Raw genomic sequence first — 249533 nt, 5'->3', positions numbered from 1 at the left:
AGTCCAGGCTGACCTGGAACTCACTTTGAAGTCTCAGGCTGGTGTCAGACTCACAGAGTGATCCTCCTACCTCTGCCTCCTGAGTGTTAGGATTAAAGGCGTGCACTACCATACCCAGCTAAGAAATTTATTTTTAAAAACTCTAAAGTTTCAGTGTATACAAATGAGCAAAAAGTCAATAAATGAACAAAACACCTTATAAAGTACATATATTCTTGTTTTTTAAAAAAGGGAGGAGCTGGAGAGATGGTTCAGTGGTTATGACACTTGCCTGCAAAGTCTAATGACCTCCAATACCCACATAAAACCAAATGCACAAAGTAGTGCATGCATCTGGAATTTCTTGGCACACCCATTCATTCTCTCTCTCACTCTCTGTCTCCTTGGCAATAAATAAATAAAGTTATCAAACCTAGGTCCTTTGGCTTTGCAGGCAAGCACTTTAACCACTAAGCCATTTCTCCAGCCCCAATAAAAATATTTTTAAAAAATTCAGGGGCTGGCCAGGCATGGTGGCGCATGTCTTTAATCCCAGCACTCAGGAGGCAGAGGTAGGAGGGTTGTGGTAAGTTTGAGGCCACCCTGAGAATTCACAGAATATTTATGGTAGAATTAAAGAATTCCAGATCAGTCTGGGCTAGAGCGAGATCCTACTTAAAAAAACAAACAACAACAACAAAAATCCAAGGGATGGAAAAGGGGCTCTGCAATAAAGGTGCTTGCTTGCAAAGCCTTATAGCCTGGATAAGATTCCCCAGTACCCATGTAAAGCCAGATACACAGAGTGGCACATGCATCTGGAGTTTGTTTGCAAGAGCCAGAGGCCCTCTTGTGCCCAATCTCTCTCTCTTTCTCGCTCTCTCTCTCTCTGTCTCTGTCTCTGTCTCTGTCTCTTGCTGTGAGTATGCAGCCACCTTGAGACTACACAGTGAATTCCAGGTCAGCCTGAACTAGAGTGAAACCCTACCTCGAAAAATCAAAAAATAGATTTCTTGGTTAGCTAAAATGTGGCAGCCTCTCTGACACCATTCTATGTTTTTTTTTTATTTTTTATTTATTTATTTATTTTACTTCAGAGAGAGATATACAGATATAGGCAGGTAGACAGAGAGAATGGGCGCGCCAGGGCTTCCAGCCACTGCAAATGAACTCCAGATGTGTGCGCCCCCTTGTGCATCTGGCTAACGTGGGACCTGGGGAATCAAGCCTCGAACCAGGGTCCTTAGGCTTCACAGGCAAGTGCTTAACCGCTAAGCCATCTCTCCAGCCCCATTCTATGTTTTTGACTACTATAGCAGTCTATAAAGTTTTAGACTTTAACAAATAGTTGTAACCTGCCAAAAGAGCCTTCTGTCACTACTGAGAAAGAATTGAGCATATTAGAACACTTAAGGTGAGATGCAGTAATATGTACAAGCATAGACAGACATACAGTGCAACCTAGTCCTACCTACGTTTCTGAAATCTCAATGAGCAAAAGCTCTCAATGGGTTTCTTCATTTAAATAAAAGGGAATTTCTACTTTTTTTTTTTGTTGTTTCTTTGTTTGTTTGATTTTTCGAGCTAAGGTGTCACTCTAGCTCAGGCTGACCTGAAATTCACTATGTAGTCTCAGGGTGGCCTCGAACTCAGGCAATCCTCCTACCTCTGTCTCCCTAATGCTGGGATTAAAGATATGTGCCACCACTCCTGACTTCGTACATTTTTAAAATTCTACCACAAATATTGTTTACTGCTTTTTCAAGTAAACAGGACTACAGAATTGCCCACTAGTAAAGAAGGATCTCAGATGTCATCCTGGTGTTTGCATCTGACTCACTAATCTTTTCAAATGTTAGGTGAATCATTATTGTTTAAACAAGGGAGCAGCTGTTTGTTTTTCTAGTGTGTTGAAACCTTTAATGACATCTATAAATGGAAAAAGAATCAATGAGCTCTTTCAGCTGTTGTTTTAGCAGCTGACAGTACCATTGACTTCAGTGTGATATAAAAGAAAAGAAAAAAGCCCTTACTCATGGAAAGAAAACTTGAAGTTTGGATATACATGATTTCCTGATGTGGGGGAAAGAGGGGAGTTGTTCAACAGAGGTGTATGGAGCACCCATGAGGCTTAGGGACTAGAGCACTGAACAGCACAGATAGACATACGTAAAAACTAAAGTCCTGTCTTTACGAAGCTTGGGGGCGGGGGGGGGGGTCATTTAAGAGTGCTAACTTGAAATTAGCATTTCTATAACCTTACTGAGTTCAGATTATAATCGTGTAATGAAGCGTTTCATGAAGAAATGTGTGGTACCATCTATATATAAACAGGATCAGTGGAGGGGGTGAGGGGTCTCATGTAGCCCAAGCTGGCCTGAAGCTCACTGCGTATGGAGAGGACCTTGAACTTATGATTCTCCTGCCTTTACCTCCTAGATGCTGAGATTTTAAGTGTCACCATCACACTAGCTAGGGTTGGTTCTTGAAAGTCACAGCTTCTGGCTGGGCACAGTGGTACACATCTTTAATCCCAACACTAAGGAAGCAGAGGTAGAAGGATCACTTTTGGGTTTGAGGCCAGCTTCAGTTACAGAGTGAGTTACAGGTCAGCCTGGGCTAGAGTGAGACCCTTCCATAAAAAAAAAAGTGAAGTCACAGCTTCTGCATTCTATAACAAATATATTGTTCTGTTATAATCAACAATTTACATTATGATTCCATTATACATATTTTTTTTTTTTTTGAGGTAGGATCTTGCTCTAGCCCAGGCTGACCTAGAATTCACTTTGTAGTCTCAGGCTAGCCGCTTAACTCAGAGATCCTCCTACCTCTGCTTTTTTAGTGCTGAGATTAAAGTCATACATGACCACACCCCACTCCTCTGGTCTTTTCTTATAGTATAATTTTTATACATGTACATAACGTATTTTCATTTCCTCTGGTCATGATAATCCCTTTAAATGTTTGCCTTTATTTTACCTTTTTGTATTATTGCTTATCATATCATATTCTTTGCATAGCAAGATACCATGTGAGTAAATTTTATAATTCAATACTAATAAGTTTTCCTACCTAAGAATAAAGAAGCCAGGCATGGTGGCTCATGCCTTTAATCCTAGCACTTAGGAGGCAGAGGTAGGAGGAATGCTGTGAGTTCAAGGCCCACCTTAGCCTACATAGTGAATTCCAGGTCAGCATGGGCTAGAGCAAGATTCTACCTTGGGACAGAGGTGGGGGAGGAATGAGCAAAGATAATTTAGAATGTCTTTGAAAATCAGCAGTTTGTCTGCATTTGTTATTTTGTTGTTTCAGTTAATATGGAAATATCATTAAAAGGTTTTGTTGGGCATGGAGGCACACACCTTTAATCCCAGCACTTGGGAGACAGAGGATTGCTTTGAGTTAAGGCTACTGAGACTACATAGTGAATTCCAGGTCAGCCTGGGCTAGAGAGCAAGACCATACCGGGAAAAAAAAAAAAAAAAAAAAAGTTTTGTAATACATAAGTGAACATCTTTAAGTTTCTATTTCCAAAAAAAATCTATATCCTAGTATTTTAACTATTGAGTCATCTCTCCAGTCTAATATAACCTGATTATTTTTGAGTAAAAATAAAATTTTGTGTTTTAAATTATTGGAAAGGGGATCTTGCTTGTGAGACTTGAATGAACTCACCTCATATTCTTGACCTTTGCATCATAATTAATTAGGGAGCCAAGTAGTCTGATCCTAGACCATTTTTAGGGGAGTGACTCATTTTTATGATTTCATTTTTCCATTAGCTCAGTAAACATTTTCTTGTAGCCTTTATTAACATATCTACTAGTGTTTTCTGCATGTTAAAGCTTTCCACCGGACTCCAACGTCTTGTTTCTTAGCAGTTTCCTTAGTGACCAGAGGGTCCAGTTGTCACTGTCAGTCTACAACAGCTGCGAGAACAACTCTTCTTTCCAAAGGGCTCTCCTAAATTCCCGGCCTTAGAGCTGCTGTCTATATTTAGCCAGTGGGATTAAATTGCAAAGGCTTCAGGCTGGGCAAAGCACACCGATCTGCCTTTTAACAGCTAGACCCGTGTGCTGTGAGGAGCTAAAGCCCTCAGTGTCCCCTTCCTCACCCAGGTCACTCACAAAATGGATTCCCAGCGGGAACTCGCAGAGGAACTGCGGCTGTACCAATCCACCCTTCTGCAGGATGGTCTAAAAGATCTCCTAGATGAGAAAAAATTCATCGATTGCACCCTAAAAGCGGGCGACAAAAGTCTTCCTTGCCACAGACTGATTTTGTCAGCCTGTAGTCCCTACTTCCGTGAGTACTTCTTATCTGAAATTGAGGAGGAGAAAAAAAAGGAGGTAGTTTTAGATAATGTGGATCCTGCCCTACTTGACTTAATCATCAGATACCTGTACTCTGCCAGTATTGATCTCAACGATGGAAACGTGCAAGATATCTTCGCCCTGGCCAGCCGCTTTCAGATCCCCTCCGTGTTCACCGTCTGTGTTTCCTACCTTCAGAAGAGACTGGCCCCTGGCAATTGTCTAGCCATCCTCAGACTGGGACTCCTCCTTGACTGCCCACGACTCGCCATTTCCGCCCGAGAGTTTGTGTCTGATCGCTTCGTGCAGATCTCTAAGGAAGAGGATTTCATGCAACTGTCTCCTCAGGAACTGATCTCGGTCATCTCAAACGATGGTCTCAATGTTGAAAAGGAGGAGGCAGTATTTGAGGCGGTGATGAAATGGGTGCGAACAGACAAGGAAAACAGGGCTAAAAACCTTGGTGAAGTATTTGATTGCATTCGTTTTCGTCTTATGGCAGAAAAATATTTCAAAGACCATGTTGAGAAAGATGACATAATTAAAAGCAACCCAGAACTCCAGAAAAAAATCAAAGTTCTAAAAGATGCTTTTGCAGGCAAACTCCCAGAACCTAGCAAAAATACAGAGAAGACTGGAACGGGGGAGGTGAATGGTGATGTGGGTGATGAAGACTTACTTCCCGGTTACCTGAATGACATTCCCAGACATGGGATGTTTGTTAAAGACCTTATTCTCTTGGTTAATGACACAGCTGCAGTAGCTTATGATCCCACAGAAAATGAATGCTACCTGACTGCCCTGGCAGAACAGATCCCCAGAAATCATTCCAGCATTGTTACCCAACAAAATCAAATATATGTAGTAGGCGGGCTATATGTGGACGAAGAAAATAAGGATCAACCCCTGCAGTCTTACTTTTTCCAGGTAAGGACTATTTTTATATAAGTAGAGGCATAAAAGGAAGGCCATTATGCACCACCAACCAGCCAGTTTGTGAGTTATTCTGACTGCTTGCATGTTATTCTATATGATGTCCCATTGTACCCCCCTGTACTTTTAGAGTTGCATAAACATTTAATTTCAGTGCTTATTAATATAAAGTATGGTGAAGGAGATTCTAATCAATATTTAGCTTAAGAATCAAGATTTTATTTGCACTTTTTGTTTCTATTTATTTGAGAGAGAAAGAAAAAGGCAGAGAGAGAGAAAATGGGTGTGCCAGAGCCTCCACCCACCATAAACAAACTCCAGATGTATGTGCCATCTTATGCATCTGGCTTACTTGAGTCCTAGGGAATTGAACCAGGGTCTTTTGACTTTGCAGGCAAGTCCTTTAACCACTAAGCCCTATATCCAGCCCATATTTGTACTTTCATCCTAAATGTTATCTTTATAGTTGATGGAGATTATAATCCTTCAAAACTAAGTATTTTCTTTTTTGGCGTGGGGGTTGAAGGTAGGGTTTCCCTTTAGCTCAGGTGGACCTGGAAGTCACTATGTAATTTCAGGGTGGCCTCAAACTCATGACAATCCTCCTACCTCTGCCTCCCAAGTGCTGGAATTAAAGGCGTGTGCCACCACACCTGGCCCTAGATTTATAATCTTGAACACTATTATCTAGAAAACAGATTAATACCTTTCCCTAAACCAAATTAGTTCTTTTAACTAATACTTTGCTGCTAAGCATGGTGGCACACGCCTTTAATCCCAGCACTCAGGAGGCTGAGCTAAGAGTATCACTGTGAGTCTAAGGCCAGTCTGGGCTACATGCTGAGTTTTAAATCAGCCTGCTAAAGTGAGACTCTACCTCATAAAAACAAAGAATTAGAGAAATAGCTCAGTGGTTAAAAGCAGTTGCTTTTAAAATCTCTCAGCTTATGATCAATTCCCCAGTACCCAGGGAAAGCCAGATGCACAAAGTGGCACATATGTCTGTAGTTCCTTTGCAGCTGTAGGAGGCCCTGGTGTACCCATACTCTTTGTCTTTCTGTCTGTCTCTCTTTCTCTCTCTCAAAAAAAAAAAAAAAAAGTACAACCTGGGGTTATAGAGTGAGTTCCAGGTCATTCTGAGTTAAGAGTGTGACCCTATCTCAAAAAAAAAGAGAGAGAAAAGGAAAAGGGCCAGGCATGGCAGCACTCACCTCTGATCCCAGCACTTGGAAGCAGAGGTAGGAGGATAACTGTGAGATCAAGTCCAGCCTGGCACTACAGTCAGACTGTGCCTCAAAAAAAAGAAGAAAAAAAAAAAAAAGTGGGGCATGGTGGCACGCCTTTAATCCCAACACTTGAGAGGCAGAGGTAGGAGGATCACCATGAGTTCATGGCCATCTTGAGACTACATACTGAATTCCATGTCAGCCCTAGCTAGAGTGAGACCCTACTTTGAAAAACCAAAAAAAAAAAAAAGGATAATTTACACATTAAAGGAATATGTAGTACTTAGTCCAATTGCTAGTTTTTCCCCAAGTTTTCCTTTTTTTCTTTAAGTTAAAGTTTTTGGAGTTAGCATTTTATTAACTCTTAAATATATTTTATTTATTTATTTATTTGAGAGAAAGAAAGAAACAGAAAGACAGAAAGAATGAGAGCACCAGGGCTTCCAGCCATTGCAAACAAACTCCAGATACATGCACCCCCTTGTGCATCTGGCTTACATGGGTCCTGGAGAATTGAACTGGGATCCTTTGGCTTTGCAGGCAAATGCCTTAACTGCTAAGCCGTCTCTCCTGCCCCTTATTAACTCCTATTTATGTTTACTGTGCAAAATCTTTTGCTAGAAATGAAAGGATTTGTGTATATATTCTATATTCTATATACTTTGGATTCCCTTGTTTAAAAAAAAAAAAAACACTGCCTTCACTAGTGTCACTAGTTTCAGTTAGTTCTATTAAGAATACTTGATAGAGCCGGGCGTGGTGGCGCACGCCTTTAATCCCAGCACTCAGGAGGCAGAGGTAGGAGGATCGCCGTGAGTTTGAGGCCACCCTGAGACTCCATAGTGAATTCCAGGTCAGCCTGGGCTAGAGTGAGACCCTACCTCAAAAAACCAAATAATAATAATAATAATAATAATTGTTGGGCTAGAAAGATGGCTTAGCAGTTTGCCTGCAAAATCAAAGGACCCAGGTCTGATTCCCCAGGACCCACGTAAGCCAGATGCACAAGGTAGCACATGTGTCTGGAGTTTGTTTGCAGCAGTTGGAGGCCCTGGCGTGCCCATTCTCTCTTTTCCCCTCTTTCTCAAATAAATAAATATTTTAAAAAGAATATTTGTTTATGCTGTTACATTTATTTGAACCAGACATTATCATAACTTAATGATCAGTTTGGTATAACCATAAGAATTCCCAGCAAAACAAATCCTCTGATGCTAAGACACATGGCAAGTTCATTTGAAGGGAGTTTGTTTTCTACTCTCAGTGCATTGTAGCTTAGCAGTTTATGAAGCATTCAGTGGTGTAACCTGTACCCTCAGCAATGCCAACATCAGTACTTTAAAGCTTGCAGTTAGCTCAGTAGAGTTTGCTTGGGGCCAAGCTGATCATGGTCTGTGGTTCCAGGCACTGAAGTTGGAAAGGCTAATAACGATAAGCAACGTGTAGAAAGTACTGCAGTCACAGTGGGCTCTCGAAGTGACATGAGCAGTCACAACACACTGCTTTTAATCAACACTTTCTAATCTTGGAAAACAGCCACAATAGTACATATTAGTTGTGTTTCTTAATTTTTTCAGGTACTTAGGGTCTCACTTAAGCCCAGGCTGACCTGGAATTCACTATGTAGCCCCAGAATAACCTCAAACTCACAGAGATCCTCCTGCCTTTGCCTCCCAAGTGCTGGAATTAAAGGCGTGCACCACCATACCCAGCTTGTTTCTTAATTTTTAAAAGTTCCACTGAAAGATGTTGCCATGAATATTTGAATATGGACCAGAAAAATTCCTAAACTGTAATTTGAAATTACAAATTTCAAATTTAGATTACCTTCAGGAAGGGAAAATTCAATAAAAAAAACTGGAAGTAAAAATAACAGAATACAGATAGATAATTAAGATTGGTATAGATAAGTAGATAGACATCTAAGAGATGGTATAGCCATAGAATAACTCCTAGAGGGGTGATTTTTTTTTTCTTTTTCCTGAAGGTAGAGTCTCACTGTAGCCCAGGCTGACCTGGAACTCATTCTCTCACTCTGTAGCCCCAGGCTGGCCTTGAATTCATAGCAATCATTCTACCTCAGCCTCCCAAGTGCTAGGATTAGAAGTGTGCACCACCATGCCCATCTCTCCTAGAGTTTTTATTCCACTTTATATGCAACTCAGTGATCGAGCACTTGCTTAGCATGCACAAGGCCCTGAGGTGATCCCTAGAGCACACGCTCACACACACACACGCACACACATTTAAAAAATGTGTGTGTGTGTGTATGCATGCGCTCGCCTGTGAAGCCTAAGGACCCCAGTTTGAGGCTCGCTTCCCCAGGTCCCACATTAGCCAGATACACAAGGGGGCGCACGTGTCTGGAGTTCGTTTGCAGAGGCTGGAAGCCCTGGCGCGCATTCTCTCTCTCTCCCTCTATCTGTCTTTCTCTCTGTGTCTGTCACTCTCAAATAAATAAATAAATAAAATTATATATATATATATATATGTATATATATATATATGTATATATATATATATGGATTTATGAGTAATCTGAAATTTGTATCCTGCAAATAGATTTTGAGAATTTTTTTTTTTTGCTTGAAGAGGTTTGTTGTCCCTCCCCCATAGAATTAATAGATTTATCAAATTTTTGAACATCATGTTTTTGTTTGTTTGTTTTTTGTTTTTTGAGGTAAGGTATCATTCTAGCTCAGGCTGACCCAGAATTCATCTGTATTCTCAGGGTAGCATTGAGAACATCAGGTTTTTAAAAGATATAACACTTGCTGGGTGTGGTGACACACGCCTTTAATCCCAGCACTTGGGAGGCAGAGGTAGGAGGATTGTAGAGAGTTCCAGACCACCCTGAGACCACATAGTAAATTCCAGGTCAGCCTGAACTAATGTGAGACACTACCTTGGGGAAAAAAAAAAATTATTGGGTGCTTAGTATGTCATTACGAATAAAAACAAATGTGAACACTCCACAGATTTGCTATGTTGGTTAGTGTTCTCTGTATCATTCCAGGTTCCAGTTTTAGTATATGTGCTGCAGAAGTGAGCACATTACATTGGGTTTTGAGGTAGTCTGGGTGTAATCCATAATTTTAATGATGAGGAAGGTAAGATTTAGAAAGGCCAAGAGTTTGGCTGGCAATCTACTGACCCATCTGCTAGGACGTACCCATGGGGAATACAAGAACTTAGGCACTGTAGTACAGTGTGGGAACTGGACCCTCAGCTTCGGGATTATGATAGCAGCTGTTCCTTTTAAAAAAAATAAGCTATAAAGCGGGCATGGTAGTGCATGGTTTTAATCTCAGCACACAGGAGGCAGAGGTAAGAGGATCACTGTGAGTTCAAGGCCATCCTGAGACTACATAGTGAATTCCAGGTCAGCCCAGGCTACAGTGAGACCCTACCTCAAAAAACCAAAAAAATTAAAAATAAAACTAAACTATAGATTTAGATAGTTTGGTTTTTAAAACCTGAAAGCCATGTGAATTTGAAGAAATTATTTCATCTTTCTATACCTCAGTTTCCTTATCTGTAAAATGGAGATGAGAAATAGAAGTCTCTATCCTGGAGGACTGAAACCTCTTTAAGTATTTTGAGCAAAGCCTCTCCTAGAGCCAGACTCCATGGATGTGTGCTATTATTTCTATATTATGTACCATCCCTCCAACTGGTCCTTTTTTTTTTTTAATGCGCGAGAGAGAATTGGCATGCCAAGTCCTCCAGCCAACATAATCGAACTCCAGCAGTGTGTGCCACCTTGTGTGCATGTACAACCTTGAGTGCTTTTATCACCTTGTGCGTCTGGCTTATGTGGGACCTGGAGAGTCGAACATGGGGCCTTAGGCTTTACAGACAAGCACCTTAACTGCTAAGCCAGCTCTCCAGCCCTCCCTCCTCTTTTTAATATTTTATTTATTTGAGAGAGAGAAAGAAGCAGACAAATGTTTTGTTGTTGTTGTTTTAAAGAAAGAGGGCTGGAGAGATATCTTAGCAGTTAAGGCACTTGCCTATGAAGCCTAAGGACCCAGGTTTAATTACCCAGAACCATGTAACCCAGGTGCACATGGTGGCACATGCTTCTGGAGTTCGTTTGCAGTGGCTGGGGGCTCTTATGTGCCCATTCTCCCTCTCTCTCTCTCTCTCTCTCTCTCTCTCTCTCTGTCTCTTTCTCTCTCAAATAAAATTTTTTTTTAAAGAAAGGCCAGGCATGGTGGTGCATGTCTTTAATCCCAGCACTTGGGAGGCAGAGATAGGAGGATCGCTGTGAGTGTGAGGCCACCCTGAGCCGACATAGTGAATTCCAGGTCAGCCTGGACTACAGTGAGACCCTACCTCAAAAAAAAAAAAAAAAAAAAAGGGAAGAAGCAGACAGAGAATGGGCAAGCCAGGGCTTCCTCCTACTGTATCAAGTGAACTCCAGACACTTGGGCTGCTGTGTGCATCTGGTTTTACATGAGTACTGTGGAATTGAACCCAAGCCATTAGGCTTTGCAAGAAAGTACCTTTAATGGCTGAGCCATCTCTCCAGTTCCACCCCTGCCTTTTTGTTTTTCAGTCTTGGGACTCACATCCTAGGCAAGCACTCTACCACTGAGCTATACCTCTATCCTATGCCACCTTCTTGATCAGTTTTTTTTCAAAAAGGGAAACAGGGGTCACAGTCCAGATGTTCAGTGAGTGGTCACAAGGCTGGTAAGGCACACACAGGGAGGCACCTCATTCCTGGCAGCTGTTCCTAGTGCTTTGCTGGAGGACATAACTAGATCAGACACAGAGGCTTTTATAGCAAGACCACAGTCTTTTTCCATTCACAGCTTTGTCGGTATCCAGTGAATCATGGCTATTTAGAATTCTCTTCTGCTACTTGGATGTGACACCAGAGAACAGCAAAGCTGTAGCTGCACTCCCTCAGAAAAAGAGATGTCTTGTGCCTCATTGTCCAAAAAACAAAGTGGAAAAGTCTTCAGATTGTAAATAGTAAGGGTCAAAATGGATGCCAGCTATGCCTGATCACCTACTTCACAGTCTGGCACTCAGGGCCACTGGAGGCCTGCAAAAAATGAAATAGCAAAACCAAGCCAAGTTACCTTTCTTTTTTTTTTTGCTTTTTCGAGGTAGGGTCTCACTCTAGCCCAGGCTGACCTGGAATTCACTCTGTAGCCTCAGGGTGGCCTCGAACTCGTGGCGATCCTCCTACCTCTGCCTCCCGAGTGCTGGAATTAAAGGCATGTGCCACCATGCCCAGCTAAATGAAATATTTTTTTTTAAAAGTAACTTAGCTAAATCAAATATTTTTTAAAAAAGTAACTTAGCTAAATCAAATATTTTTTTAAAAAGTATCTTAGCTAAATGAAATATTTTTAAAAAACAGTAACTTAGGCTGGGCATGGTAGCACATGCCTTTAATCCCAGCAGTCGGGAGGCAGAGGTAGGAGGATCGCCACGAGTTCAAGGCTACAGAGTGAATTCCAGGTCAGCCTGGGCTAGAGTGAGACCCTACCTCGAAAAAGCAAAAAAAAAAAAAAAAATTATGTATATAATTTAGAGAGAGGGAAAGAGAGAAAAAGAATGGGTATGGGGTGTGCCAGGGCCTCTAGGCACTGCAAATGAACTCCAGACACATGTGCCACCTTGTACATGTGGTTTTACGTGGGTACTGGGTAGTCAAACCTGAGTTCTTTGGGTCTGCTGGCAAGTGTCTTAACTGCTAAGCATCTTAAATGCTGTCTCTCTAGCCCCCAAATTACTTCTTAATATAAATCAGAAAAAGAAAAAGGTATTTCAAATGACCTCCCCTAAACTAGAAGAAGATATTAATACCTGTCTCTATCAAAGATAAAAAACAAAACACAGGACCTAAAAATCTTTAAAAGAATGACAAATGATACTGTCTAACCTCCCAATTGTCTGGACTGAGCGACAGGTTCAGCTGTTATGGGTGCTGGCTTTTGGGAGCATGTTAAATATAGCACTGAGGGGTCATTCACATACTGTGACCCTCCCTGTTGTGACACCCTGTCTTTCCCCAGTGTCCTAAAGTATTAGGATTCCTTATTTCAAAACTGAAGGAGGCAACTTCAGAAAGAAAAATTAGCAGCAAGCCTAATTCTAACCATAGTTCTAATTAACTTCTGGTAATTCTGTTTTATTCTTTCTTTCTTCTTTTTTTTTTTTTTTTTGTACTTTATTTTAGCAAGCTAAGTAGGTTTTTTTATCCTCCTTGGCAACTCTGAGATATAATATGCTATTTTGGGAATAAAATTTTTACTTGTAAGTAACATAAAGTATAATATACTTCTAGCTGGGCATGGTGGAGCATGTCTTTCCCAGCACTTGGGAGGCAGAGGTAGGAGGATCACCATGAGTTCGAGGCCACCCTGAGAATACATAGTAAATTCCAGGTCAGCCTGGGCTAGAGTGAGACCCTACTTCAAAATATATATATATATAATTACTTTTTGGTACACCTGTAACTTTTTTTCTACAAAGCTCCACAGTTCCTCATATATTCTTTTTTATTTTTTTCCAGCTTGATAACATAGCATCTGAGTGGGTTGGACTTCCACCTCTCCCTTCAGCCAGGTGTCTCTTTGGTCTGGGAGAGGTAGATGACAAAATCTATGTAGTTGCCGGCAAAGACCTTCAAACAGAGGCTTCGCTGGATTCAGTATTGTGCTATGATCCTGTGTAAGTTGTCATAACATTCCTGATCCCTAAGCATGCCTACAGCAAATTCATACTTTGACAACCTGGAATTTACTGAAAACAAATTTTATCATCATCTAATTTTAGGGCTGCAAAATGGAGTGAAGTAAAAAATCTTCCTATCAAAGTCTACGGCCATAATGTGATTTCACATAATGGGATGATATATTGTCTAGGTGGAAAGACAGATGACAAGTAAGTGCCCTCCAATTTCCTTGTGATTTATAGCCAAATGAATTATTTCAAAGGTTTCTTCCTTTTTTTTCCCTTTGAGTCTATACACTGAAATGGGATTTGGTTCTCACCTACCATTGTTTGGAGATAAAATTTCAAAATTAAATTCTGAAAAGTTACTGGAGCTGTTATACATTATTTCTGAAGGAAAACAATACAATATTAAAACTGCTTTAAAAAATAATAGGAAGATACCTGGCATGGTGGTGCACACCCTTCATCCCAGCACTTGGGCGGCAGAGGTAGGAGTATTGCTGTGAGTTCAAGACCACCCTGAGACTACATAGTGAATCCCAGGTTGGCCTGAGCTAGAGCAAGACCCTACCTCAAAATAATAATAATAATAATAGTAATTAAATAAATAATAGGAAGATACCACAATCACAAGTTTTCTGACACTGAAAGAGAGGCATCTAGGAGCAAGAGCAAGTCTTATTTAGCTGATTTATAATCACATTTTACTGCAGTAAGATCAGGGGAAAAGGAGGGTGGAGGTAGAAGGAGGGGTTATGATCATGGTGGATTGTCTATTATATGCAGAGGTTGTCAATAAAAGTTTTTTTAATTTTTGTTTATTTTTATTTATTTGAGAGAGACAGACAGACAAAGAGAGAAAGAGGCAGATAGAGAGAAAGAATGGGTGTGCCAGGGTCTTTAGCTATTGCAAACAAACTCCAGATGTATGCTCCACCTTGTGCATCTGGCTTACATGGGTCCTGGGGAACCTTGAACCTCGAACTGGGGTCCTTTGGCCTCGCAAGCAAGCGCTTAACCACTAGGGCATCTCTCTAGCCCTGATAAAAGTTTTTAAAAGATGGGTGAGCTTTCTTATTCACTTAGCCACAAAGAGATAAAATATTAAATGAACTCTTTGACATAGTATTTTTTAATATATATATATTTTTAATTTTTTGTTTATTGTTATTTATTTATTTATTTGAGAGCGACAGACAGAGAGAAAGAGGCAGATATATAGAGAGAATGGGCGTGCCAGGGCCTCCAGCCACTGCAAACGAACTCCAGACATGCACCCCCTTGTGCATCTGGCTAACACAGGTCTTAGGGAATTGAGCCTCAAACCAGGGTCCTTAGGCTTCACAGGCAAGTGCTTAACCACTAAGCCATCTCTCCAGCCCTACTTATTTGAGACAGAGAAAAAGGCAAAGAGAGATAGAGAGAGAGAGTGCAAACAGGCACACCAGGATCTCCAGCCACTGCAAATGAACTCCAGATGCATGTGCCCCCCTTGTGCATCTGGCTTGCATGGGTCCTGGAGAATTGAACTGGGATCCTGTGGCTTTGTAGGCAAACACTTTAACCACTAAGCCATCTCTCCAGCCCTAACATAGTATTTTAACATATCCACTAAAACAATAGCACATAGAAAATTCTGTGGATTTTTACTTTGTGCTCATAACAAGGAATTTACATCAGTTTAAAACTGAAAAGCATAGTGATTGAAAAGAGTGCAGTTTTCAGCAACATGTTGTATTCTTATTCCCTGGCAAAAGTGATATTCAAACTATTTAATTGTTCAAAACAGGCATGGATCAACCAGATCACGTACTCCCAGGTCTCCCACTAGTTTCTAGTGTCTTACGGAAAAACTAGGATGAAATTTCATATATAAAACTAGCTTGGGGCTGGAGAGATTGCTTAGTGTTTAAGGCAATTGCCTGCAAAGCCAAAGGACCTAAGTCTGATTCCCCAGGAGCCACGTAAGCCAGATACATAAGGTAACGCATGTGTCCGGAATTTGTTTACAGCAGCTGGAGGCCCTGGAACACCGATTCTGTCTCTCTCTCTCTCTCTCTCAACTTCTATCTCTCAAATAAATAAATGGAAAAAAAGTTTTAAAATATTAAAAAAAAAAAAACTAGCTTGGTTTCTAGACACACCCAAGGAAAAGGTCTTTGGGAAAGAGGTCTTTTGACTCAGAGAGGAGGCACAAGTCCAGAGCGCTTCAGACTTCAGTCAAGCCATAGACCATCTGGTAAAATGAACACTTTCAGTTTACACTGTGAGAACGAGTCTCCTGCCCCAGAAAATTCTGATTTGGTTTATTATCACATGTCCAGGCTGTTTAATTAACACAGATGTTCAGTCTTTGACAGATAAACAAAATGAATAGTTGGGTACAGTGGCATAGGCCTGTAGTTCCAATTACCAAGGAGGTTGAATTGGGAGGATAGCTTGTTCCTAGAAGTTCAAGATCGCCTGGGTGATATAGCAAGACTCATTTCAAACTCACAACAAAAAGAATTATAAGGGTATGGTAGGAAAGAAAGTCAAATGTGGAATTATGTTTAAAGTAAATAACTTGGAATAATAAAAGGGGAGCTGTAAAAAACCAGTAAAGACCTCAGGCTGGAGAGATGGCCCAGTGGTTAAGGTACTTGCCTGCAAAGCCTAATGACCCAGGTTTGGTTTCCCAGTGCTCACATAAATCTAGATGTATAGAGTGGCACATGTATCTGGAGATTGTTTGCAGCTGCTAGAGGCCCTGGCACACTCATTCACTCTTTCTTTCCCACTTTCTCTACTTGCAAACAAATAATTTTTTAAAATATTTTATTTATTTATTTATTTGACAGAGAGAAAGAGGGAGAGAGAGAGAAAATGAGCATGCCAGGGCCTCCAGCCACTGCAGACAAACTCCAGATGCATGTGCTCCCTTGTGCATCTGGCTAATGTGGGTCCTGGGGAATCAAACCTGGGTCCTTTGGCTTTGCAGGCAAGTGCCTTAACTGCTAAACCATCCCTCCAGCCTTTTTTTTTTTCCTTTCGTCGTAGGGTCTCGCTCTAGCCCAGGCTGACCTGGAACTCACTCTGTAGTCTCCGGGTGGCCTCGAACTCATGGTGATCCTTCTACCTCTGCCTCCCAAGTGCTGGGATTAAAGGCATGTGCCGCCATGCCCAGCCCTTTTTTTTTTTTTTTTTTAAATAAAGAACTTGGCAGGCGAGGTGGCACTCACCTTTAATCCCAGCACTTGAGAGGCAAAAGTAGGAGGATCGCCATGAGTTCAAGGCCACCCTGAGACTACATAGTAAATTTCAGGTTAGCCTGGGCTAAAGTGAGACACGACCTCAAAAAAACAAAAATAAATAAATAAAAAATAATAAAGAACTCTAGCTGGGCATGGTGGTACACTCCTTTAGTCCCAGCACTTGGGAGGCAAAAGTAGGAAGATCACTATAAGTTTAAGGCCAGCCTAAGACTAAGTAGTTAATTCCAGATCAGCCTGTGCTAGAGCAAGGATCTACCTTAAAAAAACAAAAAACAAAAAAAGAACTTTATGTTCTAGAGCTAATAGTTTTATTCGATTAAAATGATAAATACAGACATAAAATGTGACCTAAAACACTTGCTTTTATTGATGTGTGTGTGTGTGTATGTGTATATATATATATATATATATATATATATATATATATATAGAGAGAGAGAGAGAGAGAGAGAGAGAGAGAGATTTTCCTTCGTGTACCCAATGTACTTCTATCACACTCACACCTCATTATCCTTTCCTTTTCCTCTCCTACTCCCATTGTTCCCTCTAGTTGCCTTTCTACCTATGTGTCTTATTTATTTATTTTTTTAGTAAACCAATGAATTTCTTTAGGGTTGCCCACAGGATCCTGAATAAGGTATTATTTAAAGGAGCATGAGTTCCTTACAGTGGCTATGCCATTGAAGACATTGAAAGGCCATGATTTATTTTGTTCAAATATTTTAAAAATTTATTTATTGAAGGACTGCTGGATAGATAGCTTAGCTATTAAGGTGCTTGCCTGCAAAACCAAAGGACCTAGGTTCCATTCCCCAGGACCAACGTAAAGCCAAATGCACAAGGTGGTGCATGCATCTGGAGTTTGTTTTCAGTGGCTAGTGGTCCTAACAAGCCCATTTCTCTCTCTCTCTCTCTCTCTCTGCCTCTCCCACGTCTCTCTCAAAGAAATAATTTTTTTTAATTGAGAGCTGCCAGGTGTGGTGGCACACATCTTTACTCCCAGCACTCAGGAAGCAGAGGTAGGAGGATTGCCATGAGTTTGAGGCCACCTTGAGACTCCATAGTGAATTCCAGGTCAGCCTGGGCCAGAGTAAGAACCTACCTTGGAAAACCAAAAAAATTTTTTTAAACTTGAGATCTGAAGAGATGGCTTAGGAGTTAAGGCACATGCCTGTGAAGCCTAGGACCCAGGTTCAATTCTCCAGGTTCCACGTAAGCCAGATGCCCAAGTTGGCACATGTGTCTGGAGTTTGTTTGCAGTGGCTAGAAGCCCTGGAATGCCCATTCTCACTCTCTCCACCCCCTGTCCCTAATAAATAAAAAAATCAATAAAAATACATATTAAGGGCTGGAGAGATGGCTTAGCAGTTAAGTGCTTGCCTGTGAAGCCTAAGGACCCCGGTTCGAGGCTCGGTTCCCCAGGTCCCACGTTAGCCAGATGCACAAGGGGGCACACGCGTCTGGAGTTTGCTTGCAGAGGCTGGAAACCCTGGCGCGCCCATTCTCTCTCTCCCTCTATCTGTCTTTCTCTCTGTGTCTGTCGCTCTCAAATAAATAAATAAATAAATCACTTGAGATTCTGTTCTGGGCTCCACTGAATAAGATGATTAAAAAAAATATATTTAAAAAAATTTTAAGGGGGGTACAGAGAGAATGGGCGCTCCAGAAATTTCAGCCACTGCAAACAAGTTCCAGATACATGTACCACCTTGTGCATCTGGCTTATGTGGGTTTTGGGGAATTGAACCTGGGTCCTTAGGCTTTTCAGACAAGTGACTTAGCCACTAAGCCATGTCTCCAGCCCGAAAGGCCATGATTTTTATCTAATCTATCTATATCTCAAGATAATATATCCTGAAATGTTTATATTTATATTCTTAGTTTTTACTATTTCAATCAAATTAAGATTTAAGGAACATACATTATAAATCTACTCAGTGCCAAATTTTATTTTGGGTATTTTTCTGAGTGAATGGAATGAAAAATATTTTTTAAGTATGTTCTGATTTTAGAAACATTGGAATTCTGCCAAGTGGTTTAAATTGTTTCCTTCAAATAGCATTAGTAACTAGGAAATGGATATGTAAGCATGCAAGTTCTGTCAGTAAGAATATATTAATCTTGAGAATCTGATTACCTAGACAGCCTTGCTTAACAAATGTTGAAGTTAGGAACTCTGAAATGAATTATCTAAAAGGGTTAAGACCGGGGGTACTATGGAGATAGCTTAGTTGTAGAGTGCTTTTCTAGCATGTGGGAGGCCCTGGCTTTGGTCCTTAGCTGGAAAAAGCAATGAAAGGACTGAATTGCACTATTTACCACTAATGAATGTAAAATCAAGAACATAATTTTTGTATCATGTTCACTTTTGGGTTTTTTTTTAATTTATTTTTCTTTTATTTATTTATTTTTTATTTTTTTGGTTTTTCAAGGCAGGGTCTCACTCTAGCTCAGGCTGACCTGGAATTCACTATGTAGTCTCAGGGTGGTCTTGAACTCATGGCAATCCTCCTACCTCTGCCTCCAGAGTGCTGGGATTAAAGGTGCATGCCACCACGCCCAGCTTCTTTTTTAACAATAATTTATTTATCTGAGAGTGAGTATGGGTGTGTTAGAGCCTCCTGTCACTGCAAACAAACTCCAGACACACATGCCACTTTATTGTTGTCATTGTCTGTCTGTCTGTCTATTTGTTTTTGTTTTTCTAGGTCTGTCTCGCTCTAGCTCATGCTGACCTGGAATTCACTATGTAATCTCAGGGAGGCCTTAAACTCACAGGGATCCTCCTACCTCTGCCTCCCAAGTGCTGGGTTTAAAGGCGTGCACCACCAGCCCGGCCCACATGTGCCACTTTGTGCATCAAGCTTTATATAGGTACTGGGGATCAAACTCAGGCCATCAGGCTTTGCAAGCAAGTGCCTTAACCACTGAGCAATCTCTCTAGCCTTTTTTTTTTTTTTTTTTTTGTACTCTAGCCCAAGCTGATCTGTAATCCCAGCACTTGCGAAGCAGAGGTAGGAGGATTGCCAAGAGTTCAAGGCCACCCTGAGACTACATAGTGAAGTCTAGGTCAGCCTGAGCTAGAGTGAGACACTACTTCAAAAATCCAAAAGAAAAAGGGACTAGAGAGATGGCTCAGCTATTAAGGCACTTTGCCTGCAAAGCCTAATGACCCTGGTTCAAGTCCCCAGTACCCAGGTAAAGCCAGATGCACAAAGTGGACATGCATCTGGAGTTTGTTTGCAACAGCTGGAGGCCCTTGTATACCCATTCTCTCCGTCTTCTCTATATAGCTCTCTGCTTTCAAATAAAATATTTAAAAAGAAAAAAAGAAGGGAAGGAGCTGGAGAGATAGCTCAGCAGTTAAAGGCACTTGCTTGCAAAACCTGACAGCCTGGGTTTGATTCCCCAGGACCAACATAAAGTCAGATGCAAAGTGGTGCATTGGGTCTGGAGTTTGTTTGCAGTGGCAGGAGCTCCCGTGGTAGCTACGCTCACTCTCTTTGTGCCGCTTGTTCTCTCTGTCTCTCAAATCAGTAAATAACTTTGTTTTGTTTTTCGAAGTAGAGTCTCACTCTAGCTCAGGCTGACCTGGAATTCTCTAATTAGTCTTAGGGTGGCCTCAGACTCATGGCAATCCTCCTACCTTTCCCTCCCGACTGCTGGGATTAAAGATGTACACCACCTTGCCTGGCTCTAAATAAGTAACTTTAATAAGTATTCTCTCTCCCGTTCTTTCTCTCTTTTTCTCTCCCCTTAAAATAAATAAATAAATAAATAATTTTAAAGTATTCTCACCAAAGGAGTTTTGTTAGTTTTTTGGGGTTTTTTTTGTTGTTGTTGTTGTTGTTGTTGCTGTTTTTGCTTGTTTGTTTGTTTTGGTTTTTCAAGGTAGGGACTCACTCTAGCCCAGGCTGACCTGGAACTCACTATGTAGTCTCAGGGTGGCCTTGAACTCACAGCGATCCTCCTACCTCTGCCTCCAGAGTGCTGGGATTAAAGGCATGCACCACCACGCCTGGCTTGTTTTTTGTTTGTTTGTTTTTCTCAAGGTAGGGTCTTGCTATAGCCCAGGCTGACCTGGAATTTACTATGAAGTCTCAGGGTAGCCTTGAACTCACAGAGATCCTCCTACCTGTCTCATAAGTGTTAGGATTAAAGGAGTGTGCCACCACACCTGGCTTTAATTTTTATTATTATTTTTTTATTTGACCGAAAGAAAGAGAGAAAGAGGCAAATAGATAATGGGTATGTCTGGGCATGCCAGGGCCTTCAGCTGCTGTAAACAAACTCCAGATGCATGTGCCACCTTGTGCATCTGGCTAATGTGGGTCCTGGGGAATCAAACCTAGGTCCTTAACCATTAAGCCATCTCCCCAGCCCTTTGTCAGTTTTTGACATTACCAAATGTATCCAGCTAATAACTAGTTATTTGGGACTTGAACTCCTTTCACTCAGCTATAGGCAACTATAAGGAACATACTGAATTTGAGGAGCCCATGTGCTGCAGCTAGCTCTGAACATATGAAACAGATTATATTACTCATCAGCCCAGATGACTAGTTATCTAATAGATAGCCCCAGTCCCCTTTCCCAGCTTCAGGGGTCCAACTCAAGTCCTCACACATGGCAGGCTAGCTACATCCCCAGCCATACACAGCCCCAAATTTCCTTAAGTACTACATACTTCATATGAGAAGCAAAATCAAATTGTTAAGTGACTTTCACAAAAATAAAGTGCTGAAAAAAATATTTGCCATCTTTTTGTGTTTCTTATAGAAAGTGTACAAACAGGGTGTTTATCTACAATCCAAAAAAAGGAGACTGGAAAGACCTGGCTCCAATGAAAACCCCTCGTTCCATGTTTGGAGTGGCAGTCCATAAAGGCAAAATTGTGATTGCTGGAGGTGTCACTGAAGATGGGCTTTCAGCTTCCGTTGAAGCTTTTGACCTCAAAACCAATAAGTGAGTTGCTCTATAGTATATAAATAATTGTACATTTTAATTGTTGCTTTTTTTTTTTTTACAGAAATAAAGCTTTCTAATAAGATATGGGGAGGGGAAAGCAAAGAGGCACAGATGGAAGAATTATTTCCAACTGTGTCTGTTCTGCAATTACTGGGTGTAAAACTCTGCATGATATGTTTGTTATTCGGAACACCTGGTTTTCAAGTTAATTTTGGCATGCTCAGTTTGACCTTCATATAAGCCTTCTGCATTATAATAATAAATTTTTAAAAATTAAAATAAATACAGAAAAAAAATCAGGAGTAAAAAAATAAAAGCAAAGATAATAAATACCTTTGAATACTGCACACATGTAGGTGGATCTGCATCTCTAATAGAGTGGATTTGGAATGTATACTATAAGGATTAAACATCTGGATGAGTATATACATTTTATATGTCTACTTTAGCAATGAAGGAAAAAATCAGAGTAGTAGTATTTTTTGAGAAACCATATATATGTGATTATAAAATAGACCTTGATGTCTGAATATCACAAAGAATTTTTATAGAACAGGATTTAAATTATCATTAAAAGCAATGTCTTTGCAGCTGGGCATAGTGGTGCACGCGTTTAATCCCAGGACTCTGGAAGCTCAAGTAAGGGCATCACTGTAAGTTCAAGGCTATCCTAGAGCTCCAGAGTGAGTTCAAGGTCAGCCTGGACTATGGTGAGACCCTGCCTCAAAAAATAGTAATGATGATGATGATGATATGTATGTATGTGTGTATATATATATATATATATATATATATATATATATATATATTGTTTGTTTGTTTGTTTTGTTTTTCAAGGTAGGGTTTTACTCCAGCCCAGGCTGACCTGGAATTCACTATGTAGTCTTAGGGTGGCCTTGAACTTATGGCGATCCTCCTACATTTGCCTCCTGAGTGCTGAGATTAAAGGCATGTGCCACCATGCCTGGCTTAATAATAATGGTCTTTTTTCCTCCAAGACAGGGTCTCACTCTAGCCCAGTTTGACCTGGAATTCACTATGTAGTCTCAGGGTGGCCTTGAACTCACAGCAATCCTCCTACCTTTGCCTCCCAAATTGCTAGGATTAAAGGCTTGCACCACCATGCCCAGTTCAATAATAAAATTTTTAAAGACTGTATGACATGAGTAAAAACTCAGGATATAAAAAGTATCACAAAACTGTTAATTCTTAGTTTACATAGATCTATGGACATATGTGTGTGTGTGTGTATGTGTATCCTTTAGAAAAATGACAAAATTATACCAAAATGTTTCATATGGTATCTAATATTTTATGAATTTTTACTGCTTGAATTTTAACTTATAATCTTCCATAATTGTTCAGTAAATACATTTAGCATTGACTACATGCTTGATCAATGTCTAGATGGGAAGTAATGACGGAATTTCCTCAAGAAAGAAGCTCTATCAGTTTGGTTGGCCTGGCTGGGTCCCTGTATGCTGTCGGTGGGTTTGCCATGATTCAGCTGGAGTCTAAAGAATTTGCACCCACTGAAGTCAACGACATATGGAAGTAAGTTGTCTGTAGTCCAATGCTGGGTTTGTTTGTTGATCTCAATTTTAGCCTAGACTTATCTGAGACTCACACAGGACCTCCTACCTCTGCCTCCTGAGGGCTGGGATTAAAAGTGCATCACTCTCAGCAGTCCAACATTTTGAACCAAATATGAAACCAAATCATCGATAAACTACGCTGTCATAAGTAAGCCAGACTTTCCTAGTGTGCAAGCAACTTCTCTGTAGCAGACTGAAAACTTCAAGCCTAATTGAACTTTTGCACAGATACTTTGTTCCAAGTTCTGCTTTTAATTAGCTGGGAGCTTAGAGGCCAGCCCCACTTACAAGGCTGGATATTGTTCCATGACCTGGTACCAGACTCTTTAGAGCCCTGGCTACTCAATGTGTGGTCTGTGGGCCAATAGGTGCATTGGTGTCCCCTAGGAGCTGCTTAAAGATGTACTATCCCAGATTCCACCTCAGATCTAGTAACTCAGAATCTATATTTTAGCAAGAGTCCCAGCTGATGTGCTGACACACTTAAGTTTACACCTGCTCAGTGAAGACAGAGCACTAAACCTGAGCAAAAACTGGGCATTATTTGTTCCACACCTGAAGCAGCTGGTGAAGTGGAAGGCTGAAAGGCTAGTAGCTTAACTAAACTACTCTTTTGTGCTTCAAGCATCATTTCCTGCTGTGGATATAGCTTAGTATCAGAGTGCTTGCATAACAAGCATGAAGCTCAAGGTTCAATTCCCAGTACAAAATAATAATGATGATCATTTCCTTTGCTGTAATAACAATGAATAGTGTAGAGGGCAAGGAAAAAATGTTTACAACTTAGTGGAATGAGGGTGAAAGGGGACATAAGAGTATAACCTGATTGAATATGACCAATACATAATATGTTTACAGTAAAGTTCTCTCTCTATCTCTCTCTATATATACATATATTTTTATTTTATTATTATTATTACTTTGGCATTTCGAGGTATGCTTTCAGTCTAGCACAGGCGACCTGTAATTCACTATGCATCTCAGGGTGGCCTCAAACTCCTGGCGATCCTTCTACCTCTGCCTCCTGAGTGCTGGGATTAAAGGTGTGCCCCACCTCACCTGGCTTTCTTTTTCTTTTTTTTTTTTTTTAAAAAAGGTAGTCAGTTATGATCATTGCCTCTAAAAAAGGAAGGGGGTAAAAGTTAGAAGTTTTCAAAGAGCAAGGAGGCTAGAATTAGCAAGAAAGTGAGATGGGAAAAGACTAGAGCAGCAGAACAAAAAGAGTTAGGGTGAACAAGCAGTGATCCCCAGCCCTGACTCTATAATACAGTTACCTGTGATGTTTTAAAAAATACTATTGACTTATTAGAGAGTGCGAGAGAGAATAGGGCCTCTTGCTACTGCAGATGAACTTTGGATGCATGAGCCACTTTGTGCATCTGGTCTTACATCGGTGCTGGGGGATTGGAACCCATGCTATTAAAGGCAAGCAAGCACCGTTAACCAATGAGCTATTTCCTCAGCCCTAGCCACAATCTCTTAATGCTTACTCCTTATTTTTATTTTTGATTTATTTGAAAGAGTGAGACAGAAGCAGGGAGAGAGAGAGAGAGAGTTGTGCACCAGGGCTTCTAGCCACTGCAAACAAACTCCAGACACACTTGCTACCTTGTGTATCTGGCTTACGTGGGAACTGGGGAATCAAACCTGGGTCCTTAGGCTTTGTAGGCAAGTGCCTTAACCACTAAGCCATCACTCTAGCCCTACTTACTCTTTTCTAAACATCTTTTTTTAAAAATATTTATTATTTAGTTACTTGTTAGAGACAGAGTACGGGAGAGAAAGAGAGAGAGAGAGAGTGAGAGAGTGAGAATGGGCACACCAGAGCTTCTAGCCACTGCAGACAAACTCCAGACGCATGCACCACCATGTGCATCTGACTTATGTGGGTATTGGGGAATCAAACCTGGGTCCTTAGGCTTCACAGGCATGTGCCTTAACCATTAAGCCACTTCTCCAGCCCTACTTACTCTTTATTTCTTAATTTATTGCCCAAATTTTATGTAAACTTCTTTCCTTCTTAGTAGTAAAATATTTTTGTCAAATTTTTCTATGTAAGTTACCCAGTGTAAAATGTTGCTGAGAATTTAGAACACAGATGGAATTCTCCTGGCTCCACCTCCCCTCTTCCTAAACACTAAGATTACAGATGCCTGTGCTACTGAGTCTGGCTTTCATATGGATTACAGGGATCTGAATTCTCGGCATCAGGCTTGCAAGCAAGCACTGGTTAATAAAAACCAACCAGTGAGCCATCTCCCTACCCTGCAAACACACTGTTAAGGAGTGACCATGGCATATCAGATGAATTCTAGGCATTGGTATGTGGGACTACCAGCTATCTTCTTCAGTTCCAAGGTGGTTGCTTAACTGCTTAGCTGTCCTGTAATTGCTCTGGACAGCCTGGTTGCCAGGGAAGACCAAACTGTTAGGCATCTAAATGAAAAGCTGTGGCTATACGCATTTAGTGTCAATTTTGAAAGGAATCAATTGTTATTCTAGCAGACAGGTGTGTTCTCCTCTGGGTAAGAGCCAGATATTTTTTTTTTCTTCTGAAGATTCACAGTTGTATATTGGACACAGGGAAAACTATAGAACTCTCTTTAAAAGTTGCTTATTGTTTTATTTTGTGGTTTTTTTTCCCCATCAGGTATGAAGATGATAAAAAAGAATGGGCTGGGATGTTGAAGGAAATACGTTATGCTTCAGGAGCTAGCTGCCTAGCAACACGTTTAAATCTCTTCAAACTGTCTAAACTATAAACAAGGTGACAAAAACAATAGATTGAGAGGTGGTTTGTTTGGACTATAGGGCTTTAATTTATTGGTATTTTTTAAGCCTGTACAAAGATTCATGTAGAAGTTATTTAATGAGTTTACTAAGAGGTGACGAGTGTATCAAAACCTCAGTCGCTGACTTTTCATAACTGAGTGTAAAACCATTTTCTAAGAAAGTTAATATTCAGTTGAACATAGTTCTTTTGTTAACCTTTCTATCTCAATGAAATATAAAGAAGCTTCCTAAATTTGGGCTGTTTGCTAATCCTTTGTATTGTTAAGGAAACTTTACTCTTGTTTTCTATTACAAAGGAAATACATATATACACATTTTTAAAGAAATGTTTAAAGTACCAGAAACCCTTCAACTCATGTTTCAAGCTATGACAGGAATCTTGTGATTATTTTAAATGTTACCTGCCATAAGATGATTTGGAATGCTATTTAAGAAATGTAATAAATGAGTTTCATTTAAAGGGGAAAGTCTCTAAAAGTACTCAAATCCAAATGGCCTTTCATTTTTCTCCATCCTTTTTGTGACACTGACATTATTATTACCTTTTTCTAACTCAAATGTCTTTTTTTTTTTTTTTTTTTTTTTTTGGTTTTTCGAGGTAGGGTCTCACTCTAACCCAGGATGACCTGGAATTCACTATGTAATCTCAGGGTGGCCTCAAATTCATGGCAATCTTCCTACCTCCTGAGTGCTGGGATTAAAGGCATGCACCACCACTCCTGGCAATTTTTTTTTGTTTTAAAACCAGTAAATCCTGAACTAGGAAGATGGCCCAGAGTTGACTGTAATTGCTTGCAAAGACTGCCACCTGGGGTTCAATTCCCCAGCACTCATGTAAAGCCAGACATAAGATGGTGCATGTATTTGAAGTTGGTTTGCATTGGCAAAAAGTCCTGACATACCTATACTCACTGTCTCTCTTGTGATATATATATGTTTTCTTTTTCGAGGTAGGGTTTCACTCTATCCCAGAACTCACAGCGATCCTCCTATCTTTGCCTCTCCCAAGTGCTGGGATTAAAGGCATGCACCACCACACCTGGCTAAATCACTATTTTAAAAAATAGTAAATCGTAATCTTCATACCACTGACTACAGCATGTGTGACAAGAGGATAGTGGAGCAACAGTTTAGGTTCTTTTTTGGAGGGGTGGGGGAGGTTTGAGGTAGGGTCTCACTCTGGCCCAGGCTGACCTGGAGTCTCAAGGTGGCCTCGAACTCACGGCGATCCTCCTACCTCTGCCTCCCAAGTGCTGGGATTAAAGGCGGGCGTCACCACACCATGCTGTTTCTTCTTTTCTTTTTCATTTTTTTTTTTTTACCTTTTTTGTTCATTTTTATTTGTTTGAGAACGACAGAGAAAGAGGCAGATAGAGAATGAGCGTGCCAGGAACTCCAGCCACTGCAAATGAACTCCAGAGGCGTGGGTCCCCTTGTGCATCTGGCTAACGTGGGTCCTGGAGAATCAAGCCTCGAGCCGGGGGTCCTTGGGCTTCGCAGGCAAGCGCTTAACCGCTAAGCCATCTCTCCAGCCCTTATGTGCCTTTCTTACTGTTCGGAGCAAGTACCTGAGGAAAGGAAGGGCTTACTCAAGCTCACTTTGACTTAGGGTACATCATGGTGGGGCAGGTGGGGCAGCAGGGGCACGAAGCAGCTGGTCCACTCAACATGCAAAGAGCAATGGATGCTGCTACTCAGCTTGCTTTCTGCTCTCTACTCAGTCTGGGACCCCAGCCCAGCGGAATGGTGCTGCCCACGGTTAAAGTGAGTTTCCCCGGCCTCCACTTACCTGACTTATCAACCTAACTGCTCACTTTCTCCCCCTTGAAGCGCTTCTTCCCTGACCTTCAGGAAGTATTACTGCTTCTCTGACTTGTCTTACTTTACTGACCACAGTATCAGCCTTCTTTGCTGGATTCTTAATCAGGAACACTTCAGAACAGGTCTCACATCTCTCCTCTCTCCACACTCTTCTTGAATCACATCTAGTCAGAGAGCGTTAAATGCCAATGACAACTTTCATATTTTTATCTGGAGCCTGGACCTTCTTCTGTGATCTTGTGAGTTGACATCTCCATTTATTTTATTTTTATTTATTTAAAAGAGAGAGAATGGGCCGGCCGTGGTGGCATAGCCGGTCGTGGTGGTGCACGCCTTTAATCCCAGCACTCAGAAGGCAGAAGTAGGAGGATCGCCGAGAGTTCGAGGCCACCCTGAGACTACATAGTTAGTTCCAGGTCAGCCTAGACCAGAGTGAGACCCTACCTCGAAAAACAAAACAAAAAAAAAAAAAAAAGAGAGAGAGAGAATGGGCACACCAGGGCCTCTAGCCACTGCTAATGAACCCCAGATTCATGTGCCACCATGTACATCTGGTTTACATGGGTTCTGGGGAATCAAGCCTGGGTCCTTAGGTTTCTCAGGCAAGCAAGCACCTTAACTGCTAAGTCATCTCTTCAGCCTAACATTTCCATTTAGATGATGAAAACTATCACACACTCAGCATGTCTAAAACAAATTCCTGTTCTTCCTGACTTCTCCCATCTCACTCTTTCTAAACACCTCTACTCCATGAATAGCATGCCAATGACATTTTTTTTTTTTTTTTTTTTTTTAGGTAGGGTTTCTCTCTAGCCCAGGCTGATCTGGAATTCACTCTGTATTCATAGGGTGGCCTCGAACTCACGGCGATCCTCCTACCTCTGTCTCCCGAGTGTTGGGATCAAAGGCGTGCACCACCATGCCTGGCTCAGATATGTTTTTAAAATATTTATTATTTTTATTGACATTGGTATGAATGGGAGGTGGGGGGCGTGTATCAATAAAAGCAAATGTCTAGCCAAAAAAAGCTAATAAAATAGAATAAAATAAAATTTGACCACTTTTTACTATTTCCACTGCTACTACTTCCCAGCCCCCATTCACTTCTTGCTGGGTTACTGAAATGTCCTTGAAGTGGCCATCATCCATCTATCTCCTAGATGCTTCCACCTTCACTCCGCTGCAGTTTCTTTTCATCACAACAGTATATGAGAGTTTTGTTGTTGGTGGTGTTTTTTTAGACAGGGTCTCACATTATGGCCTGGAACCAAAGGCTGGTTTTGAACTCATAGCAATCCTCGTCCCTCAGCTTTCTGAGTGTCAAGACTGCAGGCATGAGTCATGACTCCCTAGCTTGAGATGTGAATGCCCAGCCAGGCATAATGGTGTAAAGCTGCAATCCCAGCACTTGAGAGGCACAGGCAGGAAGATTGGCCAGCCTGGTCTACAAAGCAAGCTTCATGCTAACCAGGGCTATACAGCAAGATTCTGTCCCAAACAAAATAAAAATTAAAGTAAAAAATCAAATAATGTGAGTTATTATTCTTTGTTTGAAACCCTACAAAGGTTTCTCATCTCATTTAAAGTAGCCAGGAGGCTGTTAATTTTGACTATCACTTTTTTTTTTTTTTTCGAGGTAGGGTCTCACTCTAGGCCAGACTGACCTGGAATTCACTCTGTAGTCTCAGGGTAGCCTCAAACTCATGGCAATTCTCTTACCTCTGCCTCCCGAGTGCTGGGATTAAAGGTGTGCATACCGTGCCCGGCCACTTCTTACCTTTTTTTACTCTCACCCTACTTGCTTTGCTCCAGCCACAATGGATGGAGCCCTTGTTATTCTCAAAACAGCAGGCAGGGGCTGGAGAGATGGCTTAGCGGTTAAGCGCTTGCCTGTGAAGCCTAAGGACCCCAGTTCGAGGCTCGGTTCCCCAGGTCCCACGTTAGCCAGATGCACAAGGGGGCGCACACGTCTGGAGTTCGTTTGCAGAGGCTGGAAGCCCTGGCGCACCCATTCTCTCTCTCTCCCTGTATCTGTCTTTCTCTCTGTGTCTGTCACTCTCAAATAAATAAATGAATAAAAATTAAAAAAAAAAAACAGCAGGCAGGCTCCCACATTCTAAGGAATGTCTGCATGTATTATTACTTTTTATTTTTATTTATTTATTCGAGACAGAGCAAGAAAGAGAGCGAATGGGTGCACCAGGGCCTCCAGCCGCTGCAAATGAACTCCAGACCCATGCACCACATTGTGCATCTGGTTTACATGGGTCCTAGGGAATCGAACCTGGGTTCTCAGGCTTCATGGATAAGTGTCTTAAACACTAAGCCATCTATCTCTCCAGCCCACATGTATTATTATTATTTTGAGCAAGGCCACTTAATTAAAACACATACAAATGTGTTGCTCCATAACAGCTCATTTTAAATATTTCATTTTTATTTATTTATTTGACAGAGAAAGTGGAGTGAGATAATGGGAGTGCCAGGGCCTCCAGCCACTGCAAATGAAATCCAGACACATGCACCCCCTTGTGCATCTGGCTAACGTGGGTCCTGGGGAATCGAACATGGGTTCTTTGGCTTTGCAGGCCAACACCCTAACCACTAAGCCATCCCTCCAGCCCAACAGCTCATTTTAAATGAAAACCACAATCATGATTTGCATTCTCCAAATAAATGTTCTCTCAGGTAGTCCATCCGAGCAGCCTTAGTGGACAGTGCCATGGAGTTCCATTCAAACGGAGAGACCTGTAAATAAGTAATGTATTTTGAATAAAAGTTTTAAAGCAGCTATAAATATATATTTTTAATTTTTTGTTGTTACTTTATTTATTTTAGAGACAGACAGAGAAAGAGGCAGAGATAGAGAGAGAGAATGGGCGTGCCAGGGTCTCCAGCCACTGCAAACGAACTCCAGATGCATGTGCCCCTGTGTGCATCTGGCTAATGTGGGTCCTGGGGAATCGAGCCTCGAACCAGGATCCTTAGGCTTCACAGGCAAGCGCTTAACCACTAAGCCATCTCTCCAGCCCCGGCTATAGATATTTTGAATTTCTTTTTTCCCGAGGTAGGGTCTCGCTCTAGCCCAGGCTGACCTGGAATTCACTATGGAGTCTCAGGGTGGCCTCGAACTCCTGACAATCCTCCTACCTCTGCCTCCCAAGTGCTGGGATTAAAGGCGTGTGCCACCATACCCAGCTGGAAATTTTTAACTTCATTTCACCACTATCAATACAAATCTCTATTTTGTTTAGTGACAGGCCGTTTAAGCTTTTTACCAGTGTCTTCAAAATTTATAAAATGAGAGGGATGGGAAGATGGCTGAGTAAAGGCTCTTGCTTGCAAAGTCTGCTGGCCTGGGTTCAATTCCCAAGCCACCCATGATTGCAGGACATAAAATGTAATGCAAGTACCTGCTGTTCATTTACAGTGGCCAGAGACCCTCACATAGCCACACGCATGCACACAACACGCAAATAAATAAAATTAAACACAAGACTGCTAATTTGGCTGCTCTCTAAACTATGTTTAACTTTGAGACTATTTAAGTAAGTGGCAATATGATTTTATCATCTAATATTACGGCCTTAGTTGTTGATTTTTTTTGTTTAAAAAATAGGAAGAATAAAGGGCTGGAGAGATGGCTTAGCGGTTAAGCGCTTGCCTGTGAAGCCTAAGGACCCCGGTTCGAGGCTCGGTTCCCCAGGTCCCACGTTAGCCAGATGCACAAGGGGGCGCACGCGTCTGGAGTTCGTTTGCAGAGGCTGGAAGCCCTGGCGCGCCCATTCTCTCTCTCTCCCTCTATCTATCATTAAAGATGTGCACCACCACACCTGCTTTTTTTTTTTTTTTAACAATATTGAGCTTTATGTACAAAATCATTTGATTTCAGATTAATATATAATCATGTTCTATTAAGCCGAATTATTTAACATCTGCTGTACTATTCAGAAGCTTTATCATCTTTATTACATATATGATTTCTTCAAAACTAGCTGGGCATGGTGGCACATGCCTTTAATCCTAGCACTTGGGAGGCAGAGGTAGGAGGATTGCCGAGAGTTTGAGGACAACTTGAGACTACACAGTGAATTCCATGTCAGCCTGGGCTACAGCAAGACACTACCTCAAAAAATCAAAACCAAAAAAACCCACAAAAATGAAGAGAGAGTGAGAGAGAAAGAAAAGTAGGTACAAAATATCCAAGAAAATTTTATCGTCACTTCATTCCTGAGCAAAGTTGTAGGAACATATGAAATGAGTGACTGAAGCCTAGCCTCTGAACTCTTCAGGCAGCCAAGCGGATCTCTCTTCCCGACATTACCAAGAAGACTTTCTGCCTCAGAGCTTCATTCACACCCCATTCCTACAATACCCACATAGTCTTCTACATTCACACCTTCCTCCTTTTCTTTTTTTATATATAAATACTATTTTTGTTTGTTTTCCAAGGTAGGATCTCACTCTAGCTCAGGGTACCTAGAATTCACTACATAGTCTCAGGATGGCCTCAAACTCATAGCAATCCTCCTACTTCTGCCTCCTGAGTGCTGAGATTAAAGTTGTGTGCCACCACGCCTGACATAAATACCATTTTTCAAACATTTAATTTATTTATTTGAGAGGGAGAGAAAGAGAGACAGAGACAGAGAATGGGCATGCCAGAGCCTCCATCCACAAAAAAAAAAATTCACCTGTAGACACATGCACCACCTTGTGCATCTGGCTTATGCGGGTTCTGAAGAATCGAACCTGTGTCTTTGGCTTTGCAGGCAAGTGTCTCAATTGCTAAACCATCTCTCCAACCCCCTTACCCTTCTTGTACCAAAAACCCATCTAAGTCCAAAATGTCTTACTTGCAGAAAACATACTCAAATCAACAAACAGATCTTCTAAAGATAACTGAATGACTTTTACTCCTTATTATGCCCTCCATCTCAAAAGTGTTCTGTTTCATTGGGCTGGAGAGATGGCTTAGCAGTTAAGCGCTTGCCTGTGAAGCCTAAGGACCCCAGTTCGAGGCTCAATTCTCCAGGACCCACGTTAGCCAAATGCACAAGGGGGCGCACGCGTCTGTAGTTCGTTTGCAGTGGCTGGAGGCCCTGGCGCGCCCATTCTCTGTCTGCTTCTTTCTGTCTGTCACTGTCAAATTAAATAAAAGTGTTCTGTTTCAAGAACTTCAATATAGCTTTTTCTTAAATATAAAAAATGGATAAAAGAAGGTAACTCTGGAACTTCCAGGTTAAAAGGTAACATGCACAGCCAGTGTCTGAACATTTTGTTTGTTTGAGACTGGTCTCACTGTATAGCCAAGACCAGGCTTGAACTTGTTATATAACACAGGCTGAGAGCCTTCTGCCTCAGCATTCTGAGTGCAAGGATGACAGTCCTACTCCACCATGCTTTTTTTAAAACTGTATTTTAAAAAATATTTTATTTTAATTAATTTATTTGAAAGAGGCAGAGAGAGAGAAAAAGAATAGGCATGCCAGGGTCTTCAGTCACTGGAAACGAACTCTAGATGCATGTATCACCTCATGCATCTGGCTTGCATGGGTCCTGAGGAGTTGAAACTGGGTCCTTTGGCTTTGCAGGCAAATACCTTACCTGCTAAGCCATCTCTCCAGCCCTTTTTATTGTTTTTTTTTTTAATATTTTTGTTTATTTATTTTTAAGCAGAGGGAAACAGGGAGAGTGAGAGAATGGGCATACCAGGGCCTCTTGGAGCTCAAACAAACTCCAAATACACACGCCCCGTTGTGCATCTGGCTTTATGTGAGTACCGGGGAATTTGAACCAGGGTTGTTAGGCTTTGCAGGCAAAATGCCTTAACTGCTGAGCCATCTCTCCAGCTTCCCCTTTTTATTTATTTATTTTTTTTTGCTGTCCTGAATTTCACTACATAGTCCCAGGTTGGCATTGAACTCACAGCAATAATCCTACCTCTGCCTCCCAAGTGCTGGGATTAAAGGTGTGTACCACCACACTCGGCTACACCATGTTTTGTTTTGTTTTGTTTTCTTTTTTTTACACCATGCTTGTATAAGATGTTGAATTTATGTATAAGTGTATCATACCTGAATAACACGATAGCCCAAAATTTCCAAATGTCGTTTCTTCATAGCTGATTTTCCTTTTAGGTGAGGGATGTTTGTACAAAAAGCTCTTAAATCCAAAAATTCAAAAGCAATCCTACAGAAAATAAAGCTCAATATTTACTTCCAAAATCAAACCAAGAAATTGAATTATAAGCCTTAAAAAAAGAATGCATTTTTGTTAAATAATAAAAGCTAAATGACTATAAATGGGCATATTGCCAAGCTAAGTGTTTTAGGTTTTGTCTTTTTATTTATTTAGAATATTTACTTGTATGTGTGTGAGCTGCATATGGTCACACCAGGGTCTCATGCCATTGCAGGCACACACCAGATGTTTGTGCCACCTATGCATCTGGCTTTCCATGGGTGGTGGGGAATTGAACCCAAGCTGTCAGGATTTGCAAGCAAGTGCCTTAAAACTTAGCTATCTCCCCAGCAGCCCCTCCCCCTTTATTTTGTTTTCAAGGTAGGGTCTCATTCTAGCCCAGACTGACCTAGAACTCATTCTGTAGTTCCAGATTGGCTTCAAACTCACAGTAATCCTCCTACCTCTGCCTCCCAGGTCTGGGATTAAAGGTGTGCACCACCATGCCCAGATCAGCAGTTTTTTGGTCCAATGTGAACTTACCTTGTGGCTTACTACATAAGGAACTTAAAGAAGCAGCCCTATAGTTTACATTCTAATAGAAAGCATGAGGATGGTAACGATGCGGTATAGGAGGTGACTTCACATTATCACAAAGTAGAGAGGTATGGGAACACCAAAGAAGAAAATACTGTTCTAGACGAGAACAACTGGAGATCACTTTAGTTGCAGATGGTGAGGCTTCGGATGGGTGCAGGCAGGAGGCACAGGAAAGGCAAAAGTAGAGAGAGATTGCACGCGAGGTATAGGAGTAAATGCGACTTCCATCTGTCAACCCCCAATAAAGCAGGTCATAATATAATGCAAATTAGCTCAAACATAAATTACCTTTCAGCTCCTGGGGGAAGCTTTGATTCCAATAATTGAGTATTTGATTCCCAGTACATTCCTGGTGGTTTCCCCAAAGTTATATTATAGCTTCCATAAGGGAGAGGCTTTTTCCTTTTATCCAAGATACACTCAAAATCTTAAGGAAGAATAGGAAACAACAGTATAAATTAGGTAAATTCAAACAGGCAAATGTTTGAGGTATAAAATATACTAACATATATGTCATATATATATATATATATATATATATATATATATATATATATATATACACACACACACACATACATATAAAAGAATGACACATCTCCCTGATTGTCCAACTTATTTTATAAGATCTGATCTAATAGTACCTCTCTTTGAAAATTGATCAATAAAAAAACCAACAAGTGTAATTAAATATTAAATTATTCTTGCTGGGCATTGTGGTGCATTCCTTTAATCCCAGCTGAGTTAGAAGGATCACTATGAGTTTAAGGCCAGTCTAAGACTTAATAGAGAATTCCTGGTAAGCCTGGGCTATAGCAAGACCCTACCTTGAAAAAACAAAAAAAGGCTGGAGAGATGGCTCAGTGGGTAAGGTGCTAAGGACCCAAGTTCAATTCCCTAGTACCTACCTAAGCCAGATGCACAAGGTGGCACATTCATCTGGAGTTCGTTTGCAATGGCTAGAGGCCCTGGTGTGCCCATTGTCTCTATCGGCTTCTTTCACTCTCTCAAATAAAAATTAAAAATGCAAAAAAGAAAAGAAAAAAAATTACTCCTTTTGATTTTCTTTGTCTGTGTACGTGTACGTGGTGTTCATGGGAGTGTGGCTGCACACATGCAGCAGCAAGCATGGGGAGGTCAGGGGACAACTTTGGGTGTTGGCGCTCCCCTTCTACCATGTTTGAGGGCGGCAGGGTCCAGGCTAGCTGGCCTGCAAGCTTCCTGAATTCTCCTGTCTCCTCTCAGCCCACCACACAGGCTACAATTAAACAGCACACTACTGGATTCGGCTTTACATGGGTTCGGAGGATCCAGACTCAGGCCCTCATGCTTGCACAGCAAACACTAGACCTACTGAGCCATCTCCTAAGCCCCCAGTAAGTCACTCTTAGTGGCTGTAGAGATGATGATACTGTCATTATGTTGTCAAAGTTACACTTTGATATACATCCTGAAATTAGACATCATGTAATATTTTCTTAGGAAAAATATCAGGGGAGAGTGAGTGGTGCTGATATTTGTTCACTCTGACTCTAGATGGGAATCATTATAATATCATACTTTCAAATATGTGTGTGTGTTTATTTGAGAAAGACAGAGGGAGAAAGAGGGAAAAAAATAAAAATGCCAGAGCTTCTTTTCACTGCAAATAAACTCCAGATGCACGTGCCATCTGGCATACCTAGTTTTTTACATGGGTACTGGGGAATAGAACCTGGGCCAGTGGGCTTTGCAAGAAAGTGCCATTAACCACTAAACAAACTTTTCAGCTTCCTCTCTTTTTTTTTTTTTTTTTCAATTTGTACTTATTTATTTAGAAGGAGAAAGGGAGCGAAAATAAGAAAATAAGGGTGTGCCAGGACCTTTTGCCACAGCAAACAAACTCATATGCATGGGCCACTTTGTGCATCTGGCTTTATATGGGTACTGGGGAACTAAACCTAGGCCAGCAGGTTCTGTACGCAGTGCCTTTAAGCACTGAGCCGTTTCCCCAGCCCAGCCCTCTTTTGTTTGGAGGTAGGGTTGTGCTATAATGCCACGACTGGCCATGGATCCCTCGGCTCAAGAAATCCCGCTTCAGCCTATGGAGCTGCCCAGTGCCCAGTTTTATTCTTTTGTATGTTTAAAACTCTTGCACAATCAAAATACTCATAGCCAAGACTGGTAATGCAGGAATTATGCTGTTTAATGCCAGCTTGACCTACCCAGACCTTGTCTCAAAAAAATAAGAAGGAAACAGTAAAATCATAATAGTAATGTTCCTGAGCCTCCATTTCCCCATCTGTAAGGTATATGTTCCATGGGACATAACTAAGTTTATCATATGTAACACTTAAAATAATATCTAACACATAATAAGCAACTATTTTTATTCTTTCTTTTTTTTTTTTTTTTTGGTTTTTCAAGTTAGGGTCTCACTCTGGCTCAGGCTGACCTGGAACTCACTATGTAGTCTCAGAGGTAGGCGATCCTCCTACCTCTGCCTCCCGCGTACTGGGATGAAAGGTATGCACCACCACGCCCAGCAAGCAACTATTTTTAAAAAGCCCAATTCTCTGAAGTATTACTATTTTTTATTTATTTATTTATTTTTATTTTTAGGTTTTTCGAGGAAGGGTCTCACTCTAGCCCAGGCTGATCAGGAATTCACTATGTATCCTCAGGGTGGCCTCTGACTCATGGCAATCTTCCTACCTCTACCTCCCAAGTGCTGGGATTAAAGGCGTGTGCCACCACATCCGGCCTGAAGTATTACATTTCTGTTAGCAATATATTTATCGGTTATTGATGTTACAAAACTATAGCACTGTTATATAAAATTGATGCAACTAATCAGCAAAAAACCCTATGAGTTGGGCTAGAGAGATGGCTCAGTGGTTAAAGGTGCTTGCTAGCAAAGCATTATGGCCCAGGTTTAATTCCCTAGTATCTAAGTAAAGGCAGATGTACAAAGTGGCACATGCATCTGGCATTCATTTGGAGTGGCAGGAGGCCCTGGTGCACACATTCTCTCTCTCTCTCTCTCTCTCTCTCTCTCTCTCTCTCTCTCTCTCTCTCTCTGGTGGTAAATAAATAAATAATTTTAAACAACAAACAAACAAAAAAGCCTATGGGTTAATGAAACCATTACATACTACCCATTCAATGAAATAGACACCAATGATGTTAAGTAAGTGCTATCTGTTGGCATGGAAAAAATTTTGCAACATAAAAAAAGTTATAAAATGCTATTATCTGATTGTTTCCTCCAAAATTTACAAGATACTACTTCATCACCATTGTAACAATATTAAGAGGTGGGAATCTTTAGGAGATTGAAGGGGAAACACTATGTCCTTTTCTGCTTCTGTCCTGTCTGTCATGTAAGGACACAAACTTCAGGGTGCCACCTTCAAAGCAAGTCCTTTAACCCCTGAGCTGTATCTCCAGCCTAAGGTGCCATCTGTATTTTATTTTATTTTTATTTTATTTGGGGGGGGGGCAGATAGAATGCACATGCCAGGTCCTCTAGCCATTGCAAATGAACTCCAGACACATTCACCACCTTGTGCATCTGGCCTTAACCACTAAGCAGTCTCTCCAGCCCCCTAAAGTGCCATCTTGAAAGCAAAGACAAGGCCCTCACCACACATAGAACTTGCTGATGTCTTCATCTGGGACTTCCAGCCTCCAGAACTGTTAGAAATAAACTTCTGTTGTTCATAAATTACCCAGTCTCAAATTTTGTCACAGCAGCAAACAGACCAAGATACAAATACTATGAAATAAGCCACATTTGGTTTTAAAAGTCAGTTAGAAAATCCTAAAACAAAAGTAAACTGTGTCTCTAGGAATAAATTTTCTTTCTGGTATATGTCCTTTCTACTTTTGCTATGCTAAGTATGTACCTTGTGATTCATTTATTTGGTATTGTTTGAGACAAATTCTTACTACATAGTCCAGATTGGCCTTGAACTTATTACATAACCCAGACTGACCTCAAACTCACAATACTTCTGCCTCAGTTTCCCAAATACTAGAATTGTTAGCATATGCCAGCAGGCTCAGCTAGAACAGGATTTATTTATGTATTTATACAGAGAAAGAGGCAGAAGAGAGAAAATGGGTACACCTGGACCTCCAACCTCTTCAAATGAACTCCAGACACAAATGCCACCTTGTGCATCGGGCTTACATGGGTATTAGGGTATTGAACCTGGGTCCTTAGACTTTGCAGGCAAATGCCTTAACTGCTAACCCATCTCTCCAGCCCTAGAACAGGATCTTTTGAAGATCTAAAAATGTTCAGTGAAGCCAGGTGTGGTGGCACACACCTTAAATCCCAGCACTCAGGAGGCAGGAGGCAGAACTAGGAGGATCACGGTGAGTTCAAGGCCACCCTGAGACTACATAGTGAATTCCAGGTCGGCCTGGGCTAGCGTGAGCCCCTACCACAAAAAAAAAAAAAAAAAAAACATTCAGTGAACTTGAGTCTGAGTTTTCACTTAGACTTAGTAAAAGACTGCCTATAAGAATTTTTTTTTCCCTGAAAAACTACAAAATGCTGGTAGTTATCAAAGCTGGGCCCTGGGAATAAACTTGAGGGTTCACTGGTTAGTTTAGTTTAGTTTATTTTTTTCCTACTCCTGTTTGGACATTTTCCAAAAGAAACTTGAAAAAAAAATTTAAACAAGTTTTTGGGTTTCTTTTTTTTGAGGTAGGGTCTTACTGTGGCCCAAGCTGACCTGAACTCACTCTATAGTCCTAGGCTTGCAAATCTTCTACCTCTGCCTCCCAAATGCTAGGATTAAAGGCATGGGCCACCATGCCAGGCCATAAACTTTAAATTTTTTTGCTTATGTATGTATACATGACATGTGTACATGCATGTATGTGTTTGTGTGCATCTGGCACATGTGTGTGGATTGTGTACACATGCAGATTCCTCAGTTGCTCTCCTCTTTATTTACTGAGCTAGGGTCTTTCACTTCAGCCCAGAGCTCCCAGACTCAGCTAGTCCAGCTAGCCAGCTTAGCCCGGGGCTCCTTGGCTCCTCCTCCCTCACACAGGAGTCACCTGGGTGCTGAGCATACAAATCCAGTCTTAAAGCTTCCACCATAAGCACTGTACAAACCGAACCATCTCCTCAGATATTTCTTTCAGAAAGTTCCAACTAATTAGATGATTCTATTTAAATTAGTCTGGTTCTCTGAAAGTAGTTCATCATCTACCAGTGACTTACCTACTGTGTGGTAATAGGGCGAAAGAACAGAGGCTTTGACATAGCTGCTTCCTCCCAGTATCTCTGCTAACATTTTATAAATCTGTTGTTGTGCTCCATTCATGATGCCAACCTCTTTAAGAAAATAACAACAGTCTACTTAATTACTGAATGAAAATCACCCCAATTCTACAAACTAAAAATTAAAAAAAATGTAATACCTCAATGCAATACAATATGTAACAACACTAAATTCAATAGCAGACAGATTCTTATTCTCAAAAGGTTTAGTTTCCCAGTTAAGAAATTGCTATAAACTGGGTGTGGTGGCGCACACCTTTAATCCCAGCACTCGGGAGGCAGAGGTAGGAGCACGCCTTTAATCCCAATTTAGTTAGGAGAATTGCTATGAGTTCAAGGCCAGTCTGAGACTACATAGTGAATTCCAGATCAGCCTGGGCTACAGTGACACCCCACCTTGAAAAACCAAAAAAAAAGAAAGAAAGGAAAAAGAAATTGCTACAAAACAAGTTCCACCCATTAAATTAATTATATACTGTATTAAATAGGTTATGACCCTCTTGGAAATTCATGTCATATTAAGGTTTAATGATGACAAATAACAACAATGTATTATCTAATAATCTGCTTTAGAATTAAACTTCACCCTCTTACCAAATGAAAACTCAAACCTTTACTATACTGTTGTTGACAAAAGCGATCATGAAACCATGGAACTTGTAACTCAGGGCACTCCAAGCAAACTGCTCTATTTAACTCCATAAGACGGAGCTGGACCCTTGTTTGTAGAGATGAAGGTAACACTGAAAGTAAAAATAAATCACTAATGGGGTTTGATAATTTAGACATAGCAAAAATAATTCATTTTTCCATAATTGACCACACTGCTGGCTCTCACATGATAAAACATCACTTCATTCATACATAAACACTTTACATCTTGGAATTTCTACATTTGGTAACATGATCAGGATGAACTTCTAAATACAAATGCATATATTCATCTTTGGAAATATATATATTGAACTATCCCCCCACCAGGCTGGAGGGATGGCTTACGGTTAAGGCATTTGCCTACAAAGCCAAAGGACCCAGGTTCAATTCTCCAGGACCCATGCAAGCCAGAGATGCACAAGGTGGCATGTGTCTGGCGTTCATTTACAGTGGCTGAAGGTCCTGGTATACCCATTCTATCTACCTGCTTCCCTCTCTATCACTCTCTCAATAAATAAAATTAATAAATACCTTTTGGTGGCACATGCTTTTGTTATTCATTTATTTATTTGACAGAGAAAGAGAGAAAGAATCGGGTGTGCCAGGGCCTCCAGCCACCACAAACAAACTCCAGACACATGTGCCCCCTTATGCATCTGGCTAACGTGGGTCCCAGGGAATCGAACCTGGGTCCTTTGGCTTTGTAGCCAAATGCCTTAATTGCTAAGCCATCCCTCCAGCCCAATAATAGAAAGAGAGAGAGAAAGAAAGAAAGAAAGAAAGAAAGAAAGAAAGAAAGAAAGAAAGAAAGAAAGAAAGAAAGGGAAAAAAAAGAAAAGAAAAGAAAAGAAATATCCCCCTACCAAGTGCTATGGATACAACTCAGGACCTCAAGAATGCTAGGTAATTATTCTGCCACTAAGATAGATCACAGTCAACCATGAAATGATTTTACTAACAGAAAAACAAATGTCATTAACCTTTAAATGCTTTGTTATAGGTAGAGCTGAAACCTGGATATAAAATGTAAGTAAAAAAAAATAAAATGTAGATACATACTTTCAAGTTGAGAGTCTAATTTGGCTAAGAATTTGATGTTAAATATTTTCTTAAGCAGATCTTCTGGAAAATACTCGAGGGTGGCCAGAGAAAAACCAAGAAACACTAACATAAGAGGATCCAATGTACCTAAAAATAAGTTTAAAAGCATGTAAAACACAGCTGCTTCAAATATACAGACATATCATTCCAGCAAAGCCAAGGGTTTTGTTGTTGTTGTTCATTTATTTGTTTTGAGGTAGGGTCTCACTCTAGCCCAGGCTGACCTGCAATTCACTCTAGTCCCAGGGTGGCCTCGAACTCACAGCAATCCTCCTACCTCTGCCGCCCCCCGCCCCCAGATGCTAGGATTAAAGGTGTGCACTACCACACCCGGCTAAAGTCAGGATTATAAAAATGATACAAACAGCATCCACAAAACTTACAGGTCAACAGCACATGGGAAAGGGGCAAGGCTGAATAAGAAAGGGGGATAAGAGAAAGGTACTGTGGCTATACTGTTTCTTTTTTTTTTTTTAATGTTCAATTACACAGGTGTGTTATGCATGCATGGGTGTACCAGGGTCTCTTATGGCTATAAAGTAACATCCATCTGGCTTTATATGGGCACTGAGAACTGAATCAAGGCCAGCAAGCTGTACAAGCACCTTTAACAACCAGGCCATCTCCCCAGCCCCATGCCACATTTCTTGATTAGAATATTGAGTTCCGAGGTGATCAAACCTGTGTAAATTGTACTGTTTTTGTTGTTTGTTTGTTTTTAAGGTAGGGTCTTACTCTAGCTCAGGTTGACTTGGCACTCACTCTGTAGTTCCAGGTTGGCCTCAAACTCCAGTGCTCCACCTACCTCTGCCTCCTGAGTGCTAGGATTAAAGGTGACCACCACACCTGGCAGGTCTACTGTTTTACTAGTGTTAAAGGAATGTTATTGTTCTTACACCTCAAAAGAAGTGACCCCAGTCTGTTTGGGAATAATATAACAGTTTTGGGGATGTGTTAAGCATTGTTCTAAGCACACTGGACACAATAACTCATCTGAACCTCATTACTATGCACAGGAGGAGCAGCAGGAACTCAGGAGTGTAGGAAGGTGCTGTGAAGTGAACTGACTCACTCAAGGTCTCAGACGTAGTAAATGCAGGGTGGTCTTTAACTCACAAAGCGCAGCTCCAGACCTGCCACATAGCTCTCTGGGGAACCAGCACGTCAGGCTGAGCTTGCGCACTTGAGGCTTAGGTCTCCCCTTCCACCAGCTCCCTGACCGATTCTGGGGAAGTTCTTCATGGAGGAAGAAGCTGGTTCACTTCACATCCATAGCAGAGACAGAATCAACAGCACCAACAAACACAAACAGCCTGAGCTCAAGCTAGCCCTCTACACTCCTGGTAAGACTAGACTCAAGACCCCCCTCATAACACACAACTCCAGCAGGGCTCCCCTGCTGAAGACTAAGTAGGAAGCTGAATTAAAGATCTCTAAGAAGGCCTGGTGTGGTGCATGCTTTTAATCCTGGCACTGAGGAGGCAGAGGTAGGAGGATCGCCATAAATTCAAGGCCACCCTGGGACTACATAGTAAATTCCAGGTCAGCCTGGGCTACAGTGAAACACTACCTCAAAAAAAATAAAAAATGAGCTGGGCGTGGTGGCGCAAACCTTTAATCCCAGCACTTGGGAGGCAGAGGTGGGAGGATCATCGAGAGTTCGAGGCCACCCTGAGACTACATAGTTAATTCCAGGTCAGCCTGGACCAGAGTGAGACCCTCCCTCGAAAAACCAAAAAATAAATAAATAAATAAATAAATAAAAGCCTAAGAGCCCAGCATAGCATGGTGGCACACACCTTTAATCCTTTAATCCCAGCACTCAGGAGGTTGAGGTTGGAGAATCTCTGTGAGTCCCAGGCCAGCCTGAGAGTACATAGTTAATTCCAGGTTAGCCTGGGCTAGAGCTAAAAAAAAAAAAAAAAAAAAAAAAAAACTAAGAAGGGCTGGAGAGATAGTTCAAGTGGTTAGTGCTTAGCAGTACTTGCTTGCAAAATCTGACAGCCTGGGTTCAATTTCCCAGTACCTATGTAAAGCAGATGCACAAAGTGCCCCATGTGTCTAGCTTTTGCAGTGGCAGAAGGCCCTAGGGTGCCCATCTACATACTCTCAAATAAATAAATAAAAATATTGAAAAAAATACCTAAGGGCTGGGGGGCGAGGGGAAAATAATTAAGAAGCCAGGTGTGGTGGCACACTCAGGAGGCAGAGGTAGGACTGTTGTGAGTTCTGGGCTAGAGTGAAATCCAACCTGCCTCTCTCTCTGTCAAACAAATAGATAAAAATAAAATATTTTAAAAAATTAATCAGCTGGAGAGATGGCTTAGTGGTTAAGCGCTTGCCTGTGAAGCCTAAGGACCCCGGTTCAAGGCTCAATTCCCTAGGACCTACGTTAGCGTGTGCACAGGGGGCGCACGTGTCTGGAGTTCGTTTGCAGTAGCTGAAGGCCCTGGCATGCCCATTCTATATCTCTCTCTATATCTGTGTCTTTCTCTGTCTGTAACTCTCAAAAAAAGAAAAAAAATTAAAAATATATGAACATATGAGTTCAAGGCTACCCTGAGACTACGTAGTGAATTCCAGGTCAGCCTGGATTAGGGCAAGACCCTACCTTGAAAAACTAAAAAAAGAAAAAAAACTCTACAACACAAAATAACATAAAAGGGCTGAAGAGATGGCTTAGTGGTTAAGGTGCTTGCATGCGAAGCGTAAGAACCTAGGTTTGATTCCCCATTACCCATGTAAACCAGATGCACAAGGTGGCACATGCATCTGGAGTTCATGTGCAGTGTGACTAGAGACCCTGGCTTGCCCATTCTATCTGCCTCTGTCTCTTTAAAATAAATGAATAGATAAATACAACATAAATGAAGCTAACAGTAATGATTGCTACCAGCAAACTATCATGTCAAAACTAGCCTTTGGCTAGAGAAATTGCTTAGTGGTTAGGGTGCTTGCCTGAGAAGCCTAAGGATCCAGGTTTAATTCCCCAGTACCCACATAAGCCAGATATACAAGGTGATATATGCATCTGGAGTTCGCTTGCAGTGGCTGAAGGCCCTGAAGTGCCCATTCTGTCTCTCTCTATCTGCCTCTCTTTTTCTTTCTCTCTCTCTCAAATAAATTAAATAAATAAATTTTAAACACTAGTCTTCATTTAAGACAAAGAAAATTATTATTCCACTAAGTTCATTAATTTATTTGTAACACTGGGAATTGAACCTAGGGTCTCACACAGACATGTCAAGTTCTACCACTAAACTATACTTACAACATCTTTTATTTAGCCATTCTTTTTTTTCTTTAAGCAATCTCACTAAATTGTTCAGAATTACCTTAAAAACACTCTGTAGTCTTGAGAAACCATGGATGTTCTACTCCCTTGCCTCAGCCTCCAGAATAGGTAGAATTACCAGGCCCAACATCATAGGTTATTTAATTTTTTTTAATTTCTCCTTTTTATTTTTTATTTTATTTATTTATTTGAGAGAGAGAGAAAAAGAATGGGTGCACTAGGGCCTCCAGCCACTGCAAATGAATTCCAGATGTATGCGTCACCTTGTGCATCTATCTAGCTTACGTGGGTCCTGGAGAATCAAACCTGGGACCTTGGGCTTCGCATGCAAGGACCTTTACCACTAAGCCATCTCTCCAGCCCATTATTTTTTGTTTTATGAGTTAAGGTCTCACTCTAGTCCGTGCTGACCTGGAATTTACTATGTAGTGTCAGGGTGGCCTTGAACTCACAGCAATCCTACCTCTGCCTCCCAAGTGCTTCCACACATGACTGGTTATTTTAAATTTTACAGTGTCTATTTTTTTTTTTTTTTACTTATCTATTTGCACATGTGTCTTGCCACTCCAAATGAGTTCCTGTCTGTTTTTGTGTTGTTCTTTGTTTGTTTTGTTTTGTTTGTTTCTTGTTTTTAGAGGTAAGGTTTCACTCTAGTCCAGGATAACCTGAAATTCACTATGTAGTCGCAGGCTGGCCTCGAACTCATGGTGATCCTCTTACCTCTGCCCCCTGAGAACTGGAATTAAAGGTGTGCATCACCATGCCTGGCTGCCTGTCTGGTTTTAAATATTTTCATTTTTACTTATTTATTTGAGAGAGAGAGAGAGAGAGACAGAGGCAGACAGAGGGTGAGGGACAAAGAGAGAAAGAGGAAATGGGCATCCAGCCACTGCAAACAAACTCCAGATGCATGCACTACCGTGTGCATGTGGCTCATGTGGGTCCTGGGTTATTGAACCTGGGTCTTTTGGTCTTGCAGGCAAATACCTTAACCACTAAGCCATCTCTCCAGCCCCCTGTCTGGTTTTATATACGTAGCTGGGGAATTGAACCCAGCCAAAAAGCTTTGCAAACAAGCAAGCAGCAAGCACATTTAAATGTTGAGCCATTTCTTCAGCCCCTACGTACAGTCCTTAAGAATTCCATCTCCAGGCTGGAGAGATGGCTTAGCGGTTAAGCGCTTGCCTGTGAAGCCTAAGGACCCCGGTTCAAGGCTCGGTTCCCCAGGTCCCACGTTAGCCAGATGCACAAGGGGTCGCACACGTCTGGAGTTCGTTTGCAGAGGCTGGAAGCCCTGGCGCGCCCATTCTCTCTCTCTCCCTCTATCTGTCTTTCTCTCTGTGTCTGTCGCTCTCAAATAAATAAATAAATAAATAAATAAATAAATAGAATTCTACCTCCCCAAGGACCATGCTCAGCTTGAGTTTAATAATTCTTAAGGAGCCAAATGTAGTGGCACACACTTTTAATCCCAGTACTCAGGGGGCAGAGGCAGAAGGATCACCACAAGTTCAAAGCCACCCTGAGACTACATAGTGAATTTCAGGTCAGCCAGAGCTATAGTGAGACCCCACCTCGAAAAACCAAAAAAAAAAAAAAAAAAGCCAAACTCATACTTTTCAGTCTTTCTTCTCCCATACTCTTTAATTTTTAGAAGAAATCTAATTTCTATACGTCTACATGAATAATATAGATTCCTAACACAGTGTCTTTTTACTTCTCTTTTAGCAAACACAGTAGCATCAGGCATAATAGCACATTATCTGGCTGATGAATTGCATAAAAATATGGGAAAGTTCATGAGCTTGATGCTGATACAATTAATATAATTACACTGATTTCATACAAGCTTAACCAGAGTCAGTAGATCTTGTCAGCATCCCCTCCCAGTAAGCATCTACTGCTTGACAGACCACTTCCCCATGCACAGCAGAAAGCTCTGAGGAAACTAGCTTCTGGCTCTTTCCAACGTCCATCCTATGAACCTCAGCCTCCCTCCCTCTACTCTTCACACACAGCATCTGCTGTTCTTCTGTTCCTCAAAGAAGCCATATACATCAAGTATCTTCTGATAAGCTCATTCTCTATAGTATCAATTTACCTGAGTAAGAATAAAGGCATTGCATGCACGCTCCAAAAAATTCATCCCTTTGTGGTGGATCATAGTTCAAAATGCTGAATGGAAGAGTAATAGCAAGAACTGAAAAAGGATGGATCTGTATAAACAAAAGAAGTTCGACAGTTTAAGCCTCAGCAAAATATAGTTCAACCTATTTTTTAAAATATTTTTATTTATTTATTTGAGAGAGAAGAGATAAAGAGATAGAGAATGAGCACTCAGGGCCTCCAGCCACTGCAAACAAACTCCAGACACATACGTGACCTTGTGCATCTGGCTTACGTGGGTCCTGGGGAGTTGAACCTGGGTCCTCTGGCTTTGCAGGCAAACACCTTAAATACTAAGCCATCTCTCCAGCCCATCCTATTTTTTAAAATATTTTTTTATCTTTTTTTTTTATTTATTTGATAGAGAGAGAGCGAGAGAAAGAGAGAGAATGGGTGTGCCAGGGCTTCCAGCCACTGCAAACGAACTCCAGACACTTGCACATCCTTGTGCATCTGGCTAATGTGAGTCCTGGGGAATCAAACCTGGGTCCTTTGGCTTTGCAGGCAAGCACCTTAACCGCTAAGCCATCCTTCCAGCCCTCAACCTCTTTTATTTATTTATTTGCAAGCAGACGGAGGTAGAAAGAAGACAAAGAATGGGCATGCCAGGGCCTCCAGTTGCTGCAAACAAAGTCCAGACCCATGCACCACCTTGTGAGTGTGGCCTCAAGTGGGTACTGGGGAATCAATCCCACGTCACTAGGCTTTTCAGGCAGGTGCCTTCACAGCCACACCGTCCTTCTGGGTGAGATAGCCATGCAAATATAAGAACCTGAGCTCCATGCTCAGCACCCATGCAAAATGCTGCACACAGCAGTTGGCATCTGTAATTAGGAACTGGAGGCAAAGAGGGAGCATCAATAGGGCATTATGGCTGCCTAGTCTAGTTGAATTGGTGAGCTCCAGCTTCACTGTGAGAACTGTTTCAAAATATAAGGTGGAGAGCTGGAGAGATGGCTTAGAGGTTAAGGCACTTGCCTGCAAAGCCTAAGGACCCATGTTCGACTCTCCAGATCCCATGTAAGCCAGACACACAGGTGACACACACGCGCATGGACACACATGTGCACAAGGTGGCGCAAATGTCTGGAGCTCGACTACAGTGGCTAGAGACCCTGGCATGCCAATTCTCTCATTAAAAAAATAAACATAATAAGTTGGGTATGGTGGCACACGCCTTTAATTCCAGCACTCAGGAGGCAGAGGTAGGAGGATCACGTGAGTTCAAGGCCACCCTGAAACTACATAGTGAATTCCAGGCCAGCCTGGGCTAGAGCGAGACCCTACCTTGGAGGGAAAAAAAAAAGGGGGGGAGAAAGAACAATTGTGGAACCAGAAGCCACATAAATTTTTAAACATCAAACTCTATTTCAAGTTCTGAAAACATTTAATTTATGACAAAAAGTATTCTTCTAGAAGTTACAAACCATGTAAAACTATTAAGTAACACTTAGATTTCACCTTGTTGGCCTGGAGAGGTGGTTCACAGGTTAAAGGCACTTGTCTGCAAACCCTGACAGCCTGGGTTTGATTCCCCAGTACCTGTAATAAAGCCAGATGCACAAAGTGGTGTATAAATCAGGAATTCATTTGCAATGGGAGGATGCCCTGGCACGTCCATGCTGTCTTTTGGTCCGCTTCACTGTCTGCCAAATAAATAAGTAAAACATATAAATCTCACCTTTTCAATCTGCTGAACAACCACTGAAGCTATTCTGTCAAGCAGTGGAGTACTGAGGTAGTTGGTTCTAGAAAGGAAAGATGCAATCTTGGCAACATTAGCGTAATTAATTTCATCCACAAAACGCTGTAAAGCAGCAATTGTTTCTTCAATAAGTGATTCATAAAACCAGGCTCCTCTCAAAGATTTAAGTTCCTCCCACAGTAGATCCAAATTGCCGTTCTGCTGTAATCGCTGACGGCCACAGCGGTCTAGCGTTTGCAGTAGTTTCAGCTGTTTTCCGGTGGTACTGCCCAAGCACGTGTGATCGTACTGAATCCATCTTAAAACAGCTGCAGCGATGTCATTCAGCTCCTTGAGATTCCACTGAGGTAGAGATGCTTCTATTCGGGTTATCACTGCTTCGCTGAGGTGGGAAGAGATCATGGATATGGCACAGACCAGGATGGAAGTCTTGCTCAGTAAGGCAGTATCTTCTAAGTGACTATAAAGGAAAAAGAAAATGAAAAGAATAAAATTAACACATCAGCAACAAAACCCACAAAAATACACGTATTACCATATGGATATTCAGGCTGGAGAGATGGCTTAGCACTTAAGGCACTTGCCTGCAAAGCCTAAGGACCCAGGTTCGATTCCCCAGGACCCAGGTAAGCCAGATGCACCAGGTGGTGCATGTGTCGGAAGTTTGCAGTGGTTGGAGACTTGGTGCACCCATTCTCTATCTGCCTCTTCATCTCTTTCTCTCAAATAAATAAATAAAATATTTTTTAAAATATGAATATAAACTGGGTGTGGTGGTGCACATCTCAGCAACATGGAACCGTCTACAGCAGACTGTCTCAAAAAATAAAAACATTTTTTAAAAAAGTAGCAACCGTAAGGTGCTGGGAGATGGCTCAGCAGGTAACAGCATTTATCACTTAAGCACGAGGGCCAGAGATGTCTTGAATTTAATTCTCCAGTAACCCCAGTCTTGTGAGAAACAGAGACTGGTCTCGAAATCAAACTGCCTCCTAAATTCTGGGATTAAAGGCGTAAGCAATCACACCCAGCAGAACACTTTTAAGTGACAACGACTCATAAACACTCCCACTGGTCTGATTCCACACTAAATATGGAAAGGGTGAACAATTAGCATATATGTCATCATCTAAGAAGAACCAAATAACTTCAAAAAAAGGAGAACTTTCTTAGAACACCTGTCAAATAATAGTTCTATTATTATTATTATTATTGGGGTTTTTTGGTGTTTTTCAAGGTAGGATCTCACTCTAGCCCAGGCTGACCTGGAATTCACTATGTAGTCTCAGGCTGGCCTCAAACTCACAGCGACCTCCTACTTCTGCCTCCCGAGTGCAGTGCTGGGATTAAAAGCGTGCGCCACCACGCCCACCAAATGTGAGTCCTGATTCCTTAGTTCAAATCCCTCTTGATCATAATGACATAGCAATTTATTGTAATAAGAAATCAATTTCAGCCTGGCATGGTGGCGCACACCTTTAATCCCAGCACTCGGGAGGCAGAGGTAGGAGGATCACTGTGAGTTCAAGGCCACCCTGAGACTACAGAGTTAATTGCCTGGACCAGAGTGACCCTCTACCTCAAAAAAACAAACAAAAAAAAAGAAATCAATAATCAATTTCAACTAAGCTAACTGTTGTAGATACCTTCCAGTTGCTGACAACAGGCACCCAACTAAAAGCAGCGGATGGAGAGAAAGTTGTTTGTTTTACAGTCTCTAGGGGAACCTCTGGTGGCAGGGGAAAGATGGTAGAGAGGAGCTGGACATCTCACCTCTGCCACAGCAGGTGGAAAACTGCAGCAGGAAAGTGAACCAAACTCTAGCAAAGGGGAACTGGCTCTAACACCCCTAAGCCCCACCCCCAACCACACACCTCCTCCAGCCAGGCTCCATCACCCAAACTGCCATCAGCTAGGAACCAAGCATTCAAAAGACATGAGCTTTGGGGAACATTAACTCAAACCACCACACCACCCTCTTGAATACAGCATGAATCCCATGATACCTGCTCTTCTAGAAATTAGAACAATTCAAAGCGGTCACTACAAACGAAAGGAAGAAGTTTATTCTGGCTTGAACCTCATTTCAGCAAGCATATTTAATCACTGATCCATCTTCCCAGCCTTGAACCTTCTTTCCATCATTAACTGTATTTTTTCATCTTTATTTTTATTCATACATCTGTTTGACCCCAGATTTATCTGTTAGGTTTATCTGTTAGACACATAACAAATATTTACTGAAGTCCAAAGAAACTTGTTTTGAAACAATGTCTCACTCTTACGGCATGTGATGGCCTCAAACTCACGGAGTCTCCAGAACACTGGGGTTCAAACCCAAACTTTTGTGGATTCTAAGTAAGTACTTTACCAACTGAGTTACATTGGCAGCCCCTAAATAGCCATTTTAGTAAAGGTAAGACAGGCACAGTGAGGGACGGTGCAGCTGCTACATTGTGGAGGACAACGCCAGACAGTGCTACACTGGGAGACAAACACACACATGTGCAAAGACGTTCAAATCCATATTCCAAAAGTTCTTTAGAAAATCACTTTATCCCAGGATGGAGATATACATCAGTGGTAGAACACCCTAGCATACATGAAGCTCTGGGTTCAATCCATACTATAGTGAACAAAATAAAATTTTTTTAATTAATTAATTTATTTATTTGAGAGCGACAGACACCGAGAGAAAGACAGATAGAGGGAGAGAGAGAGAATGGGCGCGCCAGGGCTTCCAGCCTCTGCAAACGAACTCCAGACGCGTGCGCCCCCTTGTGCATCTGGCTAACGTGGGACCTGGGGAACCGAGCCTCGAACCAGGGTCCTTAGGCTTCACAGGCATGTGCTTAACCGCTAAGCCATCTCTCCAGCCCCAAAATAAAATTTAAAAAATAAATTTTTTTTTTAAGGGCCGGGCTTGGTGGCACACGTCTTTAATCCCAGCACTCTGGAGGCAGATGTAAGAGGATCACCATGAGTTCAAGGCCACCCCGAGACTACATCATGACTTGTAGGTCAGCCTGAGCTAGAGTGAAACCCTACCTCGAAAAACCAAAAAAAGGAATTACCATGGGATTTTTTTTTTATAATCATGGAAAATGCTAATAAAAAAAAATGGGGTGGGGGGAGAGATGGTTTAGCAGTTAAGGCATTACCTGCAAAGCCAAAGGACCCTGGTTCAACTCTCCAGGACCCACATAAGCCAGATGCACAAGGGGGCACATGCATCTGGAGTTTGTTTGCAGTGGCTAGAGGCCCTGGCATGCCCATTCTCTCTCTCTCTCTCTCTCTCTCTCTCTCTGCCTCTTTCTTTCTCTTTCTCTCTCAAATAAATAAATAAAAATAAAGTTAAAAAAAAACACCCAAAGACCAAACCCCCAAAAATATTACAAGCTCTAATTAAGAGACCTCAAATTGGGAAAAGATGATGACAACAAAATAAAAGAGACTGATTGAGAAGGGGAAGGGGTATGATGGAGAGTGGAATTGCAAAGGGGAAAGTGGGGGAGAGAGGGAACTACCATGGGTTATTGTCTACAATTAAGGAAGTTGTCAATAAAAAAAAAAAAATTTAATGCAAGAGGAAAAAAAAAGAAATAAAAAAGCTCAAATTGGGGCTGGAGATATGGCTTAGCAGTTAAGGTGCTTGTCTGAGAAGCCAAAGGACTCAGGTTCAGTTCTCCAGGTCCCACATGAGACAGATGCACATGACGGCACATGCCTTTGGAATTCCTTTGTAGTGGCTAAAGGCCTTGGCACACCCATTCTTTCTCTCTCTCCCATTCTCTGTCTCTAATAGAGAAATACAAATAAAAACTTAAAGAAAAAAAAAAAGGAAGACCTCAAATTGGGCTGAAGAGATGGCTTAGCAGTTAAGGCAAATGCCTATGAAGCCTAAGGACCCAGGTTCAACTCCCCAGAACCACGTAAGCCAGACACACAAGGTGATAAGTGTACGCAGGGGGCACACACATCTGGAGTTCGGTTGCAGTGACTAGAGGCCCTGGTGTACCAATCCTCTCTCTCATAAAAAATTTTTAAAAAGACCTCAAATCAAGCATTAAGTTTCCAGAAGTCTTATTTGGCTCCTTTCGTTAGTGAAGTTTCTTGGAGTTGTATGTTCACAGTGCAGAAGCACAGGAGGACAGTCAGCTTCACCCAAAAGCTTAGTAACTCTTTTTTCTTCTGTGCTTTAGACAAGAACTATCCTTGGTGTCTATTCTAATCTTTTTTAAAAATTTTTTTTGTTTATTTATATTTATTTGAGAGTGACAGAGAGAGAAAGAGGCAGACAGAGAGAATGGGTGCGCCAGAGCCTCCAGCTATTGCAAACTCCAGATGCATGTGTCCCCTTGTGCATCTGGCTTATGTGGGTTCTGGGGAATCAAGCCTTGAACCAGGGTCCATAGGCTTCACAGGCAAGCACTTAACCGCTAAACCATCCCTCCAGCCCTTTATTCTAATCTTTAAAATAAAAAATCCAGGGCTGGAGGGATGGCTTAGTGGTTAAGGCGTTTGACTTCAAAGCCAAAGGACCCAGGTTCGATTCCCCAGGACCCATGTTAGCCAGATGCACAAGGGGGCACATGCATCAGGAGTTCGTTTGCAGTGGCTGGAGGCCCTGATGCGCCCATTCTCTCTCCCCCCACCTACTTCCTGTCAAATTAAAAATTCTTTAAAAGAAGAAATCCAGCCAGGGGTGGTGGTGCACACCTTTACTCCCAGCACTTGGGAGGCAGAGATAGAAGGATCACTGTGAGTTTGAGGCCACCCTGAGACAACATTGTAAATTCCAGGTCAGCCTGGGCTAGAGTGAGACCCTACCTCGAAAAAAAAAAAAAAAAAAAAATCCAGCCAGGCATGGATGGTGGCCCAGGCCTAAAACCCCAGCACTTGGGAGGTCAAGGTAGAAGGGTTGCCAGGAATTAGTGACCAACCTGGGGTAGAGTGAGATCCTGTTACCTCAAAAGAAAAAAAGAAAAAAGAAAAAGAAAAAGCCTGGTAGGCATCTTAGCACATGCCTTTAATCCCAACAGGCCTAGGAGAATCACCATGAATTCAAGGCCACCCTAAGACCACACAGTGAATTCCAGGTCAGCCTGGGCTAGAATGAAACCCTTCCTCCAAAAACCAAAAATAGCTGGATGTGGTGGTGCACGCCTTTAATTCCAGCACTTGGAGGCAGAGGTAGAAGGACTGCCATGAGTTCGAAGTTACCCTGAGACTACATAGTAAATTTCAGGTCAACCTGGGCTACAGTGAGACCCTACCTTAAAAATCATCATAATAACAATAAATAAAATAAAATAAAAAGAGAGAGGGCTAGAAAAATAGCTTGGCAGTTAAGACACTTGCCTGGGAAGCCTAAAGACCCAGGTTCAGACCTCGAGTACCCACATAAGCCAGATGCACAAGGTGGCGCTTCCATGAGGAGCTTGTTTAGATTGCTGGAGGTCCTGGTGCGCCCATTCTCTCTCTACCTGCCTCTTCTCTCTATCTCTCTATCTGTCTGCTTCTTAATCTTTCTCAAATAAATAAATTAAATAAAGTTTTAAAAAAGAGAGAGAAAATAAGATCTTAGTTTAACCTAATCAACAATATGGAAAACTGAGTAACTTTCCCAATTAGAATACCTAGATAAAAAGGTAATTTTAAATTCTAAAGGGAATATTCCTTTTCACCAATATTGTCATTACATATACTTGTTTATTTAGTTATTTAGTGGTACCAGGGAATCAAACCTACAAGACAGCATGCTATGACAGTGTACTACCACTGAGCTATAGCCCAGCCTAAGTTACTTAGTTTGTCTCCAAAAGTTCCACCATTCTGTATATAATTAAACAAAACAAACACGTGAATAGATCATTAAATGAAATACTAAACAAATACTTCCACTTAAATCTTACCGAAGAAGTAATTCTCTGAGTTTTACAAAAAGCTCCTTATTTTGAAAATGTAGAAAAATCAATGCTTGAGTTATTTTCAGTAGCTCTGCTGGTTTATAGTTATCCAAATATTTATTCAGCACTGAAGCAATTCTGAAAGACAAAAACATACCTTCTAACCAGTCCATTCACTTATTTATAAAACATTAATTCCACACACTCTGCTCTAGGCTAGATAAACAGCAATGAATGAGACAAGGTTTTCTGTTCTCACAGAACTGTCTCAAGATGTCAATAAAAATGTCAACAAGAGCAATCAATGTGTGAATGAAATAACATTCAATAATAAATAGTAAAAGGAAGCCGGGTGTGGTGGCGCACGCCTTTAATCCCAGCACTTGGGAGGCAGAGATAGGAGAATCACGGACAGCTTGAGGCCACCCTGAGACTACATAGTGAATTCCAGGTCAGCCTGAGCTAGAACAAAACCCTACCTCGAGAAACCAATAAATAAATAAGTAAAAATAAAAACTAAATAGTAAGAGGAGAGAAAAGCATAGCTTTAGTAACTGCCTAAGTTTAAAAAAGAAAACCTCACCAAGCAGACATCAAATTTGACATTCTCACAAAATTTTCTACCAAGTGTTAGTAACAATCAGCCACACTTGACTTAATTTTCTCCTTAAATCCACTGGCCTAAAATCCATACAAAGTAAAGAAGGAAGGGCAAAGGGAAGGGGAAGGGAAAGAGCAGACAGGGGAGAGGAGAGAGGAATGGGAAAGCAGCAGCAAGGAGCAATAAATTGGAAAAAATAAGACAAAGGAATATCAAAAGATCATAAAATGAAAAGCTAAACATACGTAATTTCAATGTTTTTTTTTTCTTTTCAAATCTCAAGCTAACAATAACAACAACAAAAAGCCAGGCCAGGGAGATGGCTCAGTGGTTAACGGCACTTGCTTGCAAAGCCTGCTGGCCTGGGTTCAATTCCCAGTAACCCACCTAAAGCCAGAAGCACAAGTGCCACATGTGTCTGGAGTTTGTTTACAGTGGCAGGAGGACCTGGCACACCTGCTCTTTTTCTCTTCCCCTGTCTTGCAAATAAACAAAACTTTAAAAAATTTAAAAAATGGAAAAATGTAACCTTTAAAAATGCCAATACAGGGCTGGAGAGACGGCTTAGCAGTTAAGGCACTTACTCGGGAAGCCTAAGGACCCAGGTTGAACTCCCCAGTACCCACATAAGCACAAGGCAGAACATGCATCTGGAGTTCATTTGTAGTGGTTGAAGGCCCTGCCAATTTTCACTCTCTGTGTGTCTTCCCTCTATCTCTCTCTGCTTGCAAACAAATAAATAAATAATATTTTTAAGATGCCAATACATAGAATTATAGTTATGAAACAAGTTCATATGGACACCAAAGACAATGCATCTTGGATGTGCGGGTGATCTGGCTGTGACATCTGTCACCCCACTGACCGCCAGGGTTGATTCGGCTGACCTGGCTGGCTTGGTGGATGGCCCCTTCCTCCCTCCCTCCCTGCTCCATGTTTGACCTTCCCGAAGCTGCACACTCAGAGAGGACAGGTCTTTGGTCAAGGGTATACGAGTAGCTTCATTCCCCTGCTAGAACCTCTATCTAAAGTGCTCAAGAAACTGCATCTTAATATGATGGAGAATGGAATTTCAAAGGGGAAAGTGTGGGGGGGGGGAAGGGAGGGAATTACCATGGAATATTTTTTTATAATCATGGAAAATGCTAATAAAAATTAAAAAAAAAAAAAGAAACTGCATCTTTTGAAAAATACATCCTTGAATCAGGGGTGATAGTGCACGCCTTTAATCCCAGCATCTAAGAGGCTGAGGTAGGAGGACTGCCAGGAGTTCAAGGCCAGCCTAGGGGTACAGAGGGGATTCCAGGTCACCTGGATTACAGTGAGATCCTTTCTCAAAAAAAGAAAAAAAAAAGAAAGAAAGAATACTTGCTGGGCGTGGTGGCGCACGCCTTTAATCCCAGCACTTGGGAGGCAGAGGTAGGAGGATCGCTGAGAATTCGAGGCCACCCTGAGACTACACAGTGAATTCCAGGTCAGCCTGAGCCAAAGCGAGACTCTACCTTGAAAAACCAAAAAAAAAAAAAAAAAAAAAAAGAATACTTGCTCTGTTAATCGCTTTCATGAACTATGATGGTCTGCTTGAGTATACCAATAGCAATAAAAGAAATGGAAAATGCTGTAAACAATTTTATCTCCGTTTTGAAATAATAAACTCAAGCTGGGCATGGTGGTGCACGCCTTTAATCCCAGCACTCGGGAGGCAGAGGTGGGAGGATTGCCATGAGTTCGGAGCCACCCTGAGACTCCATAGTGAATTCCAAGTCTCCCTGGGCTACAGTGAGACCCTACCTCGAAAAACCAAAAAAGAAAAAAAAAAAAAAAGAAAGAAGGAAAGAAAAGAAATAATAAACTCAAATATAAACAATGCCTTCAATGTTAATTCCTTATCTTCAAGAAAACAATTAAGACAAAAGGTGTTTTTTTTTTCACTCAGAAAAAAAGAGATACTTCTGAGCCAGGCGTGATAGCACACACCTTTAATCCCAGCACTCAGGAGGCAGAGGTAGGAGGATCACTGTGAGTTCAAGGCCACCCTGATACTGCATAGTGAATTCCAGGTCAACCTGGACTAGAGTGAGACCCTACCTCGAAAAACAAAGAAAAAAAAAAGAGAGAGATACTTCTGAATGACAAACAAATTCAACATTATGAACTTAGGCAAAGACTACTTGTTAATCAAACAGGAGTTTCGGCTTTCCATAGCTGCCATCGCCTCTACCACCACTAGAGTTTGCTGGCTGGTCAGCTCCTCTGACAGCAGTAACATAGTTGATTCAAGTCTAGAAACAAACAAATAAAAACCTTTCTTAATGTTTCAAATTGAAACTTGACTTTCCAGGCTTTTTTTTTAATAATAGTTCTTAGATTAAAAAACAAACATTATAGACAAACTTTACATTCCAATTCCATAATACAATTCCAATTTTCTCCTCACATATTTGGAGATGAATTTTTTTTCCTAAAGTGTTTCTGTTTGTTTTGTTTTGTTTTTTTGAGGTAGGGTCTCACTCTAGTCCAGTTGACCTGGAATTTACTCTGTAGTCTCAGGGTGGCCTTGAACTCAAGGCAATCCTTCTACCTCTGCCTCTGCCTCCTGAGTGCTGCTGGGATTAAAGGTGCACCACCACACCCAGCTTAAAGTTTTGGGGTTTTTTAATTGGTGTTTGAAGGTATGGTTGACCTTGAACTCATGGTGATCCTCCTGCCTCCCTCACATGCAACCATGCCCAGCTAATGTGTTTTGTTTTCTTTTTCTTTCTTTTTTTTTTTTTTTTTGGAAATAGGGTCTTGCTAAAATAGCTTAAGGTGGTCTTGACTTAGAGTGCTTCCTGGCTCAGACTCCCACATATTAGGATTGTGAGCTATCACACCCAACTGAGATATTATTATATTTAAAAAATATTTTCTTCTGCCAGGCACGGTGGTGTATGCCTTTAATCCCAGTACTTGGGAAGCAGAGGAAGGAGGATTGCAGTAAATTCAAAGCCACCCTGAGAGTACCAGGTCAGCCTAGGCTAGAGCAAGACCCTACCTTGAAAAACAAACAGACAAAACAAATTCTTCCAAGCAAATAAAATAAGGCCTTCAAATAATCTAACTTTTTTGTTTTTTTTTTTAAGGAGAAAAAGGTTACACCAGGTATGGTGGTACTCATCTTTAATCCCAGCACTTGAGCCCAGGCTGTGCTCCACCTCTTGCCAATCGTCCCACCTTAGTGTCCCAAGGGCTGCCATTGGAGGAGTGAGCCAACAAGCCCTGCTTTCCTTTGGAATAATACAGATCAGTGTAGAAGATGATAATTAGGACACTTATTATTCACACCGGGTAGTTCCATGCCATCCTTTCACCAAACTTAAGATTAGGGCTAGGGAGATCACTCTGTTGGTCAAATGCTTGCCTTACAAGCATGAGGACCACGTCTAAAATCCCTGTAAACATGCCAGGCATGGCAGCACTCACTTCCAATCCCAGCACTGGGGCGGTGAAGACAGGAGGAGCCTTAGGCTCACTGGCTAGTCAACAGAACCTAATCGGTGAGCTCCAGGCCAACGAGAGACCTTGCCTCAAAAAAGGAGGTAGATTGTGTTCCTGAGAAAGGTTGACTTCTGGCCTACACACACACACACACACACACACACACACACACACACACACACAACTAAACTGCTGAGTCATCTCCCTAGTCCCACAAAAAACAAAACTTTATAACCCAATGTTCTCTCTTCTCAGAGAACTATTTCAGTCTACATGTTTGTTTGTTTGTTTGAAAGAGAGAGGCACAGACAGATAGAGAGAAAGAGAATGGGCATGCCAAGGCTTCCAGCCACTGTAAACAAACTCCAGACACATCCGCCACACGTGCATCTGGCTTATATGGGTACTAGGGAATCAAACCTGTGTCCTTTGGCTCCGCAGGCAAGTGCCTTAATTGCTAAGCCATCTTTCCAGCCTCAGTCTACATTTTTCTTTCTGGTCTGCTCTACTCATAGCACTATAAGATTAATTTTTATATAAAGTCATAAAGAACTTAGTTAAATTAAACTTTTGTAAAACCATAATTTTTTTTTTTTTTGCCTTTTGGTTTTTTATTTTGTTGTGTTTTGACAAAACACACACAATTTACAAGGGAATCACAATACATGCAATTGTAAAGTGCTTGATGTCAAGATTCCAATATAACTTTTATAATGGGCTAGGAAGATCCTCAGTGGGTAAAGACACTTGCTAGTAAAGTCTGCCAGCTCAGGTACAATTCCCCAGTACCCACATACAGCCAGATGCACAGTGATGCATACATCTGGGGTTTGTTTGCACTGTCAAGGGCCCCTGGCGCATATTCTCTCTTCTCTCTCTCAAATAAAAATATTTGTAATATATTTAAATAAAAATATTTCTACTACTTTATTTATTTGCAAGCAGAGAGAGAGAGAATGGACATTCCAGGGCCTCCAGCTGCTGCAAATGAACTCCAGATTCATGCACCATTGTACATTTGGCTTTACATGGGTAACAGGAACAGGTCATTAGACATTGCAGGCAGGTACCTTAAGTGCTGAGTCATCTCTCTAGCTCCAGTAAAAATATTCTTAAAAAGAACTTTTATAATGACCCAACTTCTATTAATATGTACCCTTAAATTTTTTCATATAATTTAAAGACTCCTTTATCTTGAGGCTGGGCATGGTGGCACATACCTTTAATCCCAGCACTTGGGAGGCTGAGGTAGGAGGATTGTGGTGAGTTTAAGGTCAGCCTGAGCCTACATAGTGAATTCCATGTCAACCTGGGCTAGCGCGAGACACTACCTTGAAACCCATCCCCCCCAAAAAAAACTTTCTCAATAAAGTTTTTCCTAAGAGTAATGATACAGTCTCTATTATGCAGCTCCTGATATCCCTGACTGAACTGAATTTACCGATCATACTTGTCTATAAGATACTATGTTTCTTTTTTTGTTTTGTTTTGTTTTGTTTTTCGAGGTAGGGTCTCACTCTGGTCCAGGCTGACCTGGAATTAACTCTGTAGTCTCAGGGTGGCCTTGAACTCATGGCGATCCTCCTACCTCTGCCTCCCGAGTGCTGGGATTAAAGGCGTGCGTGCGCCACCACGCCCGGCAAGATACTATGTTTCTAAGTATTCCATATGCTTATGCTGGGTGAGAAAATTTTATATCTTGTGTAAAACCAGTCACATAGCCTAGGGAGAGAGAATCTTACATAATAATCATGCTTATATATTAATTTAATATTGGTTCATCTTCTAACAAGATCACAGTGTTTTAAAATCAAATAACATCTAATAAAAAAGCTGGGCGTGCACCTGATATTCGATAAAAATGCCAAAAATACTCATTGGAGAAGAGACAGCCTCTTCAGCAAATGGTGTTTTGAAAACTGGATATATATCTGCAGAAGGATGAAAATAGATCCTTCTCTCTCACCATGCACAAGAATTAAGTCCAAATGGATTAAAGACCTTAACATCAGACCGGAAACTCTGAAACTGCTAGAGGAAAAAGTAGGGGAAACCCTTCAACATATTGGTATTGGCAAAGACTTTCTGAATAAAACCCAAATTGCTCAGGCAATAAAACCACAGATAAACCACTGGGACCTAATGAAATTACAAAGATTTTGCACCGCAAAGGACACAGTGAAAAAAGCAAAGAGGCAACCTACAGAATGGGAAAAAAATCTTCGCCAGCTATGTATCTGATAAAGGATTAATATCTAGGATATACAAAGAACTCAAAAAGTTAAATAATAAGGAATCAAACAAGCCAATCAAAAAATGGGCTATGGAGCTAAATAGAGAGTTCTCAAAGGAAGAAATACGAATGGCATATAAACATCTAAAAAAATGTTCTACATCACTAGTCATCAAGGAAATGCAGATTAAAACTACATTGAGATTCCATCTCACTCCTGTCAGATTGGCCACTATCATGAAAACAAATGATCATAAATGTTGGCGGGGATGTGGAAAAAAAGGAATGCTTCTGCACTGCTGGTGGGAATGCAATCTGGTCCAGCCATTGTGGAAATCAGTGTGGAGGTTCCTAAAACAGCTAGAGATTGATCTACCATATGACCCAGCTATAGCACTCCTAGGCATATATCCAAAGGACTCATCTCATTTCCTTAGAAGTATGTGCTCAACCATGTTTATTGCTGCTCACTTTATAATAGCTGGGAAATGGAACCAGCCTAGATGTCCCTCAACTGATGAGTGGATAATGAAGATGTGGCACATTTATACAATGGAGTTCTACTCAGTGGTAAAGAAAAATGAAGTTATGAAATTTACAGAAAAATGGATGGACCTGGAAAGTATTATACTAAGTCAGGTAACCCAGACCCAGAAAGCCAAGCGCCACATGTTCTCTCTCATATGTGGATCCTAGCTACAGATGACTGGGCTTCTGCGTGAGAATGAAAATACTTAGTAGCAGAGGCCAGTAAGTTAAAAAGGAGACATAAAGGGTAGAGAAAGGAAGGGAGGAGGATACTTAATAGGTTGATATTGTATATATATATGTAATTACAATGATTGTAATGGGGAGGTAATATGATGGAGAATGGAATTTCAAATGGGAAAGTGTGGGGGTGGGGAGGGAGGGAATTACCATGGGATATATTTTATAATCATGGAAAATGTTAAAAAAAATTAAAAAAAAAAAGTCACACACACACAAAAAAAAAAAAAAAAAAAAAAAGCTGGGCGTGTTGGTGCACGCCGAGGTAGGAGGATCACTGTGAGTTCAAGGCCACCCTGAGACTACACAGTGAATTCTGGGACAGCCTGGCCTAGAGTGAGACCCTACCTCAAAAACAAACAAACAAGACAAAAAAAGATGTAATAAAGATGCCCAAATATATCTTTACACATTAATGTCTATCTAAATGCTGGGCCTAGTAGTCCAGACTTGTTTTCCTAAACTACAAAAGAGGCTGAGACAGGAAGATAACAAGTTCAAGGCCTGCCTAGGAAATTTAGTGAGACCCTATCTCAAAATAAACAGTAAAAAGAGGGCTGGTGAGATGGCGTAGTGGTTAAGGCACATGCCTGCGAAGCCTAAGGATCCAGGTTCAATTCTCCAGGTACCACATAAGCCAGATGCACATGGTGGCACCTGCATCTGGAGTTTGTTTGCAGTGCTTGAGGCCCTGGCGTGCCCATTCTCTGTCTTTCTCCCTCTCTTTGTTCTCCCTCTCTCTGTCTCTAATAAATAAATAAACAAAAATAAATCTTTAAAAAAAAAAAGTAAAAAGAGGACTGTGGATATAGCTCAGAGGTAGGGTGGTGGTTGCCTAGCATGCAGAAAGCCCTGGGTTAAACTCCCAATACTGGGGGGGGGGGGGGGAGAGAGAGAAGAAAAACAGACCAAAGCTGAACCCGGTGGCACACACCTTTAATCCCAGCACTTGGGAAGCAGAGGTAGGAGGATTGCCATGAGTATAATGACACCTAAGACTACATAGTGAATTCCAGGTAAGCCTTGACTAGAGTGAGACCCTACCTAGAAACACCCCCCAAAAAAAGAAAGAAAAACAGACCAAATATTCATATCCATATCAATATACTATGAAAATGGGAATTCTGCCGGGCGTGGTGGCGCACGCCTTTAATCCCAGCACTCAGGAGGCAGAGGTAGGAGGATTGCCATAAGTTCGAGGCCACCCTGAAACTCCATAGTGAATTCCAGGTCAGCCTGGGCTAGAGTGAGACCCTACCTCAAAAAAAACAAACAAAAAAAAAAATGGGAATTCTAAGAAGAGACTGGTAATTTGAATGTAATGTCTGCCATAGTCTCATGTGTTTGTGATTAAGCCTCATGCCTGATCCCCAGCTGATGGATACTCTGGGGGGGGGGGGTGTCACTGGGGGTGGGCTTTACAATTCTATAATTGCTGCAAGCCAGGCTAGCTCCCTCACTGTTTCTTCCTGTTGATATGGGATGACATCAGCCAGCTATGCATCCCTGCCGTGGTGAAACTCCTCCTCAAAACTGTAGGCTGAAATAAATCCTTTCCTTCCATGAGTTGCTTCTGGGCAGGTGTTTTGTCCCAGCAACAAGAAGCTAACTGATACAGAGATGAACCAGACCAAATTCACTGTAAGTGCTTTTATAAAATATTTGATTTATTTATTTAAGGGGGGGATCAGATAGAGAATGGATGTGCCAGGGCTTATATGGGTACTGGGGAATCAAACCTGGGTCCTTAGGCTTCGCAAGCAGGTGCCTTAGCCACTATGTCATCTCTCCAGCCCCCTTTTTTTTGTTTGTTTTCTTGCTTGAGGTAAGGTCAGGCTTTGCAGCTCAGGTTGGCCCTGGAACTCCTTATGTAACTCAAGCTGTTCTGTAAAATCTTCTACCTCCACTTCCTAAATGCGGGGGTCATAGCTGTGCATTACCACAACTAGCAAAGAAAGTGCTTTTGACTGTGATGAACACGGCAAGGCTAAAATGATCCACTGTTTAGACTACTATAACCTAAATATTCTACACACTTATGGCAGCTGGAAGTCTTACACCTTTCAGGAGGGAATAATAAATGTCCTTAAATGGTGTTGCCCCTTCATCTTCTGTCTTGGTCCAGCCCCAGGGACTCACTGGCTACTTGTTAGAACATGCTAACAGGGAAAGAGCAAAGTACAGCAAATCATTTCCCCTCTCACTGTTCATTGGAGTGGTTTTTATGAGCTCTGCAACTGCAAAGGGACCTAAACTGCTTGAAGAATCCAAAGAATCTCAAGGAGAAAAGTAAAGCATTTTAAGGTGAACTTACTTTTCCTTTTCTTCCGGTCTTGCCATTGGTCCCAGGGTGGCAAACAATTTGACAAAGTTTGAAGGGTGACCACACAGAGGGATCATCTCAGTTAGCCTCTGTTTAGCCACTTTAGTAAATTCAAAACTGTGAAACTGTAGAGTCTGATATAGACTGAGTATTTTAGTAATGGAATCCAAGTCCAGAAGGTTCACGTCTCTTACAAACACACGGTCACACCTCTCTACTAGTGGGTAATAAGTGTATTTGACATTTCTAAGAAATTGTACTATCCTTCTTGCCGTGTTGATGTTGGAAGAACTCAGGGTGTCAAAAAGTTGTTCTGTTTTACTCACTAATCGCTCTTGAAAACCTTGTGATATTAAAGAAGCTATGTTCACCATCAAGACAGACAAGCACCTGAAGAAAAACAGAAAATTTTCACATTATTAAAGAAACACAACCAATTTTAAACTATTGTCTAGATACAGAAAAATTGGTAAGCATATTTATTATGCCATAGCCATTTCTTTTAAATACTAGTAGAACTTGAAACTCAAAATTCCCAGTAATCAAAACAACAATATTTTGCCAGATTTAGTGCCACAAAGCTATAATTCCAGCACATGAGAGTTAAGGCAGGAGGATCTTGGGTTTGATGCCAGCCTGCACTATACAGTGAGAAATTGCCTTAAAAAAAAAAAGGAGGAGGTGATGGAGAATGGAATTTCAAAGGGGAAAGTGTCAGGGGGGAGGGAGGGAATTACCATGGGATTTTTTTTTTATAATCATGGAAAATGTTAATAAAAATTTATAAATTAAAAAAAAAGGAGGAGAAGCAGGAGGAGAAGAAAGAAAGAAAGAAAAGAAAAGAAAAGATGGGGGCTGGAGAGATGGCTCAGCAGTTAAAGCCTAAGGACCCAAGTTCAATCCCCCAGTACCCACAAAAAACGAGATGCACAAGGCGGCATATGTGTTGGAAGTTTGTTTACAGTGGCTAAAGGCAATAACATACCCATTCTCTCTCTATCTGCCTCTGTCTCACTCTCTCTCAGATGAATAAATAAATACTAAAAAAAAAAAAAAAAAAAAAAGAAGAGCGTGAGAATGAAAATACTTAGTAGCAGAGGCCAGTAAGTTAAAAAGGAGATATAAAGAGAAGAGAAAGGAAGGGAGGAGGGTACTTAATAGGTTGATATTGTATATATGTAAGTACAATGCTTGAGATGGGGAAGTAATATGATGGAGAATGGAATTTCAAAGGGGAAAGTGTCAGTGGGGAGGGAGGGAATTACCATGGGATTTTTTTTTATAATCATGGAAAATGTTAATAAAAATTTAAAAATTAAAAAAAAGAAGAAGAAGAAAAAATGGGACTGGAGAGATGGCTTAGCAGTTAAAGGCACTTACTTGATTGCAAAGACTGATGGCCCATGTTCAATTTCCCAGTACCCACATACAGCCAGATAGAGGCACAAAGTGGGACACACCTCCAGAGTTGTTTTGCAGAAGCCTTGGCACACCCACACTCATTCTCTCTATATGTCTCTTTGTCTGTCTCTCTCTCTCTCTCAAATAACTGACTGACTAACTAAATGAATGAATGAATAAATAAAATGTTTAAAAAGTAAAAATAAAAAAGATAGCTGGACATGGTGGTGCACACCTTTAATTCCAGCTTTAATCCACACCTTTAATCAGGATGCAGAGGTAGGAGAATCACCATGAGTTTAGGCCACCCTGAGACTAAATAGTGAATTCTAGTTCAGCCTGGGCTAGAGAGAGACCCTACCTTGAAAAGAAAGAAAAAAGAAAAAAAAAGAAAGAGAAAAGAAAATTGGGAAAGTACTGAGAAGAAGAGACAGTGGAGTGTTCAGCACTGAGATATTTCTATCAAACCCTCCAAGGTTCAGTGACCACTGTGGAACAGGTGGCAGAAAGAATTTAACAGCCACAGGAAGGAGAGGAGTGTTTTGGAATACTGTCTTCCAGACACAAAGTGGCCTGGATATTCATGACTTCATAGTGGCTAACACTACCTACACAAGACCTGCATAACAGGGAAGGAAAAACATGATGACAACAAAATAGAGAGACTAGTTGAAAAGAAGAGATTTAGAGAATAGGGGATAGTGGGCAGGGGGAAAAGGAGAGTAGTGGAAGGGGGTGATGATCAAGGTATATTACCCATATGTAAGGAGGTTGTCAATGAAAAGTTTAAAATGTGGCACGTGCCTTTAATCCCAGCACTTGGGAGGCAGAGGCAGGAAGATCACCATAAGCTCAAGGCTACTCTGAGACTACATAGTAAATTCCAGGTCAGCCTGGGCTAGAGTGAAACGCTACCTCAAAAAAAAAAAAAAAAAAAAAATGGAGAGGTGGCTTAACTGTTAAGGCATTTGCCTATGAAGCCTAAGGACCCAGGTGTGCCCAATCTCTATCTGCCTCTTTCTCTCACTCTCTCAAATAAATAAATTAAATATTTTCAAAAATAGGTGCTAGTACTCCGTGTGCTATTGCTGTTTTGAGAAACAGTCTTCTATGCCTGATTTGGAGTCTCATGTCTTCTGCTTGGCTCATATGAAAATGTGGCAGGTGGGTTGGAGATGTGGCAAACAAACTTAAGAGAAAACTTTCAAGACCTTTAGAGATGGCAACAAGACAAAGTAGATACTACTATCCCTGTTTTTTAGATAAGAATTAAGCCTGGTGTGGTGGCGCACACCTTTAATCCCAGCACTTAGAAGGCAGAGGTAGGAGGATCGCCAAGAGTTCAAGGCCACCCTGAGACTACATAGTGAATTCCAGGTCAGTTTGGGCTACAGCAAGATCCTACCTTGAAAAAAACAAACAAAAGAAGCAATGACTGGTAAGTATATATATATATGCATCAAAACCCAGGAACTTTACAGCCCACAAAAGCCCCTCTATAAATTTACCTTAAGTCCTGAATGCTTTCCAATTTCCTATTCACAGCATCAGCTATCTTTCCCATTAATGGGCTAGAACACAAGTGCTGGTCAGCGAGGCAAGTGGAGAATACTGACAGCACATTAATATCAAGCCTGTTAAAAATGTAAATGAAATGAGTACTAATTAAAGCACACAGTAGCTACAAAGTGAAAAGCAAGAAGAATGGTAACAATGTTGCTCATACGTGATGCAATTTTTCTCTCCACCCTAGGCCTTAGACACACTTGACAAGCACTCTGCAACTGAGTTACGTCCCTAGTCCGTAGACTTTAACCTTTTTTGAGCTTACTTGAAGCCTAAGGAAGTTCATTGCTGCATAACAGCAAAAACTGCAAATAATCCAAGCGTTCCTAGAGTACAATGGATAAAGTGCACATGCCCACAAAGTAACATACTACACAGCAATAAAGAAACTGTGCACCCAGCACTGGGGAGGCAGAGGTAGGAGGATCACTGTGAGTTTGAGGCCAGCCTGAGACTACATAGTGAATTCCAGGTCAGCCTGGGCTAGAGCGAGACTCTATCTCAAAAAGAAAGAAAGTTGAGGGGAGGAGATGGAGGAGAGGAAGGGGCTGGAGGGTTAGTGTAAATTAAAGATGTTATGAATAAACCATATGGAAATCTAGTTTTTCTCAAGGTAATAAAATATTGGTACTGGAGAGATAGGTTTGTGATTAAGGTGCTTGCTTGCAAGCCTGACAGCCCAGGTTCAAATTCCCAGTATCTACATAAGGCCAGATGCACAAAGTAGTACATATATCTGGAGTTTGTTTGTACTGGTGCACCCATTCTCCCTCTCTCTCTCCCTGCTTGAATATAATAAATTCATATATGTTTAAAAAAAAGATTTAAAAAGAGAGAGTTTGGCTGCAGAGATGGCTTAGTGGTTAAGGTGTTTGCCTGCAAAGCCAAAGGATCCTGGTGCGACTATCCAGGACCCACGTAAGCCAGATGCACAAGGGGGTGCAAGCATCTGAAGTTCGTCTGCAGTGGCCAGAGGCCCTGGTATGCCCATTCGCTCCCTCTCTCTGCCTCTTTCTCTCTCTCTCAAATAGACTATAGCAACAGGAGAGTGTGCCAAACACTGGCAAGGAGATATAACACCCATAAGCCTGCCCTCAACAAAACACTCCCAAATCTACATCAGCTGGGAACCTAGCATTCAGAACATCTAAGTTTACGGGGAACACCTGAATCAAACCACCACAATTATATATCACAAACCCATAGGGCTCCCCAGTATATGTCTACAATAGTAAGAATCAGGTTAAGCTTTGAGAAGCAGTACACTACAAAACAAAGAACACACGGGCATGATAGCTCAGGTCTGTAATCCCAGCACTGAGGACAACGGTGAGCCCTAGGCCAACCTGGGCTACCTGTCTCAAGAAGAGAAAGAGGGGCTGGAGAGATGGCTTCACAGTTAAGGTACTTAGCTGAAAAGCCAAAGGGCTCAGGTTTGATTCCTCAGTACCCAAATAAAGCCAGATGTATAAGGTGGCACATGCATCTGGAATTCATTTGCAGTGGTAGGAGGCTCCATCACACCCATACTCACACACTCACTCTGCTTCTTTCAGTTTCTCTCTCTCTCTCTCTCTCTCTCTCAAATAAATAAATAAATAAGTAGTAACATATTGGGAAAAAACCCTGAAACATTCATATCTCTTCCCTACAATGAGCTTAACTTTCTTCACTACTATTTGTCTTATTCCACCAATAATAGCCTTTGACCATCAAAAACCCCCAGTTAAAAACTTCCCCCCAACCCCCAGGCAGGTTCTCACTCTAGCTCAGGATGACCTAGAATTCACTATGTAGTCCTAGAGTGGCCTCGAACTCATGGAGATGCTCCTACCTCTGCCTCCCAAGTGCCGGGATTAAAGTCATGCACCACCACGCCCAGCTCCCAGTTAAAAACTGTGACAATGGGCTGGAGAGATGGCTCAGTGGTTAAGGTGCTTTCCTACAGAGCCAAAGGATCCCAGTTTGATTCCCCAGTACCCACATAAAGCCAGATGCACAAGATGGTGCATTCATTTGGAGCTTGTTAGCAGTGGCTAGAGGCTCTGGCATGCCCATTTTCTCTTTCTCTATGTCTGTCTTTCTGTTTCTTTCTGTTTCTCTCTCTCTCAAATAAGTAAATAAATTAATAAATAACTTGTCTATTTAAAAAAAAAAACCTGATGTTTTCCATAGCATTCTTTTTTGTTTTGTTTTTCAAGGTAAGGTCTCACTCTAGCCTAGGCTGACCTAAAATTCACTTTGTAGTCTCAGGCTGGCATTGAACTCACAGTGATCCTCCTACTTCTGCCTCCCAGAATATTGGGATTAAAGGCATGTACCACCATGCCTGGCTTCAGAAGCAATCTTAAAAGTAGCTCTAGTGCTAGGCCTGGTGGCACACACCTTTAATCTCATGCTTGGGAGGCAGAAGCAGGAGGATCGCCATGAGTTTGAGGCTACCTTGAGACTACATAGTGAATTCCAGGTCAGCCTGAGCTAGAGTGAGACCTTACCTCAGAAAAACAAAACACACACACACACAGAGTACTGTTATTATCTCAGCTCTTTTATTATTATTACTTATTTGATAGAGTAAGAAAGAGGCACAGAGAGAGAGAGAGAGAGAGAGAGATTGAGAGAGAGAGAATGGATGTGCCTGGGCCTCCAGTTACTACAAACGAATTCCAAAGCATGTACCATCTTGTGCATATGGTTTACATGGGTCCTGGGGAATCAAACCTGGGTCCTAGGTTTCATAGGTAAGTGTCTTAACCACTAAGCCATTTCTCCAGCCCTTATCTCAGCTCTTTTACATATGGATGGTTTTCCACATATTTGTAGAAAAGACTTTTCTATATTCACAATTATAACCTAAACAGGGCTAGAGAGATGGCTTAGTGGTTAAGGCACTTGCCTGTGAAGCCTAAGGACCTAGGTTCCCAATTTCTGAGTACCCACGTAAGCCAGATGCACAAGGTAGTGCATGCATCTAGAGTTCATTTGCAGTAGCTGAAGGCCCTGGCACACCCATTCTCTTTATCTCTCTCCCTCTCCCTGCCTCTTTCTCTCTCATACACATAAGTTAATTAATTAATTAATTTAAAAAAGAATAACCTGGGCTGGAGAGATGGCTTAGCGGTTAAGCGCTTGCCTGTGAAGCCTAACGACCCCGGTTCGAGGCTCGATTCCCCAGGACCCATGTTAGCCAGATGAACAAGGGGGTGCACACATCCGGAGTTCACTTTCAGTGGCTGGAAGCCCTGGCACCCCTATTATTTCTCTCTCTTTCTCTCCCCACCCTCCCTCTTTCTCTCTCTGTCTGTTGCTCTCAAAACAATAAATAAAAATTAAAAAGGACACCTATTTAAAAAAGAATAACCTAATCATATTTTTTTTCTTGATGATTACCCATTCTGGTGACATGCTAAAATACAGGTGTGTATAGTAGAGAAAGTACATTATTTGAATCAATAGTGCCCATAGCAGTGGACCTAAAGCTGAAGTATCCTACAAGTTCTGGTCACTACCTGTGCACAGAAATACGGTGACAGTGGTTTATACATGCTCCAAAACATGTTACACAGCCTTCAGTACCACTAAACCAGTGTCTTCTTTTTTCATCTCTTGTGACTTTCACACATTTAGGTTTAAATTGCCAGGCAGTCAGAAATTTAACTGACAACCAGTCTTTAGTTTCTGAAGCAGAACTCTTACAGTTAACTCAAACCAACCAGTCCACAAATAGTTGTGACTCTATTTATATTTTAAATATATACATATATGTGTATACACACACACACACACACGTATAGATGTTTATGGTAAAACACACCGTTCCCTGCTCTGAACTAAAGAGGGAGCACTTGAAATACTTTCCCTTCTCTCATAAAGAATGAATAGAGAAAAGAGGTTCTAGAAGGAACGGGACAAAGTAGAACATGTGATATGAAAGTAGAAAGGGGAATATTGAGGGTTAAGCTAGGACTGTATGGCAATGAGAGGCAGAGCCAAGAGAACCCCAAAGCTCATGGGTCCAGGTAGACTGACTTCACAATGACAAAAACAAGGGAGACCCTGTCTCAAAACAAGGTGGAAGGAGAGAACCAACACCCAAAGGTTATCCTCTGACCTCTACAGAGGTATGGTGGCATGTGTGCACCCATTGCCCCAATCCCCACACAAACATCATATACACAGAACAACATAAAAATGTAAAAGAATACACCTTATATAATCAAAGTCCCTCAAACTAAATTGAGTTAAATACATGTTTAATGGACAGGCAGCAGCTTTCCATTCTTTTCCTATAAGATTTCCTACTGACAACCATGAAAAGAATAAGCCTCTTTTACGGTATTATTTCAGAGTACTTGCCTTTCCAGTCTTTTCCATGCTTCTATAACTAGTGCTTCAGCTAGGGGGTCATGGGCCACAACAGCAAACCTCAGTAAAAACAAGAGAAAATAATTTTCCACACATAAACTTTTAAAAAAAATCATTAAACACACACACACAGAGCTTGGCATGTGACCCATACATGTAATTCCAGCTATTTGTGAGCCTGAAGCAGGAGGATCCTGAGTTCCAGGCCTGCCTAGGCTACACCTTGTCTCAAAAACAAAAAGTAGGGTTGAACAGATGGCTTAGTGGTTAAGGCATTTGCCAGCAAAGCCAAAGGACCTAGGTTTGATTCTCCAGTACCCATGTAAAGCCAGATGCACAAAGTGGTGCATGCATCTGGAGTTTGCAGTGGCTGGAGGCCCTGGCGCAGCCATTCTGTCTGTGTCTCTTCTCTCTGTCTTTTCTCTGCATACAAATCAACTAATTATATTTAAATAATTATTAATAATCACCTTAATCATTAAGTATTCCCTCTATGTACCTCACAGGAAAAAAAAAACTGTAACATGAGAAAGAACACTAAAAGAAATCATGAGTTTTCAAAGGGATTAATAATTTTTTTGCTTGTGCTTTCCCTTGTACACCTGAGGAATTTATTTGAGGATCTCAGTCCTGACTGGATTTCTCTGAAACCAATGTAAAATATCCTCTTTTCCTTTTGTAGTGCTAGAAATCAAATCCAGGGTCTCATACATGCTAGACAAGTATTCTACTAAAAATCCATTTTTGTTTTGTTTTGTTCTGAGACAGGGTTTTGCTACACAAATAGCCCAGACTGGCCTTAAGCTCATGATCTCAAGCGGCTGGGATAACAGCATGCATCACCATACCCATCTTTAATCTCTGAATTTCATTTGACATCCAGAAAGCCCTTTGTGTAGGAAGTACCTCTCAACAAGCCATGTGAAACACTGTTACCAACTCTAGTATACAAAATCATGTTATTTCTAATTCTCCTTCTTTTTCATTTTAAGTTACTACTGGGAAATGAACTATTATTCCAATAATCTCTAGAAATATGTGCCATCAACTGAATTACAGAAGCCCAGAGACTGCACACAGACCAACAAAGATGCAATTTACTCACTGATTTGTTATCATACATTAACCTAAAGTCTATTATATTCTCATTATCATTCACCAACCTCATTTCTACAAAATTCTACAATAATCCACTGCCATAGACCCAAAATTAATTGATTGTATTTTCATGATTAATTATATTGTAGTTTTAAGTATATTTTGTTTATTTATTTAATTGAAGAGAGAGGGAGAGAATGGGCATGCCAGGGCCTCCAGCCACTGCAAATGAACTCCAGATGCATGGGCCCCCTGGTGCATCTGGCTAACAATGGGTCGTGGAAAATCAAACTGGGATCCTTTGGCTTTGCAGGCAAGGGCTTTAACCACTAAGCAATCTTTAATTTTTAAAACTGCACTACTGGAGACCAGCTGACAAAGCTGGAAGATGCCATTCTGCATGCAGTTCAATGGAAGAAAGAGAAAACACCAGTGAAGATACTCAACACTGGACAGTGCAAGCCTTATATTTGGCCAGCCAGGCCAAATGAACCAACGAGTGCAATAATGGCATATCTGTCATGGTGGAAACCAACAGCCCTCTAATAGGGCTGGAGGCCCGCTCCATGGGAGGGAATATATCCCTGATACTGAAAACTTAAAACAGGTATAGTCATGAGACCTGGGGTGTAACGTCTGCTGCTGTCTGGCTAAATGTATATACTATGCTCATCAAACTGCCCAGTAAGCACTTCTCTTAATGTTCATACCCTTATATTAATGCTACTCTCACTTTTGGCAGAGAATCTTCTCTTTTCAGATGGCAGTGCCCTTGGATGACTCAGGAGGCATCATGGTACTAGAAAGAAGTGACAGGAGTTGCTCAGCACTGCAGTATCTCTATCACACCTTCCAAGGCTCAGGGTCCATTGTGGAAGAGGTGGTGGAAAGAATGTAAGAGCCAAAGGAAGGGTAGGACCCCTTACAATGTGCTCCCACCTGATATAAAATGGCCTGGATATCCACGACCTCACAGTGCCTGACATTACTTACACAAAACCATCATAATAGGAGGAAAAGATCATGACATCAAAATAAAAGAGAGACTGATTGAGAGGGGGAGATTGGAGTTTCAAAGGGGAAAGTAGGGGGAGGGAGGGTATTACCATGGAATATTTTTTTATAATCATGGACATTGTTAATTAAAAAAGAAAAACTGCACTGCTGGGCAGGAGAGATGGCTTAGCAGTTAAGGCGCTTGCCTGAGAAGCCTAAAAACCCATGTTCCACTCTCTAGGTCCCACATAAGGCAGATACACAAGGTGACAAAAGCACAAGGTCACATGTGCACCACCATCTGGAGTTCAGTTTGCAGTGGTAGAAGGCCCTGGCAGTCCAATTATCTCTCTCTCTCTAATTAAAAAAATAATAATAACTAAATAAATAAATAAATAAAGTTGTACTACTAACTCACGATAAAGAACATCTTTTACAGGGGCAGAAGAGATGGCTAAGTGGTTAAGGTACTTGTCTGCAAAGCCTAATGGTCTGGGGTTCAATTCCCCAGTACCCATGTAAAGCTAGATACACAAAGTGGGGCATGCTTCTGGAGTTTGTTTGCAGCAGCTAGAGGCCCTATGTACCCATATTCTTCCTCTGTCTTTCTCTCTCTTGCAAATTAATTTTTTTTTTTAAATTTTTGAAGAAATAGGCTGGAGAAATGGCTTAGTGGTTAAGGTGTTTGCAAAGCCAAAGGACCTAGGTTCAATTCCCCAGGACCCATGTAAGGCAGATGAAGAATGTGGCACATATGTCTGGGGTTCAGATTGCAGTGGCTGGAGGCCCTGACACGCTCTTTTTTTTCTCTCTCTCTCTGCTTCTTTCTCTCTCAAATAAATAAATAAAAATTCTTATAAAATTATAAATGTTCTTATAAAATTTAAATTATAACCATTTCCATAAAATCTAAAAGTAACTTACTGTTTTGTGATGTACAACACATTCACCAGGGTGTCATCATTCATTGACTGGATGTGATTTGAAGCTAAATTGCAAAGAGTAACGAATTGGGGGTGGTCTCTAACACGTGTGACATTTCTTAACAAGGCAGTCTTCTGCTTCTGAAGCTGCCAAAGCATATTAAATGCACAGCCCACGTGGTTTTCTGAAAGACTAGCTTTGTTTCTTTCAATAACATTGAATATTTGCTCTTCATCTGTACAGTTATTCATCTGAGTAATTAATGATTCACAACTGAGGGGTCGACACTGAAGCATTCTCCAAGAGGACAGAGAAATACCTCTTAGTCTTAGACAAAACATGGCTCTATGTTTCAATGGGTCTACACACACACACACACACACACACACGAGCTTCTTTTCTTCTATATCACAGATTTTCTTAGGTAAATGAAGCCATCTGCAGCTCATGCTGGCCTTCCTTCATGTGTTTGCTTTCCATTTTGAAGGTTCTAAATCCACTCCAAAGAAGTCTGCAAAAGAATTTCGGTGGCATGGTTAATCTCATCTCACTGATAGCAAATGAATTCCAAAACGCAAATTTCAAGCAACAAAGTTTTTCTACATTCAGTAGACTTTGTTATTAGTCTCAACCACATGGCAGAGTCTAGTCTAAGAGGAAATGCCCAGAAAAAAAGGGTTCTTCCTGTAACCCATTTTAAACTTGCTAGTTTTTAAATCTGGTCATAAAAGCAGAAGAAAGGAAACCAAAAAGAACAAAATTAGATCTTTTCAGGTGTTTGCCTGTAGAAACAAGGTGTCACTGCAATAGTCCAAGTATCCTCCTGCCTCAGCCACCTAAGTGGCTAGGATCACAGTGAGCCGGACCCCTCTAAGGCTATGTCAGGCTATTCACAAGTAAAGTTTAAAAATAAAATAAATAACCTAAGCGACTTTACTTTGTGGCAATCAATACAACATCCGGGCCCAAGCCCCACACCAAGCAAAGGAATCCTCAGCATGCTAACCACCCGCAACTGAAGTGGAGGTGATCACAACAAACGTGTCGTTCATTGGTTAAGACCCACTGGAGGCTGTGAGCGGGGGGCTACGGTACTCAGGGGCCCCCGGCTGAGTGACCTTGGGGAAGCCACCAGTGTGACTCAGGGACTGTGCACGGTCCACACTGGCAAGGTTGGCGGGTGACAGGTGCCCGCCACGAGCCAGGTGAGGAAGTGTAAGCCGGCCCGGGTGTCCCCGCCCTGACTTGCCGGCTAGCTCTTCCCCGCGCGCCGCTAACTTTCCTGGGAGATCCGGGGAAGGCTGGTGACGGCGGCTCAGCAGTCACGGGCTGGCCCTAGTCCCCAGGGGGAATCGGCCCTCTAGCTCACCGGTCATGTTCCAGACTGCAGCCTTTCCTGGAGAGACACTGCAGTCGCTCCCCAGGGCGGGAACAAATGCCGGACCCGCAGCCAGCACCGGGAAAGGCTTGAACTACAAATCCCAGAGGGCGCCGCGCGAGGCGGCCACGTGTATGCGTTTGAGGGAATTCTGGGTTTGGTAGTTTCTTCTTTATCGAAGGAGATGATCAAGAAAAAAATCTTGGTCTTTTATGTCAGGGACCAGCTACACTGGAGGGTGTTGCCCAGTTTTTAGAGCGCTGACATATTTGTAATACACTACAAAATAATGTTTTTAAAACTTTTATTTTCTCTATATATTTGAGACACACACACACACAGACACACACAGAGAGAGAGAAGGAGAGAGAGAGAGAATGGGCGCTCCAGGGCCTCCAGCTACTGCAGATGAACTCCATATGCATGCGCCACCTTATGCATCCGGCTCTGCGGGTCCTGGGGAATCGAACCGGGGGCCCTTGGGCTTTGCAGGCAAGCGCCCTAACTGGTAAGCCATCTCTCCAGCCCCCGAATAACTTTTTTTCCCGGTGCTGAGGAACAAACCCAGGGCCTTGCGGCGCTCATCCACTGAGCTAAATTCCCAACCCGCCCCTCACCCCATCCCCCCTGCCCCCCTCCCCGGTCAATAATATTTTTAAAATGACAGTAGAGGGCCAGGCTTGGTAGCACAGGCCTTTAATCTCAGCACTTGGGAGGCAGAGGTAAGAGGATCGCTGTGAGTTTGAGGTCAACCTGAGACGCTAGAGTAATACCCTACCTCAAACAAAAAAGATACTAAAAAATGGGGCTGGAGAGATGGCTTAGCGGTTAAACGCTTGCCTATGAAGCCTAAGGACCCCGGTTCGAGGCTTGGTTCCCCAGGTCCCACGTTAGCCAGATGCACAAGGGGGCACACGCGTCTGGAGTTCGTTTGCAGTGGCTGGAAGCCCTGGCGCGCCCATTCTCTCTCTCTCTCCCTCTATCTGTCTTTCTCTCTATGTCTGTCGCTCTCAAATAAATAAATAAAAAATGAACAAAAAAAAAAATTAAAAAAAAAAAGATACTAAAAAATGTAAACATGGGGCTGGGGAGATGGTTCATCGGTAAAAGCACTTGCTTACAAAGCCTGTGACCCAAGGTTCAATTCCCGGTGCTCACTTAAAGCCAGATACACAAAGTGGTGCATCCATTTGGAGTTTGCAGAGGAAAGAGGCCCTGGCCTACTCATTCTGATTCTCTCTCTCTCTCTCTCAAATAGATAAATAAAAATATTTAAATATATTTAATATTTAAATATATATGTATATGGCTGGAGAGATGGCTTAGTAGTTAAGACAAAAAGAATTCCAAAGGCATGCACCATTTTGTGTATTTGGCTTTATGCGGGTACTAGGGAATCACTGCTGAGCCATCTCTCCAGCCTCAGTTCTTTTTTAAAAAATATTTTTAATTTATTTATTTGTAAGCAGAGAAAGGCAAAAGAGAGAGAGACAGAGAACAGGCACACCAAGGCCTCTAAACCACTGCAAATGAACTCCAGACATATGTGCCACTTTGTACATCTGGCTTTACATGGGTACTAGAGAATCAAACTCCGGTCATTATGTTTGCAGGCAAGTACCTTAACCCCTGAGCCACCTCTCCAGCCCCACCTCAGCTCGCTCTTTCCATCTTTCTTTCTTTCTTTCTTTCTTTCTTTCTTTCTTTCTTTCTTTCTTTTTTTCTTTTTTTTTTTTTTTTTGGCTTGTGAAGGGTTTTGTTTAATACATCTGAAAAGAATGCATATACAAAGAAATGAGACATGAGAAAGCACTGGTTCAACACTAAAGAATCTACAAGAATTAGGATTTGGGGAAGGTAGAGATTACCTAAACATTTTTAAAAATTGGAAACTGCAAACAAAATAATCTGATAAAATCCCTATTAACATTTATAAAGAGTCATAAGACTCTTGCCATGATTTTTATTAAACTAGAGAGCTTCAGCCAGTTGCTCAAGGGTTCCTCATATGCATGACAGAAAAAAAGGGATACCCTGACTGGTCCCCATACTGGTAAGTATCCCCCATTCCCCGCATGCCCATAGCTTCTTAGTGAAGCAGGCCTGTGTTCTCATAACCTGAAAGAGGATAGTCACCATCCCATAGGCATCTGCCTTCTAGCACCGCCCCTTACAGGAATTCTAGGTGCCAGGTTTGCAGCTGGGTTCTAAGAACACCGCACACTGTTGCAAATCTATGCTAAGCATATAAGAAAATGACTGATGGTGGGGGCGTATTTTTTCTTAATCAGGACTTCAACCCATTTGGTATATTTCAAAAGGTGCAATACTTTTTTTCATTTATCAATGAAAGAAGTTAGAAATTACCCCCCCCACACACACACACACACAATCAGCAAATGGCTAACAAATCTCCTTGGAAGTCACAGTCACATACACAGTGCATCCTAGAAAAGAGGAGGCGAGACAGCTTCCACCCACTTACATGAGCTTCAAAGACTGGATCTACTCAAGGGTGGAGAAAAGGCAACTTTCAAAAAGGAGTATGTTATTAAATGAGGCATTTACTATACTCCTTCCTAAGAGCACCAGGTGAGGAACACAGTTTCTAACCTAGATCTAGGAAGTGGAATGTGGAATTAACCAGTCCTCCTCCCCTAAGGGCTGTCCACTGATTAATGAATTACAAAAAAAAAAAAAAAACCCACATACACTTCCCCCCACAAAAGGAGAGAAGGTGGAAGAACACTTCTAAAATGCCCCGGATTACTCTACCATATAGCCAGGGAGCAGTTTCTACCGTTCGTATTAGTCATCACAGCACGCCTGCTTTTAAACAAAATGAAACCCCCAAAAACTTTGTTTTTGAAACAGGAAAACAAAAACTAGTACTCATCACTTTTCTGACAATACACAATTATTCAAAATTAACTGGAAGGGCTAAGGGGCCATACCAATGGGCCTTGTCTCACACAAGTGCATGTGGGTAGGGGCAGGGCGTTTGTCATTATTGCAGAAACGAATTTTAATTTTTAACCTTTAGTTTGATGTAAACATTGCTGTTAGTATGATGGTAACACCAGCTGTGCAGAAAAGGCTCTGGAGAGATGTTCACAGCAGCACACACCTGCGGCTCTTCTTCGGTTCCGAAGGCTCCAGGGCAGCCAATATTGCTTCATCAAACACATTCTTTAGGCCTTTCTGTGTAAGAGCAGAACACTCCACATACTTGACAGCCTTCAGATCACCGGCCAATTTTTCAGCAGTCTCTGGAGTGATAGGCTTCTCTTTGTTCTTGACAAGTTTCTCAATAGTGGAGGGATCATCTCTGAGATCAATCTGGGTCCCAACAAGCAAAAAAAGGAGTCTTTGGACAGTGGTGAGTTATCTCAGGAACCCACTTTTCTTTCACATTTTCAAATGATGACGGAGAGACCACTGAAAAGCAGACTAGAAATACATCTGTTTGTGGATAACTTAGCGGTCGTAGTCTGTCATAATCCTCTTGCCCTGCAGTATAAAAAAAGTCCAAGAGCGTATGGCTCTCCACCAATCATAACTGTAACTGCATAGTTGTCAAAAACAGTTGGTACATATTCGAATGGAAATTTGTTTGTTGTGTAGGATATCAGGAGACATGTTTTACCAACAGCACCATCACCCACAACAACACACTTAATTGTCTGCATGGCGGAAATAGTTCTGTATACACTTTAAATATTTCCAAGCTGATGTTGACCTCGGCTTCTCCACCGGGGGCATTGGCAGAACTGCGCAGGGCCTCCTCTGCTGCCCAGCTCTTTCATTTTAAGGCACCACATTTCTCCTCAATACATCAGTAAGGTCAAGCCATTGATAAGGACTGAAGATCATCTTCTAGAACTGTTTCAGAACCTAGTAGCTATCTGGAGGTCCTGGCAGGCATTGTTGGCCTACCATAAGGTCTCTGGGCCTAAGAGCATGAAACTGTTGGGGAAAGGGATATTGCAAGAAGGACTAGAGAATGAAGTTGACAGGCAAGATCTTAACATGGGACACCATTTAGAGTTCAGGGTATTGAAGCTTAGAAGAAATTAAGTCTATTAGCCACTGAGGAGGCAGGCTATGAACAAGTACTATGATAGGTTACCATGGGGTCCGGAGGGGTAAGAGCTAGATAAAATTAGGTCTGGCTGACTTTATAACTGACCAGATGATGTTAATGCCTCAGCTATATCAGTGTAACCAGGAAGCCTGCTCATAAATCTTTTGGATATTGACTTCAACTTTGCCTCAGTTGTTTAAATAAGTGTAGTAAGTTGTATTACTGGCTGCACAGACTCCTCCGTGATTGGCTGGGAGGTAATCTAGAGTCAGGAAGTTGTCTAGAACAACATTTGCTAGTGATTCCATCCCTCTCAGAGATTCTGGAGGGCCTCATCAGGGTTAGTAACTAACTAGATCCTCTATGGCTTAGGTTAAATTTCTTGAGGTGGCTTAACAATAAGCAAATCCAATCCAAGAGGCTGATAACCCAGTAGCTGCTCTAATCCCAGCCAAGTTAACTTGCCCCTACTTCTTTGGGACCAAGCTTCTCTAAAGTACATTGTCCAGGGCTGGAGAGATGGCTTAGCGGTTAAGCCCTTGCCTGTGAAGCCTAAGGACCCCGGTTCGAGGCTTGGTTCCCCAGGTCCCACGTTAGCCAGATGGACAAGGGGGTGCACGCGTCTGGAGTTTGTTTGCAGAGGCTGGAAGCCCTGGCATGCCCATTCTCTCTCTCTCCCTCTATCTGTCTTTCTCTCTGTGTCTGTCACTCTCAAATAAATAAATAAAAAATAAAATACATTGTCCTTTGAATTGATTGTTATCTGTTTAGCATATAATGTGTCTTGAGGCCACAGAAGAACAGGTGTCCCTTAAAGCACAAGCTTTACACGCTGAAGTGGAGTTAGACCACAATATTAACCAGGAGCCCCATAGAGGTACAGATATGGGATTACACTGGGCCACTCTGATAATATGGGCTGCTTGGGAATTGAAAGTTGCTAGCCATTCCAAAAGCCTTGGGAGCCTAATAAACTATTTGTCAGGTAACATTAGTCTTTCTTCCCCCATAAGTACACCTGTTTGAAGGGGATTCTACCTTAGCGCCATCAGAATGGGAACAGGGGCACCAAGAAGTGAGATGAGGAACACATATCTGGAACTATCAAACACAGGGATTGTAGTGGATTTGTTGGTCACAGTGGAGTTTGGCTGGCAGTAAGACAAGTATCACTGAAACAGGGTGTTAGGGGTTCAGGAAAGTCCTTGAACCCCAAACCCTAGGTTTGTGTCTACTTTTAACCAAAGAATTGAATAAAATAAGAATGAGAAGGATAATTATTATACTTATTTAGGGAAGAACAGAACCAAGGGAAGGAAAATGAATACACCCTTGTGGCCTGACAGCTCACATGGTGGGCCTGGAAAAAACATAGAGAGGACAGAAAAGAACATACAAAGAGTTCTTGCCATGCGGTGACAGGAGAGGTGAAGAGCCCATGTGGGAAGTAGGAGTTAGGGGGTTGTCATGGTTGAGCTAAGGAGGATGGGAAACTCACCAGAAGCTGGAGGTTCATGAGTGGTCAGGCTGCCCGGGAGAGCTTGCTGTCTCCTTGCAAATGTATTTATAACTTTATACCTCCATGCTCAGGTGAGCCAGAGAGACAGATGATTAGTCTGGGCAAGAGGCTGTCTCAGGAGAGGCTAGCCATATGCCAAGTTTTGGGGGCTGAACTTGACCAGCCACGATGTTAGGACTAAATCCTAGGAAAGAAGACCTCCCTCCCAGGATGGGCCTAGGTTGTTTGTGGAAACAGACCCAGGAAAGAGATAAGAAGTCAGATCATAATTTGATCTCTAGGAAGTTGGAGACTGCAAGGATACTTTTAGGGGCCCAGTCACCCTAACTGCCTAACAAAGCTACTCAACTCCCTGTTAACCACCTTGTTGAGGTTGAAGGCAAGATTATGTGATTGGAAATACAGGAGGGGGAAGATTTCATATTTGTTGGTTGGGTTGAGGTGTGAGATCTAAACAAGGGAACAGGGAGCCCAATGAGAGAGAGGCAAGTAAGAGCTCAGGCTTTGTTGAGCCCTCAGTTAAGAAGAGAGTAAAATTATAGGCAAGAACAGGAAAAACTCGTCATTCTATCCAATTCATTGTAGAAAGAGGTGACAAACCCAACAATTAGGATATTTCCTGTGGTGTGGCAGTGGCTATCTGTGGCTGCAGTAAAACATCAGACCCTAAGCAGCTGATCAGAGGAAAGAGCTTATTTCAGCTTACAGTCTCAAGGAGTAGGCTCATCATGGCAGGAAAAGCATGACAAGCCTGAGCAGGAAGTATGAGTCGCATGCCCACATCACAAGAAGAACATAGTCTCAGTATTCAGCTTGGAGGTGGGTTCTATTATGCCAAAGCCCACCCCCAGTGACACACCTCTTCCAGCAAGGCTCCATATCCCAAAGGTTCTATGACCTTCCCAATTTGCCACCAGCTGGAGACCAAGTATTCAAAAGACATGAGCCTATGGAGGTTTTATTCAAACCACCACAGTGGTGAATTGGGAAAAACTAGCTAAAGAGTTAATGTTCCATTGACCATGGCCAGCATGCAAGGACATAAAGGTGACATAGTATCACAAGGTCTCTAGTTCAGAGATGGCACCACAGAGTGAGCTGTGAGAAGGACAATGAAATCAACAATGAGAACAAATGCACATCACACTTCCAATATAGGAGCCCACTGAGGAAAACAGGAAAGGTAGGAGTCATAACTTGAGTTAGTAATTATTTCAGTCCAGGGATAGTTTAAGAGTGCCTCTTGAAAGAACAGGAAATGGGTTGGGTCCTAAAGAATGTTGAGGGAATAGAGAAAAGCAGATCGTGTAAGATTATATCATAGAAGCCAAAAAGGCAAGAGAATGAATTTTGGCTCCTCCTTAGAGTCTGGAGGCGTTTGTGGGTGGAATTCACCTGGGGCTCATCCAAAGAAGAGATGGAGAAATCCAAGAGGCTTTCAGGAGTAGGTTGTTTGATCTTGTAGTGGTAGAATAGTCTATTTATTTAATAAAACAAATAATATATTTTAATACATATAATAATAATAAAATAAAAATATATTTAGTTGAAATGAAAAAAGTATCCGAATTCACTATATAGTCTTTCATACCCATAAATACTACAACATAAAGATGAGTTTTCAGGATAGAAAAAGTTAAAAGCAACTTTATTGGGGGAAATATTTCACAGACATTAAAGGAACTGTTCATTCTAAGATAACCTACTTTCAAAAAAAATTGAGCATTTGTTTATTTACATATGTATTTATTTGAGAGAAAGAGGCAGAGAATGGGTGTGGCAGGGCCTCTAGCCACTCTAACAAACCCCAGATGCATGTGCCACCTTGCACATCTTGCTTACATGGGTACTAGGTAATCACCTGGGTCTGTAGGCTTCACAGACAAACACCTTAACAGCTAAGCCATCTCTCCAGCCCTACTTTCAATAAAAAAAAATTGGGGGGTGGGTTTTCGGGGTAGGGTCTCACTCTAGCCCAGACTGACCTGGAATTCACTATGGAGTCTCAGGGTGGTCTTGAACTCACGGCAATCCTCCTACTGCTCCTGAGTGCTGGGATTAAAGGTGTGCACCACCACGCCTGGCCAACAAATTTTTTTGAATTTTTATTAGCATTTTCCATGATTATAAAAAAATATCTCATGGTAATTCCCTCCCTCCCCCTCCACACTTTCCCCTTTGAAATTCCATTCTCCATCATATTACCTCCCCATCACAATCATTGTACTTACATATATACAATATCAACCTATAAGTACCCTCCTCCCTTCCTTTCACTTCCCTTTATGTCTCCTTTTTAACTTACTGGCCTCTGCTACTAAGTATTTTCATTCTCACACAGAAGCCCAGTCATCTGTAGCTGGGATCCACATATGAGAGAGAACATGTGGCGCTTGGCTTTCTGGGCCTGGGTTACCTCACTTAGTATAATCCTTTCCAGGTCCATCCATTTTTCTGCAAATTTCATAACTTCATTTTTCTTTACTGCTGAGTAGAACGCTATTGTATAAATGTGCCACATCTTCATTATCCACTCATCAGTTGAGGGACATCTAGGCTGGTTCCATTTCCCAGCTATTATAAATTGAGCAGCAATAAGCATGGTTGAGCATGTACTTCTAAGGAAATGAGATGATTCCTTTGGATATATGCCTAGGAGTGCTATAGCTGGGTCATATAGTAGATCAGTCTTTAGCTGTTTTAGGAACCCCCACACTGATTTCCACAATGGCTGGACCAGATTGCATTCCCACCAGCAGTGTAGGAGGGTTCCTCTTTTTCCACATCCCCGCCAACATTTATGATCATTTGTTTTCATGATGGTGTGGCCAACAATTTTTGAAGCAGCCAGATGCACATGGTGGCACATGCGTCTGGAGTTCATTTGCAGTGGCTAGAGACCCTGGCACACCCATTCTCACTCTCTCTCTCTATCTCTCTCTGTCTCTAATAAATAAGTAAATAAAGATTTTAAAAATATTGAAGCACTTAATATATTTTGACAGTAATTCAATCAGATACTACAGGTGTACATTTTTCTATTTTTTTAAATTTTTTGTTCATTATTTATTTATTTATTTGAGAGTGACAGACAGAGAGAAAGACAGATAGAAGGAAAGAGAATGGGTGAGCCAGAGCTTCCAGCCTCTGCAAACGAACTCCAGACGCGTGTGCCCCCTTGTGCATCTGGCTAACGTGGGACCTGGGGAACCGAGCCTCGAACCGGGGTCCTTAGGCTTCACAGGCAAGCGCTTAACTGCTAAGCCATCTCTCCAGCCCTACATTTTTCTATTTAAGAACCAATTTGTTAGCCGGGCATGGTGGTGCACGCCTTTAATCGCAGCACTCAGGAGGCAGAGGTAGGACCATCACCATGAGTTCGAGACCATCCTGAGACGACATGGTGAATTCCAGGTCAGCCTGAGCTACAGTAAATGAGACCCTACCTCGTAAAAAGAGAGAGAGAGAGAGAGAGAGAGAGAACCAGTTTGTTTTAAAGGCTAAATATCTAACAAAAACAACAACAAAATTCAGTAGATACTTTAAAATATCTTAAAGCTTGACATGACAGCATATGCCTGTAAATACAGCATTTGGGAGGTGGAGGCAGGAGGACTGTGATTCTCAAGACATTTAAGCTGCAAAGCAGGATCCCAAATCAAAGATAAATAGATAAATAAATTAAATTAGACTTTTTTTTTTTTTTTTTTTTTTTTGGTTTTTCGAGGTAGGGTCTCACTCTAGCCCAGGCTGACCTGGAATTCACTATGGAGTCTCAGGGTAGCTTCAAACTCACGGCAATCCTCCTACCTCTGCCTCCCGAATGCTGGGCTTAAAGGCATGTGCCACCACGCCTAGCTAAAATAAACCTGTGGTGGTTTGATTCAGGTGTCCCCCATAAATTTAGGTGTTCTGACTGCTGGTTCCCAGCTGATGGAAATTTGGGAATTAAAACCTCCTGGAGGCAGTGTATTGTTGGGGGAGGCTTATGGGTATTATAGCCAGTTTCCAATGCCAGCGTTTGGCACACTCTCCTGTTGCTATTGTCCACCTTATGTTGGCCAGGGGATGATACCTACCCTCTGTTCATGCCATCATTTCCCCCTTGCCATCATGAAGCTTCCTCTTGAGTCTATATGCCAAAATAAACCCTTTTTCCCCAAAAGTAAATAAATGAAAATATATTTAGGATGGGTGTGGTGGTGCATGCCTTTAATCCCAGCCCTAAGGAGGCAGAGATTGGAGGATCACCGTGAGTTCCAAGGTACCCTGAGACTACATAGTGAAGCGCAGGTCAGCCTGAGCTAGAGTAAGACCCTACCTCAAAAAAAAAAAAAAAGTTTAAAAATATATTTAGGCCAGGCGTGGTGGTGCACACCTTTAATCTCAGCACTTGAGAGGTAGAGGTAGGAGGATTGCTATGACTTTGAGGCCACCCTGAGACTACATAGTGAATTCTAGGACAGCCTGGACTAGATTGAGAACCTACCTTGAAAAACCTATATATGTTTGGGTGGGGAGGCTGGAGAGATGACCCAGCAATTAAGGTACTTCCTGCAAAGCCTAATGACCCAGCTTCAATTCCTCAGTACCCACGTAAAGCTAGATGTACAATGTGGCACATTCATCTGGAGTTCATTTGCAGCTGCTAGAGACCCTGGCATGCCCATTCTCATTCTATTTCTCTCTTTCTCTGCTTGTGAATAAATAAGTTTAAAAACATATTTTAAAAAATATACTTAGAAGTGGGGCATGGTGGCACATGCTTTTAATCCCAGCACTCAGGAGGCAGAGGTAGGAGGACTGCTATGAGTTTGAGGCAAACCTGAGACTACATTGTGAATTTCAGGTTAGCCTGGGCTACAGCAAGACCGTAACTCGGGAGGAAAAAAAAAAAGAGGACTGAGATGGATAATTACTAAATTATTGTGTTTCTTGAGGGCAGTACAAAGCCAAGGAAAGGCTCTCATGTGACTAGAGATCCATGTGGAGAGTCTGGAAAAAATCATGGAAAGAAAGAGAAAAGAAAGTTCAAGGAGCTCTTGCCATGTGGGGAGCTGGAGGGAATAAAGGAGGCCATGTGGAGAGTAAAGTCTAAGGGGCTCTCCTGTCTGGGTCTGGGCCTAGTCCCAGGCTGAGCCAGCTCAGGCCCAGCCAAGGGAACAACTCATACACAGCTAGAAGTTCTCAAGTGATCAGAGATCCTGCCCCACTTTTGCAAAAGTATTTATAACCTTATAGTAGTGAGCTGTCTTCTGGCTGAGGTGAACCAGAGGGACAGCTGATTGGTTAGGTCTAGGGGCTGTATCAGGAAGAGGCTAGCCCTGATACTAAGTTCCAGGGCCTGTACTTGATCACCCACAATGTTTAAATCCTATGAAAGCCCTCCCTCCCAGGAGGGGTTCTGGTTGTTTGTGTGGAAATAGGTCTAGGAAACTAGTCAAGAGGTAAGAAGTCAGATCATCTTTGATTTCTAGCAAGTGCAGACTTTCCTGCCCTTTTTTACCTTCAGGGGTCGAGTCACCCTAACTGCTGTACCTCCCTCTCATTCCCCCTCCCCCCCATTGAGAAGACACTCTTACTGCTGTTAGAGAACAGAGGGAAATGATGTCAGATCTTGAATTACTTCCAGCTGAATGGGGGTGTAAAATATGACAGTTAGAGAGTCTCTCCCACAGAGAGAAGCTATTCTAAAGGACCCTGAAAGTGTACTGCAGGAAGATAGTTTTGGAAGAAAATGTTGGGGAGAAAGAATAAAAGTAAGGAGTTAATGAGAACTGAGCATACAGCAAACTGGTCACCTTCAGGGATTTCTTTCTTATAGACTTCTATCTAGGCTTTGGGGAGCATTTGAGGGATCCCAGGTAGATGGAATTGGACTGTCTCAGGACCATCTATCTGAGTGTGAGCTGGCTGAGAATTTTCTCCTAGAACTGTTCATTGAATGGCGCTGTAGTGTCTGACATGACCTGAATCTTTGTTTTCCATATGGCTTATAAAACAGATGAGAGCCGAGCGTGGTGGCGCACGCCTTTAATCCCAGCACTCGGGAGGCAGAGGTAGGAGGATTGCCATGAGTTCAAGGTCACCCTGAGATGACAGAGTTAATTCCAGGTCAGCCTGGACCAGAGTGAGACCCTACCTCGAAAAACCAAAAAAAAAAAAACAGATGAGATATTAGCAGAGCTATGAGGAATATATACACAAACATTTAACAATTAATTATAACAAACATTTAATGGTGTATATACCATAGTTTGTTTAATAGCCTTTCAGAATGTAACTTTTTAAATTTGTTCTAGGGGTATCCAAGGCCAAAAGTTGGTATCATAGACCCATTGGGTGCCATTAAGGGCTATACAAATATATTTTTGGCCTCAGGACTTTATTCACCATTTACAATTGTTCCCAGTATGAAGAAGTCTTCTGAATTAAGGAACCCTTGGTCAGAATCATCCATATATATTTTTTAGATTTGAAAATAACCATTTTGACATCTAAGGTTGTTTTTCTTTATAATAGAATTAGAACTATTAGAGATGGGGACAGCATGTCTTAAGGCCTTGTTTGTTTCCCCTCTTGGAAAGCTCTTGCTATGTTACTTAATAGGTCATTCATATAATATTTGAGTTATCCCTTTATCTTTGGTTATCCATTTCTCTTTTAGTGTTTAGAACCAAGCAGATAGTTATTTTGTTTAACCTCTAAGTTTAGCTATCCTATGACAGCATAGGCCATATCTGAAGCCTAGAAAGTAGGCATGTCTTATTCCTTAAATATCTAATAACTATAAATGCAGGCAGAAACTGTTATTAGTCTTGAAAACAATACAAATCTAAACCAATTAATTTAACCAAGAAGATGTCAGCAAAAAGACAACTAAGACAGTATAAAGTCTTGGCACCTGTGTTTGAAAATATCTGCTTGAGTACCAGTTACTCAGAGAACACTGGAAACAGAACCACAGGGCTTGAAATCATTCTCGCAGATGAGGACCATTGTTTGAGCATGAGGCTGTACCCTAATGCAAGGAATATGTCTCAGTGCAGAACATTCCACTGCCATTTCTTTTCAGTACTATTGTGACTTTTTGAGTGACTGCCACCATCTGAAAAGAGAAGCTTCTCTAACAAAAAGTGAGCATAGCATGAATGTATGGTTATAAACATTATTTTGGGGGTGGGGGATTGAGGTAGGGTCTCGCTCTGGCTCAGGTTGACCTGAAATTCACTATGTAGTCTCAGGGTGGCCTCAAACTCATGGCGATCCTGGTACCTCTGCCCCTCCCTAGTGCTGGGATTAAAGGCATGCACCACCACACCCTGCTGTAAACACTTTGAAAAAGAGGATCACCATGACTTTGAGGCCACCCTGAGACTACATAGTGAATTCCAGGTCAACCTGAACCAGAGTGAGACCCTACCTCAACCGCCCCTCAGAAAACAAAACAAACAAACAAAAAAAAGTGCTTACAGAGAAGTTTGGTGGGCAGAATATCTGCATTTAGCCAGACAATAGCAGTTATTACTCCCCTAGGACTCATAACCTTCCCAGCCATGGGCTTTTGACTAGGTTTTCAGTACCAGGCATGTATTCCTTCCCATGGAGCAGACCTCCAGTCCAATTAGAGAACAGTTGGTTTCCCCCACAACAGACATGCCACTATTGAATTAGGTGGTACATTTCACCTGGCTGGCCAGTCTTAAGGCCTTCAGGGTCCACTGCTGTTTAACACCATTGATTACTTCTGTCTTCCAAAGGGTCTCATATGCACATAGCTCTTTCCAGATTTCTTTTTTGGCTTGCTTGTTTGTTCTTTCCAGGTAGGGTCTTACTCTAGCCCAGGCTGACCTGAAATTCACTATGTAGTCTCAAGGTGGCCTTGAACTCACAGCCATCCTCCTACCTCTGTCTCCCTAGTTCTGGGATTAAAGGTGTGTGCCCCCACTCCCAACTCTCTCTCTCTCTCTTTTTTAACCACGGAATCAAACTCCATTGTATAAATGTTCCACATCTTCATTATTCATTCATCAGTAAGGATATCCAGGCTGGTTCCATTTGCTAGATATAATATATATAGTATACAATAAAAAATGACAAGAAAAGAAAAATAAATAAATAAAAGTAGGGACAGTGGAACCCTTGTCTTGTTCCTGATTTTAGTGGAAAGACTTCAAGTTTTTCTCCATTTAGTATAATGAAGGCTATAGGTTTGTCATAAGTAGCCTTTATGTTGAGATGTGTTTCTTTTTTTCCAAGTTTCTTTAGGACTTTTACCATGAAGGGATGTTGGATTTTGTCAAATGCCCTTTCTACATCTATTGAGATGATCATGTGATTTTTTTTTTTTTTTTTTTTTTTTTTTACAGGTAGGGTCTCACTCTAGGCTCAAGCTGGCCTGAAATTCACTATGTATTTTCAGGGTGGCCTTGAACTCACAGTGACCTCTGCCTCCCAAGTGCTGAGATTAAAGAAAGGTGTGTGCCACCACACCTGGCATGTTTTTTTTTTTCTTTTTTGATTCTTAATTTTATTTATTTATTATTTGAGAGAGAAAGAGAGTTAGAGAATGGGCACGCCAGGGCCTCTAACCACTGCAAACAAACTCCAAATACATGTGCCACCTTATGCATCTGGTTTATGTGTGTACTGGGAATTGAGCCTGAGTCCTTAGGGTTCATAGGCAAGTACCTTGATCCATCTCTCCAGTCCATGTTTTTTTTTGTTTTTGTTTTTGTTTTTGTATTGTTTTGTTTTTCAAGGTAGGGTCTCACTCTAGCCCAGGCTGTCCTGGAATTCACTATGGAGCCTCAGGGTGGCCTCAAACTCACAGTGATTCTCCTACCTCTGCCTCCCAAGTGTTGGGATTAAAGGCGTGCACCACCACGCCTGGTTTGTTTTGTTTTTTTAAGGTAGGGTCTCACTCTAGCTCAGGCTGACCTGGAATTCAGTATATAGTCTCAGGGTAGCCTCCAACTCACAGCAATCCTCTTACCTCTACCTCCCAAGTGATGGGATTAAAGGCATGCTCCACTATGCCAGGTTACCATCTACCTACTTACCTCAAAGAGAAATAGGGTCTCTTGCTGAACTCAGAGCTCACCAATTCAGCTAGACTATCTAGCCAATATGCCCTATGGATCTTTCCTTTTCAATCTCCCCAGTGCTGGGATTACAGGTATGTGCCACGATGCCCAGCATTTTACATAGGTGCTAGGGAGCTAAACTCAGATCCTCATGCTTGCATGGTAAGCACTGAGCACTTTACCTTCTGAGCCATCTCCCCAGCCCCTGTTTATTTTTAAGGTTCATCCTTAACTCCTTACCCAGTCAATTGTTGAACCTCAGCCTCTCAAGGAACTGGAACTGCAGTTCCATGTCATTGTTCAGCTTTTAGTTATTTTTATGTTTATTTATTTGAGAGAGAGAGAGAGGCAGAGAGAGAGAGAGAATGGGCATGCCAAGGCCTCTGGCTTCTGCAAACAAACTCCAGACACATGTGCCACCTTGTGCATCTGACTTACGTGGGTCCTGGGGGATTTAACATGGATCCTTTGGCTTCACAGAAAAGTGCCTTAATTGCTAAGCCATTTTTCCAGCCCTTAAAAATATTTTATTTATTTGCAAGCAGAAAGATACAAAGAGAGAAAGTATGTGTGTGTGTGTTTATGGATGTACTAGGGCCTCTAGTCACTGTAAATAAGCTCCACATGCACCCATCACTTTGTGCATCTGGCTTACATGGGTACTGGGGAATCAAACCCAGGTCCTTAGGCTTTGTGGGCAAGTGCCTTTTAACCACTTTGCTATCTCTCCAGCCCAAATTATTCAGATGTTAATGGTACTATTTATAGAAACTGATATCTCAGGGGAATGGAATTAGAAAATATTAGGGATAATTATTAATTTTTAAATTTTATTTATTTATTTATTTATTTTTATTTTACACTTAGCCAAAAGCCCAAGAAGTGATTATTTATTTATTTTGGTTTTTCAAAGTAGGGTCTCACTCTAGCCCAGGCTGATCTGCAATTCACTTTGCAGTCTCAGGGTGGCCTCGAACTCATGGTGACCCTCCTACCTCTGCCTCCAAAGTGCTGTGGTTAAAGGCATGTGCCACCACAACTGGCAATGATTAATTTTTTTTTAATGAGATCACCTATGTCAAGCAGTGAGATTCCACTACAAGGCATGTAATATATATAACTGGGTTTGATTCTCTCTCCCACCTCTCTCTGTCTTTCTCTCTCAAATAAACTATATATATATTGTTTTTTTGTTTTGTTTTGTTTTGGTTTTGGTTTTTCAAGGTAGGGTGTCACTCCAGCCCAGGTTGACCTGGAATTCACTATGTAGTTTCAGGGTACCATCGAACTCATGGTGATCCTCCTACCTCTGCCTCCCCAGTGCTGGGATTAAAAGCATGTGCCACCATGCCCCAGCTTAACAAATATTTTTTTAGATAATTAAGGAAAATACAAATTTGTAATATATCACATTACTTTGAAATATACATGAAAAAATTATGCTTATATTTATTTATTTGTTTGTAAGCAGTGAGAGAGAGCCTCTAGCCACACAGATCATGCACCACCCCTTGTACATCTGTCAATCTTTTTTTTTTTTTTTTGAGGTAGGATCTTGCTGTAGCCCAGGCTAACCTGGAATTCATTAGGTAATCTCAGAATGGCCTTGAACTCACAGTGGCCCTTCTACCTCTGCCTCCAGAATGCTGGGATTAAATGTGTGTTGTTGGGGGCTGGAGAGATGGCTTAGCGGTTAAGCGCTTGCCTGTGAAGCCTAAGGACCCCGGTTCGAGGCTCGGTTCCCCAGGTCCCACGTTAGCCAGATGCACAAGGGGGTGCACGCGTCTGGAGTTCGTTTGCAGAGGCTGGAAGCCCTGGCGCGCCCATTCTCTCTCCCTCTATCTGTCTTTCTCTCTGTGTCTGTCGCTCTCAAATAAATAAATAAATAATTTTAAAAAAAATGTGTGTTGTTGGGCTCTGAAAGTCCCAGGTGTGAGGCCCAGTGGAACTTCCTGAGTCTAGCTAAAGTTTGGCGACCTGTCTCTGGCCAGCTAGGACTCAGCAAGATGCCTAATGGCTTCTGGCCTGCTACCTCCGCATGGCACTTGTAATTACCATTTCAATAGTTACAGTTTACTATTGGCCTTTACCTCTGCCCCCATCCTAAAATCCCCGCCTTCCTCCCCAACGTGATATAGGCAACTGCTCAGAGTAATCAAGTGAGTTGTTTCTGCATGGAAAAGACTCCCGACTCAGTGTGGTTTTTCTCCGGTGGCCAGGAGAGGTTTCTGAGTCCTCTGACGTTCATCATCCCCTCAACCCCTAGGGAGGAACCAGCAGGCCTGGTCCTTCCCTCGGCACTACCTGAGCGGGAAGGAGCCCCACAGTGTGTGCCACCACACACAGCACTTATGAACACTTTCATCATTTGTTAATAGCCCATTCTAGCAGGTAATAAACTGATTTCTCATGGCAGTTGGAATTTCCACTCCTCAGAATTATTAATGTTGAATGTTGTGTATTGTTTTACAATTATTTATTTATTCATGACAGAGAAAAAAGAAGAGAGAAAGAGAGAGAGAGAGAGAGAATGGGCACTCCAGGGCCTTCAGCCACTACAAACAAACTCCAGATGCATGCGCCCCTTGTGCACAGTGCAGCATTGTGGGCTTACACCACTGTGCCTATGGCTTATGTTGGACCTGCGGATTCAAACATGAGTTCTTAGGCTTCTCAGGCAAGCACCTGTACCCCTAAGCCATCCCTCCACCTCCTTTTCTTCTTCTTTAAAAAAAAAATATTTCATTTTATTTGAGAGAGAGAGAGAGAGAGAGAGAGGCAGATAAAGAGAGAGGGAAGGAGAGAGAGAAGGAGAGATGGGTGTGCCAGGGCCTTCAGCTGCTGCAAACAAACTCTGGATGCATGTGCCACCTTATGCATCTGGCTTACTTGGGTCCTGGGGAATTGAACCTGAGTTCTTTGGATTTAGAGACAAGCACCTTAACTGCTAAGTCATCTCTCCAGCCCTTTCCCAGTTTTTTTTTAAAAAAAACTTATTTTAGGGCTGGAGAGATGGCTTAGCGGTTAAGCGCTTGCCTGTGAAGCCTAAGGACCCTGGTTCGAGGCTCGGTTCCCCAGGTCCCACGTTAGCCAGATGCACAAGTGGGCACACGCATCTGGAGTTCGTTTGCAGAGGCTGGAAGCCCTGGCGCGCCCATTCTCTCTCTCTCCCTCTATCTGTCTTTCTCTCTGTGTCTGTCGCTCTCAAATAAATAAATAAAAAAATTTTAAAAAAATTAAAAAAAAACAAACAAACTTATTTTAGGCCTGGAGAGTTGGCTTAGCAGGTAAGGCACTTGCCTATGAAGCCTAAGGACCCAAGTTCAATTCCCCAATACCCATGTAAGGCAGATGCACAAGAGACACAAACATCTGGAGATCATTTGCAGTGGCTGGAGGCTATGACATACCTACTCTCTCTCTATCTGCCTCTTTCCCCTCTCAAATGATTTTTTTCCTCTTTTTTTTTTTTTTTTTTTTTGGTGTTTTGCAAGGTAGGTTCTTACTCTTGCCCAGGCTGACCTAGAATTTACTATACAGTTTCAGGGTGGCTTCAAATTCATGGCAATCCTCCTATCTCTGCTTCCTGGGTGCTGGGATTAAAGGCATGTGTCACTATGCCAGAGCACCATGAGTTCAAGGCCACCCTGCGACTACATAGTGAATTCCAGGTCAGCCTATACTAGAGTGAGACCCTATATCAAAAAACTCCTGAACCATTCTCCAGCAGCTCAGCGGGGCGGAGGAGGTGGCAGTGGCATGTCTGAGGCCAAGGAAAGCACTCACCAAACTGTAAACTGAAAGGGGGATGGCGTGAGCAGTGTGGAGGAAGCAGCGGAGTTCCTTTTCCTGAGACTACCCTTCGCAATGGCAGAGGAGGCGGCCATGGTGGGTCTGTACAGGAGCGAGAGCGCCTCCCAACAGGATATCCTAAGAAGCTGGGCTCTGGGTTTCTACTCTGGAGATGGCACTCTGAGTTGGCAATAGAATCTGTGCTAGAGATGGCAAGCATGCCATTTCAGGATCACGAGGAATCGAGCCATGAAGAGCTGCATGACACAGTTCCAGCCCAGCTGTCTCTTCCTTGAAGTCCAATGTGGTCCCTCTATTGAAACATCTTTGGCTCTCTATGCTACAGATACCTATGGTTTTCTGTATAATGTTTGTCTTTTTCTGTCTTTCACTTGGTGTATCAATCTCTAAGTTTACTTTCCCAGCAAAAAATGGTATTAGTGAAGTGTTGGTCCATGTATCGGAAAGAAGCTCTGGCATAGAATTAGAAAAACAAGAAAATGGGTCAGAAGTAATTGTTTTCCTTAAAGGCTTTAAAGAAAGCCAGGCATGGAGTACAGTACACTGAGGAGGAAACAATGAACCTCCTGGAGCAGTGTAAGAATTATTCTATGACTAATTTTTCTGAATGGTGGCAATTGCAGCAAACTATGACTCTTTACCAAGAATCCTTACAGGAAAAATAACCGAGGCCAGAAAGAGTTCAGTTGGGGGAACCAAAGTCTAAGTATTGGATAGACATGAAAAGGAAAATTCAAAAGAAATGATTGGGGGATAAATGGGTTTATTGGCTCAATGATCAATGGTTGAAACCCCATTTTGTTGTTTTGTCTCTCACCTTTATTATAGTAATTGAAAGTAGGAGCTCAGGAAAGTGCAAGAGCTTGACCACACATACATGGGGAAAGTGTAAAATAGTTAATCATTATGGAGGTCTGATGACTGTACTTGAGGTAAATAATTATGGGATTGTTTGATGTAACGAAATAGCAAAAAGCTTCTATGAATTCTGTGGAACTGTACCTTTCTTGAAGTTTGTTCTTGCATGACATGATTAGAAAATAAAAGACTGAAGCTACAAGCTGTGGCAGCAGAGAAGCAGGGAAAAGAAGAGAAAAAGAAAAAAAGAGCAGAGAAGCAGAGAGAGTGAGATGGAGAAACTCAGCTGCCTTCAGCATTAGCCTGTCAGCTTGCACCAGGAAAAAAAAATTGGGGGCTGGAGAGATGGTTTAGTGGTTAAGGCATTTGCCTGCAAAGCCAAAGGACCTTGGTTCGATTCACCAGGACCCATGTAAGCCAGATGCACAAGGTGGTGCATGCATCTGAGTTCATTTGCAGTGGCTGAAGGTCCTGGCATACCCATTCTCTCTCACACTCTGTATCTGTCTCTCTCTCTCAAATAAATAAATCAGCAAATAAAACTATTTTTAAAATTTGTAAAGTTTATTTTATTTGTGAGCAGGTAGAGACAGAGAGAAGAGAGATATGCAGAGAGAGGGAAAGAGAGACAGACAGGCAGACAGAATGGGCACAGGGGACCTACATTCATTGCAAATGAACTCCAGATGCATGCACCACTTTGTGCCACTTTATATGGCTTTATCTGGATACTGGAAAATTGAACCTAGGTCATTAGGCTTTGCAGGCACGTGCCTTAACCACTGAGCTTTATTTTATTTTATTTATTTATTAGAGATAGAGAGGAAGGAGAGAGACAGAGTGAGCATGGGCCTACCAGGGCTTCCAGCCCCCTTTGCTTTGAACTCCAGACACAGGTGTCACCATGTGCATCTGGCTTATGTGGGACCTGGAGAATCAAACCTACATCCTTAGGCTTCACAGACATACGCCTTAACCGCTAAGCCATCTCTCCAGCCCCACCACTGAGCTTCTTATCCAGCCCTTTTTATGCTTATTTATTCATTTATTTGTTTTAGGGTTTTCGAGGTAGGGTCTCACTCTAGTCCAGGCTGACCTGCATTTCACTATGTAGTCTCAGGGTGTCATTGAATTCACCTCTGCCTCTTGAGTGCTGGGATTAAAGCATGTACCACCATGCCTGACTGTTTTATTTTTTACAGCAATCTTATGATATAGACTATAGACATTTTATTGGCTTGTGAACTCTCAAACTTTCCCATGTTGAATTGATATGGATTTATTGTACAAAGTAAGTTATTGTAATAAAAGAAATTATTATTGCCAGGTGTGCGTGCTTTTAATCCCAGCACTTGGGAGGCAGAGGTAGGTGGATCACTGTGAATTTGAGGCCACCCTTTGACTATATAGTGAATTCCAGGCCTGCCTGAAACCAAAAAGAAAAAAAGAAAAATAAAACAAAACAAGAATTTAAAATATCAAGCATCTCTGCTCTTTGTAATTCCTTCCTCTTTCCTGAAGTATCTTTTTTTATTTATAAAAGCACTGTATTTCATCATAAGGACTTCCTACAGTTATGGAGAGTGTCAAGTCTGATGATGAAACAGGTCACCCAAAATGCAGAAGGTATGAAACTACTGGTCAAGAACTAACCCCTATAAAAAGTAAATCATATGAAGGATTAATTTAATATTAAAAACAAATGCATGGTATCTAGCCGCTCTTTCTCAACTTGATAGTTCACCTGTGGTGTAATACTCAGGTAAAAAAATACATCTTTACAACCTGGTGTTCTCAAGTTTAAAAAACAAACAACACAGCAAAAACCACGTCACAGGAAGGAAGGAATAATATGAAAACAGCTCAAGAGGGGCAGGAGAGATGGCTTAGCAAGAAAGTTGTTTGCCCAAGAAGCCAAAGGACCCAGGTTTGATTCCCCAGTAACCACATAAAGCCAGATGCTCAAGGTGGTGCATGTGTCTGGAGTTTGTTTGCAGTGGCTAGAGCCCCTGGAACACCCATTCTCTCCCCCCTCCCTTTCCCTTTCTATCTTTCAAATAAATAAAAATAAATTTATTTTTAATTTATTATTATTTTTTATTAACAACCTCCATGATTGTAAACAATATCCCACAGTAAAGCCCTTCCTACCCCCCACTATCCCTTGTGGAACTCCATTCTGCATCATATATCCTCCCCATCTTAATCAGTCTCTTTTCTTTTGATGTCATGATCTTTTCCTCCTATTATGATTGTCTTGTGTAGGTGGTGTTAGGCACTGTGAGGATATCCAGGCCATTTTGTGCCTGGAGGAGCACGTTGTAAAGAGTCCCACCCTTCCTTTGGCTCTTACATTCTTTCCGCCACCTTTTCCACAATGGACCCTGAGCCTTGGAAGGTGTGATAGAGATATTTCAGTGCAGAGCACTCCTCTGTCACTTCTTCCCAGCACCATGATGTCTTCTGAGTCATCCCAAGGTCACTGCCATCTGAAAAGAGAAGGTTCTCTACCAAAAGTGAGAGTAGCATTAATATATAGGTATGAACATTAAAAGAAGTGCTTACTGGGCAGTGTGATGAGCATAGTATATATATTTAGCCAGACAGCAGCAGATGTTACACCTCTAGGACTCATGACTACCCTGTTTTATGTTTTCAGTATCAGGGATGTATTCCCTCCCATGGAGTGGGACTCCAGTCCAATTAGAGGGCAGTTGGTTTCCACCATGACAGATATGCCACTATTGCACCCGTTGGCTCATTTGGCCTGACTGGAAAAACTCAAGAGTTGCAGTGTCCACTGTTGAGTATCTTCAGTGATGATTTCTCTCTCTCCCATTGAACTGCAGGCAGAATGGCTTTTTTCAGCTTTCTGTCAGCTGGTCTGCATGGAGGAGGTTATTAGCTCAGTTCCAGCAGGATTTTTCAGTGGCCTTGCAACCCAAGTATGTGGAGTCTTCAGCAATAGGATCTTACCATCTATTCCTGGTGGGAAACTAAGGGCCTCAGCAATGGCCTATAATGTTTTGGAGGCATCAGGGACCTCCTTGGCCAACAGCTCACTGGAAGTTATCCCATCTCTGGCACTGAAAATTTTCTAGTAACGATCTGCGGCTCCTGAGTGTTCCATTGTCCAAAATAGTAGGTTTCCATATGATTTTCTTTTATATCCTCTTAGATTTTGATTAGCCCTCCCTCCACCTTTCCTTTACTCAATCTCTTCCCCTGACCTCATTTAGGTTTTTTCACCCCCCATTAATCTATTCTTCTACTTACATATATACAATACCAGCCTATTAAGTAACGCCTCCATTTCTCTTCCCTTTATATCTCTTTTCTAGCTTACTGGCCTTTGCTACTGAGTTTTCTTCCTACTTACACAGAAGTCCAGTCATCTGTAGCTAGGATCCACATTTGGGAAAAATTAAAACATTTTTAAAAAGCTCAAGAAATACACTAATGAGCAAAATTACATCATGAAAGAGGAACATATATTCTTTTTTTTTTTTTTTTTTGAGGTAAGGTTTCACTCTCACCCGACTCTCGTTTGTTCATTTTTCTGTTAAGAATACATGTTGTGGGCTAGAGAGATTTCTCAGTGGTTAGGGCACGTGCCTGCAAAGCCAAAGGGCCCAGGTTCAATTCTCCAGGTCCCACGTAAGCCAGATGCACATGGTGGCAGTGGCTAGAGGCCCTGGTATGCCAATTCTCACTCACTCTCAATCTCTCTCTCCCTCTCTCTAATAAACAAATAAATAAAAATGAATATTAAAAATAATAAGAACATGTCCCGCCGGGCATGGTGGTGCACGCCTTTAATCCCAACACTTGGGAGGCAGAGGTAGGAGGATCACTATGAGTTCAAGACCACCCTGAGACTACATAGAGTGAGACCCTACCAAAAAAAAAAAAAAATAGAGGACACTTGTCTATATAGAAAAATGTGCATCCTGGACAGGCAGGTGTGAAGACTTTAGGGTAACAAATCTATGACTTGAGTCTCCACTAACTCCTGAATAAAAAGGACATCTTGCAATATTTATACTTCATGCTCATATACCTACCTCACTTGGCTCTATTTCTTAACTCACTCTAGCCTTTACTTATGAGTCTGAAAAGCTTGTGTACATAGTTTAAGAAGAAAATATTCACATAATATAGGAGTTTCTGCTGCTACTTTTGTTGTTGTTGTTTGATTGCTTGTTTTTCGAGGTAGGGTTTCATTCTAGCCCAGGTTGACCTGGAATTCACTATGGAGTCTGAGGGTGGCCTCAAACTCACGGTGATCCTCCTATGTCTGCCTCCTGAGTGCTGGGATTCAAGGTGTGTGCCGCCATGCCTGCTTGTAGCTACTTTAGACCTGTTTTTTTAAAAAAATATTTTATTTATTTAATTGAGAGAGAGAGAGAGAGAGAGAGAGAGAGAGAGAGAAAGAGGCAGATAAAAAGAAAGAGAATGGACATGCCAGGGCCTCTAACCGCTGCAAACAGTGCATGTGCCCCCTTGTGCATGTGGCTTATGTGAGTCCTGGGGAATCAAACCAGGGTCCCTAGGCTTCTGCAGGCAAACGCCTTAATCGATAAGCTATTTCCCTAGCCCAGTTTGTTTGTTTTTAATAGAAAATTTAAATATAAGTCTGTGGCTTTGTTAAATTAAGTCTGCCAGTTAAGAAAACACTCACTGTTTGGGCTAATAGCTTTGTTAGTGGTACCTATTCAAGAGGGATAGCTGAACAAAGTCTATGTCTGATAACCAGTGGTAAATCAATCTCAGGGTTGAGAGGTAAAAAGGGGAGTCTAAACTCACAAATGCAGACGCAGACACATCCAAGATCCTACTCCTTCTGCATCCATGCTTCTTCCTTCAGGTCATCGTTGTCTTCTTTTCTTCTCCTTCTCTTTCTCTTTCCTTCTCCTCCTCCTCCTTCTCTTATTTATTTATTTATTTATTTATTTATTTATTTATTTTTGAAGTAGGTCCACTCTAGTCCAGGCTGACTTGGAATTCTCTATGTAGTGTCAACGTGGCATCATTTTAAGTGTTTTCTGAGATGGGTATGGTGGCATATGCTTTTCTTTGTTTTTTTATTTTTTTGTTCATTTTCATTTATTTATTTGAGCTTGGCAGATAGAGAGAGAGAGAATGGGCCTGTCAGGGCTTCCAGCCACTGCAAATGAACTACAGATGCCCCCTTGGGATCTTCCAATCTTCTGAGAATTGTTCTTCTCCAATTTTATTTAAATCTCATTCAATCTATGATCCGTACCACTGGAAGCCAAAATAGTTTCATTGTGAGGTGATCCCTGAATCTGGAACATTTTATCCCTATGTGATTCAAAGGAATGCAACTTAAGTTACAGATTTCTCAGATGGGACAATGAAACAGTCTTGTCAGCTGATCTTATGGCAAGAATGAACTCATTGTATGGATTGAAAGACAGGCAGTTCACTTCAGCAATGTAAGCATCAACTGAGTGGCTTGGTTTGGAAATATTGTTTGAACTATTATCTAAGTCAAGTTTCTGATCATCAGCAGCAAACCCAAGCACAGACTCATGGAGCAGATGCCAGGAAACACCTACTACTGCTGTGTGCCCACCCACAATTCTTCCTTCCTTTGGAATGGCCTGATGTCCCACAGGCAAATGGTATAGTCATCTAAAGCACTTATTGAGTGCCCACTGCGGTTTGGGTTCCAAAAAAGCCCATAGCCTTCTTCTGATGTCCACAGAGACACAAGTCTGAGTTGGAATCTCCAGAAAGTTCTGGTTTAGGAGGCTTTGTATGGTCAAAAACAAGAACCTCACTGAATGGATTATTTTTATTTGTTTATTTGAGAGAGAAAAAGAGGCAGAGAAAGGGAGAGAGAGAGAGGAGGGAGCGAGGGAGGGGGGAAGAGAATGGGTACACCAGGGCTTCCAGCCACTGCAAACAAACTCCAGAAGAATGTGCATCTGGCTTACTGGGTCCTGGGGATTCAAACTTGGGTCCTTTGGCTTTGTAGGCAAGTACCTTAACTACTAAGCCATCCCTCCAGCACTGGATGTATTCTTTGTTGCAATGCTGCAAGGGTTCTGGGGCATGTAACAGGTCCTATTCACTTCCCCTTCATTGTTGATTTGTGTTTCAGTTTTCCCACTGACAGAGTCAAAACTTCCCAATTCTCCTGTCTCACTGTCTTAGTGGGAGTGGAATATATCAAACTGAGCATCTTCACTGGGGAGCTGAACACTGGCTATCACTGATGTGTGTCCTCAGGACAAATCAATAAATGGCCGAAATCTTTCCCTTTTGGTCTGATTACATCTGAGGTATGGGTCATCACCAAGCCATAAAGAAAAGGGATGTTCTTTTTCCATATTTTGTACTCCTCGTGTGGATCCCGGGGGTCAAAAGTTCCTGGAAGGCTGCCTCTGTGTTTTGTTTTGTTTTTTTTGAGGTAGGGTCTCCCTCTAGTCCAGGCTGTCCTTGAACTCACAGCCATCCTCCTATCTCCATCTCCCCTGTTCTGGGAGTAAAGGCCTGTGCCACCACCGCACGTGTGTGTGTGTTTGGTGGGGGGGTGGTGGTTGGGGGTGAGCAAGATTGGGTGCAGCAGGGCCTCTCTTTGTGTGTGAATACTGGGGAATCTCACTAGGGTCGTAAGGCTTATAGGCAAGCATCTTGGTCCCTGAGTCATCTCTCCGGCCTCTTTTTAAAAAGCTTTTTGGGCTGGAGAGATGGCTTAGCGGTTATGCACCTGCCTGTGAAGACTAAGGACCCAGGTTCGAGGTTTGATTCCCCAGGACCCACGTTAGCCAGGTGCACAAGGGGGCGCACGCATCTGGAGTTCGTTTGCAGTGGCTAGATGCCCCGGAGCGCCCATTCTCTCTCTCTGCCTCTTCCTCTCTCTGTCTGTCGCTGTCAAATAAAACAAAAAAATTAAAAAAATTTTTTTTGCTTTAATTTTTAAGAGAAAGAGGCAGGGGAGGGTGAGTTGGAAAAGGGCGAGAATGGGTGCACCAGAGCTTTTAGTCACTGCAAACGAATTCCAGATATTTGTGCTACCTCGTGCTTCTGCCTTACGTGGGTACTGGGGAATTGAACCTGCGTCCTTAGGCTTCGTAGGCAAACGCCCCCACCCCCATCCTTTTTGGGGGGGGGGGAGGCGTAGGGTTTCACTCTAGCCCAGGCTGCGCTCGAAGTCATGGCGATTCTCCTACCACAGCTTCCTGAGTGAACTGGCAGAAATAAAGGCGTGAATCACTACACCTGAAGTTAATTTTTCTGTTGTTTTTGTTACTCTTGATTTTCCTTTTACTAGGAGGTGAAATTGGAAGCTGCAAGAAAAAAGACCAAATGTCCTTCAAAACTCCTTGTCCAAGCACGTCAGTGATAATTTAATGAAATACTATTTTGTAGACGATTCGGAGGGATACCGACATACCCAACCATCTCACAGAAAGCACTGCGCTGCCAACAATGACTCAAAACGTAAGGAACCCCTACACTTTTAAGTGACGTAAGCCAAGGAACACCCGGAAACGCCGTCAACCAGCCCCTGACGCACTTCCGGCGCGACGCGTTTCCCCTGCACGCCGGGCTGTGGGGGAGGGAGGCGGTTAGTGCGGCTTTAGAGCGTTTTTTTTTTTTTTTTTTTTTTTGCCGGCGGTAGATTTGAAGCGCTTTAAAAGGCGGCGCACCGCAGCGTAGAGGGTTCGTGGTGCAGGTAAGGGGCGCGAGGCCCAGGTCCGTGTGGTCGGGAGTGTCGTCATCCGCCGCCGTCCCCGGGCCCGAGAGCGGGAAGGGTCCCGGGAGAGGGGCGGGGCCCGGCCGGGCCCGAGGCAACCGTCCTTCCCCCGACGTGTCCGACTGCGGGGGTCTCCGAGGGGATCCCGGAGGGCCGAGGCACGGCCTGTGGAGCCGGAGCCGCTGGAGGACGCTTGCACGCACGCACGTACGACGGCACGCACACACGCACGCACGCACGCAGACAGGCAGGACGGCCTCGGCGCCCGGGAAGCGGCTCTTCCTCCGCTGCCCCCGCCCTGCGCACCGGGTCGCACGCCTCCCTCCCTCCCTGCCCGCCTGACGCATTTTGCCGCACAAGCTGTAATATGGCGGCAGCGCCCGCGGCCTCAGCTCCAGGAAGCTAGGCTCCTTCCGGAGGCCTCAGCGTCGGGAGACGGAGCGCTGCTGCTGCGCGGTAGGTGCGACGTCCGATGGGGAGAAGGGAAGCGCGGGCCGATCGCCCGTCAGCTCGGCGTTAGCGAGTGGCTGGCCGAGAGCCAGGATCGCGGCGATTCTAACATTGAAGACTAGCTTCCCTCGTTCCGACCTTTTTCCTCATCCAGGACCGCGGCTGTCGTGCATGTGTAAGTGACACGGGCCGCTTTGTGCAGCACTCTTCTTAAACTAAAATCCACGGTTTTAACCTTCGCTTTCGAAGTTTTCCCACGTTTCAGAGGAGCTGTTCACGGCGCAGGGCTTTTTGGGAAGAAGATGGTTTAGAAGCTCCATTTGCCTAAAGGAAAAAAAAATTGTGTTGATTAGTCTTTTAAGACATAACCAACGTTTGTCAGCAACAGTGTCTAATCATTTGGAAATATTACAGCAGCACCATTTTGTGCACTGGACTTTTTTCCATGAGTTCATTTTTGTGCAGTATCATGCTTTTTTTTTCAGTGGTAATCACAAATACACCCTCAAAAATAGATGTTTTGGAAATTTGGGGGAGAGGGTCTGAGGTTAACTTTCAGAAACTAGAGCCTTTAGAAAGGGCGAAAATATGTTTGTGTCTATGTCATTCCCATTTTGTTAAGGACAACGACTAGAAATTGCTACTTTGTAACAGTGACTGGGGAAGTGGGAGTGAACATTTTATAAGTTATAAAGCCACATTACAAAATCCAGAAATTATAGACACTTGAAGTGTCTGGTCCCTTCATATTATTTTTATTTGTTTATTATTTATTTGCAAGGAGGGTCATGCAAGGACCTCTTGCCACTGCAAATAAATTCCACAGCATGAGCCACTTTGTGCATCTGGCTTTACATGGGTACTGGGAAATTGAGCCCAGGCCATCAGGCTTTGCAAGCAAGTGACTTTAACCGCTTAGCAATCTCTCCAGCTCCTGAATTTTTAATATTTTATTTATTATTATTTGCAAGCAGAGCTACAGAGTGGGTGTATGGGTTTCACGCACCATTTTGTGCATTTGGCTTTATGTTAGTACTGGGGAATCTAGTTGTCAAGCTTTCAGGCTTTGTGAGCAGGTGCCTTTGCCTGCTGAGCCATCTCTCCAACCCCCATATTTATTTGTTTATTTGCATGCAGAGAGAGAGAGAAAATGGGCATGCCAGGCCTTCTAGTCACTTCAAACGAACTCCACATGCATGTGCTACTTTGCATCTAGCTTTACGTGGGCACTGGGAAATTGAGCCAGGGTTGTTAAGCTTTTCAGGAAAGTGTCTTAATGCTAAGCCATCTCTACAGCCCATATTTTTATTTATTTTCTGGTTTTTCAAGGTAGGGTTTCATTCTAGCCCAGGCTGACTTGGAATTCACTCAGTAGTCTCAGGGTGGCCTTGAACTCATGACCATCCTCCTATCTGTTCCTGTGCTGAGATTAAAGGCATGCACCACTGCACCTGGCTGAGAGAGAGAGAGAGAGAGAGAGAGAGAGAGAGAGAGAAAGGCAGGTAGAGGGAAAATGGACACACCAGGGCCTCTAGCCACTGCAAACTAACTTCCAGATGCTCATGCCACCTGGTGCATCTGGCGTATGTGGGTGTTGGGGAATTGAACCTGGGTCCGTTGGCTTTGCAAGTGACTTACTGGTAAGGCATCTCTCCAGCCCCCCTATACATAATTTTTTACACACACTTTTCTGTCTTAAGTCAGTTGCTTAACTTTTTTCTTTGCTTCTTTGAACACTGCTCTCCTCTTCCTTGTACACCTTATATCTGTCCATTCTCCCTCTTTTCCTTTTTTTTTGGTTTTTTGAGGTAGGGTCTCACTCTAGCCCAGGCTGACCTGGATTTTACTATGGAGTCTCGAACTCATGACTATTCTCCTACCTCTGCTTCCCGAGTGCTGGGATTAAAGGCATGTGCCACCACGCCCGGCCTTTTCCTTTTTTCCCTCTCTCCCCCTCCCAGTGCCTCACACATCCTAGGCAGGATAAAGCTATCACTTTGCCACACCCCCAATTTTATAATCTTTGCAGACAATTGCTAGGATTGCCTTCCACTTGTTGACAAGAGTGTTTCAGTATGCAAACTTTCTGGGGTAGAAAATTTGGGTCTTTCAAGTTTTTTTGGTGTGGGGGGAGTTTCGAGGTAGGGTTTCACTCTAGTCCAAGGTGAACTGGAATTCACTTTTTAGTTTCAGGGTGGCTTTGAACTCATGGCTATTCTCCTACCACTACCTAGGATTAAAGACATGTGCCACCATATCTGGCTCAAGGGTTTTTTTTTGTTTTTTTTTTTAAGTCTAGAAAATAATACAGTTTTGATTTCCATCTTTCCCCAGCTGTGAGTTTGAAAACCATTCAAAATTTTGTGTAAAATCTGCTTTTAGTAACAATTCAGTATTCTGTTAATGAATAGTGTTGATTTGACTTAAAGGTCTTCTTGGTGCTTGTATTCTGATCTATACAAATAGATCACATTTTGACACACACACACACACACACACACACACACACACACACATATATTCCCCCTCCCCCCGAGGTAGGGTCTCATTCTAGCCCAGGCTGACCTGGAATTCACTATGTAGTCTCAGGGTGGTCTTGAACTCATGGCAATCTGCTTATCTCTGCCTCCCAAGTGCTGGGAGGGATTAAAGATGTGTGCCACCACTCCTGGCCAGCCCTAATTTTTTTTAAATAACTTTTTTATTTTTTTGTGTTTTTTTTTCAAGGTAGGGTCTTGCTCAAGCCCAGGCTGACTTAGAACTATGTAATCTCAGGCTTGCCTTGAACTCAAAAGTATCCTTCTACCTCTGCCTCCTAAGTGCTGGGATTAAAGATAAGTGCCACCACACCTGGCAATTAGTGTTTTGGTGGGGGTTTTTTTGTTTTTTTTTTTAATTTTTATTAACATTTTCCATGATTATAAAATATATCCCATGGTAATTCCCTCCTTTTTTTTTTTTTTAAGACATCATCTATATGTGCAGAATGGAAATTGGTAACCACTCATAATAGAATGAAGTAATCCTGTTAATGTTAAGCAGCTTTTTTCTTTTTGGTTTTTTTTTTTTTTTTTCTGAGGTAGGGTCTCACTCTGGTCCAGGCTGACCTGGAATTAACTATGTAGTCTCAGGGTGGCCTCGAACTCTCGATGATCCTCCCACCTCTGCCTCCCAAGTGCTGGCATTAAAGACGTGCGCCACCACGCCTGGCAGCAGTTTTTTCAGTATTTGTCCCTTTTAGGAAATACATGTTGCTTTTCTTATTTATGAATAAAGTATTTCAACAAAATTATATTGTATGTGTCAGCATACTAATGTGCTGAAATATCATTGGTAGTAGGTATTCATTATGATCAATTCAGATGGTTTGAAGAGTTTGTTGAATATCTTTCTGTTATGTTGTATTTGTGCTTTTCAATTAATTAATTTATTTTTTGTTTGTTTTTCGAGGTAGGGTCTCACTCTATCCCAGGCTGACCTGGAATTCACTTTGTAGTCTCAGGGCGGCCTTGAATTCACGGTGATCCTCCTACCACTGCTTCCCAAGTGCTGGGATTAAAGGCATGTGCCACCACACCTGGCTGCTTTTTTTATTTTTAGTATTAGCACACTTTATTTTGTATACCTGTTAGTGGGTTTCCTCTTGTTTAAGGTAGGTAGATATTGTTGCCTGAAGTCTTCTATTTTTATTTCTTTGGCCCAAACATGCATTTTGAAGTTTTATTGTATGCAGTACTTTAAATATCGAGAAAAAAACTGCTACAACTAGAACTTTGTGCTTTTATTGACAGAGAAATTTCTGTTTTTTGTTTTAGACTGGTGACATTATTAGGATGACAACAGACTTCCTTGGAATTTAACTGTATGACACATAAATGTAAGCATTAATATTTTTACATACTAATACTAATTTATTTTTTATTTGTTTGCAAGGAAAGAGAGAATGTGAGCACACTAAGGTCTTTTGCCATCACAAATGAACTCCAGATAATGCACCACTTTGCATCTGGCATTATATAGGTACTGGGGAATCAAACCTAGACCAGTATGCTTTATAAGCAAGTGTTTAGCTGCTGAGCCATCTCCCCAGCCCTATCATCAGTCTTTGTTAATAAAATGGTTATTTTAGAAATGAAAGAGTCTTTAATTCATTGATTTTTTTTTGAATGATAGAAATCAAACATTTGTTTCTATATTACGGTACTGTTAATTATGTATACACTTTTTTTTTTTTTTTTTGAGGTAGGGTCTCACTTTAGCCCAGGCTGACACATCTTACGCTGTAGTCTTAGGATGGCCTCAAACTCGTAGTGATCCTCCTACCTCTGCCTCCTAAGTGCTGGGATTAAAGGCATATGCCACTACACCCAGTTTATATACTTTTTTTTGTTTGTTTTTTGAGGTAGGCTCACTCTCTAGACCAGGCTGACCTGAAATTCACTGTGTAATCTCAGGGTGGCCTTGAACTCATGGCGATCCACCTGCCTCTGCCTCCTGAATACTGGATTAAAGGCATGTACCACCACATCTGGCATGTATATACTTAAAAAAAAAAAAAAACTTATCTGGGGCTGGAGAGATGGCTCAGCAGGTAAAGGCACTTGCTTAGAAAGCCTGACAGCCTGTGTTTTGATCCCCCCCCCAATACCCATGTGAAGCCAGTTACACAAAGTGGTGGATGCATCTGGAGTTGGTTTGCAGAGTGAGGAGGTCCACCATGTCTGGCAATCTTTTTTTTTTTAAATATATTTATTTAAGAGAGAGAGGGAGAAAGAGGCAGATAAGAGAGAGAATGGGCAAGTCACAGCCTGTAGCCACTGTTAGCAAATTCCAGACACATGCACCTCCTTGTGTATCTGGCTTACGTGGGTCCTGAGGAATTGAACCAGGTTTTGTAGGCAGATGCCTTAACCACTAAACCATTTCTGCTGCCCACCCCCTTTTGTTTTTTCCTGGTTTTGAGATTGGGTCTTATGTAGTCGTTCAGGCTGGTCTTGAATTCACTGTATATCTGAAGATGAACTTGTGATTCTCCTGTGTGCTGGGATTACAGGTGTGTACCACCATCCCTGGTTTATGTGATACTGGGGATTAAACCCAAGGCACTTGTATGCAAGGCAAGCAAGGACTCTGCAACTAGGCTGTATCCTCAGCTCAGAATTTGTGGGTTCTTTTGTTGATGTTCTTTTTAGAATACTGGGAGTTGAACCTAGGGTTTCATGTGTGCTAGGCAAGAAACACTTCACCCCTTAGCTATGGTCCTAGCTCTTGTTCTGAACTTTGTGTATATGTGGTGCTTGAGTTTGAATTCAAGGCCTCATGATGCCAGATAAGGGGCTCTACTACTGAATAACACATTGATCTCTTTAAGCTTGCTTTTTCTTTTTTCCTCTTTTTTTTTTTTTATTTTTTTGGTTATTTGTTTGTTTATTTGAGAGCAACAGAGAGAGAGAGAGTCGGTGCACCAGGGCCTCCAGCCACTACAAATGAGCTCCAGATGCATGTGCCATTGTGCACCTGGCTTACGTGGGTCCTGGAGAATTGAGCCTCGAACTGGGGTCCTTAGGCTTCACAGGCAATTGCTTAACCACTACGCCACCTCTCCAGCCCTAAAAATTTTATGTATTAGAAAAGGAGCAAATGAGCACGCCAGGGCCTCTAGCCACTTCAAGGAAACACCAGATGCATGCATCACCATGTGTATCTGGCTTATGTGGGCTCTGGGAAATTGGACCTGGGACCTTAGGCTTTGCAGACCAGTGCCTTAACTGCAAAACCGTCTCTCTAGCCAATATTTTATTTATTTGAGACAGAGAACAGGCAAACAGTGAGTATAGGCAGTCCAGGTCCTCCTGCCACTGCAGATAAACTCCAGATGCATGTGCCACTTTGTGTATCTAGCTTTACTTAGATACTAGGACCATCAGGTTTACAAGCAAGCACTCGTAGCTGCTGAACCATTTCTGCAGCCCCTCTTCAAGTTTTCTAAAGGCATTAGGAATTTCAGAAATGTCTGTTTGGCTGTTAATTGTGTTGCTATCAAAAACCACTTAAAGACATGGGCAGTGTTTGGAAGAACATAGTTGTCTTTCCTGACAGCTTACAATATTGGCTTACTTTTACTTAATTCACCAGCTATGTGGTATTCATATATGTATGCAAATGTTTTTGAAGTAATTGAGTTTGATTTCATCTCCCCCCCCCCCCCCAGGTAGGGTCTTGCTCTAGTCCAGGCTGATCTGGAATTCACTATGTAATCTCAGGGATTAAAGGCTGGATACAGTCTTTTGTTGTCTAAATGCTACAGTTTAAAAAAACCTGCTTAGGGATTAGAGAGATGGTTTAGTGGTTAAGGTGTTTGCTTGCAAAGCCTGAGGACCCAGGATTGATTCCCCAGCACCCATGTAAGCCAGATGCACATGGTGGAGCATGTGTCTAGAATTCATTTGTGGTGGCTGGAGGCCTGGTGTGCCTTCCTTCTCTCCCTCCATCTTATAAACAAACAAACAAACCTGTTGAAGCTGGGTGTAGGGATGCACACCTTTAATCCTAGCACTCAGGAGGCTGAGGTAGGAGGATCGCAGTGAGTTAGAGGCCACCCTGAGACTACATAGTGAATTCCAGGTCAGCCTGGACTAGAAGAAGATGCCACCTTGAAAACAAATTAAAAAGAAAACAACATTAAAATTGCTACATTTTTATGATATCTAGTAGTTTATAAAAAGAGAATTATCAACTTATATTTTCTCCATGAATGATTCAGATCTGCCATAATTTTCATTGTAGTCAAGTGTCCTGTCATTTTTTCAGTATGTAAAGAAACTAAACAAGTTTATTAAAAGTATAGTGATGGGACCCTAAATCCAGGGTCTACAAATTTAGATCCTTACTGATAGGACCCAGAATGTCTTGTGCTCTGTATTCAGCTGGTTGATCTTAGCCAGCCTGTGTAGGATATATGACTAAACCTTGGAGCCATGCTATGGCTTTTCTCATCCACCATTTACATATTTGGCTCCCAGCATGCTTCATCCTGAAGCAGTGCTAACAAAGAAAAACCTCCGGAGTAGATAGAATGCAAGCATTCCCTATTTAAATCTGTCGGGCTGAATAGATTAAGAAAGACATATTATAATCATTAGCAAGCATTTCTAACCATTGAGCAATCCGTTTTACCCCTAGGTGCTGGCTTTCAGACCTTAGGTGGCATTGGCCTTAAACCCAAGCAGATTAGCCTGCTTCAGCTAAGATCTGCTGAGCAAGTCACAGCCCATGGTCCCTGCCTGTGGAATCTGGCTGTGGCTTCTTATTTTCACCTACCACTCATTTGCTGTCTAGCTCAGGTCACAGCCCTATGGCATCTGGGCACCTCATGGGAGTCCTATTCCTGTCCTGTGTCCCCTTCCTCCCCACCAGGGTTTCACCCAGGTGAGCTCCAGTTTGTGCATATTACATGAATCTCAGACCACTGGCTTAGTACATTCTATCTAGATCTGTCAGGATCTTTTACCATTTCTGCTAGAGTCAGTGAGGTCTGCTGCTCATACACAGGGAAAGAGAGGACCTTAACGAAGTGGAGAAAATATAACCAGTTTGGGAATTCAGCCATGCTTGTCATGGCTGGGTGCTTCCCCTGCTCAGGAGAGCAAGGGAGAAGCTGGAAGTACAACAGTCATTCTCCCCATTTCCTTCCTGGTTTATCTTGGTTTATACTGACTATGAGGTGAGTTTGAGTGGGTTGTCTTCAGAAAGCAAATCCTGGATGAGCCCCTAAGGATGGTTCCATCCAGGGCAGTTATCCTAGTTAAGTCTGTGTCCCAGGGCATTACCCTGCCATAAACCTAGCATAGGAATCACAGGTGGAATCTGCGTTTCCCTCAGACTAGCATTAGTCATTAGCATTTAAAATTCAGTCAAGGGCTGGAGAGATGGCTTAGTGGTTAAGGCACTTGCCTGCAAAGCCAAAGACCCAGGTTTGAGTCCCCAGAATCCATGTAAGCCAGATGCACAAGCTGGCACATGCATCTGGAGTTTGTTTGCAGTGGCTGGATGTCCTGGTGTGCCCACTCACACTCTCACTCTCTTTCTGCCTCTTTTTCTCTCAAATAAACAAACCATTTTAAAAATTCAGTCAATATTACACAGAGCAAATACAAAATACATCCTAACAAACTCAGTCACTGTTCTATACCCAGTACTTACATGTTGTTATTGGCTTTACAAGCAGGTAAAAAGAGAAAACAGAAAGTTTTAATACATGTTTCCCACAGAAAATTCCCCAAATCTACCATTTACCATTTGCCAAGTTTTAAATGTGCCCAATTCTCAAGCAGAATAAAGTTGCAGAGAAGACAGGAGATAGAAGGGATCGTGGCTCCTCCTCAAGGAAGCAGAACACTTACTGACAATGTGCCAAAATGAAACTCAAATTTGGGGGTTTATCACCAATGTGCCAATATATGCTAACACACCAATGTGATAAAGGAGTTTTGGGATGTCCTGGATTCTTATGAATTCAAATAATTGAAATCTAAAGACCAGAGGAAGTAAGGTTTAGAGAGATTTTATTAGATTAAGAGAAGGAAAGAGGGTATGAAGAATTCCTGCCACTGAGAAGGTGGGGGGGGGTTAAAGCCCACCAAACCGTCTTAACATATATATTGAGCTAGTGAAGAAGCAGATGTCCGTATGTCTTATTCATGACATTTTTAATATTTATTTGAGAGACAAAGAATGGATGTTCCAGGGCCTCCTACCACTGTAAATGATCTCCAGATGCATACGCCACTTTGTGCATGTCTTTACATGGGTACTGGGGATCAAACCCTGGCCATCAGGCTTTACAAGCAAGTGACTTTAACTGCTGAACCATGTCTCCAGCTCCAGAAGTATTTATTTATTTATTTGAGAGAGAGGGAGGGAGAGAGAGCGAGAGAGAGAGGGAGAGAGAGAGAGAACGAGCATGAGTGAGCACGTGCTAGGCCCTCCAGCCACTGCAGACAAACTCCAAATGTGTGCACCACCTTATACATTTGGCTTACTGTGGGTTCTGGGGAATGAACCTGGGTACTTAGGCTTTGCAGGCAAGCACCTTAACTGCTAAGCCATCTTTCCAGCCCCAGAAATCTCATCTTAAAAAAGAAAATTGTTTTAAAATTTTATTTGACAGAGAAACAGGCAGAAAGAGAGAAAGAGGGAAGAACTTCAGACCCATGCGCCACCTTGTGCATCTGGCTTACATGGGTCTTGGGGAATTGAATCTGAGTCCTTTGGCTTTGCAGGCAAACGCCTTAACTGCTAAGCCATCTCTCCAGGCCAGAAATCTTTTTTTTTATTACTTGAAAGTAAGTATGAGGGCCACTTTGCATCTGGCTTTACTGGATACTGGGAAATTCATCCCAGGGTGGTAGGCTTTGCCCAGGCTGATGTAGAACTCATTCTATAGCCCAAATCTGGTCTTGAACACTTGGTGATCCCCCTACCTCAGCATCCAGGTTTTGGACCTAAACGCATGTACCACTATGCCCAGCCAGAGGTAGAAATCTCATGAGAATGGTCATCTGTTTCAGTAAACGTAGCAGATGAGAACACCCTTTTTTGGTTTCTAGGTCCTGAACTGAGGAAGTAAAGAGAGAGGGAGGCAATAGGAAAAAAAATAACAACAAAGCACTTTCTTTTAAAGCATTCTAGTAGGAAGATGGACTCAGTTTCAGTGGTGGAGTAGCTTGATAGGAGACCACTGGTAGATTCTGGAAGAATTTCCTCAGTACATATAGGTAATAGCAATACTTCTTGGGAGAAGCAGTATACAGGGGAACAGCCCTGGATTACAGTAGAAAACACAAGTTCTAGCCAAGTATTGTCATGACCACCTAACCTGTAATCCCACCACCTGGAGGAAGAGCTCTCATCTATCTTCCTTCCTCCCTTCCTTCTTCCCTCCCTCCCTCCTTCCCCTCCCTCCCATTTTTATTTGCAAGCAGAGAGACACAAAGAATGGACGTGCCAGGGCCTCTAGCCACTGCATATGAGTGCCAAGCACATGTGCAACCTTGTCCATCTGGATTACAGGGGTGCTGGGGAATCAAACTTGGGTCCTTAAGCTTCATAGGCAAGCACCTCAACTGTTAAGCCACCTCTCCAGCCCTGAAAATAGTCTTTTTTGAGACATGACTCAAATTAGCTCATGCTGAACTTTCAATTCTCAATCCTCCTGCCTTTACCTTCTGAGTGCTGTGATTACATCCTTCACCATGATGGCCAGCATAGAAATACTTTAATAATCTATAAAATACATAATTCACAAAAAAGAGTAACTTACAAAAATGCAAAATCTGCCAGGTGTAGTGGCACATGCCTTTAATCCCTTATTTTTTGAGGTCAGCTTTGTGAGGGCAGTTTATAAGGTTAGGTAAATGGTAAATGGTGACAACTCATAGGCAGTAGTGGGAACTAGGTCAAACTATAACAGAACAAAATATGCTGTGCTGTACAGAAATGGGCCACTGTGCCATGTGGCAATTCTTTTTTAAGAGATTCATCTGGATATGATGATAAAGCAGTAATTCATTCAGGTTAAACAAATTTATGACACATATCATCTATGCTACTATTTACTTACTTATTTAGGTTTTTTCAAGGTAGGGTCACACTATCTAGCCCAGGCTGACCTGGAGCTCATTCTGTAGTCCCAGGCTGTCCTTGAACTCACGATGATCCTCCTACCACTTCATCCTGAGTGCTGGGATTAAAGGTGTACACCACCACCCCTGGCTAAGATTTTCTTTTTATATATACTTTAATATCTTTGGACACTGGTGATTTTTTTTCCCCCTCTTCCTGAGATGGGTCTTTGATCTATAGTCCAAACAGACATTGAACTCTGGATTCTCCTGCCTCAAACTTTAAATGCTGGGAAGAAAGGTATAAGTGACCTTGCCAGGTTCATGAGACTCCCCTCCCCCATAGGCTCTCACTGTAGCCCAGGCTGCCTGGAATTCACTAAGTAGTATCAGGCTGTCCTCAAACTCACTGATCCTCCTCCCTCAACCTTCCATGTGCTAGGATTAAAGGCATACTCTACCATGCCTGGCTCTATTTTGTTTTGTTTTACAAGGCAAGGTTTCACTATAACTCAAGCTGACCTGGAACTCAGTCTGTAGCTCCAGGCTAGCCTCAGACTAATAGCAGTTCTCTTACCTCAGCCTCACAAATGTTGGGACTAAAGGCATGTGCCACCCTGATGGGCTTATTGAAAACTTTATAGGCTTAGGTTTTCTTTCCCCCACCACTTTTTTTGTTTTTCAAAGTAGGGTTTCACCCAAGCCCAGGTTGACCTGGTTGAACTCAGAGTGATCCTCCTTACCTTTGCCTCCCAAGTGCTGGGATTAAAGGCATGTGCCTCCATGCTTGGCAGTGGTTTTTTTTGGTTTTTCGAGGTGTGGTCTCACTGTGATTCTCTGGCTCAGGCTGATGTGGAATTCACTACGTAGTCTCAGGGTGGCCTTGAACTCATGACGATCATCCTACCTCTGCCTCCTGAGTGATGGGATTAAAGGTTTGTGCCACCATGCCCATCTTGAGTTGTATTTTTTATAGCAGCTGGAAAAAAAAAATGAAAAGTTGACCAGATGTTTGTCTTACTGTGTCTGATTTTGAACATTATACAATGATAAATAACAATCATAGATATAGAGGAAATTTCATATCTTATGATTAATATTTAGTAAGCTTTTAGTAATGAGTAATTCATAGCACTTTAGTGATGGTAGAGATGGTTTATAAGCTACCTTTTTTTTGTTGTTTGTTTGGTTTTTCAAGGTAGGAATTAACTATGTAGTCTCAGGTTGTCCAGAGGAAGATACATATATATTTTTCTTTCTTTTTTTTTTAATCTTTTTATTATGAGAGAGAAGCAGACAGATGGAAAAAAATGGGCATGCCAGGGCCTTCAGCCACTGCAGTTGAACTCCTGATGCATGTACCACCTTGTGCTTCTGGCTTATGTGGGTCCTGGGGAATCGAACCTGGTTCCTTTGGCTCTGCAGGCAAGTGCCTTAACCTCTAAGCCATTTCTCCAGCCCTTCTTTTGTTTTTTCAGGGTTTAAGGTCTTGCTGTAGTCCAGACTGACCTGGAATTTGTCTCAGTCTGGCCTCAAACTCAGTGATCTTCCTACCTCAGCCTCCCAGCTACTGGGATTAAAAGCATATTTCATCACACCCAGCTAGGGGGAAATTTAATGATAATTTGTTGCCTTTGTTAAAAAATTTAAGGCATATTTGCCTTACCATTGTAGGAAAACTAATGGTCCATATTCTCTGAGTACACATTACTGAAACCACTTAATACACATGTTTTTTTTTCTTTTCATTTTTTTCTTATTAACATCTTCCATGATTACAAAAAATATCCCATGGTAATGCCCTTCCTCTTCCCACTTTCCCCTTTGAAATTCCATTCTCCATCATAACCCCTCCCCCTCTCAATCAGTCTTTCTCTTATTTTGATGTCATGATCTTTTCCTCCTCTTACGATGGTCTTGTGTAGGTAGTGTCAGGCACTGTGAGGTCATGGATATCCAGGCCATTTTGTGTCTGGGGGGAGCACATAATACACATGTTTTTTGTTGTTTTGTGTGGAATTCACTATGTAATCTCAGGGTGGCCTCAAACTCATGGCTATCCTACCTCTGCCTCCCAAGTGCTGGTATTAAAGGTATGTACCACCACACCTGGCTGTTTTTTTTTTCTTTCTTTGTCTGTTTTTCCCTTCTTCCTTCCTTTCCTTTTTTTTTTTTTTCCCAGGTAGGGTCTCACTCTAGCCCAGGCTGAACTAGAATTCACTATGTAGTCTCAGGGTGCCATAGAACTCATGGATCCTCCTACATCTGCCGCCCAAGTGCTGGGATTAAAGGTGTGTGCCACCACACCTTACTTTCATAATTTTATTGGTGTTGAGGAACAGTACACAGACATTTTCTACCTTTGAACTCCTTAGTGTGGGGTTAAAGGCCTGAGCCACAATACCTGGCTGTTTGTTTGTTTGTAGTTCAAATTTGGTAATTTTCATAAAAGCATATTCATTTCAGTTAGTCTCTTCTGAGCAAATGAAGTTGTCTTTTCTTTTTTTTTTTAATCAAAGGATAACTATTAAATTATATTTGTTGAGGGAAGTAGAGCCAAGGAAGGGCACCCACATGGCTAGAGATCCTATGTGGAGGGCCTGGGGGGGGGGGAAAGTATGGAAAGAAAAGAGAAAAGAAAGTTCAAGGAGCATCTGCCATCTGGGGAGTTGGAGAGGATAAAGATCCCATGTGGAGAGTAAGGGCTAGAGGACCCTCCCGGTTGGACCTGGGCTGAGTCAGCCCAGGCCCAGCTGAGGGAAAGACTCACCCACAGCTGGACATTCCCAAGTGATCAGAGAGACAGAGAACAAAGTTGTCATTTTTATAGTCTGTTGGTTTGGATGTTATTTAATATTTACTGGCTTTATTTTATCTATTTACCTTATTCTGTCATTCCCTACCACATACTATTATTTTTTATTTGTTTGAGAGAGAGAGAGACAGAGAATAGATGTGCCAGGGCCTCCAGCCACTGCAAACTAACTCTAGAATCATGTAACACCTTGTACATTGGGTTTACGTGGGTCCTGGGGAATCCAACCTGAGTCCTGTGGCTTTGCAGGCAAGCCTTAACTACTAAGCCATCCTCCAGCCTCCTACCAAATATTATAATTCAACTTTTTAAGTCTTACCAGAAGAACGTCTGTTTGGTAGTAGGTTTCTGCTATGTAGATAGGTCTATTACATAATATGTCACTCTTTTGTGCATATTAGCATAATAATGTTTGCTTTGTTGCTCATGATCAAAAAGGTTTGGACTGGAGAGATGGCTCAGAGGTTAAGGTGCTTTCCTGCAAAGTTAATGACCTGGATTTGATTCCCCAGTACCTATATAAAGTCAGGTTCAAAGTGGTGTATGCATCTGAAGTGTGTTTTCAGTGACTGAAAGCCCTAATGCACCCATTCTCTCTCTGTGCTTACAAATAAATAAATAATTTTAAAAAAGGAAGTGATGCTATAAAAAGTAGCCTCATATGTAAACCTTAATGTAGTATTGTAGTATTTTTAAAGATATTTTTGTTTATTTGTTTGAGAGAGAGAATGGGGGCACCAGGGCCTCCATTTGCCACAAATGAACTCCAGATACATATGTCCCTTAGTGCATCTGGCTTACATGAGTTCTGAGGAATTGAACCTGGGTCCTTTGGCTTTGCAGGCAAGTGCCTTAACTGCTGAGCCATGTCTCCATCCTAACTTTTTAATTTTTTTTTTAATGAGAGAGAATTGGCATGCCAGGGCTTCCAGCTACTGCAGTTGAACTCCAGACATGTATACCACCTCTGCCTCCTGAGTGCTGGGATTAAAGGTGTATGCCACCACGCTCGGCCCTTAATGTGCTTTTGATCATTATTTGTATCTACTACATATTGTCATCATTAAAATTTTCTACTTTGGGCTGGAAAGATGGCTTAGCAGTTAAGGTGCTTGACTGCAAAGCCTAAGGACCTAGGTTCAGTTCCCCAGGACCCATGTAAGCCAGATGCATAAGGCGGTGCATGCGTCTAGAGTTCATTTGCAGTGGCTAGTGACCCTGGTGTGCCCATTCTCTCATTCTCTTCCTCTCTGGATCTTTCTCTTTTCTCTCTCTTCTCAAACAAATGAATAAAAATAAATATTTTAAAAAATAATCCACTTTTAGGCCAGGTGTGGTGACCCATTCCTATAATTCCAGCACTCTGGAGGCTGAGGTAGAAGAATTACTGTTAATTCAAGACCAGCCTGGGCTGCATAGTGAGACCTTGCCTCAAAAACAAAAAAATTGCCAGGCGTGGTGGCACATGCCTTTAATCCCAGCACTTGAGAGGCTGAGGTAGGAGGATTGCTGAGAATTTGAGGCTAGCCTGAGGCTATGTAGTTCATTCTATGCCAGCCTGGGCTAGAGTGAGACCTGCCTTGAAAATCAACAACAAAGAAAAAACAACTTCCCTTTTCCTTTTATTAAAACAAAAGTAAGAGTACCATTAATATAAGGGTGTGCACATTAACAGAAGTGCTTACTGGGCAGTTTGATAAGCATAGTATATACATTAAGCCAGACAACAGCAGACATTACACCCCTAGGGCTCATGCAATGTCTCATATTTTAATCAGAGCTCTTACTTTTTGTTTCTTAGGAGTGAAAGGATTAGACAACAGTTGTCCTTGGTGTCTTAGTTTTGTTCTCCACTTCGAAGGTAATTTTCCTGTCAGTTTATTTGTCATATAGACAATACAATTTTATGTTTGGGTTGCCAATTAATAGAAATTTACTATATGTAATGAATAAGCCCTTTCTTTTTAAAAATATTTTTACTATTTACTAGAGAAAGGTATAGTTGTGCCAGGGCCTCTTGCCATTGCAAATGAACTCCAGATGCATGTGCTTCAGACCAGTTTGTACATCTGCTTTACATGGGTACTGGGAATTTGAACCCAGGCTGGAAGACTTTGCAAGTATCTTTAACCACTGAGTCATCTCCCTGTCTCTCCATTTCTTTTTTTCCTCAACACTAATCTTTCAAAATCGGAATTTTGGAAATATAAAAATAAATTCAAACTGGTATTTATAGTTTATGCACCCCAGAATTGTTTTGGTTTTTAGATATTCATTAAAAACCTGTTATAGTTGGCTTGCCTGAAACTCTGTTTTACTCACAGGTTTAAAGTATTGTAACCATGGGAATAAAGGTCCAGCGTCCCCGGTGTTTTTTTGACATCGCCATTAACAACCAACCTGGTAAGAAAACTAATGTTCCTAATTAACATATAGATAGTATTTAAAACTTTAAATTAGTATATAAATTTAAACCAATTGCTTTCTTTTTTCAGCCGGAAGAGTTGTCTTTGAATTATTTTCAGATGTATGCCCCAAAACATGTGAAAATTTTCGTTGTCTTTGTACAGGTTTGTTTGCATTTTCCCTAAATTCTTAGAAATATTAGTCATAAGAGAAATATAGTCTTATAAATATTACTCTGATAATATTAGGTGGGTCAGAGGGTAAGAGCATTTGCCATGTATGCATGAGGGCTTGGGAGGGCCTACTTTGCCCTGAGTTTGATTCTCCAGCACTCATATAAACAGCTGGGAATGACCTTTTGTGCCTGTAACTCCAGTCCTGTGGGAAGAGTAGAAAAATTATTAGTTTGGTTTTTTTGAGGTAGAATCTTGCTCTAGCCCAGGCTCACCTGGAATTTACTATATAGTCTCAGGTTTTCCTCAGTTCACAGAGATCCTCCTACTTCTGCCTCCTGAGTGCTGGGATTAAAGATGTGCACTACCATGCCCAGTGGAAGTACTTTTAACAGGGCACAACAGAGATTTAATAATAATTTTGCTTTAATAGAACTTCACTATCTTTCTACAGGTGAAAAGGGGACTGGGAAATCAACTCAGAAGCCATTGCATTATAAGAGTTGTCTGTTTCACAGAGTTGTTAAGGATTTTATGGTTCAGGGTGGTGATTTCAGTGAAGGTAAGACTTGAATAAATCATATGTATATTCGTTGTTAAATATAAAAGATCTCAAAGTTAGAAAAGCTTCTCATTCTATGTAGTCTTTGATAGAATACACATGGATACATATAAAAGAAGAAAATACATAGAATATATTCCCCTTCCCCTCACGCATGCTAGGGATTGAACCCAGGGCCTGTGCCTGGGAGTTGAGCATGGCTGCCACTGTCTTTTATCTCTAGACCAGTTAGATCCTTGATACAAGTTTGTTTCTGGGTACAAAACAAGGACTGTTCTGGGCTTGGTGGCACATGGTTTTAGTACAAGCACATGGAAGCCAAGGTAGAAGGATCTCTGAATTTGAGGCCAGCCTGAAAAAAACAAACAAAAAAAACAAGCACTGTATTTTCTCCAGTCTGCCATGTATGTGTATGGTTTTGCCACTATGGAAATAGGCCTACTCTAGCAGATAGCTTCAGGTTCGCTGAGATGAACTTCCAGACCAGTCACAGTCATGGAGGAAGGGATTTATTGAAGCTTACAGATCAGGGGAAGTTCCATAATGGCAGAAGAAGCTGGCCTGGTTTCCCAGTTCCAAGCAGAGAGAGAAGAAGCACCAGCCAAAAGCCATGCAGCATGACACACTTGAGGAACTCCAGCTAGGCACACTTTGCATGTCTTTAGATTAAAATCTCAAACCCACCACCACACCTTAAGGTCCATCCAGTGACACTGCCTCCTGCCTGGTGGCTGCAGATGCAAACTACAAAGTAGTATTAAACTGAATATATTGGGGACCATCTATTCAAACTACCACACCTACTATATCAATTTTATGCTTTTTTAGTTTTAAAAATAGCAAAAGTATATAAATATTTTTTGAGGCAAGTCCAACAGACTGGCCTTTTGTTTTTGTTTTTCTTTCTTTCTTTCTTTCTTTCTTTCTTTCTTTCTTTCTTTCTTTCTTTCTTTCTTTCTTTCTTTCTTTTTTTCAAGGTAGAGTCTCATTCTAGTCCTGGCTTGCCTGGATTTCACTCTGTATTCTCAGGGCGGCCTCAAACTCATGGCGATCCTCCTACCCCTGCTTCCCAAGTGCTGGGATTAAAGCCATGCACCACCACGCCCGGTTCAAAACTGTATTTTTAAAGACACTTTTACAAATAATGGCACTAATTCCTGACTTTCTTTCATTATAATCTGAAAGCTCTTTTTTCCCCTATGAATCTGAATAGGTTTGTCATACTCATATGGTATAGGAGAATGTAATTTGAGATCTTTCTTATAATTTATTATGATGCTTTGCTACTGTTAATTTAAAAGTATTTCAGCATCTACTTTGTAGGAAGTATTTTGATTTGATGGCATCTTTAAAGTGTTTACTGTCTTGGATTATAAGGCTAATGTTTTTTCATTCTTAGGAAATGGAAGAGGAGGAGAATCTATTTATGGAGGATTTTTTGAAGGTAAAAATGTTTAGCCTTACATAATGTTTTTGACCTTTTTTGGGGGGGTTCTGAGGTAGGGGTTTCACTCTAGCTCAGGCTGATCTGGAATCATGCTGGTCTCAAACTCACATTGATCCTCTTACCTCTCCTCCCAGGTGTTCGTATTAAAGGCATGCTCCACCACGTCTGGCTTGTATAACTTTCATGGCTCAGTCTTAACCTTTACTGAAGGAACTTCAGTGGTATTTCCTCCTAAAATATACAATTGTTTCCCCAAATCTGTTTTCTGTCTGAAATTTTCTTTCAAGAGGAACCTTTATTCCTTTTAATGCCACTCACACTTTTTTTTTTTTTTTTTGCCAGATGCCTTTGGTGTAGGTGCTTTTGGGGCCGGAGCCTTCTGACCTTTGGGAGGTGCTGGCTTCTGACCAGCTGCTTTCTAGACAGGAGCCTTCTGAGCCACAGCCCCCTTCTTGCCAGCAGTTGTCACCTACTTTGCTGGGGCTTTACTTTAGCAGCAGCTGCAGCTGTGTTGTCAACCTTAGCCATGGGTGGTGTTTTGGGAGAAACTTTTAAGATAGTTGCTCTCTGAAGTTTCTTCATTTTCTGATTATTCTGTTCCTCATTTTCTTTGCCGTCATGACTTTAAAATTTTCAAAATCTGTCATCTTGGCTCTCCATTCCCTGACTTCAGTCTTCTTGGCCCATCTGGTAGTAGTCCACTTAGTATTGATACCTGCCTTCTTCCAGGCTTTTCACACATACTTCTGGTGGGCGCTGTGTGGGTACTTGAGGATGAACTCTTAAACTGCATGCACTTGGAAGGCATGGCCTTCCTCCTTACCCAGGTACAGGGTCCATCCACCAGAGCCCTATTCTGATCAGTCATGCTGACAGTCGTCACCAGCTTTCCAGCATGAGGCCTGAAGGAGATGTAGGCCATTTGGCCAACCTCCACAAAGTGCCTGAATACCATGTTGGTGGCATTGGGCGAGACGTTGGAACTTTTTAAAATTTTATTACGTATTTGTGTGTATATGTGTGTGAATGTGAATACAGGTGCATATATGTCATGACATATGTGGAACAGAGGACAGTTTTAGTGTTGGTCTTTACCTGTATACCTTATTTGAGACAGTTTCTTATTCTGCTGTTCTTTTTATGTCTGTCTGATTTTTTTGAGGTAGGGTCTTGCTCTAGCCCAGGCTGACCTGGAATTCACTATGTAGTCTCAGGGTGGCCTGGAACTCATGGTGATCCTCCTACCTCTCCCACCCAAGTGCTAGGATTAAAGTCATGCACCTCCACACCTGGCTCAGCTGTTCTTGGATGGACTCGTTCCTGTCTCCCATTTTACTGTTGTAATCAGCGTGCTGGGATACACTGGCTTCAGGCTTTTTAATGTGGCATCTGGGTGTTAAACTTAGGTTCTGTAGCTTTTGTGGCAAGTACTTTGTCTACTGAGGCATCTCCCCATCTTTAACTTCTTATTATTAAAAAAATATGAATTCCATTTGGATAATTCTAAACATGTGAATGTAGAAATGACTATAGTTTTCCTATTTTACTTTTGGTGTTCAATGGAATTTTGTTTCAAATTTCATGTGCTTTGCTGTTATATGCTGATCTAAGGGTGGAAGGTAAGTTCCTTTGTAGTAAGTGATGCTGTGGCTGGGGTTAAGTTAATGAGTCTCATTGGTGTTATGTGTGTGTCTTTTCTCACGAATAAAACACATAAAATGGAAAAGAATCTTAAAAACACCCTCTTACTATTTTGGTTATAATGTTTTTTTTTTTATGTTCCAATAAATGGTTATAATGTTTTGTGTTTAGTGCAATTTTGAGAATTGAATCCAGAGCCTTGTGCATGGTAGGCAAACAAGGCATAGAAATTTTAAAATATTTTGGGCTGTGAATATAGCTCAGTGATACAGTCCTTGGTTAGTATGCACGAGGCCCTGGATTCAATCCCCAGTGGTAGGAAGGAAAAGTTAAAATGTTTTAATCTGCTAAGATGGGGGAGGATATTGATTCATATTTGGTTCTTGCTTTCATAGTTTAACTTTGACATTTATGTTCTATCTTGGAGTAAATAGCACTTCTAGTCAGGCATGGTAGCACAGACCTGTAATCTCAGGACTGAAGAGACTGAGAGAAGAATGTGAGTTCAAAGCCAACTTGGGCTAAATAGCAAGACACTATCACAAACCAACCAACAAAAATACTTGCTGGGCGTGGTGGTACACCCCTTTACAGCACCTGGGAGGCAGAGGTAGGAGGATCACTGTTAGTTCAAGGCCAGCCTGAGAGTACATAGTGAATTCCTGGTCAGCCTGGGCTAGAGTGGGACCCTATCTGGAAAAAACAAAATACACACACACAAAACAACAACAACAAAAAAACTTGCATTATGAAGAGGAAAGAGAATGAGTTTTGAAAGGTCATATTTCTAATGTAACTAAAAACTTCTCTACCTGTAGATGAAAGTTTTGCTGTTAAGCACAACAAAGAATTTCTCTTGTCAATGGCCAACAGAGGGAAGGATACAAATGGCTCACAGTTCTTCATGTAAGTTATTTATGGTCTAAACCATCTCATTAAGGAAAAAAATTTAAACTTATTTGTAAGGAGAGAGAAAGAGAATGAGAATGGGCATGCCAGGGACTCATGTCACTGCAAACAAATCCCAGATGCATGTGCCACTTTTTGCATCTGACTTTATATGGGTACTGGGGAATTAAACCTGGAGCATCAGACTTTGCAAGCAAGTGCCTTTATCCATTGAGCCATGTCTCTGGGCATGATGGCACACACCTTTAATCCCAGCACTTGGGAGGCAGAGGTAGGAGGATCGCTCTGAGTTCAAGGCCACCCTGAGACTATATAGTAAATTCCAGGTCAGCCTGGGCCAGAGCGAGACTCTTCCTTGAAAAACCAAAAAAACTCAACCAACCAACCAAACAACAACAATATACATACATAAACACACACATGTATATAAAACAGGGTGATTGTTTAGTGAGAGGGAACAAAGAATTGTTGAGGGCAGAGGTTGAACTGAGTTGCCAAAGTTTCAAATGATTAGTGGTAATCAAGAAAACATGAGGGGTGGCTTGAAGGCATTAACACTGTCCAAATTCAGACAGCTTCAGCATCAAAATAAATAATAACATCAGATTTTAATACAATAGGGATCAGAGCCCGTATTTATATATAGTAGTCTCATCTTAAATAAAATTTTTCTTTCTTTTTTAATTCTTAGTGAGGTAAAAGAGATCTTTCTTTTTTTTTTAACAGATCTTTTTAAGTTTATTTTTTACTTATCTATGAGAGAGAAAGAGAAAGTGTATGGGCACCCCAGAGCCTCTAGCTACTGAAAATAAATTCCGGACACATGCACCACCTTGTGCATCTGGCTTATGTGGGTCCTGGGGAATCCCTGGGTCTTTTGGTATTATAGGCAAGTGGCTTAATCACTAAGGCATCTCTCCAGCTTGCAGTTTTACTTTCTTTTTTTTTATATTAAAATATTTTATTTTCATTTATTTAATATGAGAGAGAAAGAGAGAGAGAAGATGAGCATGCCAAGGCCTCTAGCTACTGCAAATGAACTTCAGACACATGCACCACCTGCCACCTTGTGTGTCTGGCTTAAGTGGGATCTGGAGAGTTGAACATGGGTCCTTAGGCTTCACAGGCAAGCACCTTAAATGCTAAGCCATCTCTGCAGCCCCAGTTTTACTTTCTATATTTGCATTTAGTCACAGTTAGTTGTGGTCTGGAAATATTGAATGAAAATTCCAAATAAGCAGTTGATAAGTTTTAAATTCTATATGAATTACACCATTGTGTCCTTGCTGTGTATTCTGTCTGCCCATTAATTATCTTAGCCTTCCTGGTTATTAGAACTGCAAAGGCACTGTAGCAGGGTTCAAGTAACCCTTACATAGTAGCCTATACATCACAATGCCTACACCATTCACATCCTCTTTCATTTCATCGGGTAGGTATAATATGATCTCACATTGTCATATATTGAATATAACATACTAAGCTGTTTTAGGAAAGAGTGTATTACTTATATTTATGAAGCTCATATAGTGCCTAACTTGCAAATTAAACTGTAGCATGTATGTGTACAATAGGAATAAACACAGTATTTTGTATGTGTAGATTCAGTAGTATCTGGAGTTTTCGACTGGCGTCTTAGAATGTAGACTGTTGGGATAGAGAGATGACTTAGTGGTTAAGGTATTTGCCAGCAAAGTCAAAGGACCCAGGTTCAATTCCCCATTACCCACCTTAGCCAGATGAACAAGGCGGCACATGTATCTGGAGTTCATTTGTAGTAGCTGGAGGACCTGATGCATCCATTCTTTCTGTCATAAACAAAAGTAAAGTATTTTTAAAAATAAGATGTTTATGTAGAGTACCTCATCATAAATTATAAAGAGTATATGATGGAGAGGGGAATGAAGAGTTCCCAGAGGTACAAACTGTAATTCTTGAATTGGCTTAGCTGAGAAAATAGAGGATAGATATTCTATATTTCATTAGTCTCCTAAAGAGAGATTTAGGCCTCTTCTGTAGCATTAATAGAGAAGTTAGCAATCAGATTAGTTTTAGCTGTCCCTCTCAGCACTGTATGGTCTCTAGGTAACCTAATTGCCCTGTCTAATTTCTACTTCTGCACTTGTAATATACAAGATGGTACCACCTACTGAAAAAGGTAATTGATGGCAGGATATATGTTTATCTAAAAGATACCTTGCCGGACGTGGTGGTGCACGCCTTTAATCCCAGCACTTGGGAGGCAGAGGTAGGAGGATCGCCATGAGTTCGAGGCCACCCTGAGACTCCATAGTGAATTCCAGGTCAGCCTGGGCTAGAGCGAGACCCTACCTCAAAAAAAATCAAAAAATCAAAAAAAAAAAAAAAGATACCTTGCATAATGGAAATGAACAAAAATTTAAGCCTCTGCCAAAAAAAACAAAAAGCGTTGTTGTTAAAGATGACCTGTTAAGGATTACAGTACTCAAAGCTTCATGAATGCTAGGCAGGCACTCTACCATTATTATCCCCAGCCCTGTATTATATTTGTAGAACACTTTAGTTAAAAAAAAATTTTTTCCCCTGAGGTAGAGTTTCACATTAGCCCAGGCTAACCTGGAACTCGCCCTGTATCCCAGGCTGTCCTCGAACTCAGTGATCCTGCATCTGCCTCCCGAGTGCTGGGACTAAAGGCTTGTGCCACCACAACTGGCCCGTTTAAAAAAATCTGTGCTGGGCTGGAGGGATGGCTTAGCAGTTTGCGTTCGCCTGCAATGCCAAAGGACCCCAGGTTCAATTCCCCAGGACCCATATTAGCCAGATGCACAAGGGGTGCATGCATCTAGAGTTATTTTGCAGTGGCTGGAGTCCCTAATGTGCCCATTCTCTCTCTCTCTCTCTCTCTCTCTCTCTGTCTCTGTCAAGTAAGTAAATAAAATGTTTTTTAAAATCTGTGCTGTGAACTATGTAATACAAAATTTGCTTGCCATTTAAACAGTTTGTACTATGTAGTTCAGTCATGTGCCTTACATTTTGAAACTATCACAGTGGTTTTCCATAATTACTTCATTATCACACAGATGCTAGTATTTTTCTTTCCCATTGCCTTTGGTAACTTAGTCTGCTTTCTGATTACCTGTTACAGAAATTTATTTGGATAGAATCATACTATGCTTCTCTTTTGTGTCTGTCTTAATTTCACTTAGCATATTTCAAAATTCTTCCATATTGTAGCATGTAATAGAACTTTTTTTCCTTTTTATGGCTGAATGCTACTATGTGGTAGATCTATATAACATTTGTTTAGCCTTCATCTGTTAATGGACATTTAAATTGTTTCTACCTTAAAGCTAATGTGAATGATCCTACTATGATCATTAGTGTTTGAATCTCTATTTTCAGTTCTTTGATACACCTAAGAACCGATTTACTAAATCATTCAGTAATTCTGTGTTTACATTTATTTATTCATTTATTTGAGAGAAAGAGGTAGGAGTTGGGGAGAATATGGGCATGCCAGAGCCTTTAGCCACTGCAGATGAACTACAGATGCATGCACCATGTTGTACATGTCGTTTACATAGGTACCAGGGAATTGAACCTGGGGCCTTGGGCTTTGCAGTCAAGTGCCTTAACCACTAAGCCATCTCTCCATGCCATGTATTTAACCTTTTTGAGGAGCTTCCAACACAGCAAGTTGTGCCATTTAACATTCCCACTAGCAATGTATAAGAGAAGCTATTGCTTTTAATATTTTGCTTATTTTTAATTTTTTAAGGCTTTGATTTATGTATTTATTTTTGTTAAATACTTTTTTCTCAATTTTTATTAACATTTTCCATGATTATAAAAAATATCCCATGATAATACCCCCCCCACTTTCCCCTTTGAAATTCCATTCTCCATCATATCCCCTCCCCCTCTCAATCAGTCTCTCTTTTATTTTGATGTCATGATCTTTTCCTCCTCTTATGATGGTCTTGTGTAGGTATTGTCAGGCACAGTGAGGTCATGAATATGCAGGCCATTTTGTGTCTGGAGGAGCATGTTCCTTCGGGTCTTACATTCTTTCCGCCACCTCTTCCGCATTAGACCCTGAGCCTTGGAAGGTGTGATCGAGATGTTACTCAGTACTCCAGTCACTTCTTTCCAGCACTATGATACCTTCTGAGTCATCCCAAGGTCACTGCCATCTGAAAAGAGAAGATTCTCTATCCAAAGTGAGAGTAGCGTTAATATAAGGGTATGAATATTAAGAGAAGTGCTTACTGGGCAGTTTGATAAACATAGTATATATACTTATCCAGACATCAGCAGATATTATACCCCTAGGGCTCATGACTACTCCTGTTTTAAGTTTTCAGTATCAGGGATGTACTGCCCCCCATGGAGCAAAAGTCCAGTTGGAGGACAGTTGGTTTCTACCATGACAGATGTGCCACTATTGCACCTGTTGGCTCATTTGGCCTGGCTGGCCAATTATAAGGCTTTCAGTGTCCACTGTTGAGTATCTTCACTGGTGGTATCTCTTTTTCCCATTGAACTACATGTAAAATGGCTTCTTCCAGCTTTCTGTCAGCTGGTCTACATGGAGGAGGTTCTCAGCTCAGTTCCAGCAGGATTTCTCAGTGGCTTTGCAGCCCAAGTATGTGGAGTCTTCAGCAATAGGGTCTTACCATCTATTTCTGGTGGGAAACCAAGGGCCTCGGCAATGGCCTATAATGTTTTGGGGGCATCACAGACTTCCCTGGTCAACAACTCACTGGAGGTATCCCATCCCTGGTACTGAAAATTTTCTAACAATGATCTATGGCTCCTGATGTTCCATTGTCTGAAACCAAAAGATTCCATATGATTTATTTGCATCCTCTTAGATTTTGATTAGCCCTCCCTCCACCTTTCCTTTACTGAATCTCTTCCCCTGACCTCTCTTTGGGCCTTTTCACCCCCATTAATCTATTCTTCTACTTACATATAATTTTTATTTACTTATTTATTTATTTATTTTAATTTTTATTAGCATTTTCCATGATTATAAAAAAATATCCCATGGTAATTCCCCCCCCCCATACTTATTTATTTTTTGAGAGCAACAGAGAAAGAGTCAAGAGAGAGAATGGGCACGCTAGGGCCTCTAGCCACTGCAAATGAACTCCAGATGCATGTGCCACCTTGTGCATCTGGCTTACATGGGTTCTGGGGAATCGAGCTTCAAACTGGGGTTCTTAGGGTTCACAGGCAAGTGCTTAACCAGTAAGCCATCTCTCCAGCCCCGCTTTTAATATTTTTATTGATTGGAGAGAGAAAGAGGCAGATAGAAAATGGGCATGCCTGAGCTTCTAGCAGCTGCAAATGAACTCAAGACAATTGAGTCACCTTGTGCATCTTGCTTATGTGGTTCCTGGGGAACTGAACCTGAGTCCTTAGGCTTTGCAGACAAGTACCTTAACTGTTAATTCATCTCTCCAGCCCAAGCTGTTGCTCTTGTATTCATGACAAGTTTAACACTGACCGTTCTGTGATGGCTAAGATACTGTGATTCTGTTATATAAAGGTAGTATATGATTTCTGTGTTTCCAATGCACTTATTTTCTTTTTCTTTTTAGAGATGCTAACTTTGTTTTTCTCTGACTTTGTTTTTATTCTTCTATCTGATGACTTCCTAAAGAACAACGAAACCAACTCCTCATTTAGATGGGTAAAGTTTATTTACTACTTCACAAGTTATTTTAAGTCACTGTTAAAATAAGAAGCTTTTATTTAGTCATCTTTACTTGACTCTTAGGCATCATGTTGTTTTTGGGCAAGTGATCTCTGGTCAAGAAGTTGTGAGAGAAATAGAAAACCAGAAAACTGATGCAGCCAGCAAACCATTTGCCGAGGTACGGATACTCAGTTGTGGAGAGTTAATTCCCAAATCTAAAGGTAAGAACAAGTACAAACACCAAGAAACTTTTTTTTTCTTTTAAATGGTTTGTTGAGGTAGGGTTTTACTCTAGCCCAGGCTGACGTGGAATTCACTAGTCTTAGGCTGGCCTCAAACTCACAGTGGTCCTACCTCAGCCTCCCAAGTGATTGGGATAAAGGAGTGTGGCAGCATATACTTAATTTTTTTTGTGTTATGTTTTGTTTTGCTTAGAAACTGGGTCTTGCCCTATAGCCCAAATTGGCTTTGTACTCACTATGGAGCCCAAGCTAGTTTGGAACTTGCAATCCTTATGCCCCCACCTTTCAAGTGCTTTGTACTACAAGTGCATGTACTACTGTGTTCTCTTAAATTTTATTAGTATTTGGATTTATAAATATTTATATACTTAATATTTATACTTAATAATACTTTATGTTTATATTAAACTTTCAATAATATAGGTATAATAATTTATATTGTATTAAATTATCTTAAATTTTATGAGTACTTATTTAAATTTTTTTTTATTTTATTTATTTGCAAGCAGAGAGAATGGGACCACAAGGGTTTCCAGCCACTGCAAATGAGTTCCAAGTACATGTGCCACTGTGTACATCTGTCTTTATGTGGGTATTGGGGAATTAAACCCAGGTCATTTGGCTTTGCAAGCAAGCACCTTAATGGCTGAGCCATCTTCCTAGCCCCACCCTTTTACCTTTTTTTTTTTTTTTTTTTTGAGGTAGGGTCTCACTCTAGCCCAGGCTGACCTAGAATTCACTATGTAGACCCGGACTGTCCTTAAACTCACAGCGTCCTACACCTCTGGCTCCCAAGTGCTAGGACTAAAGGCCTGTGCCACCACCACACCTGGCTTTTTTTGTTGTATGCTCGCCCTTTCTTTCCTTCCTTTTTTCTTTCTTTCTTTTTCCATGTAAGGTTTCACATTATCCCATGCTGACAAGCTGGCCTTGAACTCACATTGATCCTCCTAAGTGCCCAGCCAGAGTACACCCTGTTTTTTGAGGTGGGGTTTTGTCTCACTATGTTACTCAGGCTGATCTCATATATGCAATCATCTTGCCCCCTGAGGAAACGGGGAGTTAAAGGCTGTCACGCCCTTTTAAAGTCATTTGTATTAATTGTAGTCAATATATTGTACAACAGCTATCCTGAATTCAGTCCTTATAAGTGAAATTTTGTATCCTTTATTTGGGGAGGGGATTAGTTGTTTAGGTAGACAGGGTCATGTTATACACTCCTGCTTTGGGTTTTCTATCCTTTTGCCTTAGACTCTCAAGTATTGGGATTGCAGGCATGTTTCATCACATTTGGCTGATATGCATATTTTATTTTTTGTGGTTCTGGTATAAAATCCAGGGCTTTGTGTTAGGCAAGGCAAGTGCTATGATAGTAGCTACATCTCCAGCTTATCCTTTGACTGGTACCTCCCTAATATTTTCCCCCTAACCCCTTGATAACCATCACCATTTTTTAGACTCCACATGTAAATGATATCTTGTATTTGTCTCTCTGTGCCTGCTATATGGGTTATCTGGGTTCATTCATGTGGACTGACAGGATTTACAAATAAGCACTTTTAACCACTGAGTCATGTCTCCAGCCTCAAGGTTGTTTTTTGTTTTTTGTTTGTTTTTTCAAGGTAAGGTCTCACTTTAACCCAGGCTGACCTGGAATTCACTGTGTCTCATGGTGGCCTTGTACTCACAGCAACCTTTCTACCGCTACCTTACAAGTGCTGGGATTATAAAGGCATGCACCACCATGCTTGTCAAGTTTTTTTTTTTTTAATTTGTTTTATTTTTACTGTTTTTTCACAGTAGGGATACTCTAGCCTAAGTTGATCTGGAGCTCACCATATAGTTCCAGGTTGGCCTCAAACGCATGGAGATCCTCCCACCTCAGCCTCCTCAGTGCTGTCGTTGTCTTCTTTTTTTTTTTTTTTTTTTTTGTTTCATTAACTGTGTTCTTCATTGCTAGTAATTCTGACTGGTTTTTCTTTATTATTTCTATTTCTCTATTTATGTCTTGTATTGCCTTCTTTATTTCATTAAATTGGTGTCCTGCCTCTTCTTTGATTCCTTTGATTTCCTCTTTGATTTCCTCTTTGATTTCTTCTTTGATTGTTTTCATGTGTTCTTTGACCTCTTTGAACATATTTATAATTATTCTTTTGAACTCTTTCTCAGGCATTTCCTCTAACTCTTTCTCACTGGAGGACATTTCTGATGCATTAATACTTTTAGGTGGATTTATATCGTCTTGCTTTTTAGTGTTTCTTGTGTTATAATGTATATATTTTTGCATCTTGGATTAAGTTAATGCTTGGATTTTCTAGCTAGCTGTGTATTCTTAGCTGTATCAATTGATTTGGTGTAATATATTTTCAGGGTAGGACCTTAAGGTATTAGGTGTGGCTCTTAAGACTTTCAGAGTATCTACAAAGATGTTCTTAGGGGTTGAGTTTCCCTGCTATAGGAGTATTCAAGCAGGCTGAGTGGAATAATATACTGGTAGATTCTAAAATTTAGCTAAACACTGTACCCATTCCATCAAAAACAGCCCCGAGTATGTATGCAAGAGTAGTTATTATAATGACCAGATCCTCTATCAACAAAGAGGTTTAGATTTCTGGTCTGTTGAGGTATCCAAGTCAGCTTGTGACCAAGTGAGACCCTTCCCTGGTGCAATCCCAGTTACCTTGGGTGATTGTGGTCTCAGTCAAGTTGCTGCCTGGGTCGTCGGGCTGCTGTTCTGATTTCTGGAGCTGGGCACTTGCTTTTCCTACGGGGCAAACTGAGCCGCTGCCGCCGCCTCTGCAGCTGTTGTAGGTGCCACCCCCGGAGCCCCCACCGCTGCTGAAGCTGCCGTTGCCGTGTCCACCGCTGCTGCTCACCCCGAAGCCGCTGCTGCGGGATCTGTCACCGCTGCCGCTCCTGGGTCCGCTGCTGCTGGGGCCACTGGTACCGGTGCTGGAGCCGCTGAAGTTGCTGCCAAATTCTGCTCCTGCTTGGGTCCCGCCGTCAGCCCAAGTTGGCGTGGCCGGGTCCCGGGCCGCTGCTGTGTTCGCTGGAGCTGGGTTCAGGCGGCAGGGGAGGGGAGGGAGCCGCGCTGTTCTTGTTGTATTGTTTCTCCACGTGTGCTTTTACCTCGCGGTCTGCTCCTCCCTCCGTTGCTCGCTGCCGCTCTCCCCTCACGTTTCCCGAGTTGCGGAGAGCGCGGTGTGAGGGGAAAATCCCGCACCTGGCTTGTCCTGCGGCTCGAGCCGAGAGTCCGGCGGTTTTCTGCCGCTCCGCGGTTGCGGCGGGTAGCCGAGCCGCCCCGGAGCCGCTGTTCCCGGCTGTGCAGGCTCTGGATGCTCTATAACTCTTCCACTTCTCCGCTGCCGCCTCAACTTCCTATACACCTCACTTTTTAGTAAAAGTGTGTATTTTGCTGAGTTTTTTTTGGTCTTCCCCCCCCCCAGGCTGTTTTGGCGTGGTACCTACGCCGCCATCTTAACCGGAAGTCCCCTTTTTTTTTTTTGTTTTGTTTTGTTTTGTTTTGTTTTGTTTTTTTGAGGTAGGTTTTCACTCAAGTCCAGGCTGACCTGGACTCTGTAGTCTCAGGGTACCAGCTAAGTTTCGTCTTCTTATAAAAATTCAAAAAATGAGGCCAGGCATGGTGGTGCACGCCTTTAATCCCAGCACTTGGAAGGCAGAGGTAGGAGCATCATCATGAGTCCAAGTCCACCCTGAGACTACAGAGTGAATTCCAGGTCAGCCTCAGTTACAGTGAGACCCTACTTTGAAAAAAAAAAAATTCAAAAAAATGGGGCTGGAGGGATGGCTTAGCAGTTAAGGCGTTCACCTGCAAAGCCAAAGGACCCAGGTTCAATTCCCCAGGACCCACATTAGCCAGATGCACAAGGGGCGTATGTGTCTGGAGTTCATTTGCAGTGGCTGGAGGGCCTGGTGTTCCCATTCACCCCCCTCCCTTTCTGTCTGTCAAATGAAAAAGTAAAATATTAAAGAAAAATTCAAAAAATGGAAAATTCTGTGTAATACTATGGTGTTATAATATTTAAAACCCAGAGATTTTTTTTTTTATTCTCTTTTCTAAAATTTGATTATCTCAGCCCACCAGAATATTCAGAATGTGGGCAATATTCTTTGTAATTGCAAAATTATAGAGATTCTGTTGTTTTATAGATGTTTGAAAGTGCCAGAGAAGGTTGAGGGTCAAAAAGAACTTGGCAGCAGACACAGAGGTAGAATACTAGAGGCTGGTAGAGCCAGCGTCCTCTGTAGAGTTCAATGAAGCTCTGCAGATTCTGTCCAAAGGGAATAGAGGATAGCATGTAGACCACCAGAAAATGAAAACTGCTACCTTGATTACTGTATTTTCTGTGTTTTAGGAGCTGACATAATTCAGAGCATGCTGTTCTCATTGCAATTGTTAAAACAGTCTGTCCCCTTGGGAATGGTAGTACACTGCTATAGTTTTAGTACTTGGGAGGTGCATTCTGGAGGGTTGTGAATTTGAGTCCAGCCCAGGCTACAAAGTGAGTTACAAGTCTTGGGCTAGAGTGACACAGTCTCCTCCCAACCCACTCCAAAAAAAGTCTGTTTCAGCTAAACAACAGGAGGTGTGTACATTAGTTTATTACGTAGTACACACAAATATGAGCGCAGAGTATGTCAACCAGGCAATATATGGATAATCATATGAGAAGAAGAGGTAGGATACAGATTGGCAATATAAAGTTAGACATGGTAGCATACTCCTGTAATTTTTTGTTTGTTTTGTTTTTTGAGGTAGGGTCTCATTCTAGCTCAGGCTGCCCTAGAATAAATACACTTATGTAGTCTCAGGGTGGCCTTGAACTCATGGTGACCCTCCTACCTCTGCCTCCCAAGTGCTGGGATTAAAGGCGTGTGTGTGCCATCACGCCCGGCTCACTCCTGTAATTTTAATACTCAGAAGGCTGATCCAGGAAGATTTGACAGTTTGAAGCTAGTGTCACCTACATAGTAAGACTTCATGTCAAAAACCAAAACCAGGGCTGGAGAGATGGTTTAGTGTAAGGTGCTTGCCTGCAAAGCCTAAGGTCCCAGGTTCAGTTTTCAAGTACTCGCATAAGCCAGATGCACAAGGTGGTGCATGTGTCTGAAGTTTGTTTGCAGTGGCTGGAGGCCTTGACGCATCCATTTTCTATTTGCCCCACCCCATGAATAAATAAGTAAATAAATAAATACTTTTTTTAAATAAGTAAATAAATACTTTTTTTTAAAGCCAAAGAGAATTGCAATATAGAAAAAAAAAATACCAAGTTAAAGGAAGAATCTAATGAATCTTGTGTCTTGCACAAATGGTCCCAATTCACCATTATTTATCTTAGGATTTTTGGGCATTCATTTATTTGTTTATTTACTTATTTGACAGAGAAAGGTGGGAGGGAGAGAGAGAAAGAATGGGGGTGCCAGGGCCTCCAGCCACTGCAAACAATCTCCAGATGTGTGTGCCCCCTTGTGCAATGGCTAACGTGGGTTCTGGGGAATCAAACCTGGGTCCTTTGGCTTTGCAGACAAGCACCTTAACCACTAAGCCATCCCTCCAGCCCTGGACTTTTTTTTGTAGTACAAAATCTGTATTCATAGAGTGGGAACCACTTTGAATATTGCATTTTGATTTTTTTTCTGAGGCTAGTGACATGGGCCTCACACATGTTAGACAGAACTTCAGTGTTAGTCCGGAACTATTCTGTGGTATGCTTAAAGATCACTTTTTTTTAGTTTTTCGAGGTAGAGTTTCACTCTACCCCTCTAGCCCAGGCTGACCTGAAATTGACTATGTAGTCTCAGGGTGGCCTTGAGCTCACGGTGATCTGCCTACCTCTGCTGGGATTAAAGCCGTTTGCCACCACGCCCAGCCTAAAGATCACCTTTGACACCAGTAGTATAAATTCTTTTGTCCCATGTCATATCCACCAAGCAAGTAATTCATTCTGTAGTAGACAGCATTTGTAGACCATTAATCCTGTTCATTTCTAATGCCTTCCATGGAGTCTTACAGGTTGAGGGCTACATCCCCAAGACTGCCTCTCCTTTCACTTCCTTCAAATGCTATTTGTAAACCCCAGTTTGTTTACCAGTTCTTTTGTCCAACCAGCTATAAACCAGTGTTTACACAGCCTTGGGTTCAGCTAATTTGCCTAAGAAGCTAACAACTCACAGAAGCACATTGTGAAGTCAAGGTACAAGTGCTGCTAGATAGGTGAAAGTGACTACTGGAAACTTAATTTACTAGTCATAGTCCCTTTCGGTGTCCTTATTTTGAAAATAATTGGCTCCTTTAGTAGAAAGTAAAATGTGATGTGAAACTTAGGAACTGTTCAAAAGAGACATAATATGAAATTCTATAAGTGATCATTTGAGAAAGTTTATTTTATCTAATGAGACTCAAATGAAATTCATAGGTATATAAGGTTTATAAACCCCAAATAAGGAGCAAGTCGACTTTACCTTGCATATTTACAGATGTTCTAGAGTTGATTTTCAACCTTGATATCATATTAGTAAGTTTTCTACCTGGTTTATGAGTTATACCACATCTCCTAATTTTAAGTCAGGAAACATATTTGGAAAATTATTTTGTATGATGATAAGCAAACAACACAGTTTAAAATAAACTGTCCTAGGAGGTTGAATGTGCTACTCCTTGTTATTCATTTATTTCAGTTTTTTGAGGTAGGATCTCACTCTAATCCAGGCTAACTTGAAATACACTATGTAGTCTCAAGGTAGCCTCAAATTCATGGGAATCTTCCTCCCTCTGCCTCCTGAGTGCTGTTTTTAAAGGTGTGTGCCATCACACCTGGCTGTTAATTCTTTATTCATTATGATTCTTAGTTGGTTTTTACTTTTAGTTTTTTTGTTGTTCACCTTGAAGATATGTAAATAATTTGAAACAATTTTTTAAATGTTATTTATTTATTTGCAAGCAGGGAGAGATAGAGAGCAGAGAGACTGACAAAGAGAATGGGCACACCAAGGCCTCAAACCACAGCAAATGAACTCCACTTGCATGTGCCACTCTGCATTTAGCTTTATATGGGCACTAGGGCATTGAATCTCAGTCATTAGGCTTTGCAGGCAAGTGCCTTAACCATAGAGCCATCTCTCCAGCCTCAAAACAATTCATTTTTGTTTGTTTTTTGAGGTAGAGTTTCACTGTAGCCCAGGCAGCCCTGGAATTCACTATGTAGTCTCAGGGTGTCCTCGAACTCATGGCGATCGTCCTACCTCTTCCTCTTGAGTGCTGGGATTAAAGGCATGTGCCACCACACCTGGCTACAATTTTTTTCAAGACGGTGTATTACTTTAACCCAGGCTAACCAGGAACTTATCTTCAGGCTGGCCTTGAATTCATAGTGATCCTCCTACGTCAGCCTCCTGAATGCTGGCATTAACAGTGTATACCACCACACTCAGCTAAAAAAATCTTTTTTTGTTGTTGTGTGCATGGTACATGTGGAAGCTGGAGTTTGATATTGGATGTCTTACTTAGTCACTCTCTACCACACTTTTCCTTTTCAAAAAAATTTTTTATTAACAACTTCTATGATTATAAAAAATATTCCATGGTAATGCCCTTCCTCCCCCCACTTTCCCCCTTGAAACTCCACTCTCCATCATATACCCTCCCCCTTTCAATCAGTCTCTTTTATTTTGATGTCATGATCTTTTCCTCCTATTATGATACCTACTATATTTTGTTAATTTTTTTTTAAAGTTTATTTGAGAGAGAATGAGAATGGACACACCAGGGCCTCTTACCACTACAACAAATTCCAGATGCAGGCTCCACTTTGTGCATCTGGCTTTATGTGGTTACTGAGGAATTGGGTCCTGGTCAATAGGCTTTGCAAACAAGCACCTTAAATTAAAGCCTGTGAGTCATCTCTCCAGCCTATTAGCCATATTTTAAAATTTTAGTGGGCTGGAGAGAGAGCTCAGCAGATAAGGCACTTGTCTCAGAAGAGAGCAAAATACAAAATACAAAGTAGTTTCCAGTCTGAATACAAATTGCTTACTATGTTTTTATTTTTATTTGTTTGCACATTTGTTTGTGTATGTGTGGGCACACCAGCCACTTGCCACTCTAAACGAATTGCAGATGCATGTGCCAGTTTGTGACCACCTTTTCATGAGTACTAGGACAGGCCATCAGGCTATGCAACAAGTGCCTCTAACCATAAAACCATCTCCCTCACCCCTTTATTTGGGGGTTTTATTTATTTTTATGTTTTGGTTTTTTGAGGTAGGGTTTCACTCTAATCCAGACTGACCTGGAATTCACTATGTAGTCTCAAGGTGGCCTTGAAATCATGGTGATCCTCCTACCCCTGCCTCCAGAGTGCTGGGAGTAAAAGTGTGCGCCACCACATCCGGCTGTATGTTTGGGGTTAAAAAAATTATTTATTTGAGAGAGAGAGAATATGGGTATGCCCCGGGCCTGTAGCCCAAGCAAACTCCAGATGCGTATGCCATCTAGTTCATCATAGTTTATTTGGGTACTGGCGATTGAACATTGCTCATTAGGCTTTGTATGCAAGTGCCATAACTGCTGTGCCATTTCTCCAGCTCAGCCCCTTTGTTTCATTCTGAGCTACCTGTATTGCCAGACTAGACCTAAACCCCAAGGTATATGAGTGTGCTCAGCTATTTTCCTGTTACCTTAAAGCAATTCCAGATAGTAATTTTTTAAATTTTTCTTTTCTTTTTTTTTTTTTTTTTTTTTTTTTTTCGCCCTGAGATGACTCCTAAGTACCAAAAACCTTGTGAGCTGAGCATGGTGGCTGACACCTTTATTGTCAGTACTTAGAAGGCTTAGGTACGAATGTTACCCTGAGTTTAAGGCCATCCTGGGACTACAGCATGAGTTCCAGGTAGCCTGGGTAAGAGTAAGACCTACTTTGACAACAAACTAACAAACAAAAGGAAATCTTAACTTTATACAGACTTCTAATTGTGGTGTGTCTTTTTTTTTTTCCTTGAGGCAACCCCAACAGACTGTCCTCTCTTTTTTTTCTTTATGTGTATGTGAGACAGAGAGAATTGGCACCCCAGAGCTCCAGCCACTCCAGTAGAACTCCATATGCATCTGCCCCCTTGTGCACAAGTGTGATCTTGCACATTTATATCACTTTGTGCATATGGCTTAAGTGGGACCTGGAGATTCAAACATGAATCCTTGGGCTTCACAGGCAAGCACCTTAAATGCTAAGCCATCTCTCCAGCCCCTACTCGTGTGTGTGTGTTTTTAATGTTAAGTAATGTGTTACTGTTCTTTGAATCTAGATCCAAATAAAGCTTGAACATTGGGACTGTGAACATTGAGACTGGAGTAATAATTTTTGTTGTTGTTGTTCCAGGGATGGTGATATAACCAGGGGTCCCACATACTTGGGAGGCTGAGGCATGAAGATCACTTGAACCTAGTAATTAGAGGCTAGTGTGGCAACATATTAGATGCCATTCAAAACAGAAAAAATATCTCTAGTCCAGGCTGACCTGGAACTCACTCTGTAGCCCAGGCTAGCTTAATTCATGGCAGTTCTCCTACTTCAGCCTCCTGGGTGCTGGAATTATAGGCTTGAACCACCATATCCAACTAACATTTGCTTTGTGGGTTTTCTCACCATCTCCATTTCTGTCTTTAAATGTACTGTTGACAGCTAGGTCCTTTGCCTTTCCCATAATTGGCCTTTCCACCATTATCCTTTGTTGTGTTCTATGTGTTTTCTCTGTTTTGTTTCACATAGCAAATGTTGTTCCTCAGCAACCGTTGGTGTTCTTTCAGTGCCTCATTAGGAGTTACAAAGAATATTTAAGTATACTTCCTTTTTCACTTATTTCTGGACTACTTCTGAAGAAGAGCAACGTCCCTTCATCTATTGAGTTATTAATGATAGAAAAGGCAGGATAGATATTTTATGTATTAGTTTACCATTACCACCATGAACTGATTGATTTAAACATTTATTGAGGGCTGGAGAGATGGCTTAGTGGTTAAGGCATTTGCCTGCAAAGCCAAAGGCTCAGGTTCAATTCCCCAGGGCCCACATAAGCCACATGCATCTGGAGTTTTATTTGCAGTGGCTACAGGTCCTAGCATACCTATTCTCTCTCTGTCTTATTTCTCTTCTCGCTTTCTGCTTGCAAAAAAAAAAAAAAAAAAAAAACTCTTCAGATCAGTACATTCTTTTTTTATATTTTTTTCTCATTTTTTTTAATTTTTATTAACATTTTCCATGATTACAAAATATATCCCATGGTAATGCCCTCCCCTCCCCCCTGCTTTTTTTCCATATATCGTTTTATTTATTTTAATATTTTATTTATTTATCTGAGAATGAGAAAGAGTCAGAGAGAGAGAGAGAGAGAGAGAGAGAGAGAATGGGTGTGCCAGGGCCTCTAGCCACTACCAGCGTACTCCGGATGCATATTCTACCTTGCACATCTGGCTTACATGGGTCCTGGGGAATTGAACCTGGGTCCTTAAATTTTTCAGGCAAGCCCCTTAACCATGAAGCAATCTCTCCAGCCCTCATCCCCATATCTTTCCTAGAGATGGGGTCTGTCTACAGAACCTAGAACTAGTCACCCCTGCATACTGTAGTTACAGATGCCCAGTATGGGCTCTGGGGAGTCAAACTTGGTGGTCTCCAGCCTGAGAGAACCTCACATTTAAGTGCCAAAATCTCTTAACCACTAGCAGTCTCCCCAGCCCTAATACTGTTTTTGATAAAGTCAGAAGGGGGAAAAAAAAAAAAAACAACTTGGGATCATTGATTGTCATTAGAGTTGAGATAAACCACATGTGTTGAACATCCTCTTCTGACTAGCTAGGGGTCACAGAAGAGGTCAGGTGGCACTGATGTGTAAAACTTCACACAACTACTGAGCCTTGGGGTTGAACACTGTACATGTCACACTTCCCTCACTTTCCATTTCTAGTTTAACAAATGCAAAAGCAAAATATTGGAGATGCGAAGCCCATGTCATGCTTTGAAGAAACCACAGTGAGCGTAGTGCTCTAATGCTTGGACCCTTTTTTTTAAGTACAGCCTCACTCTAGTTCAGGCTCATCTGGAATTCACTGTGTAGTCTCAGGGTGGCCTCAAAGTCTCAGCAATTCTACCTGTCTTCTGAATGCTGGGATTAAAGGCGTGTACTACCATACCCAGTTAGCACATCAACTCTCACCTTGAGCAGACCTTTTTTAGAGAAACAAAATGTCTTTGGTCTAGAGAGATGGCTTAGTGCTTAACACACTTGCCTGTGAAGTCTAAGGACCTAGGTTTGATTCTCCAGGTCCCATGTTAGCCCATCGTTCGTTTGCAGTGTCTAGAGGCCCTGGCATGCCCATTCTCTCTCCCTTCCTCTGTCTATCTATATCTAATAAATAAATAAAATGATAAAAAAACATTTATTCATCATTGACAAATTCTTGTACCAGTACATGTTAACTAAAGCTGTATTTCTTTATCTCTTTCCCCCCACCCCCTGTTTTCTTGGTAGGTTATCACCATTCTTAGCTAAAGCTGTATTTCTTAAATTAGATACTTGTTCAGGCATTAAACTATAAGCCCCATGTTCATATAAACTAGTTTTCTATTATAACCCTTTCCAGTTCTATCTCTTACAGAATACTTTAAAATTAGAATCTGAAGAGTTTAAAAAATTACCCTGCTTCCTTGAAACTTTTTTGTTCAAATGTTTCTTAGTTAACTTGGTTTAGATTTTTTTCTTTCTTCATTTTTTTTTTTTTTTTTTTCAGGGCAGGCTTTCACTCTAGCCCAGATTGACCAGAGACTCACTGTGTAGCTCCAGGGTGGCCTTGAACTTAAGGCCATCCTCCTACCTTAGCTTTCCAAGTGCTGGGATTAAAGTTGTATGCCACCACTCAGCTCTTGGTTTAGAATTTTTACACATGAATCTGAAAATTTGGATTCTAATCCTCTGTCTTGATTTTGGTATACCTCTCAGTTCAGGTAGTTGGATGAACTAAGTATTTCATATGGTCTTAATAAGAATCTACAAAAAAATTAGCTTTCTACTTTAAGTTGTCTAATAATTACTGATCAAAATATTTTTTTGTTTTTAAAGTTAAGAAAGAAGAAAAGAAAAGGCATAAATCGTCATCATCATCTTCATCATCATCCAGTGATTCAGATAGCTCAAGTGATTCTCAGTCCTCCTCTGATTCTTCTGATTCCGAAAGTGCTTCTGAAGAGAAATCAAAAAAAAGAAAAAAGAAACATAGGAAAAATTCTCGAAAACATAAGAAAGAAAAGAAGAAGAGAAAGAAAAGCAAGAAAAGGTCTTTTGTAATAGTAGCTTTAAATATATTGAAATTTTGAATCAATTGTGTAGAAACATTATAATAGAAGTATTTTATATTTGCCATCGATTTTAATTTTCACCCAAACCTTTAAATTAATATTGTGTCCACTCTATGAAATTATGCTTCTGGTTTATATTACAGGGATTTTTGTTTTTAAATATTTATCAGAGAGAGAGAGAATGGGCATGCCAGGGCCTCCAGCCACTACAAATGGAATCCAAATGCATGTACTACCTTGTGTATCTGGCTTTATGTGGGTACTGGGAAATTGAACCTGGGTCATTAGGCTTTACAGTCAAGCACCTTAACCACTGAGCCATCTCTCTAGCGCCAGGGATTGGTTTTTGCTTTTTTGTTTTTAAGTTATACAGAGTTTCTCAAACTCATTGTCCTTAGCCTCTACCTCTCAAGCAGCTAAGATTACAGTTGCCCACCACCATGCCAGGTCTAGGGTTTTGTTGTTGCTGTTTTCTTTTCAAGGCAGGATCTTATGTAGCCCCAGGCTGGCCTTATATTTTTACCTCAGTTTCCCAAGTGTAGGGATTAAGGACACACTACTATTCCCTCCTCGGGTGTGTGTAGGTGGGTATTTTTGTTGATTCTTCAAGGTAGGATTTTGCTTTAGCCCAGGCTGACCTGGAATTCACTATGTAGTATCAGGGTGGCCTCAAACTCACAGTAATCCTTCTACTTCTGCCTCCCAAATGCTGAGATTAAAGGCATGAGCCACCATGCCCAGCCAGTGTAGATTTTTATATTTTGTAAGAGGATTATAGTGTTAGGGTGAATTAGAGGAAACCAACAATTTTTTTTTGTTTCTCCTTTTTTTTGAGAGAGAGAGTAAAAGAGGCAGAGAGAAAGAGAATGAGTGCACCAGGGCTTTTTATACCAGTTTTATTGCCCTTTATCCCTTTAACTCTTTTCCATAATGTATAAGAATCAAAAGCAAATTATGACTGTATTTTTCTTTACTGTTTTTATAATTTATCTTTATATGGCTATTGTCTCTAAAGCAATTGTATTTTAAATTTATCAGAACACATTACATTTCCCTTTTGTTGCAAAATTTGGATTCTTTTTTTTGTTTTTTTTTTTTTAATGTTTATTTATTTATTTGAAAGTGACAGGCAGAGAGAGAGAATGGGCACGCCAGGGCCTCCAGCCACTGCAGAGGAACTCCAGACGCATGTGCCCCCTTGTGCATCTGGCTAATGTGGGTTCTGGGGAATCAAGCCTCGAACTGGGGTCCTTAGGCTTCACAGGCAAGCACTTAACCACTAAGCCATCTCTCCAGCCCACAATTTGGATTCATTTTATGGAAAAAAACATACATTTCTTTCTGAAAATTTTTTTAAAATATTAATTAATTAATTTATTTATTTGAGAGAGAGAAGAAGGGAGAAAGACAGACAGTGGGTGTGCCATGGCCTCCAGCTACTACAAACTACCTCCAGATACATGTGCCACCTTGTCCACCTGGGGGTTCTGGGGAATTGAACCTAGGTTCTCCAGCCTTGAAGGCAAGCGCCTTAATTGCTAAGCCATCTCTTCAGTCCTTGAAAAATATTTTTAAGTGTGGCAACATGGTTTTTATTTTTGTTGGATTTTTTTGACTGCTTACTTGGTTTGTCTGAGCACTGGAAGATTTGCTCCATGTGATCATGTTTTTATAAGGGACACAATGATATGGATACTGTGATAGGAAAAAAAGAAGTAACAATTGAGAATTTTCAGTGGGTACATAACCAAATGAAACTTGTTTTGTGTGTTTCTATTAAGTGCATCTAGTGAAAGTGAAGCTGAAAATATTGAAGCACAATCCCAGTCTACTGTCCGTCCAGAAGAGATCCCTCCAATACCAGAAAATAGATTCCTAATGAGAAAAAGTCCTCCTAAAGCTGATGACAAGGAAAGGAAAAACAGAGAGAGAGAAAGAGAGAGAGAGTGGTATGTGATTATTTGTATTTCATAATTTCCTTGTCTTTCCATAGAACTTTTCATCAAAATATTTAGATAGGATTTTACTGGTAAGCTTGTTCCAAGATCACTCTTGTTTTTGTTTGTTTTGTCTTTTTGAGGTAAGGTCTTTCTGTAGCCCAGGCTGACCTGGAGATTTTCCTACCTCTGCCTCCAGAATGCTGGGATTAAAGGCATGTTCCAGCACACCCAGCAGCCTGCATTTTTGGGGGGTAGGGGCATATTTTTATATATATCATCATATGTGTACTTGGCTAATTCTGACCAGCTTGTATCTGCTTCTCATCATTAAACAACTGGTCATAACCAATTGTAAGGTACTTCGAAGTAAGTTAGTTTAAAATTGTTTCCTATCCCTACCCACTGGCCCTTTTTTGAGCTACTCCATGTTGATTTTTCTTAGCACTGTCAAATTAGTTTCATCTTAGGAATAAGCTTTTTTTTTTTTTTTTTTTGCTAAACAGGTCTCACTGGCCTTTGGCGCCGGATAATTGTATATTCATTCTCACAATTACAAGACTACTAGCATTTCTGAGTCCTAGGCATTAATGACCAGAAATACTCTTTAGCCACTGACAGTTGGGCAAATATTCACATTTTTCCATGTTTTCCCAGATACTTTCTCTATGATTTAAGAGCTTTTTAGGTTAAGAGCTCCTGAGTATATTAAAATTTTCAGCCAGGCATGGTGGCTTATATCTTTGATCCCAGCACTTGGGAGGCAGAGGTAGAAGGATTGCTTTTAAATTCGAGACCAACCTGAGACTACATAGTGAATTCCAGGACAGCCTGGGCTAGAGTGAGACCCTACTTCGGAAACCAAAAAATAAAAAATAAACTTACTAATAAAGATCATAAAGGTGTCTTCTCTAATTCATTTTATAAAGATAATTTATTTTAACTTTCCCTTTACTTACTTCTAGTAATCCACCTAATTCCCAGCCTGCTTCATACCAGAGACGACTCTTAGTTACTAGGTCTGGCAGGAAAATTAAAGGCAGAGGACCAAGGGTAAGTGATTTTTGCCAGAAATATTAATTATATTGCATTTATCCTCCTTAAAGAGTTTGAGTGCTATATATTGTAACTCAGTGGTAGCATGTTTGTGTAACATGCACAAGGCTTTGGGTTTGATCCCTACTACTGCCAGAAAAAAGAAATTAGTATTTTTAAAAGATTTGTAAATTTTAGTGTAGTATTCAACCTACTAAAATTTTGGAGATATATGACAATGATTTAGACTCGCACCCCTCTTTTTTTTTTAATTTATGTGTATGGGTGCATATTTGTGAAAGCCAGAGGACTATCTCAAGTTGTGTGTCTGTACTCTCTTCTACCTGACTACCCTGCAAGCATCCAGGATTCTCCTGACTGCCTATTGTTGCCATAGACACATTGGGATCATAGACATGAGCACCACTTTACATCCAGCATTTATGTTGGTGTGTTGGGACTTCCAAACTGAAAATTCATAGGTAAAAATAGGTTGTATATTTACATTGTATAAAATGGGATTGAAGTGGAGCTCACACCTATAGTCACAGCCCTAGGGAAGCTGAGGCGAACAGATTGCTGCAAGTTTAAGGCCAGCGTGGACTTTAAACTATTTGAAAAATAAAGCCAGAGAGGGCTGGAGAGATGGCTTAGCATCTGGAGTTCATATGCAGTGGCTGGAGGCCCATTCTTTCTCTATGTGCCCCCCCTCAAATAAATAAATGAATAAATAAGTAAAAAATAAAGCCAGACATCAAAAGGGAGTGAGGTTTTTTCCCCCCTTTATTGTTTGTTCTAAGGGATTAGGGTTTTTGACATTTAGTACTTCCTATTCATATCTCTACTCTACTACAAATCACTAGATTTTCCTATCAGAATTTATTTTTAAATACTTTTATTCATTTATTTTGGGAAAACAGAAATAGACAGGGCTGGAGAGATGGCTTAGCATTTTAAGTTACTTGCCTGCAAAACCAAAGGACACAGGTCCAATTCCCCAGACCCATGTAAACCAGATGCACAAGGTGGCACATGCATCTGGAGTTTGTTTGCAGTGACTGGAGGCCCTAATGCACCCATTCTCCCTTTCTGTCTCTTTCTCACAATAAATAAAAATAAAATATTTTTTAAACAAAAAGAGCCAGGTGTGATGGCACATGCCTTTTATCCCAGCACTCAGAAGGTCACCCTGAGAGTATATACTAAATTCTAGGTCAGTCTGGGCTAGAGCAAGACCAAAGAAAAGAAATACGGTACTGGAGAGATGGGAAGACCCAGGTTTGATTCTCTAGTACCCATGTAAGCCAGATACAGAAGGTGGCACATGTGTCTGCAGTTTGTTAGCAGTGGCTAGAGGCCCTGGCATGTCCATTCTTTGTCTCTGTCTGCCTCTTTCTCTCAATAAATGAATGAATGAATAAATACTGGGGGAAAAAAAAATTGAGTATTTTCTGTGGAAAAATAGAACTTATTCTAGTTTCAGCTCCAGGTTACAAAAATCCATTAAATCTTTCTCAGTCTTTATTTTACATAACCTCCTTTCTTGTAATATTTTCTTCCTATTGCTTTCATCATTTTTTCCCCTATTTCTTTGATAAGACTATCTTAAATTTACACTGTTAGTTCCCACTACTATTCCTGGCCTGTAAATATTATAGTATATCAAGCATCTAGCTCTTTTCATATTGCATATTCTCCTTGGGCAATCTCATTACTCCATGGCTGATAATTTACATTTCCATATGCTCCTCTTGACACCAGAAGCTTATTAACTAATGGGCATCTCAAACTTAGCATGATAGATAGTTCAGTGAAGCCACTTCTCAGACATCCTCCTCTAGCTTCCTGCTGTTAATCACCAGTGCCACCACCTATACACTGCCTTAGACCTAAAGCCCAAGAATCATTTTGGTTCTCTCCTCTCATTCATACCTTGAATATTTTATTCATATGCAGTTTCTATCGTCCTGTCTCCTTAATACTTTGGAATCCTTATCTATTTTTATCAACTTTTACTCTCACTGTGTTGATTCAATTTATCATCATATTGTCTGAAATATAATTGGCTTCCTTAAATTAAGATTTTTGTTTTGTTTTTGTTTTTCAAGGTAGGGTTTCACTCTAGCTCAGGCTGATCTGGAATTCACTATGTAGTCTCAGGGTGGCCTTGAACTCATGGCTGTCCTCCCCCTTTCATGAGAAGACACTAACTGCTGTTAATGGACAAAGGGACGATGATGTCAGATCCTTAATTATTTCCTGCTGAATGGGGCAAGAAATTGTAGCAGTTAGAGAATCTCTCCCAGTGACAGGAACTATTCTTAAAGGACCCCAAAAGTGTATTGATGGAGTGCAGGAAGATAGTTTTGGAAGAGAGTGTTAGGGAGAAAGAATAAAAGTAAGGAGTTAATGAGAAGTGGACACACAGCAAACTGATTGCCTGCAGGGCTGTTCTTCTTGGGGACTTCTCGGTCTTGGGGGAGAATTTGAGGGAACCCAGGTAGATGGAGTTGCAGTGTCTCAGGACCATCTGATCAGGAGTTGCCTGAGATTTTCTTCCAGGACTGTTCATCGAATGACACAGTAATGTCTGAATCTGTTTTCGTATGCCTTGTAAAACAGTCAAGATATTAGCAGAGTTATCAGAAACATACAACATTTAACTTTGAATACCATATTTTGTATAATAGCCTTCCAGAGTACCTTTTTAAAATTTGTCCTGGGGGTAGCCAGGGCCAAAGGTTGGTACCATACAGACACTGCATGTTATTAAAGGCTATACAAATACATTTTTGGTCTCAGGACTTGTTTAAGGATGTCCTGGCACAAGTTAGAAGAGATTCACTGTTGTTCCCAGTATAAGGAAATCTTTTACATTAAGCAACCTTTGGTCAGTGTCATCTATCTATCCAGATTTGAAAATAACTCTTTTGACATCTGTGGTTGTTTTTCTTTATTATAGAATTTGAATTATTAGGGCTGAGTTCAATATGTCTTAAGGCCTTGCTTGTTTCCCCTCTTGGGAAGCTCTTGTATTACTTAGTAGATCATTTGTATATTTGAGGTATCCTTTTATCTTTGGTTATACATTCCCCTCTCCTCCCCCCTCTCTCTTTTTCCCCCAAGGCAGGGTATCACACGAGTCCAGGCTCACCTGGAATTCACTCTGTAGTCTCAGGCTGGCCTTGAACTCAGCAATCCTTCTACCTCTGCTTCCCAAGTTCTGGAATTAAAGGCATATATCACCATGCTCAGCTCGGTTATACATTTCTCTTTGAGTGTTTAAGACTAAACAGATAGCCAAAATTTAATCAAGTATTAATTTTGGAGGTCACTAATGGCTCTCCAAAGGAGACTTTTGGGACCCAGAAGTAGCCCTATAATTTAGTGGTGTTTTCTGTCTGTTAGGATGAGTCAGGGCTGTGCTAGCCAAGTAGCTTTCCCTTTTTTGGGAAGTAAGGTGGACTGATTGCTCCTCAATTGTGACTCTCCTGTTTTAAACTGTACACCAATTTCTTGTTTGGGTCTCTGTATCCTCCCTGACCAGGAAGACAGGTGACTTATTAGGGGGCCAGTATAGAAGTGTCCCATCATCTCCAGTGGCTTCATGACCTGGGAATACAGGCCAAAATATTGGCCTTTTAGCTCTGATGATTCCATTGGCTTTGGCTTCTGCATAGGTTATTAATACACTTAGAAAGGAAGTTAATACCAACCTAGATGTATGTACATACAGAGCACATTTGATTACTGAAACCAGTTTAGTTACAGAATGGCACAAGAGCTTGAAGTCATTTTGTCCAGCCCTTTAAAATTTGGTTGTCCTGTGGTAGCATAGGTTATATCTGAGCCATAGAAAGTAGGCACATCTTAATCCTTTAAACAAATGTCTAATAGCTATAAATACAGGGCAAACATGTTATCAGTCTTGAAAATAACACAAATCTAAACTAATTAATTTAACCTAGAGATGGTCAGAAAACAAGAAGTAAGACAGTATAAAGTCTTAGCACCTGTGTTTGAAAACATCTTTTGATTAGTCCAGATACCTGGGGGTGTATCAATTGCCCAGTGAACATTGGAAACAGAACCAGAGAGCTTGAAATTATTTCTCTCAGATGAGAACCATTGCTTGAGCATGAGGCTGTACCCTAAAGTGGTGAATATGTCTTAGAGTTAATGTTGTTACAAGCACTGGACTTGAGTTGCCAGAAATGAAACAGTTACCTTACATATAATAGAGTGGAATCTGGTCTTTTTGAGCCAAAACAGCTAAGCTCTAATACAACCCTTGATAAATCTGCTTTGAAAGAGAAAACGCCATTTGACAACCAATGTGTTTAGCTTAATCTTGATAGCAATTGATTTTGTACACCATAGGAATTTTCATTAACATAAAACAATTTGTCTTATCCAGATATAAAATTGATAAGGCTTAGATAAGTTATCCCGACATATTTTATCTAACAGAAGATGAAAGTTATCTTTACTGAAACTAGATCACTTAAACTTAAGTGATTAAACCTAGTGATGACCATTCAATAGAATTAGAATAAAACAGAAGCTACTTTTAAAGTCACAATGTCTTTTGGTATGAGTACCTCATCTTTGGAAATTAAACACTTATTATGCGTGAACCTTTGTCTTAGACTCAGTTTCTCTAATAGTAAAAACCTTGACAAATAGAGGAACCTAATTTACTTTACTGAGAGTTTTAAAGCCAGTTTTTCTTTGTAAGATTTTAATGTGTAAGCAAATACAGAAAAATAAGCATCGCAGCAACCAGTTACATTTGTTGTAATTTTAAAGACATTTTACCAGTAAGCTTAAAGAAAAGAAAAGAAAAGAAAAGAAAAGAAAAGAAAAGAAAAGAAAAGAAAAGAAAAGAAAAGAAAAGAAAAGAAAAGAAAAGAAAAGAAAAGAAAAGAAAAGAAAAGAAAAGAAAAGAAAAGAAAAAGAAAAAGAAAAAGAAAAGCTATCTGCAAAATAATGCTTGCCTTCCATTGGAATAATCTCAGACTCAGACCTTAAACTAGAAAAACAGGATTTCTGATGGGAAGCAACTTACAAAATCCCGTCCTCAAAAACAGTATACTTCAAGTTGTAAAATGATATTTCACACGGGGGCGGGGAGGAAATGTGCTTGAAAGAGGCCGCCAGGACTGGGCAGTGAAGACACAGTGCAGCAGCTGCCCATCGCTGATTAGCCACACAGCAAGTAAGAGGATGAGAAAACATCTATGGACTAAACACCTGGCTCTGGTACCAAAGGAGAGAGAAGAAAACACCTGTTCATCACTCCCAAGCAGCTACATGATTTGCTGCTATACTGAAAACTGCAAGTGAGGTTTGTAATGGGTTGCAACTTTTAGAATTTTTTGACAAGCTCTTCAGCACAATCACATGTGTTCATTACCTCGTTGGGCTCTGACACCCATCCTCAAGTATTGCCATCCCAAGTACTCTTTCCTGATTAATGTTCATGTTACAAAACCTCTCCAGGCAATATCAGTGTTCTCCACTTTTCCCCAAAGATACAAGATGGGCAAATCCAATCAGGATAGGATTTGTTCCTCACAGCTGTTTTCAATAACTTTGTTTAGAAGGCAAGAACCAAATTCAACAAGTGATTGTTTTCATAAGGTAAGATTACACACACACACACACACACACACACACACACACACACACACACACAAATATATATATATATGGTTAGTGTTTAAACCACTTTTGTAGGAATTTGTTTGCAAGGGGAGAAACAGAATCTTAAGCTCAGTTTCAAGGTTACTTCCATAATGATAATATAAAGGGCTCTCGATTCTCAGGTTCAAGGATAAAGCTGATAAATCCCCCTAGAGGTGAACAATAAACTTTCATCCTTTTGTTAAAGCCAGTTTTTATAACCCTTAAACCACAACAAATTAGCATCAGTGAGCTATTAAATCTTTGGCATCAAGTAAATATATTTTAGATTTTATCCAATTAAATGTTTCAGTGAAGGGGCTCCTCCCTGAAGCAACCTTTATTACCATTATAATGTCCTGGTAACTTGTATCCTTTTTTGTTCTCTCTCTTATTGGTCTTTCTTTTTCTTGGCTTCTCAATTATAATAAAACAGAAGTTGCCACCTGGTTTGGTTACCAATTTTTGTAAATTCTTTTTTCTTTTTTAATTGACAAATTCCATGATTGTAAATAATACCTCATGATAATTCTCTCCCTCCCCCTACTTTCCCCTTTGATTTCTTAATACAGGTATCAAGTTAAGAATTTATCTTTAAGAATTTCCTCCTCCATGGTATCTGGAGTTACGAGTATATTTTCTAGTTGTCTCTGGAGAGAAGTCGTGGACAATTCCTGTTCTCCCTGTATTTACCTAAATGAGCCCAGTTTTTCAGGAGACATGGTAGCTACCTGGACTTACACCTGGGTCCTCTATTCTGTTGCAATGATTTACATGTCTGTTTTTGTGCCAGTACCATGATGTTTTTGTTACTGTGCCTTTGTAGTATAGGTTAAAATCAGGTATGGTGATACCACCAGTTTTGTTTTTTTTTGCTCATTATTGTTTTAGATATTCAAGGCTTTTTGTGATTCCAAATGAATTTTTGGAGTGTTTTTTCTGTTTCCGTGAAGAATGCCACTGGAATTTTGATGGGGATTGCATTAAATGTGTAGATTGCTTTTGGTAAGATTGCCATTTTTACAATATTGATTCTTCTGATCCAAGAACAAGGGATATTTTTCCATTTCCTAGTGTCTTCTGCAATTTCTCCCTTGATTGTTTTAAAGTTTTTATTGTAGAGATCCTTCTCTTCCTTGGTTAGGTTTATTCCAAGGTACTTTATTATTATTATTTTATGCGTTTGTGAATGGGAGTGATTCTCTGATTTCCTCCTCTGTGTGTTTGGTGTTAGCATATAGGAATGCTACTGATTTGTGTTTTTATTTTGTATCCTGCTACATGGCTATAGGTATTTATCAGCTCAGTTTGCTGGTAGGGTCTTTAGGGTCCTTTATGTATAGAATCATGTCATCTGCAAATAATGATAACTTAATTTCTTCCTTTCCAATTTGTATCCCTTTTAATGCGCATCTCTTGCCTTATTGCTATGGCTAAGACTTCTAGTACTATATTGAATAAAAGTGGGGACAGTGAACACCCTTGTCTTGTTCCTGATCTTAGTGGAAAGGCTTCAAGTTTTTCTCCATTTAGTATTATGTTGGCCATAGCTTTGTCATAAATAGCCTTTATTATGTTGAGATACGTTCCTTCTATTCCCAGTCTCTGTATGACTTTTATCATGAAGGGATGTTGGATTTTGTCAAATGCTTTCTCTGCATCTAATGAGATGATCATGTGATTTTTGTCCTTCAAGTATTTTAGCTGGGCCTTGGGAGGCACAGGTAGGAGGATCACTGTGAGTTTGAGGCCAACCTGAGACTACATAGTTAATTACAGATCAGCCTGATCAAGAATGAGACCTTGAAAAACCAAAAATAAATAAACAAACAAAAATAATAAGATGGGTCGGGTGTGGTGGCACACGCCTTTAATCCCAGCACTCGGGAGGCAGAGGTAGGACGATTGCTGTGAGTTCTAGGTCAGCCTGGGCTAGAGTGAGACCCTACCTCAAAAAACAAAAATAATAATAATAAGAGATACAGAAGCAGGCAGGTAGAGTGAGAGATGAATGGGCGCACCAGAGCCTCCAGCCCCTGCAAATGAACTCCAGATGTGTGTGCCCCCTTATGCATCTGGCTTACGTGGGTCATGGGGAGTTGAACCTGGGTCCTTTGGGTTTGCAAGCAAGCACCTTAACCACTAAGCCATCTCTCCAACCTCTGTTTTGTATTTTCTCTCTTTTTTGGTTTTTTGAGGTAGGGTCTCCCTCTAGCTCAGGCTGACCTGGAACTCACTATGTAGTCTCAGGGCAGCCTCAAACTCATGGTGATTCTCCCACCTCTGCCTCCCAAGTGCTGGGATTAAAGGTGTGAGCCACCATGCCTGGCTCTGTTTTGTATTTTTGAAATACCATCTTTTAAGTTCATTCTGTGTAGTTGTATATATATGTAATACCAGTGATTATATTTTCATCTAGTTGTTCCTTTAGCCCTGTAGAATATATATTTCAAAAGAAGAAAATCAAATATATCTTGGCTCACTAATGTTTCTTTAGTAGATCATTAGGGTGGTTGGCCATCTTCAGTGCTGAGTAAATGTTAAATAAAGGAACATCTATATTTTTACTCTGTCTTATGATACTTGATTTGAATGACGAAGTATTTATAACATTCAAATGGGAACTTGAAAACTTGTAAGAATTAATATATCTAGCATAGTCTAGCACCATGTGGACAAGACTTCTAGAAAAATGTAATTGTCCAGTTTCTGTAGTTAATGTTTTTTTATATGAGACTACTGAAAGGTTCCCTGCCTCATTGAGGTCCTACCTGAAAGCTGTGTGTTTGTGTTTGTCAAATCTAGGTTCTCACATACACTGACACTTGTTTTTTTTCCCCAGTTCTAATTTTTAATAATTTTAGAAGGCATAAAAATACGAAATTTTACTTCAACCCAGCACTGTATATGTTTTTGTTACTGTTGTATTTTTTTTTAATTTTATTTATTTATTTATTTGAGAGCAGAATTGAGGCAGACAGAGAAAAAGAGACAGAGAGAGAGAATGGGCATACCAGGGCTTCCAGCCACTCCAAAATGAACTCCAGATGCATGCACCACTTTGTGTATCTGGCTTACGTGGGTCCTGAGGAATCGAACCGAGGTCTTTTGGCTTTGTAGGCAAGCACCTTAACCGCTAAGTCATCTTGCCAGCCCTTGTTTTCAAATTTTAACATGTTCTTTACTCTTTATTTCCTTTAGCGTTATCGAACTCCTTCTAGATCCAGATCAAGAGATCGTTTCAGGCGGAGTGAGACTCCTCCACATTGGAGGCAAGAGATGCAAAGAGCTCAACGAATGAGGGTGTCAAGTGGAGAAAGATGGATCAAAGGAGATAAGTAAGAGTTAACCTATTATTTCAAGTGTGTTTTTACTGCTGTGCAAAAATTATTGTATTAGTGACCATGTTAATTATCTCTCTATCTTTCAATATTCAGTATCTTCTAAGCTAATAATCATGTTTCTTTTCCTCATAACAATCCCCAATCCTTCTTATTCCTTTGTTTTTTAGGAGTGAGTTGAATGAAGTAAAAGAAAATCAAAAGAGTCCAGTTAGAATAAAAGAGAAGAAAATAGCTGATCACAGACACATTTCTGAAAGTCCAAACAGAAAAGCAGAAAAGGAAAAGAAAGCTAAAGACCATAAATCTGACAGTAAAGAGCGAGATCTCAGAAGAAATTCAGAAAAAGATGATAAATACAATAAAAACAAAGTGAAGAAAAGGGCCAAATCCAGAAGTAGAAGTAAAAGCAAAGAGAAGTCCAAGAGTAAGGAAAGAGAATCAAAACATAACAAGCATGAAGAAAAGAGAATGAGGTCAAGGAGTAAAGAAAGGGATCATGAGAACATTAAAGAGAAACAGTCTGATTCTAAAGGAAAAGATCAGGAAAGGAGCAGAAGTAAGGAGAAGTCTAAACAGTTAGAGTCAAAAAGCAATGAGCATGATCATAGCAAAAGTAAAGAAAAGGATAGACGGGCACAGTCCAGGAGTAGAGAACGTGATCTAACTAAAAGTAAACACAGTTACAACAGTAGAACAAGAGAACGGAGCAGAAGTAGGGACAGGAGCAGAAGAGTGCGATCTAGAAGCCATGACAGAGATCGCAGCAGAAGCAAGGAGTACCATAGATACAGAGACCAGGAGTACAGGAGAAGAGGAAGGTCCCGCAGCCGAGAGAGAAGAACACCAGGAAGATCGAGAAGTAAAGATAGGAGGAGGAGGAGGAGAGATTCCCGGAGCTCAGAGAGAGAAGAAAGTCAAAGTAGAAACAAAGAAAAATATAGAAATCAAGACAGTAAGAGTTCCCACAGGAAAGAAAATTCTGAGGGTGAGAAAAGAATGTACTCTAAAAGTCGTGATCATAATAGCTCAAATAATAACAGGGAGAGAAAGGCTGATAGAGAGCCAAGTCCAGTGTCAAAACTAAAACAAAGCAGTCAGGACGGTGAATTCAAGTCCTCCACGCTGAAAACTCAGGAGGGTGAAAAGACCAGGTCCTCAGTGGAAAAAGAAAACCAAAAATCAAAGGGTCAAGAAAATGACCATGTACATGACAAAAATAAAAAATTTGATCATGAATCAAGCCCTGGAACAGATGAAGACAAAAGTGGATGAGTGAGGTGTGTAAACTTCCTTCCTGTCTTAAATTTTAAGTTTTAGAGACTTGCTGTTGAATCTCCTTTTTGTTCTTTTCATTATTTTGGGGTTGTTTTGTGTTTGTCCTTTTTTTTTTTTTTAAATGTGGACTTTATTGAGTTGATCTTTTGATAATCTGCTCCCTGGATAATTTGTACTGCTAAAGTTTTAATAAACTTGAAATGAGAAAAAAAAAAACTTTGGTGTAATACTGTGTGCTATGTTATACTATCTTATGTGTTAATTTTTGTGTTGCAACAATCAGCCAATAGCAACCTAATTTGCTTAATTGGCCATTTGTAAACAGGCAGAACTGATGGTTGCAATACATGCTGACAAAAGGACAAACCTGTGCTCCTTGCAATTAAAGTAACAAGAAGCAGGAAATTTTGTGTAGGTGTTTCTGGTTATATTTACAATAGAGGCTTGCGGCAGTTTCCTAATTTCTCATCTTAAATCATCACTTTTGATTTTAGTTACTTGACTTTAGATACCTATCTTGTGCTCTATACTTTATTGTAATTCCACTATAGTTTGCTTCGTATTAATACTTTTCCTGTTTATTTCTGTTAACTATGTAATATGACAGGTTTTTTTTTTTTTAATTAATGTGCTGATTGAGCTCGAGTTGCTGTTATACAGCATTTGGCAGGAACTATATACCTTGGAAGATGAGATTATGTTGCCATGGTTGTGAAGAGTTGAAATTTTTGCTTTTTGTGAACATTGTTATTACCAACTATTTTCACAGTTTACAAAATATTTCTCACTAAAACATATGTGTCCAGGTTTCTTAAGCTTTAGATAGGCTCTAAAAATTATTAGTATTGACAGTAATATTTCTCTTTTGGCCATCATCCTATATTGCAGTGAATGTTAATTTTGCATGGTTTTTTTTTCAACTTGAACTGTTCTGACTCTCATAACTGTGAGTATAAAATAGAAAGAAAATACACATTTTCTCTGTATGTACCATTATAGACTGTAGCATGTTTATGACCCTGACATCTTTCAATTCAGGTGACTTTATGCCATTTTGCTGTTAAAATTATTTTAATTTGGCACGTATAACATTGCCAAATAGAGTAGAATAGAAAGGCAAAATTTGATAGCTTACAGAGTTAAATGCAAAACATGTCCAAGTCCATTCAGAATTTTGTGTGTTGTATTTTGCTATTTTTGTGATGTGTCGCCTTTTGTTATGTAATATTTCTTCTAAATAAAACATTGAACATCCAGCAAACATACAACCTGCCTCATTTGAAAAATATTTCAGAACTCCAATTAATAGTAGCTTCTAGAGAGTTTTGTAATTTAATATTTGTCAACATAGTGTCAACACTATTACGAAGATAGCTTCTTGGTAAAGCCAATAAGCTACTCATTAATGCTATTTGTACTAAACAGTGATGCCTATTATGATGCTTCTTATTATTATTACAGTACCAATACATTGGGCATTGTAACTGGTACAGAGTGAATAGTGTCATGATTATAAGATTGTTAGGAATATCTTAAATACCTATAATGGATTCCAGATTTTTCCCCTGATAGCAAAAATAGTAAGTATTTATTAAAATCCAGGGTAATTTCTTAGAGACTGACAAGCCCACATTAAGGATAAGCAAGTCTCAGTGACCAAACTGTGTTCTCATATATTTTATAAACATGTTGACTGTGTCTTAAATTTAGTAAATTACACTTTAAAATACATCATTAAGTATTTGAGCTTCAATAAATACTTAAGAACTTCTAATAGCATATGTGTGTATATATATTTTAAAGTCCATTCTATGTAAAAATACTTTTGTGTTGTATAATCCCAGAGCTTTATCTGTTAAGCATTATAGACAAGGACTTTACAAAAATCTCAAGATTTCCCAAAAGTAGCCATAAGGGAGGAAAGAAAAACTGTCTATAAGTAGTGTTTTCTCTTGTTGGGGCCATCAAAAGAGCAACTCCATGCTAATAAACATTATTTATAGCTCCCCCACCCCTTTGTCAGCTGTTTTTCTAGAATGGATGTGGTAAAGGAGTTGAGAGACAATCAACTATGGTTGTTTTCAGAACATTAAGAATGTTTAGAAAATGCTGGGCATGGTGGTGCATGCCTTTAATCCCAGCACTTGGGAGGCAGAGGTAGGAGGATTGCCTTTTGTTCAAGGCCACCCTCAGACCTCATAGTGAATTTCAGGTCAGCCTGGGCCAGAGTAGAGACCCTACCCCGAAAAACCAAAACAAAACAAAGTTTAGAAAACAACTAAGCTACTAATTGTACCCCCAAGATCTACCCTTGCATCTAAATAGCCCAAGTCCTTTCCTTTTCTTGTTTTCAGTAGTTGTGCTATTTTTAGCTTTTACTTTAACATCTGTTTTTTCAAAAACCATTTGATTTTCCTTTTAAACTGATTTTATACTAATCTGAGTTTATAGTTCTTCCAACTGTGTTTGGTTTAATGTCCTTTTGAAAATGTTTTCATCTGCTTTTATTGCTTGTTTTGATAGCTGAGAAAATTATTTCAATATGTAGAATTTCATGATTATGTGATTTGTTTTTGGTTAAGCTATCTGCCTTGAAAATTAACACTACAAAGAGATTGTTAATGAAATAGACAATACAGAATATGGCACTGTATTGTTAAAGCATTCTTTAGTTAAACTGTAGTTTGTACTTTCATAGAACTAAATACTCTTTTTAAATGACATAATGAAGCCCTCAGAATTTGCCAAGATTTAATCAGCTCAATCTTTATGAAACTCAAACAAGTAAAGATTGCTTGTGCCAGGTGTGATGGCACATGCCTTTAATCCTAGCACTTGGGAGGCAGGGTTAGGAGGATCTCTTTGAGTTCAAGGCCACCCTGAGACTACAAAGTGAACTCCAGGTCCGACAGGGCTAGAGTGAGGACCCTATGTTAAAACAACAAAAAAGATTGCTTGTTCTGACTAGGAACATACTGGGTTTCTGGTATTTGGAGTATTAGTGATAATGGATAGTCATTTATCTTCCAGTTGGTATTTGTAGCAGGTTGTGCGTTTTGTAGTTTGTTAGACTTGCTACAGGTGGTCATGGTTTTCATCACAATGAACTCTTCTGAATAAAAAATAAATTGTTGCCCCAGAAGTGCTGTGTTGACTGGCATACCTGTCTGTGGTAGGCTTCTCAGTCAGCTGCCTTGAAGAGATTCAGGCAAATGCAAACTCTGGCCTATTGTGGGACAAATAAATATTAAAGGAAAACAACAGATCACATGAAATATTCATCAGAGTTAAAGAAGGAAATTAAGGATTTTGTTCAGTTGCTCTTTGGTGCTGGAGGTCATGGTGGGTTGAGTTGTGTTTGTCTTTTTGTTTTAAAGAAAATTCCATGTCACCAAAAGCACATACTATGTATTTTCTTCCTCGTGTGTGGAGTTGTTTTTGAAAGATTGACAAGTAAGTTGGGAGTTGGGTATTTCTATGTGATGATGTTCAAAGCTGTGGCTGCTCTTGGTGGAAGGGGAAATAATGTGCTCTTTCCTAGCTCAAAAGTCACTGTGATGTATATTTTTTTAATGGAATTTAAAAATAAAATGTTTGCTCAATTGTAAAATTGTTTTCAAAATGCTGCTTCTCATTAGTCTAGTAACTGTTGGACTGTTTTCTGAAAATTGCATTTTACAGAATTTAAACTTCAAAACTGTTTAACTTTTATAGTTTCAGATTGTATTAAATAAAGTATACTGTAAAAAACAGTTTGAGATTGTCTTTTTAAAAATATTTGCAAGCAGTAAGAGAATGGGCACACCAGAGCATCCTGCCACTGTAAATGAACTCCAGGTGCATCTGCCACTTTGTGCAGCTGGCTTTATGTGGGGGACTGGAAATTGAAGCTGGGCAGGCAGGTTTTGCAAGCAAGAATCTCTAACCTCTGGACAGTCTGCTCAGAGCTAAAGACTGAATTTAGAATCGGCACTACTGTATGCTATAATACTGCTTTTGGCTTTTTGCTCCAAATTCAAGCCTGTCAGTTTGATCATGACTTGCCAGACATGTCTAGATTTTGTTTTTATTTTATTTTAAATTAGGCATATTTAGGAAAAAATGTACTTAGTTAACAATTAGTCATTGATCCAGGCCTGGTAATGCATGCCTTTAATCCTAGTACTCTGGAAGGAGAGGTAGTAGGATTATCGCTTTGACATCAAGGCCAGCCTGAGACTGCAAAGTGAATTTCAGGTTAGCCTGGGCTAGAGACCCTACCTTAAAAAAAAAAAAAGAAAAACTGAATTCATATCTAGCTATCTTTAAAAAATGTGAAAGGAGGGCTGGAGAGATGGCTTAGCGGTTAAGCGCTTGCCTGTGAAGCCTAAGGACCCTGGCTCAAGGCTCGATTCCCCAGGACCCACATTAGCCAGATGCACAAGGGGCGCACACATCTGGAGTTCGTTTGCAGTGGCTGGAGGGCCTGGTGCGCCCATTCTCTCGCTCTCTCTGCCTCTGTCTGTTGCTGTCAAATAAATAAATAAAAATAAACAAAAAAAAATTTTTTAAATGTGAAGGGGGCTGGGAGTGGTGACACATGCCTTTAATCCCAGCATTTTAGGAGGTAGAGGTAGGAGGATCATTGAGTTTGAAGTCACCCTGAGACTACATAGTGAATTCCAGGTCAGCTTGGCTGGAACAGGGCACTACTTCCGAATAAAAGACTATGAAAGGGTGTTCACAGTGATAGTTCGGTCCTGTAAACCCAGTACTTGGGAAATTGACAGAGAACTGTAAATTCAAGACCAACTTGGGGTGAGGTGGAGGTGTGCCTTATTGAGCACACACTTTGAGGTTGGAAGGCTCTGCTTTAAACTGCCAGCACCCATATCTCCCCAAGAAGCTGGTGGCAGTTAATGATTGTGTGGAGTGGGGAGAGAATTTCTTCAGTAGTGTAGATGCTGGTAAATTGTGTATATTCCAGTTAATAATCCCCCCATCCATACTTAGAAAAGCAACTCAAATTAATTCACTGTCATCAAAAGAGAAAAATTAGAAGTGGGAGAAGAAGGTAATATGTGAGTATGAACAAAAATACTAATATTTTAAAGCCACCCCCCAAAAATGCAAAACTAAGGAAATAAAAAAGCCAGAGATACAATTTCACAGTCACTTACAATTAATGCTATTTAAAAGCTGTATTCGGGGCTGAAGAGGGCTCAGCGGGTGAGAATGTTTGCTGTGTAAGCACTAGGCCTGAGTTGGAGTCCCAGCAGCCATGTGAAAAGTCAGGTGCGACCACACTAGCCTGTGACACCCATTCTTGCAGGATGTGGGGGTAGGTGGAAGAGTTGGGCTCACTGGGCAGCCACTCGGACAGAAAACAGCAGCTTTGGGTTCAGGAGGCTCCGTCCTCAAGGGAACAGCACAGAAAAGCAGAAGACATCTGACATTGTCTTTTGGGCTCTGTACCATACACCGCACACAACGATGCACACACTGAAACAGGATAGTGCTAAGAGTGTGCCCCTGTTAGTGGGCACACAAAATGGTGGTAGTGCTATAGAATGCAGCAGGGCAGTGGGATATACTAGCACACAGCTGTAACCCTAGTGCTCTGGAGGCAGAGGCAGGTGGATTGAGAGTTTGAGGCCAGCCTGGGCTACATAGGTCCTATGGAGAAAAAAAGGAGCGGCTGGAGATGACTGGTTAAAGGTACTGGCAAAACCTGATGGCCCTGGTTCACTTTCACAGCACCCAGCTAAGGCCAGATGCATAAGATGCCACAAGCATCTGGTGTTTGTTGGTGGTAGCAAGAGACCCTGGTGCACCCATAGTCGTGCACATGCATGCACAAATGCAAATTAAAAATGGTGAGATAGGCTGAAGAGATGGTTCAGTGGTTAAGGCATGTGGGTACTGGGGAATCACCCAGGTTTGATTCCCTAGTACCCATATAAAGACATGCACAAGGTGGCACATGGAACTGGAGTTCATTTGCAGTGGCCAGAGGTCCTGGTTCACTGGTTCTCTGTCTTCTCCCCTCAAATCATTTAAGGGCTGCAGAGATTGCTTAGTGGCTAAGGTGCTTGCCTGCAAAGCCTAAGTACACAGGTTCAATTCCCTGTTACCTATGTAGAGCCAGATGCATAAGGTGGCGCATGCATCTGGAGTTTGCATTAGCAAGAGGCCCTCCATTCTCTACCTTTTTCTCAAATATAAAAGTGAGGAGATGACTCAGCAGTTAGAAGCACTTAAAAAGCATGCTGGCTGGGGTTCAGTTCCCCAGTACCCATGTAAAGCCAGATGAACAAAGTGTCATGTGTGTCTGAAGTTCACTTGCAATGGTAAGAGGTCTTGGTGTGCGCGCGCACACACACACCCTTCATAAATATAAAATGTATAAATAGTAAGTTAAAACGGAGACATAAAGGGAAGAAAGGAAGGGAGGAGGGCACTTAATAGGTTGATATTGTATATATGTAAGTACAATGATTGTTAGGGGAGGTAATATGATGGAGAATGGAATTTCAAAGGAGAAAGTGTGTGGGGGGAGGGAGGGAATTAACATGGGATTTTTTTATAATCATGGAAAATGCTAATAAAAATTTTAAAAAAAGAAAATGTATAAATACATATTTTAGAGAGAGAGGTAGATAGAGACAAAGAGAATGAGTGTACCAAGACCTCTAGCCACTGCAAATAAACTCCAGACATGTGCTACCTAGTGCATATGCATCTGGGTTACATGGGTACTGAAGAATCAAACCTGGGTCTTTGCCCTTCACAGGCAAGCATCTTCACCACTAAACTATCTCTCCATCCCTTCTGAAAGCACTTTTTTATTTTTATTTTTATTTTTTTAATTTTTTGAGGTAGTGTCTCTTTCTAGTCTAGGTTGACCTGGAATTCACTATATAGTTTCAGGGTAGCCTTGAACTCACAGCAATTCTCCGACCTCTGCCTCATTAGTGCTGAGATTAAAGGCATGCACCACCATGCCCAGCAAATAAAATTAACAATATATATTTTAGCACATTCAAAAGGAAAATGAATTTGAATCAACCTTGAGCCTTTACATATACTTGGGGTTTTATTTTTGGTTTTGGCTTTTTGAGACAGGATCTCAGTTGCTCAGGCTAATCTGAACTCACTATGTAGTCCAGGGTGGCATCAAACTCAAACTGACCCTCCTATTTCAGCCTCCTGCAGGAACCACAAAGCCCAAGAAGTGGGAGTATTTAGAGAATAAGCTCAGGCATAATTTTACAAGATAGGCAGCTTTATTAATAGAAATGCCACTTAATATTTGTAGTTCATTATAGATACAATAAATCTTGTTACTCTCAGGCTTTTCTCTTACATTGTGAAACCCAGCCTTCTCCTAGACTTCTGGAAATCATATTTAGGTCGTTGAGAGCTGTAAGAAGGGAGCTGGACACCAGTGATATCGTTTACCTGATAGCTTGGTCTCAATCCACCTCTCTCCATAAAAGGTGGCCCTCGTCCCCCTCCAAGTCCCTCCTGTACAGATTTTACAAGAGGATAAATATACTTGTTTGTTGATTCAGATTCAAGATCAATTACTTCTCTGGCATAATTCTGAAACTCTTTCTCCTTTTCAGCTGCAAGAGCTTCAGTGAGTCTGTAGTAATCTAATTCTTCTTGTTTTTCTTGTTTTGCATTGAACTTATTTTTGGCCTATTTGAAAAGGAAAGAAAATAAAGATTTTAAGTTAGTTCAGAACATCAACTTTCCAAATATGGGTCATTTAAAGATAGCAGTAGAAGGTCTGGAGAGATGGCTCAGCAGCTAAAGGTGCTTGCTTCCAAAACCTGGTCTCAGTTCCCCAGTACCCACAAAAAGCCAGATGTACAAAGTGGTACATTTGTTTATAGCATGCCCATTCTCCCTCTCTGCTTACAAATAAATAAATAAAAATATAAAATGATTTTAAAAAAGCAGTATAGTTTTCTGTTCTTACAAATACAAATTTTGATATGATGACTACTTCTTACAACTGTACTCATATTCCTTCACGCTTCTCAGAAGTGTCCAAAGTATAACCAAGCAAACTTCTAATTAGTAGCTTTATGTGATACATCTTTAAGCACAACAGCAAAATCATTACAAGCCTAACATTTAGAGAAAAACTGAACCTCTAAATTTAGAATCCTGTTTTAACCATTTACATCTATGACATTTGATAGGTTAAAAGACATGCAGTTATTGTCCCCATTCATGCACATAAAATTAATAAATCAGGGAGTGTTTAAACTGAATTAAACCAACTATATTCTTTTATCAAGAATATGAAGCAGGGCTGGAGGGATTGTTTAGTAGTTAAGGCATTTGCCTGCAAAGCCAAGAACCCAGCTTCAATTCCCCAGGACCCACGTTAGCCACGTGCACAAGGGGGTGCATGCATTTGGAGTTTGTTTGCAGTAGCTGGAGGCCCTAGCGAGCCCATACTCTCTCCTTTCTCTGTCACATAAATAATTAATTTAAAAGAATATGAAGCAGAGACCTCTGGTTAAGATGATGGCATAGTAGCCACACCAGAGCAGTCCAGGGGGAGAAATAAACAGAAAAATGCCATAGTCCATTCTTCTACCAAAAAGAGAAGGTGTATAAGGAATTATCAACCACAGGAGAGAAGCTTCCAGCAGCCAGTCAACCAGCCAGAATCAGCTCATGCCAAAGTGCCATCCAGGTCCTGGTCTCTGGGGAGACCTGTGCCTGAGCCACAGGAGCAGAACCTAAGTGAGGAGATTCTCCACTCACAGCAGCCTCCTTGCAAAGTCAAAAACCTAAAGGAGCCATGTGTGGTGGCACATGCCTTTAATCCCAGCACTCGGGAGGCAGAGGTAGGAGGATCACTGTGAGTTCGGGGCCACCCTGAGACTACATAGTGAGTTCCAGGTCAGCCTGAGCTAGAGAGAGCCTACCCCGAAAAACCAAAAAAAAAAAAGGAGAAGACACCAGGGATGCAGCTCTGGTACAATTTCAGGCACCCTCCACAGCCTCCCCTCCCCCTCCCACCAGTGCTGGAAATAACTGGAGACCTGGGGAAGAGAATTCATCTACACAGCATCCAGCACAGGTGATCAGAGCAGTTGACCCACCAACCCAGCCAGCCTACAATGAGTAAAGTGGGACCCAAGCAGGCACACAGCACAGGTGAGAACAAAGCCATCTCCAAAGGTAATGGCCTAATTACACCCGGTCAGTACCTGCCTGAAAGCCTGGTAAATAAGCCTGCCCTGGAAGTGCTGTCACACATTTCATGTCAGGGCAGCTTATGATTGGTTGTTGGCTTTGCCATTCCTAAATAAGCTATATTTTGGGGTTGTCCTTTGCTGCTGCTTGATGTATAATGCCATTGTCTTCTTTTGTTATTCTTGGCCGCAGGGCCTCACTCACTCAGACTGACCTGGAATGCTTTATAGACCAGAAATCTCAGCTTCTCAGTTGACAGAATTCAGGGTGTGGGACAACACATACCCTTATGGATTATGACTTTCTTAGATTATCTGTTTGTTTTAATAACCACTCTTACATAAATACTCTATGCCCATTTTGTTTGTTTATTAATTTTTTTTTTTTTTTTTTTTTGAGGTAGGATCTCCTTGTAGCTGAGGCTGACCTGGAATTCACTATGTAGTCTCACAGTGGTCTCAAACTGTAACCTCTGCCTCCTGAGTGCTAGGATTAAAGGAACATACCACCACACCCAGCTTTTTTTGTTTGTTTGTTTGGTTTTCTTGAGGTATGGTTTCACTCTTAACTCAGGCTGACCTGGAATTCACCATATAGTCTCTGGCTGGCCTCAAACTCAGAGTGATCCTCCCACCTCTGCCTCCTGAGTGCTGGGATTAAAGGTGTGAGCCACCACACCTGGCTTCTGTGCTCGTTTTTATTGAACGTGTATATTGCTCAGTTGAATTTTAGAACTGGCCTGTATTTTGCTCCACGCAGCCTACTAGAATACTTGCATAGCAGGCAAACCCAACAACTAGGGACATTTCTGCTGTTACTCTGGGAGTAATATAAGAGCCACACCTGGCACATTAAGCTCTAACCCTGAAGATATATAATGTGACATTTACACATCTAGGAATACTGCAGATAATTAGAAAACCTAAGCATCAAGTTAACCCAAGATGCAAAAATCTCTACATTACAATACAAGAAACATAAAAAATTAAGACAGTATAATTCCATCAAAAATTACAACTCCATCAGAAATGACCTCCAGTGAGACTACTATAGATGAAATGCCTGACAAAGATTTCAAAAGAATGAGAATCAAAGGAGAAAATAAACTCCTGAAGGAGAACACAGAAACCAACTTAATGAAATAAGGAGGTCGATACAGACGTGAGCAAGGAAATAGAAATACTGAAGAAAAACCAACTAAAAATACTATAAATGAAAAACACAGTAAGTCAAATGAAACTCTAGAAAATCTCACTAGTAGAATGAATGAAGGAGAGAACAGAATATCTAAACTGGAAGACCAGGTGACAGATCAAATACAGTCCAACAAAGAAAAAGACAAGCTAATACGAAGGTATGATTAGGAATTTCAAGATATTTTGGACACTATGGAAATATCAAACAAAAATTCAGGGTATAAAGCTGGGCATGGTGGAGCACACCTTTAATCCCAGCACTCAGGAGGCAAAGGTAGGAGGATTGCCGTGAGTTCAAGGCCACCCTGAGACTACACAGTAAGTTCCAGGTCAGCCTGGGCTACAAGGAGACCCTACCTCGAAAAACCAAAAAAAAGAATTCAGGGTATAGTAGTAGGAGAATTTTACTCCAAAGGCAGGGTAGGCATTTTTTGTTTGTTTGTTTTTTGAGGTAGGGTCTCCCTGTAGCCCAGGTTGATCTGAAATTCACTACGTAGTCTCAGGGTGGCCTTGAACTCATGGCAATCTTCCTACCTCTGCCTCCCAAGTGAGCCACCATGCCCAGCTCAGGGTAGGCATTTTCAACAAAATCATAGAAGAGAATTTCCCCAAAATTGGGAAAGAAATGCCAGTGTAGATACAGGAAGCTTTTAGAACACCAAGCAGGCAAAACTTGGAAAGAACTTCTTGCATATTTTAATTAAACTACCCAACACACAAACCAAAGAAAATATATTGAAAGCAGAGAAAAAACAAAAAGCAAATAACTTAAAAAGGCAAGCCCATCAGGATAACAGCAGATTATTCAACACAAACTTTAAAAGCCAGAAGGGGGGCTGAAGAGATGGCTTAGTGATTAAGGCACTTGCCTGCAAAGTCTAAGAACTCATGTTCAAATCTCTAGTTCCCATGTAGTCAGACACACAGTGATGCAAGCATGTAATGTCGCACATGCACACAAGGGGGCACACAGGTCTGGAGTTTGTTTACAGCAAGCTGAAGGCTCTGGCTTGCCAATTCTCTCTCTCTCTTTCTTTCTGCCCCTTTTTCTCATTTTCTCTCAAAATAAAAATACATTTTTTTTGAAGAGGGTTTCACTCTAGCCCAGGCTGATCTGGAACTTACTATGTAGTCTCAGGGTGGCCTCAAACTCATGGTGATCCTCCTACCTCTGCCTCCCAAGTCCTGGGATTAAAGGCATAAGCCACCATGCTCAGCATCAAAATAAAAATAATTTTTTAAAAAACCAGAATGGCTTGGAATGATGAATTCCAAGTTCTGAAAGATAACAACTGTCAACCAACCACAATTACTTTATCCATCAAACCTATCCATCAAAATTGATGGAGAAATAAGAATATTCCACCAAAAAAACAAAACAACAACAACAAAAAAAACAGCCTAAGGAATATATGAACTCTCAACTAGCTTTGTAGAAAATATTTGAAGGGATCCTCCACACTGAAGAGAAAGAAAGGCATACACGAGGAAACAGGAAAAAATAACCCATACTCAAATAATAGTTAACACAAGAGAGTAAAGGGAAAACAGGAAGCACTATAAACATGAAGAACAGCAAGAATAAACACATGTATTTGAATAATAATATCAATGGTTTCACTGCCCCAACCAAAAGACAGATTTGCAGACTGGATTAAAAGGCAGGATCCTTCTGTTTGTTGCCTCCAAGAAACTAACTTCTCCATAAAAGACAGACACTATATTAGGGTGAAAGGATGGAAAAGTGGTATTTCAAGCAAATGAGCCTAGAAAACAAGCAGGTGTTGCTATCCTACTATCTGACAGGATAGACTTCAAACCAACATTAGTGAGGAAAGATAATGAAGTTCACTTTATATTGATTAAAAGAACAATTCAACAGGAGGACATTACAATTTTAAGCATAAATGCACCTAACATTAGTACTCCTAATTTCATCAAACAAACACTATTAGACTTAAGGTCACAGATAACATGAAGCAAAATTGTACTTGGTGCTCTGGAGAGATGGCTTAGCGGTTAAGCGCTTGCCTGTGAAGCCTAAGGACCCTGGTTCGAGGCTCGGTTCCCCGGGTCCCACTTTAGCCAGATGCACAAGGGGGCGCACGCGTCTGGAGTTAGTTTGCAGAGGCTGGAAGCCCTGGCGTGCCCATTCTCTCTCTCTCCCTCTATCTGTCTTTCTCTCTGTGTCTGCTGCTCTCAAATAAATAAATAAATAAAATTTTTTAAAAAATTGTACTTGGTGACTTCAATACCCCACTCTCATCGACTGACAGGTCATCCTGGCAAAAAGTAAACAGACATCTGAATTAAATGAACCTAACAAATATCTATAGACTATTCCAATCCAAATGCTGCAAAATGCACATTATTTTTTTGCAGCACATGGAACATTCTCTAAAATAGACCATATAGTAGGAGAGAAAGCAAACCTTAACAAATACAGGAAAATTGAACTAATTCCTTGTACTCTATCTGATCACAATGGGATTAGTCTACAAATCAACAACAAGAAAAACAGGAACATACACAAAAATCATAGAAACTAAGTAGTATACTACTGAATGATGAATGGGGTCATTGAAGAAATCAAAAATGAAGCCAAAAAATTCATAGAATCAAATGATAACGAGAAAACAATATACCAAAACTTTGGGACACAATGAAGGCAGTCCTAAGGGGGAAATTTATAGCTCTAAGTGCCTATATTAAGAAATTGAGAGGCCACAAGTAAAAAACTTAATGCTTCCCCTTAGGGCTTTGGAAAAAGAACAAGGCAAACCAAAAATCAGTAGATAGGAAGAAATCATAAAAATTAGGGCAGAAGTTAACGAAATAGAAAAAAAAAAAGTAAAACAAAGAGTTGGTTCTTTGAAAGTATAAACAATATTGATAAACCCTTAGCAAATCTGACCAAAACACGGTGAGAAGCGACACAAATTAATAAAATTAGATATGAAAAAGGCACCATTACAACAGATAACCAACAATTTCAGAAAATTATAAGAACATACACTCCACCAAGTTTGAAAATCTGAAAGAGGCCTTCCCCTCTTGGGCTTGGGGTGGAAGTGCCAGAGCACGGCCCGTGTCAGGAACACACCTGCATGGAGTGCTCTAGCCCCTTCGGGGGAGAGGATTTTAGGGGCGACACAAGCACGCCTCCTCCCGGAAGGCGGCATGGATGTCTACCACTGTGGAGCATCTGGGGAAACCAACTGGTGTGGGATGTAGCCTTGGGATGTTTCCACGAATGCATCCTTCGCTTGATAAGTGCTTGGTGGCCAGGGCCCTCGGCAAGCCGGCACTTCCTTCCGGCAGGGGCGACCCGGAGGTGCTCCCTGGTTCCAGGCTGATGTCGGCCACGACGTCCGCACCGCGTGGTACAACCGCAACCAAGTCTTCCGGGGCGGTGCGGAGGCCCTCTGCGACAGCGGTGCCGGAGCTCCTCAAGGAGTCTCAGCCCGCCCTCGGGGCCTACTGTCCCCTGGAATGTGGGTTATCCTTCCCAGACCACTTCCCGGAAGGAAAGGGTTTTGGCTGCGTGTGTGTTCAGTGAGAAGTGACAGGACTCTTGACATTTACTTGGGCATACTGTACATGTTACAGACTTTTTTTCTTTTAAGTAGGCATTGCATTTGAACACATTTCACAAAGCAGCCCAGCAGTCTGTCCACCCAGATGGGGCCACATGCCCTGCACCACCTATTATGTTTGTCGCCCAAGAATCTCGCCTCTTCAGCTCCCACAGCTATACTCTCCTGTGGGGACGCTTCTGACTAGTCTCTGTAAGAAACTTTCAATGGCTTACAGCACTTGGGAGGTAGAGGTAGAAGGATCACCCTGAGCTCAATGCCAGCCTGAGACTACATAGTGAGTTACAGGTTAGCCTGGCATAGACCAAGACCCCACCTTAGAAAACCAAAAAAAAAAAAATCTGAAAGAAATGAATGATTTCCTAGAATTATAGGACCTAACAAAATTAAATCAAGGTGAGATAAATTATTTAAATATACCTACAAAAAGTATGAAGATCCAAGCAGTTATTAAAAAAAAAAAATCTCCTAATTAAAAAAGCCCAAGTTCAGATGGATTCACTGGTGAATTTTATCAGACCTTCATGGAAGAACTAACACTCATGCTTCTCAAACTTTTCCATAAAATAGAAAAGAATATTACTAAACTCCTTCTATAAAACCAAAATCACCCTGATACCAAAACCAGACAAAGATAGAACAAAAAAAAAAAAGAAAAATTACAGCTGGGCATGGTGGCACACGCCTTTAATCCCAGCAGTTGGGAGGCAGAAGTAGGAGGACTGCCATGAATTTGAGGCCATCCTGAAACTACATAGTGAATTCTAGGTCAGCCCAGGCTAGAGCAAGACTCTACCTCAAAAGAACCAAACAAAAAAAATAAAAAAGGAAAATTACAAACCAATCTCTCTCATGAACGTAGATGCAAAAATTCTCAACAAAATATTGGTAAACAGAAAAAAAGAATATAACAAAAAGATCATTCATCCTGACCAAGTTGGCTTTATGTCAGAGATGCAGGGATGGTTCAATATATGCAAATAGATAAATGTAATACACTATAAATGGGTTGAAGGACAAAAATCACATGGTCATCTCAGTAGACGCAGAAAAGGCATTTGACAAACTCCAATATCCCTTCATGGTAAAAGTCCTAAAGAAAGTAGGAAAAGAAAGAACATATCTCAACATAATCAAGGCTATTTATAAGCTGGGCGTGTTGGCACACGCCTTTAATCCCAGCACTTGGGAGGCAATGGTAGGAGGATCACCATGAGTTTGAGGCCAGCCTGAGACTACATAGTGAATTCCAGATCAGCCTGAGCTAGGCTGAGACCCTACCTTGAAAACCAAAACAAGGCTAGGCTGAGACCCTACCTTGAAAAACAAAACAAAACAAAAAAAGGCTATTTATGACAAACCTTTATCAAACATAATACTACACTAGAATCAGGAACAAATTAAGGGTGTCCACTGTCCCCACTTTTAGTTAATGTAGTACTAGAAGTCTTTGCCCTAGCAATAAGGCAACGTAGCAGGACACAAAGTAAACACACAGAAATCAGTAGCCTTCCTATATACTAACAACAAACATGCTGAGGATGAAATCAGGGAGTTACTCCCATTCACAATTGCACCAAAAATAAATAAATAAAGTACCCTTGGGATAAACCAAGGAAGTGAATGATCTCTACAAAAGAAAAAACTTTAAAACACTCAAGGGAGAAATTGCAGAAGACACTAGGAAATGGAAAGACATCCCATGTTCCTGGATTGGAAAAGCCAATATTATGAAAAATGTCAAACTTACCAAAAGCAATCTACACATTCAATACAATCCCCATCAAAATTCCAATGGCATTTTTCATGGAAATAGAAACACCAATCCTAAAATTCATTTGTAAACACACATACAAAAAAACCTCGAATAGCCAAAACAATTTTGACTAACAAAAATAAGGCTGGTGGTATCACCGTACCTGATTTTAAGCTATACTACAGAGCAATCATAGCATAAACAGCTTGGTACTGGCACAAAAACTGACATGTAGGTTAATGAACTAGAATAGAAGACCAAGATGCAAATCCAAGTCGCTACAGCCATCTGAGTTGTGACAAAAATATTCATTGGAGAAAAGTCAGCTTCCTTAACAACTGGTTCTGGAAAAACTGGATATCTACATGTAGAAGGATAAAAATAGATCCTGTCTCTCTCCATACACAAGAATCAAATCCAAATGGATCAAAAACCTTAGTATCAGACCTGAAACTCTGAAACTGCTAGAGGAAAAGTAGGGGGAACACTTTAGTGTACTGGCATAGGCAATAACTTTTGGAATATAACCCCAGTTGCTCAGGAAATAAAACCACTAATCAACCACTGGGACCTCCAGAAATTAAAAGCTTTTGTATGGCAAAGGACACTGTGAATAGAGTAAAGAGGCAACTTATAGAATGGGAGAAAATCTTTGCCAGCTATACATCTGATAGAGGATTAATATCCAGGATATACAAAGAACTCAAAAAAACTAAAAAAAAAAAAAAAAATCAAAGAGCCCAATAAAAAAAGGGGGGGCCTCTGGGGCTAGAGAGATAGTTTAGTGGTTAAGATGCTTGCCTGCAAAGCCTAAGGACCTTCCCAGTACCCACATCAGCCAGATGCACAAGGTGGTGCAAGCATCTAGAGTTCATTTGCAGTGGCTGGAGGCCCTGGCACACCCATTCTCTCTGTCTTTCTCTCTCTCAAATAAGTAAATAAAAATAAAATATTTTTTAAATGGGCTATGGAACTACATAGAGAGTTCTCAGAAGAAATACTGATGGCATATAAACATCTAAAAATTGTTCTACCTCCTTTGCCATCAGGAAATGCAAATTAAAACTACTTTGGGATTTCATATCACTCCTGTCAGAACTGCTATCATCAAGAAAGCAAATGATAGGCTGGAGGAATGGCTTAGTGGTTAAGTTGCTTGCCTGCAAAGCCAAAGGACCCAGGTTTGATTCCGCAGAACCCATGTAAGCCAGAAACACAAGGTGGTGCATGCATCTAGAATTTGTTTGCAGTGGCTGGAGGCCCTGGCACACTCATTCTCCCCCTCCCCCCTCTCTCTCAAATAAATAAAAATAAAAAATATTTTTTAAAAAAGAAAACAAAAGACAATAAATGCTGGTGAGAATGCAGAAAAAGAGAAACCCTGTAACCCCATTTGTGGGAATATAAGCTGGTACAGCCATTGTGGAAATTAATGTGGAGGTTCCTAAGACAGCTAAAAATAGATCTACCATATGACCCAGCTTTACCACTCCTAGACATATATCCTAAGAACTCTTCTCAATATCTTAGAGATGCTTGCACAACATGTTTATTTCCGCTCTCTTCACAATAGCTAGGAAATAGAACCAGCCTAGATGTCCCTCAACTGAGCAAACAAATTCATTTTGTCTTAGAATTTTTATGTTAATTTACTTTGGATAAGATGGTTTTAATGGCTTTTCTATGGTTAACAGTTTTTCCTTTTGTCTGACAGCATTTTAAGAAATGCTGAGCTTTGGCAGGTGGCTCAGTGCATACAGCCCTTGGTGTGCAAATGTGAGGACCTGAGTTTGGATTCCCAGCACCCAAGTCAATACCAGGTAAGTGTGACGGCTGCCAGTAATCACAGCACTAAGGAGGCAGGCAGGATCCTCAAAGCAAGTAGGCTGAGTCAGAGAGCTCTGGGCTCAAGAGAGAGACCCTGCCTCAATAAATAATGCGGAGAGTATCAAGGAAGCCAGATATGGAGAGATGGCTCAGCAGCTAAGGTGCTTGCCTACAAAGCCTAAGGACCCTGGTTAGATTCCCTAGTAGCCACATAAAGCCAGATGCACAGTGGTGCATACATCTGGAGTTCATTCTAGAGGCCCTGGAGTACCTATTTATTCACTTTCTGTCTGTCTGTCTGTCTGTCTGTCTGCCTGCCTGTCTATCTACCTATCTATCATTTCTGCTTGCAAATAAAAAGAAGGACCCAGATCGATTCCCAGAACCCATGTAAGCCAGATGCACAAGATGGCACATGAGTCTGGAATTCGTTTGCAGTGGCTACAGGTGCTGGAATGCCCATTCTCTCTCTCAAATAAATAAATATTTAAGAAGAATAAAGTAAGCCACATGATATCAACCTCTGGCCTCCAAACACATACACACACCCACACACATGTCCATACACATCCATGCACACACCACAAACACATATACACAAAGAAATATTGTTATGAAACAAGCTATTTTTCTACATATGAATATATTTAATATTCATAAAAATATTTGTATTGATCTAAAACTGATCATCTCAATGTGCCGAAATTTATGGGGGAATGGTACAATCATATGAATGTGAAATATCAGACTTTGTTTTAATTTTTTTAAGATTTATTTTTATTTATTGATCAGAGAGAGAGAGAATAGGTACACCAGGGCTTCCAGCCACTGCAAATGAACTCCAGACACAGGTGCCACCAAGTGCATCTGGCTTACGGGGGACCTGGAGAATCAAACCTGGATCCTTAGGCTTCGCAGGCATGTGCCTTAACCTCTAAACCATCTTTCCAGGCCTGAAATATCAGACTTTAAATCACTGATTTCTACAACACAAATAAGGCTTATATGCTATTTGTTGAATTGTTGATAAATACCAAGAGCTTGAAAAAATGGAAAATATTATATAAGATAAAATATTATATATAAGATTGGAAGTAAGGCTGGAGAGATGGCTTAGTGGTTAAGGCACTTGCTTGCAAAGCCAAAGGACCCAAGTTCTATTGCCCAGGACCCACATAAGGTGGCACATGTGTTTGGAGTTCATTTGCAGCAGCTGGAGGCTCTGGCATGTGCTCTCTCAATCTCTCTCTGCCTCTTTCTCAAAAAAAGAAATAAAAATAATTTTTTAAAAAATTCAAAGTCAGTGGGACTGGTGCTTGTCTGCAAAGCCTAATGTCTTGGGTTTGACTCTCCAGCACCCACATAAAACCAGATGCTCAAAGGGGCACATGCACCTGGAGTTCATTTGCAGTGGATGAAGGCCCTTGTATACCCATTATCTGTCACTATCTCTTCTCTCTCCTTGCAAACAAATAAAAAACAAAAATAAATTAAAAAAAAAAGATTGGAAGTCAGTAGAGTTGGGGAGATTGCTCAGTGGTTAAAGGTACTTGTTTGCAAAGCCTGCTGGCCTGGGTTCAATTCACTAGCCACCCACATAAAGCTAGATGCAATTAAGTGGCACTAGCATCTGCTGTTCCTTTGCAGTGGCAAGAGACACTGGTATTCACACACACACACACACACACACACACACACACATACACACAAATAAAAGATTAGAAATCAGAAAAGATAAGGGAGGGAGGGAGGAAGAGCTAGAAGAGATGCCTCAATGAGTAAGAATGCTTGCGGTCCCCAGCACTCAAGTAATAAAACAGGAACCACCTCATGTGCCTCACATCTGAGGGAAGTGGACAAAGGAGAGTCACTGGGACTCACTGGACAGCACAATGATCAAAACAAACAGCAGCTCCAGGTCCAATGAGAGACAAAGAAAGCAATGCAAAGAGCAATAAGGAAACACTCGACCGTCTACTGTGGCCTATGCACACAGGGAGTGCCACTGTACACGCATGTGCATACATTATACATACATGTGCACAGACACACAGTATGAGAACCTCAGTGCAGAAACAAACTCCACAGTTTTTACAGATTTAATTGTGTCATAACCATAATGGCTTGTTCTTATCCAACAAAGGAAACTGCTTGGGAGAAAGAAAATCAGCATGAATTCTGTATTATATATTTCTTTTCTTTTTTCCTTTTTTTGTTTGTTTTTTGAGGTAGGGTCTTGCTCTAGCTCTGGCTGACCTGGAATTCACTAGGTAGTCTCAGGGTGGCCTCGAACTCATGGGGATTCTCCTACCTCTGCCTCCTGAGTGCTGCTTCCCCCCCCCCCTCTGAGATAGGGTCTCACTCTAGCCCAGGCTGACCTAGAATTCACTATGTAGTCTCAGGGTGGCCTAGAACTCACGGCAATCCTCCTACCTCTGCCTCCCAAGTGCTGGGATTAAAGGTGTGTGCCACCACACCTGGCTGTATTATATATTCCTGCTAAAATAAATATAAAAGGGCTGAAGAGATGGTTCAGCGGTTAAAGTGTTTGCCTGCAAAGCCTAACAACCCTGGTTCCATTCCCCAGGACCCACATAAGGCCAGATGCACAAGACGGCCCATGCATCTGGAGTTCATTTGCAGTGGTTAGAGGCCCTGGTGTGCCCATTCTCTCTCTTTATCTCTCATAAAATAAGTAAATAAATAAATATGAAAGTTAGTAATAATTACCATTTGTTGGATGTGGGCATCTTGAAGTTCTCGGCGTTTTTTACTGGCTTTGAGACTTTTCTCCTTCTCAAGTTCCCAGAAGATCTGGTCTGCTTTTATAATATCCATCAACTGTTCTTTAGAATCTATTTCTCTTTGTTTTTCTTGTTCCTCTTTATGTTTCATCTGTATGTTGAAGGGTAAAAGAAAAACTTAAAATCTGTTTTAGAATACCCTGATGACTCAGTAGTTAAAGGTGCTTGCTTGTAAAGCCTGATGACCAGGGTTCAAATCCCCAATACACACATAAAGCCAGATGTACAAAGTGGTGCATGCACCTGGAGTTTGTTTGCAGGGGCAGAAGGCCCTGGAGCACCTATTCTCACTCTCTGTCTTCTTCTTTTTCTCTTATTTTCTCTAAAATAAATCAAATACTTAAAGAAAAAGAGAAAAAAAATCCTCCAGGCAAAAAGCCAGGAGCAGTGAGAGAACACTGCATGCATGTAGGTTGCTTCCAGGTATAATGTTGGGAAACACTTAAAAGAATGTGGGCTGGGCATGGCGGTGAACTCCTTTAATCTCAGTACTTGGGAGGCAGAGGTGGGAGGATCACTGTGAGTTCAAAGCCACCATGAGACTACATAGTGAACTCCAGGTCATCCTGGGCTACAGCGAGACCCTACCTCAAAAAAACAAAAAGAATACGAGTACTGGGCAATCAAACCCAGTCAGCAAGCAACTTCTCTCGTATCCAGGAGATTCTCCCTTTCCCTCCTTCCCTGCCCCCGTTCCTTTTTTTTAAAGTTTTTTTTTCAAGGTAGGGTCCTGCACTAGCCCAGGCTGACCTAGAATTCGCTATGTAGTCTCATGGTAGCCTCAAACTCATGACGATCCTCCTACCTCTGCATGTCCAGATATTTCTTTCTTTTTAAAAATATTTTTATTTATTTATTTGACACAGAGAGAAAGAGGCAGATAGAGTGAGAATGGGCACATCAGGGCCTCTAGCCACTGCAAACAAACTTCAGACACATGCACCCCTTTGTGCATCTGGCTTACATGGGTCCTGGGGAATTGAGCCTTGAACTGAGGTCCTTAGGTTTCACAGGCAAGCATTTAACCTCTAAGCCATCTTTCCAGCCCCCGCCCCCCCCCAATATTTAAAATATTAAGAAATAAGCTGGCATGGTGGCACACACCTTTAATCCCAGCACTAGTGAGGCGGAGGTAGGAGGATCACTGGGAATTTGAGGCCAGTCTGGAACTTCAGAATGGGTTCCAGGAAGTCAGTCTGTGCTAGAGTGAGACCCTGCCTTGAAAAAATAAAGTAATAATAAGAGATTTAAAAATATGAGCTGGGCGTGGTGGCGCATGCCTTTAATCCAGCACTTGGGAGGCAGAGGTAGGATAGCCATGAGTTTGAGGCCACCCTGAGACTACATAGTTAATTCCAGGTCAGCCTGGACTAGAGTAAGACCCTACCTTGAAAAAAAAAAAAAAAGATTAAAAAATAAGGAAGTAGAACCAGGTAAATTGTACTTGGCTTCTCTTAAAATATTTAAATGAAAGATCAATAACTATCTTTGTACATAGGTGGTTTTCCACAACTATATTAGTAGTTGATTGTCATATTCTCTTCTGTTTGAAAGTAAACATTGGTTTTAAGAATATGGGAAGAGGACTGAGGAGATGGCACTTGCTAGCAAAGCCTGACAAAATGGGTTCAATTCCCCAGTACCCAGTAAACCAGATGCACAAAGTGGTAAAAGCATCTGGAGTTCTTTTGGAGCAGAAGCCATCCATTTTCTCTCCTCCTTTTCAAATAAATAATTTTAAAAATATACATATAGGGACTGGAGACCCACCCTATGAGAGGGAATACATGCCTGGTACTGAAAACCTAATCAAAAGCCTATGGTGGGGAAGGTCATGAGCATTAGGAGTGTAATATCTGCTCTTGTCTGGCTAAATGCATATATTATTCTCACCAAATTGCCCTATAGGCACTTTATTTAATGTTCATACCCATATATTGATGCTACTCTCACTTTTGATTAGAGAGTCTTTTCTTTTCAGATGATGGTAACCACTGGGATGACCCAAAGGCACTATAGTGCTGAGAAGATGTGACAGAGGAATGTTCAGCACTGAAATATCTCTATCACACCTTCCAAGGCTCAGGGTCCATTGTGGAAGAGGTCGTGGAAAGAATGTAACAGCCAAAGGAAGGGTAGGACTACTTACAATGCAATCAACCAGACAGAAATTGACCTGGATATCCATGACCTCACAGTGCCTAGCAATACCTTCACAAGACCATCATAATAGGAGGAAAAGATAAAGACATCAAAAATAACTAAGAGAGAGAGGGGATGTGATGGAGTGTGGATTTGTGAAGGGGCAGATGGAGGGGAGGAAATTATCATGATTTATTGTCTGTAAGTATGGAAGCTGTCAATAAAAAGGGGAAAAAAGAATATAGGAAGATAATTCATGTACTGTTTTTCAAATCTCTGCTAGTTTTTGAATGAGAGAGGCAGAAGAGGTAGAAACCACAGTGGGAAAGCCTTAAATTTGTCTATTTGTCAAGATTGAATTGTTTACCACAGTGGCTCTATGTTCTGCAATTGTTTTCAATTCAGCTTCATTTTTTTCTTGTTTTTCTTTTTCTTTTTTCTCCCATTCAGCCTCAGTTTCTGCAATTTCCCTAGCAATAATCAAATCTTCATTATCTAGTTTTTCTTTTATTTGTTCACTCAGAAAGTTATTTATTCTTTCTCTCCGTTCCTCCATTAGCCTGAAAAAAAAAAATACTGGTCAAATCTTCCTGACCAGATCTGTATTGGAGTTAGTGTAATTACATTATGAAATTTGAGATATTTATTTATTTATTTATTTTGGCTTTTTGAGGTAGGGTCTTGCTCTAGCCCATGCTGACCTGGAATTTACTATGTAGTCTCAGGCTGGCTTTGAACTCACAGTGATCCTCCTACCTCTGCCTCCTGAGTGCTAGGATTAAAGGCATGCACCACCATGCTCAGCATGTTCACTAATTTTTTTAAATTTATTTATTTGAAAGCGACAGACACAGAGAGAGAAAGAGGGAGGGAGAGAGAGAGAATGGGCACGCCAGAGCCTCCAGCCACTGCAAACGAACTCCAGACACGTGTGCCCCCTTGTGCATCTGGCTAATGTGGGTCCTGGAGAATGGAGCCTCAAACCACGGTCCTTAGGCTTCACAGGCAAGCGCTTAACCTCTAAGCCATCTCTTCGGCCCAAGTTCACTAATTTAAAAAATATATTAAAAAAAATTTATTTATTTGTAAGCAGAGAGAAATAGAAGAGAGACAGAGAGAATGGGTACACCAGGGCTTCCAGCCACTGCAAATGAACTCCAGATGCATGTGCCACTTTGCATCTGACTTTATGGGAGTACTGGGGAATCAAACCCAGGTCATTAGGCTTTTCAGGCAAGTGCATTAACTGCTGCAATATCTCTCCAGCCTGAGGCTTCTTACTTTCATGGGCCTCAATTCTGCCATGTGACTATAGGGTATTCTGCCCTGGCTATAGGGGATTTCAGGAGTGAGGGCTGTCTTGGCAGTCTTCTGGTATGGATCCACTTGGCTTCTTGCTTACATAATCTGAACGCTTAACACTGAGAATTTACCAAACTCTTTTCCTGTCCCCATCCTATAATTTTTTTTTTTTGAAGTAGGGTCTCACTCTCTAGCCCAGGCTGATATGGAACTCAGTATGTAGTCTCAGGCTACATCCCATAATTTTTCACTTATGAAAATTGACTTTAGGGCTGGTACGATGGCTCCACAGCTAAAGGAGTTTTCTTGCAAAGCCTGATGGCCCAGGTTCAATTCCCCAGTACCCATGTAAAGCCATATACACAAAGTGGTACATGCATCTGATACTCCTTTGCAGTGGCAGGAGGTTCCAGAGCACTCGTACTCTGTCTGTCTCACTCTCTGTCACATAATTTTTTTTAAATATTTTATTTATTTGAGAGAGAAAGAGGCAGATAGAAAGAGCAGAAGAATGGGCATGCCAGGGCCTCTAGCCACTGTAGACCAACTCCAGATGCATGTGCCACCTGTGCGTCTGGCATATGTGGGTACTGGGCAATCAAACCTGGGTCCTTTGGCTTCTCAGGCAAATGCCTTAACTGCTAAGCCATCTCTCCAGCCCCTCAAATAAATATTTTAAAAATATAAAGAAGAAGAAAATAAAAGAAATCCTCTTCCCTTGTTTTTACTAGTCTTCTCATCACTATGACAAAGTGACTGACTTAAACTACTTGAAAGGAGAATTTATTCATTGTGGTTCATGGTTTTGGCAGTGTCTGTCCATCCTTGTGGTGGAGAGGGCATAGCAGTGCAGAGCAGCTCCCATCATGACAACCAGGAAGCACCGAAACGGTACACAGGAGGGACTAGGGAAAGACACATTACCTGAGGACACATCCTCAGGGACTTGCTTCCCTACAACTTGGCCCTACTTCCACTTTCACCACCTTCCAATAATGCCATCGTATCATAAACCCAAGATTAACCCATTCATTAGGTCAGAAGTCTCATGATTTTATCTGCGCTGAAAAAGCCAAGTCAGATGCACACTTATCTCCTTCACTTTTTTTTTTGTTTGTTTGTTTTGTTTTGTTTTTTGAGGTAGAGTCTTGTTCTGGCCCAGGCCGACATGGAATTCACTATGCAATCTCAGGCTGGCCTCGAACTCATGGCGATCCTCCTACCTCTGCCTCCTGAGTGCTAGAACTAAAGGCGTGCGCAACCACGTCTGGTTCCTTCACACTTTTTTAAATACAGTGAACATGGCAGGCAAGATTATCCATCATAGCTCTCACAGACAGCTTTCATAGTTGCTGGGGAGAGGTCACATAAAAATACAAAGTACTAATATATCAGTATGGGAAAGGAAGGCAGTCAAGATAATGAGCAATTGAAGAGAGGGTGCTGTAATTTGGATCTGAAATGGCCTCTCTTATTATTAGCCTATGACACTATTAGGAGGCGGTGGAACCTTTAAGACATAGGGCCAGGTGGAAAGAAGTTCAATCACTGAGAGTATGCCCTTGATAGGGATATTAGAACCCTACCCCCTCTCTCTGACTGAATTCTTCCTTTATTAAGTTGTTTCTTGATAGGTATTTGGTTACAACAATGAGAATTGTAACTAATACAAGTATCAATGATTCATAGAGCCTTCTCCAGTACATCTTTCTCTCCTAGGGCAGACCAGTATTTTATGCCATCTACACAGAGAGTTCTGGAACATCCCAAAGGTACTGCAGCTTTCATGCACAAACTAAAATCATCATATCACTAAGTACCCAACTTAAAAATGAGATGTCTATTCTCAAAGACTACTCTCATAGTATAACTTCTAATTCACTGTTAAATAATTTCAAATAACACTTTATTAATCACATGAGTTACCTTAAAATCCTACCTGTGTGTTTCAGCGTCTTTTTCCTTCCCCATTTGTATAAGACGCTTTTTTGCTTTGATGAATTTTCTAATCTTTTCATCTTCTTCTTCTTGCTGCTGCTGTGCTGCAGCTTTGATGATGTTTTTGTCATTCATATGTTCCTTGGGGGCAAAAGTACATGTGGTCACAAAAATATTTTTCAACATATTAATAAGAATCTATCAAATGGTCAAGGCTTCAGACCTAGTTATTTCTCTCTAGAAATGTATCTCAAATAAATAGTCAGGAATATGAATAAACCTAGGGGTATTACACAGTGGGTACAAGCACTTGTCCAGGGTACATGCATGAAGCCCTACGTCCAATCCCCAGCATTACATAAACACATGAGACCAGCCTGGGGTACATGACACTTGGTCTCAAATAAATCAAAAAGAAAGAAAAGGGGAGGGAGGAAAGAAAGGAAGGAAAGAAGGAAGACAAGAAAAAGGAAAAAAGAAATGTACAAGGTTTATGCTCATGCTCTTCATCTCAAAGTTATTTATAATAGAAAAAATGTAAGCAATCTCTAACTTTTTAGTTTTTTGTTTTTTTTCAAGGAAGGGTTTTATTCTAGCCCAGGTGGACCTGACACTCATTCTGTAATCCCAGGCTGGCCTTGAATTTACAACAATGCTTCTACCTCTACCTCCCTAGTTCTGGGATTAAAGGTGTGCACCACCACGCCCAGCAACAATCTCTAAATATTTAAGAATAGAGAAATGGTTAAGGAACTCAGACTGTCAGTGACATGGGATAATACAAATAATCAGTTAATGGTAAGAAGATCATAATATAAATATTACATACTAGCTGGGCATGGTGGTAGACGCCTATCATCCCAACTCTCAGGAGGCTGAGGCAAGAGGATCATGAGTTCGAGGCCAACCTAAGCAATTTAGTAAGAACTTGTCACAAAATTATATAGTATATTCCAATTTCACAAATATCAACCAATAAATAAAGTGGGAAGTGATTGAGGAAGGCACACAACTTCCACCTCTGGCCTCCACACACACTTTGGCCATTCGTATCACACAAAGACATATACAGAGAGAAAGGGAGACACAGAGAGTAAGGGGGGAGGGAGAGAGACAGAGATCCATATCTTTGTTTTGTTTAATGAAATATAATCTCAGTTTGGTCATCCTATCTGGCCCTGAACTTCTGGACTCAAATGAACCTCTACCTCCTGCCTCAGCCTTCTCGGTGTTATCAGCACACAGTATCCTGCTTAGCTGAGGCATTACATTTTTTCACTTTCGTCCTTTCTTCCTTCTTGCTGTCTGGACAAATAGACATGAAAGGTGAAGCTCCAGCAACCATGTAAGATATGTGAAATATAGTGATAGAAAGATGAATAGCACAGAAAACATTTTTTAAAAATAGGAAGTTGTCAGTATGAAAGAGATAAGATCTTGCCAGGCATAGTGGTGCACAACTTTAATTCCAGCAGTCAGGAGGCAAAGGTAGGAGAATCACTGTGATCATTGAGGCCAGTTTGGGGACTTCCAGGTCAGCCTGGGCTACAGACTCTACCTTAAAAAATAATAAAAATAAAGAGATCATTCCAGATTGGAAGCATCAGCTGAATATCTAGTAAAATGAATGAAAAAAATCCATATTCAGACATAACTCTCAAGCTCTATAGTACCAGACAGAAAAGACCCCAATACCACTGAGAGAGAGAGAGAGACAGAAACAGAGAGAGAGGGGAGAGAAACTGTTATATACATTGAGTGAAGACCGTGAATGACATCATCTATTGTCTCTCAGTAGCAATGTTAGAGGAATATAAAGCAATACAAAATTCTGATTTCTCAATCCAGAATTCTAAAGCCAAACTGTAAAAATATGATTTTAGAGGTCAACTTTTTCAAATAATTCAAAAATAAGTTGAATTCCCATATATCCTACTTTAAGAAGCTTCTCAAAGATGTACTTCAGCAAGACGGCAGAGCAGACCAAGAAAGAGGATGACAATAGGTTCAGGGAAACAAGAGGTGTGGCCCCAGGAAGGGGCAGGGGAAGTCCCAGAATAATAGCTGGGTAGCAAGACCTAGCAAGGAAGGAGGAAAGGATGGGTAGATAAACTCCAAGAAAAATAACAGCATCGTTAATTTAATATTACCAAGTTGAACACATTTGGTAGAATTATTGAACATATGCAAAAATTCAACTCAACATAGTCAAGTGTTTTAAAAGTCAAAATAGAGTCATTTAAACAAATGGAAAAAAAGACAATTATCTGTCTAACTCACAGAAAAATAGACATTTGTAACACTGGGTACAGTGATGCACTCCTGTAAATTTGAAACCAGCCAGGACTACACAGTGAGATCCTGTGTCAAAATAAGTTAAAATGTTAACAAAATAAAAATGAACACTCATGGGGACTGGAGAGCTGGTTCAGAAGTTAAGACACTTACCTGTAAAACCTAATGACCTGGGTTCAATTCCCCAGTACCCACATAAGCCAGATGCACAAAATGGTACGTGTATCTGGAGTTCGTTTGCAGTGGTAGAGACCCTGGCACTTGCTCTCTCTCTCTCTTTCTCCTTGTAAATATATTTTAAAACATTTTTTAATTAACATTCATATAATCAAAGAAATAGAACACCAGTAGGTTGCTTGGGTCAACAGAGAAAAACATTTATACAAAAATAATGATTAAGTAAAAGTGCGACACTTGTTCAGGGGGTAGGGAAGATAAGACGGGAGTAAAGAAGGGGAAGAGCTGGGCTGGAGAGATGGCTTAGCGGTTAAGCGCTTGCCTGTGAAGCCTAAGGACCCCGGTTCGAGGCTCGGTTCCCCAGGTCCCACGTTAGCCAGATGCACAAGGGGGCGCACGTGTCTGGAGTTCATTTGCAGAGGCTGGAGGCCCTGGCGCGCCCATTCTCTCTCTCTCCCTCTACCTGTCTTTCTCTCTGTGTCTGTCGCTCTCAAATAAATAAATAAATAAATAAAGAAGGGGAAGAGCTAAGCCCTCAGCTATCAGGACAAAGTGGCAGAACACCTCTGAAACTGCTAAGTCTATCTGCTGGAATCTTACATATATATATGTATATAAAATTTAAGTATACAATACTTAGGATATAATTTCTAGCAAAAGCAGCAGCCATAAAAGAAACTTAATAAAACTTGCATCCAGGGCTGGAGAGATGGCTTAGTGGTTAAGGCACTTGCTTGCAAGCCAAAGGATCCCAGTTCAATTCTCCAGGACTCACGTAAGCCAGATGAACAAGGGGGCACATGCATCTGGAGTTCCTTTGCAGTGGCTGGAGGCCCTAGTGCACCCATTCTCTCTCCCTCCCTCCCAATTTCTCTCGTATACACCTGACCAAGAGCAATTTGTGGGAGGAAAGGGTTTATTTTGGCTTACAGACTTGAGGGGAAGCTCCATGATAGCAGGGAAAAGGATGACATGAGCAGAGGGTGGACAGCAGTAGGAGAGTGTGCCAAACACTGGCACGGGGCAGCCAGCTATAATGCCCATAAGCCTGCCTGCAACAATGCACTGCCTCCCGGAGGACACAATTCCCAAATTGTAGCCAGCCAGGAACCTAGCATTCATTACACGTAAGTTATGAGGGACATCTGAATCAAAGCACCACAACCAGTAAAGCCTATTTTCTTTTCTATTTTGGTTTTTGGAAGCTGGGTCTCACTCTAGTCTAGGTTGACCTTGAATTCAAAGTGATTCTTCCTACCTCAGCCTCCTGAGTGCTGGGGGCTAAAGGTATGCACCACCTAGCCTTATGGGTTTTTGTTTGTTTGTTTTTGTTTTTTCCAGGTCTCACTTTAGGCCAGGGTGACCTGAAATTCACTATGCAGTCTCAGGGTGGCCTCTAACTCACAGCACTCCTCCAACCTCTGCCTCCCAAGTGCTGGGATTAAAGTGCACCACCATGCCTGGCTGCTTTCTTTTTTTAACTCTGTGTGCATTATTTAGGAATAAAAGTGTCTAAGTAACAATATAAAAATTATGAAATAAAAAATGGCAATAGTCAGAAAACATTTTACCAACGACTGAACTCATGATAATGGCACAGCAGACACCAAACATAAACCATGTCATTCATTCATTCCTCAAGTCTCGCTTTAAGAAAAATAACTGCAAAAAGTAAGTTCTTAAGCTGGGCGTGGTGGCACACATCAATAATCCCAGCACTCGGGAAGGCAGAGGTAGGAGGATCACAATGAGTTTGAGGCCACCCTGAGACTGCACAGGGGATTCCAGGTCAGCCTGGACTGGAGTGAAGCTCTTTCCCGGGCCCTGCATGAGCGGGAGCGCAGCTTCACCTCCGGATGAGACGATGACTTCGCGTATTTGCTGAACATGGCATTTTCCACTTACAAAAAACAGTCTCCTGTTTTCATCTATCTTTTCTTTTTTCTTTTTTGCTGTTCTTTTCATTTCTATCTCATGTAGCAAATTCTGCCGCTTTATCTCCTCAGCATCTTTTTCTTCATTTTTTCTCCTCCTTTCCTCTTCCTCTTCACGTTCCTTCATTCTAAAGCGAAAACATAAGCATGACTGGGAGCAGAGCAGAGAAATAAGCTGTATCTTAAAGGCCTGAACCGGGTTCTCATGTGGGCTGTGTGGACCATAAGGAAGGATATCAGGACTGCTCTGGGGAAAGATGACCGGAAGCAATGCAGACAAGACAAGCACAAGCAAGCCCACCTGCCCAGACTTCCTTCACGCTCCCCTCGTTTGTCAGGAGGACAAGAGAAGTGAGTGACGACGGTAAAGGGGATGATGGCCGTGTTGTACATCACCATTTCCACAGCAGATGAGGCCACTTAAGCTACAGGCCTAGCCAGGCCTCAAGAGGAGGTTCAATGGGAAGAGCAATGGAAGTCTCCATACCTAGATGGCCACCTGAGTTGCACTCTTCCTGTAGTCACCCCTGAGGAGCTACCAATGCCTTCTAAGGGGCAAGCTCCAAATGCTGCGTGACCTTCAGAACTCCTGTGTGAACTCTGCAGGGTTGCCTGATGGTCCTTCCCACTGCATAGCTCTGATCTGGAAGGTTGTCCTCAGCATCACCTCATCAACTTACCTACTATCATTGCCAGAAGCTCCAGGGCTGGCAGCTTACCACAGTCTGGATGCCTGGGGTCTCTCATCAGAGCACTCCATGGCATAGCTGCAGCTGTGTCTGCCCGCCCCCAGAAAACGAGCTCGCTGCTCTGCCCGCCAGCAAGAGCAGGCAGCTCTACTTGCTGTCTTGCTAATTGTTTTTTCTCTCCCAACAGGTACACAGGATAAGTCAACAATTTAAACAGACCAACAGCTGGAGAATAAGCCTGTTCCTTATTTTTCATGGAGCTTTTAAACTCAGCTGTGGGGAGAGGAAAGTCCCCTTTTCTTCATAATCCCCTGGGCTGCCGATAGATATTCAAGACAGATACAGGGTGAGCAGCTGTGGGGTCAAAACCACTCTCTTTTTAAAAGGGGGAAGTAAGAGAAGATGGCTGCTAGCCATAGCTACACTTGGTTCATGATGACCCTAAAAAGTACGTTTCAAATTTTTATTTGTTCATTTTGCAAGCAGTATTTAATGATTTATATCTACTAATCATATAAAAGCAAATTCCCAAGCCAACAATAAAGATATAAAGAATACTAGAAAAAAGAGGTATCCGCTTTGGAAAAAATAAGCTTTTAACTTGCTATTCATGGAAAAAAATAACCTATAAAAATTTGACACTTTAATATTTCTTAGTGGGTAAGAACATTTGACAAGAGGGTTGTAGTAAGCATGATTTGCCCTGAATTCAATTCCCCAGTACCTATGAAAACATGATGATGCACACCTGTAACTTCCGTTCTGTGGGAGGTGAGACCAGAGCATCACTGGGGTTCCCTAGTAAACCAGTACAACCAGAAAAAAAAAATGCAGCTCCAGGTTCAGTGACAGACTCTGTCTCAAGAAAACATGTAGATGAACAACATAGGAAGCCACCCAATGTTCTCCTCTGGCCTCTGCATATATGCTCACAAGGCATGTGTATCTGCATACACAGATGAATAATGAATACACTACAAACACCACACCACACATTCCACATACACAGATGCCAAAAAAAAAAGCCAGCATTGAAAATGCTCTACATTACATTGTATCTAATATTCAGCTAAGATTTAAATACACACACATCTCTCTCATTTGTATGCAAATTTAATTTCATCTTTACTAACTGGCAAAATTAAAAGCATATAAACATATAAGCATATATGTTTTAAAATAAATTTATGAGTTATTTCCAATAGATGCTTGATTTGTATAACTACTTTATACATCCATATGACTGGGGTCATGTAACAATTTCTCAGGCAAAAGGTTATAAACAGAAAAAGTTTAAGAAGCACTGGTCTAGATCAGCCAACCTGTCAACCAACAGATTACTGAGAAACCAACACTACCATATGTGACTAGATTGTGAGGTTGTCTGTTAGGCAGCACTTTCACAGCAATGGTAACGAATGTATAATCTCTTGGTAAGAGAACAACAGTGAGTTTTTGTTTTTATTTATTTATTTTTAATTAATTCATTAGTTTTGCACTAATTTTGCTGAGAATTGAACCTGGGGTCTTATGCATGCGAGATAAGCACTCTTCTACTGTATTCCCAGCCCTTGTTTTGTCTTTTGACAGAAGATCTTCCAGCTCTTGCTCCTCCTACCTCAGCCTCCTGAGTGCTGGCGCAACAGGCAAATGTTATGATACCTGGCTCTCTCATAGTGAGTTTTAACTTTTTTTATACTTTTTTTTAACTAAGGATGTTAGCATTCATTACTTTCATGACCAGAATAAGAAAGCTATATCCATTACGAGAAAAAAGAAGAAACAACAAAAGTGACTTATGTGCACATACTGGGTTAGATGGTCTGCAGCAAGAGCTCTTCTGTCTCTGCGTTGTTTTTCTACTTTTTCTTGCTCTTCTTTATAAGCTTTTTCAATGCTGAGCTTCAATTGCTCCTCCCATTTTTTATCTGACTTGATATTACTCTTGTGGAATTGAATCTGGGCATCACGTTCTTTCATGACTCTACTGAGAAGAAGTCCTGACTACAAGAAGAAAACAGTATTTTAAGAAAAATTTGCATAAATATAAATAGAGGACAATTAATTGTGTATGCTAAATATATATAGAAATAGAAGAAAAGCCAAATAGTACGTGAAAGTTTTTCACTCTGTCTGTCTGGTAAAACTGATATTGTTTCGCATTTTCAATGGCCTTTTTTCGTTCTCCTTGTTTGAATATTTCTTCTTCCAAATCAAGTATTTGTCTTTCTGCCTCAATTTCTTGATCACGTTTTTTTTTGGCTTCAAGTTTCTGTTCTTTCATCCCCTGTAAAAAGACAAAAACAACTCTTTTTTTCTTTCCTTTTGTTTCCTTTTCCTTTCTTTGTACTTAAAAAATATTTTGTTTCCTTATTTGAAAAAGAGAGAGAGAGAGAGAGAGAGAGAATATGGGCAGATCAGGGCTTCTAGCCACTGAAAATGAACTACAGATGCATGCAACTCCTTGTACATCTGGCTTACGTGGGCACTAGAGAATCAAACCTAGGTCCTTAGGCTTCTCAGGTAACTGCTAAGCCATCTCTCCAGCCCATGCACTGCTTTTGACCTTGTGCTATGCTAGGCAAAGTATTCTACCACTGAGTTATACCCCCAGCCCAAATCAATCTTTTGTTTTCATTTTTAATTTAATTTAACCAAAATTTAACATTAACATGCAGTAATTAGAACTTTAATTATGAATTTTATTGTGTTTGCATAATACCCTAGTAATGGGGTGGCACTTTTTTAAAAAAGTTTACACATTTTAGTAAATTATACATAAAACTTGAGGGAAGGAAGGCAGGCAGAAATCATGCTAACATGGCATGAATGGGGTTCCCAGAAATGGGGAACCCCAGAACTTAAGGGAAAGAAGGGATGCACTGCTCTTGTCCAAGGAGGCAAGAGGGGTTTCAGAAGCCCCTGCACCTTTCCACTCATTTTTAAATTGAATTGTTTAGGTGGGTACCATATTTACAGAGTTCAAAATCCAAAACATTACAAGAATATACAATAAATTTCTCCCCCCACAACCTAAATTCCATCTGTAATCTTTGGTCATTCCAGAAGCTCTGGTCTAGATCAGTCAAGCAGAACACAGAAAATGAGGATCTCTCTGTGCCTGGAATGAGGTAGGAAGTGTTTTTCAGTGACTTCTCCAGGTGAGATAGTAAAAGGAGTCAAGGAATAGCTCTGCACTTTGAAGTAGTTTCCCATTTATCCCATTTAGAGGCTCCTGCCCCAAAGTTATGTCCTGTACTGTAAGCCTTTTGTATAGGTTCTGTCCTGTCCTGTATAACCTTTTGTGCTGGTTGAGCCTAACACTGTAGTTTTTGTATTAGTGCAAGACCATGATCTGCACTGCAGCTACTGTCCTGTACTGTAAATCATCTTCTGCTTCTTTCATCTCCAAAGTACAGCTGCAGGCATCCTTCTGCTAAGAAATAGTTTTCTTGTTTCTATAAAAACTTGCCTATTTCATACTCAAGGTCTCTGGCAGTAGTCCAGGGCTCTGAGCTCTGAGAAATAACAATAATAATCCAAGATTAGCCATATAAGCTCTGAACCACCAAGAATCAGGTGTTAAGCATTAGAAAAAATTCTCCTGGGCCAATGCTGGCATGAAAATTAGCTTCCTGATTCTTCACTCAGTCTCTGGTTCCTGTGAAATTAAAGGGGATACCATGTCCTTTACATAAAGGGAATCAAGCAGAAGCACAGAAAAGACCACCACAGACATTAGGGAGCAGGGTGGGAGAGGCAAGGGAGAGAGGGAAGAAGAAGAGAGACGGAAGAGAGGAGACTTATTTTGGCTCACAGTTTAGAGTTCAGTCCACCATGGTGGGGAGGACAAAGCAGGACAGAACAGTTCATATCAGGTCATAGGAAGCAGAGAAAGGGGCACAGAAATGGGTCAGGGCCCTAAAGGACACACCCACAATTATCTGCTTCCTGTGAGAAGGACCAATTTCCTATCTTTTACCATCTCCCAATGTTATCATTTTATAAATCCACCAAGGGATTAATTTTCTGATTCAATCAGAGTCTTCAAAATATACTTGTCTCTGGAAAAGCCCTCATAGGCACACTCAAGAGATGTGAATTATGAATCTCTTAGCAGTTTTTTTTTTAAATCTTCATTTATTTATTTGAGAAAATGAAACACAAAGACAGAGAGAGAGAGAGAGTTATGGGCATGCCAGGACCTCTAGCCACTACAAACTCTAGATACATGTGCCACTTTGTGAGTCCAGCTTTATGGGTGTGCTGGGGAATCAAGTCTGGGCCAGCAGACTTTGCAAGCAAGTGCCTTTAACCACTGTGCAATCTCCCCAGCTCAAGGAATTTTAAGATACAGTTGAATAATGAAAATTAGTTCTCAGGCTGGAGAGATGGCTTAGCGGTTAAGCACTTGCCTGTGAAGCCTAAGGACCCCGGTTCGAGGCTCGGTTCCCCAGGTCCCATGTTAGCCAGATGCACAAGGGGGTGCACGCGTCTGGAGTTCATTTGCAGAGGCTGGAAGCCCTGGCACGCCCATTCTCTCTCTCCCCCTCTGTCTTTCTCTCTGTGTCTGTTGCTCTCAAATAAATAAATAAAAAATTAAAAAAAAAAAAGAAAATTAGTTCTCATAGCCTATCCACTGAAAACTATAAAGTATTGCTCACAAAAATTCAGATATGAAGAGAGACAGTAACACTCATGGCTGTTGCAGTGAGGTGCTCATTGCTGGCAGAAATCACTCAACCAAGAGCAGCTTGTGGGAAAAAAAGGGTTTATTGTGGTTTACAGACTTGAGGGGAAGCTCCATGATGGCAAGGAAAACAATGGCATGAGCAGAGGGTGGACATCACCCCCTGGCCAACATAAGGTGGACAATAGCAACAGGAGAGTGTGCCAAACACTGGCAAGAGGAAACTGGCTATAACACCCTAAAGCCCACCCCCAACAATACACTCCCTTCAGGAGGTGTTAATTCCAAAATCTCCATCAGCTGGGAACCTGGCATTCAGAGCACATACGTTTATGGGGGACACCTGAATCAAACCACCACAATGGCTCAGAAGATTCCATATTGTCAAGCTGTAAAGTCTCTCAAAACTGATCTAAGATTCAAAATAATCTCAATAAAAATCACATCTGGCCATTTAGTAGGTATTGACAAGATAATTATAAAATTTATGATGATGTTCAAAAGACCTAGGATAGGAAAAATAAAACACCACTACTACCACAAAAAAAGTGAGAAAGAATAAGGACTGGAGAAATAATTCAATGGTAGAATGTCTGTTTAGGATGCATGAGCACTGAATATAATCCCAAGTCACCAGAACAAAAGAACCAAGTTGATTAATATTACTTGATTTCAAAACTTAATATTAAGCCAAGCATGTGGTGAACACCTTTAATCCTGGCACTTGGGAGGCACAGGTCAGAAGATCACTGTGAGTTCAAGGACACCTTGAGACTACATAGTGAATTCCAGGTCAGCCTGAGATAGAGTGAGACCCTTCCTCAAAAAACAACAAAAAAGGGCTGGAGAGATGGCTCAGTGGTTGAGGTGCTTGCCTTCAAAATCTAACAACCTGAGTTTGATTCCCCAGTACCCATGTGTGGTGGTTTGATTCAGGTGTCCCCCATAAACTTAGGTGTTCTGAATGCTAGGCTCCCAGCTGATAGAGATTTGGGAATTAACACCTCCTGGAGGGAGTGTATTGTTGGGAGTGGGCTTATGGGTGTTATAGCCAGTTTCCCCTTGCCAGTGTTTGGCACACTGTCCTATTGGTATTGTCTACCTGATGTTGGCCAGGGGGTGATGCCCATCTTCTGCTCATGCCTTTGTTTTCCCTGCCATCATGGAGCTTCCCCCTTGAGCTTGCAAGCCAAAATAAACCTCTTTTTTCCCACAAGCTGCTCTTGGTTGGATGATTTCCACCAGCAATGGGAACCTGACTGCAACAGTAAAGTGGTACCAGGAGTGGGGTCATTTGCTGCTAGACACCTGACTATGTGGCTTTGGCCTTTTGGAGCTGACTTTCAAGAGGAATGTGGGAAACCAAGAGCCTTGGCAATAGGCTGTAATGTTTTGAGGGAATCAGGGACCTCCTTGCCAACAACTCACTGAAAGGTCTCCCATCCCTGGTACTGAAATTTTTCTAGTAACAAGCTATGGCTTCTAGGCATGCCATTGTCAAAAAAAAAAGTAATTTACCATATGGCTTATTCATACCCTCTTAGATTTTGATTAACCCTCCCCCATTGCCCTTCCTTTACTCAATCTCTTCCCCTGATCTCACTTAGGCATTTCCACCCCCAGTAATCTGTTCATCTATTTACATATGTATAATACCATACCCTTAAGTCCTCCTCTCTTTTCCCTCCCTTTATAGCCCTTTCTAGCTTACTGGCCTCTGCTACAGAGCTTTATTCAAGCTCACATATAAGTCCAAGCATTTGCATCTAGGATCCACATATGAGAGAGAACATGTAGAACTTGGCTTTATAGGCCTGGGTTACCTCACTAAGTACAATCCTTTCCAGGTCCATCCCATTTCCCTGAAATTTTCACAATTTCATTTTTCTTTACTGCTGAGTGTAACTCTATTGTATAAATCTACCACATCTTCATTATCCACTCATCAATTGAGGGACATCTAGGCTTGTTCCATTTCCTAGCTATTGTGAATTCAGCAGCAATAAAGATGGATGTGCAAATATCTCTAAGGTAGTGTGGTGAGTCCTTAGGATATATGCTTAGGAATGCTATACCTGGGTCATATGGAAAAATTTATTTTTAGCTGTCTCAGGAACCTCCACACTGATTTTCATAATGGCTGTACCAGTTTACATTCCTACCAACAGTTACTCTTTTACACATCTTCACCAGCATTTATTGTCATTTGTTTTCTTAATGATAGCCATTCTGACAGGAGTGAGATGGAATCTCAAAATAGTTTTAATTTCATTTCCCTGATGTCTATGGATGTAGAACTTTTTAAAAATATGTTTGTAGTCATCTGTATTTCTTCTTTGAGAACTCTCTATTTAGGCCCATAGCCCATTTATTTATTTTTTATTTTTATTTATTATTATTATTTTTTTTTGAGGTAGGGTTTCACTCTAGTCTAGGCTGACCTGAAATTCACTATGTAGTCTCAGGGTAGCATCAAACCCATGGTGATCCTCCTATCCCTGCCTCCCAAGTGCTGGAATTAAAAGCATACACTACCATGCCAGTGCCCATTTTTTAACTGGGGTGTTTGATTTCTTATTTAGTTTTTAAAAAGATTTTATTTTTTATTTATTTAGTAGAGACAGAGGGAGAAAGAAAGAGAGAGTGAGAATGGGCATGCTAGGGCCTCTAGCCATTGCAAACGAACTCCAGGCACATGTGCCACCATGTACATCTGGCTTACTAGGGTGCTTAGGCTTCACAGGCAGGTGCCTTAACCACTAAGCCATCTCTCCAGCCCTTATTTAGTTTTTTGAGTTCTTTGTATATCATGGATATTAATCCTCTGTCAGATGTATATCTTGCAAATATTTTCACCCATTCTATAGGCTGACTCTTTGCTCTATTCAGTGTCCTTTGCTGTACAAAAGTTTGTAATTTCATGAGGTCCCAGTGTTTGATTAGTGGTTTTATTTCCTGAGCAACTAGGGTTATAATAAGAAAGTCCTTGCCTATGCTAATATGTTGAAGTGTTCCCTCTACTTTTTCCTCTACCAGTTTCAGAGTTTCAGGTCTGATATTAAGATATTTGATCCATCTGGACTTAATTCTTGTGCATGGGAAGGTATGAGGATCTATTTTCATCCTTCTCCTTACAGATATCCAGTTTTCCCAGTACCATTTGTTGAAGAGGCTGTCTTTTCTCCAATGAGTATTTTTGGCATTTATGTCGAAGATCAGGTGGCTGTAGCTGCCCAGACTTACATCTGGGTCCTCTGTTCTGTTCCATTGAACTACATGTCTAGTTTTGTGTGAGTAGAATGCTGTTTTTGTTACTATGGCTCTGTAATATGGCTTAAAATTGGGTACAGTGATACCACTAGCCTTATTTTTGTTGCTCAAAATTGTCTTGGATATTCAAGGTTTTTTGTGCTTACAAATGAATTTTGTGGTTGGTTTTTCTGTTTCTGTGAAGAATGACACTGGAATTTTCATGGGATTGCATTGAATATGGAGATTGCTTTTGGTAAGATTGACATTGTCATAATATGGATTCTCCCAATCCAAGAACATGGGATGTCTTTCCATTTCTTATTGTCTTCTGCAATTTCTGTCTTGAGTATTTTAAAGTTTTCATTGTAGAGATCCTTTACTTCCTTGGTTAGGTTTATTCCAAGGTACTTTTTTTTTTCTTTTTTTTTTGAGGCAATTGTGAATGGGAGTGTTTCCCTGACTTCATCTTCAGAATATTTGTTGTTACTATGTAGGAAGGCCACTGATTTCTGTGTGTTTATTTTGTATCCTGCTACATTGCTAAAAGTGTTCATCAGCCTTAACAGTTTTCTGGTAGAGTCTTTAGGGTCCTTTACGTATAGAATCATATAACCTGCAAATAATGATAATTATATATCTTCCTTTCCAATTCCAATTTCTATATGTGTCTCTTGCCTTATTGTTATACCTAAGATACCCAGTACTATATTAAATAAAAGTGGGGACAGTGGACATGTTCCTGATTTTATTGGTCCCCCCCCCATTTATTTCTTTTTTAAATATTTTTAACTTACTTAATTTAATTTTTTTTTTTTTGAGAGAGAGAGAATGGGTGCACCAGGGCCTTCAGCCACTGCAAATGAACTCCAAAATACATGCACCATCTTGTGCATCTGGCTTACGTGGGTCCTAGGGAATTAAACCTTGGTCCTTTGGCTTCACAGGCAAGTGCCTTAACTGCTAAGCCATCTCTCCAGCCCACCATTTAGTATTGGCTATAGGCTTGAAATAAATAGCCTTTATTATGTTGAGATATGTTCCTTTTTTCCCAGTTTCTGTAGGACTTTTACCATAAAGGGATGTTAGATTTTGTCAAATGCCTTTTCTGAATCTATTGAGATAACCATGTAATTTCAGTCCTCAGTCCATTTACATAGTGTATTATATTTATTTATTTGCATATGTTGAACTGTCCCTGCATCTCTGGCATAAAGCCTACTTAGTCAGGGTGAAATGATCTTTGTGATACATTCTTGTATTCTGTTTGCCAATATTTTGTGGACTTTTTTATTTTTATTTTTATTTATTTATTTATTTTTAAAGATTCTTTTCTCCCAGAACTTCTTTTTTTTTTAATAGTTTTTTGTTCATTTTTTATTTATTTATTTGAGAGCAACAGACACAGAAAGAAAGACAGAGGGAGAGGGAGAGAACGGGCGCGCCAGGGCTTCCAGCCCCTGCAAACGAACTCCAGACACATGCGCCCCCTTGTGCATTTGGCTAACGTGGGACCTGGGGAACCGAGCCTCGAACCGGGATCCTTAGGCTTCACAGGCAAGCGCTTAACCGCTAAGCCATCTCTCCAGCCTTTTTTTTTTTTTTTTTTTTAAGGTAGGGTCTCACTCTAGCCCAGGCTGACTTGGAATTCACTATGTAGAGTCAGGGTGACTTTGAACTCACGGTGATCCTACTACCTCTGCCTCCCAAGTGGTGGAATTAAAGGTGTGCACCACCATGCCCAGCTTTTTGTTAACAATTTTTGCATGTATGTTCTTGAGGAAGATTGTTCTGTAATTTCCTTTTTTGTTCTGTCTTTGGTTTTGGTATCAGAGTGATGGTGGCATCCTGGAAGGAGTTTTCTAATATTCCTTCCTTTTCTATTTTATGGAAAAGTTTGAGAAGCATGGGTGTTAGTTCTTCCATGAAGGTCTGGTAAAATTCAACAGTGAATCTATCTGGGCCTGGATTTTTTTTTTTTTTTTTTTTTTGAGGTGGGGTTTCATTCTAGTCCAGGCTGCCCTGGAATTCACTATGTAGTCTCAGGGTAGCCTTGAACTCACAGTGATCCATCTACCTTTGCTTCACAAGTGCTGGGATTAAAGACATGCACCACCATGCCCAGCTTTTTTTTTTTTTTTTTTTTTTAAATGTAGTGCCTCACTGTAGCCCAGGCCAACTTGGAATTCACTATGTAGCCTCATGGTAGCCTTGAACTCATGGTGATCCTCCTACTTCTGACTCTCCATTGCTGATATTAAAGGTATGTGCCACCAGCCTGGCTGTGGACTGTTATTAGTTGGGAGATTTTTTTTTTTTTTAATCAATGCTTAGATCTCCATACTTGCTATAGGTCTAATTAAGTGGTTTATCTCATCCTGACTTAATTTTGGTAGGTTATATAAGTCAAGGAAATCATCAATTTCTTTCAGATTTTCAAACTTAGTAGAGTGTATGTTCTAAAACTGTCTATGAGTTTCTGAATATTTTGGTTTCTATTGTAATGGTGCCCTTTTCATCTCTAATTTAATTAATTTGTATCTCTTTTTCTTTTGGTCAGATTTTCTAAGGGTGTATAAAAATTGTTTATCCTTTCAAAGAACCAAATATTTGTTTAATTGATTCTTGGATGTTTTATGGTTTCTCTTTCGTTAGTATCTGTCCTAATCTTTATTATTTCTTCCCATCTACTGATTTTGGGTTTACCTTGTTTTTCTTTTTCCAAGGCTGAAGATGAAGCATTAAGTTGTTTACTTATGACCTTTCTACTTTCTTATTCTTGTTTTGTTTTAAAAATATTTATTTATTTGAGAGAGAGAGAGGAAGAAAGAGGCAGAGAGAGAGAGAGAGAGACTGGGTGTGCCAGGGCCTCTAGCCACTGCAAACGAACTGCAGATACATGTGCCACCTTGTGCATCTGGCTTACATGGGAACTGGGGAATTGAACCTGGGTCCCTAGGCTTTGCAAGCTAGTGCCTTAACCACTAAAAGCCATCTCTCCAGCTCAACTTTTCTACTTTTTTTTTTTTTTTTTGGTTTTTCAAGGTAGGGTCTCACTCTAGTCCAGGCTAACCTGGAATTCACTATATAGTCTCAAGATGGCCTCAAACTCAAGGCAATCCTCCTACCTCTGCCTCCCAAGTACTAGAATTAAAGGCATGTGCCAGCATGCCCAGCTTCTAATTTTTTTTTTCAGTTTCTAATTTTTTTTTTTTTTTTTTGAGGTAGGGTCTCACTCTGGCTCAGGCTGACCTGGAATTCACTATGTAGTCTCAGGATGGCCTTGAACTCTTGGCGATCCTCCTACCTCTGCCTCCCGAGTGCTGGGATTAAAGGCGTGCGCCACCACGCCCGGCTAGCTTCTAATTTTTTAATATGGCTACTTAAAAATATAAATTTCCCTCTTAGGGCTTCCTATGTTGTGTCCCAAAGGTTTTGGTGTGTTGTGTCCTCATTATTATTTGACTCTATCTATTTTTTAAATTTCCTTATTGATTTCTTCATTGACCCATTCATTATTTAGTAGTGTATTATTTAGTTTCCATGATTTTGTGTATGCTGTTATAGTTTTTCTTGCTATTGATTTGTAGTTTAATTCCATTGTAATCAGATAGAGTACCAGAAATTATTTCAATTTTCCTGTATTTGTTAAGATTTTCTTTGTGTCCTAATACATGGTCTGTTTTAGAGAATGTTCCATGTGCTGCTGAAAAGAATGTATATTCTGCAGCATTTGGATGAAATGTCCTGTAAATAGCTGTTAGGTCCATTTGTTGTATGACATCATTTAATCCACGTATCTGTTTATCTTTTGCCAGGATGACTTGTCAATTGATGAGAGTGGGGTATTGAAGTCACCAAGTATAATTTTGCTTCATGTTATCTGTGACCTTAAGTCTAATATTGTTTGTTTGATAAGTTAGGAGCCCCCATGTTAGGTGCATATATGTTTAGAATTGTAATGGCCCTCTGTTGGTGTGTTCCTTTAATCAGTATAAAGTGATCTTCTTTATCTTTCTTTTTTTTTTTTTTTTCCGAGGTAGGGTCTCACTCTGGTCCAGGCTGACCTGGAATTAACTCTAGTGTCAGGGTGGCCTTGAACTCACAGTGATCCTCCTACTTCTGCCTCCCGAGTGCTGGGATTAAAGGCGTGTGCCACCACACCCGGCTTTTTTCTTTATCTTTTCTAACTAATGTTGGTTAAGTCTACCCTCTCCGATATTAGAATAGCAACACATGCGTGTTTTCTAGGCCCATTTGCTTGAAATACTGTTTGCCATCCTTTCACCCTAAAATAGTGTCTGTCTTTTATGGAGAGATTAGTTTCTTGGAGGCAACAAACAGAAAAATCCTGCTTTCTTTTTCTTTTTTTTTTAATTTAATTTAATTTATTAATTTTTTAAATTTTTATTAGCATTTTCCATGATTATAAAAAAAATCTGTTAAATTCCCTCCCTCCCCCTACAGTTTCCCCTTTGAAATGCCATTCTCCATCATATTACCTCCCCATTACAATCATTGTAATTACATATATACAATATCAACCTATTAAGTATCCTCCTCCCTTCCTTTCTCTTCCCTTTATGTCTCCTTTTCAACTTACTGGCCTCTGCTACTAAGTATTTTCCTTCTCATGCAGAAGACCAGTCATCTGTAGCTACGATCCACATATGAGAGAGAACATGTGATGCTTGGCTTTCTGGGTCTGGGTTACCTCACTTAGTATAATCCTTTCCAGGTCCATCCATTTTTCTGCAAATTTCATAACTTCATTTTTCTTTACCGCTGAGTAGAACTCCATTGTATAAATGTGCCACATCTTCATTATCCACTCATCAGTTTGTAATTTTTTTAATTAATTTGAGAGGGGGAAGAGAAAGATCAAGAGAGAAAGAGAGAGAGAGAGAATAGACACACCAGAACCTTTTGCTCCTGCAATCAAATTCCAGATACATATATGCCATTTTGTCCATCTATCTCTATGTGGGTACTAGAGAATTGAACCCCAGTGAACAGGCTATTCAAGGAGGTGCTTTTAACTGCTGAACTGTCTCCCCAGCTCTTAGCTAAAATTTTTTGGAGATAGGGTCTTTCTTCATTGATCAGGCTAGCCTTGAACCTGTGAGTACTGGGATTATAGGTATGCACCATCACACTTGTTTTAAAAGTACTTTTTTTTTTCAAGTGCACGTAGGTGTGTTATACGTGTGTGTGTGTGTGTGTGTGTGTGTGTGTGTGTAGGCCAAAAGTGGACACTGAGTTGTTTTCATGATCACTCTCCACTCTCCTTTTTTGGGGGGTGGGGGGTTATTTGAAGCAGGGCCTCACTCTAGCCCAGATTGACCTGGAGCTCACTCTGTAGTTCCAGGCTGGCCTTGAACTCACAGCGATCCTCCTACCTCTGCTTCCTGAGTGCTGGGATTAAAGGTGTGCACCACCACGCCTGGCTTACTAGCCACTTTTTATTGAGGCAGGGTTTCTTGATGAGTATAGAGCTCATTCATTCAATCAGACTAACTAGCCAGTGAGCCCAGTAATCCCAGCCCCACCTCCCCAGCTCTGGGATTACAGGCACTGCCACAATGCCTGCCATTTTATGTGGTTTCTAGGGTTCTGAACTCAGTTTCTCATGTTTGTGTGGCAACTTTACCCACTGAACCATCTTCCCAGCTCCAGAGCAAATTGCTTTAAATCCTCTAGACTCAATAAGACAATTCTAACATAGGCAAAAAAATTTGAGCAAATGCTTCATCAACGTAGATATACAGGTGGACAATAAATACATTGAAATATGTTCAACAACATTTGTTATTAGGGAAATTCAAACAAAGTGAGTAAAATAGGAAACTTCTGGGTAATACATTCTTTATCTTAATTGTTCTGATGGGTTCTTAGGTATATACATGTTAAAATTTATCAAAATGGACATTTTAAATAGCTCATTTAAGTATGTTACTAAGGGGCTGAGGAGATGGCTCAGTGGCTAAAGGTGCTTGTTTGAAAAGCCTACCAGCCCAGGTCCAATTCCTCAGTACCTATGTAAAGCCAGATGCAGAGTGGTATATGCATCCGGAGTTTGTTTGCAGTAGCAAGAGGCCTTGGTGCACTGATTCATTTTCTCTCTCTCTCTCTCTCTCACCTTGCAAATAAGTAAAAAAAACATATTTAAATATGCCTTTTTTTTTCAAGGTAAGGTCTCCCTCTAGCCCAGGCTGACTTAGAATTCACTATGTAGTCTCAGGGTGGCCTCAACTCATGCAATCCTCCTCCTACCTCTGGGTCCTGAGTGCTGGGATTAAAGGCATGTGCTACCACGCTCAGCTCCTAAATATACTTTTTTTTTTTAATTTCTTTTGTTCATTTTTTATTTATTTATTTGAGAGCAGCAGACACAGAGAGAAAGAAAGATAGAGGGGGACAGAGAGAGAATGGGCGCGCCAGGGCTTCCAGCCACTGCAAACAAACTCCAGACACCTGCGCCCCCTTGTGCATCTGGCTAATGTGGGACCTGGGGAACCGAGCCTCGAACCGGGGTCCTGAGGCTTCACAGGCAAGCGCTTAACCGCTAAGCCATCTCTCCAGCCCTAAATATACTTTTAATATTTAAATAAAACTTTTGAAAATGTGCTTCAGGGCTGAAGAGATGTTTTAGCAGTTAAGGCACTTGCCTGCAAAACCTAAAACCTGGGTTCAGTTCCCAGTACCCACATAAAACCAAAGGCACTCAGTAGTGCATGCATCTGGAGTTCCTTTGCAGCGGCTGGTGGCCCTGGCGTGCCCATTCTCTCTCCACCCTTTCTCTCTCCTTGCAAATAAAAGAAGAAAGTGTATTTCATTTTATGCTACTTTGAACATTAAATTATTTATAAAAGAAGTAAAAGAGAGTACTAAGAAACAATACGTCTTCAAAGCATGTGTACTTCTAGAAGATTAATACTTACTTCATATGTATTAGTCCAGTGTTTTACCAATTCCTGGGACCGTAAGTGCATGTTTTTCTTTGCTGTTCTTTCTGCACGCAGAGCTGCTGCTTCTCTTGTCAACCTGTCGAGGCTATCCCGAATCCTTTCCCACTCATTGTGTGGAAGGATGGTAACCTGCTGGAGATCTACCTTGCTAGGTATGAGAGCAGGATAGGGAGTTTCATCTTCTTCAGTGTTCTTCATTCCTAATACAGATTAAAACATAATTTCACAAATGGGTAATACTGCGAATGTTCATCTGTTGGGGTTAAAGACATTATGATGGATTCTGTAACTCTCTTCTCCATCTAGCAATAGAAACATAAGCTGGAGAACCAATTATATTCTTGGGGCAAGAATTTAGTTTAAGAATATTTGCATCTCTCTTGCTAACAATTATTTTGCTAGAGCTAGGGAGATTGCTCAGTGGTTAAAGGCACTTGGTTGCAAAGCCTGCTGGCCCAGGTTCAACTCCCCAGTACACATATAAAGCCAGACACACAAAGTGGCACATACTCATCTGCAGTGGCAAGAAGCTCTTGCATGCCCAAATTCTTTTGTGCTCTCTCTCTCTCTCTCTCTCTCTCTCTCTCTCTCTCTCTCTCTCTCTCTCCCTCCCTCCCTCCCTCCTCCTCCTCCTCTCCTCCCCTCTCTCTCAAGTAAATAAAAATATTTTTAAAAATATTAAAAATTCTCTAGTGAGGTGTGGTGACACACACCTTTAATCCCAGCACTCAGAAGGCAGAGGTAGGAGGATCACCATGGATCAAGGCCACCTAAGACTTCATAGTGGATTCTAGTCAGCCTGGGCTGGAGTGCGACCCTACCTCAAATAAACAACAACAACAACAAAAGTATTTCTCTAACAGTAAGCAAAGTGACAAGACAAAAAATTGTTCTGGGAGATACATTCACGAGATCCTCCCACTGAATAAGAATCAGAAAGTAAGAAAGGTAACTATCCTATAACCACAAGAGGAGCCAGCCTTGGATGAAGCTGTTAGCATGAAGTGCAAAGAAAGGAAGGGTGAACCCCAGCAGCAACGGTCTCACTGTGCTGCTCATCACCCCCCCTTGAGGTCTACAGTGACTGCTACATGAGTGAATGCATTTCTTTACTTCTGAACAGGACTCAGGATTCTGTTATATGAATTCAAAACACCCTAAATGATCCCGTGGAGCACATGAACGGCTCTCTTTAGAGACATGCTCTACACTTTCAACAAACAGGATTTCTTAATTATTAACAACCAAACTAAGCTGGGCTTAGTGCTCTATGCCTGTAATTCCATCATTTAGGAGACTGAGGAAAGAGGATCTTAAGTTCTAAACAAACCTGGTGTACATAGCAAGACTGTCTCAAAAAACCAACCAAAAGCACTCCAACAAAGCTCACTACAGCTGCTTTTTTTTTTTTTTTTTTTTTTGGTTTTTCGAGGTAGGGTCTTGCTCTAGCCCAGGCTAACTTAGAATTCACTATGTAGTCTCAAGGTGGTTTCGAACTCATGGTGATCCTCCTACCTCTGCCTCCCAAGCCACTCCAGCTATTTTTAAAGTTCATTTTGGGATATTTGTCACCCTGCAGAAACTCCTAAAGATCCTAGATTCATTCTTTGAAGCTATATATGAAAAATACCACACAAACCACACCAGTAGGTTCTAGCGAAGGCCCTTTGGCAACCAGCTTTGGGTAGAGATTTCAACTTGTTCACTGGGTGCCATATACCTCAGTCTTCACCACTGTTGCCACCAAAACTGGTACAGTTTTCCTGCTATTCATTCCAGAACATGGTTTCAATACACTGCTTTATTCCTTATATTTCTGTTCTCAGAATATAAATCTGGCATATGTGAAAATGGATAGTTGAATCTTGGTCCCCTATTTAAACCTTAGCTACAAAGTAGGTTAAAAAAAAAAAATTCTGCCTTCTCCCTTAGTAGATAAGGCCTGTAAGGAAGGAAATTCACCAAAAACAGAAAAAAAAAAAAAAAGGCATTTGACTGGGCATGGTTGGTGCATGCCTTTGATCTAGAACTCCAGTGTCAGATGTAGGAGGATTGCCATGAGTTCGAAGCCACCCTGAAACTACATAGTGAATTCCAGTTCAGCCTGGGCTACAGTGAGACCCTAACTAGAAAAAAACAATTACAAAAAGAAAGAACCTAGTGTAGTGGTGCACGCCTTTAATCCCAGCACCCGGGAAGCAGAGGTATGAGGATCGCCGTGAGTTCGCGGCCACCCTGAGACTCCATAGTGAATTCCAGGTCAGCCTGGGCTACAGTGAGACCCTACCTTGAAAAACAAAACAAAAAAGAAAGAAAGAAAGAAAGAAAGAACGAAAGAAAGAAAGAAAGACAGAATGAAAGAAAGAAAGAAAGAAAATGGTAATTTGAATGATGACTAAGTCAAATGTATATAACAATTGCAGGATAATACAGTGGGTAACACTTGGACTCCAGATTCAGACTACTGGGCTTTTAGGGAACACATAATATATGAACTATGAGAATCCAGAAATAATCATTTAACCCTTTTGTATCTTTTTCCTTAATTGAAAAATAGGGTTATTAACAGTGCCTTATTTAAAAGGTTGTTGTGGATTCCAGGTCAGCCTGAGCCAGAGTGAGACCCTACCTCGAAAAACCAAAAAAAAATAAATAAATAAATAAAAGAATAAATAAATAAAAGGTTGTTGTGGGCTGAAGAGATGGCTTAGCAGTTAAGGTGCCTGCCTATAAGGCTAAATAACCCAGGTTTGATTCCCTAGGACCCATGTAAGCCAGATGCACAGGTGGCACATGTGTTTGGAGTTTGTTTACTCCAGCTAGAGGCTCTAACATACCCATTCTGTCTCTCTTTCTCTTTCAAATAAATAAAAATTAAAAGGTTGGTGTGATAATATAAAGAATTTAGGATAAAGCCTAGTATACAATACATTATCAAAAAATATTTTCAGGGCTGGAGAGATGGCTTAGCGGTTAAGCGCTTGCCTGTGAAGCCTAAGGACCCCGGTTCGAGGCTCGGTTCCCCAGGTCCCACATTAGCCAGATGCACAAGGGGGCGCACGCGTCTGGAGTTCGTTTGCAGAGGCTGGAAGCCCTGGCGCGCCCATTCTCTCTCTTCCTCTATCTGTCTTTCTCTCTATGTCTGTCGCTCTCAAATAAATAAATAAATAATTAAAATATATATATATATATTTTCGGAGCCAGGTGTGGTGGTACATGCCTTTTTAAAAAATATTTTTGGTTCAGTTTTATTTATTTGAGAGTGACAGAGAGAGAGAGACAGATAGATAGATAGAGAATGGTCATGCTAGGGCTTCCAGCCACTGCAAATGAACTCCAGATGCGTGCATCCCCTTGTGCATCTGGCTAACATGGGTCCTGGGAAATCTAGCCTCGAACCGGGGTCCTTAGGCTTCACAGGCAAGTGTTGAACTGCTAAGCCATCTCTCCAGCCCGGCTCATGACTTTAATCCCAGCACTCAGGAGGCAGAGGTAGGAGGATTGCTGTGAGTTCGAGGCCACCTTGAGACTACAGAGTGAATTCCAGGTCAGCCTGGGCTACAGTGAGACCCTACCTTGAAAAAACAAAACAAAAAAAAACAAAACTTTTTTTTTCTCATGCTTTTGGAGTGTTTGCAGTGGCTGGAGGCCCTGGGTCCCCCATTTTATCACCCTCTATCTGCCCCTTTATCTATCTCTCAAATATATAAAAATAAAATAAAATTTTAAAAAGAAAAAATATTTTCTAGGGCTAGAAAGATGGCTCAGTGGTAAAGGCACTTGCCTGCAAAACCTAATGACCTGGGTTCAATTCTCCCATACCCATGTAAAGCCAGATGCTCAAAGGGGCGTAGGCATCTGGAGTTTGTTTGCAGAGGCCAGAGGCTCTGGAGTGCTGATTCATTCTCTCTCTCCTTGCAAATAAATAAAAATATTGGGCTGGAGAAATGTTTGTTGGAACAAGAATAAACAGAAGTAGAAAGAAAAGCAGAAACAAATCACAAAGTTCTAGGCTGAGAGAAAGATACTTAAAGAAAAGCTGCCAGGGTAGAGTTATCTAAAGGCTTGAATTAGGTTGACAGCAGTGAGTGATTGGTGGCTAAAGTGAGTTCAGAACCACAGGTACCATCTTCCTTATTATATACCAAGTGTGTATATGCAGAATAAAGTCAATCAAAACTGAGAAACCGTGCAGTTTTCTGGATTAAGTTATACCTGAATATACATAGTCTTTCATTTTAACTACTGTGAGTTAGTTACTAGGAACCAAAAAAGTCCTGATCAATACATGCTTGTAGCCTTGAAATACATTGTTGCTTTGCCTGACCTGGCACAGTTTGGTTTGTATTACTTGAAATCAAAGGCTGGAGAAACAATGCCTTCTAAGTCAGTCATCTGCCTCTTGAACTAACATTTTCAGGTATGTCTTTCTCTAACTTAAGTCATTCCATTTTTTTAAATTGTTTTGTTTATTTTTATTTATTTATTTGAAAGTGACAGACAGAGAAAGAGGCAGAGAGAGAGAAAGTGAGAGAATGGGCGCGCCAGGGCTTCCAGCCACTGCAAACGAACTCCAGACGTGTGCGCCCCCTTGTGCATCTGGCTAACGTGGGTCCTGGGTAATTGAGCCTCAAACCGGGGTCCTTAGGCTTCACAGGCAAGCGCTTAACCGCTAAGCCATCTCTCCAGCCCCCATTCCATTTTTTTAAACAACTTCCATGATTGTAAACAATATCCCATGGTAATGTCCTCCCTCCCCCCCTTTTCCCCTTTGAAACTCCATTCTCCATCATAACCCCTCCCCATCTCAATCAATCTCTCTTTTATTTTGATGTCATGATCTTTTCCTCCTATTATGATGGTCTTGTGTAGGCATTCCATTCTTTACTTCTGATACATAATAGTTGTGTGTATTTATGGAATACTGTGTTGTGTTTTGATCTAATTCTTTCAGGCATGAAATAATATGGGGAAAATTAATTCACAGAATTATGAAGGGGCTCACTATAGTCCATCTTGGCAAAACTGCTCCATATGAACCACACAGTGGTAAGTGGACTTTGACACTGTGGCAGAAAAGCAGAGTGTTAGAAAACTGTGTTGTGTACAGTGTGATCCCTCCTCATCGACATCGCAAATCTTCCATTAAAAGATATGTTTTATTCAAGATCTTCTCATGGGCTATAACACAGGAACAAAATAGAGAATAGCCACAAAAGTGGGAACAGAGTTGGTTCTTATAAAGAAATAAAAGAAAGCCAGGTGTGGTGGCGCACACCTTTAATCCCAATACTTGGGAGGCAGAGGTAGGAGGATCACTGTGAGTTTGAGGCCACCCTGAGGCTACATAGTGAATTCCAGGTCAGCCTGGGCTGGAGAGAGACTCTACCTCATAAAATAAAATAAAATAAAATAAAATAAAATAAAATAAAATAAAATAAAATAAAATAAAATAAAATAAAATAAAATAGCTCACAGAAGTCTTGGAAAACATCCCCTTGTATAAAAAATTTTATTGATTTATTTGAGAGAAAGCAAACATATGGGCGTGCCAGCAGTGCCCCTTGTGGCTGAAAACTCCTTACATGTGTGCCATATTATGCATCTGGTTTTAGGAGGGTACTGTGGAAAGCTTTGCAAGCAAGCACCTTTAACCACTGACCCATCTTCCCAGCCCATATGTAGCATAGGCTGGCCTCGAACTCCTGATCCTCCTGCCTCTGCCTCTTCAGCAATTTCCCACTGATATATGCTACCACACCCAAACCCTGTACTTTTTTTTTTTTTTTTTGAGGTGGGGTCTCATTCTAGCCCAGGATGACCTGGCATTCTAGTCCCAGACTGGCCTCAAACTGAGCAATCCTTCTTCCTCTGCCTCTTGAGTGCTGGGATTAAAAGTGTGTGACACAAGCCGGGCATGGTGGTGCACACCTTTAATCCCAGCACTCAGGAGGCAAAGGTAGGAGGATCACCGTTGAGTTCAAGGCCACCCTAAGACTACATAGTGAATTCCAGGACAGCCTGAGCTAGAGTGAAACCCTACTTCGAAAAACCAAAAAAAAGAAAGAAAGAAAAGAAAAAAAAAAGAAGTGTGTGACACAATACCCAGCCCCCTATACTTTTTTTGAGACAGGGTCTCATATAATACAAGTTTGCCTCAAGCTTTGTGTCTGCCTTCTACCACCTGAGCCACACCCCAATTTCCTATATTTCTGAGGATCAGGAGAGCTCTAGTTGATAACAGATCTATAGATTATTTCTCATATACTTATTTAACCCACTGAGTTGATAGAAAATTCAGTTTTCTGGGGACAATCTTCACCCTAAAATTCCTACCTTGAACAGTTTTAGTAGTGTATGTAGCCAGGTGTGGTGGTGCACACCTTTAATCCCAGCACTTGGGAGGAAAAGGTAAGAAGATCACTGTAAATTCAAGGCCACAGTGAATTCCAGTTCAGCCTGGGCTAGAGTGAGATCCTCAAAATAAAAAAGGAGGAGGATGAGAAGGAGAAGGAAGAGAAGGAAGAAGGAAGAAGAAGAAAGAAGGAAGAAGAAAAGAAGGAGAAGAAAGGAAGAAGGAGGAGGAAGAAGTAAGGAAGAAAGAAGAAGAAAACTGGAGGCAGAGAGGGCAGGCCACAGTTGAAAGATGAAACAAGAGACAGACGGTCAAAGAGAACATAAATAGGCAAATTTCAAGCATTAGACAGAGAGACAAAAGTATTGGCAAATGACCTAGAGATAGGTGATATCAGTCCATGTGCTTGCTGTTACTGACACATTTTCCTTAAATTAATAAAAAGCTTTGGGGGGCTGGCTTAGTGGTTAAGGCACTTGCCTGCAAAGTCAAATGACTCAGGCTTAATTTCCCAGGGCCCATGTAAGCCAGATGCACAAGGTGGTACATGCGTCTAAAGTTTTTTTGCAGTGTCTGGAGTTCCTGGTGTGCTCATTTTCTCTCCCTCCTCCCCCTCTCAAATAAGTAGATAAATAAAAATTTAAAAAAAATATTTTTGAAGCCTGGTGTAGTGGCATACGCCTTTAATCCCAGTACTCAGGATGTAGAGGTAGGAGGGATCACTGTGAGTTTGAGGCCACCCTGAGACAACCTAATAAATTCCAGGTCAGCCTGGGCTAGTGTGAGACCCTACCTCAAAAAACTAAAACAATATATATTTTTGATCCATTTATTTACTTTTTATTGAACGTGTTAATGATACAGAGCTCTTACACTGCCAAACCATGCCTAAGAATCCAAAGAAATGGTACAATGGACGGCCTCATCTATCTATCATAATACAAAATATTTTGTTTTCTTTTGTTTGAGACATGGTCTCATGTATCTCAGGCTATGTAGTTGAGAATGACCTTGAATTTCTGATCCTCCAGCCCTTACTTACTGAGTAGCTGGAATTTCAGACATGCACCATCAGACCCAGTTTGTACAGGGCTGAGGATGGAACCAGGGATTTGTGCTTTTTCTTAGAGGCAAGCTTTCTAACAAATGAGCTAGATCCCCATCCTTCTCAGCTCCTGAGAAACTAGGATTAAAGGCATGTAACTGCTGTGCCTTTGGCCCACAACACATCCCAATATTACCAGCCTCAGGTCTAAGCCTTTAATACATTAAACCTTTGGGGAGGTACTATTCATACTTAAACTATAACAACAAGGCACAACCAGACACAATGAATAAAAACTGTTATTTGCAAAAATGGCTTTGGAGGGGTCCTAAAACTTCTTAAGGTCTCCACTGCACAAATAGCCACTACAGTGCATCAGTGGAAGAATGGCTGCCTTTCCTTCAGCATCCGGCACAGGGAGCTACTGCTACAGAAACTCAGGCAATGACACGAAGATTGTTCAAGTCATTCTAACTGCCATCATGAAAACAAACTTGTAGTTGAACAAAATCAAATTTTATGACATGTAACCTGAATTAATGTAAGTAGCATTCTATTTTTTACATCAAAGCATTTGAATTTGGAAGAGACACATCGTCACTTTATTTTTTAAAAAACATTTTATTTGCAAAGAAGGAAGGACAGAAAGAGAGCGGGAGGGGGAGGGAGAGAGAGGAAGAATAGGTGGCCAGGTGCTCTTGCCACTAAAAACGAACTGTAGACTCATGAGCCACCTTGTGCATCGGGCTTTATGTGGGTACTGGGGAATCAAACCCGGGCCATTAGGCTTTGCAAGCAAGCACCATCAACCGCTGAACCATCTCCCTAGTCCCACACATACCTTCACTTTACAGTGGAAAGGAATGAAGCATTTTCTTTAAAGACTTCAGGAAAGGCCACTCAGCAGGTCTGCAGCGGAGCCAAGTGTCTAAACGACTCACTGGTATCCCCACAAGGCATTCCGACTCATGAAATAAATAAAACTTAAGCGAGGGCTGGAGAGATGGCTTAGCGGTTAAGTGCTTGCCTGTGAAGCCTAAGGACCCTGGTTCGAGGCTCAGTTCCCCAGGTCCCACGTTAGCCAGATGCACAAGGGAGCGCACGCGTCTGGAGTTCGTTTGCAGAGGCTGGAAGCCCTGGCGCGCCCATTCTCTCTCTCTCCCTCTATCTTTCTCTCTGTGTCTGTCGCTCTCAAATAAATAAATAAATAAATAAATAAATAAATAAATAAATAAATAAATAAATAAATAAATAATTAAAAAAAAAAAAAACTTAAGCGACCCCAGACACTGGCCGAGGTTGTGGTGTCTAACTTTCTGTGGTTCTCCTACTCCTATTCCTGTAAGTGCGCTGCACAGTCCCATGTCCCTTTTCCTCCTATCACCCATTCCCCACCCCCGAAAGCAAAACTAGGTCTAACTTGCAGGGTTCAATGATGCTTATTGGGGATGCCACAAAAGCTTGCGCTTGTCACCCTGTGCCAGGGTCCCTGAAACCATCGCTGCGAGGACACGGGCCAGGTTTAGCTCACCGGTGCTGGAGCCGGCCAGACGCCGTCCGAACCGCACCTGCATCCCGGAAAGGCTAGCGCGGCGGCGTCCGCAGTACCCACCGGACCACCCAAGAACCCTCAGTGTTTTCCAGACCGCTTGGTTGCTCAGCAACGCCGCCGCCGGAAGTGACGGTGGCCGGCGCGGGAGAGACGAGGAGCGCGCCGGAGTCAGCGGTAGGCCTGAAGGCGGGAGCGGCGTGCTGCGCCTGCGCGGACCGGAGCGGCGCTCGCGGGCACGCGCCCCGGCCACCCGCGGGGACCCAACCGGCGGCGCCGGGCGCGCGGACGCCAGAACGGCTGCCGGCTGCGGGCGGCTGACCCCGGGCCTGGGTCAGTGAGCGGCCCTCGGCCCCCGCCAAGCCTGCGATTCCCACCCGCAGCTGGTGCGCTGCTCACGGGGGGTCGACCCCCGGCGAGGTCCCCGGCGCTTCCCTTGGGGTGGACCCTGCGGCAGGTGTGTGCGTGCGAGGCCTAGGTCTGGTCCGCGCGGGCGAATGGGGAGGACGGAGCCCCCGGGCTTTCCTTGGCATGAAAGCTCTGTTTTAAATTATTTCGTTTCTTAGCCGTGGTCAGGACCAGATGAGGCTTGCTTTGTTGCTTTTCAATGAGAATGTTAAAGCTTAGATGTCCCCAGAACATTCGTGTTAGGACCTTTAATATATATACTATATAAAAACTGGTAATAAATGGTAAATAAATTATAATAAATGGTAAATAAATTATAAGTTGAGGGTTTGGAAGACTAGGCATATCATCTCTGATGACACACACACAAAAATCTGTTAAGAGTGGACATGTGCTCGGTTTCAAAAGACCTTAACACATTAGTGTACGTACGAATGGTTTCATTAGTAACTATTTGGCTCCACTACACAATTAGTGATCAAATTGAAGTCATTCAAAATGAAAGCAACTAGGATTTTTAAATAACAAAAGTTCACTAATGCATAGTTCTGTTATTTTCCTTCAGGTTTTCTATCAGATGTCCTACTGTAATAATGCTGGTAAGTATTGAAGGGTTGATTTAAAAAATATCTGTTCACAGAACTTAGTTTGTGCACATACAATACTAGTGACTGGGAAACTGCTTAAAACATGTCAAGAACTGGGGAAGGTGAGAGATTTTTATCATATAGCAGGCTATGACAACCTGTCATTGTTTCCTGTAAGAGCCAAAACTCCTGGGCGAGTGAGTTACAGCAGTAGCCACAACATCTACCAGTTTTGCCTCAGTTCTCCTGAGCCCCAGCCCCCACAGGGTAAGGCCAAGTGGGCAAGAAGCCATGCGGATGTTGGTGTGTGTTGCCTTAGGAGACAGGAACTCTGATCTGAGGCAACAGTGTACATGCCTTTGAAGGCTGTTGACTGTACAAACATCCTTGAGACAGTAGTCCAGAGTGATGGGTAGTCAGTACATTGCTTGGAAAACAGAAGTGCCATGGATTTTTCTGCCAACAAAAATCGTGTGGTGTTTTCACTCATAAGATATGATGGCAGTTATTTGCCAATATGACTTGGTCACATATCATTTAACTTCAAAATCTTTTTTTTTTTTTTTAAGTATTTTTATTTATTTATTTGTTTGAGAGCGACAGACACAGAGAGAAAGACAGATAGAGGGAGACAGAGAGAAGTGGGCGCGCCAGGGCTTCCAGCCTCTGCAAACGAACTCCAGACGCGTGTGCCCCCTTGTGCATCTGGCTAACGTGGGACCTGGGGAACCGAGCCTCAAACCGGGGTCCTTAGGCTTCACAGGCAAGCGCTTAACCGCTAAGCCATCTCTCCAGCCCAACTTCAAAATCTTGATCGCGACTCCAGCCTACAGCCGTTGCAAACAAGTAGACCCAGAGTTACTTATTCTTTGCCTTCCACTCCTATTTTCTGTTGTTGTGAATTTAAGAAGGTAACATTTGCACCCTGATCTAAAATCTTTACCAAATCGTTAGAGCTGGGTGAGGTGGTGCATGCCTTTAATCCCAGCATGCAGGAGACAGAGGTAGGAAGATTGCTGTGAGTTCAAGGCAAATCTGGGAATATAGAGCAAGTTCCAGGTCAGCCTGGGCTAGAATAAGACTACCTCAAAAACAAACAAAAATCGCCAGAAAGTTCAAATGGCAGTTGACCTATTCATCAAGACTCTGCCATTGCACATGCCAACATTTTTTTCTTTCTTTTTTTTTTTAGCTTTTCGAGGTAGGGTCTCACTCTAGCCCAGGCTGACCTGGAATTCACTATGGAGCCTCAGGGTGGCCTTGAACTCACGGTGATTCTCCTACCTCTGTCTCCCGAGTGCGTGCGCCACCACGCCCAGCCCAACATTTTTTTATTAATTTTGTTTTGTTACTTCTTATTTATTTATTTGAGAGCAACAGAGAGAGAAAAAGGCATATATATAGAGAGAGAGAATGGGTGTACCAGAGCCTCTAGCCACTGCAAACGAACTCTAGACTTGGGCGCTCTCTTGTGCATCTGGCTAACGTGGGTCCTGGGGAATCTAACCTCCAAAAGGGGTCCTTAGGCTTCACAGGCAAGCGCTTAACCACTAAGCCATCTCTCCAGCCCTATTTATTTATTTTTGAGACAAGGTCTTGCTTGTAACTCAGGCTTCAGCGTCCCAAGTCTTAAGTATTAAGGATTTGCACTACCATGCCCAGATAAATATTTACTTTTCAAAACAAAAATGGGATATAAACACTATATTATAATTTTCTTGTAGAATTTATGCTGAATATCTTAGCTTTTACTGGCTCAATAAATTAGCTGTGGCAGGTGTAATGGTGCACCTCTTTAGTCCCAGCAGAGGTAGGAGGATTGCTGAGAGTTTGAGGCCAGCCTGAGACTACATAGTGAATTCCAGGTCAGCCTGGGCTAGAGCGAGTCCCTACCTCAAAAAACCAAAAATAAATAAATAAGCTATTATATGCTTATAAATATACTTTATTTAAGCAATCCACAATTCTTGGATGTCTATGTAGTTTCTAGTTTTCATTACTATGAGAAGCATACACTCTGTTATTGTACTATGGGAACATTGCACACATATCAGATAGACAACTGCTTAAGCCTTTGGAGAAAATAGTTAACTGTTTTGGGATTCCTTTCTTCCTCCCTTCAATGTCCTGCTTTCTTTGGCTGTCCTCAAACTTGCAATAATCCTCCAGCCTCAGCTACTGAATTCTGGTATTACAGGCATGAGCTGTCATGCCCTGCTTGGTTTTGGAATTTTAACTAAAGTTTCAAAATAGATTCACATTGCTAAAACTCAGTCTGTGCCCTTCCTTAATTCTTGGAGGCATTTTTACTTTTTGCACATCACTAAGTCTTTGGATATTTGTTGATAATAAGATGTAGTATTTCTCTTTTATTTTAACAAGTAGGCAAAACTGGAATGAGGAGATCTCAATCAGCTTAACACATGATTATATTCACTATATGAAAACATTTTTTATAACATTCTGTGTTTTATGTTTATTTCAGATATATTTGTGTCATCAAAAGCTGTTTCTCCCATTGCCAGTAGATGCATTTTTGATACGAGGAATGCCAGCATAACACAAGTTTTAAGCTTTTAAAATATTTTTATTAATTTTAGGAGTTAAGAAGTTTCCGTTCCTTTGCTCCAAATCAGAGCAGTTTGTTCTCTGCATACAGAAATGGAGTGATATTTAAAAAGAGCTGGCTCTTGGTAGATGTTTAAAACTGGATTGGAATGATCTAAGCTCTGTGCTGAAGTAAGGTCAGTTGCACTGCATATACTAATTTGGGTAAGTATTTTATGTTGACTGATTAGTGAAAAAAGACTATCAGAAAAAATGTAAAGCTGAGAAAATTACTCTTAGATCAACATTAAAATATGTTAGTCTTGTACTATTTTTGATATTAATAGTTTCGAAATTTCAGTAATTTGTGGCAAATTAAACCTAGCTTTGTGGTGTTTTTCAGCCAGTATTGAGTTGTATTGGAAAAAAAAAGTTTTCTGTGTGGTATTGGGAATCAAACCCAGGGCCTCACACATGCTGATTTCTACTCTACCAGCTCTAGAAAACTTTTATAAGTAAACATCCAGAATTATCATAAAACTCAATTAAAAATGTCCATAGGGGCTGGAGAGATGGCTTAGTGGTTAAGGTGCATGCCTGCAAAACCTAAAGACCCTGGTTTGATTCTTCAGGTCTCATGTAAATGCACATGGTGGCACATGCATCTGGAGTTTGTTTGCAGTGGCTAGAGGCCCTGGCACACCCATTTGCTCTCTCCCTTCCTCCCTCCCTCTCTCTTTCTCCCTCTTCCTCCCTCTCTCTTTCTCCCTCTTCCTCCCTCTCCCACCCCCTGTCTCTGTCTCTAATAATAAAAAAAAAATGTCCGTAGGAGCTGGGCATGGTGGCACACTCCTTTAATCCCAGCATTTGGGAGGCAGAAGTAGGAGGATCACCAAGAGTTTGAGGCCACCCTGAGACTACATAGTGAATTCCAGGTCAGCCTGAGCTAGAGTGAAACCCTACGTCGAAAAACCAACCAACCAAACAACAACAACAAAAAAGTCCATAAGTACAGCACTAATATAATCATCAACTATGCCTCATATTACATTGTTTACATGGGAAACTGAATTTTGGTGGTAGTGTTTTTGTTTTTCAAGGTAGGGTCTTGCTCTAGCCCAGGCTGACCTGAAACTAACTGTAGTTCCAGGCTGGCCTCAAACTCACAGTGATCCTCCTATCTCTGCTCCCAAGTGCTAGGATTAAAGGTGTGCATCACCACGCCTATCTTAAGGAAGTGAACTTTGGGGCTAGGCATGGTGATGCATATCTTTAATCCCAGCACTCGGGAGGCAGAGGTAGGAGGATTGCTGTGAGTTCAAGGCCACCCAGAGGCTACGTAGTGAATCCCAGGTCAGACTGGGCTAGAAGGAGACCCTGCCTCAAAAAAAAGAAAGAAAGAGAAATTAATTAATTAATTAATTAAACTTTGAACTTAACCTATGGCACTTGGATTAAGTATTTATAAATATAAGAATCCAGCAAATCAGAATATTACCTACCATCTAAATTCATATAATAGCTGGGTGTGATGGCTCACACATGTAACCCCATCATGCAGGAAGATGAGACAGGAGGATTGCCACAAGTTCAAGGCCAGCCTGGGCTACATAGTTGAAAGCCTGGATTATGGGATGAAATCCTGCCTCAAAAACTACTACTAAGAATATCAAAAACTAATAAATTTGGGCTGGAGAGATGGCTTAACAATTAAGGAGCTTGCCTGCAAAGCCAAAGGACCCAGGTTCGATTCCCCAGGACCCACGTAAGCCAAATACACACGTGGCACATATGTCTGGTGGTTGTTTGCAGCAGCTGAAGGAAGCTTCTTAAAATTTTTTTTAAAAAATTAGATGGGCATGGTGGTGCATGCCTTTAATCCCAGCATTTGGGCGGCAGAGGTAGGAGGATTTCAGTGAGTTCGAGGCCACCCTGAGAATTCCAGGTTAACCTGAGCTACAGTGAGACCCTACCTCGAAAAGCAAAAAAAAAATTTTAATAAATTCAGGGCTGGAGAAATGGCCCAGTGGTTAAGGCACTTGGCAACAAAGCTTAACAACCTATGTTTGATTCCCCAGTACCCATGTAAAGCTAGATGCTCAAAGTGGTACATGCATCAGGAATTCATTTGTAGCAGCTAGAGGCCCTGGTGTGACCATTCTCTCCCCCCCTCCCTCCCTCTCTCTCTCTCTCTCTTTCTCTCTCTCTCTGTATCTCTGTCTCTGATTGCAAATAAACAAATTTTAAAAATAAATTCAAAAACTTAAAAAAAGAAAAACTGCCAAGTGTTGTGGTACATACCTTTAATTCCAGCCCTCAAAAAGCAGAGGTAGGAAAATTGCTCTAAGTTTGCAGACAACCTGGAACTACAGAGTGAGTTCCAATTCCACCTGGACTAGAGTGAGACCCTACCTCAAAACAGTGAATAAATTCACATAGTAGAAGATAACCTTCTAGGTTATTTGTTGTTTAAATACATAATAAATAAATGGTTGGGGAAATGGCTAAATGGTTAAAGGTGGTTGCTCATAAATATAATAAAGCTCTGAATTTAGAGACTCAAACACTTAAATGTTATATGTGTCAAAGGCAAGGGTTCTGCTTTGTAGCTTTTGTAATAAAACAAAATCCATGTGGTTAAATATTTGTTTTTAATTAATTTCTCTTTCTTGGTAGAGTTCTCACTTTTAGGACTTCTCACTAAAATCTCAATAATAAACACACATACATTTCTTGCACACATGTGCAACTAAACCTTAATAATCATAATATGGGTTACACTGTGTTTTGATTAATATGTACTTTGAGACTAATGAGATAGGAGAGTCACCAAGTTCAAGACCACCTTGGGGCTACAGAGTGAGTTCCTGGTCAGCCTGGGCTAGAGTGAAACCCTACCTCAAAAAAAAAAAAAAAAAGGCATGTACTTAGTATTTATTTATTTTAAAGTAGCTTTAATATTCTGGTTTTTAGACAGTAGAATGTTGTACCAAAAAAAGCATGAGAGGCGACTGGGGTGATAACTCAGTGTATTATAGGAATAGAACCAATAGAATGAGCATATATTATAAAGGGGACTTACTAGATTGGCTTACATGGTACCAGCTGACAGTCCAAAACTAGCTGTCCACAGATTGTACAGTGAGAACCCAGTAGCTGCTCAGTCCACAAGGCTAGATGCCTCAGCAGTCCCAGTTTGGAGCTGAAGGCCTAGAGGATTTCTGAAGAGCCACTGCTCGCCCGTCCAAGTTGGAAGACTGAAGAAGCTGAGTTCTAGCATCTGTGAAGTTAGCAACAGAGTAGATGACTCACCATTAAGTAGCAAATATAGTCAGGCAAAAAAACAAAACAAAACAAGAAAGACACTTGGACTGGAGAGATGGCTTAGTGGTTAAGGTGCTTGTCTGAAACACTTTTTCCTAGAACTTCATATATCTTAGAGAAAAGTCCTTAAGTATGTCCTAAAAATGCCTAATCACAGGCTGGAGAGATGACTTAGTGGTTAAGGTGTTTGCCTGCAAAGCCAAAGGACCTCAGTTCGATTCCCCAGGACCCAACTAAGCCAGATGGCGCATGCATCTGATCTGGAGTTCATTTGCAGTGGCTGGAGGCCCTGGTCCCTGGCATACACACTCTCTCTGCCTCTTACTCTCTCAAATAAATAAAGTTATAAAAAAAATGCTTAATCACTAGTTTGTACTCTGTATTTTATCAGTTGTTTTCAAGCGAGGGTCTCACTCTAGTCCAGGCTGACCTGGAACTCTACCTCCTGAGTGCTGGGATTCAAGACCCACTACTACCATGCCTGGCAGGTTTTTTTTTTTTTTTTTTTTTTTTTTTCTTTTTGGAGACAGGATCTCACTATGTAGGTAGTTTGGCTTCAAACTTCCTCTTTCTGCCTCAGCCACCTAAGTGGTGGGATTACAAGACATATGCAGGTTAACATTCACTTCTGTTTTTAAATAGGTATAATAGACATGTAAACACAGTATGTTTATGGAATAATGTTTCTCCTTTTTCAGGGTAACCCAAATCCATTACTGAGACCATGAAAATTTTGTTGGTGTTTGACTTCGACAATACAATCATAGATGACAATAGTGACACCTGGATTGTGCAATGTGCTCCAGACAAAAAACTTCCTGTTGAACTAGAAGATTCTTATGAGAAAGGATTTTGGACAGAATTTATGGGCAGAGTGTTTAAGTACTTGGGAGAAGAAGGTGTAAAAGCCGAAGAAATGAAGAGAGCAGTGACGTCGATGCCTTTCACTTTTGGGATGGCAGAACTCTTCAGCTTTATAAGGAAGCATAAGAACAAATTTGACTGTATCATTATTTCAGATTCAAATTCTGTCTTCATAAGTTGGGCTTTAGAAGCTGCTAATTTTCATGATGTCTTTGATAAGGTGTTTACAAATCCAGCAGCATTTGATAGCAATGGTCATCTCACTGTGGAAAATTACCATGCTCATTCTTGTAATAGGTGCCCAAAGAATCTCTGCAAAAACGTAGTTTTGGAAGAATTTGTAGATAAACAGTTAAAAGAGGGAGTGAATTACACACAAGTTGTTTACATAGGTGATGGTGGAAATGACGTCTGTCCAGTAACCTTTCTGAAGAAGAATGATGTTGCCATGCCACGAAAAGGATACACCTTACATAAAACTCTTTCTAGAATGTCTCAAAATCTCCAGCCTATGGAATCTAATGTTGTAGTCTGGTCTTCCGGTCTTGAAATAATTTCCCATTTACAGTTTCTAATAAAAGAGTAATATGCCAACAACTAAAATGTGTTGTAGTTAAAATTGGCTCAGCAGCACAAAACTAAAATTTCAAATGCTAGTGGCTTTAAACAATGTGGGTTTAGAGCAGGGCGTGGTGGTGCATGCCTTCAATCGCAGGGGAGACAGAGGTAAGACAGATGTACAAGGTGGTGCACTAGTCTAGAGTTCATTTGCCATGGCTAGAGGCCTTAGTGCACACATTCATATTCATATTCTCTCTCTCTGCTGGGCATGGAGGCGCATACTTTAATCCCAGCACTCAGAAGGCCAAGATAGGAGGCCAGCCTGAGAAGACTGCATAGTGAATTCAGGACAGTCAGGGCTAGAGCTAGACCCTACCTCAAAAAAAAAACCAAAAAACAAAATATTGCTATTCAAGCTCCATTCCTCACAGCAGCATTCTGGCCAGCAATAATGGAGTGAGGTTGCAACACCTTAAGGATATTTCCAAAAGTACTGGACCCAGGCTGGTCTCAATTCTGCTTTGGCATCCACAGTGCTGGGATTACATGTGTACCACCATTCCTGTCTGATTTAATCAGTATGCTCTTTGTGTTTAGAAATTATTTGTTTATTGTTGAGGCCAATAAACGATTATGAAACTAAAAAAATAAGGCCTTAGGGCTGGAGAAATGGCTTAGCACTTAAGGTGCTTGCCTGTAAAGCCCAAGGACACAGGTTCATTTCTTCAGTACCTACAAAAGCCAGAGGCACAAGGTGGTACACACATCTGGAATTCGTTTGCAATGGCTAAAGGCCTTGGCACGCCCATTCTCTCAAGAAAATATGTGCCCATTCTCAAAATACTTAATTTTATTGACAACTTCCATAATTGTAGACAATAACCCATGGTAATTCCCTCCCTTCCCCCACTTTCCCCTTTGAAACTCCACTCTCATATCCCCTCCCTCTCTCAATCAGTCTCTCTTTCATTTTGATGTCATGATCTTTTCCTTATATTATGATGGTCTTGTGTAGGTAGTGTCAGGCGTTGTGAGGTCATGGATGTCCAGGCCATTTTGTGTCTAGAGGAGCACATGATAAGGAGTCCTACCCTTCCTTTGGCTCTTACATTCTTTCCACCACCTCTTCCACAATGGACCCGGAGCCTTGGAAGATGTGATAGAGATATTTCAGTGCTGAGCATTTCTCTGTCACTTCTTCCCAGTACCATGGTACCTTCTGAGTCATCCCAAGGTCACTGCCATCTGAAAAGAAGTTTCTCTAACCAAAAGTGAGAGTAGCATTAATATATGGGTATTGTTGCAGTCAGGTTCTCCTTGCTGGCATAAGTCACCCAACCAAGAGCAGCTTGTGGGACAAAAGAGGTTTATTTTGGCTTACATTCTTGAGGAAGAAGCTCTATGATGACAGGGAAAATGACAACATGAGCAGAAGATGGACATCAACCCCTGGCCAACATAAGGTGGACCATAGCAACAGGAGAGTGTGCCAACCACTAGCTTGGGAAAACGGGCTATAACATCCGTAAGCCCGCCCCCAACAATACACTCCCTCCAGGAGGTGTTAATTCCCAAATCTGTATCAGCTGGGATCCTAGCATTCAGAACACCTAAGTTTATGGGGACACCTGAATCAAACAACCACAGGCATGAATATTAAGAGAAGTGCTTACTGGGCAGTTTGGTGAGCTTAGTATATACATTCAGCCAGACAGCAGCAGACATTACATCCCTAGGGCTCATGACTACCCTTGTAGGTTTTCAGTATCAGGGATATATTTCCTTCCATAGAGTGGGCCTCCAGAAAAATTAGAGAACAGTTGGTTTCCCTATAACAGACATGCCACTTGATTGCACCCACTGACTCATTTGGCCTGGCTGGCCAACTGTAAGGTTTGCAGTGTCCACTGTTGAGAATCTTCACTGGTGATTTCTCTCTCCCCCATTGAACTGCATACAGCATAGTTTTTTCCAGTTTTCTGTCAGATGGTCTATATGGAGTAGGTTTTCAGCTCAGCTCCAGCAGGATCTCTATTTAGTTCCATAGCCTCCCCCCATCCACCCAAGGTAAGGTCTCACTCTTGCTCAGGCTAACCTGGAATTCACTATGCAGTCTCAGGGTGGCCTTGAACTCAGCAATCCTCCTACCTCTGCCTCCCAGGTGCTGGGATTAAAGGCATGCTCCACCATGCCCGGCTATTTTCTTCTTTTCTATTTCATTAATTTCTGCCCAAATCTTTATTATTTCTTCCCATCTACTGATTTTTGGTTTGCCTTGTTCTTCTTCTTTCAAGGTCTCAGGGTGGCCTCGAACTCACAGTGATCTACCTACCTCTGCCTCCAAGTGCTGGGATTAAAGGTGTGCGCCACCACGCCTGGCTAGAATCCTGCTTTTTAACACAGTCTGTAAATCTGTGTCTTTTGGTTGGAGCAATAAGAGTTATTATTACCAGGTATAGTGGTGCACACCTTTAATCCTAGCACTCAGGAGGCGAAGGTAGGAGGATTGCCATGAGTTCGAGGTCACCCTGAGACCACAGAGTGAATTCCAGGTCAGTCTGGGCTACAGTGAGAGCCTACTTTTGAAAAAAAAAGAGAGCGAGAGAGAGAGAGAGAGATGTTATTAAAAGGTGTGTATTTATTTTTGCCATTTTTCTTGTTTTGTAGCTCTTCCAGTTTTACATTTGCTGTCTCATATTAACTAGTTTTTGGGTATTGTTTATTTTTCCCAGATTTCTTATATGTGTGCTTTTTTTTCCCTCTTCAACATGGAGAATCCTTTCAAGTATTTTCTGTAGAGCTGGTTTTGTCTTCAAATATTCCTTTAGCCTGCTTTTGTTGTGGAATGTCCTTTTTCTCCCTCTGTTTGAGTGGATAGCTTTGCAGGGTAAAGTAACCTTCGCTGACAGTTGTTATCTTTCAGAACTTGGAACACAGCATTCTAAGCCCTTTTGGCTTTTAAAGTTTGTGTTGAGTAATCTGCTGTGGTCCTGATGGGCTTGCCTTTGTATGTCACTTGATTTTTCTTGCCAACTGCTTTCAATATATTTTCTTTGGTTGGTTTGTTTTGTAGTTTAATTATAATATGATGGTGAGGGGTTCTTTCCAGATTTTGTCTGTTTGGTATTCTGTAGGCTTCCTGTATCTGTATTAGCATCACTTTCCCTACTTGGGGGAGTTTGCTTCTGTGATTTTGTTGCAAATACCTGTTATGCCTTTGGAGTGAATTCTTCTCCTTCTGCTATGCCTGCTATTCAAGTCTTGTTGTAGCCTGGGTGAAGCAAATTACTGGCAAATTCTAAAATTAAACTGAGCCATATAGACATTCAGTCAAAACCAGCACAGAGTATTTTTATATAAGCATGGGGATTAAACTAAAAAGATAATCTAGTAAAGACAAAATCCCTAAGGGTGTGTGTTGCCCCACACCCTTAATCCTGTCAACTTGGAGGTTGCAATTTCTAGTCTGAAATGAGTTCCAAATCAGCCTGTGGCCAGTCAGTCCCTGCCCCCAATAATGACAGAAGAAAAAGACAAAGGCCTTAAAAATCAGGAAATAGTAGTCAACACAGCTTATTTGAGAAGGGTAAAGCCAACCAAAAATATATCATCCAACTCTAATACATAACCTTTCCTGACATGGAACGAGAGATAAGCACTTCCATTTCAGGAGTGTGTATCTAGCTTTGTATAAGTAGGCCTTGTTACCTTTTGGGATGGCTTCCAATCTCACCAATGCTGAGTGCCCACCTTGATCTCTCTTGGTGCCAGGTGGCTGGGGGTGAATGAGTTCTCTGGATGTTCATGGCCCCGTCGGTTGGGGGATGGGAGACTTTGCAGGGAACCTGGAGTCATACTGGAGCTGCTCAGCTGGTCCCAGTTGTATCTCCTTCAGCAGCTGCTCAGCTGGTCTCTGCTGTCTTCCCTTTTAGGTTTCTTGCCTTTTTGAGGAGGGTGATGGGAGTGGAAAAGCCCCTCACCTTGTTCCTGCTCCTGCTGCCTGTGCTGCCCGCCAGGTGGGCTTGCGGATTGGGGCTGCTAGCCCTGGTGGCATTCTGGCCGGTGTCCTCCTTTCTGGAAGATCTTGGTCTCTCCTGCTGCTCTGCTGTGGTTGATAATAACTTACACACCTTCACTTTTCAGCAGAGGAGTGAATTTTGCTGTGTTTCTGTTTATTTCCCTTCCTAGGCTGCCTTGGTGTAGCTAGTATGCTGCCGTCTTACCCAGAACTGTCCATAAAATATTTTTTTTAATAAGGCTTATGGGATGCAGATACAGCTCAGCAATTAAGGCAATGGGCTGCAATGTGTAACTACCTGGGTTTGTTTTTCCTGTACTCACCTAAAGCCAGATAAATAAAGTGGAACATGTATCTGGAGCTTATTTGCAGTGGCTAGAGACCCTGCTGCACAAATTCTCTATCTCACCCCTTGCAAAGAAATAAATAAAAAAAAAATTTAAATAAGGCTTTTGGGCCTGGAGAGATGGCTTAGTGGTTAATGCGCTTGCATGCAAAGCCAAAGGACCTTGGTTTGATTCCCCAAGACCCACATAAGCCAGAAGCACAAAGTGACGCATGCATCTGGAGTTCATTTGCAGTGGCTGGAGGCCCTGGAGTGCCCATTCTCTCTCTGCATCTTTTACTCTCTTAAATAAATAAACAATATATTTTTTAAAAAAATAAGGCCTTAGAGGTTGGGGAGATGGTTCAGAGGTTAAAGATGATTGCTTGCAAAGCCTGCTGGTTTGGGTTCAATTCCCAGTATTCATATAAAGCCAGAAAAACACACCTGGGTGCATTTGCAGTGACAAGAGGTCCTGGTGCACCCATACTCTCTTTCAATCAATTAAAAATAAGACTAATTTTCTCTGATGTCTAACCAACTAGTTTAGACAACATCATCTACTGAGACTGTCTAGATAAGCTGAACAGAAAACATCAGCTTCTGGGGGCTGGAGAGATGGCTTAGTGGTTAAGGTACTTGCCAGCAAAGCCAAAGGACTCAGATTCAACTGCTTAGTACCCACATCCCACATAAAGCCATATTCATAAGATGGCACATGCATCTGGATTTTCAGTGGCTGGGGGTGCTGGCATGCCCATTATGTCTCTCTCTGTCTTCTCTCTCTGTCTCTCTGCTTCTTTCTCTCCCTCTCTCAAATAAATAACTAAATAAACTTTTTTTTGAAAAAAATCAGCTGGCAACAGTGAAGAGTTTCTAAGGAAGCACAGAAATGAGAAGGTGACCTGTATCCCTGTAAGTGGTGACTAGTCTTAAATTGTGCTAAATGGTTATGTTGCTCTCCTCGTGGGAGCAGAAGAGACAGTGGAGTATGATTCCTGTTCTGGGAAGAATGATCCAGAAGTAAACAGACCTTTAAAGGGATAGCAGCTCAGTCTGGAATGCTCTCAGACTGTGGAGTTGGATTAAGGTTACCTAACATTGTTCCCAGGTGCCTGGTTTTTCAAAAGGAATGAACACTAGTTATTGCAGCTGGCTTTTAGGTGACCACTGTGATTCCTGACTTTTGGTATTCCGCAGGGGGAAGGGGAGGACTTGCTTCAACAGAATACATGATGATAAGATACTGGATTTTATATACATGACTACATTAATTTCTAGTCCTATTGCTTTTCCGTTGTGCAGTTGTGCATGCATGTGTGTATTCATTTTCATATGTGGGCATATGGATGCATGTGAGTACATATGCATGTCAGCATGTTTCAAAGCCAGAGGATATTATGTCTTCTTCAATTGTTCTTGCCCCTTATATTTTTAAGACAGGGTCTCTCGGTGAATCTGGGACTCACCAATTTGGCCAGACTAGCTAGCCTGCAAGCTGCTGGGATCTTGTCTCTGTTTCCCCAGTGCTGGGATTATAGGCCCAACTTTTATGTGGCTGATAGGGTCCTCATGTTTGTACAACAAGCACTTTAACCAGTAGGCCATCTCCACAGCCTTTTAGGACCCTTGTTAGGAGACTGCCTCGTTGATTTTGAAGAAATAAGCTGCTATGTGGTATGGTGGACTTTGGAGGAGTCTACATGGCAAGCAACTGAAACTTAACAGTGGAACTAAATATAGGATTTTGTAAATGATACTGTCCCAGGGGAGCTTTACTTGAGCCCAGCTAAATACTGTGATTGCAACCTTAGACCATGAAGCAGAGGACCTAGCTAAGCTGTGCTTGGACTCCTAGACAACAGAACCTGTGAGAAAACAAGTTTGTGTTAAGACAGAAATTTATGGGCTGGAGAGATGTCTTAGTGGTTAAAGGTACCTACTTGCAAAGCCTGATGGCCTGAGTTTGATTCCCCAGTATCCATTTAAAGACAGATGCACAAAGTGGTGTATACATCTGGAGTTCATTTGCAGTGGCAAGAGGCCCTGGTGCATGCTTGACTATTTCTCTTCTTCTCTCTTTCTATGTCTCAATATTTTATTTATTTTTGTTTTTCCGAGGTCTTGTTCTAGCCCAGGATGACCTGGAATTCACTATGTTTCAGGGTGGCCGTGAATTCAGTGATCCTCCTACCTCTGCCTCCCAAGTGCTGGGATTAAAGGTGTGTGCCACCATGCCTAGCCTCTCCCAATATTTTTTTTAAAAGACAGGAAACTTGAGAATAGCTACATAGTAGTAAGAAACCACCATCGTAGGCCTGCAAATCTACAATAGTTTTCAAATACATTGTAGAATACAATGTAAGATACCTAGGTGCACAATGAGACATGAGTGGAAATGAGCTAAAGATCCTATTCAAGCATATCGGCAGGACCTCCAGATACTGGGGGTTTCAGAGAAAAACGTATAAGAATATTGACAAATAATTGAAAATTATATTAAAAACAAAGGGAGGCATGTGGGAAGATGCTCAGTGCTTAAAGGCACTTGATTACAAAGCCTAAAGACCTGGTATTGGTTCTCTAGTAACCACATAAAGTCTGATGCACAAAGTGGTTCATGGGTCTGGAGTTCATTTGCAGTATTAAGAGGCCCTGATGCACCCATACTTTCTCTTTTGCTCTTGTCCTCACTCTCTTTTTGGTCACAAATAAAATATTTTTAATGAGGATATGTCCTTTTTAATTTTATTTATTTATCAAAGAGAGAGAATGAATGAGAATGGGCCCACTAGGGCCTCCAGCTTTTGTAAATGAACTACAGATGCATGTTGTGTATCTGGCTTTACATGGGTACTGGCGAATCTCTGGCTTTGCCAAAAGATGCATTAACTGCTGAGCCATCTCTCCAGGGCTTAAAATTTAAAAACAAATATTTTGGTGCTGGAGTAATTGCTCGGTGGTTAAGGTGCTTGCCTGCAAAGCCTACGGACCCAGGTTCAATTCCTCAGTACCCATGGAAACCAGATGAACAAGGTGGTGCATGCATCTGGAATTTGTTTGCAGAGGCTTGAGACCTTGTCATGCCCATTCTCTCTCTCTCTCTATCTCTCCCTCTCTGTCTTCCTCTCTCAGATAAATAAATAAAATTTAAAAAATTATTTTGATTCCCCAGGTAAATCCATATGCATAGTGTTGCACATATGTCTGGAGTTTGTTTGCAGAGGTCCTACTGTGCCCATTCTCTCCCTCTCCTGCTCTCCCCCCTTTCTCTTGCTCTCTCTCTCTGTCTCTTTCTCTATCAATTAGTAAATAAATGAAATTTAAAATAAATAAATGTTAAGAGAAGGCTGGGGAGATGGCTCAGCAGGTAAGAGCACTTGCTGCACAAGCATGAGGGTCTGAGAGGGACTGACTCACCCCATGTTCAAATCCCCAGTATCCCTGCAAAAAGGCAGGTGTGGCCATGCGTACCTATGACCCCAGTCCTAAGGGAGCAGAGACTGGAGAATTACTAGGGCTTACTGGAAGCCAGGCTGATGAAAAATAGCAGCTCTGGGTTCAATGAGAGACTCCATCTCAAGGAAACACACAGGTGAGAGAGGACACTTGATGTTCTCTTCTAGTCTGCAGGCACACGGACCACATGGATTGGCATACACATGCACAAACACCACACAAACTTCACACGTGGCATGATGGTAGAAAGCTACCACGCTGCGCTTGGTGTGCTCAGACAGGAAAAGTAAAAGTTTGAGGCCAGCATTGTTGTATAGTGAGCTCTAGACCAGCCTGAGCTACATTGTGAGATCATGTCTTAACAATAACAAAAAAGTGTAAATACTAGAACTGAAAATGGCAATGCACCAATCTCCTTTATATTTATTTTTTTTCAAACAGAGTCTCCCTATGTAACCCAAGCTGGCTTCAAATTTACAGTCCTCCTCCCTCAGTCTCCAAAGTCCTGGGATTACAGGCATTAACCACCATTCCCATCTTGAAATTAGGATTTTAATAGATTTGACAACAGGACAGGCATACCTGAAATAAGAATTGGTGAATGATGCCGGCTGAATGATGTGGTGGTGCACACCTTTAATCCCAGCACTCAGGAGGCAGAGGTAGGAGGATCAATCTTTGAGTTCGAGGCCAGCCTGGGACTACAGAGTGAGTCCCAAGTCAGCCTGGGTTGGAGCAAGACCCTACCTTGAGAAAACAAAACCAAGACAATAACAAAAGAATTGGTGAATGAACACAAGTTAGATGAAAATATTCAGAATAATGCAGAGAGAGGGAGAGGGAAAAAGTAGAGGAAAAGTTGAGGCAAAGAGGTAACATAGAAAGTTAGCATAGGTATTCCAGGGAGAAGAAAATGAAATAAGAACAATATGAGATAATGACAGAACTTTGCAAATTGAAGAAGACATCAAACTAGAGATTCAAGCACTCTTATGAACCAGATATAGTGGTACCTTCCTGTAGTCCCAGCTATACAGGAATCTTTAAAGCAAGCTGATTGCTTGAACATAGGAGTTCTAAGCTGGCTTTGCCAACATGACTGGAATGAAAAAAAAATAATAGTACTTAGGAGCCCCAACTTGAATAAGTAAAACAAAAACTGAGACTTGAAGTGTAGTCTAGTACAAAAAATGCTTACTTAGTATCTTGGAGGCCCTAAGTTTAATACCCTAGTTACGTACCACCATCCCCCACAAATAAAAATTCAAAAAATTAAAAAAAAATTAGACAATATCATTGGAGTTTTATAAAAGCTCCCAAAATAATATTACATTGAAAGAAGCAACAAATGAAAGGGTGGCTGGTTATTTTTTCAATGCTTGCTAGAAAATTAAAACATTCAGTCATGGAATTCTCTTTGTTGGTAGGTTTTTAACTATTCAATCTTTTGGGGGGTTTCACTTTGTTTTGTTTTGTTTTTTCAAGGTAGGGTTTCGCTATAGCCCAGGCTGACCTGATATTCACTACGCAGTCTCAGGGTGGCCTTGAACTCACAGTGATCCTCCTACCTCTGCTTCCCAAGTGCTGGGATTAAAGGCGTGTGCCACCACGCCCACCTCAATGTTTTAATACATGAACCATTCAGGTTGTGCAGTTTTTCTTGAATACACTTTGGTAGCTTTAAAGTCTATGAATTATCTATTGCTGTACAATAAATTGCCTCAGAGGGCTAGGGAGATGGTGCAGCCATTAAAGATGCTTGTTCCGCAAGCCTGCCCACTCAAGTTCAATCCCTAGCACCCCATGTAGAGCCTGATGCAAAGTGGCACACACATGGTACACACTTGTTCATACACACCCACACACATCTGCCTACAGTTATGCACACAAATAAACAAATAAACAGACTAACTCCGAACATAACAGAATTAGTCAGAATCAGATATGGTGGTACACACTTGTAGTCCCAGCTACTGGGGAGGCCGCTGCAGGAAAATCACATGCTGGCCAACAAAGCGAGACTCAATAAGAACAAGTAAATTTAACAATGCAGATCATCTGAAGTCAGGAATTTAAAAGCAACTGGCTAGATGGTTCTGGCTCAGGATCAAAAAGGAATAAGTTCGGCCTAGAGAGACGGCTTAGTGATTAAGGTGCTTTCCTGTGAAGCTTAAGGACCAGGTTTGATCCCCCAGTACCCACATGGGCCAGATGCACATGGTGGTGCATGCACCTGGAGTTCATTTGCAGTGGCTAGAGGCCCTGGCACACCCATTCTCTGTCTGTCTCTCTCTCTATATATATATAGGTGTGTGTGTGTGTGTGTGTGTCATAGTAGATAATTTTTTTAAAGAATCAAGTTCTTGGCTATGCTGTATTCAGAAGAAAGGTTGATGGGGACTAAAGGATACACTTCAAGGTGGATCACTCATGCCCTTTTGGCAGGAGGCATTACCCAGTTCCTCACTGATTTTTTTTTTGGGGGGGGGTTGTTTCGAGGTAGGGTACCACTCCAGCCCAGGCTGACCTGGAATTCACTCTATAGTCTCAGGGTGGCCTCGAGCTCATGGTGATCCTTCTACCTCTGCCTCCCGAGTGCTGGGATTAAAGGCATGTGCCACCATGCCTGGCTTCCACACTGATTTTTAATCAGGAAGGCTCAGCTATTGCTGATGGTTGGCAGGAGGCCTCCGCTTCCAACCATGTGAGGCTTTTCAGGGCTGCCTGGGCATCTTAAAACCATGCCAGTGCCTTCTAAATGTTACGGGTATGCCCGTTGATTAGTGCTGCACCTTCATGCAATGGGCTTTGGCTACTGCAGGCTCACAACTGGTCAAAGTGCTCAGAATAAATGACTCTTGTGTGCTCATCCCTAAGAAACATCTATATAAAACCCTCCAAGGCTCAGAGAACATCATGGAAGAGGAGCTGGAAAGAATCTAAGAGCCAGAGGATGGGGAGGAGCGCTGTGGAATGCTGCTTGGCAGACGGGTCATGCACATCATCATGGCACACATGAGCTCAGCAGCTGAGGTTACCTACACAGGACCTGGACAAGACTGGCTCATTAGCATTTCATCATGGATAGAGATGAGCTCTTGGGCTTCCATCCCTCCTTGAGGAGTTATTGGCAGCTAATGGTTATTGGAGCAGAGGGATTTTCTTCAGTGGTGTAGCTACTGGTAAGTTGTCCATGCTCTGGTATATGACCCCCAATCTACGCTCACGTGAGTCGCTCTAAACTCAGTGCATCAAAGTAGAAGTTGGGAAGAAGGGGTTTTCAGCAGTGGGAGGAAGGCAAGAGAAAGCAGGGGGGGCAAATGTGATCGAAATACATTATATACATCTATAAAATCTGTCAAAAATTGAGTTAATTTTTAAGAACACGTTCTGTTTTCTTGACAAGTGAATAGTCCAAAGAAAAGGCAAAGAGGAGCTGTGGCTCAGCAGTTAAAGGCACTTGCTTTCAAAGCCTGCTGGCCCAGATTTGAGTCTTTTCTATTTCCTCTATAAACATTGGGACACATGTTATTTATTCATAAGGCCTTGTGTACAGTTTATCTGTCAGAGTCTTCATATATACAGGATAATAATATTGCCATATCAACAAATACTTTTTCATGCTGTAGAAAAAATTTACATTTATTCTTTTCCCTCAGAAAATTTGCTAACTTTTTTATTTGTATCCCCTCTAATGCCCCCTTCTGCTTAAACCCTCTTCTTTGCAACTAGACCCTCTTCTATTTTGTTCTTTAGAATACTTTTATTTATTTGCAAGCAGGGGGAAAGAATGGGAGCTTCAGGGCCTCTTGCCATTATAAATAAACTCCAGATGCATTCGCCACTTTGTGCATCTGGCTTTACGAGGAGGCTGTGGAGTCAAACCTGGGTCAGCCGCTTTTGCAAAACAAATACCTTGGGCTGGAGAGATGGCTTAGCGGTTAAGCGCTTGCCTGTGAAGCCTAAGGACCCCGGTTCGAGGCTCGGTTCCCCAGGTCCCACGTTAGCCAGATGCACAAGGGGGCGCACGCGTCTGGAGTTCGTTTGCAGAGGCTGGAAGGCCTGGCGCGCCCATTCTCTCTCTCTCCCTCTATCTTTCTCTCTGTGTCTGTCGCTCTCAAATAAATAAATAAAAAATGATCAAAAAAAAAAATACCTTTAACTGTTGAGCCATCTCTCCAGCCCCTCTCTTGTAGTCTGATGCAATTTTCTTGGGTGAGTTTTGAATCTCCCCTGTAGTCACTCCATCTGCAAAAAGAAGCTTCTCTGACCAAGAGTGAGAGCACCACTAACCTGTGGGCATAAAAATGAATATTTAGAGGTTCATTTTATGGGTAAAATATATCATTTTAGCCAAACAACAAAGTACTAGCTTCCCCATTAAGGCCATTCCCAGTCATAAGCTTTTGACTAAGTTTTTGATACCAGGCATGAATTCTGTCATATGGAGTAAGACTTCAATCCAACTAGAGAACAGTTACTTACCTCCAAAACTGACATGCCACTATTGCACTAGTTGGCACATCTTGCCTGGCTGGGCAGTTTTGTATCTTGTAAGGTCCACTGTTGGTTAAAACTGTTGGTGACTTTTCTCCCCTAGCAGTTTGCATAGCACCTTCCAGAACTATGACAGCTAGCCATCAGGAAAGAAGCTTCCAGCTCAGTTCTAAATTGATTGGAATTGCAACCAAAATATGTTGTGTCCTCAACAATAGGGTCTTAACATCTACTTCTAGTGGGGAACCAAGAGCATTGGCAATAGCCTGTATTATTATAGGGGACTTATGGGTCTTGCTGATCAACTTAGTGAGAGGTGTCCCACCCTTTGCAGTGGGATTTTCTTGTAACAACCTATAGCTTCTTGGAACAGTATTATTTATCCCTGCAGAATGCTTCTACCCAAAGTCCTTTTTTTTAAAATTATATTTTGAATTAGCAAATGAGTTAAGTTTACATATGTTTACATATGGCTTATTCATAATAGCTTTAATTTTAGTTTGGGCTAGCTCTCATCCCAGCACTCAGGAGGCAGAGGTAGGAGGGGCCCTGTGATTTCAAGGCCAGCCGGAGAGTACAGAGTAAGTTCCAGGTCAGCCTGGGCTGGAGTGAGACCATACTTTGAAAAACAAGAAAAAAAGGGCATGGGCTTAGGGACAGACTTGTACATCTGAGGGTAGGGGAGGTAGGAGGTCGAGAGGAAGTGGTACACAGTAAGATAGGGTTTTCATATTATTTATTTATTTATTTATTTGAGAGAAAAGGGGAGAGCATGGTCATGCCAGGGCCTTCAACCACTGCAAACAAACTCCAGATGCATGCACTACCTTGTGCATCTGGCTTACGTGGGTCCTGGGGGATTGAACCTGGGTCCTGTGACTTTGCAGGCAAGCACCTTAACCACCAAGCCATCTCTCCAGATTCATTTTTTTAATTTAAGTTTAATTTTTTTTTTTGAGGTAGGACTTCACTCTAGCTCAAGCTAATCTGGAATTCACTATGGAGTCTCATGGTGGCCTTGACCTCACAGTGATCCTCCTACCCCTACTTCCCAAGTGCTGAGATTAAAGGCCATGTCCAGCTTTTTTTTTTTATTTAAAAAATATTTTAGGGGCTGGAGAGATGGCTTAGTGATTAAGGTGCTTGCCTGGGAAGCCTAAGGACTCATATTCGACTCTCCAGATCCCACATAAGCCAGACACACAGTGACATAAGTACACAATGTTGCATGTGTGCACAAGGGGGAACATACATCTGGAGTTCAATTGCAATGGTTTGAGACCCTGGTACACCAATTCTCTCTTCCTCTTTCTCATAAATAAAAAAGGCCAGTCTGTTGGGCTTGCCTCAAAAAATATTTTTATTCATTTATTTATTTACTTATTTAGAGAGAGAGAGAGAGAGCAAGCTAGGGCTTCTAGCCACTGCAAAAGAACTCCAGACACATGTACCTCCAGGTCTATCTGGCTTAAGTGGCATCAAACCCTGGGTCTTAGACTTTCCAGGCAAGTGCCTTAACAGCTAGGTCATCACTCCAGCCCCATGGCCAATTTTTTTTTTTTTTTTTTTTGGTTTTTCGAGGTAGGGTCTCACTCTGGTCTAGGCTGACCTGGAATTAACTCTGTAGTCTCAGGGTGGCCTTGAACTCACGGTGATTCTCCTACCTCTGCCTCCCAAGTGCTGGGATTAAAGGCGTGCGCCACCACGCCCGGCCCCATGGCCAATTTTTATCATGCTTAAATGTGCATTTATAAAATAGAGAACTTAAAGATCAATGTGACTTGAAAAGACTGTTCAATAAGCCATATGGAAGTCTGCTTATTTGGATAATGACACAGAAGACAGAGATTGTTGTTAGAAAAATTTCAGTACCAGGGATGGGATACCTTCCAGTGAGTTATTGGCCAGGGAGGTTCCTGATGCCCTCGAAACATTACAATCCATTGCCAAGGCTCTTGGTTTCCCACCAGGAATAGATGGTAAGACCCTATTGCTGAAGACGCCACATAATTGGGCTGCTGGTCACTGAGAAATCAAGCTGGAGCTGAGCTGAAAACTTCCTTCCTGAAGACCAGCTGGCAGCTGGAAAAAAACTACACTGCATGCAGCTCTATGGGAAAGAGAAGTCATCAATGGTGGTAAACAGCAGTGGACATTGTAAACCTTAAAATAGGCCATCCAGGCCAAATATGCTAACTAGTGCAATAGTGGTATGTCTATTACGGGGGAAACCAAATGTTCTCTAATTGGACTGGAGGCCCACCCCACTGGTGAGAATACATACCTGGTACTGAAACCTAGTTAAAAGCTTATGGTGGGGAGGATCAAGAACCATAGGGGAGTAACACCTGCTGTTGTTTGCCTAAATGCATATATTATGCCCATCAAGTTGCCCTGTAAGCATTTTTCTTACTGTTTATACCCATATATTAATGCTACTCTCACTTTTGGTTAGAGAAGCTTCTCCTTTTTAAAATTTATTCTATTTTGTTTATGAGAGAGAGAGAGAGAGAGACAGAGACAGAGCAGAGAGAGAGGGTCCACTAAGGCCTACAGCCACTGCAAATGAACTCCAGACATATGTGCTATCTTATGCATCTGGCTTACGTGGATCCTGGGGAATTGAACCTAGGTCCTGGCATTGGCCATAGCAAAGAAATATTCAACCAATACAAGATTTAAAACAACCAGGGCAAACGCCAAACACTGTAGTTCCATGTCCAACAACTCTAGTCAGTGGCAAATCTCCAAGTCCAACAATTCTAAACAGCAACAAGTCTCTGGAGTTCTAATTCTACCCCTCCAGCTAGGACACTTGCAGTCTTGGAAAACTTCATCCAGGGCTGACAGCAATCTTGTGGTCCCAGCATCTCCTCTGGGTCTTCAATGCAACCCATGGTTCATCCCCACAGCTCCATCAGGTCTCCTATTTCAAAATGCTCATGGCCATTTCCAAAACACAAGACTATATTGCAAATTCAATGACCCTCTCTTTCCTGCATTTCTTATACTCCATAATACCAGGTGGGGTGCCAATTTGTTAACCCAGGGAAAATATATCAGACTTTGAAGAACAGGACATTCCTTGAGCACTCAGGCCCCTTCAAAAGACTCGGAATTCTTTCTGTTGTTCCAATGCAGGTCAGCTGGCCCAATCTCAATGGCTATACTCTCTCAACTGCAGCTGAACTGGCAGCATTTTCAGCTTAAAGACTTCATTTTTTTCTGTGCCATATCCCTCTGCATATACCAGTCTACTTCTATGCAATGCAACCCTGCACAAGTTCTCAGGACACAGACATAACAGCAAGCCTCTCACATAAACTGCTTCTAGCCCAGTCCAAGCAAAGCTCTTTCTCATCCTCATAAGCCAAACCTCACAGTCCTTAGTTCTTACTGCATTCATATCTTTCAACTCTGACCAGAATAGTCCACCAAGCTGTAGTTACATCCCTGCAAGCTGTCACTTAGGCCAAGGTTTCAAATCCTTCCACATTCCTTCTGAAAATCAGCTCCAAAAGGCCAAAAGCCACACAGACATGTTTTTAACAGGAATGACCCCACTCTTGGTACCAACTTTACTGTTGCAGTCAGATTTGCATTGCTGGCAGAAAATACCCAATAAAGAGGAGCTTGTGGGGAAAAGGGGGGCTTATTTTGGCTTATGGACTTGAGGGGAAGTTCCATGATGTCAGGGGAAAACAATGGCATGAGCAGAGGGTGGACATCACCTCCTTGCCAACATCAGGTGGACAACAGCAACATGAGAGTGTGTAAAACACTGGCAAGGGGAAACTGGCTATAATATCTGTAATCCTGTGTCCAAAAATACACTGCTCTTGGGAGGCATTAATTCCCAAATCTCCATCAGCTGAGAACTTAGCATTCAGCACACCTGTCTATGGGGGACGCCTGAATCAAACCACCACAATGTGTTTTGAATGCTTGATTCCCAGTTGATGACAATTTGGGAGGTGGAGTCTTGCTGAGGACATGTGTTGTTGGGCATGGGTCTAGGGGAATCTATAACCCGCTCTCCCTTGCTAGAACCAAGCTCATTCTCCTGTTGCTGTTTGCCACCTGCTGTGGCCAAGTGGTGATGTACAGCCTCTGTTCTATCATGATTTCCCTGCCATCTTGGAGCTTCTCCATGAGTCTATAAGCCAAAATAAATCCTTTCCTCCCATTAGCAGCTATTGTTTGAGTGTTTTGTGTAAGTAACAGGAAGATGACTGTAATAAAAAAGAAATGGTACTAGTGGAGTGGTGTCATTACTTATGGAAATCTGACTGTGTGGCTTTTAGCCTTTTGGAACTAATTTGTGAGAGGAATATGGAAGGATTTAAAACCTTGGTCTACAAGATACCTTGCAGTGCTGAAGGCAGTTTGATGGACTATTCTGGTCAGAATTGAGAGACCTAAATGCAGAAATGTCTATGAGCTGTTCAAGCTTGGTTTATGAGGGGAAGAAATAGCTTTGTCCAGGTTGGTCTAGAAGGAGTTTGTGTGAGAGGCTTACTGACTCTTCCTGTGTCCTGAGAACATGTGCAGTGTTCCATTGCATAGAAATGGACTCACATGAGCTGAAGGATATGGCATACAAAAAATAAATGAAAGTTTCAGGCTGATGAAAGTGCCTGTTCAGCTGCAATTGTTTGAGAGATCACCACCATTGAGCTTGGGCCAGCTGTTCTGCATTGGAACCACAGAAAGAATGCTAACTCTTTTGAAAATAGAGGACTTGAATGCTGAAGGAGTGACTTGATCCTCAAAATCAGCTTTATTCTCCACTATAATAACAAATTTGGTAGCCCATCTGGTACTACGGAGTAAACAAATGCAGGAAAGAAAGGTCATTGACTTTACAACACAGTTCATGTTTTAGAAATGACCACTGGGCAAAGCAATGTAAGGCAGCTTTGTTCAAATGCCTGTGTGGAGGCCCAGTGGAGCCATGAGATGAAGTGGAGACCCAAGGAGATGTCAGCTTCCCCTTGCTGGAATCAGGCTCATTCTCCTGCTTCCGCTAGCAACCTGCTGTGGAAGAGGTGATGTTCAGTCTCTTTTCTACCACGTTTTCTCTTGCCATCATGGAACTCCCCTCCGATTCTGTAAGCCACAACAAATCATTTCCTCCCATCAGCTTCTTTTGGTTGGGTATTTTGTGTCAGCAGAGAAGGTAACTGCAGCAATGCTGTTAAACCTCATTTGAAGCAAGATTTCTATTTCACTCTGCTGTTATTCTTTTTGCTATACTCAGCAAGAGGTTCAGAGAAATTCTTCTACCTTCATCTACGGTCTCATAATTCTGTTCTTCTTTGTAGTGGCTGGAGCGACAACTTACTGCTTAAGGCACTTGATGGCAAAGCCTAATGACTCATGTTTGACAGGTCCCATGTAAGCTAGATGCACAAGATGACCCAAGCACACAAGGTCACACATGCACACAAGATGGTGCATGTGTCTGGAGTTGGACTGTATTGGCTAGAAGCCCTGGTGTGCCAATTCTCAATCTCTCTCTGATAAAAAATAAACAATAAAAAGATTTTTAGAATGTTAAAAATAAAACTGTTGTATGGCTGGAGAGATGGCTCAGCAGTTAAGGTGTTTGCCTGGAAAGCCTAATGATCTGAGTTTGATTCCCTAGTACCCACATAAAGCCAGTTACACAATGTGATGCATGCATCTGGAGTTTATTTGTGTAGCAGCTGGAGACCCTGGTGCACCCATTTTTTCTCTCTCCTCTATCTTTCTCTGCTTGCATATAAATAAATAAATAAACTCCATTGTGTATATCTACCATATTTTCTTCATCCATTTATCTGCTAATGGTTTTTGGGATAATTAATTAATTTGGCTTTTGTGAGTGTGCACCCAGTGAACATTAGTGTGCAGGTATCTCTAGTATATGCTCTCTTTGACTCCTTCAGGAATCAAATTCCCAAAAGTGGCCTACCACAACCATATGGTAGTTCTATTTTTAGTTTTGGAGAAATTTTCCATACTTATTTTTATTTTATTTATTTTATAAAAATTATTTGAAAGAGAGAGGGAGAATGGGTGCACCAGGGCCTCTAGCCACTGCAAATGAACTCCAGATGCATGTGCCCCCTTGTTCATCTGGCTTATGTGGGTTCTGAGGAATTGAACTGAGGTCCTTTGGTTTTGCAGGCAAACACCTTAACTGCTAAGCCATCTCTCCAGACCCATACTGATTTTTGTATTGACTGCACTAATTTACAATCTCATCATCAGGATAGAAAGATCCCTTTTCCACTGTGCGTGGTGGTGCACGCCTTTAATTCCAGCACTTGGGAGGCAGAGGTAGGAGGATTGCCATGAGTTCAAGGCCATCCTGAGACTACAGAGTTAATTCCAGGTCAGCCTGGACCAGAGTGAGACCCTACCTCTAAAAACAAACAAAAAAGAAAGAAAGAAAGAAAGGAAGAAAGAAAGAAAGAAAGAAAGAAAGAAAGAAAGAAAGAAAGAAAGAAAGATCCCTTTTCCCCTCACATCCTAACCAGCATTTATTAGTGTTTGTTTTCTTGAAGTAATTTGTCTGGGATAAGACAGAATCTCAATGTAGTTGTGATTTAAATCCCTTTTGTCTGTGTGTGTGCAGGTGCACATGTGTGCAGGTATGTGCAAGCATGTATGGAGTCTAGAGGATAACCTCAGGTGTCATTCCTCATGTGCTGTCTACCTGTTTTTGTTGTACTTTTTTCATGGTAGGGTCTCACTCTAGCCCATGCTGTCCAGGTTGGTCTCGAACCCACAGCCATTCTCCCTCTGCCTCCCAAGAGGATTAAAGGTGCGCACCATCATGCCCAGCATGCTGTCTACTTTTTTTTTTTTTTTTTTTTTTTTTACAAATTTTCAAGTTACTTCATGATCTGCAAAGCCATGGTTTCTGGCTGCATCATACTCTATTCAGTACTTCTAAATATTTTTAGTTTTATTTGAGAGAGAGAAATAAAAAGAAAGAGGTAGAGAGATAGCGGGAGAAAATGATCACACCAGGGCCTCTAGCCACTGCAAATGAACTCTAATACATGTTCCACCATATACAACTGTCTTATGTGGGTTCTGGGGAATTGAACCTGGGTCCTTAGGTCTTGCAGATAAGTGCCTTAACCACTAAGCCACCTCTTAGACCCTGTCTACCTTTTTTTTTGAGGGTGACAGAGAGAGAAAGAGGCAGATAGATAGAGAGAGAATGGGCATGCCAGGGCCCCCAGCCACTGCAAACGAACTCCAGATGCATGTGCCACCTTGTGCATCTGGCTTACGTGGGTCCTGGGGAATCAAGCCTCAATCTGGGGACCTTAGGCTTCACAGGCTAGCACTTACCCACTAAGCCATCTCTCCAGCTCCCTCCCACCTTTTTTTATTTGAGAGAGACAGAGAGAGAAAGAGGCAGATAGAGCGAGAATGGGCACCAGTCTACCTTTTAAAAAATATATATATATATATTATTTATTTATTTGAAAGAGAGAGAGAATGGGCGTGCCAGGGCCTCTAGCCACTGCAAAAAAAAAAACTTTAGATGCATGTACCCCATTGTGCATCTGGTTTATGTGGGTCTTGGAGAATTGAACTGGGATCCTTTGGCTTTGCAGGCAAGCACCTTAACCACTAAGCCATCTCTTCAGCCCCTGTCTCCCTTTTTTGACATAAGGTCTCTCATTGAGTGGGAGCTAACCAGGTATGCTAGACTGGCTGCCCAGCAAGTCAAAGGGCGCCACCTGTCTCCATGTCCTCAGTTCTGGGATTATAAGCATGTGCCACCATGCCTGATTTTTTTTTAAGTTTTAAAATACCACATTTTATTCAGATTTTACAAACATGTAGTATATTAGCCAGGGTTCTCTAGAGGAACAGAACTGCTAAAATGAATTATATTAAAAGGGAATTTATTGGATTAGCTTATGGTAGTCCAGTAGCAGGCCTGAGAATCAAGGAATCTGGTAACTGCTCAGTCCACGTGGCCAGATGCCTCAGCAGTCCTGATCAGGCACTGAAGGCCTGGAGGCTTCCTGAGGAGCCACTGGGTTTCGATCCATGCAGGTCTTCAGTTGATGCTGGTCTTCAATCCACACTGGAAGGCAGCAAGCAGCTCCAGCAGCTGAGTGGAAGGAAGGGGCTCTTTTCACCCGAGCTTCCTCATGTAAAGGCCCCTCTGAGAGAGACTGCCTACTCTGGGGGAAGGGCTCACTCTGGGGGAAGGACTTCCTCCTTCAGTTAATCCTTTCTGGAAACAACCTGGGAGACCCATCCAAAAGGGATTTCTATGGATTACTAAACAGATCGAATTGATAGCTATCACAAGCCTTGTCAACCTGACACCAAACCATATCTCCTTATATCATACTTAAATTCCAAATGTAAACAGTAACAAGCTCATAATTCTGTCTAACATGATATAACTATCCCATGTACAACCAGAAACACAAAATCTTCCCCCAACACAAAGCAAGGTTCCTTGAGGAATGCTTAGTCTCAAATAAAAATTCAACAGTTAGCTAGTGATATAATCTTAATATTGGTGTAGACATGTACAAACACTTCATATCAGGGTAGGACAGAAACATTGCAATTACAGTCCAAGTTTCTGTAACTGGTCACGTAGCCTTGGCTGGCATTTGTAACTGCCTTCTTCTACTCCCCATTCTGTATTTCCTCCACCTCCAGCAAGCACCTCAGCCGGTCTTGGTTCTTTGCCTGGAGGGGTAACCCATACCTTCATTCCTGAAGGATCTGGGCCATTTATCACACTACTTCTATTGGGCTGTTGTAGTCCTCCATTGACTTTGACAACAGGGCATGGTAACACTAAGAGACGCCCTAAAGGATCTCCTGCACTCCAGACATACTCTTCCTTACTTCCATTGTGGAGCAGCAGTCTGATTTCCCCCTGGTAGTGTGGATCAGTCACCCCTGCTACCACTGTAACTCCTTTCTCAGCCTGTTCACTCAAGGGCCTCGGGAACCCAAAGTGGCCAGGGGGAAGTCTTAGCTTCCAGTTCAGTGGAATGTTCTTCATGTCTCTGGGCAAAAGCACTCCCCCCTCTGGCACCAAGGGAAGTTGTTTGAGAGATGGAGGTGGAATGTGGTGGTTTGATTCAGGTGTCCCCCATAAACTTAGGTGTTCAATTGATGGCAATTGGAAATTAAAGCCTCCTGGAGACAGTGTATTGTTGGGGGTGGGCTTATGGGTGTTAAAACCAACTTCCCTTGCTAGTGTTTGGCACACGCTCCTGTTCCTATTGTCCACCTATGTGGGCCAGGGGCTCATGCCATCGTTTTCCCCTGCCATTGTGGAGTTTCCCCTCGAGCCTGCAAGCCAAAATAAACCTCTTTTTCCCACAAGCTGTTCTTGGTTGGGTAATTTCTATTAGTAATGTAAACTTGACTGCAACATGTGGGGAAAAGAGAAACCTTGCAGTAAGGAGGGGAAGATAAAGTGGGGAGAAGAGAGGTGCACCGCATGGAACCCAAAAACCTGTGTAGGCCACATATAGCCCAGAAGTCCACATACACAAACATGGATCTTAGAAAAAAAAGATTAAGATGAATTTAAAAATGTAAGCCAGGTGTGGTGATGCATGCCTTTAATCCTAGCACGTGGTAGGCAGAGGTAGGAGGATCACTGTGAGTTCATGGCCACCCTGAAATTACATAGTGAATTCTAGGTCTACTTGGGCTAGAGTGAGACCCTATCTTGAAAAAAAAAAAAAAACACAAAAAAACAAAACAAAACAAAAAACAAAAAAAGGTGCACTTCCAGGAAATTTTTAAATGAAGACAATAATAAAAGACAAAAAGTATCTCTTCCCACCCTGTCATGGCTGCCAGGATGGGAAAGAAACCTTACCCATCTGAGAATCCAAGCAAGAACATTGCTGCCAGTTCCAGAGAGAGATAAAGAGAGATGTCCAACTCTCTCCATGGATCCAGGGGGTTTATACTTTAGAAGTTGTGCCACTAGACCTGGACACATCTATAACAGGTGTCCAAGTTAATTGGCGTGGGCTTAGAGGAGAAATCAGCCCATACCTGGGCAGGGTGTACACTCAACAGAGATCTACCTGGATGGGATGTACAAGCACTAAATTCCATGTCTGACACAGGCAGGGCAAGGCTGTGATGCCTTAAGATCCCTCCCTTTAAGGGTCATCCTGGTCCTGCCTAATTAAACTAACTGCTCACTCTGGAACCCCAACATTTCCCCCTCTCATGAGAAGACACTCTAACTGCTATGTTATGAGCATTTAAGGACTAGCATATGGTCCAGGGCCAGTTTAGGATAAACAAGTTTGTTGTGAGAGTAAAAAATGCAAAGTCAAAGCTTGTAAGCAAAAGTAAGACTAATTGTGTGCAGTGACGTAGTAGAGATTAGCAGATGTGTGTGTGAAACTATTAGATAAGCATTGGAAGGTATAAAAACCCCAGCTGCTCAGCAACCATTGTCTCAGTCTCCCCGACACTATGACTGACTGAAAGGTTACTCAGCAGTCCTTACTGAGACCCCTGCGAGACACATCACCGATCCGAATTCATCAGCCCGACACTCTGTCCGAATGATCATCCGTAAGCCAGAGCACTAGCTTACGCCAGCGGACCAAGACTCGGCTTGGAGCGCAGCTCGAACCTCGCGTTGGTCAGGTCGTAAGACGTCGCAACTCAAATCTCGCGTTGTCAGGTCGTATACATGTTAGACTCGTTAGAAATATTCTTGTGTTAGTAATGTAGCGATGAATATACCTTGGTTATATATTATATTAGCTACTTGCTTGTGCGTGAATTTCATCCCAGTAAACTCCTTTGCAAGTGTACCAGTGTCTGAGTATCATTGGCCTTCGCCGGCGGAATCCTCTCAACCAATCATCTTTGAGAGTGCTCACGACAGCTATTAGAGGAAAAGGGACAATGACATCAGATCTTGAGTTACTTCCTGCTGAATGGGGCACAGAGATGTGGCAGTTAGAGAGTTTCCCAGAGAGGAGAACTATTCTAAAGGCCCAAGGGAGAAACCTATCAGGCAGACACCACATTACTTAGCCCTCTCTGGCCTGGTACACACATTATAAACACAAGTGACATAAGTATTGGGGCCTAAACCACCCTGACATATGCTTAGGGAAGGAGCCCACCCAAAGGCCAGAGTCACCCCCTAGCCTAGACATGCCCAGGACATGCCTGAGGCCTGTCCATTCTGCTCTTTCTGCCCCAGCCAATCACAATGAAGACGACCTCATCTGCCTGGGGTTCCCCTAGCTCCCACCTCTGCCCAGATTCCAACCTTGCCCACCGAAATCCCAAGCCAATCAGAAAAATACTGTTTAAATTAACCAATCATGTTCCCCTCCCCTTCTATGTTCAAATCCCAATAAAAACCCTCCCCCTCCCTATTTGGGGCCCTTGTATGGAACCACTGCGCTGGTGAAGTCAAGGGACCGAGCTTAAGCCCGAATATTAAAAAATGCTCCTTGTCCTTGCCAAAAAAAAAAAAAAAAAGGTATTGGGGCCTATCTCAGGTATTGAGGTGTCTAGCATTGTGAGGTAGAGGCAATGGGTAGCTCCATCAGAAGAGGTGAGTGTTACACTGTCAGTGGGTGTTCAAGTGGAACCATATAGATGGAGCTAGATTGCTGTATAACCATCTGGGTGGGATCTGCCTGTAAGTGAACAGAGATAAAACAACAGTTGGGTATACAAGAGCCAAAGACTAACAAAATGACTATGAAGATTATGATGGGTATGATCTTCTTCTACCATGAAAAACTTGAGATCCACTCCCAGAACTGTTCAGTGAATAGCACCGTAGCATCTGACATGGTCTGGATCTGCTTATGCACATCTTGTAAAGCAGATGAGAAATTAGCAGAGTTATCAGGAAGGTATACACAGCATTCAACCTTGATAATGGCACATTGGCCACCTTGGGCTGCAATGAGTATGTCTAGAGCCATGTGGTTCTGTTTGATGGCTTTTCTCATCATCTGAACCTCAGAATTAAAAAGGGAGATTCCCTCAGTTGTGTCACTTAAATTTGTTTTTTTAAAATGGATTCTAGAGACTGAATTCAGGTCCTCATGCTTGCATAGTAACACTTGAACAACTGAGCTATCTCTCCAGCCTCCACATTTCTTTTTTATTTTTATTTATTTTTATTTTTTTAAAACTTTTTAAAAAATTTTTTTATTTATTTGAGAGCGACAGACACAGAGAGAAAGACAAATAGAGGGAGAGAGAGAGAATGGGCACGCCAGGGCTTCCAGCCTCTGCAAACGAACTCCAGACGTGTGCGCCCCCTTGTGCATCTGGCTAACGTGGGACCTGGGGAACTGAGCCTCGAACTGGGGTCCTTAGGCTTCACAGGCAAGCGCTTAACCGCTAAGCCATCTCTCCAGCCCTCCACATTTCTTTTATAGTTAAAGATGTGAGCTTTTTTTTTTTTTCTTTTTCTTTTTGTCTAGGTAGGGTCTTACTCTGGCTCAGGCTGAACTGGAACTCTCTCTGCAGCCCCTGGCTGGCCTCAAACTCAGCAAGATCCTCCTACATCAGCATGAGCCACTAGGCTCAACTTTATTTTTTCATGTTGATTGTCTGTTTGTACTTCTTGTGAGGTCTCTTCACTTGCCCACTTGTTCTCTTGTTATTGTTAGTTTTTACATGTGCTGTATATTAATTCCCTGTCAGATGAATAACTGACAAAGACTTTCTACCATTCTGTAGGCTATGTCTTCACTCAGGAAATTGTTCCCTCTGCTATGCAGAACAGATTTAATTTCATGCAATTCTATTTGTCAATTCTTCCAACTATTTCCTGGAGTCCTATGGAAAAAGTCATAGTCTATGCCTGTATCTTGAAGTGTTTTCCCCAAGTAGTTTCAAAGTTCCAGGCCTTACATTAAGATCTTCTATTCTGAATTGATTTATATACAAAGGGAAAAATAGTGTTGTGGTTTGATTTAGGGGTTCTCCATAACCTTAGGTGTTCTGAATGCTAGGTTTCATACTGATGGAGATTTGGGAATTAACACCTCTTGGGGACAGTGTATTGTTGGGGGCGGGCTTATGGACATTATAGCCAGTTTCCCCTTACCAGTGTTTGGCACACTCTGTTGTTGCTATTGTCTACTTTATGTTGGTCAGGGGGTAATGTCCACTTTCTGCTCATGCCATTGTTTTCCCCTGCCATCATGGAGCTTCCCGTCAAGTCCATAAGTCAAAATAAATCCCTTTTTTACCCCCACAAGCTCCTCTTTGTTGGGTGTTTTCTGCCAGCAATGCAAACCTGACTGCAACAGTAAAGTTAGTACCAAGAGTGGGGTCATTACTGCTAGAAACATGACTTTGTGGCTTTTGGCCTTTTGGAGCTTATTTTTAAGAAGAATATAGAAGGATTTGAAACCATGACCTAAGAGAAGCCTTGCAGTACAGCTTGATGGGCAATTCTGGTCAAAGTTGAAAGATGTGAATGCAGTAAGAACTAAGGACTGTGAGGTTTGGATTATGAGGGTGAGAAAGAGCTTTGCTTGACTAGAAGCAGTTTATGTGAGAGGCTTGCTATTATGTCTGTGTCCTGAGAGCAAGATTCTGCTTTTCTAACACATACAAAGGTAATGCTCATGTGCTTTGTCCTTTGGACCAATTTTTTTTTTTTTTTTTTGAGGCAAGCCCAACAGACTGGCCTTTTTCTATGAGAGAAAGAGAGAGAGAGAATTGGCATGCCAGGGCCTCCAGCCACTGTAAGCAGAGGAAGACAGAGAGAGAAGAGGTGCACAAGGGCCTCTTAACATTGCAGATGAACTCCAGATGCATTTGCCACTTTGTGCATCTGGCTTTATGTGGGGACTGGGGAATCAAAAGCAGGCTGTTAGGCTTTGCAGGCAAGTGCTTTAACTGCTGAGCCATCTCTAAAACCCTAGATCACTCTTTTTAAAAATATTTACTTATTTATTTATGAGAGAGAGAAGGAGAGAGAATGGGCATGCCAAGACCTCCTGCCACTGCAAACTCCAAATGCATGTACCATTTTGTAAATTTGGCTTTATGTGTGTACCAGAGAATCAAATTCATGCCATTAGGCTTTGCAAGCAAGTGTATTTAACTGCTGAGCCATCTCTCTAGCCCTTAGACCAACTCTTGATTGTCCATACCTCTGAGTCTAACAACAGTTCCAATAAAAACAGTAAGAAGGGCTCAAGAGACAGCTTAGTGGTTAAGGTGCTTGCCTGCAAAGCCTAAAGACTTGGGTTAGATTCCCCAGTATTCACATAAATACAGATGCACAAAGTGGCACATGCATCTGGAGTTCATTTGCAGTGGCTGAAGAGCCCTGGCACACCCATTCTCTTTCCATCTATTTCTCTTCTTTCTATCTCTCTCTTCTTGCAAATAAATAAATAAAAATTTTAAAAAAATATCCAAGCATGTGGTGCACACCTTTAATCCCAGCACTTGGGAGGCTGAGGTAGGAGGATCACTGAGTTCGAGACCAGCTGAGACTACAGAGTGAGTTTCAGGTCAGCCTGGACTAAAGCAAGACCCTACCTCAAAAAAAAAAAAAAAACCACCCATTTTCTCTCTGTCTTTCTCTCTCTCTATCTGTCTCTCTTTTTATGTTTACAAATAAATACACATGTTAAAAATGGCTGGAGAGATTTCTCAGTGGTTAAGGCACTTGCTTGCAAAACCTAATGACCCAAGTTTGATTCACCAGTAACCATGTAAAGCCAGATGCACAAAGTGGTGCAGGCATCTGGAGTTTGTTTGCAGTGGCTGGAGGCTCTGTCATGCCCGTTCTCTTTCTGTCTCTCTCTGCTTGAAAATAAATTTTAAAAATTATTAATTAATTAAAAACCAGTAAGGATCAGAAAGCATTCTTCACTGACCTTTACGTCAAGTGTAGGTATCATGGAGATAATCAGAAAGTCATTTCAGTCCACCAAAACAAACCCAGGGCTGGGGAGATGGATTAGCAGTTAAGGCACTTGCCTACAAAGCCAAGAGACCCACGTTCTATTCCCCAGGACCCACATAAGTTAGATGCACAAGGTGGCAAATGCATCTGGAGTTCATTTGCAGTGGCTGGAGGTCCTGGTGCGCCCATTCTCTCTCTATCTGCCCTCCTTTCTCTAATAAATAAATAAAAATAAAATTTAAAGATTAAAAAAAGGTCCAACCTTTTTTTGGAATGTAATGACATTCAAGCATACATGTAATAATAATAATTTTTAAAACCCTGAAATGTCGCCAGTACAACTGGTGTCAGGAATAGAAGGGAAGGTGCATAAGAGAGGTTAATCAGCAGCCAGCCAGAGGTTGAAAAAAATAAAAGATCACTTAGGCCTGAGCTCAATGTCTTGTGCTTGCTAGATTCGTATTCTAGCACAGAGCTGCATTCCCAGACCTCTCCCGTATGTTTTAAAACCTTCGCTCAATTCTGTAACAAGCTCTATGGTTCCACTGCATCCTGATTACAGTGCCTGGCCAACCCAGAGAGGCAAGGTAGCTTCTCCCTTGTGGACTGCCCTCCTAGTTCGAAGCCTTCTCTATCTTGGTCCTTGGTGTAATCCTGCCCCTCTTATCTATAAGCAATGTAGGTTCAATGTAAATAACATACCTCTGTCCCCATTATAAAGTTCTCCGGCTTTTAAAATTAAACGTTGTTCAAACTTCTACTGGGTTTCACTGCTGGGGACTGTGGGACTTATCTCAGAGCCAGTTATTTCTTTCTGGTTAACATCTTTAAAGACTGAAGCATTCTGTTTCAGAGATCTCTCATTCCCATGAGTTTTGGATTAGCACCTATCACAGAATAATTGATGCCAGTTCCTGTGCTCTTAACCACCAAACAGGAACTACTAGATAGAGAAATATCCTGCTGAAGGGGGACCTGACATGGCTTAAGGCAGGTATTGGCACTGTGTGTGTACATTTTGGACCTGATAATTTTTTGGGGGGACACTTAAAGAAACTCTAGGATATTTAACAGCCTTAGTACATACCAATAGCAGCTGCTTCCCTCACCCCAAGTCCTGCTAAGCAAGAATGGTTAAAAGTCCATGTTTCATGGGCTGATTGATTTGCTGGGGCTACACTCCCTAGCCCTTAGCTCATGTTTCTATTTGTAGATCAAGTGCAGATATAGCAACGAATGCACAGAACATACTAAGCACTGGTTTCTCTTAAAATCACAAATCGAGAACATTTTCCCTGTATGAAAATTTCCTCTAGGCATGATGGCACATACCTTAAGCACTAACACTAGAGAAGCTGAGATAGGAGTGTAGTGAGTTTGAGGCCAGATGGGCTATAGAGTGAGTTCTAGGACAGCTTGGGCTAAGGTGAGATCCTACCTTGTAAAACAACAACAGGAACAAGACTATTTTTTTTCCTTACCACTGAGTCCTTACCACAGGATAGTAATATCCCTCAAAGTGTTTAATGAATATTTTGTTACTTAATTCATTCACATACTTCCTTCTTTAATTAAAATATTTGGGGCTGGAGAGATGGCTTAGCGGCTAAGCGCTTGTCTGTGAAGCCTAAGGACCCGGGTTCGAGGCTCGATTCTCCAGGACCGACGTTAGCCAGATGCACAAGGGGACGCACGTATCTGGAGTTTGTTTGCAGTGACTGGAGGCCCTGGCGCGTCCATTCTCTCTCTCTCCCTCTCTCAAATAAATAAATAAAAATGAACAAAAAATATTTTAAATAAAATATTTGTATTTACTTGCAAGCAGAGAGAGAATGGGTGCACTAGGGCCTCTAGATGCTGCAAAGGAACTCCAGATGTATGTTTCACTTTATTCATCTGGCTTTACATGAATACTGGGGAATCAAACCCGGGTTAGGCTTTGCAGGCAAGTGTCTTAACCACTGAGCCATCTCTCCAGCCCCTCAATCATATGCTTCCGCCATTTTCTTTTTAAAATTTTTTCAACTTCTTTTTTATTGACAACTTCCATAATTATAGGCAATAAACCACGATAATTCTCTCCCCTCACCCATTTCCCCTTTACAAATCCATTCTCCATCATATCCCCTCCCTCTCTCAATTACTCTCTTTTATTTTGATGTCATCATCTTTTCCTCCTATTATGGAAGTCCTGTGTAGGTCATTGTGAGGTCATGGATATCCAGGCCATTTTGTGTCCGGAAGAGTGCATTGTAAACAGTCCTACCCTTCCTTTGACTCAATCATATACTTGTTATTGTGGTAACGAAGTATAAGAACAAACTGTAGGAATGAACTATGGAAGTAAACTATGGGAAAGAACTGGAAATATTCCTTATGAACCTTACAAACAGCTTTTGTGATATTATTGCTGTGAGATGCTAAATTCCTTACTTGTGACTTGCTGCCTTAAAAGTTAATCTTATGACGATATAATCTATCCACATAAAGCAATGTGACTAGGTTTCCTCTGTCTTAGTGTACTTTTGGCCTGAACAGCACAGATAACCAATATTGACAAACAATGTTTAGAGATGCTGACTGATCTTAAGATAAGCTCTTTGCCCAGTTCCCTCAGAGGCCTGTCTAGCTCAGTTGGAAGAGCATGATACTCTTAATCTCAGGGCTGTGGCTTTGTGTCCCACATTGGGTGCCAAACCCACAAAGGACACTTACAACAGATGATTATTACATTTATTTTTCTTCCCAAGTATTATATGTGTATTGTGACACATATCTATTAGCTTAAATATGCTTTTAAAGGTCATTGATACTGCAAGATATAATTACACCCCAAGGGTGCTTTTTACATACTGTCTGACATGCCACACATTCATTTACTTTTACAGCATCTAATTTTTGTCTCCTTCTTTAACTGCTCCTAGGGGAGAGTTAATGATTTCCCTTTGGCATCTAACAAGCTGCTTCAAGTGACTGCCGTTAGGTCAATAGGACAACAACAGGAAGTTACTGGATGAGGTGTAAAGGCTCTGTTAGTAGTGGGCTTGAGTGAGATTAGAATTTATAGTTACTTCTCTACTCAGTATCATATATTCGATTTTTCAGAACATGGGAGTAACCATTTTTTATGGATCTGATAAGCCACAGCACATCTCAGATGAGAACCACCTCAGGGGATGTCTACTTAAGTCATATTTGAATGAACCAGACTCTTTTCCCAGTGCCCTATCATTTTTGTTGGGTACCTTGTTGGATATAGATGTTCCATTGTAGCATATTTTAGATGTACTCTGTAAGGGCTAATGGAATAATAGATTCTGAGCCAAAAGTTAAATCCATTCTTGTTTATGTTGTACAAACTGATGACTGTGTGATGTAATGATGGTTCATATGGAAACAAAATATTATCATGAATGTTTCCTAACACAAAAATTCTTAGAAACTCCAATTGTTTATGGAAGATGTTCCTTAGGAAAAAAAAATAGTTTCTCTTTTATATCTAAGTGATAGATTTTTCGGTTGTGTATGTAAACAGCAAAAAATGTTTATGAAAGTAATACTGGTTGTTACATAGAATTTTATAGTCAGTGCAAATTAGAATTCTTGCTTATTCACACATTTTCTACCAATCTACAGTTATATTCTGAATTTTGTTACATACCAAAGTCACATTTTCCCCAGCCAATACTTTATCTTCACTTCAATATGAAAATGCATTCTTTTTCTCTTGTTTTGGTTTTCTAAAAAGTTTTTTTTTTTTTTTTTTTTTGGTTTTTCAAGGTGGGGTCTCATTCTAGTCCAGGCTGACCTGGAACTCACTATGTAGTCTCAGGGTGGCCTCAAACTCATGGCAATCCTCCTACCTCTGCCTCTCAAGTGCTGGGATTAAAGGCATGCACCACTACACCCAGCTTATATTTTTTATTTTTATTTACTTGAGAGAGAGAGAGAGTGGGCACACCAGGGCCTCCAGCTGCTGCAAATGAACTCCAGATACATGCGCCACCTTG

General features: G+C 41.4%; 5 protein-coding genes and 2 pseudogenes across 14 annotated transcripts; 3 read left to right on the top strand and 4 right to left on the bottom strand.

Moving 5' to 3' along the window:
* Positions 1-4112: 4112 nt before the first annotated feature.
* Positions 4113-25823, top strand: Klhl41 (kelch like family member 41). Its single transcript, XM_004651931.3, has 6 exons — positions 4113-5222; positions 12990-13147; positions 13253-13360; positions 21187-21372; positions 22783-22929; positions 25621-25823. Exons 1-6 carry the CDS (start codon positions 4113-4115, stop codon positions 25730-25732), a joined length of 1821 nt encoding a protein of 606 aa, XP_004651988.1. The 3' UTR covers positions 25733-25823.
* A 4291-nt stretch (positions 25824-30114) lies between these two features.
* Positions 30115-75697, bottom strand: Fastkd1 (FAST kinase domains 1). Of its 4 annotated transcripts, XM_045147378.1 has the most exons (15): positions 75600-75697; positions 74231-74741; positions 71204-71272; positions 66790-66915; positions 63872-64270; positions 57251-57361; positions 54485-54616; positions 48546-49029; positions 46800-46914; positions 41362-41490; positions 40260-40391; positions 39589-39702; positions 34656-34794; positions 33662-33776; positions 30115-30332 (listed from the first exon to the last, which is right to left on the bottom strand). In XM_045147378.1, exons 2-15 carry the CDS (start codon positions 74677-74679, stop codon positions 30237-30239), a joined length of 2610 nt encoding a protein of 869 aa, XP_045003313.1. In that variant the 5' UTR covers positions 74680-74741; positions 75600-75697; the 3' UTR covers positions 30115-30236. The 4 variants fall into 4 exon arrangements, 3 of the variants coding, with proteins under 3 accessions (XP_045003313.1, XP_045003314.1, XP_045003315.1); XM_045147379.1 differs by lacking the exon at positions 57251-57361; XM_045147380.1 differs by lacking the exon at positions 66790-66915.
* A 3022-nt stretch (positions 75698-78719) lies between these two features.
* Positions 78720-79359, bottom strand: LOC101611829 (annotated as a pseudogene).
* A 20787-nt stretch (positions 79360-100146) lies between these two features.
* On the bottom strand, positions 100147-103044 carry LOC101595788 (annotated as a pseudogene).
* Ppig (peptidylprolyl isomerase G) lies at positions 102605-158901 on the top strand. Of its 6 annotated transcripts, none has more exons than XM_045147217.1 (15): positions 102605-102676; positions 106963-107024; positions 118386-118445; positions 118909-118987; positions 119080-119154; positions 119618-119725; positions 121125-121169; positions 123632-123719; positions 129370-129399; positions 129487-129626; positions 141780-141993; positions 143797-143964; positions 144918-145005; positions 153874-154010; positions 154184-158901. In XM_045147217.1, the coding sequence occupies exons 4-15, from the start codon at positions 118927-118929 to the stop codon at positions 155286-155288; spliced, it is 2259 nt and encodes a 752-aa protein (XP_045003152.1). In that variant the 5' UTR covers positions 102605-102676; positions 106963-107024; positions 118386-118445; positions 118909-118926; the 3' UTR covers positions 155289-158901. The 6 variants fall into 6 exon arrangements, with proteins under 6 accessions (XP_045003152.1, XP_045003151.1, XP_045003154.1 ...); XM_045147216.1 differs by lacking the exon at positions 102605-102676 and adding an exon at positions 103003-103153; XM_045147214.1 differs by lacking the exon at positions 102605-102676 and adding an exon at positions 103007-103322.
* A 3636-nt stretch (positions 158902-162537) lies between these two features.
* Positions 162538-210114, bottom strand: Cfap210 (cilia and flagella associated protein 210). Of its 2 annotated transcripts, none has more exons than XM_045148059.1 (9): positions 209987-210114; positions 201029-201255; positions 188262-188435; positions 187959-188152; positions 185431-185587; positions 181055-181194; positions 178181-178373; positions 175598-175762; positions 162538-162974 (listed from the first exon to the last, which is right to left on the bottom strand). In XM_045148059.1, exons 1-9 carry the CDS (start codon positions 210027-210029, stop codon positions 162633-162635), a joined length of 1635 nt encoding a protein of 544 aa, XP_045003994.1. In that variant the 5' UTR covers positions 210030-210114; the 3' UTR covers positions 162538-162632. The 2 variants fall into 2 exon arrangements, with proteins under 2 accessions (XP_045003994.1, XP_004651782.1); XM_004651725.2 differs by lacking the exon at positions 209987-210114 and adding an exon at positions 209297-209329.
* A 202-nt stretch (positions 210115-210316) lies between these two features.
* Phospho2 (phosphatase, orphan 2) lies at positions 210317-218337 on the top strand. Its single transcript, XM_004651934.2, has 4 exons — positions 210317-210461; positions 210978-211011; positions 213600-213771; positions 217569-218337. Exon 4 carries the CDS (start codon positions 217595-217597, stop codon positions 218318-218320), a length of 726 nt encoding a protein of 241 aa, XP_004651991.1. The 5' UTR covers positions 210317-210461; positions 210978-211011; positions 213600-213771; positions 217569-217594; the 3' UTR covers positions 218321-218337.
* The last annotated feature ends 31196 nt before the right edge of the window (positions 218338-249533 follow it).

Source organism: Jaculus jaculus, chromosome 4 (assembly GCF_020740685.1).
Source record: "Jaculus jaculus isolate mJacJac1 chromosome 4, mJacJac1.mat.Y.cur, whole genome shotgun sequence".
Lineage (NCBI taxonomy): Eukaryota > Metazoa > Chordata > Mammalia > Rodentia > Dipodidae > Jaculus > Jaculus jaculus.
Note: the sequence above shows the minus strand (reverse complement) of the source record. Positions and strands in the feature narration are given on the sequence as shown.

Excerpts from the sequence above, each read along its gene's own strand:
- Klhl41 (XM_004651931.3), top strand. The coding sequence starts at position 4,113 with ATGGATTCCCAGCGGGAACTCGCAGAGGAACTGCGGCTGTACCAATCC. Across the intron at positions 5,223-12,989 it reads TGCAGTCTTACTTTTTCCAG|CTTGATAACATAGCATCTGA; the intron begins GTAAGGACTATT and ends ATTTTTTTCCAG. Across the intron at positions 21,373-22,782 it reads TTTGACCTCAAAACCAATAA|ATGGGAAGTAATGACGGAAT; the intron begins GTGAGTTGCTCT and ends ATCAATGTCTAG.
- Fastkd1 (XM_045147378.1), bottom strand. The coding sequence starts at position 74,679 with ATGAGCTGCAGATGGCTTCATTTACCTAAGAAAATCTGTGATATAGAA. Across the intron at positions 46,915-48,545 it reads TTGTTCAGCAGATTGAAAAG|ATCCATCCTTTTTCAGTTCT; the intron begins GTGAGATTTATA and ends TTGTTTATACAG. Across the intron at positions 39,703-40,259 it reads TCAACAACAGTATAGTAAAG|AGGTTGGCATCATGAATGGA; the intron begins GTTTGAGTTTTC and ends ATTTTCTTAAAG.
- Ppig (XM_045147217.1), top strand. The coding sequence starts at position 118,927 with ATGGGAATAAAGGTCCAGCGTCCCCGGTGTTTTTTTGACATCGCCATT. Across the intron at positions 121,170-123,631 it reads TTATGGAGGATTTTTTGAAG|ATGAAAGTTTTGCTGTTAAG; the intron begins GTAAAAATGTTT and ends CTCTACCTGTAG. Across the intron at positions 154,011-154,183 it reads AGATGGATCAAAGGAGATAA|GAGTGAGTTGAATGAAGTAA; the intron begins GTAAGAGTTAAC and ends TTTGTTTTTTAG.
- Cfap210 (XM_045148059.1), bottom strand. The coding sequence starts at position 210,029 with ATGCAGGTGCGGTTCGGACGGCGTCTGGCCGGCTCCAGCACCG. Across the intron at positions 185,588-187,958 it reads GCTGCAGACCATCTAACCCA|AATGAAGGAACGTGAAGAGG; the intron begins GTATGTGCACAT and ends TTTTCGCTTTAG. Across the intron at positions 178,374-181,054 it reads AAAGACGCTGAAACACACAG|GCTAATGGAGGAACGGAGAG; the intron begins GTAGGATTTTAA and ends TTTTTTTTTCAG.
- Phospho2 (XM_004651934.2), top strand. The coding sequence starts at position 217,595 with ATGAAAATTTTGTTGGTGTTTGACTTCGACAATACAATCATAGATGAC.